We start from the raw sequence: 243,793 nt of genomic DNA, 5'->3' as shown, positions 1-243,793 counted from the left end.
GGAGCCTTCCTACTACAGTACTCCCAGCTTCCCTCCCCTGCGCTGGGCGCAGGAAACTGGGGAAGCGGCTCCTTCTCCCTCCCGCCGAAGCGCGGCTGGGCTGGGCTGCTGCTCCCCCGTGATTTTGTTTTTGAGAGGGGGCGGAGCTCCTTCGAAATCCCACTCCGCGGACTCCAGGAAAGAAAGAGAGAATAGGATCGCCGGGGAGAGAGAGGGAGGGAGGGGAGGTGTATTGTGTGTGCGTCTTGGTGTCGCGGGGAGAGCGCGCTCGGGTTCTCTCTCCAAGCCCCGGGGTTGTTTCTCTCGCACGCCGCCTACCCCCTACTCGCCTCCAGTGCCGAGGCAAAGCTAGGAGGGCGAGCCTGCTGAGCCGGCGACAGCTCCCTGCGAGCAAGATCGGACTCTCCACGCCCCGCAAGCCGGCACACGGGAGCCTCGTCGAGCCCCGACAGCTGCCCTCTTCGGCGTGGCCCCCATGGAGGAGGACGTTCTGGACAAACTCGAGGACATGGCGTCGGTGCGGGACTTCGACCCTCTCACCGGCAGCATCCCCGCCACCAAAGTGGAGGTCACCGTCTCCTGCAGGTAAATGGGAGGCCGCGTGGGCTCGTGTGCAAGGTGTGCGCGTGTGTCGGGGTGTTGTTGCCTTTGGGGGCGCGCGCACAGCTCCAGGTAGAGAAAGACAGCAAGTTTCTCCTCGCGCAGCCAAGCAGCTGCTGGCAGAGATTTTCAGCGAGGGGGGGAAAGATGTGCAATTTGCCGCTTGCTTGCTCAAAGTTTCTGCTTCTCCCCATAATTCGGCTGGGATTCTGAAAGGCCGATTGGAAAGCGTTTGGAAACTTGAGAGAAAAGGCGCGGTTGAGTTAAGGGGGAAGCACAGCCACAGCAGGTAGAAATAATCCACGCATCAGTTGCCTTGCCTGAGAACTTGAGACGGTAGATGTTATTGGGGGTCTCTGTTGCACATTACCTGTTCTTGAGTATGGTCCGGATTCCATTGTCTTGTAGTGCGTCCCAGATCCTCACTTTAGCAAGGCTATTGGTGAAGGAGGAAAGGATGCCTCAGGAATCACTGGATCAACTTTTGTAGGTGAGGCACTGCATATACTGTAGCTCAAGAAGTATACAGTACTGAGCTCAGAACTCTTCGCAAGAGGAGGCAGATTGTGATGGAGGTGTTTGGGATGTCCCTTCTTGCTCTCTAGACCTGTGATAGCTGATTTTCATCCTGCTGGAATTGTGTGAAGCTGTACCTTGAGAACTGACCCACATCTCTGTGGCAGAGCCTCTGCTCATCATTGACAAGGCTCAGTTCTTGGCATCGCTGGTGGTGAGGCTAGGCAAGACCACCTGCACTCTATATTAAAAGCAGTATCATAGCACCTTAAACAACCTAGGCTTCCCCCAAAGTATCCTGGGGACTGTAGTTTGTTAAGGGGACAGAGAGTTGTTAGGAGACTCCTATTCCCCTCCCAGAGCTACAATCCTCAAGGTGGTATAATATTCAATTCTTCTTTCCAGGGAACTGTAGCTCTGGAAGGGGATTCTGAGCCTCCTAATGACTCTCAGCATCCTTAACGGACTACACTTCCCAGGATTCTTTGGGGGGAAGCCATGACTGTTTAAAGTGCTATGATACAGCTTTCAATGTATAGTGTGGATGAGATCTGGTAGTGCAGCTTCCAGGTGGAGAAGACAAGGGGTGGGACCTCTATGGTCCTCCAACAGTTGTTGGACTTCCAACTCCCATCAGTTTCAGCCAGTGTGGCAAGTAGTGAGTGATGATAGGAGTGGTAGTCATTAGCATCTGGAAAGCCACATGTTACCCGAGCCTGCTATAGATCAACATCTGGAGTGATGCAAATTCACCATCCCTGGAGTAGACAGTTCTGGGCTAGATGGACCAGGGGTTTAACTTGGTCTCTAAGGAACCTTTATATCAAACTGTAGCTTCCACACTGCTTCAACTGCAACAAATTAATTTAAGGAAATAGCTTACCTATGTTATATTTGTAAACCCTGGGAGAAAATTTCTCTTATTTGATAATGAAATGAACATGTATCCAGTGAGGAATAAATTCCTCTTCTTCTAAGCTCCACAAATACAACACTTATATAGAACATCAAAACATGAGGGGTTTAAATATTACTGCTATATAAATATAGACAGCACCTTTAAGCTTTCACACATTATTTTTGTTGTTGGCAAGCTCATGCTGATCAAGGGCTGCAGGGAATTGTTCTGCACAAATGTCTAAAACTGAACTACTTTTACACAAAACGTTTCTCAAACTATAGAATAGGGGGACTCTCCCAGGTCCTATCAATCCCAGCCAGCATGGCTAATGGTCACAGATGAAGGGCATTATAGTTCAATAACATCTGGAGGACTGCATTTTATCCACCCCTGCCATAGATCCATCCTTTTAACATCTAATGTTGCAAAATGCTGCTAGATCACTTAATATGAGACTGAAAAAGTATAGGAAGCCATTTTTTTTCCATAAGCAAAAAATAACAACCACCAAAGTCAACAGCTGGGCAATATATTTATTAGGACCAACTAAAATGTCATAAAATAACGTACAGGCTTTTGAGTTCTGTAGCCTTCATCAGGTTGTTTGCTTTATGTGCAGGCTGATGAAAAGTTCTGCTCAATTTGAAAAGCTTGCTCGCTATTTTGAGACATTTTGATTGGACTTAATAAGGGTATTGCCCAGCTGTGGATTTTGGAATTAATTCAAGATAGTTATGCTGTACGTACAATTGGTAGGGAGATGGAGGTGAGCAGTTGGGGGGCAGCGTGGGTGGGAAAGAGAAGTCACCCTACTTTACTTAACAGATACAATAATGCGGTCTTGTGATGTGCTCCAGGTTAGCAGGGATGGGGGACCTGCTATAATTAATAATAACAATAATGATGATGATAAATTTATTATTTATACCCCATGTTGCTGGACTACAACTCCTATCAGTGCCTTCATGATTTCCCAGAAAGTAGAGCTTTTCCCTCATACACTGAGCAGTGTAACATTTTGGATCTTCATTTCAGCCTGGAGAAGATACAGGGTTTTCTGTGTGTTTGCTAGCTGCATATAATTAGCAGGCTTATTACGAAGGAAGCATCAGACTGAATCGCACACCGTCATGCTTTCTTAACAGTACAATCCAAGCCAAGTGGAGTGAATGGGTTCAGCACTGAATCGGAATGGAACTTTGCATGCAGCATTTCTTCAGCCATCCATGTCCCACTTTCTGAGGGAGAACACTCTTTTGCGCAAGGCCCCCTTAGCATTAAACATGTTCAGATGGAAGGAGAGAGAGAGAGAGAGAGAGGAGGCCCTTTCAGGTGCTTTGAAGGTTTCAGGTTGTACTCAGGCCTCCTGGGAAGGACAAAATACAGGTGCTGTGAGGGCTTTAAAAAACAAAATAACTGGTATATAAATTTGATGAAATGAATAATAAAGAAACTTTTCCAGCTGCAATTCTTGTTTGTATCACATCATAGATGGAAACAAATCTCTGCATGCAGAATTAAGGAGAACTATCTGTAACTCTGGATGTTTCTTTCATACATAAAATAGCCTTGCTTAGAACATAACTTGTGATTAGTTTGCTTTATTAAAGGGGAATTAAAAGAGACTTGTAAGTTGTAAATAACCACTTACCTGGTTACCTGTGGTGAATAGGAATTACCTCCAGATGACCAAGCAGGGAAACATGCAAAGCTCTCCCTCCTTTCCTTTCCAATAAACACAGTTATCTCTTTGTACGTTAACTAGTAAAATTGTTGTGATTGGATATTAGCAAGTGTCTTATTGGGAGGCTTTACTGATATGCTCCCACTGAAACGCACCTCCTTTCATTCATCAGATGGCTTGCAGATAACTCAATTTGCAGATCAGCCTTTGGACAGTGTGAATTCATTCCAGTCAATCAGATGTGTTGGTTTCAGAGTAGTCTCGAGGAAAGCTCGTCGGTTTCTGAATGGAACAAAAGATGTGGGTCGTGACATGAATCATACTCTACTTTTCCTGCCAGAGCTAGGGGCACAACTTCCAGTAAAGTTTGTTCTTTGTGTACCACAGGGAATTTGGTTCATAAGGATAACCTTTTCCTTTTTTTTTAATGATGAGGGAATGGAGAGCTTTTCAATGTGCAGTTGAGGAGAAAGCTAGCTGTTGGGTCCACTCAGACACCGACTGACTCTTCTAGTTGGAAACGGAAACGTAGTCTATACGTATGCTCACAATGGAATTGTAATATTTTGTTACATGCATTTGCATTCAATTTCACAGTGTGGAATTCAGGCTACAGTGGCAAGGATTAGAGCAGGCACCCCCAAACTGCGGCTATCCAGATGTTTTGGACTGCAATTCCCATCTTCCCCGACCACTGGTCCTGTTAGCTACGGATCATGGGAGTTGTAGGCCAAAACATCTGGACGGCCGCAGTTTGGGAATGCCTGGATTAGAGCAATCTTTTGGCCAATTACATGATGCCAGAAATTCATCCAAACCCCAGCTGTTTCGCATAGCTCCTGTTTTCTGATATTCTCATTGTGCACTCAACATCTGGAAACTCTACATCTATAACTCCCAAAGGGAAGAATCTCTTCCTCCACAATTTCCAACAGCCTGGCATCCTGTTGGGCTATAGCTTAGAGTTCTAGGCACTAGGTTTAGGTGCCTGAAGATCTAACTACAGCCCACTGTGAAGGAGGATTGCTGGATCTTTCAAAGTAGTGTGTTCTTTTCATAAGAGTTCTGTAACCACAAAGCATTTTCTTAGTAGGCTGCTAACTAGTTGAGATCTGGTCCTTGCACTGCCAGCCACACAAAAGCCCAGCAGGAGGGAGGTCCATCTGCTTCTGGGTGTATCTGGGTCAAACTATGTGAATGCAATAGACTTGCATATGTTTTAAACATGTAAAATAGCAGCCATGAGGGGGCCTTTGTAGCAGTGGGAGCATAGGAGTTGTGGAGGGGAAGTTTAATTCTCTCCCCCTTCCCATGTAGTCCCAAGAACTGAAGCTGCATTAGGAGGGAAGCCTCTGGACCAGGCATAGGCAACCTTGGCTCTCCAGATGTTTTGGAACTATAACTCCCATGATCCCTGACCACTGGCCCTGTTAGCTAGGGATCATGGGAGTTGTAGTTCCAAAACATCTGGAGAGCCAAGGTTGCCTATGCCTGCTGGACTTTTGATGGGAGAAAGCCCACTAAGTCAAAGGCAAACAGGAAAGAGTTAATAGTCTGGATTGTACATTAAACCAAGGAACCTCAGTGCTTCCTAACTCAAGGAAGCTAGAGCATAAGGATCATTAACCTTTCAGCATTAATGATTGTGCAGAAGAGGGGAGTGGCAGCTGGGTTCTGCCCATAGCTGCCAAGTTATCCCTTTTATTAAGGGATTTTCCCTTATGTTGAATAGGCTTCCTCGTGAGAAAAGGGAAAACTTGGCAGCTATGGTTCTGCCCACCCCCCAAAAACCCCTGAAGCTATGTGATGCGATGAGCACCAACCACTGACATTTTCTCTTCCACACAACCATTAAAGGGAACCCTTTTACTGAAAGATAGGCCAGTTGTGAACCATGATCAATGTGGCAATCAATGCATTACTCTGAGTTAACCCATCCATCTCTCTATCTGGTATTGTCTTCATCTGACTGACACTTGCTCTCCAAAGCATCAGCTAGAAATCTTTCCTAGCACCTAAAATTATGGAATTCGCTAGCACATGCTTTGCAAGCATTTGGCCTGAACACACAAGGGTAAAAATGCATAGAGTGGGGCAGGAATGCCCACCCCCTGCCCCCAATATCCCATGCATGCTAGCCCCACCCGACTTCATTCTTGTCCTTTGCATGTTTAGCACAAAGGTCTGAAGGGGGTGTGTACGCAGGTTGAGTTGAATGTGCTTGGAAGCCTGCCCACAATGTGTTTCCAATTGCAAGGAGACTTCAAAGTCCATTTGTTGGCCCTGTGGAAGAGCCCAGGGGATAAAGGGGCAAGGCAGATCAGTTGACATGGAGAGCTTTTAGTGGGCAACTTGCGTAGACAAGGGTTGGAAGGAAACTTAGGCCTTCAAGCTTCTGCCTCCTAGGCTCTGCTCCCTTTTGGAGAACTAGGGACTGCGACAGTGCCAACCTTTTGTCCTAGAGAAGGGCACATTTTCTGCATCCCATGGCCTCCCTGCTGGTGTGCTCCCTGTGCGGTTGGACTGGCAAAGTACTGTGGGAGACACTCAGTTCCTCAGGCCCAAGAGAAAGTGTTTGTGATGGTCCTGGCCCTGCTTCTAAAGACCCTGGTGATGTTATCTAACTGGGCTCCTTTTAGCCTCGAGTTCCTGGTCTTCTAATCACCAGTATCAGGCTCAGAGCCAGGAACCTGGGCTGGCTCCGTAGCCTCTGACCTAGTATCTGAAGTCACGACAAACTCATCCAACATGCTTGGAAGCCCCCTTCAGATCACCCCATGTGGTGTAAAAAGTTCACGGTGGATCAGATACACCCAATGTTCATGGGCCTGTTGAGGTCAGGGCTGGCAGATGTAGCCCTCCCCCCCTATAGTTTCCCTGCCCCCCCACCCCTGCCCAAATGCTTGGAGAGGGCTAAAATCCGGTAATAGCTGCTATCCTAAATGGCTTTAAAGTGAGATTAGGCAAATGCATGTGGGAAAGGGCTATTGGTCACCACTAGCTATTATGGCTATATAACACCTCCAGAATCGGAAGCAGCATGCCTCAATACTAGTTGGCTATCACAACAGGAGAAGCCCATTGCGCTCATGTCCTGTTTGTGTGCTTCCTATAAGCATCTGATCAACCATTGTGGAAAACAAAATGCTGGAGCAAGATAGGCCAGGCATCCCCAAACTCCGGCCCTCCAGATGTTATGGCCTACAACTCCCATGATCCCTAGCTAACAGGACCAGTGGTCGGGGAAGATGGGAATTGTAGTCCAAAACATCTGGCGGGCCGAAGTTTGGGGATGCCTGAGGTAGGCCTTTGGTCTGATGCAGCTAGGCTCTTCTGATATGCTCAGCCACTGAGTTATAGGGCCTCCCCCATGTTGAGTTTTCTTCAGCATGTCATTTCTATCCAAGAATTTCATCCCTTCTTCTTCTTTGTCAATATGTCACTTCTATTCAAGAATTTCATCTCTCTGCTTCTAGTGATCATTACTGCTACCCTCCCTGCCCTGCATTTACATCAGATGTTACTTAAGAAGATTTGTGTGGCATTGTCTGCCTTCCAGTTCTTTGATACCAAGATAGATGCTGTCTTGCGTTACAAACTGGAATGAGCAGTTCAACGATTTTTCGTATCTGAAACTCTTTCAGAACCCCTGGGTGAATATTGTCTGGGACTGGTCTCTTATTACTGTTTAACCTATCAATTTGCTCTGAAACCCTTTCTGCTGGCACTTCCATTTGTGATGAGATTTTTCTTTCTTTCCAGATTTATCACCTGGGGGGGGGGGGAAGAGGAAAAGTCAGGTGTTGGTATCTCCTTGGTGACAACTTTCATTCAGATATCTGTCATTTGTGCTGTGTACAGTTTTGTGGCCCTTCTTTCTGCAATAGGTTTCATATTTCTAATGCATTATTTTAACATTTCCTTTTTTGTACATTTCAATAGATTTTTTTAAAAAAAGAATTCTCTTGTTAAGTAGTTTATTAATAGGTGTGTCAAATTAGTGATCATTTGGTTTTCCATGTTTAGAACCTGACATCTTGGTTAACTTGTTTTCCTTTTCTACTTCCACCTTTCCTCCCATATTAATAGTTCTAACACATTTCTCTTCTACAACAGCAATGGCAAGAGTATAAAACATTGATAAGGGATTTAAAAAATGTGCATTATGGAAATCTTTGGAAATCTTTGTTTCTCACTCTTATCAAAATTCTGGAAGTTAATTCAAGGAAGTTTGGGAGACAAACCTTTTGAGTCTGTACCTCTCATAATACCTGAAATATGAGTTGCCAATTTTAGTGCCATCTTTGGAAGTAAAATAAATATAAATCCCTTTATGATGGAGAACCCTTTGAATCTCCCTAACTGGCCACCTGTTCCCATCACAGAGATTGGAAAGTTGATCCTATGCCCTTTTAAAATGTGTTTTTTTGGGGGGGGCGTTTATTGGGCTGTTGTGGTTTTATATTTTTATTTTATTCTGTGAACCGCCTTGAGACCTCTGGGTATAGGGTGGCAAATAAATTCAGTAAATAATAATCATAATAAATAATAATTTTGACACTTTGGCCTGGGAAAGCACTGGGAGAAGATATAATTCCTCCTGCGATTTCCCCTTTCCTCCCCTAATAATAGTTCTAACAAATGTATCAATAAAAATGCACAGTGGGATTGATCAAATAATGCACCTTCTTTATCACAAGAAATCAGACCAACCATGCCTTCGCTCTTGAAATGATATCCCATGGAGTTTGAGCTGGAAAACAAACAAACAAGCAGATTTAACCACAAAAGGAACGGCTGGCCAAGATCAGCTTGGACAAAAAACAAAAGAGAACAACTCTTACTGTTATCAACGCAAGCTGTCAGTGTTGAAGAAGATATTTCATATAAGTGATTCCTAGTGTTAATTTATATACGATACAGCCACTTTGTGTGCCCGAGGAGAAGGAGAATATATACTACACAGTCATCTGCGTATGTATATTGGCTGTTATAGTTGAGTCAGCCCCAGGCGGAGCTTGTGTGGCGTAGAGTGTTCTGGGGTGAGGAGAGTCCTGTAGTTTATAAGTTTATGTCTTTGTTCCATTATGAGTCAACTTGAGTCCCTTTGGGGCATGTTACTCTCCTAGAATCATTTAACTCATACCGGTAGTGGCTGGTGAAGCCATTCAATGAGGGAAACCCTTGACTGCTATAGCAGGTCATTCTGAGGTGGAGGAAGATTCCTGCCTACAATGGTAGCAGACAGCAGGTGGCAGAAGCAGTGGTGGTTCTTTGAGCATGGCGCAGACACATGGTTGCTCACTGTCTCGTTGCCCTGGCATAAACTCTTGTTGTCCAGGAGGCCAACTAGCCAGGAAGCAACCATGGGAGGTATTCAATTAAGTTTTACTCAGAGAAGACCCACTGAAATTAGTGAACTTAACTATGTTAGGGCCACTGATTTCAATAGGTCTACTCTGAGTAAGACCTAGTTGAATACTGCCCAGAGGGTGGATTTCAACTAATGAGCCCTCCCTGTGCAAAGACCCAGTGGCGGAGGAAGCCTCTTGGGTACCTGGAGTGGCGCACCAGGGGCGGGGCAAACCAGCCATAGGGGCAAGTGAACCACCCACAGGGAGGGACAGGACAGGGGGCCACGGCGCCCATTCCCACCTCCCTTCATTGTTTGCTTGCCTGCCTCCTTCCCGTCCTCTCCCCTGCCTTCCTGCCTCCTCCAGTTGGGAGCGTAGGGTAATGGTGTGCTGCTCGCCGGCTACTCCTGAATAGGGCAGGGTGATTGCAGCCCACCCAGAGGGGGCGATCCAGCGTGGCGGCCAGGCCAGGGGGTGGGATCCAGCGCAGCAGCCCACGGGGGGGGGCGTCATCCAGCATAGTGGCTAGTCCGGGGGTGCAATCCAGCGCGGTGGACCAGCCGGGGGGGGTGTGCGATCCGGCCCGGCCACGATGGGTCCTGGCTGGGATGTTGTCACCCCCCCTCAGGGATGACACCTGGGGTGGACCGCCCCCACCCGCTCCGCCTCTGCAAGGACTTAGAAATGTAGAGTTCTAAGGCAGCTCCAAGGGTCGTCTGCTCCAACCTCCTTCAAAGCAGGAATTATAACTAAAGAATTCCTGACAGATGGTCATCCAACCTCTGTCTAAAAGCCTCTGTTGAAGGAGACTCCACCACCTTCCACTAGTGCAATGGGGCTTTCCCACCTCCTTCCACATGTCCCCTGCACCCCCTCAGTTGTCTCGAGGACAGATTGGGAGAATCCCCAAAACAGCCTACAGGGGAAGGAGAGGGCAGCTCCCTCCATCAGTGCAAACATTTCTGCTTGCCCCATCGAAAGAGCTGCCCGGCGCTCTGTTTAATTCCTCCCAATGTGCTTGCCCTGTGCTGACTGAACTGCCACTCAGCGACTGTGTGCATGCATGGTGCTGCCTGAGACATATCCTGCCTCCGCTGCTGCTTCTGACTGCTGCTGGTAAGCAAGGGAAATCCAGCTTCCCCCTCCATCACACTACTGTGGCAGACAGTCAGCAACTCCTATTAGCAACTGACTTCTCTGACAGCCAGCCGTGTCACAGAGGTGGTGACTGAGCTTTGGAGGAGAAATAATGTGTAAATGTAGCTGCTATCAGGTCTGGACTTGCCAGAGGCCTTGTCTCCTCCTCAGAGAGTGAATGCCGAAAGATGGTGGGGGTTTTTCTGTTTTTTTTTGTTTCTGTTAGCAACTTTGAGGTTTACCCAACCAGCAAAGTACAGGAAAACCCCAAGCTAGGTCAACACCACTGTCAGCTCTTCGTCTAGCCCACTTTGAGCCTGAATTTCATCTTTCCTGAAAGTCATTTGTGCCACGAGCCCCACAAAAAACATCTTGGCAGGACTGGTGGGGGTGGGGAGAGGAATGGGACAGTAGTGCCAGGAAGGAAAATAAAAAGAACCTGCTGGATTGGATCAGGCTAATGGCCCATCTGGTCCAGGACTCTGTTCTCACAGTGGCCAACCAGATGCCACTGATGAGGGAGGCAGGAAGGAACCAGCCCCTGCTCTGGCTCCTGCTAGGTAGGAGATCTTCATGGCAACTCAGGAGGGGCTTGCACCTGCGAACCAGCTGAGGGGACCCCACCTCTATCCCCTAAGAGGCACCATCTCATGGACAGGCATGAGCAGACCCAGCCTACTCACAAGAGTGCCCACTTACCTGCCCAATCCCATTGCTCAGAGAAATGTTTTTGTCCCCCTCTCCTAACACAAGAGCTCATGGGCATCCAGTGAAGCTGAAAGTTGGAAGACTCAGGAGAGAGGAACGAAAGTGCCTCTTCACACAGTGTGTAATTAAACTAGGGAACTCGCTCAGATTGGAGGCAGCGATGGCCTCCAGCTTGGTTGGCTTGAATAAATTCATGGGGGAGAAGGCTATCCATCGCTGCTAGCCAGAATGGCTATGCCATAGCTGTCAACCCTCCCTTTTTTGTGTGGGAAATACCCTTATTTCAATCCATTTCCCACTGCTATCCCGGATTGTTAGATATCCCGTAAATTTCCCAGATAAGGAAGCAGCTCCTCTCCCTCCCTGCTGGCCAGGGAGGCTCTACTCTGCACCCCCCTCCCCCGCGAGGGAGCAGCCAGTCGCCGCCCGGTAAAACGCCTCACTTGGCGGCTGGCTGCTCACTCACTTGGCGAGTGCTGCCGGAAATCGATTTCTGGTGTCGCTCTGCCCATGTCTGCGCAGTGGAAATTGGTTCTGTGCATGTCCAGACATGCGCAGAACCTATTTCCGGTTCCGTGCCACTGGGTGAGGCTGCTGATCCCTTATTTTCCAATCCAGAATTTGACAGCTATGGGCTATGGTATACCTCCAGGGCTGGAGGGAGTGATGCTTCTGGATGCCAGTTGCTGGAAGCCAGCCAAGGGGTGGCAATGGAGAGTGGTCTTGTGCTCAGGTTCTGCTTGCTGGTTCCCCAGAGGTATCTGGGTGACCCCCATGACAACAGGATCCCCGGCCTGGCCCAGCAGACACTCCTCATGTTCTTATGTACAAGAACTACAGCTCCCATCAGCCCTGGCCATTGGCCTTGCTGGGAGTTGGTGTCTACCTGGAGGGCCAAAGTTTTCCCTATTCCTCTTCTGGTGATTGAACCCATTTCCAGAGGCTAGCATCACTTAGATTCTCTCCCTGCAACCACCCCTGTGCACAAGAGAAGGAAAAGAGCAGAGCAGATTGTAAAAGGATTCAGGATGATTGCATGCAGCTGCGAAAGACAGAATATTCCAATATTTCAGTAATACAATAAGAGCAAGGAACCCAGCAGAGCTATGCTGTGAATGTAAATTCAAATCTATAATATATAATGCACAAGGATAATAGATTACAATGATAAATCACATTTGATTTGGGGAGCCAGCTGGAAGCACGAAGTAACAACTCACTCCGGTAGCAGCCTGCGATCTCAGTGCTTGACCTTTGACATATGCAAATAAAGAAGCCAGCTGTTGGAGAAAAAATATATCATTTTTCTCCTCAAAGCTTGGATATTTTGTAGCTATTTCACTGCTTCCAGTTCCATATTTTAGTAAATTTGACCTTCTGTTTTCTCCTTGCAAATGGAAAGGCTCCCTCCAGAGTGTCGGGGGGAAGGGCTCTAATGTTTCAACAGAGCTTTCATGAGGGATCAGATTCACTAAATCAGTGTATTTCATCCCCACAAGTCACAGAAGGATTCCAAGGTCAGCATGGCTGCCCCTCCACCCATCTAGAGATGTGGGCCATAAGTTCACCCTCTGTGCGATTAGAGTTGGGCAAGGGGAGAGTGGAGACCAGCCCTTTAACCCTGCAGGTCATGGCCTGGGGATTTTGCAGTGTGCAAAGACTGAAAGCAAGATGAGGTTCAAACTGTTTCAGAGGCTAGGGCTTCTCCAGGTCAAGAAAGCACAACCCTATCACCATCCTCTAAACTCTTGTTGGATTGGCAGCAGTGGCTCAGCTGCAGTGTCTGTGAAGCCCCGACTTTGCCACCACCAGGGGCATAGCCAGGCACCCGGGGCGGCAAATTGACATGCCCCCGGGGGGACGCGGCATCGCTACGTAATGACGCATGCATTGCTACTTAACGATGCATGCATCGCTACGTAGAGGGGGATTGCACCCCCCCCCGTGAATTCAAAACGGAGCCTGGGCGCTCCGTTTAGAAATCGCGGGGGGGGGATCCCCCTCTACCTAGCACGCATGTGCAGCGGGATGCTGCACATGTGTGAATCACGCCACCCCGGGACTTCTAAACAGAGCCTAAACGGAGCGTCCAGGCTCCAGGTAGATAGCTCCGTTTAGGCTCCGTTTAGAAGTTGCGGGGGGGGGGGCGTCCAGGCTCTAGGTAGACAGCCCACTGGCGCAGCATGCCCGCCGCACCAGTGGGCTATCTGCCTGGAGCCTGGGTGCCCCGTTTAGGCTCTGTTTTGAAGTCACGGTGTGTGTGTGTGTGTGTGCAATCCCCTCTACGTTGTACGCATGCGCAGCATCCCGCTGCACATGCATGCTAGGTAGAGGGGGATCGCCCCCCCCACGACTTCTAAATGGAGCATCCAGGCTCAGGCCCTGTTGCCACCCCCCCTCCAGCAGGCACCCGCGCAGCGCCCAATCACTCGGCAGGCAGCTCTCTCTTTTTTTGCTTTCCTCCCGAGGATGCCGTGCAGAGGCGATGGGCGGGGGCGCGGTCCCAAGTGACACCCCCTCCAAAGCGGTGCCCGGGGCGGACCCCCCCGCCCCCCGCTTACTCCACCCCTGGCCACAACCTTGTCCTGCCTTGGTCCCATCCAAGTAAGCAAAGGTGACACCATCCTAACACACATGCTGCTAGCGTGTTAGGGGCTGACCTAGTGAGGAACCTTCTCACATAGACTCCCTGCCTGATTTAGAGCCCTGGAAACTCCAGCTTCTAAGTCCTGTGGGGATCCTGTGTGAGTGCGGCAGGTTGCATAATATGGCCACAATTTTAGATGACTTCGAAGTGCATTAGAAACATTCAAGGGAGATACAGGTCTGTGGCAAATTAATCCGGGGCATGTTTATTCTTAAGTCTCACTGCACTTACTGTGAATGAGGTCAAACAAGCAGCGACTGAAACCAGTCAAGATAGAGGTAGGGGGGGGGGGTTAGATGGTCCTAATGCTCTAGATGGGGGCTGCCTTACCTGTGATAGACAGAGTAGCAATTGCTCCATCAGATCAGGGCCAGAGCCTATGGTTGTTCTCACAGCCTCCTTTGCTTTTTGGCAGGCAGGTGTCAAGGGTTATCAGGAAGGAGCTACTTTCCCGCCATGCCTGCTACTACACAGCTTTACGTTAAGAGATGGCAACATTGGATATATCCGTTTACGAAGGCTGTGCCTTTTTGATGGAGTAGTGATGAATTTGCATTCATCCAAATTGGCGTAACTTCTGAGATTGACTGCTGTAATGCGTTCTATACAAGGCCTGCCTCCTGTCAGATTTTGGGGTGCAGAAACATATTCAGATTGATTGTCTGCAGCTGTACTGGCTGCCAACTAGGTTCTGAGCCCAAATCATGGTTCTGGTTCTTAACTTTTCAAGTCCTTTGTGGCCTGGCCTGAAATGCACATCTTAGAAACCGATGACCCCTACAGCTCTTTAGGCTCTGCAGGACCTTTATGACAAATTGCCTCAAGGCTCTGGAATAACCTCTCAGAAAAGGGTCATCAGTTGTTTCTTAGTTGTTTCTCCCTGTTGGCTTTTCTGAAAAGATGAAGGGTTATCTTTCCCAAAAAGCCTTTGACTCTAAAGCTTTGTATTGCTGCTGCTGCTGAAGTTTTCTGGCTTAAAAGAAAACACGAATGGGAAATTTTGGTTTATGTTTTCACTGTGTTTCTATGGTTTGGGTTATTATTGTACATCTCTTCAGGCCTGGGAAAGGTAATGAGGGGCAGTGTGGTGTAATGGTTAGAGTGTTGGACTAGGTAAGGTAAAAAAAGGGTAAAGGACCCCTGGATGGTTAAGTCCAGTCAATGGTGACTATGGGGTGCGGCGCTCAACTTACTTTCAGGCCGAGGGAGCTGGCATTTGTCCACAGACAACTTCCCGGGTCATGTGGCCAGCATGACTAAACCGCTTCTGGTGCGATGGAACACTGTGATGGAAACCAGAGCACACGGAAAAGCTGTTTACGTTCCCGCCACTACTTGCACTGGTGTGCTTTCGAACTGCTAGGTTGGCAGGAGCTGGGACAGAGCAATGGGAGCTCACCCAGTCGCAGGGATTCGAACCACCAACCTTCTGATCAGCAAGCCCAAGAGGCTCAGTGGTTTAGACCACAGCGCCACCCACATCTATGGCCTGGCAGACCAGGGTTCAAATCCCTACTCAACCAGGCATTGATGGGATGGCTGCAGAAATGGCATGAAGATTCTACTAGTTCTTGGTGAATCCCAGGGGTGCACTGCACGGATGAGGAAGGATCACAGACCCAATAATTCTAGCCTCTAATGTAAAGGAGGAATGCTATAGTTAGTATTTTTGTGTTGCTTAATTCAAGTCTGCAACATGCCCTGCCCATTTCTGCAGTTAGCACATACTACCAGCTTCAGCACACAGCAAGAGACTCCCTGCTTGTCAGGATGACTGATGGAGGAGCAACTGGCTTCCTGCTGTCCACACAGGACCATCGATCCCAAAGGGGGAAAGTACTTGGCTTTTCCACAGGCGCTTCCCGCCCTTAAATTCCAACATATTCCCTTCTGCCGCTCTCCACTTTGCTCGCTTCATCCCTCCTTAATTAATCTTCCTTCCCAGGACTCGTTTCCATGTGGCACAGCAGAGCATCGCTGCCACCTCTATTTACGGCGACACCACAGCTGTGTCTGAAGCTGCAATTGGGATGGCAGCTCTGTCATGGGATAAGCTGGGTAATGGCAGAACATCTCCATCATTTCAAGAGGGGCAACGTGGCCCAGAGTAACCCACACCTTGTACCATCCCTGGCAGACAAGACTGGCGCTGCATTCTTGCAGACCCTGCGAGTCAGCTCTGTGTGAGATCATGCGCAACCACTCTATCCTTACGAGAGTTATTGCTTGGTTTCATTTCATAACTCCTCCTTAGGAAGCGGTTTCAACCGGAATATAGTTGGGAGACAATTAACTTTAGAGTGAGACTCTTGCGCGATTGAAAATGCAACTTCAGAAAGTGCCCTTTGTAGCGAGCTGAGGTCTTCCTTGAAACAGTACCAGAGTAAAGAGCTTGGGCCGAGGGGAGGCAGCCTCATTAACTGGGAAATCCTTGAGAGAGTAATAAGCACAGCCTCCATCATCTTTCAAGTTGTTTGGTCTCTCTCACTACAAGGGCAAGGAGGGGGAGGCTGAGATCCCAGTGAGCCCGCAGTGGGCCTGACAAATCTCCCAATCTAGGCTTCTTTCTCTCCGACACAGCAGACTCTGGATGAAAGCAGATGGATTTTTCATTCCATGGCATTCTGGGTTGTGCGTTTGTGAGGGTGATTAAGGAGGAGATAGAGAGCCGTGGGTGCCGTGCCTTCGATGTTGCGCTCTCCCAACAGCTGTAAACCAGACACCCGGATTCTGATTGATTTTCTTCTAATGCAAAGCAAATATGAAAGGGGGCAGAAGCCTAATTTCAGCGCCAGTTTTGAGCATCAGCCTTAACAAGCCTTTAAATAGGATTAAAGCATTTCTCTGATGACTCTCAGGTTTCCCTCTTGGATCTTCTTCAAGGAATATTAATCCCCCTCCATTGCACAGGGCAGCTTGTGCTGCCAAGGCAGAAAATGCAGCATAACATTTCTTCCTTAATGCTTTATTGCCATCGCTACCCCCCAAGCCCCATAGAACTCCACAACATCATGGAGGGGGTTAACAGTGAGGTTAAACTATGCATATTTCATTTCTGAAAGTCAATGGATTTGAGTGACTCGTGTGGCTTCCAATTAATAGATGCATAGATAAGACTGCCTCGCTATCTAGAAGAATATTTTTGGTGCTCTGAATGTATTTGGTGATCCCAATGAATCACCGGATTCTGACTCTCCCGGAAGAGTCGATACACTTCTTGAAAGGTGTTCAAGATAAAATGAGAGAATTGGTGTGATGTAGTAGATCAGTGATGGCCAAACCTGGCCCTCCGGCTGTTTTGGGACTACAACTCCCACCACCCCTAGCTAACAGGACCAGTGGTCAGGGATGATAGGAATTGTACTGTAGTCCCAAAACAGCCAGAGGGCCGAGTTTGGCCATCAATGTAGTAGATGGTGTGCTGGACTTTGGCTGGGAAGAGTTGAGTTCAAATTCCTGCTGAGAAGCCTGGGGTAGCCTTGGGCCAGTCACATTGTGTCAGGCTAATCTCCTTCACATGATAAAAAAATTCTGAAGAAGTATGCATGCACACGAAAGCTCATACCAATAACAAACTTAGTTGGTCTCTAAGGTGCTACTGAAAGGAATTTTTTTTATTTTGTTTCGACTACGCCAGACCAACACTGCTACCTACCTGTAACTACCCCTTCACATGGTTGTTGTGAAGATAGAATATTCCATGTTTTCATGGATAGAGTTCACTTAGGTACAAGTGGCACGAATAGAATGGCCATCAATTTATTAAATAAGGGAACAATCTCAACTCCTCACCCACCCAGCCCAGCCCAGCAGAGGGTGAGGGGCAAGCAGATTGCTGCCCCAGCCTGGAGGGGTTGAAAAAAATCAGGCCTGGTTTGAGTGCAATTCTATCATATGGTGGCCGTGGGATGCCTCAGCCCTAACCCAGAAAGTCCCTTTGATGGGTTACTGGCAGGATTTCCACTGGTAGCACTTCTAGTTTCCTAGGCAGAAGTGGGGTTCAGTGCTGAAAGAGTGACCCTGGCATCCCTTCCTAGGTGGGGGCCACTGGGAGGCTGATGGAGGCCAGCTCTTTCAGTCTGCAGACATCATCAAAAAGAGCAAATTATAACACATTGCAAGCTCCATGTGGGAGTAAACATAAAACTCAAGATAGAACAGAGTTTTGGATTAAGTCTTTACCAAATCAAAAGTAAAAATAGGGGAGATAATGTGTTAGAATGAACCTCCTCCACAATCACTTGAAATGACACAAGCAAATGATGGTATTTATGAAGGGCAATAAATAATTGTATTAGGGGAATGACTTCCCATCTCACCTATGTGCACCCAATGCCATCCTAAGATCTGCTCCAGAGGTTTGGGGGAACCCCAAGAATGGATTTTAAAGGTAATTTGGGGGGAGGAGAAGGAGAACATCACATTGCACAAGACGAAATTCTTGCACTGATGTAACCAGTGACTTAGTCCTACATTGTATTCCTCCCAATCCCAGAGTGTGCTAAGAAATTGCTTTTGCTCTTGTTTATTATGATTGTATATTAATAGTAATAGAACTGGCCTATATACTGTGTGAGCAATTGCGAAATCTGGGTCGTATGTCACAGATTTGTCTGATATATTTTAGGGGAAACATTCGCTACATCATAGGTTCCCTGTTTTGTACCAGCTGAGGAGCAGTCCCATAATTCTTCCTCCTCCCATCTGTATCTTTGAATTCCCAGCTGTTGATGGATGGCTACTTTGCTTTAGTAAGTGGCAAATAAATTAATATTACATTTTGCTGCTGCTTTTGTTACTGGATCAGGTGAAATTGGGAGCTCTGTCTGGATCTGTTCACCCTGGCTTCACTTTTCAAAGAGAAAAGAAGACCTGTGACTTCCCCCCTTCCCCTCCTGTTGGCTGAAGATTGCTTTTATTTTGCTTAGATGTACAAGACTGGTGTTCCTTTCTCCTTAGTCATATACGGATTGCTTTACCCTCAAAAAAACCCCTCCCTCAAGTTACGGTATATGCATATACACTCCAGTATATCTTGTAGAAGTGTTAATTTATGCAGCGCTAAATCAAGCACAAATTAATGTTAAGCATGTGGTATTAACCGTCTCTCCCCTCGTTAGACTACAGTTATTACCTGGTAGAACTTCATTTATCTCTTGCAATTTGCATAGCTAGCTGCCCTTTATCAAGTTAGCCCATTGATCATTCTGGCCCTCTATGTCTACATAGACATTGACTGGTAGCAGCTCTTCACTGTTACAGACAGGAGGCTTCCACAGGGCTTGAAGAAGGGGCAAAGCAGGTGATCTTACCACTGAGCTCTAGCCCATTTCCAATTACTTCTTGCTGCCTTTCCCAGGTGCCTTTTGCAGCTTCAACACAGGGAGAAATCCAGCAGCTCCTTCTTGGTGCAGTAATGAAGGGACATGTAGAAGCCTACAAAATCCACTTTTCCCACTTGAAGTTCTGACTTAGCACAGCAATAAACCTGGCATTGCTATCACCTCTGTTTCCATCTGAAGCTGGCATTCCCGCACTGTTTCTTTACTCCCTGTGGGACTAAATGGCAGGACTCGGTTGCAGTTATGAGAGTACTCCTAGCCAAGTGGAAACATGGAGCTCTGTCACATGTGGGACACATGCACAAGCAGAGAACAATTGACTTTGACTTCCCAGCAACACATCATTGTCAACATCAAAATTTCTATACCACCCTTCAACCTAGGACTAATCCAAAACTAATATAAAGTTGGTGCCTGGTGGTTCTCACTGGGGAGAGTGTCCACAGGTGGCAGGGCAGCCACTACTGAAAATGCCCTCTCTTTTGTCACAACCCTCTGAATCTCCCTCAGAGCGGATACCCAGAGGCACTGGTGCCATCTCCAGAGGGGCCCTGGGTGTCTGGGCACACACAATTTTTCTACTGTGGTTGCCCGGCCTCTGCCTGCCACCACCACTGCCTTACCTTCTGCTCTCTGGGGCTGTGGCAGTGACTGAGCCGGGGCCTCTGCCTCCACCATCTCCACGGGACGTGGGCATCCATGTTCCACTGCCCCACCCCCACTGCCGCTGCAAAAGCATGTTCCCAACAGAGGCCCCTTGGCAGAGGCCCTGGCCCAGTCACCACTATGGCACTCGAGAGTGGCAGCAGTGGACAGAGGTCAAGCAGTGTGTGCCGCTGGGCACCCACAGTCTGGGCCCCAAGGTGGCTCCTCTACCTGGAGAAGGGTCTCAGATGTTGATCTAAGGGTATGGACAGGTTCCTGTCAACAGAGGCATTCCATTAAGTATTGGGACATTAATTTGAGATGTGTCTTTCCCCACGCATTAGACACTACTGTAAGACAACTTAAGTATAAATGTTAGGTGAGACTGGCATCAAATGGATTGACCAGCTGTAGTGCTTTTGCCCATTGCATTTTGTACCAAATTTTACAAAAGAAGGCAACTCTGGCAGCTGGGTCTTAGCTTATTTTCTTTCTTACACATGGAACCATGAGATGTTTTTTGGGGGGAAATGACAGGGAGAGAATATCCAGAGTGAATAATGAAGCAATTAAAAAGTCTAGCAAAGTTGAAGCCCTTTGGAAATGTGGAAAGTAACTGGAGAGAATTAAAACAGCCTTTCTCCTGCAGTTGGTGACAGAGAACAGAAGATCATCACAAGGTACTTTGTTTATGACAAAAGCTGATGTCTTCGATGGGCTTAATTGTCTGGAGTTAACCTAGGAGATGGAGGCAATTATGCACCTTGTATTACAGAGGGTTGAGCACAACTGCATGGAAGGTGGAAACAAATTATACTGGAGAGACATTTTTAGCCATGTCATCATATTTAGGGTGACTTTCTCACCCTTTGTAAAGTGCAAAGGCGAGAGGAAAGTGGAGGGAAAAGTTTTGAAGCAGGAAGTGCTGATAGCGTAGGGGGTTGCAAACACAGTTACGAGTCTGAGAAAATTAAAGAGCTCATTAGAGGCTCCTCGTGTTATTGCATAGTTCTTATGAGAAGTGCAGAGCAAAAGTTCCTCTCATGCGGTGCTTCCAAGGCAGGCCTTAATGCAACATGATTGTACCTACAACAGGAGATTGGGAGTTGGGCAATGTCCAGCAACTTGGGCTGTGTGTGCAACCCCCTCAAATATTTTATTGGGGACCTCAGCCCCTAGGAGTCAAGGGTGATATATGTGTTGAGCAGTTCTATGCACACTTACAGAGGAAGCAAGCCCCATGGAAGTAAGAGAGATTTATGTTTGAGTAAATTTGCAAAGGATTGGGTTGCAATCAATCACCAGCACATTATAGTGATGAATTATGTTCCACTGAAATGGATTAAGGCTTTCTTTTGCAAATAGCGTTCTACGTATTGAAATGCACAGGCAGTCAGAATGACCACAAACCGCAACACAAAGAGAAAATGGGCTGGCTCTCCCTTGCAGTAGAGTTTATTTTTTTCTCATCACATTATATAGTTTGCTGATAATGGTCATGATTCCTCCCTGACAAAAGCTCATTCTCTTTGGCAGCTGCATGGCACAATTTCCTTATTCTGTTTTCTCCATGCTGGGAAAGAATCCTGAATTTCAACCTGGCCTGCAGGGTTCAAGGGGCACAGGAGCCCTGCCATTGAAAAGATGGCAAGCCTATTTGCAGCATGCTGGTGCTTTGAAGAGGAATCATTTTGTTTATATTCCACCCCCTGAGAAGTTGAGAGCAGGCACTTTAGTTTCACAACATGCTTGCGTGAAGTAGTTTGTGCCGGCAAATGTTGCAGCATGGGGTGCTTCTCTTCAGGATTCTAGCCAGCTATGCCCTTTCCCAGGATAATCCATCCCACTCCCTGCTCCCTTTTCCATTCCTCCCTTCCAGCAGTTAATCAGTGTTCTGTGCCCACTGAGCATATTCAGCCTTTACTGAGCTGACTTTATCTCAACCCCACGCTCAAGGTTTTTCTAAAGGCTTTATTTTGGTGGGGGGGGGTAGTTCTGCAAACCTTAAGTTTCCTCTGGTCTGCCAATACCTTGTGGATGGTGTCAAGCATCCGCACTCTGAGAACATATCTGTGACATCTGGTAACTTGCTTGACACCACCCACCTCCAGATTTCAAGCCACTCCACACCACACTGAGTCTGGAAAGCAGTGTCTTAGTGCTTTTGCGGCAGTGAAGCATCGTTGTGAACAGTACGTGTATTTGTCTGGGAGGGAAAGCAGGAACAGAAAGGCAGAAATGGGAGGAGAGAGAGAATGAAAGGGCTGCAGTAAAATCACTCACACTCACACACATACACATACACACACACACACACATGGGGGGGAATTGAATGGTGGTGGGGAGAGATTGCTGGGAGATGCAGTGGAAAAGAGAGAAGGATAGTGACAGACAGGTGGCTTACTCCCAAGATAGAGATATACAGAAGAGAGCATGGGAGAGAAAAAAGAGGCAATGTGGAGAGTGTGCATCAGAGAAGGAGGGGCATTCACAAGAAAGATTCTTCCACTGTCCTGCGTTTAGGCTAGCAAGTAGGAGGAGTGTTTGGATGTTGGAATTTATGAGCCAAAACATTGGCTCCAGGCTCCCAGTCTGTTTCACAAACACAGGGTGAGATTCCCCTGCATGCTGAAACTTCCTTACAGATATCTTTTCAGATATTTTCCAATAATCCACATTGCAGATTTTTAGGGCTGAGCCAAAGAAGACTTGCCTCACGTTGTGTTGATTTTTTTCCCATGTGTTGAAGAGCTGCTTACTTTGTTGGAAGATTCAGGACAGCTCTTCACCGTTTTGGACAACAAGTGTAACAAGAAGCAACAGCGTGACTACCGGTATATGTAATAGTCCCGCTCTAGTCTGTCTTGGTCAGACCACACCTGGAATACTGTGTCTTATTCTGGGTGCCACAATTTAAGAAGGATATTGACAAGCTGGCAGAGGAGGGTGACCAAGGTGATCAAGGGTCTGGAAACTTAGCCTTATGGTTGAGGGAGTTCAATCAATCAATCAATCAAAACCTTTATTGGCATCATTTTCAAACATTTAAAATACATAGTCCAGTACAATCACGTCGCCAACTCATCAGTACAGTCACTTGCCAAAAGGGGGAGAAGGCCAGCAATCTATTTTACCTCTGTGGGTCTCCAATGGGGGCAGGATCCTGTAGTGTACTCGGCAGCAAAAGATCAAATAGAGGAACTTAGCTACAGTCTTCGTACACTCCTGGTCTCTCCCCTGTAATAGGAAGCGTATAACCTCTATCTCCAGTTTCCATTTTGGAATACGTAATTGGTCCAGGTATTGCTGGCGGATATCATCATACATTTTGCATTTAAGGACCATATGAGCTAAAGTTTCAACCAGATGGGCATCACATGGGCAGATCCTGTCTCCTTCTGCCGTCCCTGCGAACCTACCCCAGAGGAGGTGAGAAGGGTTAGCGTTGAACCTAGCTAGCGAGAAAGCCCTTCTTTCTTGTGGGTTAAACAGAAATTGTAAATAGCTGGAATTAGATTCCTGCACCCAAGAGAGTTGGAGATAAAGAGGGGAACATGTTTTTCTCGCAGCTAAAGTCAGTTCCTGGCGCTCTATGTCCCATAACCTAGTTTTTAACATGGCTTTGGCAATTGGAAAAGCCACAGCTCCTAGGAGGTCCTCTGAGAGCCCCAGTTGATGTATCTTAGTGTAGAACATTTGTAACCCTGGGGAGGGAAAAGGGTCTGACAGGACTTCACCAAGTAAGGAATCTTTATCTGCTGAAAAGCATATGTTTAGCCAACATAAAAGAAAACTCATCCAGGCAGCTGTCTCAAGCTTGTGTTGGCCTCCCTCTAGGCACAAGGCTGCATAAGGTACACAGCGTGGGACAGCAAAAGTCTTAAATACAAAGGCTGCCTGCACTCGCTCCACTTACTGGGTGAACCCTGACATCCAGATTGGAATTCCATAGAGCAATTGAGTTCTGACTTTAGCATTAAAAGCCTTAAGGGCAGAAGGGATGTGCTGGTTACCTTTTGTTGCAAAGAAGCGCGTTATGGCCTGCATAGACAGCTTGCTGGCGTTCACTGCCGCTGCACAGTGCGAAGACCACCAAAGCCTGTGATGGAAAGTGATCCCCAGATAGTTGAATTTGGGAACCTGTTGGATGTGTTTCCCACCAAAAACCCAACTATAGCTCTTACAAGAGTTCCTGAAAACCATTATTTTGGTTTTGTCGAAGTTCATGTTTATTTTCATTCTAGACAAGTAGTCGATGCAGGTATTTAGCAAACGCTTTAAGCCAATTCTTGTCCGTGAGAGCAGGATCATATCATCTGCATATAGAAGGATTGGGATTTTGGATGCATTGAGTTTTGGACTGTGCGCATCCACAAGTTTTAATAATGGGGCGAGGTCATTTAAGAAAAGGTTAAAAAGAGAGGGCGCGAGTACACAGCCCTGTTTCTCGCCTCGATTTATAACAACAGGGTCTGAAACCTCGTCCCCTAGGATTATTCTTATACGGCAGGTTAATTTGAGTAGAGCTTTTTGATCAAAAAAAGTAACCTAGGATCTAAGCCCAGTGATTCCAGTTTGGACCATAACATCCCCCTATCGACTGAGTAAAAACAGCCTTAAGGTCTAAAAAGGCCACATATAAGCCTTCTTTATGGTGCCTCGTGTACTTGGCGGCTAGATGGCATAACACGATACAGTTACGTAGGGTGGATTTCCCTGGCCTGAACCCTGCCTGCTCTGGGCCTATGATGTTATTCAGGTTAATTTGGATAATAGATATTTTGCATACAATTTCCCAATATTTGACAATAGGCTTATTGGTTGATAGTTGGACGGCAGCTTTTTATCCCCCTTCTTAAAGATTGGAATGATTATAGATTTCTGCCATGAATTGGGCATAATCCCAGTTCTATCCACCACCCTGAATAGTTCCGCTAGAACTGGGGCCCACCAGTCTGGCTTGGCTTTAATTAGTTCAGACGGGATGGCATCAGGCCCTGCGGCTTTGCCTAGTTTCATCTGAGAAATTAAGTTTACAACTTCAGTGCTGGAGACAGGGAGCCATGGTTGAGGGAGTTGGATATGTTTAGCCTGGAAAATAGGAGATTGAGAGGAGTCATCTTCAAACATCTAAAGGGCTGTCACATGGGAGATGGAGCAAGCTTGTTTTCTCCTGCTCTGGAGGATGGGATCTGAGCCAATGGATTTAAGAAAACAGATTCTGAATAACCTTCAGGAATAACTTTCTGATGGTAAGAGCTGTTTGACAATGGACTGGATTCCCTCAGAAAGTGGTGGACTTTCCTTCCTTGGAGGTTGTTAAGCAGAGGTTGGATGGTCATCTGCCATGGATGCTTTAGTTGAGATGCCTGCATTGCAAGGGGTTGGACCAGATGATCCCTGGGATCCCTTCCAACTCTACGATTTTATGATCCTAATGGAATATAAAAGCATAATGCATAATGAACAGAAACATTAAAATAATTATGATAAATTACATCATTAACAGTGTGACAAAAATGACATACACGTCAGCCTCTAAAACCCTAACAAAATGTGCTTCTTTCAAAGTGAATATTGAAATTAGGGAACATCCAGTACAGACCTGCACATTATTTGTTTAAAGAATGAAAATTGTTATGCACTAGTGCCTTTTTGAAATTTATGCCTTCCCACCCCCCAGATACAACTCAGCTGTGTTCTCTGTGTGCTTATTAAGTGAATTGATCAATTTAAGGTTGGATATCTACAAAAATCCACGGGGCATGTGTTGGCTTACATATGTGGCAGCATCATAGCCTGTGATTGCTACTGGGATTGTTTTGGGTGAACAAAAGGTGTTTCCTAGTTGTGTCAAGAGGAGACATCCAGGCTCCAGTATTGGACAGCGCAGTGGGGCAAAGGCTCTCTTACCTGACCTCCCAGCAGACGAGTTGCTGCTTCTGGGAGGAGAAGGGCAGTGGTGAGGGCAAATGCACCAGTGGAGTCAATCTATTTCTGCTTGTGGTGTGTTTGCACCACACCATGCCAGTCACTGTCTAATCCTGGTAAGCAGCAGTGACTTGCCTGTCAGGTTAGGAGGCCAAGTTAGCATCTCTGTCACACTACACTGTACACTATTGCCAGGATCCTTAGCCTTAACCATCTAAATTTTCTTCCTCCAGTGACTTCAGCAATGAAGCTTTGTGGATGACTGTGCTTCTGTGGACTTTGAATCCTTGGAAAGCTGATGTCCCCAAAACTCACAACTTCTTTTTGCTCATTGTTTCTCTCATGAGCAATTTTGGGTTACATGCACAAATACCTGATCGAAAGATAATTCCGTAATCATAAAGTTCTAAAAACTAGGCTCTGTTGCCTTTTCAGCAACCCAGATCTATAGTCTCTAGCTGAGAAGGATATTGACATCCTTTGGTTTGCATTTCTGTCTGTCTATATGAGAAGCTGTCAGCATACAGCTTTTGTCAGAGTGCTAGAACCACCCGGGAGAGAAATGTGGGTGGGTTGGGCTGTTATTCACAAATGGCACTTTGATTGCTGTCTCATTTCTCCTATTTGTTGATGCAGTGAAGAGACTACATTGACATTCAGTTTCACTCTCATTTTCCATATCCCATTAACAACATTCACCAACGATACACTCCTGGCAGAAAGGCGTTGTGAACATTAGTTGTAGCCACCACTACCCAACAAAGATTGCCTGTTCTCTTCTTTTCTGGTGGCCACTGTGAGAACAGGATGCTGGACTAGATGGGCCAATGTAGAGCAACTTGGGGAGAGTTCCCTCTGACTCTTGTGGAAGCAGATTTCACAGAGGCATTATTCTGGAGATTGTCTCCAGTCACCAGTTGTAAGTCCTGGTCCCAGAGTACTTTGAAACCTTCCTTAGTCCTCACAATCTCCCTCTGAATCTAGTTGGGTCTTAATTTGGTTTCCTGATTTGGGCCTGATGCTTTAGAAAAGTAGAGGTTTTTAGTTTCCCTTTCTTTCTCGCCATCCCCTTCAAAACCCTCAAGGCCCTTGATTCCCTTATCTCTCCACACTTAGATCCCAATACACCCACACTCATGACCTTTTGCTTCTCTAGCTTCACAGGTCTCCTGTTCTCTCAAAAGAGATTATTATTTATAAAGTGCCTGGCTTTGTTGTTGTTTTGTTTTGCTATACACTTTTGTGAGTGTGGGGACAGTGAACCAAGGAGTTCCACTAAAGCTTTGAGGACTGAATATTCAGACCTTCAACATGCTATTGTTGTCTTTACTGGTGTATAACACAAAATATGTCTGTTGTCTTTGTCCATGGAGTTTTCTTGGCAGGTATACTGGAGTGGCTTGCCGGTTCCTGCTCCAGGTGGATCACGTTTAGTCAAAACTCTCCACTATGACCTGTCTGTCTTGGGTGGCCCTGCATGGCATAGCTCATAGCTTCTCTGAGTTATTCAAGCCCCTTCGCCACAAGGCAGTGATCCATGAAGGAGTAGTGATCCCAGTAGTGATGTATGGAAGTGAGAGCTGGACCATAAAGAATGCTAAACAAAATAAAAAAATTCCTTCCAGCAGCACCTTGGAAACCAACTAAGTTTGTCATTGGTATGAGCTTTCGTGTGCATGCACACTTCTTCAGATACCTGTATCTGAAGAATGCAGGGTATCTGAAGAAGTGTGCATGCACACAAAAGCTCATACCAATGGCAAACTTAGTTGGTCTCTAAGGTGCTGCTGGAAGGAATTTTTTTTATTTTGTTTCGACTACGTCAGACCAACATGGCTACCTACCTGCATAAAGAAGGCTGAACGCCAAAGAATTGGTGCTTTTGAATTATGGTGCTGGAGGAGACTCTTGAGAGTCCCAAGGACTGCAAGAAGATCAAACCTATCCATTCTGAAGGAAATTAGCCCTGAGTGTTCACTGGAAGGACAGATCCTGAAGCTGAGGCTCCAATACTTTGGCCACCTCATGAGAAGAGAAGACTCCCTGGAAAAGACCCTGATGTTGGGAAAGATTGAGGGCACAAGAAGAAGGGGACGACAGAGGGAGAGATGGTTGGACAGTGTTCTCAAAGCTACGAACATGAGTTTGACCAAGCTGCGGGAGGCAGTTGAAGAAAGGAGTGCCTGACGTGCTCTGGTCCTTGGGGTCACGAAGAGTTGGACATGACTAAACGACTAAACAACAACAACACAAAATATCTGGGTAGACAGGACTGAGAGCCTTCAATCAGGGCCGTCTTAAGCATGCCTGGTGCCCTGGTGTGATGGATCCCTCCGGCACCCCCCCCCCCGCCCCGTTTCCCGGTGGGCGCCCTGCACCATCCAGCCTGGCTGTCCCCTGTTGCGACGCCCCTGCACGCGGCGGAGGCAGCCCCAGGCCTGCATGCCTCCGGAGAGCGGCCTGAACAGCTGAGAGGCGTGCCTAAGGCGGCATCCGGTGTGCCTGGGGCGGCCTCAGCGGCGCCCCTGGTACCCCGGACCCGGGCCTAGAGGCGGCCCTGTCTTCAATAGACATTTTAAGTCTTCCCTTTGGGGTTGGAAGCTTCACTCTCTGACCCTTTCTGCTGCTTCCCCGTGGACCTGTCTCATACTCTCCTTGCTTCCTCTTCCTGCTTTTCTTCATCAGCTCTGAACTAGGTTCCCTTCCCATCCTTGCAGTGTGATGCAGCTGCAATCTGCTTAGTTCATGTGCAGAGAATCTTTTTTGTATTTTTGGCAGCCCTTGTATGACTTAGCCTGCCAATAGAGTATTATTTTATTTTGTGGGGGAGCCGGGGGCGGGATCGTTATCCAAGCCATGTCCTCCAGCAGAAAGTCATAACTGCTCAATGAATGGAGAGACTGGAGGAGGTTTTGTTCTATCCCAATGGGCTGTTTATTATTGCAGGAATGAGAGAAACTATGGAGGGAGGGAAGAGGGTGATGTATCAAGAACTCTCTGAGGAAACCAATACTGAGAGGAGAGTGGTATTTTAGGTAGCATCGAAAGGCCAGTGCTACTGTCTGAAGGACAAATGGTCCCCATTTGATTGGAATTATTATATTTCTAATTTCTGGTCTTTTGGTTTTCTTCTCTTTTCAGTTCCTTCTCTTGCTCTCATACTGTTCTGTTTTCAGTTCTGCTTCACTTCTTGTTCTTCTGCGTTAGGGTGAGCCGCATGTAAGGCAGCCAATTCCCTGCATGTTATTCTGTCTCATTTGGGACAAGAGGGGGTTTCTTTTTCTCTGTATGCTTCTCACGCTTAACGGGTCATTCAGGTAATTTGCGGTGGCCACCCACACAAATTCTACCATCTCTGCTCATCGTTGTCAAGCAATTGCAGCTTGTCACTGCAGGGCAGGACATCCTTCTCAACCACAGCTTTCTTGCAGCATCACAGCTAGAGGCTCATGGATTCCACATTTTTCAAAAAGAAGACTCTGCTTTTCCTATTTATAAATCACTTCTAAAGTACTATGTGCTTCAACACCACTTGCTGCAAACCAGAGCCCATGCGTGGAAACAAGTCTGGCAGGGCATTACTTGAGACTGCATATTCCGTCTTTGGAGACTTAGTTCACATCCATATTTTTGCGTGAGGACAAGTGTACAAAGTGTACAAGGTAGGACCAGCTGTCTGCATTGGACTTCAAAAAGTGCCAGGAAAGTGTCACACACACAAAAAGAAAAGGCTAGTGCAGCCGTGCCCTCCAGTCCCACCCTCCTTTTACACTCCTGCAGCCCAGGGAATTACAACAATAACTGACAGCTTCCCCAGAATTTCTCTGCCCCTCTGATTTCATTATCCATGAGTGTTAACAGTCCAAATAGAGTTTTTCTGCTTTCTTAATCACTGGTTGTCACTTCCTAAGACAAGGAGATAGATTATCCTTCTCAAGATGCCCCTAAATCTTCCGAGTGTTTAGAAAGAATTACAGTGGATGATTCACTCAGTAATTAGTACTCTCTGTAGCTTCCTGTACTGCAGCTTTTGGTTCTCCATGTTTTGCTGTAGTCAGGTACATATTCAGTGCCCTCTGCAATCCCACAAACACATCTTACCTGCTCACTGACAGCAACCGAGAGAAAACAATTCTATGGCTTCTTTATATCTCCCTTGTTACTGAACTACATGGTTGTGCTGACTCAAAGCAACTTTCTTCATTGCCCAAATGCAACAGCCTGACCTGCTGCAATCCCTGAAGTTGAGCCTGTCTCTAAAGCAATGAAATATTGTTTCCTGGAATGAGTATGCCAGTGAGTTAAAGCAAGCTCCCTCTGCACTCAGTCTGCATATCTCCTTACATTTAATTGGTGCTCTTGCGTGCTTTGAAGATAAGCTATTGAAAGAAACATTCAGAAAAGTTCTGGCTCTGAAACTGGAATGCTATTAAGCCCTTTCTAATCCTTCATTATCTCTGCTATTCATTGCTGACACTCTCTGCCATTAGGGCCCAATCCAAAGTTCATCCAAGTCAGCAAAAGATCCCACTAACTTTTATGGTAGCAGCTCATCTGAGATAGCTCAGATGGTAGAGCAGGAGATGCTTAATCTCAGGGTCATGGGTTCGATTTCCATATTGGGCAAAAAGAGTCCTACATCGCAGGGCATTGGACTAGATGGTCCTTGTAGTCCCTTCCAACCGTACAGTTCTGTGATCTTAAGTGCAGACTTTTCTGACTGCATTCAGCACCACAAGTGCTGGACAGCTCCCAGAATCTTGTCATCTTGAGGACTGTGGATTAATCAAATGGGGAAAGGGAGGGAAGTGATCTTGAAGGAACTGAAGCTATAAACTTTCAGACACATTGGGTGCTGGTATCAGAAACCCTGAGACAAATTCCTGTTATAGTAAAATGTATGACAAACTTTCCTATTCATAGAACACACAAAGTGTAATCCACCACCTGGCATGGAACGAATGTTTCATCTAAATTTAATTTAAATTTCTTAACTTATTTTTGCAGCATTTCCCCCCTCCCCTCTGTTCATATTACAAGAGTCCATTTGTAGATAGGGCATTATTTACATGTAGCGATGATGCATTCAGTATGGTCCAAATTGCACACACCATCTACACAGAAGACCACTCAGCCGGCACCAATCTCAGTTCCACATAAGTGCAGTCTACATAGGGCAGGAATAGTTTCAGTATGGAATTATTCTGTGATACATCGTTATTGCTCCTAAAAAGAAAACTCCACTATGACCATACTTTATTTACAAAAAGAAGTCAACAGAACATAAAATTGTTGTTTGCATTGTCTTCACTCCATAACATTCCCAGATGGAGGCAATTCAAGAATGGACTCAATAATGCAGAACAAACACTTTCGCAGGTGAATCCAATATATGAGCCCTTATTTAGTTCCTTTGTGCTATCAACCATTCATTCCCCCTTATATCTTTAGAAAAAGTCCTAAAAACTCCATAATCTCTCAGGGTGCAGGAGGTGGCTGCTCTTCAATGGGGAAGATAATTGATATAAATAAATCAATACCTTGGAGGACAAGGTGTTTACATGCCAACATTCTGGTCTACATTAAGAATAAATCAACATTCTGTCTACATTCAGAATAAATTGTTTTGTGAAACCTTTTTGTGGATTCAGGGTGAATATGTGTATGCTTAAAGTGGGGGAGGGAGAGGGGGCACACATGGGAGCCTTGCCCCCAATTCTCCTGTGTGTGCTGGCTCCACTTCAGACATTTCCACATTCAGTGCATTTGAGTAAACGTGCTTAGAATCTGCCCTTTGATCAGGAACCCTGATAACACAAGATCCCCAACTGTTGGGAGGATTCTAAGCACATTTGCCTGGATGTGCTTAGCATCTCCCCATGATATGTTTGTGCTGGATGTAGGAAGTGGAGCTGGAATGTGCAGGAATGTCGAGACGGGCTTGTGTGTGTGTCCCTCCCCACGTCAAGACCAGATGCATTCATCACAAATGCACAAATGGGGCTTAGACCTCCATAAAGTTGGGAACAACTTAGCTGAGCAAGAAACTCTTATTTGAATGTGCCTACAGAACTGGTTGCTACTACAAGAGAGTCGTTTTGAAGCTGTTTGTCAGTTTGACATGCAATTTTTCACAATGAGATCAAGGAGAATGTTTTCATCTAAGCTTGGATGTAGTTGGATACCATCTTGAATCATGATGGTGGACTGAACCTTTCAAAACTGCACTGATTTTTTTTTAGTTTATTAGAATTCCTGAGCAATGCCAAGTAGAAGACTGCTGTTCTACTATTGTATATTGGAACGTTGTTGTTTACTGTGCATTTGGACACTTATTAAGATATTGTAACTCAGTTTTATGTGATATTTTCTGAGATCAAGGAGCAGGTTTTTGTCTGCGTGTGGATACCATTGGACACCATTTTGAATAATGATAGCAAACTATACTCTAATTTTAACCATTGGGCTTGTTTGTTTGTTTGTTTGTTTGTTAGATTACTTGAACGGCTAGTTATATATATGTTGAGGTTTGCTGAAGCCCCTCCAGTTCCATTCTTTCATATTTGCACTGATATAACTTGTCATGTACATAGCTCAGGGATAACCAATGTGGCGCCCTCCAACTATTGTAGACAACCTCTCCCATCAATCACAACCAGCGCTGCCAATAGTCAAAGATGATGGGAGTTGAGGTCTACCATATCTAGAAGGTGCCACATTGACTACCCTGATGTAGATCATCATATTTATACCAAGAGATAATATGGGCCACTGCCTGCATTGGAAAGGTTGAGTTCTGTGGAAAGGAAACACACACTTGGATGCTGTTGGTTTAGAATATAGTGAAGCATTATCATCCGAAACGTCAACAAAGAAAGGAATATGGCCAACATACAGAGATCTGTTAACCAAGCAAGAAGGAAAATTAAAACTTAAAGACTTTGATGAGATAAAGGAATATCTTCAGAGTTGGTTGCATCACAAGCAACTAAACAAAATCTTTAAACAAGACAATAAGAGAGGATTTACTTACACAGCTTCCGAATTCCAAAGGGATATTATAGACAATAATTCCAAACTGTTGAAGAAGGCCTATAATATACTTTTGGAATGGGAAACTAAAGACAAAGAAGTTAAATCGCTAATGATTAAGTGGGCACAGGACATAGGTCATAATATACAATTTGAAGATTGGATAAGGCTTTGGAAAGTGAATTTAAAATTTATGGACTGTATATTGCTGAAATAGAATTATATGAAGATGATGTATAGGTGGTATGTCACACCAAATAAATTGGCAAAAAATGTATAAAACAGAACAAAAGAATTGCTGGAGATGCAAAGAAGGGGAAGGCACATTTTATCATATGTGGTGGAATTGTAAGATTATTAAGAAATTTTGGGAAATGATTTATAATGAATTGAAAAAAGGTTAAAGTAACGTTTGTTAAAAAGCCAGAAGCTTTTTTGTTAGGTATTCTAGTACAAGATATTCTTAAAGAAAAACAGACATTGTTCATGTATGCTACAACAGCAGCAAGAATTCTAATAGCGCAAAATTGGAAGACCAGAGAAATACCATTTAAAGAACAATGGCAAGAAAAACTGATGAATTATGCAGAGTTAGCAAAGCGTAAAAAGGACAATAGCGATTTTGGAAAAGAATGGGAACCTTTTACAACATATTTACAGAAACAAAAAAAATGGACTCATTGGCAGGATTTAAATAAACATTCACAACTTTAATTACAAAGAACAAGAAGATTATATAAGTTGATAAATCATTATTATATATAACAGAATGTAACATTTGATGTAACAAACCAGAAATGGAAGCTGAGGGAAGTCAACAGAGAGGGGGGAAACTGAAAAATGAATGTTATTGATATTGGATATTTGTTATGAGAAAAAGGAAATACATAAATATTTTATATATATATAGTGTTGCCTTCTGCTAGGAACTACAACCAGGCACCCTCAGCAATGTGTGCTGAACTAAGTCACACCACTTATGTGGTGTGTCAAAGCATCTGACAGTATTGTCAGATTTTGGATTGGTGTCTCCCACCCAGGCTGGCCACTAGGCTATTCTAAGTAGAAAGGCTTCTGTTGTTTGGGCTAAATTGAATTGGATTATTATTATTATTATTATTATTATTATTATTATTAGTTTTGCTGTGTACTGGAAATTGTGTAATTCTTTCTCTCTCTTTTTTCATTTCAGAAATCTTCTGGATAAGGATACTTTCTCCAAATCTGACCCATGTATGTACATTTTCTATATAGGTTCACTGCTTTGTAATATAGTTTGGCTACAGGGCTTCTGTGATTAGCTGACAGAGGTTCTTGTAGAATCCATGCATTGCATTTCAAATGCATGGATTCTAACAGTGCTTAGATTTCCCCCCCTTCCCATGCTTAGAGATTACCTTTTTTTAAAAAAGTTTATAAATGCTTTAAATGAATGAATAAAAGACCACCCCCTTTGGGCATGATGAACAAGATTAAGTAGTTTAAATCCCATTGATTTTAACCTCTGTGACATAAATTTAGTTCTTCCATTGACATCAGTTGAAGTTGCTGGATGGTGTTCTGGATTCATTGACTCCTGGTTGGCAACATGGCTGTCTGTCTAGAACCTTAAAGAGGAGCACTCCACTTTGGTTGGTGGCTCCACTTGCAAAATGCCATTTTCTTTGAGATGTCCCTTAGGGGAACATAGACAGCATCCTTAGCAGCTCACCCAGATGAAGGAGGACAGGCAACAGATCCTGATCAAATCTTGGCGGGGCAGCAGCCTTTGCTGCCAGCCAGTGTGCTGGTGCCTTCGCAGCAGCTCTTCATTAAAACCTCATTAATCTTCTCTACATCTCCACCATGCTTTTGCTAATGGGGAGTATTTGAAAGGGAGCCAAATACATTAATGAAGGTATCATTATTGGCTAATTTAAACAGACACCCTTAAGATCTAGTTTTGATTTCTATAGTTCCTTTGCTAGACCATGAGAGACTGTGAGAAAAAGTGTTTGCATTTGCCATAATAGAATGTTGAGGCTGCTTTCTGATGGGCCTCTAAAAACAAGCAAATCCGTGAGCCAGAGGGTGAAAAATGGTTGAGGGGAGAGATGATCCACCCTTTCAGATGGGTAGAACCTTGGGCTGGTTCTACAGAAATCAGCTTCCACCTGTCCACATACCATGGGTCATATTTAATTAGCGCCTTAGGCTAACGAAAGTATCTTTCATCAGCAGACCGGGGGAGTGAAGCAGTTTTCACTGATCCCCCCCACCCTCTCCCATCCAGCAGATTTTGGGGTTACGTGGGGATATCACAGGGGGAAAGGGAGACCAACAAAAAGTGCCCCCCTCACTGTTCCACGGACGAAACCCTACACTGGATCTTCCATCACTGCAAAGGGCATCATTGGATACAGCCCCATGTCTAGAACCGAGTGAACCTGCTTTTGTCTTTTTGACTCTGATAGGTTTTTTTGTGCACAATGCTATCCGTTGTGCAGAAAAATGCATTGGTGCTGGTTTTCTACACAGTTGTCAATGTGGTAGAAAGGGGGGAAAGAGAGATAACAGATCCCAACTGTCAAAGCTTTGGGATCCCCCTCCCCATCACCAATGGGGAATCAGGGTATAGTTAAGTTTGCTGGGTTCCTGTTTTTGCAGAAGCTTTGGGTAACACAGACTATGCTGTATGATACCACTGCCTTCACTCTGCCAGTGACTGAGCTGAGCTGTTTTCCCTTTGCAGTGTGTGTGCTGTATACTCAGGGCATAGAGACCAAGCAGTGGAGAGAGGTATGTATCTGCATTTATTTTCATTTTTGACTGGAACAGGTCTGGTCTTAGGAAGATGTTGGGTGATCAAAATCTGCATTTAATTCCACTTTTCTGCCTCTGATGCCTTGGGCAGGATTTGCAAATGATTACCCTGCTTTGTACCTCAATTTTCTCCCCTTTATGCTTCATCTTCTGAAATGCAGGCTTGGTGAGGCCGGCCCATATTACTACCTGCACAACTATCCCCTTTATGACATGGAAGACCACTAAGGGTCTGTATGAAGGTAAAGGGACACCTGACCATTAGGTCCAGTCGTGACTGACTCTGGGGTTGCTGCGCTCATCTCGTGTTACTGGCCGAGGGCGCTGGCATACAGCTTCCAGGTCACGTGGCCAGCATGACAAAGCTGCTTCTGGAGAACCAGAGCAGCACACAGCAACATAGATATCGTATATTATTAGTATGTGTGGTGCAGGTGACATTCCAACTCTAACCAACTGAGCTTTCGAGGATGCTGTGCTATCCAGGTTGCTGTGAGCATATACTGTAAGTGGAGCCTTTGATGGCTGCAAACAACAAGTAGCCAAAAGCCAGAGAGAGATAAAAATAAAAGGCAAATGAATACAGCTTGCTTCCTGAGTACCCTTACAAGCACATCCTGCTATAGTTATTGGGCCGTTGACTTGGCTGATGTGAGTGCATGAGATAGCAACTCTATTCTGCCAGCATTATCCACTTAGTGTAACTGAGCAAGTTTCAAGCCCTTAAAGATGCTTGATGAACTATTCCCCTCTTCCTCTCATCCCAGCTAGCTTATGGGAGAGCTTGCTGTTGATTCTCCTTTATTTCTTGGGGACTTTCGATGCTATTAACCATAGTATCCTTCTGAAGCGGTTATATTGGAGGTGGGTGGTACTGCTTTGTGATTATTCTGGCACCTCTTAGATGGGTGACTCCATAAAGCAGTGCTGGAGGAATATTATTCAGCCCCTTGCTATTGAACATCTGCATGGAACCATGGAGTGGGGTCACCCAGAGTTTTGGAGTGCATTGTCATCAATATGCTGGTGGCACGCAGCTCTGCTTCTCCTTTTCGTTGCCAGCAGCTGTTTTGGTGGTTGCACTGAACTGGTGCCTGCCTGAGATAATGGACTGGATGAGAGCCAGTAAACTGAAGCTCAATCCAAATAAGGCAGAGATACTGTTAGTGGGCAGTTCTGCTGTCTGGGTAAGTGGCATTCTACCAGCTCTGGGTGGGGGTCTCACTCCCACTGATGGAGGAGGTTCATAGCTTGGGGGCACTTTTGGATCTATTATGGTCACTGGAGTGGAGGCGCCCTTATCTGGATGCTGGTAACCTGTCTTTAGTAGTACATGCCCTAGTATCCTCATGGTTAAATTACTCTTTATTTTGGGGACTGCCTTTGAAGATGGTTTGGAAACTGCAGCTGCAACACAATTTTGTGCTCAGACTGAGGGTTCAATCATATAACAACAATTCTATTCTGGCTGCGCGGGCTTCTGGTATGTTTTCAGGTCTACTGTGAAGTGCTGCTTTCGACATAAAAAGCCATATATGGTTGAGGATCCCAGTACTTTACAAACAACTCTTCCAGCATGAACCTAACCAAACCCATAAGTCAGCATCTGAGGCCCTCCTTGGACGGTCTCGTCTTATAGAAGTATGAGGGGGGGGCGCTATTACAAGAGATATGGCCTTTTCAGCAGTAGCCCCAGACTGAAGGGATACTGTTTCCAGGAAGGCCCGCCTGGCATCAGTGGTATCTCACTGAGCAATTGGTTGCTGATTTGTATCCTCTTCACTGGCTTTTGCTGATGGTTGTTTTAATAGTGATTGACTATATTAATCTTTGTGGGGATGACTGGATGTTTTAAATTGCTTTTCTTTTTATATAACCACTTTTAGTCTCTGATTTCATGCAGTTGTATATTATTTTCTTATTTTTCCCCAATATGCATCACCTTGAGATCTTGGGTGCATACCGGTATATGGAGATTATTTTGATATATTTATATGATATGCATCTCTCTCACTCTCTCCCCACCCCACCCCATATATTGTTGTTGTCTAGTCGTTTAGTCGTGTCCGACTCTTCGTGACCCCATGGACCATAGCACGCCAGGCACTCCTGTCTTGCACTGCCTCTCGCAGTTTGGTCAAACTCATGTTCGTAGCTTCGAGAACACTGTCCAACCATCTCGTCCTCTGTTGTCCCCTTCTCCTTGTGCCCTCAATCTTTCCCAACATCAGGGTCTTTTCCAAGGGAGTCTTCTCTTCTCATGAGGTGGCCAAAGTATTGGAGCCTCAGCTTCACAATCTGTCCTTCCAGGGAGCACTCAGGGCTGATTTCCTTCAGAATGGATAGGTTTGATCTTCTTGCAGTCCATGGGACTCTCAAGAGTCTCCTCCAGCATATATGGAGGAGACCCCATATATACATACACAAATAAACACACATCCACATTCATGTGTGCCTTCATACATACACATTTTACATATATCAAAATGATAGCCATATATGCATCTAGCCTTCTGTAGGTTACCATGGTGTATCAATGCCTCATTGTGTGTGTGAGTCCAGCCAAGGACTGGCCAGTGATGGGGGGAGAATAAAAAGAGATCCATTGACCTTTATACTAGTCCCCCACCCCACCCCTCATGTGTAGCTCTGCCTGCGGAAGGTTGAAGGTGCAATCATGTCCTAATTTTGTACAATGCTGACAAAAACCTAATTAATCCTAATTTAAAGCATTCATGTCCCCCTCAGTTATCTTTTATAATCACAACTTTCATTAGAGAAGATTGCAATAAATTACACATGGTTAAGCTTAATTCCATTTTCAGATTTTGATTAAGGCGGATGATTCAGAGATATATTTATGCTTATAAAATAAGAAGGTACATTTTATATTAATATGCACTTTAATTGTTGACTGTTGAATGAACAAATGTGGTTTTGGTTTGTCATTTACTCTCTCTCTCTCTCTCTCTCTCTCTTTGTGTGTGTTTTTAGGAAGTTATACAAGTCTTGAGAAACCCAAACTAGAAATTAGATTATACCAGCAAACCACAATGCATATCTCTAGCAGTGGGAAAAGACAGAGCTCAAAGATATGTAGCAAAAAGTACAGCTGAGCTGGAAAATCCTCAGAGAGGCTTCTCTACTGGGAGAAAAAAAATATCAGGGGATAAGGGAAGGGAAAACTAAAATTTTAAGGGGCATGCTGGGCCTATCACAGTGGAGGCTGTTCCATTCGGGTGAATAAGGTATTGCCACACTAATACCACTCTGCCCTCAGTCAGCTCAGTGGGTGCTTGCTTAGAGCTTGCAGGATATACCAAATTGCATTTAGTCTCCTCTCTGTAATAAGCTACTTTCCTCAGCTTAATCCAGTGCACTAAAAAGACTGAGAAGCTACAGCAGGCCAATGGAAGGACTGCCTGAGGTCAGGCGTTATGGAGCTGCTACTTGGGCTCAAAGCTCATAAATCACCAGGTAAATAAAGCTGTGGAGCAGAATCCCATCTAGCCAATGCCTGAAGTCAACGGTTGCCTACCCAGGGTGGTGTAGCATCTAGGGATAGCTGTGCTGCCAATATGCAGAAGTCATTTCTTGGAAAAAACACAATTATTCTTGGCAAGAAGATATTAGCAATTAGTTTTAGGCAGCCAAGTCCTAATTGAGTGTACCCAGCAACACATGCAAATATTTAGGTGCAAACAAAATGAGAAGTATACATACAAGGAGGAGTCAATATTGTGATACGTTCTTGGCAATATAGCTCAGGCTCTTCTAACCTTGTTTGCTCCCTAGTTTAGTAGCACGCATAGTTATCACACATGGACATTCCCTTCCGCACATCTGCATGCATGCAGTAGGACCCCTCATACCAAAAGCTGCCACATCTGTTAAAAAAGGATCCTTTGAAATGCAGCTGCAGAGTGCTGTCCTGCCTGTCTGCATTTACGATACAGACAAGATCCTCATTTATTTGTAATACTGCAGAACCTACTAAAGGAAGGTTCATAGGACATTCTCACAATACTTACTGGCTGAGCTGCTGTTGTAAGAGGAGCTTGGCAGTTGTTTCTCCACGATTAACTTCTCAGCTCCTGCCGGGCGCCTGCTTAGTAAGGGGTCAGCTGGTCTCAGGGCAGGGCAGCTTTGTATCCATGCTGTGAGCCACGATTGTGTGCAGGGAGGTTTGTGCAGAGATCTTGGGAGAGGTGCAGTATAGAAGGTGTAGCAACTGGTGCCCTGAAGATGTTGTTTCGCTCCATCTGCCATTAGTCCCGACCAACATAACCAGCCGTCAGGGATGATGGGTGTCCCAGCAACACCTGGGGGAGCCGCTTTGGCGATCCATGCTCTATAGGCTGTTGGTGTTTGTCTCCTTTGGAGAATTTTCTATTGCTGGACAGTGGAAGATCAGGGGCAAGGCATCTCCTGTATAGCCTTCTTACACACCCCATGCGCTCAGTTGGAGAAGAGGCCCTCCTGCCTGCGTTGACTAAGGCATGCTGGGCGGAAACAAGGGCCTTCTCCACAGCAATCCCCTGAGTGTGGAACATAATTATTCAAACATTTGAATATGCATAAAGCAGTGTGGGATGACATCAATGAGCAGACATGGGAAAGATTGCTAGACTGGTTTAATTGTAGGAGGCTTTAAGTTGGTTTACTTGTCTCAGCATAAAATTCAAACCCATTCAATTTGACACCCCAGGGAAAGGGAAACTTGGAAAAGGGAAAAAAAAGGAATGATAAAATCCAATTCTTTCTTATATTTACTTGCATTTGGAGGATTCCACCCCCCTCCTTCTTCAGACTTGAGTGTCTCTGGTGTGGTGTAGTGGTTAAGAGCGGTAGACTCATAATCTGGGGAACCGGGTTCGCGTTTCCCCTCCTCCACTTGCAGCTGCTGGGTGACCTTGGGCTAGTCACACTTCTTTGAAGTCTCTCAGCCCCACTCACCTCACAGAGTGTTTGTTGTGGGGGAGGAAGGGAAAGGAGAATGTTAGCTGCTTTGAGACTCCTTTGGGTAGTGATAAAGCGGGATATCAAATCCAAACTCTTTTTCTTCTTCTTTTTCTAGTCTGTAAAAGACAGTTATTGTTTGTCATATATTGCCACTTTTATCACACTACCAGTGCTTGAAAATTCCATTCCAGAGCAGTTACATGCATAAGGCTGCTGCTGAAAGTATACTCCTCTCCACAGAGTCAGTGCTTGAATTACAGAGGGTGTTTGTGTGACGATCATTTTTGAAATTATTGAGGGGACTTCTTCTCCACTACCAGCATGTACTGAGCTGAGAGCAGATGAACATTAAGCACGCCATTGCAAACTGGAAGCAATTGGTTGATTTTGATGCTTTGTTCGAAGTCTATCCACTCTGACGTGAACTTATGTGAGAGCGAGAGTCACATGACCCCATTCAGTGAAGGTGTATAGTGGGGAGAGAAAGTTGCTGTTCTGTAAAGTCTGGTTTGACCATATGAGCACCACAACATTAAGTTTTATCTGTTTCCCAGGAACTACCTGGGAAGAGGGACTGATTGTTAAAGCACTCTAGGAATGGTAGCTCTGGGAGGGGAATTGTAAGATAAACGGCCCCAAGAAGGGACTTTGATGTTGCCTCTCAAGAGTGAGCGTTTGGACAGCAGACTAAGCAGGCACACAAGTCACCTGGTCCCTGTATCGCTCCCCCAAATCTTATTTTATTTTATTAATATCGAGGGAATTCTCAGATTTCTAAGCAGTCGTTCAATCCTAACTGTTAGTACTTTGGATCAGGAGCTCTGTTTAGAGAATATTGGGCAAGTAGTAAAATGGGGAGCCCAAATTAGCTCTTTGTGATGCTGTCCATGGTATTGCTCCTAAACTAAAAAGGAAGAGGTTTGGCATCTCTCTGAAGATGGTGCCCAAATCAGTGTTGTGAGCTGCATAATTGCTGAATCAACACCATGAGCTGTTGTTTGCGAAAGTGAAGAGAGGGAGGCTTATCGAGAGCTCCTGTAGTAATTAACAGAGTTGCGCACCAAGAAGTCATTGGTGCAAATCCCACTGCAGTCATGAATTCCCTGGGTGGGCACAGCAAGTCACCACCTTTCAAGTCTCACTCCCCTCCAACCCGTCAGCAATATGAGGATAATAATATTGGCCTGTTTTACTGCATTGCTGGGAGGATTGCTGATGGAATGTGCTCAAAGTGCCTTGAGCACCTAGGTAACATTCTATATAGATATTTAGAATGCAAGTGTATTGATTTCTACTCAGAAGTCCCATTGAATTCAATGAGACTTATTCCCTGGTAGGACTGCAGCTTAGGCATTCATGCAACTTGAAGGGAAAAGGAAAAGAAAAGAATGACAAGCAAACTAGAAAATGTCACTTTTAATTATTTAGTTTTTATATATAAGAAATTACAAAATTAAATCATGAAAGTATTCTTTAATTGATGTATTTTTTCTCTCTCTCTCCTGAAGCTGCAGGGGGCTGAGTGGGGAAATTGCCTGGAAGTTTGTATAATTTCCCATGAGAAGATGTTTGACTGTGCTGCTGTAATGACTTGTGTGGGGTGCACAATTCTTCTTTGCTTGTTTGAGTTTGAGTTTGCGATTTCTTTTTCTTTTTCTAGTCTTCATTAAATTCATTAGCATTTTAGTGGAAATTTCTCCTAATATGCTCAATTTTGCCTGATATATGCATATATCCCCCTGACTAATATATGCATTTTTATGGACACTTTACACTAGTATGTGCATTTTTCTACATACTGTATTGCTTGGTTGGATAACTGCCTCGCAAAATTCAGAGAAGTGTGAATTTCAAAGGATGGCTGTATTTCAACCCTTGCATTGTTTTGGAAAGTATGCCTTCCCTTTAAATGCAAACTCAAGTGAATGCAGCACTAATGCTCCATTATTGCATCAGAGACATGTTGTAGGATGTGCCCCCCCCCAAAAAAACCCCCATAAGCCTGGAGGGGCCATTAAGGCTATAGTGTGATGCTTCCTGCAGGGAGGAGGTTTACTGCCATAGGAAAACAGCTTACCAGGGAAAAGACTAGACTTCTCTTGGCCACTTCTACCAGGGAAAAGACTAGACTTCTCTGCTTTCAGGTGTGTGTGTATGGCAGGAGAGCATTTGGATTTCGAATCCTGACATGCCAACTAATGTTCTACCATCCAGACATAGAGTTTCCTCTTGATTCTACTGCCTGTATAAGCCAATCAAAAGCATGTGAGTTGAAGCATGGGAAACAACTCTTATTAAAACCATGTTGGTATTTCCATATTGGTATTTCCCTTGGGCTCACTCTTACACTTTTTGAGTCATAAAATATACATTGTTCCATTGGATGATGTTGACATTTGTTTGCTTGTTTAGACTGAGCTGCCTTGATTTCTCGTCTAAGCTGGGGACCTGGTTCATTCCACGATTCTGTCGAGGTTCAAAGTCCCCTCGGTGTGAAATAACCTTTAAGTCCAGAGTTGACTTTAATTATTAAAAACAGGCCCCCTGCCTATCAACTCATCTGCTGCTTCTCAAAACACTTTATGGCATTCTGTGTTATTGCACAATGGACACAAATTAGCACAATGAAGTGGTGGTTAATATTGCAACTCATCACAGATAATTGTTCTCTAAAGCACTGCCCCATATCTGGAGGTAATATTTGAGGCTATCTTTGGCCTCCTGTATTGTATCTCCACTGCTGTACAGCTGCAAGGCTTGCATTCCCCAGCTCCTACCTATCCACCCTTCACCCACATCTCACCTCCCAGTGAAGGCAGTAAAGAAGCATGGGGGGAAAATGTGCAAAAGACAGTAACCATCATGGGATGATGTGGAGGATAAAGTAGGAAATTGGTCCTGTTCAGTGCTTGAGCAAATGTTGCTGGCTTAATTGGAGCCTCCGTCTAGGGGCTGAAACAGCTCAACTGTCAGAGCAGTCGCTCAGGACTCAAGAAGAAAGAACTCTGATTCTGGCATCACCGGTCCTTTGGGATAGCATCTGCGTATTTTCTGCTCTTCTGTGATTGCAAGCATGAAAGTTGGTACAGGGTGCAAAAGGGAGCATCAGGAAGCTTAGCTTTCTTTCTAGCGCATGAATAAAGACTTGGAGGGGTGCTTCCCCAATCTTATCTCAGAAGCGTGTGTGTGTGTGTGTGGAAGAAGTAAGAACAGGATTTTCAGTGCTCAGGCATGAGAACAGTGATTAGTTGTAAGAGGCCGTATTTATACCTGTAGCAGTATCAACTTTATCTTAGGTAATGTCACTTCAGGATGGAGAAGGGGGTCTACATGTCTGATTCGTCCCTGGCCCCTGTCAAAACCTTCTTGCATGTAAAAAAATTAAACATGGGTTTAGGGTTGCCAGACTCAATAGAGGACAGGACTTCTGTGCCTTTACTTGCCCTGCTCTCTTTTGAGTCTAGAAACCTTAAAGAGAAACCAGCAGACCATTTGTTTAATTTCCAAGCAAAGGATCTGCTGGTTTTTCTTTAAGGTTTCCAGACTCAAAAGAGAGCAGGGCAATTAAAGGCACAGAAGTCTGGCCTACATGGGTTTGCTCTACCCCTGCTGTCAGGGCTGGCACAGTGAGGCAGTCGCATAGCTGCCAAGTTTTCCCTTTTCTCACGAGGAAGCCTATTCAGCATAAGGGAATTTCCCTTAAAAAAAGGGATAACTTGGCAGCTATGGGCAGTCGCCTCTGGCAGCTGGCTGGGGACAGCTGGAAGGGGTGGCAGATCTGCGCCTTGAGGAGTGTGCTGCTTGCTGCCTCCTGTGTTTGTCACTTGTCGCCTGCCTCCTCCTGCTCCACCACCACTGCCCCTCTGCTGCTGCCTGCTCATCTTCAGCCTCCTTCAGCTTGCCTGGGCTTCTGTGGGCCACTTCCAATCACCTCAGGCAGAGACAACAGTGGAGGGGGCGGTGGCAGTGGAGGAGGAGGTGGGGAGGGTCCCGTTTTCTGTTTTGCCTGAAGTGAAAAAACTTCCTGGGCTCGTGCTGTCAGAGGTAGTATGCCTCTAAATACCAAGGGGACGCGGGTGGCGCTGTGGTCTAAACCACTGAGCCTCTTGGGCTTGCTGATCAGAAGGTTGGCGGTTCGAATCCCCGCTATGGGGTAAGTTCCCGTTGCTCTGTCCCAGCTCCTGCCAACCTAGCAGTTCAAAAGCATGCCAGTGCAAGTAGATAAATAAGTACTACTGTGGCGGGAAGGTAAATGGCATTTCCATGTGCTCTGGCTTCTGTCACAGTCCTCTGTGCGCCAGTAGCGGTTTAGTCATGCTGGCCACATAACCCAGAAAACTGTCTGTGGACAAACGCCGGCTCCCTTGGCCTGAAAGTGAGATGAGCGCCACAAACCCATAGTCGCCTTTGACTGGACTTAACCATCCAGGGGTCCTTTACCTTTTTACCTTTTACCTGCCTCTAAATACCACTTGCTGGGAATCACAGGTGAGCAGAGTGCTGTTGCTCTCATGTCCAGCTTGCAGATTTCTCACAAGCATTAGGTCAGCCACTGTGAGAACAGGATGCTGGACTAGATGACTTGACCCAACAGGCTTGTCTTATCTTCTTATTTCCCCAAGTAGTGCAATTCCCGAATCTCTCCTGAATTTCCTTTTTAAAAAATGGCATTAAGAAACATTCAGCTTGAAAACACCTTGATGTCTCTGCTTTCTCAAAAAGAGCAGATGCTCAGCCTGTGACAAGGTGGCCCTCTGGGCAAATTGCGAGAATTATTCCATATTATTATTTTAAGCTCTGGCATCTGTCCGTCTCCCTGGTTAACATAACAGATGCATCCTGAGAGTGACTCAGACAAAGAAGTTCCGTTCACCACCTCTGCCTGGCAAGCGTACCAACTATATGGGAATTAGTTTTAATTATATATTGTGCTTAGCTCCTTCTTCAGTCAACAAAGTGTAAATATTTTAAATAGGCAAGCATGGATTTATTTATGCTAAACCTTGTGGTGATGAGATGGAAGGAAAGTGCAACTTTTCATGATCAGAGATGTCGGCCTTTGCTCTATTCACCATGATTTGTTTTATCCAGGGCAGAGCAGGGCAGGTGCTCCCTCTGGAGGAGCAACGTTCTGCATTGACCCTGTTTACCTGTGCTTCAAGCTGAGGTTGAGGATTGGGAATCCTTGGGCAAGAGAAATTCACAGTCAGAAGTGTGTGTTTTTTCTAGTTTTCTTTCTTCCTTTGCCATAATAAGGCTTACTTCCACAGGATTCTCACTGTATCATGTAATCTCTTTCTTATCATTAGAGTAACTTTTTTTGCCAAAATTTCACACTTTGCCTTACAGAAAGAGAGACAAATAAATGAACCGTAAGAATAAAACAAGACTGTAAAGCTTTTCACCCTCTGGCCTATTGCTGAGATGTTTGCATATTAATCCTCTTGCCAATTATCCCCTCGTCATCCTAATTCTTGAGCATCATGCACAGAAAAATGCTAAGCAAGGCCTGCCATGTTTCCATTGCAACTAAAGAATAATGATATAGGCAAGCTTAAATTTTGGAATGATGATCTAAGATTGGGGCAGAGGCCTGTATTTCTTAATAAGAATGACAGACCCTCCACAAGTCCTTATTTTCCAGGGATGTCCCTGATTTAGAGAAGCCATCCCGGTTTCTGATTTGATTCCAGAATGTCCCACTTTTTCTTTGTTGTTGTTTAGTCGTTTAGTCGTGTTGGACTCTTCGTGACTCCATGGACCAGAGCATGCCAGGTACTCCTGTCTTTGACTGCTTCCCGCAGTTTGGTCAAACTCATGTTCGTAGCTTCGAGAACACTATCCAACCATCTCATCCTCTGTCGTCCCCTTCTCCTAGTGCCCTCAATCTTTCCCAGCATCAGGGTCTTTTCCAGGGAGTCTTCTCTTCTCATGAGGTGGCCAAAGTATTGGAGCCTAAGCTTCAGGATCTGTTCTTCCAGTGAGCACTCAGGGCTGATTTCCTTCAGAATGGATAGGTTTGATCTTCTTGCAGTCCATGGGACTCTCAAGAGTCTCCTCCAGCACCATAATTCAAAAGCATCAATTCTTCAGCGATCAGCCTTCTTCATGGTCCAGCTCTCACTGGGACTATACAGCATCACTACTGGGAAAACCATAGCTTTGAAAAACCCACTTTTTCACTACTGGGAAACCATAGCTTTGAAAAACCCACTTTTTCTTAGAATGTGCCTATTTTCATTGGAGAAATGATGGAGGGTATGGAGTTATCTGACCCCCTGAGCCGTCTGAAGGCAATCCTGGATAGGGAAGTTTTTTCAATGTTTAATGTTTTATTATGTTTTTATATATGTTACAAGCTGCCCAGAGTGATTGGGGCAACCCAGTCAGGTATGTGGGGTATAAATAGTAAAATTATCATTATGGAATGGGACATCCCTATTTTCATCGGAGAAATGTTAGGTCATTAGTCGTTCTGATCACCTAAATTCACTGATCACTGTACAAAGTATACACAGAGATTACTGCTACCTAGTTTATAGTTTAAAACATGTAAAAGAAGAAAGGTGGAAAGGTGAAAACAACAACAACGACAATAGTGGGAGCTTGGTTTTCCCCATGATCAGCTTAGTATTATTATCAGTGTAACTGAGATCAGTCTAATTTGCAGAGATCAAATAATTCAAAGTGGCTTTCCTGGGTTTAAGGCAGGAATCTCTCTCCCTGCCCTACTCTGAGACAGGGGCGTAGGAAGATAGGGGCGGTGGGGGCAGGCTGCCCCGAGCGGCGGGCTCCAAGGGGGTGCCATCGCGGGTGCCCGCCCTGCCCCCAAAACACATGCCCCACCCCCAGAACACGTGTCACGCCCCCGGAACGCATGTCACGGCCCTCGGGAGGCGCGCCCCACCCCTGGAACTTGTGCCACGCCCCTCCGGGAGGCGCACCACGGCCCTGGAATGCCCGCCCCGCCCCTGGAATGCGTGCCTCACCACTCCAGGAGGCACGCCCCACCCCCAGAACGGGCACCAGCCCTGCTCCCGGTGCCGGAGCATGAAGCTCCGCCACTGCTGGGAGATGCTGGGGATTAAACCTGCGACTTTCTTCATGTAAGGCAGATGCTCTATCACCGAGCCACAGCATGGCATATACAAGTTGGGAAAGAGATTGAACCCCCAGTGCTTCTACCACACCAGTGCAAACTCAGTCATGGCAAAGCGCATGCAGAAGATCCTCGGTTCAATCCCCAGCATCTGCAGGTAGGGCTGAGATAGGTCCCTGCCTGATACCCTGGAGAGTGACTGCCAGTTAGTGTAGGCAATGCTGAGCTAGGTGGACCAATGGTCTGACTTGATATAAGGCAACTTCCAAGGTACCTAGGTCTGTTCCAGTCTGTGCTTTGTTGCTTTACAAACAGCAATTGAAATGAGTTCCTTCAAGTGGTCAGCCGACAGATTCAGCGCTCTTACAGAGATGATCAGGTCCTGCTCTATATCTTTACCTTTCTGTCCTTCAGTTCACAAGGGACAACAGGGCTCCCCTACCTCTCAGGTTGTGCAACAGCTGAGAGTTGAATTTTCTTCAAGGGCAGATTCCTTTCTCCATGGTCTTGGAAGTATCTCCCATCAGAAGCCACCCACCCACAAACCATGATTGTGTCATAGGATTAATTTATCCCCTAAAGATATTAATTGTTAGCAGACAGGAAAGCTCCATAAGTCCACCCCGCTATTCTGTGACCCCCTGAGGACTGATGACGTATAATTAACATCCGTTTAATTGATGCACCTAGAGAGACTTAATCACACAGCCTTTATGAACTCTTGCTAGGCTAGCTTTGTGCAAAGACAGCTGCCCTTTGCTACCACACTTAAAATGCAAACAAGAAATTGGCAGTTTCAGATCTAAGAGGTTCCTGTCTTTACACTGACTCTCTTGTCCACCCCCTTTCTGTTTTCACTGTTGCATTTCCTCAGTTTGAACCTTTTCTTTTCCCACACACCCTTCTCTATCTCTGGAAAGGTCAAACCACTCCCATATCCTTCAGCTGTGCCTATTTAGTAGGCTGAGTTTCATAGGATGCACCAAGTGCATCAAGTCGCTGCAATACGCAACTAGTTTGCACCTAATGACTGAGCATTCCGAGTGCGCTGCAGCGGTTAGAGTGTTGGACTAGGGCCTGGGAAAAGGTAAAGGTAAAGGGACCCCTGACCATTAGGTCCAGTTGTGACCGACTCTGGGGTTGCGCGCTCATCTCGCATTATTGGCCGAGGGAGCCGGCGTATAGCTTCCAGGTCATGTGGCCAGCATGACAAAGCCGCTTCTGGCAAACCAGAGCAGCACATGGAAACGCCCGCTGTAGCGGTTCCTATTTATCTACTTGCACTTTGACATGCTTTCGAACTGCTAGGTTGGCAGGAGCTGGGACCAAGCAACGGGAGCTCACCCCGTCACAGGGATTCGAACCGCCGACCTTCTGATCAGCAAGCCCTAGGCTCAGTGGTTTAGCCCACAGCGCCACCTGGGTCGGGGCCTGGGAAACCAGGGTTCAAATCCCCACTCAGCCATGAAGCTTGGGGAAGCCACCGTCTCTCAGCCTAACCTTCCTCACAGGGTTGCTGTGGGAATAAAATGGGGAGGGAAAGAAACCGTATGCACGCCGCCTTGAGCTCCTTGGAGGAAAGGTGAAATATAAATGTAAGAATAAATAATGTAACCAGCAGACTGCCCGCCTCATGCTTTTGTCAACCAATCTACATAAAGGCATTCTGATATTGGCAGGTTCATTTTCAGTACTTTTCCTCATGAGCCCTCTACCTGGAGTTCATCTTTTTCATAGCACCACATATTAGGTTGAAGTTTTAATGAAACGACTCTCCACAAGCCCATTTCCTGGTCAGTCCCTATCAACTCAGGCCTCAGCAGCATATATTGCTGAGATTCATTACCCGGGCCTGCAGTCATAGGATTATTGTTTATCATATGACTGTATGTGTTTTGTTCCCACAGAGTGGATGTGACGTAGACAGGATGTTCGTCTGCTGTTTTGTTCCTGAAGTGGAACTGTTGTTTCCTTTGTTCTCTCTCCACTGCCTGCTATGCTAGAGAGAGGCAGCCATGCTGAACAGCTCTGAACGTCTGAGCTGGGCAAACAGAGACAGACTCTGCATTTTGCCACAATAAAATAGTTTAGCCTTATCCAATGGCTTTCCTGTGTGTGTTGTTTTTCACGCTGAGAGCAACCGCAGATGATTGCACCACCGGACTCAGTAGTAGCTTTGTCCTTGCCCTGGGCAGTCTCACAACTGGCCTGGGTGACAAATGCTAACATATATATGAGGTTGGGGGCTTCCACCTGCCACCGTATGCCCCATTGGACTGTATCTCATTTGTCTTCCTTCCCTTCACAGTTTGGCAGGACGGAAGTCATTGACAACACCTTGAACCCTGACTTCGTGCGCAAGTTCATCCTCGATTACTTTTTTGAAGAGAAGCAGAATTTACGTTTTGATCTGTGAGTGATATTGCTCGGGGCATTCTGAGTGTGGGCGAGTAGAAGGTGCAAAGAGAATTTCAATGGCCCCTCCATGTGTCCTTTTTATGGTGCATTCATGACAATTTGTGTTCATTATGGCATCGGGGCAGTTATATGCAATTCCACCTTTCATGCCATTTGAGCCTGCAAATGTTTTTGGGTAGACGTATTGCTTTATTTCTAGTCAGTGCTGGTCCCTGCTGACGTGCTGCGATTTCTTATACCGCAAACGTTCTAGTATATTCCGCACCCTCTCGCTGTTGCGCAAGAGTGCTTCTCCAGATGGCAATGCGGTAGTGACACTGTGGAAGCATCACAGAACAACGAATAGTACGGACTGATGTGTGGATGGCCCAGTGTAAATCCACACACTGAAATCCACACACTGATCCACTAGTACTGTGTCAATGACACATTGCAGAATACACCTGCAAGAAGGCAGGCAGGCAGGCAGTCTGGAGGGCCCCAATGCCTTTCAATAACAAGTCTGGTTGGATAACATCCGATGGCTTGGTGAGACTATGTCACAAAGAGGAAACATGTACACTTCCCTTGGCTAGGATTTGCAAAGACAGAAAGGAGCCCCAAGTGCATTGAAATTCAGCAGACTTCTTTTTATTCAGAGCGCCAAGGGCAGCAATAATTCCAATTAATCTCAGGATTATTGCCTTATCGAGCCAGGCTTTGTCAGTTCTCCTTTGGAATTCTTACACTGTTCTGCCCTGAAATTAGATTCTCCAAAGTTGCTCCTTACTTAGGAGATCCACACTTTATTGAACAATGTTGCCAAAGGCCCTTGGCATGGGGAAGAAACCCCTTGGGGAGCAGAAAGTCATGCTGACACAAATTTCTTCCTCATAATCCTTTGCCATTTTATCCCCTACAAACCATTCTCCGTCACAGAACAGATACTATCCAAATAATTGTTTTTCCTGTATCAACAACTCTGCAGGACAGTTAGGCTTGGGAAAGAAAACTCCCATTTGTGCCAATAGGTCTTTTAGGTGTTTTAAGACCTAGTTGCTATGTGGGGAGGAGAGGGCAGCAAGGATTTTTGGACAGCTCATGGTTGGACAGAGGGTGGGGAAGGTTAACTCTTCCCTCCCTGGCAGCTACTCCTGCAAATCCCCACTGTCGCTTTAACACAGCCTTCCACAACTGGGGGCCCTCCCGATGTTTCGTACTACAACTCCCATCAGTCCCGGCCAACACAGACCTGCTGGTTGGGGCTAATGGGAGCACATGTCCACAATATATGGAGGGCCAGAAGTTAGGAAAGGGAAGGTTGCTTTAAGTAATGAATAAAGGAGACAATTCAAGTCCACTCTCAAGATGCAAAGCATACGAACCCACATAAGGAAGGTAGGGCTTTGCTTTCCTGGCCTTAAAAACCATTGCAGTTGTTTCCTTCTCCACGGATGTTGCAGTCTCCTAGCTGCCATGCTCTTATTTGCTTCATAGGCTTTGCAGAGTACAAAATGCCAGGGCAGGACATGGCTGGAATGTGATATATGGTTTCTGCTTCTCTTTATGTGCAGCTATGATGTGGACTCCAAGAGCCCCGACCTGTCTAAACATGTAAGTTAAGGGCACATTCTCTGCTTCTTCGTGCAATCCTTTCACATCCATTCTGAGATACTTACCCATTAATCCTTGTCTTCCTTTTTTCCTTTCCAATTCCGTTGTTAGGAATATAGAAAACTGTCCTATCCTGCGTCGGAATATTTGCCTGTCTAGCCCAATATTGGCCACTCTGACTGGCAGCAGCTCCCCTCAGTTTCAGGCAGAGGTCTTACCCATCCTTTGCTAACAGAACATTTCTTAACGGGAGAGGCCAGGGATTTAACCCTGGACTATCTGCATGCAAATCATCATGTGCTTTGTACAATGGTCCCTCCCTATGTTGTAAAATACAGTTAAAATCCAGTCTTTCCTTTCTGCTGATTCTGTCTATACTTTGGTTCATTCTCTCTTTCTTTTTGTCCTTGTTGGATTATTGCAATTCTCTTTTTAATCAGTCTTCCCTGTTCCCAGCTTCGGTTTCTGTTTAGTATTCTGACACCTCCCTTATCTTGTCTGCATGCATGATTATGATAATAATTTCTCCGCTTTTAATTTCTTTTAGCTAGTTATCGTTTGCTTTTCCTCATTTAGTTTAAGGTTCCTTTACAGTACTTGTTCTGTTTATTCATCCTCCAGTTCTTCTATCTTTAATTTCCCTAAATCAGGGGTGGGGGTGGGGGACTTTAGACCTTCAGATGTTGCTGGACTACAACTTCCATCATCCCTGAACATTATTGACTTACTGTTTTTCTGTTGCCCAAAGAAGTATGGTGACCACGTGAAAAGGCAGGCAGGATTATTGTACCTTTAAAAAACTGGTCAGAAGAGGAAATTTCAGCAGATGCTGATGCCTCTGTTTGAGAAAATAGACATGCAAAAATGTGACACACAGCTAATAATATTAAAGATAGGACCACTGTCCTCCGTTGCATGTGGCCACCCTAATAGGCAAGGGACCATATAGGACCAGGAGCAACCAGTGAGGAGGGGCAGTGCTAATCTGGTCTCCTGGCACTGGCAATGCTGTGCCTTACTGGGAGGCAGAGCTATGAAGCTGCAGAGAGTTGGCACCCTAGTGGAACACTGCATCAATCTCCCCACTACTTCTCCCTTCTGGTGAGAACAAGACCCAGTTAACCTTGGCCAGGTCTGGTCCAGCAGGTTCAGGTCAGAAATAGATTGGGATCAAAGCCATGCACAAGGCATGGGTGCTTCCAAGGGGCAGACAAAGAGTCAAGACTGGGATGGAATTCAGGGCAGGCTCAAAGCAGAGATTCACCGAGGATGGAAATCAAGTAGAAGCAAAAGTCCTGGGATAAGCAGGCAAAGTAGGTTTGAGGAGCTATGTCAGACAAAAACTCCTGGCCAGCCTACCATCTGTCTCCTCCAGCCTCTGTTTTACCAGTACAACCTGGAGTTGTTGAAGGTAGGACAGCCAAATTCATCTCAACTTCACTGCAAAGCAGGACCAACAGGAGATGCACCCATCTGTGTACAGATGGATAGAAGCCAACCAGACCCAGACTCTGGCACTGGTATCCTGTCCTCTTTGGACTAGATCTGAAACAGCTGCCTCTCCTGTGTTGTAGGATCAGACCAGCATGCCATGGGTCCAGTTCAGGGATTATTGGTGTGGTAAGGAAGCCACCTTCCTCTTAGTTCAGTTTCCCATTGCTCCAGTAACGTCTGTTGCAAGGAGCCATGCGGGTTGGCTGAAGGGCTGATTTATTTGCAGGTGTGACGACAGCTGTACAGTGGTACCTCTACTTACGAATTTAATGCGTTCCGAACGCACATTCGTAAATCAAAAAAAATTGTAAGTCGAATCCCATAGGAATGCATTGGGAGAAAAAATTCGTAAGTAGAAGCAACCCTATCTAAAAATTCGTAAGTAGAAAAAATCCTATCTAAACCGCATCCAAGATGGCGGACGGAGCTCCATTCGTAAGTAGAGTTATTCGTAAGTAGCGGTACCACTGTATCTTGAATTCTCCTGCAGCTTTGGGGAAACTGAACCATCCTTTTTAAAAAAAAAGTCAGCTCTTCCTCTTGCAAAATAATATATGGATATATTGTATCAGGCAGGAAATATTGATGTGCATGGTCTTTTTCTTCCATATTTGACTGAAATGAAGAAATCCCCACAGGAATGTTGAATTTGTTGACTGGATTTTTCCACGAATAGATAAGGGTTTTAGCAGGCCATCTTCTCATCTTCGGTTTCCAGGGGTCCCTGGACAGAGGGAAATAGCTCCAATGGACCTGTGCTGTTTCATAATGATTATATTGATTTCCTTCATCAGGATTTCCTTGGCCAGACATTCTGCACACTGGGTGAGATTGTTGGGTCACCAGGAAGCCGCTTGGAGAAGCCGTTGATGTGAGTGCTCACCCCCTACATCTGCTGGGGGCCTGATGGGTTGTTGTTTTTGTTTGTCTGCCAAGTTATAAAGTTAGGCAGAAAGCTGTAGCTGTTACAAACCAATAGTGGATGAAATCACACAAGTCTTATTCCTATTTGAGATCCTTTGGTGTAACCTTTGTCTACCTGGTTCCCACAGGATGTTTTAGACCATAGCTCCCATCTTCTCCAGCCAGCACAGCAATGGCTTATGGGAATTGTAGTCCAAAACATCTGGAGAGCACCAGGCTGCTGAAGGCCGCTGTACAGGTTTCCTGACTGATTCATAGTTGAGTAGATAAAAATGTGAGCTGGTGCTTTTGCTAATGCATGACGCAGCCTGCAGCTGAGGTGTTCTTCCTCGCCCAGTCAAATTAAATGAGAGCATAAGAGAAAATCATGCACATATATGCACTCCATATCAGTTCTGTAGTGGTTTAATAGTCACGGCTTCCCCCCAAAACTCCTGGGAATTATAGATTTGGCGAGGGGGCTGAGAATGATCCTTTAGATTTTACCCCATGTATCTGAAGAAGTGGGCCTGTGATCTGAAGAAGTGGGTCTATGATGCCATTATGCTACTCCTCTGGAAATCATAACCACATGACATAGGTTCTGCTAGCATTTACAGAGGGAGACATCTAATGTTTGGTTTTGCACAATGTCTTAAATGCTAAACACGTTTACTAGGAAATCAGTTCCACTGAAATCAACAATATTTTTGAGCGAATATGTTGATGCGGGGGCAGGGGAATGGAGAGCTAGGAATGCTAAATACATATTTTTCTCCAATAAGCTTGAATATATGTATATGTCTGCCGCAGATAACATCCAGCTCCTTGAACCTTTTCTCTTGGCTAATATATATAATCCACATCATTTATCACATTTCTTTCTACTCTCTGGACTCATTAATGCATCCCACAGTGGCATCTGCCTCTTATTTAATTTGCATTCTGCATTAGCTTGTATTGGAAATGCCTATCTTGGTTAGTTTTCTTTCATATTTCTAGAAAAACAAATATAATTTTTGAGAATTCCTCTCTCCTCCCTGGGTATAATGCTTTTACACATGTCTTTATTGAATTCCAAGTTATTATTTTTGGTCCTGTTCTCCAGTTTCTCAAAATTACTTTCGGTGCAGATTCTGTAAACCAATGCATTTCCAACTACCTCCAGCCCTACATTTATTTATTTTTATTTTTCATTTTTAACATGCCATCTATCTCTTTCAAAAGTAATGCGGAACCCATCTTAGGATGATACACTGTGGCCAGGCTCAGGCTTATGCCCTCTCCTTAAATTTTATGAAACAGAAAAATTGAAACTTCTGCTCATGATTTGAAGCAAGCTGCAGTTTCCCATTTTTTTCCAGACACAGGAAACTGTGGTTTGTACATAGTTATTTAATAAAGTAGGATATTGTTTCAAAAATAATCAATAGCTGCTGTGCCATGATCCCATTTTGTATCAGGAGTCCCAGGGCTGCTTTTTGAAACATGGCTAGTCTTAAGCAACTGCTCCTTCCAGAGGCCCAGGAAGGCAGCAGGTGCCAAGGGTAGGCTTGCCATGGGTCAGGAAAATTCCTGATATGTCCTGGTTTTCGGGGGGGGGGATTTTGCCGAACTGGCAAAATGTCAGGGAAAACCCGGATGCATGGCAGCTCCAAAAGCTTGAAATCACTATGGCGGGGGGGGGAGGTCTCCCCAAAACTAAAAAAGCTCAACAATTTTGGTGGGTTTTTAAAGAAAAGCTCAACAATTTTGGTGGTCTCCTAAAAAAAAAGTTCAGCAACTTTGTGGGTGTCAGGAATTTTACTTTTAAAAATAAGGCAACCCTAGCTAAGGGACCACTTCCAATTGCCAGACATAATTGGAAATGAAGATTCATAGAGTGGGGGGAAAGGATTCACTTTTTCTGTCTTTTGAGAAGCTGCTTTTTTAATTCAAAAGCACCACGGGAGGGTGACTGCAAGGAGCAAGGCAGTCCATCCTAGTGGGTGGGGGGCATTATGGAAACCCACTGTGGAATTAATTATCATTACTGCTGGAAATAAGTCAGAACCCCATGCTTTCTCCTTAGAGAAGCAGCAGGTACAAAGTGCCGGCCCTGACTGCATAAAAAGAAACAATAAAGGGAAACAGATTTCCAAATCACTATTCAATCCTTGCACTGCTCTTCTCATGTGTAAAAAAAATGCACTCCCAATTCTCATCTGTTTCTGCCTCACGGGAACCCTGTAATATAGGTCACTGTTATTCCCATTCTATAGGCAGGGGGATAAAGACCGGGGCATAGTGACTTGGATCCTGAGACCTGTCAGCAGAAAGAACTGTGTAGGAAAAGGACTTTATCTCCCCACCCCCCCACACATACTGCACTTCCTGAAAGTTGTGCAAGGTGCCCACACCAAACTTATGACTCCACCTCCTCCTTACCCAGCAGCCTCCTGTGGCACCCCAAAAAGAAGACAAAATAAGATGCTAAAATGCATTAAACTACATATGTTGATTTATGTATATAGATGCAAATTTAGAAATAATTACAATAAATACATCTTGACATAATAGGAAGGACACCTGTGATTGCTGTGACAGCCTGCGCAGACTGCTAATGTGCAGTTCCAAGGAATATCCTGCTCTCCATTTTTTGGGTTCTTTATCTTTAAACAAAGAGAGGACACCTTTGAAAGAGGACTGTCTCCTGACAGCCCTTCAAAATAGACTTACACTCCTGTTTATTAGGATCCAAGCCCGTGACTTGCCTGAGGACACCAGAGGTGAAAACATCAATGTGTATTAGAGGACCACATCCTTCATTCCTTGCATAAGGTCTTGATATCAGCATGGACAGAGCTAGCTCAGCTCCTGGAGGCAAACTGGAATCTGCACTGAGTGACTTTAACTTATGGCTGCTAAAAGCTCCAAGCATTGTGCAACTTATGGATGCACTCTAATAAATGAAATGTATAATGTAAACAGGTGAACAGCATAAGAAGAGTCCTATCTGGGCAAGCATTCTGGCCAACCAAATACTTATGGCATACCCATCAACTGCCCCGGAAAAACAGCAAGTTTTTCTTGCAAGAGTTCGGAGGCCATTTTGGACCCCTTGTTCTTGCACAATTTCAGGCTGAGATCTCGCCCTGAAAAAAGCATTTGTCGGGTATGCGATCTCATGCAGTGCCCCCAAAACACGTGTGTGCCATGTGACCCACACAGGATTTCAGACCTGGAAGATGGTGTCCCAGATTTGGGCCACGCCGTATTGGAGGGTATGCTATGGGAAGCCCCCTAAGCAGGACATGAGCACATGTTCTGCTCATGTTCCTCATCAATGAGTATTCAGACAGGTAAAATATAGTCTTATCCTCCACGAAAACAGCAACCCTTCCTAGGCCACAGTGCAGAATCATTTTGTGTTTAGCATGGACAGACTGATTTGGACCACAACAGGCAGAGCTGTCGAGCTGTCAGGGAGCTCACGGGAAACCAGCAACTGCACTGATTTAATAACAAACACAGAGGGGAGCAGAAGATGTAGCTCTACATCAGCACAATCTTTGTTCTGCTTGGATCTCCAGGTGTGAGCAGGCCTTTCAAGCACAGCAACAGAACACATGTTTTGGCGTGTTTCCCCCCCCCCCCCCGCCTCCAGGTACCAAGCATATTTGTGAGAGAAGCTGCAGGAACTGCTGACACAGCGCTTTGCCTTTTCATCTCCTCGTCTGTGATTTGGTGCTAATAGCACAGAGAGGGCGGCCTGGGAACAGCCAACTCCTGGGAGACAGAACGTAATTGGCCTCTGTGTTTTGAACATCTCTTTGTAGCCTACTAAGTTAGAGAGTTACTTCAGTGAAATTGATAATGGAACACAAAATGAGGCATTTGGTATTATTAATCCACAAACCCATCCTTAGCATACCCAGCGGGGCAGCCTATTATTATTATTATTATTATTATTATTATTATTATTATTATTACCCCATCCACCCAGCTGGGTCACCCCAGCTCCCTAGGCAGCTTCCAGCACACATTAAAACACATTAAAACACAATAAAAAGCTCTACCTTCTATCCCACCCCAGATTCACAAACACACTGTTAGATTTATGGTCAACTTCTGCGATCAGCATTTAACTATTAAACCACTGGTAATTTACAAAGTACTATTTCTTTCTTTATTTGATTTATTGGTCACCCACAACTGTAATTCTATTACTGCTTGGTATGGTACAGCCTCCAAGACAGACAAGAAAAGTCTCCAACGAGCTGTAAGAATTGCAGAAAGGGTAATTGGTGCTAGCTTGCCTACAATAGAGTCAACCTATGCTACCAGAGTTAAGAAGAGAGCATGGAGAATTGCAGCAGATCCTTTACATCCCTGCCATCATCTGCTAGATTTACTCCCATCTGGACGTCGCTTCAGGTCTTCATATACAAAATCGGCCAGGCACAGGAACAGTTTTTCCCCTTGTGCCATTAAATTGTTAAATTTGTAGATGTGTAGCTGAAGGGGAGGTCAATTATGGGTGGGTTTCTTTGCTTATTTGTATTGTGAGTGGAACAGTGTGTGTGTGTTTACATTGCAATATAGCCGAAACAAATTCCAAGTATATTGGAAAATGTACTTGGCCAATAATAAATTATTATTATTATTATTATTAAACCTCCAGATAAGTTTCCCCCCCCCATTCAACTGCTTCCAGTTTAGTGTTTTTGCCTCATCAGAAGATGTACCTTGACAAAAAGTAACACCATAGAAGGGATGGGGGCATTCTGCATTTCCAACACACCTTGCTGGCCCTTGACATGAGTTTGCAGCCACTCTGGGATCATCCACTTATTGCAGTCAGCCTCTGGCTCTAATTGGCTTTCTTCACAGCCAGGGTGTCCTCCTCCAGAAAAGGTCTGGGACACGTAGGCAGTGGAAACAGCATGCTGGAGAGCATTTCTGACCTTTCCGGTCACAATTGTGGGCCTCTCCTCATTGCTGATTCTGAAATCCCATGCTAGCAAAATAGCGGCAGATTTCTTAAGCACAGTTTCCAGCTAAGCTAATTCAAGATTGTTTCTCCTCTCCTCAGAGGATGCCTGCGCTTTGAGAGTTTTTGACTTTTTAAAGCAAGGATGAATGATTCATTATCCTTCTTTAAACCCCCACCCCACCCCCCACTCCACTCACTCACACATACTGGATTCAGCACGGTTCCATGCATGACAGTCACTTGTCACTTGAGTCTATTACAGAAGTCATTCTTCACAATTCCAAATGTGTTTGGCACGTTGGGTGCACCCCTTTGCTTTGAGAGATGTCAGTGCACAAGTAAAGCATGCTATGCATCTTCCAAAGGGCAAGTTCAGTACATCTCAGGTAACGGGAGAGTTAAGTAGAAGCGACTCAGTCAGGTGGCTGACGTGCTTTCATAATGAGGGGATGCATGGCATCAAAGCTAGCTCCTCCTGTTCAGATACACAGAATGTGAAGGAGAAGACTCTGCTTGCTCTAGAGAGAAATGCAATTGGCTGGGGCCCCCGCTTCCCCCACCGGAGGTAGCAAGGTATCAGGGGGAGTGATCCTCAGCTGTCGCTTGTCGGAACTGTGCCAGGACTGAGCAGAGTGATAATAGCTCTAGGGAAGTAACAAAGTCGGAGAATAATTTTCGCACGTCCTTCTCATGGGTGCTGCATAGATGGGTGGGCAGATGAGGCAGTGACTCGGAAGCCACCTGGGAGCAATCCTCACTTGCCACCCATTGCCACATCACCCACCTGCTCACCCACGCAAGCGGTACAAGTCAGAAGGAAGCAAATAACTGCCTCTGGAGCTTTCCTTTGTGGATGTGGATGTGTGGATGTTCTGCACTATCCCAGCTTTCATAGGCACGCCTGGAAGCTGCAGCTGATTCTTCTGGCAGGCATGGAGAGGGATCTCCCGTTCTTGCCATCTGTACTGACTTCTAGAACATACACAGCCGTGGGCTTGACTTTGTGCATTTTCTTCATCGTGAAGGCAGTGAGCTAATCAGCTCTGAAATCCAATGGCAATCTGTTGAGCTATTGGATATGATGTCAAAGGAGGCTCTTTTGTGGCCTCGTTGTGCCCCCTCAATCTGGATCTCACACATATATTTTTTACATTTTTTTTTTAAAAAAATTCATTTTCACTTTTAACATTTATCATCGTACACAAATCTTAATCATTTTACAAGTAGGATTCTCAGAATCCTCGGACTTCCCTCCACCCCTCTGTGGTTTCCCCAGATATTCTTTTCAAAACTACATCTTATCGTATTCCGCATATTTTCTTAAATCTCAATTTTTATCATAATTCTCGCTTCATTCAACCTGGATCTCACAAAAATGGCATGGCAGAAAACAGGGCAAGTGGTCTAAGTGTCATTAAAATGGAGTATTGTTGTGTGAGACAGCTTGACACTCTTGGATATGTGCATATTTTGCAACAGCAGCCACACTTGTATTCTCAGCAGTCTCCTCTCAGTACCGATGATTTGGTTGCATATTACATAATGCTAATGTTCAGCAACCTAAAACATGGTTATATGGATTGACCTGACTTTGGAAGGCAGCCAGGGTGTTGTTGGAAAGCTTGGCCTTGCCCTACTGACCCATAAAGAGGCAAGCTGGGACTGACTTGGCTGCCTTGGCATTTTTGGATTCATCTTCCCCACAGCCCCTGAAAGAGAAGCAGGAAAGTACTGGGTGTAGTGGGCTGGCTAACCATTTCTGCACAACATCATTTCACATTAAATTATATCACCCTAACCCTGACTTTACTACCTGTTTCTATTTGTCTTCTGTGATCCAGACTCAATAGAGGACAGGACTTCTGTGCCTTTAATTGCCCTGCTCTCTTTTGAGTCTGGCAACCCTAAAGACACATTATATTAATAGCTGATCAAGCTGACTCTTGCTCACTGACGGCAAGTGCAGGATGAATCCCCCTCCTCTTCTGGGGGAAATGGCATCAGGCAAATCCATGTCCTCGGACTCTGCAATTTTCTTAATCAATGCTCTCTCCAGCTGGTAGGGAGAGAGGTTGCCTCACTTTGCTGTCAGTAGCTGCAGCTGCAATAATCCATCATCTCTACTCCTTTGCCACCTACCATCACTCTAACTGCATGGTGACCAAAGCCTGAATGTGAGACTGGTGTTGGATAGACCAAAAAAGCCTTGCTGAGCCTCAGAATGTAATCGAAGCCCTCCAGTTGGAGCAGGAACTGGCAGTTTCACAGTAGAAGCAGGGCATGGCTCTCAGAATTTGGCCACAGCCTATTTCCCCCTCTTTTCCTGTGCTGCTGACATCACAAAAAGAGCAGCAAAGAGGATAGATATATAATAATATGTGTAACCCACTTGGAGCCCTCTTTAAATAGGAAAGGATATGAGGTAATAAATGACATGGAAGCAGACTGCATGCCACAGTTTGATCCTGGCTTGTTTGAACAAACCAGGATTTAAACCTGGTGCCCTTCAGCTGTCCATAGTAGCTGGGCCTTATGGGTATCTTAGTCCAACACCATCCGAGGGCATCAGGTTGAGGAAGGCTGATTTAAACTCACCATAGAGTTTTCACAAGACACAAGGAACTCTGCTTAATTTAAAAGCAATAACATTGCTTCTTGCTTCCTCTTTGCACCCCCACTAGAGAAGAGGAGAAGGGGAAGCATGTGTGCCTGGAGCTAACTAAGGCTTGTTCCCATATACTAAACTATGGTTTAGGATTATGTACAAAATGGGCAACAGTGATGCTGTAGTCCACTACCTGTGAATGTCCTAGGTCTTGGGCAAAAAGCCAGCTGATAGCTGAAAAATGCCATATCCTGGCAGAAGTCATCACTCTTCAGAAGGGTGTTGTTGCTGGTCCCCAAAATACTATCACTTTGTTCCAAATTAGATCACTTTGACTCAGACTGATTCAATGAGATCCTCATTTGCTTATGACGAAGCAATCCTGTGTCTACCCTTCTTCATACCTGTGAAATACAGGACAGTCTCATGTCCTTTCAGGGTGGAAGGAAACCCAAACTGATTAGAAATTGCAGCTTTCCAAATGCGTCTCTGAGCCATGGCTCTTTCAGAGCATTCAGGGAGAGGAGGAAGGAATATTAGAGACAGGTTCTATAAATGTTATCAAGGAAGCTGCATCAGTAAAGGAGGGGACTTGATCACAGTCTCTGTAGCTGTGGCCCCCAAACTAAGGAATATAGGGGAAGTCCAAAGGTTTTACTGTTCTTAGCAACCTTGGGGAGGTTGGAGCAGTGAGCTCAACCTCGTCATGGCAGCAATGTGTCTCCAATTTACACACAAACACTAAGTTGCCAAGTTGAATTCCAGAGCCCGGGTCGAACTTTTGTCGAGGTCATGGTGTGCTTGATCATTGGCAAGCGTGCAGATTCTGTCATGATGTTATCTCTCTGAATGCAATTTCCCTCAGAGTCGGTAGCGTGGTTTCAAGAAGTGAGAATTTTTGTGGGGTGAGTGCTTACGGACTAAAAGCAGGGTTCTGGAGTAACACAGCCAGAAGTTTCTTCTCCCCAATACAGCCAGATGAGCCTATTGCCTGCTGTTAATGAGAGGCTATTTGTGAGCTAATAAGGCAACTTCACTGCTAGACTTCACTGAGCTCAGTGATTTTGACATGGGATCCAAGAGGGTTCCATTGTGAGCCTAGAGAGAGCAAGAACCATATCGGAATTTCCATTTTGCACCAGGGGGCTGAATCACTGTTCAGTAGCTTAACTGGGAGGATATCTTGAGTCATTTGCCATTATTTTATTAGGTTGAGGTCTGAATCACACACATGCATGTAATTGCTCAGTATATCTTTTTGCTCGGTTACTTACCACAAACTGAAAAGGTTGCTATTTGAGCTGACATGTGAAGTGATATGAAAGCCCTGCCTTTCTAATATTTGATCTGCAAGCATAGTTTTGATCATGTAAGCAGTTGCTTGATGTAGCAGGAACCAAGCAAGGAACAAACACATGGGAAACTCAACATGAGACTAGACTGCAGCTTGCACTCACTGGCATCTGGTATGTTTTCAAAAAAGGGCTTTTCAGCTCTTCCCACTCCAGCTGATTATGGGATGTGCAGAAGAGCCTCCACACAGAGCTGGTCTGCCCATGCATAGCTGCCAAGTCTCCCGTTTTCCCCGGGAAATCCCCGTTTTTTCCAGCTGTTCCTAGCTGAAAAAACTGCATTTTTTTTGTTTCCCCCCCGTTTATTCTGGTGTGGCGGCCATTTTGGAACTGGGCGGAGCATGCTCAGAAGCGACTTTTGATGCTGCTCTGCCCAGTTCCAAAATGGCTGCAGTGCGACTTCTGGCACGACGGCCATTTTGGAACTGGGCAAATCAGCATCAAAAGTCACTTCTGAGCATGCTCCGCCCAGTTCCAAAATGGCGGCAGCGCTACTTCCAGTCTGCTATTTCCGGCCCGGTCCCTTATTTCTCTGACAGCAACTTGGCAGGTATGTGCCCATGAGGTTCACTGAGGCAGCTGCCTCAGGTGGGGGAATTCTGTGGGGCAGCACCCACACGCCCCCCCCCACATGCCCGCTCATGCCATCACCACCAGAGAAGAGAGGAGAAGCAGTGCCTTCTGGCAAGATCTTGTGAGTGCTGTGCAAGATCTCGCAAGAGTTTCACAAGATCTCACTGGAAGTCACCACTACCTCATGATCCTGGTAAGTGAGGCTTTGGCAGGGAGAATGGAGTCACCTTTCTGTTTCGTCTGTTCAACCTAACTATATGTATTGAAGGCTATGATCCCTTAAGTGTCCTGGTCCAAAGCTGCACAGAGCTTTGAAGCTAGGTAAAGGTAATGGGACCCCTGACCATTAGGTCCAGTCGTGACCGACTCTGGGGTTGTGGCGCTCATCTTGCGTTATTGGCCAAGGGAGCCAGCCTACAGCTTCCAGGTCATGTGGCCAGCATGACAAAGCCGCTTCTGGTGAACCACAGCAGCACACGGAAACACCGTTTACCTTCCCGCTTGGAGCAGTACCTATTTATCTACTTGCACTTTGACGTGCTTTCGAACTGCTAGGTTGGCAGGAGCTGGGACCAAGCAACGGGAGCTCACCTCATTGTGGGGATTCGAACTGCCAACCTTCTGATCGGCAAGCCCTAGGCTCTGTGATTTAACCCACAGCGCCACCCACGTCCTTAAGTGTCCTGGTCCAAAGTTGCACAGAGCTTTGAAGCTAGTAACCGCCATATTTAGGACAGGAAATCAGAACCAATTCCAGTCTATACTGTTGCATTGGATGAACAGGAAATGATGCAGAGAGAGAGGGAGGGGAGAGAACGCACATGCAGAAGTACGGAATCAGTAGGAATTGAAGTTTTAGGTGTCTTTCTTTCCTTTCCCCTTTTCCAGGATGGGAGCCTTTACATTACATTCCAAAACCGGGAAGCCTATGCCATCTGTCTCCAATGGGTAAGTCATGCCGAGGCCTCTTATTCTCCTACCCTAGAAATAACCATGTTATTTCTTATCATAGGTTGGCATGTAGGCATATATTAAGGAACCAAGTGCTAGAGGAGAAAGTGGGAGGAGAAAGGCTGTTAATTCCAGCACTGACCTAGCACATTTCTCCCACTGCTAAATATAAGTGTAATTTGCACAAAGAACCGCAGCCTTTCTTACCCAATGGTGGAACCTCCACATGGTTGTCCTACGCCATTCTGACCATGATACTGAGGGCTGGAGTCGATTTTTCACTCTGTGGATGGAATTCCACATTGCTAGAGAGAACTATGTTAGTGCTATCAATCCCAACCCAGTTCAGATGATATTTCCAGCCCACTGTTTCTAACACTATTTTCAGTGTTAGCAATACTTACGTCATCAATCCTCACAAGAGCATAGCACATATGGTTGACTCCAGGTAACAGAGGAAGAAGAAAGAGGGGATGTATAACATCCAAAGGAGGTAGTGCCATACATGGACAGTGCAAAAAAGGGGTACTTCTGATTCTTCTCTGTCCTTGATACGTTACAAAATCAGCCATAGGCTCAGAGGTAGATTTGTGCCTTATCATTTTATGTAGGCATTTTATTTCATAAATCTTATGCACCTTGAGATTGAGGGAAAAAAACCTCAACAGGGTTTACAATGAGAATTTTATTTTATTGTAAAAGCCATGGAAAACAACTATTTAAAACATTAAAAACTAAAATAAAATCAGCAATACACTAAAAACAGATTAAAACACACTGGATTGAGCAGGGATTTTTTTTAAAAAAACTTAGATAATTCATATCTAAATGCATTTATTTATTTATCAAACTTTTCATAGCAAGAAAACTTCTTATGCAATTGGCAAAAGTATAAAACATTCAAAATTATTGATAAAAAGCGGTGAAAGGGTGCATGCAAACACTTGGTTCTTAACAGCACACTAACCTAATTGTGATCTTACTGCTGCCTAGTTTAAGGGGCATGCTTATGTGGAAACCTACAGCAGACTGTAAAGTTCAGATAATTGTCATCTTAGCAGTGCAGTATACATCTACACTCCATTTGGCCTGCCAGGTCATTTTCCCCAAACCATGCCCACCTGCCCCACACCTGACATCATATGGGATGTAGGGCAATGAGATGTAGGGCACATAGTGAAAGAGGGCAGTTTGTAAGCAATATGAATCACAATTGTAGAAAAGATGACTGGGATGTCTTCTTGTACAGAAAGAGCCAAGGAGCACCAGTCCACATAATTCAATTAATTTGCATGATACTGGACACTTTTTTAAAAAATCCAGGTTGCTCCAGACATGTGGCAAATAAGTCGTCTGACTCCATTGTCCCAAGGGATGGGCAAATTTGTAAACTTTAGTTTCTCTTGGTTTTTCATTTTTCCAACCTTGATTTCAGTTCTCCACATTGTCACATGTTTGAAATGTTTTTAATTCCTCATGAAAAACCAGTGTTTTAGTCTGAATTTCTCCTAATGTGTACACATTTCTTTGCAGTTTTGTCTAATATACACATTTCCCAAAGTAAATTTCCCTAATGCAGTGCATTTTAGTATGCCATTTTCACAGATACATTTCATTTTATGCACACTTTACCCTCATATTCTGCAATTCTGTACACATTATTGGCCTGGAGACATTGCAAAATTCAGATATGTGCAAATTTCAAAGGACGACTGTGTTTCAGGTCCCATATTGTTTCTGAAAGTGTGGATTAGGCAGATTCACCTTTAAATGCAAAGTGATATCAAATTTATCCACCATCCACCATTTATTGTCACCACCACAAATTAGGACTTCACGCCCTACTCCAAGTATGAGGGGTGGTGCTCAAAATTGCAACTTGTGTTCATGGGAAATTGTTCAGATGGCCAATTTGCTACATGCACAACAAACATTGTGCTCAAATACCTACTTTTTCCTCTTGTGCAAGAAGTTGCTCAAGAACTGAAATCATAATTAAGGTAGCCCGTGGGTGAGGTCGTTTTGGGAATTTCTTTTACAAAAAATTGAAAAGGTCACATCAGTTGCTTACTGTCTTACTCTTAATTTCCAAACCTTATCAAACAAATAAATTTGTCATCTGGCCCGCAGGATGGATTCATTTTGAGTGCTCATTACCCAGCAGGGCCTCCTGCTGTTGTGGAATTGAATGGACAGAATGATTGTAAATCACAAAGCTGGCCAAAATGGTTCTATTCAAAGATGCTGACAGGAAAAGGGAGGGGGGTGTTGAAGTAAACCTCTTTTCTTTTCTTAGTTTTGCTCCATGGTGAGTTGTGTCTCTCGATGTCCTACTTACTTGTGCACTCGAAATAAATATTTCAGTTTGTCTCAAGCTGCAGAACCAGTAGCACAAATCAACCAAAAGCTTCATCTTTTCATCTGGGGAGGAAAAACCCCTTCTTGGTTTCTCTTTTATTTTGCCACCTTCAGAAATGTTTGCGGATGCAATTCAAAGTACACTTCTCAGGAGTGAGCCTCACTGAACACAGTGGGACTTACTTCTGAGTAAGCATGCACAGGATTGGCTGAAAGCGGCTGTTCAGTTGAACTCTTTTATTTATTTATAATAGTTTAATGTTTCAGCCTCCAGCAAAACTTCCCAGACAAAAAAATAAAAGCCAACAGCAATCAGATAAATTAAGCAACAGAATGACAGCCCTAATGCAGCAGGGCCTCATGTTTCAAGCTGGGGCTGAGGATAGGTCCCAGGTCTGAAAACCACCATAACGAAATGCTGGTTTTTGAACATGGGAAGTCCTAGCCCTAAGCTTTCTGCATGCTGTTTGGGAAGTTAGACTTTTTCCAGCCAGAAAAAGCTGGAAAACTACTTACACCTGCAAATAAGACTTCAGAAGGGCACATTGTAATCGTTATCGAACAGTTTCAACAAGCTTCTTTGAAGGTGCCATGTGAGCGCTAAACAACTGATTGATGCTGGCAGCATGCCTTCACAGGGGCTCACTGCAGCTGCCAATCAGCCTATAGTGCAGCCAATACCAGGGGGACTTGCTGGCAGCATCGATCAGTTGCTTGTTCTTTCTTCATCTTCTGCCCAGCTGCTGAACCATTTTCTTTCTTCTTGCAGGGGGATTCCAGGGAAGAAGTGTGGCACCATTGTCCTGTCAGCTGAGGAACTGGGTAACTGCCGAGTAAGTAATTCTCTGCTCTTTGGGCTTCTGGTCAGGCCTCTGCTCCTGAGGGAGCAAGGGAAGCTCCTGTCTGCTAGCGTCTTGAGTTCAAAAGGCCAAAGAGCTCTAGGGATCATCAAGGTGTTTTCTTCTCTAAGTCCTTACCATACTTCATGGCTCGTGAAGATCAGCTGTATAATAATGCAGAGTATGTTGAGAGAGGCTGAGACACAGACAAAGGAGATACCCTGACAAATATTCCATGCAACTGTTCATCTCATTTGAGTGCTCCTACAATGCAGAAGGGGAAGAAATGGAGGAAGTGCGAGATTTTACTTTCTTGGGCTTCATGGTCATTGCAGATGGAGACAGCAGTCACAAAATTAAAAGACGCCTGCTTCTTGGGAGAAAAGCAATGACAAACCTAGACAGCATCTTAAAAAGCAGAGACATCACCTTGCCAACAAAGGTCCATATAGTTAAAGCTATGGTTTTCCCAGTAGTGATGTATGGAACTGAGAGCTGGACCATAAAGAAGGCTGATCGCCAAAGAATTGATGCTTTTGAATTATTGTGCTGGAGGAGACTCTTGAGAGTCCCATGGACTGCAAGAAGATCAAACTTATCCATTCTGAAGGAAATCAGCCCTGAGTGCTTATTGGAAACACAGATCCTGAAGCTGAGGCTCCAATACTTTGGCCACCTCATGAGAAGAGAAGACTCCCTGGAAAAGACCCTGATGTTGGGAAAGATGGAGGGCACAAGGAGAAGGGGACGACAGAGGACGAGATGGTTGGACTGTGTTCTCGAAGCTACCAACATGAGTTTGACCAAACTGCGGGAGGCAGTGGAAGACAGGAGTGCCGGGCATGCTCTGGTCCATGGGGTCATGAAGAGTCGGACTAAACGACGACAACAACAATGCATACTGGCTCATACATTTGCAGCGTTGGCACACAAAATCTCTCACCCTTGCAGATGGTGTGCTGGCATGCCAATTCTGCCTTGTGTCCATCAACCCACAGGCTGGCAGGACGTCATGAGGAATGCACCCCAAAGAAAACTGTACCCCACCCCCAGCCCTGCCCATGTTAAGCCTCTGAGAACACTGAAATGAGGTGTTGGACTCATGGTACATGTATGTGTATGTACTGTAGAGCCTTGGTGGAACAATGTGTTGTGGAATTGGACAAACTGTTCAGTAAGTTCTCAGCAGAGACCAGAATAGTTGTAATGTGGAAATAGAAAATGTGCAGCTCTAGAGAGTCATAAGGTTGCAATGAGAGATTCCACTCCCTTCAGCTCTTTATCGCTTGGGGGGGGGGCTATCATGTAAGCTCACTGTCTGTTGCAGTTTCTGGACAAACACTCCTCTCAACAGCTCTCAGAGCAAGAACCAAGATTACAGCCAACGTCAGTGGCTAAAGTGTGGTCACAGCTGGAAGTTAAGAGTTCAGATTGTGTACTAAAGGACAAACAAGGGCAGCAGCTAAGAACGAATAAGTGTGTGGAAAGATTTGCTGTGCAGAGAAATGCATCTGATGCCTTGACCATTAGGGATGCAGTATCTGGGTAGAGGTAGGTGGGTGTCAGAACACAAATGAATATCTGCATAGTGTTGTATGGATGGAGTGTTTGTGTCTGCGTGGCATTTGTATGCTGCCTAGTAGTGTGAAGTTGCCTGGCAGTTTACAATGAATAAGTAAAAAATCCATTGAAATACAAAGTAAAAACAAACCATTTAAACTGGAACCTACAGAAATGCAACAAAGCAAAACCATAGCTGCCAAGTTTTCCCTTTTCTCGCGAGGAAGCCTATTCAGCATAAGGGAAAATCCCTTTAAAAAAGGGATAACTTGGCAGCTATGAGCAAAACTTGTCAGAGTCAATACACACCCACCCAACATTATTGGGTGATCTCCAGCTGGTCGCATATTCTCTCAGTCTGATCTACCTCAAAGGGTTGCTGTGAGGATAAAAGAGAGATACCTATGTGTAATAATATTTAGAATTCTTCAAAGAGCAAGATAAAAAATGTAATGAATCAATGGCTGATCACATATTGGGGTTCCAGCACAGATCTGAATCTCTGTCCCCCATCACATTCCAAAGCAGAAAGCTGTTCAAAACTGGGTTGACTTGCCATCCAAACCTGCTAAAATGTTTTCCTCCTTTCTTAAGGGTCCTTTCCCCAGCCAGCTCCATCAGAGGAAATGGCCACAGAAAATTCTCTGGGTTATCTGTCCTGAAGAGGTTAATGAAATAAAATCAGGTTTCTTCCAGGGGAAAATCTTACCACATCTGGATCAAGGTTCTTCCTAGCATTCTCAGTCACAAATTTGTTTTGTGAAGGGGAGACAAGAGGAGAATGGGCAAGCATGGCAAGTGGCAGGCCTATGCCTGGTTGAACCCAACTGTCAGGTACACAAGAGTCAAGTATCAGCCCCTGACAAGCATCAGAATCTGTCCACTGGCTTGCTGCTGGTGTTGAACAGAACAAAACAGCACAGTTGGTGTATAACTTTTAAGAGAAAGACAGGACTGCCTAGAGACTAAACATCAGCAAAGACAGATTCTTTCATTCCCTTTCTCTCCCACATACAGAAATGAACACAAACAGTATCACTATATTTTTGCCACCTTCTCTCGCCCACACAGCTGATGTCTGCAAGAGGGAAGGAAATCCTATTTTTTTCCTCCTACACAGACAATTACAATATATTTTTAAACCCCCCCCCTTCACACACCTATGTTGAACTTGCACAGCTAAAAAAAGACATACAGACCAACTCTTTCTCACATGTTCATTTGTGGATTTGTCTTTCTGTAGACAAACTTGTGCAGATGGATGCACCACACCAAATACTTGTATTCAAACAACACAAAGTGCTTCCCACTTTTTGCTCATAAACATACAGCGCACAGACCCTTCCAGCTCACGAGACATGCATTGTCTGGTTAATGCAGGCTGTTTGTGACACTGATGTCCGTTCAAAATTTCAGAAATGTGCTTGAATGCATCCAAAGCAGCATACCATCTGTTGTGCCATAAAGAGAATTTAATACTCATTTCGATCTGAAAGAACCGAGACAGAACCAATTAGCTCTGCATGAGCCATTCTGCAGCCTGCGCTAGAATCTGGTTTAACTTTTCCCTCTGTGCTGAGGATAGTATGGGAATGCATCATATGGGATTGACTGTGCTTCCACTCAGTGACATTGTTCCTTGGCAGTTTCTGCACCATCACCCCAAGGAATTCAACTTGCTTGTGTTCCCCCCTGATTTTCCAAGAGCCTTGTCTTAACCCACCCAGCACTTTCTTGCCTCCCTCCCTATCTTATGCTGAATGCTGATCATAGGAAGCCACACTGATAAGAGAAAATCAAACCTGCACACTCCCTGGTTTCTATGGATTGGAAAGTGCAGCAACAGATGTACTGCCTGAGCACGTCCCACTTCTCCAAACAATTACTATTTCAGCAGACTGTAATTGATCAGTGGCCAATTTCTTAACCCCAGCTGGGAGAACAATTAGACCTTCCCTGGCTAAGCTACTGTGGGACGTGGGTGGCGCTGTGGGTTAAACCACTGAGCCTAGGGCTTGCTGATCAGAAGGTCGGCGGTTCGAATCCCCACAACAGGGTGAGCTCCCATTGCTCGGTCCCAACTCCTGCCAACCTAGCAGTTCGAAAGCACGTCAAAGTGCAAGTAGATAAATAGATACCGCTCCGGCGGGAAGGTAAACAGTGTTTCCATGTGCTGCTCTGGTTCACCAGAAGTGGCTTTGTCATGTTGGCCACATGACCTGGAAGCTATACGCCCTCGGCCAATAACGCGAGATGAACGCCGCTATCCCAGAGTCGGTCACGACTGGACCTAATGGTCAGGAGTCAGTTTACCTTTACCTTTAGCTAAGCTACTATTAGAGAGTCACACCTCTGAGCCATGAGATCATTGCCCCTCCTTCCTGGAAGTTATGGATGTGTGGATTGGCCATCACATTTTGAGTGGTGCCTGCCAAGGCTGAAGGAATGTACTTGCATGCTGTTTTTTCCTGGACAACCCAGCTTTTGCTCTCTGCTCCAAAAGCAGCATGTAGGACACCATGTATTATCTGGTGGACACCTCATGGGAAGTGATAACATGCCCCAAGACCTCTGCACTGTTCCATTTTGCCTTTGTCCCCAGACCAGGAGCAGCTTGCTTGATTCTTGTGTGCTGTTTTTGGCTTGATCAGGGAGCAGTAATGCCAAGGATTAAAGCTGCGCAAAGGAGCAGGTGACCTCTGGCTGAGCATCCTGCATCACCAGAGAGCCTTTTGAGCATCTTCTGCTCTAGACCATCTACCATGGTCCTCAAGGGTAGTTTGCTGCTGACCATCTCAGGAGGCATCTTCTAGGACTGTGGTGAAGATGCTCTCCCCTGAACCATTAAAGCCATAGGACCATTGTTGGGAAATGGTTGAGATCAGGGGTTGCTTAAAACATTATTCCACTCCCTACTCTTATCAGCACAATGCATCATCTGGTGGGTTTCCTTATCCCACCATCTGCTTTGCTGCTACAAGCACTAGTGATGTTGGCCCTGTGGGAATGTTCAGGGAGGCAGTAGAGGATATATGGTTTAATAATATCATTCCTAAGGGGTGCTAGCAAGTTCTATAACTTAGCAGAGTTTTACATTCCCCTTTTAAACGCACAGCGGGTAGTTGGTTGCAAGCTTGTTTAAGCTTCTCGATATTGATTCCTTGTAATTTCCCTTATATCTCCCTCTTAAAAGAATAGACACGGGACAATCTTGTGTAAAGTATATAAAATAGGTTTACTCACACATTCAGTTCACAGATGGGTCCCTGAAGGCAGACTTAGTTACAGAGTATATACATGTGGAATCTATCCAATATGGGAATAGTCCCTTTGTCCTCTGTTGACCAACAGAGCATCTCTAGCTAAAAAGCTGCTGGTCCTATGACGAGAGGAAGTGAGAGAGAGGGAGTGTGCAGCATGCTCTGTCCTTTTGTGTTACCTGGGCAGGTAAGGTCATGCCCACCTCTAGTCACATGCAAGAGGAAGTATGTCCCAGTCAGGAGGAAACAGGAAGTTTTCTACTGACTGGACCAAACATTCCCCTGCAAGTTCACTCTTGTGAAGAAAACAAGGAATGTTGTGCTTGATTGCTATCTACATATCACATCCCACAGGTCCTAGCTTAGAAAGCAATGCTTTCCAAACTTCCTTTAGGAAGCATGTTGTGCTCATTAAGTGGGGACAAGGCAGCCATTTAATTCATGGAAGAGTTGGCCTGTCTCTCTACCCTGGATTTTTGCTGCCTTTGAGCTCTGCAGACTTTATTTGTGATTTGCATCTCTTGAATGCTTTTCAGCATAGGCTCTCAAAAAGTATTGGGTACTTATTAACAAACCATGATGCCAAGACAGATCAATGGGAACAAGAGGAGGAGGAGGGGCACATGACAAGGCAATAGTGACACACCTGGGACAGAGTTACAACATCCCAACTGTCCTCAATCTGCTCCACTCTTGAAGATGTGCTCCTCCTATCCACTCTCCTACAATGGTATCCTTTGAAAGATTAAATGCTTACACCACTCACACGGTGAGTCACTCGTTTCCAACTGAAGAGGGGCAGAGGCTCACAGCCTGTAGCATCATTAGCTGAGAGTTTGGCAGGCGAATGGAAGAAGAATTGCGCACTGAGTTGAATTCACAAACAACACGTAAAGTTGGATACTCTGGCTCCCTCTCATACCTGCCTACTACCAAGAAAGTGTAGTATAGCACTCAGGATCTCTGGGCCAAATTAAAAAAGACAACAAGTACACAATTAGCAGTTGCATGGATGGTGTCTTACAGGCAAATTGCAGGTACAGGAAGCCCTATCCGATCTAGAGATGTGTGCAAATTAGGCAGTATATAAATATTTTCAGAAACAAACAAATAGTTTATAGATATGTTTTCTGTTCCCCATTCCAAGGATGTGGCCACAATGCAGTTCTGTGCCAACAAGCTGGACAAGAAAGATTTCTTTGGAAAATCCGACCCATTCATGGTGTTCTACAGGAGTAACGAGGATGGGACGTAAGTCGAAGTGCTTTTGCTTTGGGGGCAGGGTGATTATTCAGATTGTAACAGAGCTTGCTTAGGTGGCCTGTTGCAAAACATTGTCCCAAGCACTCCCCCCACCAAGAAGCATAAAACATTTCCCTTGATAATGAGTTTATTCAAAATGTATTGGGCACCATATCCATGGTGCAGCTGCCCTCCTTTCCTTTTTTTTAAAAAAAATAATTTTTATTGAATTTTACATAGAGAAAAAAGAAGAAAAAGAAAAAACAAAAGAAAAAGAAAAATTTAAAAAAGAGATACAAAAATACAAAATGCAAAAAAGACAATGTATATCCCTTCTTGCTTCTTCCAACATCTTCCCTTCCCCTTCTTACAATCCTTGTTTATAATTAACTCTTACCATTTCCAAATCTCATCTAGATATCATAAAATTACATCTTATATCACAGCTGCCCTCCTTTTCTAACAATAGAAGTATTATATACCCATCCTCCGGCTCCAAACAAGCTTAGAAACTAGGTAACAATAGCTGAACAACTATGGAAAACTTAAGATGGAAAACAGAGTATATGGACGCACACATACCAATTGCAGAGACAGAAAATCTGGATCTAAACAACCCAGTGTTTGCAGTGCAATGTCCCCTCAGGCTAGGTGGGGAAACACTTTTAAGCATTCTCATGTTTATGAATGTTATGCGCTGAGTGTTATGCACTGTTCTGGGATAAATTAATCCATCTTTACACAGCCCGTTTTGCAATGTTAGCAGTCCTCAAAAATTGACTGACACCTGTTCTGATGTGACTTCCTAGTGGGTCTACTTACACTTACGCAAGGTCACTAAGAAATTATTCTCTGAAAATCATTTCGAATCAGCGAGGTAAGGGTGTTCTTTGGCTGAGATTTTAAACCTGCTTCTTGATATGGGACAAAAGAGAATCAAGCTGCCTGCATGTAATGATTCTCAAGGCCATTTTTAAAAAATGCTGATGGATACTGCTTGGGTTGTATGCAGAGCCAGTTAGAGATTAAATTATATGCTTAATTTAAAACAGGTAAAGATAGCTGTTAATAAGCCTAGAAGAGGCATTGGTAGTCTACAGATGGCCAACATTGTCCTCCTCTTGACAGTTCTAAATAAAAGGGACACTTAATCATAGTTGAATTTTCAGTGGACTAGAGAACATGGCATCTCCAACAGATAGCAGGGCTGGGATTAGGGTTGAACTGGCAACAGTTTCTGTCCCAACCTGTGTTAATCAAAATCAGCTCTGCTTCTGTTTTGCTGCAGTTTGGTTCCCGCCAAATACTACCTTATACATTGCATATTCCCTATTTAAGATAAGTTACCTAACTTATGTAACATACATAAATGTTTACATAACTTAGATTCACATTTCATTGTAAAGGAAACATCAAAACGCTGTAAAAGGGGGGGATTAATTACATATTAGTTAAATGGGGTTAGAGTAGAACTATGCAGAGTAGAACTATTGGTGTTCTCCACCCTCCCAAGGTAGGGGAGACTCTGCTGAAGATTTCAGACAGCTACTACCAGCTGATCTCAGTATGAGGCCATTTCATTCATTCAGTTGCCAAGGAAGCACAAGTTTGTTTTTTTTCTTCCTGGGGTTGATGGAAGTTGCATGTCCAAAACTATATCTGGAGAGTTACAGGTTCCCCACCCCTGGCTTCAAAATTTTGATCTGCTGGTACTGAAGGCCTATGGTGCTGCCCTTTGGTTGTATGCAGTTCTATTTAGGCTTGTCCAAAAGACCAGTTTCATTGAGGAAGATCCACTCACCTTTTACCAAGATGGTGCTTTGTTAGAGAGTTGTTACATTTTTAAAAGCAAGTACTGGTAATCCATTTTGGTCATGGTCCGACCTTGTGTTAGTCTGCCCCTGTCCATGATTGCCTGGCATCAGGGGAGCATTGTTCTTATTTATTTTTCCCTGTCTACCCTAACTCAACTGGCCTTATTTGTATCCTGCCAGATTTACCATCTGCCACAAAACCGAAGTGGTGAAGAACACTTTGAACCCTGTATGGCAGTCCTTTGCTATCCCGGTGCGGGCCCTGTGCAACGGAGACTATGACAGGTACAGACCCCATGGAATAAGATGCCGTTTTGACAACTGTGTGTGTTGCTTCATTAGAGGAAAGGATCAGGAGGTCTTACAGGAAAGCTTGGATCCAACATAATGTCACAGATGCCCCAAAAGTTGCAACTCCAAAACAGGTCTCTCTCATGCTCTTACGCCCCACTCTCTGGCATTCTCTCTCTTTTACTCACTTACTGCCTGCCCTCCTCTGCCCTTCCACTCCTTTGAATCTCCAGGGGAGGCTTCTGCTCCTTGTGAGGGGCACTCAGGATTGTTAAGGCTGGCTCAGTGAAAACACTTCCTTTAATAAATGGCGGCGCTCCAAATGCTAGATGCTGGGGATAAGCAATGCAGGGGTGCTGTTGCCTTCAAGCTCTACAGGGGGCGCTCTTGCCTTCAAGCTTCACTTGTGGGCTTTCTGGAAGCCCCTGGATGGTCACGGCTGGAAAAATAGGAAGCTGGACTCCATGGTCCCTTGATCTGGTTGAGCAGGAACTTTCCTTTGCTCTTAGGTTCAAAATAAGAAAAACATGCAGCAATTGACAACTGCTCCCTTTTGCCTCTGCAAAGAGCAGCTGTCCATTTCACCTCTTCCTATTGTATTAGCAACTGCATTGATTCTATGACTTCATAGGGATCACAAGCCCTTTGAGGATTAAGGCTTTCAGGGCCAGACCCTGAGAGCCTCCTGCAACTTTCAGAGCTGTATAGTGAGATCTGGTAATATGCATTATCTGTGCTACCACCAGCAGCACTCAGCCAATTCATTCACTACCCACATGCTGAAGTGAGTGGGATTTAAACTGAGCTGAGAGTGGGGGATCAGTGGTGACTGGCGTCCATTAGGACTGGAAGGGCAGACTGCAGGGAGCCCAAACAGTAGGTGGAGCCAAAGCCGAGGAGAGCCAAAGCCAGCCAATTCTAGTTTCCTTCCTGTTTGCCTCTCTGCCAAGTTCTATAAGGGCAACACTGAGACCAAGGACAGGTTGTTGGGGCAGTGCCCCACTTGCCCGAATGGACTGGCCTTCACTGTGTATGAAAGAAGGGAAGATGAGTGGACCATTGGAGCAGTGGAGTAGGAGGTACCCCTGCTTGATATTGACCCTTTCCTGATATATCACTAAACTATTTTTTAGCATTATATGCACACATGAGGACTTGCTTTAAAACTTACCAGAGTTCTGTGTTTAGGTCCAAACTCTAGTTAGTTTAAATGATGGTATGTTCAATAGCCAAGGTCAGCTATGGCTTATGATTTCTATAACCCAAATGGCTATGCACTGTATACAGTACTGTAGAAATTGTCACATCCAGTAACAAAGCGATGCGAGTGTTTTCTCTTCCCTGGGGACTTAAGAGAATCTAAAAACCTGGGGCTCTGATCTGTTCCAAATTAAATGGCTCAGGTTCTGTCAACATAACTGAAAAGGCAAAAGTGGAGGTGCTGTGAAGAGAGAGGACTCCCTAGAGAAGGCTGCTTGGAACAGAGATGTACTTAATGGGTGATTGATGGATGGAAATGAACTAAAAGGCCTGGGAAAGGTGTGATTGAAGATGTCCCGGAGATGGATTATCTGTTTCATTTGCAAAAGCAGCTATCATTCCTGTGCCTAAAACCACAGAAAAGGTCAGTAGCAATTCAGGAGAGATAGTCTTGCTGGGAGGGGATTGACAGTCATGTTAATCAGCGTAATAAGAGAGCCTTGTACATAGGAATGCCAATTATAGGAAGAATGATTGGGCCCATTACCCAGTGCAATATATTCTTCACTCAGCTTGCGGTTGTCATAAAAACACAATAGAATTCACTCTCAGCATTCGTGTGTTTACACTTGCAAGCTTGAGAGCTGTGCTTTAATTGCAGCTCTTACCACCATGAAACCTACAATGTTTACCATTGATTAGATGCTCAGCCCTGATGTACATTTACAAAGCTGTTTTCCATGCCAGTGGTTCCTGGTGATAAAACCCAGCTATATACTGTGCAAAGTGTACATCAAATGAACAAAACATCTTCCCCACCCCTTCATTGTGGAGGGATATCATTTCTTGGCAGAAAAGGAAAAAATATGACTGGGAGTGCAATCCCAGGTAAGCAAGTGTAGAAGTGTAGAATTGCAGACTAAGACACTATATTAGGACCTATTCATTCATTCTGTTTCATGATCAAGAGTTCTGTGTAACTTGGAATCTGAAATCAGTAAGATAAAGTACAGTACCTCATACCTACATATTTTGCTCAGTCATTCTCCAGAAATGGGCTGACAGCTCACTGCATTTTCCTAAATGATTTGCTTTCATATCCTTTAATACAATTCCTTTTAACTTTTTTTGCTTTGCTCAGACTTCGGAGACTTAAAAGCACATGAATCAAATAAAATTCCTCCTGAAACGAATAAAGAGAAGAATCTATAAGAATATTGACTCCCACAAGGCATATTTTCTTAGGTGTAAAAGTGACCCATTTGGCTGCAACCTCTTGGCTTCATATCACATGGCTATCTTGCTAAAATGGAAGGAAAACCACAATGCATTATTTTCCGAAGGACTCCAGGTTGCACTCTGAAGTATCTGTCAAAAAATATAGCTGAGAACACTCTATCACTTGTGTTGATATAACCTCTCAGTGCATTATTATAACCATTTAGGCATGTGAAGGGTTTTGCTATGGTTATCTTATTAATCCTCACAAACAACCATGTCACTGGAGCTCCATTTCACAAGGGAAGAAAAGGGAATGGTAAAGAGGGTTCAGGAATCCAAGCCCATAATAGCCATCTACCGTAGTTCTTGCAGCTGTTCAGAGCAGTCTTATGTATGTTTGCTCAGAACTAAATACCATTGCTTTCTAGTAAGTGTGAAATTATTCTTCCAAATATATGTGCTCTGGGTTGCCTTTTTCTTAGCCTTGCCCATTCTACAAGGACGCAGTGTGCTCAACTGTGACTTTAATTTTGCCCAAAGTAGCATTCACGACAAAATACTACAACCCAATGAGGTGGCAGACATTTCCTTCAGGGTATTCTGCTCTGACACATTCTGTTATTATAGAAACTGACTACTGGCCTTATAAGACCTGGGATGCACTCAAGTTTTTGGATGCTAGCCACATATCTAATGACATAGTTCTATTTATGTGAATGGGTTTTCAAGTGCTTTTTGGTTCCCTCCGCCCCCATCTTCATAAATTCTCAAGTTTGATGGTTGCTGATTTGGGACTGGTTGCTGATATGGGAGTGATTTGAATCTAGCGATACTGTTAATTTTATTTTATTTACAGATTTACTTTTCCGAACTGCTAAGTACATCCAGATTGATACACTTAGCGATGCAATATTGCTGGTTATGCAAGCAACATGAAACTTGAGTGCTGCAATTATTGCTTAGAAATTCTGACTATGACCAGGATTACATTAAGCAGTTTGAAGGCAATGGAGTGTTTGGTGGAATCCTGTATGTGTCTATTCAATAGAAAGCCTCAATGAATTCCGTGGCGCTTACTCCCAAGTAGGCGTGTATGCAGCTATAGCATCGCACTGTTTAAGGTTCCTGGCACTGCTAGATTGTGCCCACTGTGCTTCATGTTACAGTTATTTGAATTAGCCACACATCTGCACCGAGAGCTCCATGTCTTTTTATTTGCCAATAGAATGGATTTTCTAAGTGCCTGTTACAAGGATAATATTAGAGGGATGATTTCCATTGGGACCTGCATATAATTCCATTGGCTGTACATTCCATTTGCCCAGAAACCAGATGTTCAATTGTGGATGAGAGCAGCCTTTGCCAACCTGGAGTCTTTCATATGTTTTAACCTACAGCTCCCATCGGCCCCAGAGTAGCCTAAAACATCTGGAGAAGCCCAGGTTGGCAAAGGTTTGGCTAGAGTGTTGGATTTGCACATAGAGAAGCCAGGTTCAGTACACCAATGAAACAAAGTGAATAAGCTTGGGGAAATAGTGGGTCAGTCTGATGGTACTGTTGAACTGACAGACTCATAACTGCTTCTCAGTGGTTGAGCATCCTTTCTGGAGCCTTTCAACTCTACCCATGGTTTGTTTTTGTTTTCAGCTTCTCTAGAAGAAACCTGAAGTGATAATACATACATACATACATACATACATACATACATACATACATACATCCAACATACAAATTGGGCAGTAGTTCTCATTTCTCTCCCTTGTCTTCCTTCTTGAAGAGAACTATATTGAATGGAAGAGAAAATGTCTTGTGTCAATGATGCTACTATAGAAGAATCCTTGGAGACCCAGTCATCCAAGGAAAAAAACATTTGCATGTATAGAAACCTTGCCATTAAGTTTTTCAGGGTGAAGGTTTTCCACCCAAATGCTGGGCCTGCAATGATGCTACTATAAAGTTTGCAGAATGTTTTATGAAGGCAATTCTTGGCAGTGCCCAAGATCCATCTTACTCTGCTTAGAGTACACACGGGAGCCCTGTATGTTGCCATGAAGGCCTGCCGTCAGCTTTAATTACTGTCACCATCCCTCTAATACAAATCCCTCTAGATGTTTATGTCTGTGTCTCTTGGAGCCAGTCAGAATTCATCACAGCTTGCTAATTTATGTCAGGGGCTGCATTGGTGGGGGGTCAGAACTTTGTTCAGAAATGCTATTCTGGTGACGGCTCTATACAAGAAGAGACTAATAAACCATTAGATCTGGTGATGCCCTAGAGAACACGTTACAATCCTCCTCTTGGGAACCACAGCTGCCAGACAGGTTGAGATGTATTCAGTTCTTGACCTTGCAGTACTAGGGCCTCAGTTTGGAGATTATCGAAGGAAGAGTCAAAATGATTCTGGCCTTTTGCTTCTTGAAAAACTGAAAACTCGCTGCATTATCACCTACCTTCCATTTTCTTTGCTTTGAAAAGGAATACGGTAGGTCTCTCTCCTCCAGCCAAGAGTGCTCTTCTCACAGCATCACAGATGGTTGAATTCTTGCTTTAAAATAAAAAAAAAATTACAAACCCTCAGAGCAGACAGGCAAAGGGCTGGATATATTTCCTCAGGGTTTGTTCTCAGTGTTTCTCCCCCCACCCTTCACACTCCCCCACTTAACAGTATTTGTTTTGTTCTCTAAATTATTCTAATTTTGCAGTCACTTTTCTCCTCTAGAGGTGGCTTAATTTATGTGAAATATGATTCTGGCTCCCACTGCATTTTACCTGGGTATAATGAAAATGCTAAACTATCTGTGACAGGGAACTGGGGATGGAGAGAGATTCAGTTCACATTTTTATGTGAACCTGCCTAATTCTCATTTCCCAGAGCAATACACAAACCAAAAGACAGCTACTCTTCCAAATTTGAGCTTCTCTGAATTTTGTGTTGCAGCTTTCCAACCAAACATTTTGCATTCCATTTGTGTTGATATTTACCCACCCTTCACCACATTGGCTGGTTATAGCAATTTACAAAACACAGAATTACAGTCAGTTCAAAGCAAACAGTAGCAAAAGAATAAGGTCATAAAGATATAGAGATAGAATATTAGGGCGAAGTGTGCATTGAAATACATATATCCATATAAACAACATGCAAAAATACATTACATCAAGGGAAATTACTTGCAAAAATGTATGTGCATTAGGACAGACAACATACTGTAATGTGGAGGAGACTCTTGAGAGTCCCATGGACTGCAAGAAGATCAAACTTCCATTCTGAAGGAAATCAGCCCCGAGTGCTCACTGGAAGGACAGATCGTGAAGCTGAGGCTCCAATACTTTGGCCACCTCATGAGAAGAGAAGACTCCCTGGAAAAGACCCTGATGTTGGGAAAGATGGAGGGCACAAGGAGAAGGGGACAACAGGGGACGAGATGGTTGGACAGTGTTCTCAAAGCCACCAACATGAGTCTGACCAAACTGCGGGAGGCAGTGCAAGACAGGAGTGCCTGGTATGCTCTGGTCCATGAGGTCACGAAGAGTCGGACACAACTAAAAGACTAAACAACAACAACACAACAATTCCTATCAGCTCTCTTGGTTGTGGTCCCCTCTGCTGAATTTTTATAAGAATTTTTAAAAAAAAAAACATGTTAACTCATGATAATCAAAAGTGAGTGCTAGATCTCTGTTCTTGCATTTATTTTTGATAATTTTAAAAATAATAATAACCAGCAGAAATACTGAGCCTGCTTTGATGATGATGATGATGATGATGATGGTGATGATGGTACCCTGCCCATCTGGCTGGGTTTCCCCAGCCACTCTGGGCAGCTCCCAACAGAATATTATTATAGAAGAAGAAGAAGAAGAAGAAGAAGAAGAAGAAGAAGAAGAAGAAGAAGAAGATGATAAAACATCAAACATTAAAAACTTCCCTAAACAGGGCTGCCTTCAGATGTCTTCTAAAAGTCAAATAGTTGTTTATTTCCTTGACATCCGATGGGAGGGCGTTCCACAGGGAAGGCACCACTACCAAGAAGACCCTCTGCCTGGTTCCCTGTAACCTCACTTCTTGCAGCGAGGGAACCGCCAGAAGGCCCTCAGCGCTGGACCTCAGTGTTTGGGGTGACCGATGGGCGTGGAGACACTCCTTCAGGTATACTGGGCTGAGGCCATTTAGGGCTTTAAAGGTCTGCACCAACTCTTTGAATTGTGCTCGGAAACGTACTGGGAGCCAATGTAGGTCTTTGAGATATGCTGATTGCACTAATTTCACCAATCTGCTTCCTACAGAGAATAAAATATATGGAGTTGGAGCACATTTTATCTGCTTGGGTCTGATGTAGAGGAGGATGGGTAGAGAGCTGCAGAGAAACTATTGCTAATGAAGACTGGAAGGCAACAAGAAGGGACCTGCAACAGAAGGTTTCAGTATGCTCCTGCTCAGGATCTGAGTCAGCTAGCCATGGCATTTTCCAAGATATGACATTCCACCTCCAGCTTTCCACCCCGCCTCACAGCAGTCAGGAGCAGCTCAGTCTTCATCAGACTGTCTTCCATCACTTTTCCTTAAGGTTTCTTCCACTAAATTCGATTGTACTTCTGCAAGTATGGATGTACTGTAAGCCTGTTCATATCAGCTGGGTAGTTCCAGTCCCGCACATGGATAATGATCAAAGTAACAGGAATCAAGAGGACAGCAGATATGAGAGAGCTCTAAGTACAGCTATAGGTAGTGACTTTCTATACAAACACCCACCCTATAAGTAGCCAGGATTTGCAGCCAATGTCTGCTATCATTTTCAACCACCGGATGAAGAAAAGGTTAATATTTGAAAGCACACTTTCAATCAGGAAACAGAATGAGGAGAAGATTGCATTTGTTGTCTCGATCGGTGACTAGCTTGGTCCCAGTGTCATATGTTTCCATGGCAACTAAAGCTAAAAATATACCACCTAAAAATGAGGGGTGGGGGTGGGGAAGGCCCACGCAGCAGTCGAAACAAACTAATTAAAGATCCAATGCAGGAATGCAAGGATAAGAGGGTGGGAGTCATTTTAATAATTTGTTTGCACTTGTTCAGAGGCAGATGAACAAGTTAAAGATGGCAGAAAATACTGTTTGCTTGAGACACAACACTGCAGTTTCCACCAACCAGAATGGAACAAAGCTCTATAAGACCATCATGTTTTATTTCCACCATATAAGCCAAAGAGCATGCATCTAAATCAGTGCAAAATATATATATATCAGGCTTTTGCAGAACACAGCTCCTGTCAGGTGGAGAAGAGCCTTCAACAAGGTATAATTGTGTGTATAGGGAGGGATGTCTAGCAGTGATCCTTGGTGTGAGAATAGGGGTGTAATAAATACACCCGAGTGTCGCTCTTTTGAAATGTGAAATATTTAGAGGGTATTAAACTGATAAGACAATATAAACTCATGGGTTTACCACATTAATAAATAGTGTGTGCGTCTGTTCTGAGAAATTTGTGAAATTCTAAAATCTGAGAGACTGAAAGGAATTCACTTGTAGAAGGGAATAGCAAATGCACACAGAGACCCAAGAAAGAGAATGTGTGTACTGATGTTACCAAGTGGCAAGCTTTAAACTGAGTATCTGCCTGTTTTTTAGGGCTTAAACTGCTGTTTTCTGTTCTGGAGACTATAAACACAATTAACTGTCCAAGTAGCATTACACACCAGAGCAACGGAATGCAATGGAGTGAGCTCTGTCCCAGCTCCTTCGAACCTAGCAGTTTGAAAGCACGCCAGTACAAGTAGATAAATAGGTACCACTGTGGGAGGAGGGTAAATGGCGTTTCCGTGCCCTCTGATTTCCATCATGATGTTCTGTTGCGCCAGAAGCAGTTCAGTCATGCTGGCCACATGAATAGGAAAGCTGTCAGTGGACAAACGCCGGCTCCTTTGGCCTGGAAGTGAGATGAGCTTCGCAACCCCATAGTCGCTTTTGACTAGACTTAACCATCCAGGGGTCCTTTACCTTTACCTTTTAGATCAGAGCAGCACTTCTCAACCCAAGAAGAGGTTATCAGTGCTGTCCTATTGGACTTTGCAACTCATCATTGGTTAGGCGAGAAATCTCCAGTTTGAAGTTTGAACTGTTATAATGCTTTTTGCTTGACTGGGTTGGGGATAAGACGGCCGGAGCTGTTTGACTGTGGAACAAGAGGTTGTGGACTCTCCTTCCTTGGAGGGTTTAAAGCAGAGGTTGGATGGCCACCTGCCATGGATGCTTTACCTGAGATTCCCACAGGGGGTTGAACTAGATGACCCTTGAGGTCCCTCCCAGCTCTACGATTCTATGATTCTATGGACATATATAGATGTTTGTAGAAAGCTCTACGTGGATGGAATGTAGCCTGCTGTACAAAGGTTCCCCACCTCTGATATTTTTTATTATTGAAAAGATTTCTATATTGTCCTTCAGCAGAGCTTTGGAGTGATTTGAGATAGGAATGTAGCAGACCACTGGCTGCCTTGATTGCTTTCTGCACTCTGCCCCAGCTCACCAAAAGATAACAGCATCTCTCTTTTGCTGCCATCCTTAAGTTTGTGAATATTTTTGTGCAGATTCTTTCAACTTTTTAAGAAAAAATATTTTTCACAAAAGATTCAAAATATTTTATGAATATAGCAAATGTTCAAAAGATTTTATGAATTATAGCAGAAAGAAAGAAGAGAAAAGCAAACTAGTGGTAATTTAAAAGAAATATTGCCAGCTGACATTAACACAAAAAGAATATTTTATCAATTCTGATTTAAACATGTAGGCAGTTCAGGTAGGTATCTAAATAAAACTGGTGGTTATAAGCCATACGGTGGAACCTTGGGTTACGTACTGTCCTCCTTACGAACGCTTTGGGCAGGCATGTCCAAACTAAGTCTGTTTCAGCGGCCCCCCGTGGCAGTATATGTCCTGAGGCAAAATCCTTTAAAAAGCTCAACAACTTGGGGCAAAATTGTAGTGAATGTAGTGAATTGTAGTGAAGTGAATGTTCACTTCATCACATCTGGCCCTCTTTGAAAAAAGTTTGGGCACCCCTGGCTTCGGGTAAAGAGCTCTCCTAACTCGGAAGTACATGCTGCTGGTAGCGAACTTTGCCCCCGGGATGCGTGTGGAAGCCACACGCTGGCGGCGGAAGGCCCCATTAGCGAAAGCGCGCCTCAGGTTATGAACGGTTTCAGGTGAAGAATGGACCTCTGGAACGAATTAAGTTCATAACCGGAGGTACCACTGTATGATCAAACACAGAAAAGGGAGTGAGGTCTTCAAACCACTGGGTGAAAAATGGTGGGTGTGTCCTCCCAATCTTGCAGTCTCTTAGCCAACATAAGGATTCGTAGAACTCACATTCATTGGCTATCCATTAGTCCCCACACAACAGGAATCCGAGGTTCTTTCATCTTCATGAGTATGTTTATTTTTATTTGCTGTCTAACCCTTTTCATAGGGACCCAGGTGGCGCTGTGGTTAAACCACTGAGCCTAGGGCTTGCTGATCAGAAGTTCGGCGGTTCGAATCCCTGTGGCGGGGTGAGCTCCCGTTGCTCGGTCCCAGCTCCTGCCAACCTAGCAGTTCGAAAGCACGTCAAAATGCAAGTAGATAAATAGGAACCACTACAGCGGGAAGGTAAACGGTGTTTCCATGTGCTGCTCTGGTTTGCCAGAAGCGGCTTTGTCATGCTGGCCACATGACCTGGAAGCTATACGCCGGCTCCTTCGGCCAATAATGCGAGATGAGCGCGCAACCCCAGAGTCGGTCACGACTGGACCTAATGGTCAGGGGTCCCTTTACCTTTACCTTTAACCCTTTCATGGCCTTTTAGGAATGCTTATCTATTCGTTGACAAAAGACTGGCTTTGCTGTATATTTTACCACTCATTCATTTTCTATAACTTGCTGGCTAGTGCAGCCGTTCGGCTTGCAGACTGGCAAGCTTCAAGAGGGAGTGAAAATATTTAGGTAGCAATTGCAAAAGTCACTGGGGGACGTGGCACATTCTCTGCAAATGAACCTCCAACTGGAGTTGAAAGAGTGACCTGACTTCTCCGCTCTCACCAATGCCCGTGAGACTTCACCTGTCACCTGTCAACATGCATGGAGCCACGGGTGAATTAATCACTGTCACTTTTCTAACAGGAGTTTAAGAAGCTGGCTAGCCAAGGTTATTTCTTGACAACAACCCAGTGGCTGGGGACCTAACATAGGAAGGGGGACAGTAGGAGGAAAGTGATTACGGCCGGCATCTCCACTGCCTTCTTCGGAGTAATGAGAACAGCTGGTGTCGTTGTAAGCAAAATAGACATTAGACGCTGGGTTTGCAAACTTGGCCACAGTGGGTCCATCTGTTAACCAAAGAAGATGAAACTCTTTCCTGCTGCAACTGAACAAAGCCTAGAGAGCTTATCTGGCAGCCTCCACTCACGTTTCTTCATTATTCAAAGACAAAGCAAAGCCAATTTATTTGCTTATTTATCAGAATCTTTTATATCCCAACTTTTCACTTATCAAGGGGGTGGTGTGTCCCCTTTTTGGCGCTTGAGGCAAGATGGGAAGGGCCACCCTGCTTTGCCGGGCCACAGCATCACTGGCATTGGCACGAGTTTCTGGTGAGATCTCACAATTCCTCACCGAAATCTCACAAGATCTGCCACTCTCCATGAGAACCCGTGAGATTTCAGCCAGATCCTGCAAGATGTCACCAGAATTTGGCATCAATGCCGTTGCCGCGCTCTGCCAGTGATGAAGCCGGGGAGAGGGGCCTGTAGGGGCACCACCTCAGGGCCTGAGGCAGCTTCTTCACTCTCTTTCATGGGTGGGCTGGCTACTGGGGATGGAAAAAATGGGAGGTCTCTGGCTCCTTTCCCTGTCAGGACACATTCTGAGAGGGCTTAGAAGAAAAGGCATCTTGCCCACCTCACTCCCTGGCAACAAATTGCCCAACACATTGGAAGTCATGACTGTGTATATACAATATACCTTTTGAGCACATTTTCCCCTTCTGGACATTGTAGTTTTCTAAGGGTTGCTAGGAATTGTAATTCTGTGAGAGACAAACTACAGTGCCCAGAATTCTTTGAGGGAAAGAATGTGCTCTGAATGTGCTCTGGAGATATATGTGTACACATGCTCATTTAACTGTATATGAATGTACAGACGTACAACTGTATATGAATGTACAGAAACCTCATTCCCAAATGGCTCAGAAGTGCCACTCCAGGACCCACACAGGAAACTCCCTGCCACAGAGAGAAAGCAGTGCAGTTTTAATATCACCAAAATCCCACTGGGGCTCATTTCCCCCAGGTTTTCTGCGAAGGATAGCTTTTATCTCTCGTGTACAGCTTGACATTTTTCTTGCCAATGATTTCCACAGAGAGAAAGAATCTGAAGTGATAGCAATAGGGATGGCAGCTTGATTTGGGAATGACCATTAATGTCATCTTTTCCAGAACTATAAAGGTGGAAGTATATGACTGGGACCGAGATGGCAGGTAAGTGGCATTTATAACTCCTTTGTTTAAAAAGGTGGGTGTTTTGGGGTTTAGTTTTTTACCCTTTCTGGCCAGGAGGAGCTAGACTGAAACCAAAGTTAGATAGAAGAAATTTAGCAGTGTTCTGTATTGCAGGTCTGTGAAATGCCTTGACGTTCTTTGAGGATCCCCAGGAAACGAAACAAAACAAAACAATTTATACAAAATATGACCCCTCTCCCATTAATCAACACATTTAGTAAAAAGGAATTTGGCTTATGCAGTTGGCTGCATTGTACTGGCAGAATACATTCTCCGCCCCAATGATGTTGTCAACAACAACAACAACATTTTTTTGTCCCAGGGCCACATGTGTAAGATTCACATTAGGAAAAAGAAAGGTGGGTGTGGCAGGGATGAGAAGGGGATCTTGTCACTTATTTGCTGGGATCATTATTATTATTATTCGGTTAAAAAAGAGGCCTATTAAGTAGAGGAGGTGATGGAATGGGAGAACCTTTGTTCTACAGAGTTGTTCATAGCAATTTCTTTCCCACTCAACAGCCACGACTTCATTGGGGAGTTTACGACCAGCTACCGTGAATTGGCAAGAGGACAAAGCCAATTTAATGTCTATGAGGTGAGTGACTTCTTCAGCTGTTCCCCAAAACATCAGGGCAGAAGGCTTCTTGACACTGACCCAAGAGAGCTTTTTAAGAAAAGGGGCCTCTTCCAGGCACTCAGAGCAAATTGGGGCACAACCCACTATGCTGTTCTCCTAAGCAAGTCCCATTGAGATTAATGGAAGCTGTGCAAAAGCAGCTCCCATTCATTTCAGTTGGGCCTTCTCAGTTGAACTCCCCAAAGGATTGTGCCCTTTAACTTTATTAGCGCTTCAGGCTCAGTAGAGATTTTCTGCCCCCAGTGTTGTGTGTGTTAACTTGAGATTGGTGGTGTGTTTGTGTTAATTATAACTGTGGTCATGAATTTCAACATGCTATTGTACTCAAGCCTTTCTACTGAACTTGGCACTTAATGAAGGATTTAGACCAGCATTCACCCAACCGTTACCATGCTGGCAGGGCTGATGTGAGTTGTATGCCAAAACATCTGGATGGCACCAGGTTGGCGAAGGCCAATTTAGATGCTATTGTGAATGATTCCTTGACCCTAGGGATCATATAGCAGATAGCGGGCTGTATTTGGCATACCTGTAGCTGTGGCAACTGAGATGCTCACATCCCATCCTGCTACAACTGTATCAATAAAATGATAGCTTTGAATGAGTCCATCTCTCTGGATAGCCATTGAGACAGGAGAAAAACTGTTTGGGATGGAGTTTGAAGGATGGTCAGAGTTTCTGGGGGGTGTGCCAGGCAGACACCAGAAAGGGACCCAGATTCTAAAATTTCATTTGTAAAAAGTATCTAACTCTTTTGGAGCAAAAGTTATGAAACAAAATGTGCAGGCACCATTCAACTTTGTGAGATATGAGCTTGTTCCCACCTTAGTGTGTTTAGCCAAAAAGTGGCCAGGTAACTCATTAGGTAATAACTGCCAGGTAGAAATTTGGAGTCATACAAGCCCAAGAGAAAACCCAAAATGGCTTCAAAATGGCCCAGGGAAGTTCCTTCTTCAGACAATAGAGAAAGGACTTCCTGGTTCATTTTGAAAATACTTGGTGCTTATTTTGAAGCTGTTTCCCCATATTCTCTGGTAAAGAAGTGATAGTTGCAAAACGAAAATAATAGAGAGAGCCAGAATTTTAGTATAGTTGCAAATGGGCAACAGCATGTCCACCCCAAAGGAAGCAGCAAAGAGCTTCTGCCCTTCCTAACCGAGGATTAATTTCATGCAAATTATTTTGCTTTTTGAGTATGTAAGCATTAAATCAATCACATATCTATATTGCAAGAGGGTGGGTATTATGGCAGAGAAAGTGTGGGTTACATCACCCCTGCAAAGTATCCCAGTGTTGTTGTAGTAATATTACAGGGGGCAGAGTGTGAGAGAGTAGTAGGGTAGGGCAACCCTGCAATGTAGTCCACAATCTAGTCTTTTGGTATGTGCGTTTGTAAGGAAATGTGGTTGGTGCAGCGATGATTAGCTGCTTTCTTACCCATGATGGTGGGATACTTTGGGGTGGGTTGTTGCTGTTGGCATAAAACTAAAATGGGTATATTCATGACAGAGACTCATATCCTTTTTGCTCAAGAAAAGAAAAAGGGTTGGTTGACCTGTGCTGATAACATTGCTGTAGTTCTTCTGAGGTATAAATAATAAATAACCGCAACACATGCTCTTAGAATACATAGCTTTCTTTTTAACAGTTTCATATTGAATTTATCCAAGCATGGGCATCTGGCTGCTGTAAACCTTAAATATCTTTACACACACATTGCCATCTGAAATACCTTTCCTGGTCTTGCTCTGAATATTGTGTTGCCAGGCTAAGATCATTTGATAACTGGTTTGCAACTCGCAACGCTTGTTTGCATGGTTTAGGAATGGCATTGGAGGGAGAGCAGTGGTTTTTTTGTCATTAGCAGCAATGTGGAGTCAGTAATCCAGCAAGTTAAGCTTTTTCTAGTGTGGAAATACATTTACAGGAAAAGCTTCACATGTTAGAATTTTGTTTGTCAGACAAAATGAATAAAAACTGACTCCTCTTGGAATAAATATTGTCCAGACCCAAAATATAGTTTCAAACCTTTACTAACACAACTTTTTTTCAAACAGATTTAAAGCAATAAATGATATATCCAAATAGTTGCATAATGTCATGTACTTGTCCAAGCACAGGTTCAGCTTCTTACAAATATTGAACACTATTTACAATCAGAGCTGACAATTAGATTTTCTGGGCGCAGTACTGTTAAGTTTAATTATTTGATTGTACATTGAAATGGAAAATGAGTCTGAATGTGTATTGCTAAAGGGGAATAGAAAATTCCACCAAAGCTAAGAAGAGCTCTCTGGGTACCTAAACAGGTTGATAATTAACTGTCGATGTGTTTCTGCTGGCTCACTCACATGGTGTTTAACTTAAGATCACATAGGAGGGTTATTCAGTTGCAAATCCCTATTTTGGGTGTGTGAGTTGTCTTTTCTCTCAAGCCACAGAAGACAAAGGTGTGCAAATGAGTCCCTCCTGGAAAGAAAACAGCCTCCAGGCTAATGGACTCTGGGAGAGAAAGAGCTCTGTTTAAGATGTATGCACTGAATGACTGGATCTCAGGCTGTTGTTGTTTAGTCGTTTAGTCGTGTCCGACTCTTCGTGACCCCATGGACCATAGCACGCCAGGCACTCCTGTCTTGCACTGCCTCCCGCAGTTTGGTCAAACTCATGTTCGTAGCTTCGAGAACACTGTCCAACCATCTTGTCCTCTGTCATCCCCTTCTCCTAGTGCCCTCAATCTTTCCCAACATCAGGGTCTTTTCCAAGGATTCTTCTCTTCTCATGAGGTGGCCAAAGTATTGGAGCCTCAGCTTCACGATCTGTCCTTCCAGGGAGCACTCAGGGCTGATTTCCTTAAGAATGGATAGGTTTGATCTTCTAGCAGTCCATGGGACTCTCAAGAGTCTCCTCCAGCACCATAATTCAAAAGCATCAATTCTTCGGCGATCAGCCTTCTTTATGGTCCAGCTCTCACTTCCATACATCACTACTGGGAAATAACTTTTATATGCCTGTTGTCTTTGTCCATGGAGTTTTCTTGGCAGGGATACTGGAGTGGCTTGCCAGTTCCTTCTCCAGGTGGATCACGTTTAGTCAAAACTCTCCACTATGACCTGTCCATCTTGGATGGCCCTGCATGGCATAGCTCATAGCTTCTCTGAGTTATTCAAGCCCCTTCGCCACGACGAGGCATTGATCCATGAAGGGGATCTCAGGCTACTGAGAATTAATACACCACTGGTTTTTAGTAGCTTATTATACAAGTTAAACAAATTAATTGTGATCATTTGTTGACTAATGTCCATGGAAGGTAGAGTTTTGGGAAAAGATAGCTGTGCAAGGAATTTTTTTAGGTATGTTGATCTCTACTGTACACACAGAAAAGGTCAGTTTTGCAGCAGCTCTAAAAAAAATTTAGAAAGGGAGCAGGTACTACATTGCTGTAGCAGGTTGAATTTCAACAGAGAAAATTGTTGCTACTCATAGAGACTGTGAGATCACCCCCTTAAGGGAAGTGGGGGGGTCATCTCTTCTTTTAAGTGACTTACAATTGCTACTTAGCTAACTAAAATGACCCAATGGGGTTGGAATTGGGAGGCAAATATTTCCCCTGTCCCCATTTTTCTGCAATGTTGATTTCGTGTTTGCATCATATAAACAAAAATTCTGCAAGCAACTTGTACTTCTGTAGGTTGCAAAAGGGGAAGTTGTAATATGATATTGTGCTGCTCATTGCAACCTCTCAAATGAGAGCCGTGTCTGAAGACTAGGAGATAAGCTTTAATTTCTTCAGCACAATAGATTCAAGTATATAGTTAATACTTCAAGTTAATACCAAATAAATAGAAAAAGATTCAAGAAATTATTTCCTATATTACTCTTATATCAGAGGGCACACATGCAAAGAATAGGAAAAGGAGGAGTATCTTGCCAACTCTTTCACAAAGATTTTGAGTTTTGCTGGATGCTTTGTGAAATAATCTTTTTAAAGCCTTTCTTATTTTCCCTTCTTTTTTTGGCTGAGATTATTTTTAACTGAACATTTGTATGCAGCCTCTTGCTTTCCTTTATTCCTCTGCAGTTACAGATTTCTGTTACGGAATGCTCATTATTTAATGGAGCTTGGAAACAGAAGTTTCTGTATAGATTGCTCAGGTTGTTATTGTTATATAACATCCTTTATATGAAGATATTTCCATTAAAAAACAATATACTCTTAAACAGCACTATTAGGAATGTGCCCTTTTACTTGCAAACAGTAAAAATGAGTCTGTTTTATTTTTGACACCATCAATCTTCAGTACAGTAAATAACTTATTGCATCAGCCTTCTAGAGAAAGCTGGTCTGCAATATCCTATACTACCATACTCAAGTGCCCCATCTTGAGACCTCAGCAACCGAGGAATGGGGCTAAACCTGACTCTGCTCAAGTGCCAAGAGCAGTAGATATGAATGCTGCTGTGTCACAAGATCTTGGTGCCCCTGCTGTAGTGCAGAGGTATCACTCTGGTGGGGTAGTAAGGTAGCAATGTCTGCAGTATCTTGGCAACCCTGCACCAGTTAATAAGAACAGGGCTGAGGGATAGGACTCCACTTCACCAGCAAATGAAACTGTGTGCACTATCACAATTTTAAGTGAACCGTGCTGCTTGGTCACTGTGGACAACTGACTGTGCAATCTGTGCATGTATACTTGGAAGTACATTTCTTTTAGTCCAGCTGGGCTGATTTCCAGACACGTGGACATAGGATTGCAGCTTCAGTCTCAAAGAAACTCACTTCCGTCAAGCTATATCTTCATGCCAAATATCTCTATTAGGGAAAGACAATTGCAAGAATCCCTTGGATATCTGTAGCGCCAATTCAGCTGGAGGCACTAGGCAGTAACTCTTGTGAATCCACTATGGCTTTTCCTTTTCGCTTTGATTTACTTGGTAATTTAAGCTCTTTTGTCAGCTGACATCTAAAGTACCTGAGGTAACCTTATCTGTTCCTATTGCCTCCAGATAGTGAGTAGCAGGAGTGGGACTGCCTCTTTTTCATTTGTGTTAGGAAGCAAAAGTGTGGATCAGCTTGATAGATTCTCTCATTCTGGCTCAAAGCAATTCTTAAATGTGATGTGGATGTTTTGAATAGGGAACGGTTATAGCTCAGTGCTAGAACAAATGCTTTGCATGCAGAAAGTCCCAGGATCAATCCCTGCTGGGAGAGACTCCCTGCTTCAAATCCTGGAGAGCAGCTGCCACTCAGTGTAGAGTCGACAGACTGTGAGCTGGGTGGACCAAATCTATGTTCCTATATTCAAAGTCAAGTGTCTAAATTTTGTTCTATAGGTAGGGTTGATTAGCTGGTGGACATTATATTTTTTTCTTCTCCTCTCTTTGTGCTTTTAAAATAGTTTTAAGTTGTTTTTTAATTCAGTGCTTTTTTAATACAGTAACTTATTTAATTGTATTTTTTTTAAAAAAATGTATATAAAGGATTGATGTGAGGTTGTTGTTTTTTAGCTGTATCTGTTTTTAATTCATGTTGTGAGCCACCTTGGGTTCTGCACCGGTATAAATAACATCTCCAGCTTATTAGTTTGCTCTTGTATTTCTGCCTGGCATATTAAATACTGATTTTCCTACTTTCTAATAACATTTATCTTCCAAATTTTCCCATCTTTCCAAATCAGAGAGATACTATTTTCTGTTTGTTCTGGAGCTGGAAATCTGCAAGTAAGGGGTTTCTGAGTTCAAATACTACATCAATGCCATTCAGGTGATACCTCTCAAGACCCCAACTGTATTATTTTTTTGAAGAAACTATGTACTGTAATGCCTTCTGTTATTGCTGTCACTTGCAGTATATACAATTTGCCTTGTGTAGCTGACAAAATAAACAAGTGACTGTGATTAGAGAGAGTTACAGTTATTAGTTTAAACAAACAAACAAATTTGAAGGAATGGTCTCAGTTTAATTGAAGTAGTTACAGGTAGGTAGCCGTGTTGGTCTGCCATAGTCGAAACAAATTTTAAAAAATCCTTCCAGTAGCACCTTAGAGACCAACTAAGTTTGTCATTGGTATCAGCTTTCATGTGCATGCTCTGAAGAAGTGTGCATGCACACAAAAGCTCATACCAATGACAAACTTAGTTGGTCTCTAAGGTGCTACTGGAAGGAATCTTTTTTTTGTTTTGTTTTAATTGAAGTGGAACTTACAGTGATGATGGCATGATCAGGGGCTTATATAAACAGCAGGCTGCCCTAAGTCTGCTTTCCCCTTCACTCCCATTACTGGACACGGGTGGCACTGTGGTCTAAACCACTGAGCCTCTTGGGCTTGCCGATCAGAAGGTTGGCAGTTCGAATCCGCACAACAGGGTGAGCTCCCATTGCTCTGTCCCAGCTCCTGCCAACATGGCCTTTCTCTCCTAGATGGTTTGTGTTTTCGTAGCTCATGTTCCTGTCACTTTTTCGGCAAAAAGAGCTCAGCTCTCCACATCGCGCCCCCTTGCTATGTTCTGACACATCATTGTGAAGAGAGCTCCTCCGCTTCCCTTCTAGTTACCCTGAGTGTGTCTCAGGCTGGTTTCTGTGATGGGTGACAGTGCCTATCAATTTTGCCACTCGGGTAAGCACGATTCCAGTGGGGAAGGAGATAATTCTGATGTGTGCCACTTTGGAATAAGTTCTTTATTTTGTTTTACTTTGTAGCCTTTTTGCTTCTGAGTTGCACTTGGCGTCAGTGAGAGTGATGATCTTGAGCCTCTCTCTTCAAATGGAGAATTTGGCCCCATGAGCAGATGGCAAAGTCCACGTGGAACGGAAAACAAATCACTCCAGTGACACAATCACACACTCATCCCTCAGCTTCGATGTCTGGGTTTCCTCCCTCCCGTTATCTAACATTTTTTTGCACCCCGCATGTGTTAAGTGTTCAGTGGCTCCACTTTAATATTATCCATTGTGACAGTTCTAGGCCGGTTTTCTAAAATGATTGACCTGGCTGAGACACAACTGGATCCCCTCGCAGAGCTTTTCTTTTCCCCTCAGCAGGAAAAGGTGGGGGAACGTGAGGAGGAGGGAGAGAAGCTCCAGCGGAATCTCTGTAAATCATTAATGCCTTTTGTTCTGGATGGATTCTTGAGATCTTATCAGGATACAGTCACACAAATGGGTGGAGGGAATAAGATGGGAAGAGAGCTGCATTTCAAAATGAGAGCTTTCCAACGACTGAGGTAAAAATCATTTCGCTGCCTGGGAAAGGGAACCTATCCGTTTATCATAATGAGGATCGGAAAAGAAGAGCCTTTTGAGATGCTGGCAAAAGGGAACGGAAATAGCACAATCTGAAGTGCTGCGTTGGGAACAAAGCAAAGCGAGAGAGTAAGGCTTCTGTCAAAGCACTGGAAGGACCAGTGACGGCTCCTTCCTGGGGGGAAATGGGGCGCTGCCCCACCAAACTCAGTCTGCTCTCATCTCTCCCCCACAGGTCTGTCTTCTTCCTTTCAATCAGTCCAAGGGGTTACGCTGCCTGCCAGCTTCCTCCTTTGTCTCAGGCTGTGTACATGCTGTGCCTTTAAAGCACATTCAAAGCACATTCTTTCCCTCAAAGCATGCTGTAGTTTGCTAAGGGTTGCTTGGAATTATAATTCTGTGAGGGACAAACCACAGTGCCCAGAATTCTTTGAGGTCCAGCTCTGAGGGCCTTCTGGCAGTTCCCTCACTGTGAGAAGTGAGGTTACAGGGAACCAGGCAGAGGGCCTTCTCAGTAGTGGCGCCTGCCCTGTGGAACGCCCTCCCACCAGATGTCAAGCAAATAAACAACTGTCCTATTTTTAGAAGACATCTGAAGGCAGCCCTGTTTAGGGAAGTTTTTAATGTTTGAAGTTTTATTCTGTTTTTAAGGTTCTGTTGAAAGCCGCCCAGAGTGGCTGGGAAAACCCAGCCAGATGGATAGGGTAGAAATAATAAATTATTATTATTATTATTATTATTATTATTATTATTATTATTAGAAATGTACTTCGAATATGCTTTAGAGGTCTAGTATTTACATAACTTCATTGCCACCCTTGCAGAACTCAGTGGACAGGATGGAGATAAAATTAGATGGCTGTATCACTGGCTGTGGTTATCTGCCTACTGTTTGTCTCCCTGCCTTCTGCCTTACCAGTTCCAATGGGCAGAGCTAGCACAAAATGCCGCCACACCTTTCACCAACACAGACCCTCCAAGTGTCCCCGATTTCCAGGGACGCCCTTGACTTAGAGAAGCCGTCCTGGTTTCTGATTTGACCCCGGAATGTACTGCTTTTCCTTAAAGGTGAAGGTAAAGGGACCCCTGACCGTTAAGTCCAGTCGCAGATGACTCTGGGGTTGCAGCACTCATCTCGCTTTACTGGCCGAGGGAGCCAGTGCTTTTCCACAGACAGCTTCCGGGTCATGTGGCCAGCATGACTAAGCCGCTTCTGGCGAACCAGAGCAGTACACGGAAACGCCGTTTTTCCTTAGGATTTCTCTATTTTCACCGGAGAAATGCTGGAGGGTATGCCAACAATGAAAGGACAAGCTGATATACCGGTATATAAAAGACTCGTTCTAATACTTGACCCATTCACTAATAAAAAAGCCTCATTCCCACCAACTGCACCTCAGAGGAGCCACTTTTTTAAAAATAAAATAAAAACAACTTCATTTATTTATTTAACTAAGGTAAATAACGGGGGGGGGGGAGAGAAGATAAAGGTAACAGAAAATAAGATAAGTCATATACAACAAAGATAACAAAAAAATGACAAAAACCAAATCTCCCAAATCATCTTTTCATATACATAAATAAACATACATAAATAAATAAATCAGTAAATAAAGATACTTAAACCATAATTATTCCTGTTGCTTCATATACACCAGCCCCAAAACATTAAACAAAAAATATAACAAAATAGAATTATTAATACATACCCTTAACCCTCCCTCCCCCCTATTTCCCTCTACTTCTCAAACTTCCCTATACTACGCTATATATATGTTCCTTCGTTTTTCTGCAAACCTCTATTTTGGTTTTCCTATCTCATTATTTGAGCCTTTCAATGTCTGGAAGGAGATCAGAGTTCTCTGCATAATACTTAATATAATCTGTAAACGATTTCCGATTTCCCCCCCCCCTCTCTTTTTTTTATTCCTCTGACTTCCTCATATTTTTGGGCCATATTTGTAATTAAAATGTTAAGCTACTCAGAGGAGCCACCTTTGACATTGGTAATGCTCAGGCATCAGTCATGAACCATCTCTGGAGATGCCTGGGATTGTCTGCATGCAAAACAGATTCTCTGCCACTGAGCTATGACCCTTCCCACTGACATAAGACATGCAATTTAAGAGGTTGATACGGAACCATCCCCTCCACCTTTTTCACATTAATCTTAAGTTGTGATTAACATGTACATCACTTCTTTAAAAAATAAAATAACAGAAGCAAATTACGAGCACAGCAGCTCCTGCCAGACGTTTGTCCCACTTTCATCACTTCCAAGAGGTGGCTGGTGCTGTGTAATGAAGGCTTCAGGGCCTAATTATGAAGTGGATACACACACACACATACACACACACACACACACACAGAGAGAGAGAGAGAGAGAGAGAGAGAGAGAGAGAGAGAGAGAGTTCAGAGATGGGGATGTTGGGGATGAAGATAGGGTTGGGAGACAATGATGGTTTCTTGTCTACGGTCCTGTGGGCACCAAGCCTAGATAGAAAGCAAGACCTTTGAATTTAGGAACAGAGGAAACTGTCTGAGTCAGACCCATTGTCCACACAATGGACAATGCAACTCTCCAGGGGGTCCGACAGAGGACAGCCCTGTGGCCTTACCTAGAGATTCTGGAAACTGGACCTTTGTCATCCAAAGCATGCGCTTGGGCACTGCACTGTGGCCCTTCCCAATTCTGATAACTTGCTTAGAACTTGGCCATTGGGATCTGAGCTCAATGCAGAAATAGTGCTTTATTTTGCCTATGAAACATCAGGCCATGAGATTATTGAAGCATGAGGGCTCTATTTTCATAGAAGATGAATCTGTACACATGCTGTGGTTGTTTACAGTATGATTATATACAGAATGTTTGCTTTGCATTTCCAATGCTTTCTCGCTACAGTTAAACGACTCCCTACTTCATGTTTGAATTTGCATCAATTATATCTCAGGGGATGTCTCAGATCTGGTACAGAAAGAAACATCCAGATCATTTGGCTTCTTGGTCTTTCTTCAAAGCATCCTACACTATAACAATTCTAAGGGATCAGTGATCCGAAGCAGCAGCAGACTGGTGTATAGAATAGGGTACAAGGATAGCTGCTCCATTGCAGTACGACAACGTGCAACACTGAAAATGGGGCTCTGTGTACCTAGTGCTAAAATAAAATAACATTCTCTACCATGACAATCTAAACCCTTTACCAGGAAAATCTGAATTCTGCAGCCTACATAAACCCGCATCTCGCCTATTTTGTGTAATTGCCTTGTTTACTATTTTGCAGAAATTATTGTGGTTGTAAAGCTTAGGTTCGTGGGTTTGAGCCTCATGTTGGACGAAAGATTCCTGCATTGCAGGGGGTTGGATTAAATGACCCTCAGGGTCCCTCCCCACTCTACAATTCTGTGATTCTATGAAGACGAGCACATGGCTATACCCAAAACTATGCATTGGCAATTTTATCCAACAGCACTGCTGGCTCTTGAGATTTCAACAGGTGTTGCCTCTATGCTTTCAAGTATATTGTCAATGCTGTAATAAGGAATAGAACCCTTCTTTAAAAAAAGAAGAATGAAAATCAAGCTTCTCAGGACACTGAATTCTGCACTTGAAACCACATTCTGAACTGCAGCATAGATGCAGCACTATCACTAGAGTAGCCAACCGTGCAAACCAACCCAAGATGCATCAGCATAGCAACATGTGTCAAGACTACTGTTCTGGCAGCAGACTGTAGCAGTAGATGCAGTGAGTGGGGCAACCCAGTCAGATGGGCAGGGTACAAATAATACATGGTGGTGGTGGTGTGCAAGTCTTGATGAGCTACTGGCCTGGTGGGCTTTATCAAGTCCTGCTCATGGTGTGTAAAGCCAGCACACGGCACAGAAACAGGCCTGCGGAGCCTAGCAGTTGTGGGATGTGTGCAGGAATGGGTGAAAGCAGACACGAGGGAAAAAACTTGAGTGGATTCAGATGCTGTCATGCATTCACAATGCTGAAGCTGAATCAGCCCATATTTTACATTTGGAACACCAGAAAGGAAAGTATCTGCCACTGCAATTGTTACTGTTGCTAGAGAAATCCTTGGGACAGAGCTGATTTTGGACCCCCAAGAGACCCAGTTTCACATCTTAGTTCACTGGTTGGCCTCACTCTCAGCATGCCTGACTCGGCTTCCTTTCCCACATTGTTGTTGCAACAATGAAGAAGATCCTCCTGCAAATCCCTCCCCAAAGCTGCTTTTTTCACGTAGCTTTTGACTTAACCCCCTGCTCCCTATCCCAACTGAAACAAAGCCTAAGGAGGTGCAACTAAAACAAAAAAAGCCAAAGGACATGCAGCTGCACTTGCCCATCTCCATCGTTTACGTCAGGGGTGGCCAACTCCCAAGAGGCTGTGATCTACTCACAGAGTTAAAAACTGGCAGTGATCTACCCCCTTTGTTATTGTTGAGCTTTTTCTTAGGAAGGAGGAAGGCCCATTTTGGGGGGGTTCAGGTGAAAGTTGTTGAGTTTTTTCAGGGAGCAGGTAAAATGTTGAGCTTTTTTTAGGGGCGTCGCAGTTGTTCAGCTTCTTTGAGGGGGAGCCAATGATCTCCAAGTGATCTACTGCAAACCTCCAGTGATCTACCGGTAGATCACGATCTACCTGTTGGACATGCCTGGTTTGCGTATATCAGTGCATCTTTTCTTCCTTCCCTCTTCTTCTCAGATAATTCTTCATTCATGAAGGAGGTCCTCCTCTGCAAAGTGCTGTCTACTTTGGTGGTGTTGATATAACTAGCTCACAAACAAATCAGAATGAACGGCCGATGAAGATTGGATGCAAGTCATTTCCAGATGACCTGTTTATTGATTATTCATCTGGATTTGTTTGCAGGGAGATTCAACAATGGCAGATTTAGGGGAGTGCAACTAGTTCAGCTACACTGGACGCAGAGCCTTGGGGGCGCTGTCAGGGGTGACACAATTATTATTTAGAATGGAGCGCAAGAGGTGCAGAGGCCCCAAATTTTGGTGTTGCACAGGGCACCACTATAATTTGAAGCCCCAAGGTCTACTACTGGATTCAGTTACTGGGATTGTTGCCCAATAGCTCTAAATCAGTCTTAATTACACAAACTGGATTTGCTAGTATGTGATTAAATCCCACCTGAAAACAGCTGCCGTCTGAAAGAGCCCACTGTCTGATTTCTAGGGGTGGGAGAAAAGTTGATTTCTGTTTCTCACTTTTCCACCCTTAAGTTCAGTTCTCCATGTGTCCACATCTGTTTTTGAATTTTTAAAAGTTTCTCATGAACATTCATCAGCATATTAGTATGAATTTCTCCTAATAGACACATTTTTTGTATGCGACTTTGCCTAATATACACATTTTAGCAAGACAATTTCCCCAAACATGTTTGTGTGTTATTTTCACGAATGCATACATTCATGAGCACATTTTACACCAGTGTGTGCATTTTTGTACACATTACTTGGCTGGAGAATGCATTGCAAAATTCGAAGACATGCGAATTTCAAAAGATGGCTGTGTTTCGGTTCAAATTTCCTTTCTGAAATTGCAAATTAGGTGAGTTTGCCTTTAAATGCTAACAAAATCAAATTTCTCTTCCCCCTCCCTCCCATCTCTACAAACCTGCACATACGTTTTTGTGCAAGGAGATGAAGGGATGAATGCTCAATAAACATCTGACGGAGACCTTTGTCTTTCGATCCTCATCTTCACAGGTCTTTTTTCTTTTCTTTTTTCTCTCTTAGGTAGTGAATCCCAAAAAGAAAATGAAGAAAAAGAAATACAATAACTCAGGGACAGTGAGTAACATTGTTTTAATGTTGGCTTTATGTCACAAGAAAAATGTAAAGCTGAACAGTTTTAGGTTCCCCCTAAAGGAGAGCTGCTTAGAGGCCCCTATTCCCTGCACAGAGCTAGAATTACCAGAGTTCTCTGAGAAGAGGGGTTGATTGTTAAATCACTCTGGGAATTGTAGCTCTGTCTGGAAAATAGGGGGCTCCTAACAATCCTCAGGACCATTAACAAACTATAGTTCTCAGGATTATTTGGGGAAAGCTATGGTTGTTAAAGTGGTTTCATAGCCCTTTAAATGTATATTCTGGATGGGGCCTCTTGTGTCCCGGCTATGTTTGTTGCGAACATATCAATCACATATCTTTAGGCACCAAGCAAAAACATTTCTCTTCTCCCAGGTCTTTGGCTAATTAAACAATCTATGGCCTTTTAAACTGTGGTGGTTATGAGCTTATGTTTGTCACCATGTTACATATTTTTGTGTTTTTGTATTGTAAACCTCCCTGTGCTCCTCGGAGGAAGGGTGGTATAGAAATCTAATTAATGAATAATACCTTATTCACACCAGTTCTCTGCCTAATAGCAGGGCCAGCCCCACCCATTGGGGAGGGTCGTAGCTCAGTTGTGGAGCACATGCTTAAAATACAGAAGTCCCCAAGTTCCAGGGTTGACCCAAGATACTGCTGCCTGAGGCAGCAAGATGACACTTCCCTCTCTCATTCAATGTATAGAAACTGTGTACAAGATTAGCAAGAGACTCCTAATGGCAGGGCTGTGGGTTCGAGTCCCATGTTGGGCAAAAGGTTGCAGGGGGTTGGGCTCAATGTTCCTTGTGGTCCCTTCCAGCTCTATGATTCTATGATAGAGGAGAGAGTCTATGATAGTTGAATCTGATTTAAACACTGATTATAAGAAAGCACCCTCCACCACACCTGAGAGCAGCAAGCTAGCTTAGGGGGCACAGATCAGGCCACGAGGCACACACAACTCTGATCTCCAACACCTCACTTCCACCACTCACGACCTCCTGGGATCTGCTGCCTGAGGCAGCTGTCTCACTCTGCCTAACTGCAGGGCCCACTCTGCCAGGTTTAGTCTTTGGATTCTCCAGCTTAGACCGGGAAAGAGTCCTGACCCAAACCCTGGAGAGCCCCTGCAATTCAACCTGGATATAATACTGAGCAAGATGGACCAAAGGTCTGACTTTTGGGCAAGCCAGTTTTCTACACCCAAGTTGCTCTGCCTAGTATGTAACACACCAGCTTACTATAGCAACTGCCGGACAGGAAATAAACAGGAGGGAGAGCCTATGGTTTCCCAATTCAGCATCAGCAGCACACTTTCAAAGCTGGGAGACAATTCTCCAAGTTGTGATCTGGCAACTTTATATATATATAAAAAAACTGGATTTGTTCTCTGTGAATTTAAGAAATGGATTTCCCATGGCAAAGGGTGGTGAACGTTGGTTTCAAAATTGTGTAAATAAGGCTACAGAATCCCCCTGGAAATGGGAGTTGTATGGGGCTGGAAAAATCAAGGCACTAACCACGTGGCTCCATGATCACCAGTATCACCCTCCTGCCTGTAACTACTTCGTTGTTTCCTGTATAACAGCATCCCCATTTCTTTACTTTCAAGGTGACGTTGCTCTCGTTTGCTACAGAATCAGAGCACACGTTTCTAGACTATATCAAAGGAGGGTGAGTAGATTCTCTTTCTGCACACATTGGGTGTTTGGGAGGGGATAGGTGTGCAAGCAGAGGGCCACTGGCTGTTTCCACACTGAACAAAACTGAGTGTCTTCAGGAGGAGTGTCAGGTGTGAGTGTCCTGTTTCACTCTAGAGATGCTGTACCGGCAGGATGTAAAGCTATTTGCATAGAGCAGACTAGGGATGAGGGAGAGATTCAGTTCAGTTTGCATTTGAAGGCGAATGTACCAAATTTGCACTTTCTGAAACCATAGGCAAACTGAAACACAGCTATCTTTTTATAATTTGCACTTCTCCAAATGCTGTGATGCAGTTCTCCAGCCAATCAATATTTCAAAATAATAATAATAAATGCATATATTCAGAGCTAGTGTGCATAAAAAGCAATATGCTAGTGAAAATAACATACGGAAATGAATTACATTAGGGGGATCTGCTTGCAAAAATGTGTATGTTAGCCATTGCTGCACATAAAATGTGTTTATGACAAGAAATTTTCATAAACAATTGGTGATGAATTTTTGAGTGTGAGTTTTTTTATGGAAAAAAAACTCAAATTGCTGCGGAAACATGGTGAACCAAATTTTAGAAAGCAAAAATGAGATGCTGAGAGAACTGAAATTAACAGGTCCTTCTATTCCTACCGAAGACAGAACACTATGTATTATTCAGGATCTTTAATGGCATGATAAAATTTTCAGAACATAGAATCTCGATTTTGAGCTGTGAATTTTTAAAGTGAATTCAAATTTCTATCTCAGAAGTGTTTCCGTTAGAATCAAAGTACCCAGCAAATTGTACAAGCAGTGCAATCCTGAGCATGTCTACCACTAAGTAAGTCCTACCAACTTCAGTGCAGCTTCACTCCCAAGTAACAATGTATAGGATTGTAGCCTAACAAAATTTAATATATGTCTGTTCTTTCTGAGGAAGAAAAGCCCATGTGCTAAAAAACACACTTCTTTGGAATATTTGGTGCTCCAATGCAGAGAAAATTATATTTGAATTCCCCAAACCACTTTTTGACTAAAACACAAGTCTTGCTGCTGACATCCAAGCGTAGTGTACAGAAATTGAATTCAGATTTTTAGCTGTTGATTTATTTCCACGTGTAAATTTCTCCCAATGTAACCTGTTTCAATGGGCTGTAGTGAGGTCAAAATGGAGGATAAACAATGTACACAACCCTTAATGACTTGGTGGAAAGGCAAAATAGAAGTGGTATAAAGAACTATAGCTCTTCTTTCCCGTGAAAAATAAGTTAAATTGAGAGATTGCAACTAACCCAAGCGAGCTTCACCGCAATGAGGTTTTGAACCCAGTTCTCCTCAGTTCTAGACTCTAAGCACTACACCAAGCAAGCTCTCTGAGCCGTCACAGTGACACCTTCTTCTGTAACAGCAGTGTAAACTTTTAGTCTCATGTCAGTAAAGGTAAATAACCCGTCTACAAACTGGTGCATTTTATATTCTCATGAGATTAGGTTGGAGCTTCTAGGGATTTGACCAAAAACCTAAAGAAAAGTGCATTGCCTGCAGAGCCATGAAGTATAGAAATTTCACCACAAAGTTCCACTGATGGAGTCTTTGCTAACATATAAAATTCAACTGATCTCCCAAAAGAATTGTGTTAATCTCCTGGGGTTACAACCTTCTAGGGGGGAAACAGAATGGCCTGTTATAGAGAAACCAAAGCACATCAAAAATAAAGTCAACTGCTGCTGAAATCCCATAATGGAGAAGAATGAAAGATGGTTAACAATATCAATGTGCTGGGAGGGAAGGTATCTGTACTTGGGAAGATGCATGAGGAAATAAAATAGAGCCAGCCACCCATTACCTAAACATGTTGTTAGTCTGGAAACTTGCTGCAAATAAGAAGGACATCCTAGTCTGGAAAAGACCTTTAAGACACAAGCAACTCGAGAGTAGAAGGCGTGGCTCAAATAAGGAATGGCTAGATCAAGAGAGATTGGGTCACTACTATTTTCTGATTTCATCTTAGAGGATAGAGCCGAATTACTTACCATCTTACACCAAAAGTGGCTGCTTGACATGGGCCTCTCAGAATCAATGTTCATGAAAAGAAAAGAAAAACTTGAACCAATTTTACAGCACTGTCAGACTCCTGGTGACCGTCTGTCCTGTCAACAATTCTGTTTGCCCACTCCTGACAAGTTCCCACATATTTTGAGTATTAGGGATTATGGTTTCCAGGCAGAGCTGAGCACTGGTTTCTATTTAGAAATTAGGCGCTGGACATGATGCTCATCTTCAGATGTGGGCATTTATGTTGGCTTTGCCTGTTCCAGCCATCCCAGAGTTACACCAGCTCAGCATCCTCTTTGTACGAGAAGGCAACACTGTCCAGTTAGAAAAGATTCTGCCAGAGATCAATTTGCGCCTCTTGAGTGGCAGCAGACTCTGGGAATCAATACAATTCATTCAGAGCACTTAACAACAATCAGGTTGTTAGGCCTTTATTAACTGGTCAGAGGAATTCCTAAAAGAACAAGATTTAGATTTGATTAAAAAAAAAAAAGCTTAAAGGTCACAGAGATTTCTACAGTTTATTCCGTAACAAAGCAGAGTCTGAATTGTTCATCAGCAAGCAAACACACGTTCCTTGAATTGCAGGGCATGCCATTCCCATCTGTTGAAGGCCAGAGCTCTATTGCCTCTCCCACATAAGGAATTAAATGTGTTTCCTCTTGTGACATTTTTATGGGCCGGAATTCCATCAATATCATCTCAAAATATGGTATTTAAATATGCACCAGTTTAATAGCTTGTTAATTATTCCTTTCCTTTCATTGAGCCATCTGCCCTCTCCCTTAGTGGGGGTGAACTGGGATTCCCAACAGGACTATTTTACCAAGCTTGTTTCATTCATATATATATATATATATATATATATATATATATATATATATATATATAATGATTTTCATTTATATACATTTCAGTAGTAGTTTAACAGTAAATCAAACATTTCAAAACTCGACTTCCTTCCTCCTCTTTCCGCAGTTCATCAGTTCATTAATTTTTTATCATAATTCCCTGCATTTATAAAGTTATATTAAATCATTCTTTTATTCATCTATTATCATATATTTATATTTTTAAAACTGCAGGTTATTACAATAGTCCTGCCAGTGTTTTTATCTGTTTTCAATTTCATTGTAAATATTCAATATATTTCCATTCCTTTAGAAAAAGTTTGTTATCCTAGTTTCTTATTCTTCTGGTAAGTTTTGCCATTTCTGCATAATCCATAAATTAAGCTTGTTTCATTCACAGACTGGTGCTGGAGAGCCATTAGCCAGCTAGGCAAATATTCATTTTCTTTATTACTTCTTTTGCAATACTTTAATGATAGGGGGTAGGGACGCAGGTGGTGCTGTGGGTTAAACCACAGAGCCTAGGGCTTGCTGATCAGAAGGTCGGCGGTTTGAATCCCTGTGATGAGATGAGCTCCCGTTGCTCAGTCCCAGCTCCTGCCAACCTAGCAGTTCGAAAGCATGTCAAAATGCAAGTAGATGAATAGGTACCACTACAACGGGAAGGTAAATGGCGTTTCCGTGTGCTGCTCTGGTTCACCAGAAGCAGCTTTGTCATGCTGGCCACATGACCTGGAAGCTGTACGCCGGCTCCCTCAGCCAATAACATGAGATGAGCGCTGCAACCCCAGAGTCGGTCACGACTGGACCTAATGGTCAAGGGTCCCTTTACCTTTACCTTTATGATAGGGGCTATTTCTTTTATTAGTATTGAATTTACACTTAGCTCCAGCAATATGTCTATCCATGCCTGTGAGCCAGGTTGAGAGGTATTTATGGAGAGAAACAGTGGGAGGAGTTGCCTTCAAGTCCTGCTTTTGGACCTTCCCAGTAGCTTCTTAACAAACAATTTAGGAAACAGGACAATGGACCACATAGAGAGCCTTGCAAAAGCTGGGTTCTTATGTCCCTGTCTTCTTATCCTCAAGTCTCCAAGGAAATACTATACCATTGCCATTTAACTCCTACCTTCTTAAACACACACACACACACCCTTTTAAGCCCATGTTGTCTGTATGTGTGTGTGCCTGTGTATTATATATATATAGTGGCAGTTGAGGATCACACTCCATGTATCTGCACTAGTTCTGGTACCCCAATGGATCTCAGAACAGCAGCAAAACAAAAAGTCCTTTCCCACTGGACTTGTCTCTGCCTATCTAACCAGAAGTTTAAAATGTTATCTTCCATTGACAGCCGCATTCTTTCATTACAGTGGTTGCACAACATCTGAAGGAAAGCTCTGTCATGGGAGCAGCTGATATTGACTGAGGGTAGGAGATGACAGGCTTGGAATCTCATCTGAGAAGGCTGCCAGAGAAATGTCTGCAGGCAGCTTTTTCAATCATCCCTTTTATCAGCACTAATGTTAGCTGTCCTCTATACCACTGTTCTTCATCCACTGGGATAGAGCCCAGAAATGGGACTTGCTTCATACCAGTCCTAGTAAGACAAAGAAAACATAATGTATAGCTGATGTGCTGTGCTGTTAGCAATGCCACTTGGCACAGTCACCTGACATTTATAACTATTGGTTTATCATCAGTTGTTGAAGACAATGTAATGCAGCAATTGTGGAATCCTAAGTTGGCAACTCTGTACACCATGTGTAGACAAACTAAGGCCCGGGGGCCGGATCTGGCCCAATCGCCTTCTAAATCCGGCCCGCAGACAGCCCGGGAATCAGCCTGTTTTTACATTCGTAGAATTGTGCTTTTATTTAAAATGCATCTCTGAGTTATTTGTGGGGCATAGGAATTCGTTCACCCATATATATATATATATATATATATATATATATATATATATATACCGTGTTTCTCCTTTTTTAAGATGTAGTCATAATATAAGCTATAGCAAGATTTTAAGCGTTTAGGAAATATAAGCCATACCCCGTATAAGCCATACCCTGAAAATAAGCCATACCTCCGCAGAGTGAGACCGCTGAGCGCCGCAGCCAGCGAGCGGGACCCAGCACGCTGGCCACAGGAGGAGGAGCAGGCTTGTCGGGTTGTCACCCAGCAGCACGCATGGAGTGCCCCGAGCCTCTGGGAGCCGGCAGGAGGAGGAAGGAGGCTTGCCAGGTCGGCACCCAGCAGCACGCGGGGAGCGCCCCGAGCCTCTGAGAGCCAGCAGGAGAAGGAGGAGGCTTGCCGGGTCGTTGCCAAGCAGCGTGCGTGGAGGACCCCGAGCCTCTGGGAGCATTGCTGCTGCTGGCTGCCAGAGGCTCGGGGCCCTCTGTGCACGCTGCTGGGTGCCGACCCAGCCAGCCTCCCCCCTCCTGCCAGTTCCCAGAGGCTTGGGTCGGCACCCAGCAGCACGTGCAGAGTGCCCTGAGCCTATTAACAGGGGAGGCTTCTGGGCTTCGCTGCCGCCGCCGAATACCCAAGTGGCTTGGCCCCTTTGCCATTTTTAAAACGCGTTTCCTTTCAGTTACTCTTGTGCCTTTTGAATTTGCCTGCTCTACTCTACCTTAGCCTTTCCTTCCCCCTCCCAAGGAGCTTGTGCTTTTGGGTTTTCTTGCCATTTCTAACCCTCGCTGCCGCCAAAGAGCCCAAGCAGCACGGTCCCCTTGTGCGGTTTTTTCAATACGTGTTCCTTTTGTTGAGCTCACTTTCCTGATCTTCCCCTTCTGCGCTCTCTTTGCCTTTTCATTACTGAGCCAAATAATACAGTCTTTTTTAAAATAAATAAAAAAAACCCGCTGCTTCTGGCATTCCTGCTTTCTGTTTTCCTGGGCTTCTTCGCATAGTTCCCCTGGCCGCGTTTGTTTCTGTTTTCACCGCCTGCCTTGCTTTGTTGCTTACAGTTGCTTGGGCAACCTGAGAGCCGGCACCATTTTGAAAACACCACGTGGCTCGGAGCTGCTGGGTTCCAACCTGGCAGGCCTCCTCCTCCCGGAGGCGCCCAGCAGCGCCGTGCACAGCGCCCCAGGCCTCCGGGAGCCAGCAGCAGGAACGCGGCATGCGGAGGCAGGCGCCCAGAACCATACGGTACTTATGGTAATAAAAAAAAATTTGACACCCCCCAAAAATAAGCCATAGGTAAAATAAATATAAGACGGTGTCTTAAAATGTGAGAAACACGGTATATAGTCCAGCCCCCCACAAGATCTGAGGGACAGTGGACCGGCCCTCTGCTGAAAAAGTTTGCTGACCCCTGCTGTACACCACGGGCCAGCAGCATGGCAGCCACAGGGACAGAACTAAGGTTTTCGCTGGTGCCCATCCCCACCTGCCTCCCACCACAAAATGAGCTTGAAAGAAGCCTTCTTTAACCAATAGAACATTTCCTTCAAGTCTATGTGGAATCCAAAGAAGGTTACATTGGGGAAGGGAGAGGTGTGGTGCCCACAACAACATATCCATTTTGCAAATGTGTCCATGCCTCCCCCCCCCCAAAAAAAGATTGGTGACACCAGGTGAATACACTTAGAAGCCTAAACCCTCTGGGGGTTGGTGAGTTTGGCACCCAGCAGTAGCACAGGGCCCGAGTAACTAGGAGCCTGCCTGCCCATCTGCATGTTCCCTGGGCCGCTGCTCTGGGCAGCTGGGCACATCTCCTCGCTTAGGGTGCAAGGGACAGGAGGTGCCAATACAGTTCCTTGCCAAGGGCGCAAGGGAGCCTGCTCAGTTCTGTGTAGATGTGTGGGGATTTGGGCTGCAAGTTCCTTAACAGTGAGCCATCACCCAGGAAAGAAGTAGTTCATATTTTTCAGCATTATACTGAGCCTATGAAGAAGATAAAGTGGCTGGGCTGTGGTGCGTACTGCATCCATGCCCTAGTTTTCAAATAGGCTCTGGGGAATCATTGAATTAAAAGAAAGATGTTACAAGTGAGCCTCTCATCCTACTGACATCCTGCAATGAAAAGCAGCATGTTTGGTCTGTGTATTAACTGGGGGGTATTTTACCAACCCTCCCTTCTCATATGTCAAGAGCAACGGTACTGTAGCCAAAATCCAGTGGCTCCAGCAGAGGACTTGGAGAGTTCAGTTTTCTTTAACCTTGGTCAAGTCAGCGAGAACCCAGGCAACCCAGTTTGCCAGATTATGGTTTTGTAGTCTATCATTGGGGGGGTATAAAATGTGTGTTTATAATGCCAGCTGAAAAGATAGCAGGATTTGGTCAAATTGGCCTAATTAGCCGAAAACTGTCCAGCAATGGTAGCTTTATTCACAGCTTCAGAAGTTTCTGGGACTTGGAGCTATTGCAGTTGGGAGGAAGGGAAGCAGCCAAGAAATGTGCAACCCTCTTACTCTGAGTGGCCTAGAACGACGAATCAAGGCTCCACATCTTTAAAATTCCCGTTTGGCTTCTGCTGAACTGATAAAATGGAAGTGCAGAGAAAAGCTTGCCATGCGATTAGCTCCTTTGTTTTCCCCTGGAAAGATGGGATTATGTATGAAGAAACAGACTTTTGTTTTTCAACCTGAACAGTAGTAAAGTCACAGGGTTAGGGAGCAATCCCAAGCAGATATAGTTATTGGGGGGGGGTGCTGGATAAATCCCCCAGGTGCCAATAAGAGGATGCTCACTTTCTTTGCCTGCTGCATTCCTCCCTGTCAGGGAGTTGTTGCGGCTACTCCCGAGTAAAGACGCTCCAGTCCATTGTGTCTTTAAAGGTTTTATTGTGCATACTATTTACAGTGCAGAGACAGCAGAAAACATGACCTCCTAGTCCAAACTAAGGCCCGGGGGCCGGATGTGGCCCAATCACCTTCTAAATCTGGCCCGCGGACGGTCTGGGAATCAGCATGTTTTTACATGAGTAGAATGTGTCCATTTATTTAAAATGCCTCTCTGGGTTATTTGTGGACCATAGGAATTTGTTCAATTTTTTTTCCCAAAATATAGTCCAGGCCCCCACAAGGTCTGAGGGACAGTGGACTGGCCCCCTGCTGAAAAAGTTTGCTGACCCCTATCCTAGTCACTCTCAGAACCCAGCAATGGCGCCCGCCGGCTTCAGGGCCATCATAATAACCTGGGCACCCCGAAACGCCACCCCTTCGCCCTGTGTTTGGGCATGCGCCCCTTCTTCCCCCGGCTGGCTAGGGCAGTGCCTGGACTCCGATGTCTCCCTGAGCCGTCCCTCCTCCACTTGTTGGTCAGAGTGCTGCAGGGGCTCTGATGCCTCACTGAGCTTTCCCTCCTCCATTCTGCTCCCCCCTGACCCGCTGCTAGCGCTGTCACTGGGCGAAGTGCTGGTCAGGATGATGGGGGGAGGCTCCGTATAGGGAGTCCCCCTGACACTCCCCATAGCGTTTCTCCCCACTGCATCTGGCTCTAGCTAGGCTCCAATATTATAAATTAACCCAGCTTTGGGGAAACACTGAGGGTGGGAGGGTTAGGAGGAATGGGAAGAGGATGGATGGTTCAGTACCCGCATCCCTATAATGCTACTTTACTGTTTTGTGGTGATGACACATTTTCAAAGGCAAGAGCCTGCTGCTCTCACATATATTTGAGAGACACCCCAAGGCAGTGTCAAACATGTTTCTTCTCAGGAATCTGTGCCAACATGCAGGGATACTTTAACACCCAGTCTTGTGTATGTTTACTCAGAAGTAAGCCCCCACAGTGGGCTTTGCTCTCCAGCACAGTGCGAAAACCTAAACATTGTCTACATAGGCTGTTGAGGATCCCAAGGAATATTATGCCACTCTCTGTTGCGTGTGCCTGTTATGTGGGTTGATTCCAGTATTAGTTCTGCTCAGAGTAGACCCGTTTATATTGATGGGCAATACTAACTTTGGTATATTAATTCCAGGGAGTCTTCTCTGAGTGGAACTTAGTTGGTTAAAACCTTGTGATTTTACTTTTGAACTGTTTTGTTGTTTTAATAAAGAACTTTGTCCAGGTTGCCTTTGGGACCCCCCCCCAAAAAAAAAACCAGACAGTGTGAGGTATTAGGTGGAGTCCGTGAATAAAATAAATAATATAGAACCATTGGTTGCTCACAGAGTATCTGCCAATTGCTGTGGCCGTGTGTGTGTAGAAGGCACATGGCAGCATAACCTGTCTTTTTGCATCTTCTCTCAACTCTAAAGAGAGAGATTCGAAAACTGAATCCAACTCTGAATGGGAGACAGCGGGAAAGTGAAAGGAGCCAGGAAAGAGATGGATAAGTGGTGTTCTAGACATTCACTTGGGTTGGTCATTCCACTCAAAGCTTCTGAGCTAATCAAAATGCTTATAGATTTATCAATCTGACTAAGTAATGTGATGTGACATTTTTTCAGGACGCAGATCAATTTCACGGTAGCCATTGACTTCACAGCTTCCAATGGTAAGTTTTTTTTACAGCAGATGTCTCGCAGAGCTGCTGCTAAGTTTTTGTTCACTTGATTCCCAATGTTTAAATAATTCTTTTTGGAGATGCACGCATTTATTGAAGTTGTTAAATCTACAGTGCAATCTACAGCATGTTTTCTCAAAAGTGTTCATTGTGTTCAATTGTACATCTGCGTAGGACTGTAGCCTAGAGGCATAATACCATATGTGCCTAGTCAGAAATAAGTTAAATGCAGTTTCACTCCAGTTTACCTCTGAGTAAGTGTGTTGTATCTTCAAACTTGGAAGGTGGGATACATCTTAGGAGCTTCCTCTGTTCCTGTTTCATGCAGACCTCATGAATGCCACACTACAACCTACCAGACAGTGAACCAACTACAATTCATTCTCTCTCTCTCTCTCTCTCTCTCTCTCTCTCTCTCTCTCTCTCTCTCTCTCTCCCCTTTGGCAGGGAATCCCTCTCAGTCTACTTCCCTTCACTACATGAATCCATACCAGCTCAATGCCTATGCAATGGCACTGAAGGCTGTTGGCGAGATAATCCAGGACTATGACAGTGACAAAATGTTCCCAGCACTTGGGTTTGGAGCCAAAATTCCTCCGGATGGGCGTGTGTCTCATGAGTTCCCCTTGGTACTGACACCTTCCTTGGAATCACACTAGCATTCAACTTCTTATACTTTGCCTCAAATTGAATCCAGTGGCAGGCAAACAGGCAACATTCCCTGATGAAGGAAAAATCCCCATGTTCTCCTTCAGCAGGAACTTTTCACCAATAGCAGAATCCTTAAATCTTTTAGAATAAAATCCTAAACACATTTGCTTGGGAGCAAGCCCCATTAAACATAGTAGGACTTACCCCTACTATGAATAGGTTTGCACTATGTGCCTTTGCTTTCCCATGTGGTGGTCTCATCCTTGAAGGCTTACCTGGCAAGGAACATCCCAGAGTCCTGGGGCTGACTTAGATAAGTTTGAGGCTGGTTTCTTTGTCTGTCTTTGAAAAGTTGACGTGAGCTTCAGATGCAAAGAAGGGTCATCATTTTCATTTGCTGCTGCTGTCCCTCTAGATCCCAAGAGGCAGCTCCCATTGCATCAGCGTAATCTCTGGTGACATTTATTAGCTAGCAGTTCCTCTAGCCAGTGTATTGATCTCTGCTGATGACCATCCATCAGCTGAGCCAAACATTGAGAATGGGGTGGGCAGTGGTGGAGGAAGGGTGGCGGTGGGGGCGGTCCGCCCCAGATGTCATCCCAGACGGGGGTGACAAAATCCCCCCCCCGGCGGATCGCTCCTGCCCCATGGGCAGATTGCCCCGCCCCTGGGTGCACGGCATGTGCGCTGCTCTGGGTGCCCAAGCGGCTAGCTCCGCCGCTGGGGTGGGGGATCCTAAAAGGGCAAGGAATCAGCCGCTCTGCCTGGAGAACTTTCACCCTAATTGTCTCTTCCTTTCTCTCCTGCAGAATGGCAATGTTGACAATCCTCATTGTAGTGGCATAGAAGGTATCCTTGAAGCCTATCACCAGAGCCTCAAGACCGTCCAGCTCTATGGTCCAACTAACTTTGCACCGGTGGTTAACCACGTGGCTAGGTATGTCTCATCAGTGCAAGGTATCGTCACAAAGCATGACAAATGCTAGCTGTGGTTGGAAGTGGCCCACAGGTATGAGAATGCAACTCCTATTCCTATGGGCAGATTTGGATGGCTGATGACATTCTGGTAGCTTCTTACAAACCATGTAGCGAGATAAGTGCTACCACACCATTGTAGCCTAATGAAAATGTGGGTTGGTAAAGTTCTCCTTACTTCATAACCATACCAGGAAATGGCAGGAGAGAGCTAGAAATTCATCGTGGCTTGCAAGGAGACCCTCCCCAGAGCCCAAAGAGGACATCAGTGATGGTGGAGGAAACCTCAAAGAGACTGGAGGTGCAACAGGGCTTTGTTTAGACTGCTCAGTCTCCCCGCCTAACAGCTGACGCACACAGAAGCGCAGCAGCAGCAGCAGCCACTTCCCCAGCCAGCCTCTTGGAGGGAGAGACAGTGGGAGAGAGAGAGAAGGAAAGCAAGATGAAATAGGCATTTAAGAGGCTTTTAAATAGGCTTTATAAAGAGGTTCCCCACTTTACGTGATTTCACTTATGTGCGCAGGGGCCCGGAACGTAACCCCTGAATAAGTGGGGGATGCCTGTACTTCAGTGGTCATGTGAGCTAGTCCTTAAATAGGGTTACATCCAGTTGTTGCGCCAGGAACACCCTGTTCTTCCGCCAACCCTTGAAGCACAAAATGTATCATACTACTTCAATTAATTGATGTTGGAGGTAGATCTCCTAATATGCTTGAACTAGACATACCATTAACCCTCCTCTCTATCACTTATTCCCCAAATGATGCCATTCTGAAAGATTTGGTTTTTCCAGTCTGGTGGCACAACCCTGTTCAGTCCCATCCCCACCATCTTCTTCTTCTTCATCATCATTATCATCATCATCATCATCATCATCCAGGACTGTAATACAGGACACGGTTCTATGAACAGTTGCCAAAGAAACAAATTCCTTGCTAATGTTTGCTAAAGATCCTTTGAGGATAAAGGTGGCCCAGTCATTGTGTCATAGCAAGCTGCCACCAGACTGAAGCACTTGGGTGTTCGGGGCTGCAGAATGTGGGGTGTTTGTTTGTTTATGCTTTTCAGGTTTATACATTTCACTAATTTTACAATCATTTTAACATTTGAAAGCTTGACTTCCTTCCCCCTCTTTCTGTGGTTCCTTAAATTTATTTTTAATATCTTCTGCAAATCCAAATTAACTTAATTTGCTCATTTATTCATCTATTTTAAATATGTACTCTTATAAAACTGCAGGTTATTACAATAATCCTGCCAATGTTCTGATCTGTTTACAATTTATCTGTAAATATTAAATAAACCATTTCCATTATTTTATAAAAAGTAAGTTGTCTTGATTTCTTATTCTTGTGCTCAGAGTGGGTGGGGAATATAAATATATTATTATTATTATTATTATTATTATTATTATTATTATTATTTGGTAAGTTTCACAATTTCTGCATATTCCATAAGTTTTTGTATCCATTCCACCTTTCCTGGGACTTCTGCTTCTTTCCATTTTGGGGCGAGGAACATTCTTGCCGCTGTAGTAGCATACATAAATAAGTTTCTATACAGTTTAGGTAGTTTGTCCCTATAATTCCCAAAAGAAAAGCTTCTGGGGTTTTTATTCATGCTATTTTAAGCATCCTTTTCAATTCATTATATATCATTTCCCAGTAAGCTTTAACCTTACTACAAGACCATATGCATTTCAGAATGTGGGGTGTTTAGTTCAGAATTCAGACCACCCTGACAACACTCCTGCCTCTGTTCCTAAATTCACATAATCTCCTCCCAAAACTCAGGTACGCTGCAGCTGTGCAGGACGGTTCCCAGTATTTTGTTTTGCTCATCATCACTGATGGCGTGATATCGGACATGGCCCAGACAAAAGAAGCTATTGTCAACGTGAGTAGCACAGGTTTGGGGGGGGGGGGTTGTCCCAAATGAAAGTGTAACTGCACCTGCCAGGATGGGGAGTAAAATAGTTTCAGGTAGGCTAGAGAGTTAAGATCCTGGGATTTATTTCAAGCCATGGTGGGGATGTAACCACAGCATAGATCCGTTTTCCCACTGCAAAAAGGTCAAACATTCACTGGCCCCACAGGAACTCCACATAGGAGCACTAAATAGTGTAAAGAAATATGCTGTTCCTTCTTCACCTTGTAGCCATTTTCTGCCCTCGTGTTAACAACATGACTGATACAGCACTTCTAATTAGATTTAGAACTCGCATAGTGCTTAACTTAATTAGTAATCCCTGCACAAGCCTATAAAGTAGACCCCTATTTTAAAGATGAGGAGAACCAAAGCTAGCAGCAAGCCTAAAGTTTGGGTTGTACCCAACTCACTCTTTTAACCACTGTGTGCCACCCTCTGTTATCTCCTGCCTGATCAAAGCAGCTGATGAAAGATTAAGGGTGAGAGAAAATGACTTGCCCAAGGCTAATTTGCCCATTGCTCAGGCAGGCTTTGAACTCAGGCCTCCCAGGCAACTTTGAGTATCAGCTGGACCACATGAACTCCCAGCAGCTTCCTATTTGCACCATAATTGCTTTAAGCACCCAATCACTTCTTTGGGCTATTTTCCTTTTATCTCCTCCTACCCATGCAGCCATTTTGACACTTCCATGCGCTGTGTTGTGGGTGAGGGGTGCTCATTATTAAACTGTTGCAGCCCGGCCAGAGATCAACCCCAGCGAAGAGCACACTGATGATTACACCGTCAGCTAAAAACAATCAGTGATTGCTGATGGGGAAGAGGAGGAAGCTTGATAATTAGATAAAAAGGCTGTGTGTGTGTGTGTGTGTGTGTGTGTGTGTGTGTGTGTGTGTAGAACAACAACAGAGTTCCTGAAGGTGTTTGACAGGCAAGCAGAATGGAAAGCACAAAGCATATCACTTTGATTTCTTTAAATAATACAATGGCAAATTCCTTTAGCAAGTAGGGGAGCATTAGGGTCAGGAAGAGGTCTCAGAAAGGGTTGTTTCTATAAGCAAACAGAAGGGTTTAGCCTATTAAAACTGGAAGAGGTGGGTGAATCTGCTCCCTTTTTCTATGGTAGCAGCAGTTCCTTGCTAAATCAGTTGTGACAATGGGTTAATTCTGATTCTGTGACTATGTTAGTTTAGCACCATGGAGTGTGAATCGGCTCCCGCCCCATCTCCCCCATGACAATATACTCAAAATATTTTGCTACCCATATAAGGACAAAGTGGCATTTTGTGCTTTTCAAAAGGTCCAAAGTCTGCACGTATAAAGTGCGAACAGAGTTAAATATACAAATATGCCGCAAAGGGGGTGGGGGTGGGGATAGACTGGCAATATGCTATTACAACCAGCAGCAAACTTAGCAATGCATTTAAAAAGACAAATCTCTCTTCATTGTTCATACGGAATATGGGGGGGGGGACTCAAAGTCCAAGTTCTGCTCCCCCTGGTGTAGTTATCACAAAAACTGATTTTTGTGAATCGCACATGAGGATCATATTCTCAACATGCTGGTGTGGCTAAGAGTTGCACTGCCATGGCTGGCTGGACATGCCACTACTCAAGTTCCACATGTGAACATGTCATTGGGCATTTGAAATTCCACCAGTCATTATATGAATCAGATGTGGGAAACCTTTTCCCCTGCAGAAATCATAGTGATACCGTATGCTTTGTGCTTTCCATTCTGCTTGCCTGCCAACACCTTCAGGAACTCTGTTGTTGTTGTTCTACACACAAACACACACACACACACACACACAGCCTTTTAATCTAATTATCAAGCTTCCTCCTCTTCCCCATCAGCAACTCCCTACATTCCTGGCCATTGGCCGTGCTTGCTTCGACTTATGGAAGTTCTAGCTCAGCAGCATCTTTAGGGCCAAAGGTTCCCCCGCCTGATACAAACGAATCACTATAAAATAACTACGCATATATCTTTAAAAGGCCTAGATAACCATAGTCTTCCACTTATAATTAGGAATGGCTTTGGTTCCACCTTTCTTACATTTCTGTGCCAAAGCCAAGCAGCAGCTACTCTGTTCCCACTTCCCAATATTACAGTGATACCTCGACTTACGAATGACTCGACTTACGAAGGTTTCGAGTTACGAACGGAGCTCTGTCCGCCATTTTGGATGCGGCGCAAATAGGATTTTTTCAACTTACGGATGTTTAGATAGGATTTATTCGACTTACGAATTTTTCCCGCTAATGCATTCCTATGGGATTCGACTTCCGATTTTTTTTGACTTACGAATGTGCGTTCAGAACGCATTAAATTCGTAAGTCGAGGGACCACTGTATTTACCTTTAATGCAAATATTCATAACCAAGCAGTGCTAAAACTAGCCCAGGGGTAATTGCATCCCTGACCACTGGCTGTGCTGCCTGGAGGTGATGGGAGTGACAGTCTTGCAACAGACTCTCCATCCCATCTCTGCCCCACACAATCTATGTCCTGATTTCTGACACATCACTTTGCAGCTTTCTGCTTTGAATTCATGCTCTTGTTTTCTCTCTTCCTCTCCTTCCCATCTCAACCCCAACCCTCTGCCACACACATCTTTTTTCCTTCTTTCCTGTTGACTCTCAGGCTGCCAAGCTTCCTATGTCCATAATCATTGTAGGAGTTGGACAGGCTGAATTTGACGGTAAGAACTTTTGTGCAAACAGTCATGAAATATGAGGACTTTCTAATGCTTTTGCTGAAAGGCTGAATCCTAGGCTCCTGCTACAATGGCAGCTGTTATCCCAGGAGTTAAGGCCAGTATGAGATAGTTGCAATCTATGCTTAGCCGAAACACCCACAGCAACTCTGGCATCACCCACCCACTGCAGCTTTGCATACCAGCAGTGACACTGGATTAGCCATGTTCAGAAAGCAGAAATAAATATATTACAAATAGTGCATTGATACCAACCAGATCCTTATCTCCCCCATGTGGCCGAGTTTGGCTGGTGAGTGGGGCCACCCACCTGCCAGTCACCTGACATTAGTTATTCCAATTTTGTTTTGAATCAAGCCATGCAGGCAAAGGCATGGTGCTTTGCAAGCTCTGGCGTGGTGCTTGCATAGTGCTGTGTGACATATTTTGCAAGCCCCAGTGCTCTGCATGGGAGAATGGCAGTGCCTGCCAGTCCCCTTTAGGCCCAACTGCATCTCCACCTGCAGAGGGTATGTAGGCATGATGCTCCTTTGCAAGCAATGTCCATGCAGAAGAGCCACTTGAAAAGAAGAAGGGTGCTCCTTTGGGTGCACTGCTCCACTGCTCTTGGTCAGGGAGAAGTCGAGCAACATCACCTCCCCAACCCCCTGCTCCGGGCTGAATGTTTACTTGGGAGGAGGAGCTCCTCCCCAAAACTACTTTAGGGCTACAGGTGGTCCCCGGGTTAGCTCAGGGCAGGTCAACCTGATTCGGGACCCCTGCATCCATGCCACGGGGCAGATAGGGGCAGCTGTGCACAGTCACTATAAAAAGGTAAAGGACCCCTGACAATAAAGTCCAGTTGCAAATGACTCTGGGGTTGTGGCGCTCATCTCGATTTACCGGCCGAGGGAGCCGACGTTTGTCTGCAGACACTTTTTCTGGGTCATGTGGCCAGCATGACTAAGCCGCTGCTAGTGAAACCAGAGCAGCACACGGAAATGCCATTTACCTTCCTGCTGGAGCGGTACCTATTTATCTACTTGCACTTTGATGTGCTTTTGAACTGCTAAGCTGACAGGAGCTGGGACCGAGCAACAGGAGCTCAGCCCATCGCGGGGATTCGAACCACCAACCTTCCGATCAGCAAGCCCTAGGCTCAGTGGTTTAGACCACAGCGCCACCCGCATCCCCGCACAATCATTATAGATTTGCAAATATTCCCATAGACATTGAATGAACCATGATTAGCCCACTGTTTGCAGAAAGTGCTGCAAAGCAGCAGCTAAACTTTCTCATATATTTGTTTATGCCACCAATTGTAAACTCCATGCCTCAGATTTGACAGTGCAAAAAAGGTGCAAAAAAGGCTGAAAGGCTGTGTAGTGAAATCAACGGATAAAACATTGATCTTGCAGTGAGAAACAGACATTGATAGGGCCATCAGTATAGCAAATTACAATATGCATAATGAAAATTGAAGGTGGTATTGCTGCTTGACTCTCTGGAAGAAGCTAGTGGAACACTTTGCTCAAATTGCCTTTTTCGGATAATGGAACAGTTTATGAGTCATGGCATAGATGAATTTTATGGGCCTCCTGCAGTCTTTGACTCCTTTGTACCCTTACTCATGCTATGTATGATTAACCCTCCTTCCTTCCTTCCTTCCTTCCTTCCTTCCATTCATCCCTCCCCACAATGGACAGCCATGGTGGAGCTGGATGGAGATGACATTCGAATCTCGTCCCGTGGAAAGATTGCAGAACGTGACATTGTCCAGGTATGTTTTAAAAAAAGTTTTTTGAAAAAAAACCCATAATCTGCCTTGTGTGTCAGTCTTGTTGCAGAACAGGCAAGAGCTGTGGGGGTTTTCAGCTCACTTTCAGTGTGCGGGGAGACCCAACAGCAGCTGTTACTCTGCTTTCCTGGCAGGCAGTGGAAACTTGTCCTGTGGAACGAATGGCGTGCTGCCCCACCAACCTTGAACCTGCTTACAACCAACCCAGGGGATGGCACTGCCTGTCAGCTTCCTCCCTAGTCTCAGGGTTGCCAGAACTCAACCAGGAGGAGGCAAACTAGGACTAAACTGGGGCAAGTTGGCTCTGCCTGTGGTTGGCTCCGGCTGCACTTACTGTTGCACTCCCCTACCTTCTGGCTCACAAGTCCTAATGGGACACCAGTCACCACTACCAGCAGATGGGTCTCTATTGCTTGCTGGGAGGGTGAGGTTGGTGTTGTGTGAACACACTAGCAGAGCCAATCTGGCACCTGCACTGCACTGACACTTCCCTGCCCATCCTAGTAAGCAAGAGCAAGCCACCTGCTGGCAAGCTAGTATAATGGTTCCATTGCAGCAGGTAAACCATTTCTGATCCGCAATGTGCCAAGGCAGGGTTCTCTGAGTTACATAGTTCCCTAGCTCCAGTTGTCTTGCATCACTCTGAATATGCACCTGGATAGAGGAAAGAAAACAAGGCTGTCAGAGATGGGTGAGAACTATTGCCAGGGCAACAGCTCAGTGACGGGGCATGTCCTCACATGCAGAACGTGCCAGGCTCAATACTTGGCATCTTCAGTTAAAAGGATGATAGGATAGCAAGGTGATGCAATGATAGTGTGTCTTGATACAAGGCAACTTCCTGTTGGACTATGACAAACTGGCAAAGCTGACCAAAAAGCTCAGAAACCAAGAAGACAAAAACTTCCCATTCAAGAAAGAATGGGGGGGGGGGCGGAATTATAGTTTATTTAGGAGACCATTGTAAGCAGATGAAAACATTAGCAGGATTTTAATAACACTTATAATGTAACAAACACTATGGGCAATATGGAGATGTGAAATAATATGCACTTGAAATTGTTGGCAATCGGACCCATGGAAGTCTGGAGATTCAGAGAAATCTCCAAATATGATGGTCTATTTGGTATTGTTGTAACTTTACTTTTGTAAAATCAAATAAACGTTGGTTTTTTAAAAAAGAAAGATACAAGGCAACTTCCTATATTTCTAATATGAATTTAATTCTGTAGCCCACCCCATCCTGAAGATTTGAGGTGAGTAACAATTAAAAGGCATAGCCTATCAAAAGAGTTTAACTTACCAGAGAGCAGCAAATTCCATTGAAAACTTGTTTCCCTATCAAAGCTGGGGAGGTTTTGGCATGATCTCTGCCTGGCGAACTGCTTGGGTTTTGCCACCTGTGATCTTTCCATACTAATGCGGTCCAGCTTTCCTGGATCAGGGAAGACTCTGCTGTAAGGATATATATATTGCCTTTTAAATGATTTGCCTTTCATGCCTTCGATATACTGTTCTCTCTCCCAGTTTGTCCCATTCCGAGATTACATTGACCGCACAGGAAACCACGTCCTGAGTATGGCTCGGCTGGCTAAGGACGTTCTTGCTGAGATCCCCGACCAGTTCATCTCCTACATGAAGGGACGCGGCATCAAACCCAACCCAGCTCCACCTCCGTACACCCCCACAGGCCACACCCTTCAGACAGAAATCTGAACGCCAGGAGAGGAAAGCAGCACTTGAGGACAGGTGCCTACAAAACACAAGTCACTCTCTTGGATCAGCTCTCAACTTTCTGCTGGCAGACTGACATCCAGGCAGTGGTCACACCACAAAACGAAAATCTACAGTGTACTCTTTTCTGCACACACACACACACAAAATCCTCTCTGAGAGCTGGTTTATTACTGCCATTCTGGCACACCAATGTGCATCGTTGGAAGGATGGACCAGCCGTGAAACCTGGGGAAAGAAGGGTTTTCATTTCATTTCATTTTGTTAAAGGACAAGCCCTGCAGTTGGCAAGTTTCCTCGTTTCCTATTTGGGGAGATCACCATGGTGAGAGAAGTCCAGCCTGTCTTGGTAGGCCTCATTAGGAGGCACAGATCATTCATTCTTCTATGGTTTGTGTGATGAAGCAGCCCTTTTCTCCATGCATCTCCCCTTGCCCCGTCCCTTACAGCTGAATGATTTGGGGGTCTTCTTCTTTTTTAAGCCCATGTATAGCCCAGCTGCCACCTCAAGTCTTCTGACACTTCTTCCTCGCTTTGTAATGGCTCAGCTTATGGATTGACCTGGCAGGCTGAATATTGTGATCAAGTGACTGTGTGATGTCGTCTCTTAATGCTGCTGGTGTTGCTGCTGTTCGTTGTACTGCATCCAGTCCCTAAATTGCTTAATCTCCTCCCTTTTATTCTTTGTAAATCTACTTTGACAAATATTTGTGCAGGCCTGGATTGTTTGTTCCCTTGCTTGTTTGTTTTTGTGGCTCTGTTAAGTCCCTTTTGCATTTTTAAGCCCTGGTTTTCAGCAAATTGCTGTCTAGATTTGATATCTGATATTGTGCAAGGCATGAGAGAGAGAGAGAGAGAGAGAGAGAGAGAGAGAGAGAGAGAGAGAGAGAGAGGAATGGGCCTTATTCAGTCGGGATGATCTTGAAGTTTGGGCTTCAAAAATGTATTCATAGAGTTACTTCCCAGGGTTAAGTAGGAATGGGCGTAGCTCTTTCCACTCTCCCTCTGTTGCACTTTGGTATGTCCTTTCTTCATTTCAGCCTTTGCAGAACTTGGACCTGCTATATAAAAACTCCAGCTTGGCATGGATCACAAAACCTGCATATAACTCTGAAAGCTGCTCTCCCCACCTGGCACTCTCCAGATGTTTTGAGCTGCAATTCCCATCATAGAATCATAGAGTTGGAAGAGACCACAAGGGCCATCCAGTCCAACCCCCTGCCAAGCAGGAAACACCATCAAAGCATTCCTGACAGATGGCTGTCAAGCCTCCGCTTAAAGACCTCCAAAGAAGGAGACTCCACCACACTCCTTGGCAGCAAATTCCACTGTCAAACAGCTCTTACTGTCAGGAAGTTCTTCCTAATGTTTAGGTGGAATCTTCTTTCTTGTAGCTTGAATCCATTGCTCCGTGTCCGCTTCTCTGGAGCAGCAGAAAACAACCTTTCACCCTCCTCTATATGACATCCTTTTATATATTTGAACATGGCTATCATATCACCCCTTAACCTTCTCTTCTCCAGGCCAAACATACCCAGCTCCAGACAGCACCCGATGAGGCTTGTAACTCAAAACATCTGGCAGGCAGCAAGTTGGGGGAGGCTGTTCTAAAGCAGTGGTGACCTACAAGATGTTGCTGGTCATGCTGACAGGAGGTCTCCTGCTGTGCTCTGACACAAAACCATACTCGGACTCCTAGAATTTTCCAAACTCTCCCCTGGAAAGCCCCTATAAAGTTTAGCGGGGTTTTGTGTGTGTTTAAAAAAATGTTTATGTACAGTTTATACCCATGCCCTCAACTCAGGGCAACTTAGCTGAATTTAAAAGTACCTCTCATTACACAAGTCTCAGCCAGGCAGATATTTCCATCGTATCCCTTTTAAAACCAGAAATTCTAGACAAGTGCCCTTTTCCGATTCTGATTCACTCATGGATGAAGCCCTCACCCTTATTTTTTATTTTTTATTTATTTATTATTTATTTAGATTTGTATACCACACAATCACCACAAGATCTCAGGGCAGGTCGCAGAATAAAAATACAAGTCAATAATTAAAACAAAAACAAAATAGCACACACCCCTTCCCCATTTAAAAAGCTGTGGAATACTAATCAGCCAAAGGTTTGGTTGAAGAGCAATGTTTTTGCCTGGTGCCCTAAAAAGTATATAATGAAGGTGCCAGGTGAATCTCCCTGGGGAGAGCATTCCATAAACGGGGAGCCACTGCAGACCAGGCTGGTTCTTGTGTTGCCATGCTCTGGGCCTCGCGTGTGAGAGGCACACGAAGGCAAGGCATTAGTCCAGCCCATCAACTGCCCCACCTGCAGATGACAAAGAGAAGTAGAGCTGGGTGTCATCAGCATATTGCTGGCATATTGCCCTTTGCCACTTCCTCCTTATTCCACCACTCCACCACCTGTATTGTCTCTCAGTATTCCAGATCCAATTCCCTTACCCCGATCCCTAACCAACCATACTACCAGGGTATTTCATTCTCTCTCGCATATCCACCTTCCAGAGCAGCACTGATTCCCAAGGGTATGTCGGGCAGCTGCCACCCCTATGTGATGATAGGTTAAGGTGCTCCCGGAAGCTATTCACAAATCTCCAGGGCAGAAATGGGGGACCTGTGGCCCTCCAGATGTTGTTGGACTACAGCTACCATCGTGCTTCACCACTGGCCATTTAAACGCCCCCTAGTTCCCCACCCCTGTTCTAGGAGGAAAAAAAAGGTGCTGGGGAAGAAGATTGATGGCTAGTGAGATCCTGCTTCCAGGGTTAACTGCTGAATCATAGAACTGTAGAGTTCAAAGGGACCCCAAGGGTCATCTAGTCCAACCCCCTGCAATGCAGGAATCTTTTGCCCAATGTGGAGCTCAAACCCACAGTCCTGAGATTAAGAGCCTCGTGCTCTACTGACTGAGCTGTTCTTGTTTATTAAGTTGAAGTTCTTAAGGATTCGAAGGGCTTTTTTTACGTAGGCCAACCAAAATATGCTCCAGCTTCCATTTTCAAGTTTGGCAATGTTTTTTACCACGTGTTTCATGCAGTTGTAAAATCCCAAACTGCTTCCCCTCCTTTTATCCTTTATCTGGTTGCTTGAGGTGTTCCAGGGATGTCTTAGCTCAGATCCCCAAATCTTTCTTAGCTATTTTGGGATCGGATCTGCTCTGGGGCTGGACAGCTCGTTTGCTAGCTCGTTTGTGGGATTGTGATGAAAGATGGACTTAGAAGCAGCCTAGCTAGTATTCTCCACTGTCTACTTCAGAAGTTGTTGGGGAGCATATCAGGCACTTGCTAAGCACTTTCCAAATTAATTCTTCTGGACCAAACTTATTGAGAATAGCTAAATGCTGGTGGTAGCATGATGTGAAAGGAAGCACATTGCTTATGTGAGATCCTTCGATTTTATATTCCCTATCACCTTCCCCTGTCCTGGTCTAACAGCTGACTACACAATATACCGTAGGTCAACAAGACTCTGGACAGCTTGTCGATGGCTAGGCCTGGCCCAGGCTTGCCCAACCTAGGCTCATATGTTGAAAATATTCCAAGGGAAATAAGGGAAATTTTTCCACTATAAACAGGCACACCAATGGAATCCTGCAGTACACTTTTAAAAACCAAGGTGGTGTAATTATATAGAGCATTTCCTCCAAGTGGCTCTCTAACCCACCTTTGTAACTATCAGGCAAAATTGGGACAAGATCCAGGTCAGTTTGGTGACTGGAATGGAAGGATAAATTTGTTTATGAGAGCAAAGAATGATTCATTGTTTACCTTCAGGGCACCTTAAGCATTTGGGTTGTGCTCAAAGGTAGTCCTATGCATAGTAGGTAAAGGGACCCCTGACCATTAGGTCCAGTCGTGACCGACTCTGGGGTTGCGGCGCTCATCTCACGTTTTTGGCCGAGGGAGCCGGCGTACAGCTTCCAGGTCATGTGGCCAGCATGACAAAGCTGCTTCTGGCAAACCAGAGCAGCGCACGGAAACACCGTTTACCCTCCCGCTTGGAGTGGTACCTATTTATCTACTTGCACTTTGACGTGCTTTCGAACTGCTAGGTTGGCAGGAGCTGGGACCGAGCAACGGGCGCTCACCCCGTCGCGGGGATTCAAACCGCCGACCTTCTGATCGGCAAGCCCTAGGCTCTGTGGTTTAACCCACAGCGCCACCCGCGTCCCAAGTAGGCCCATTGAAATTAATGAACATGACAAACTTAGGTCCATTGACCTCAGTGGGTTTAGCCTGAGTAAAACTGAAAACAACCCCTACAAAGTTGTCATCTTCTTTCTCACCCCTTTAGCAACATTGGATTCTGTCTAAGTGGCTACTTATAGCTGCTTTTGAGATGAAGTCTTGGTTGGCTGACTTGGCTCGTAAACTGTTACAGCGCTAGTCAGCCAGCAAGTTTTATAATACTCACCAGAGCTCAGTGGTGGGTTTCTGTTGGTCCTTGAGGAACTCCAAGTATCTTCAGCTTTGCCAGTTGATAGTAAGTGACACTTAGTCTCCCTCTCAGAGACAGATCCTGTGCTGATACAGGGTCAGCATCACCTATAACTCAACCAGAAATTATCAGTTTGGGGGATGGCGTTGCTGTGTTAAATTACGTTTCCCGCATGATGAATAGCACAGCAATCCTGAACTGGCGGTGATCAATGGGAGTTTTGCCATTGCCATCGCCTTTGCTTTGGGATGTGGATTATACTCTAAACCTGCAACCTCGAAAAGCATATGGTCTTCCAATTTCCAAAAGAAGTAAGTAAGTGAGAATACTGTTTCTCTGCCTCTTCTGTCTTAGCAGTATTAATACATTTACCCCAGAAGCAGAAACCTCCATACAAGAGACATTGGGAGGCACATCTAATATGCTGTCTAGTTCTGCAGGAGCAGAGGTACCACTGAGCAGTGTTTGCCTGTGCTGATTTGTACCCCATCTGTCTGTGCATTGTTACATCATCCCAAGAGTGACTGGGGAAGTGCTACATAAGCTATGGTCTCTGTTAAAAGCCTACCCGTTGAGTGAAGCTGCCCTGTTCCCAAGCATATGTGAGTGGATCAGCACGATGTTGATGTATACAGCATGAAAATGTGTGTCTATGAAGGTGCTGTCGAACATCTTGGACACAAACACATTTAAAGATCAGGTAGTGGGTTGGGCATACCTGTTGAATCCCAGGCCCATTGACTAGGTCTTAGGTGGTGGAAACAACAGGAATTCTCCAGGTGACCTAGTTTGAAGACTCAGAGGAAGCCTGTTGTATGTACAGTCTACTCCCAAATCCAAATTTTCTCTGGCTTCTGGAGTTTCTTACAGCCACCCAGCATGTTCCATTTCCCCTCCTCCCTTCACGACCGTTTTTTATTTGCATGCCAATGGCCTTTCTCTCTTTTATGCTACCGTTTTCTGCGTTGAATGTCTGATGTAATATAGTTCCTATTGGACTGCCTTAAACCAAAATAAATGGTTCCTTTTATTAAAGCACTGTGTGAGCTTTCTTTCTTGTGGCACAAATGATTCATTCAGGCTATTATCAGATGTCCCCAAATTAGGAGGACAACCTAGAGAAAAAAATAAAACCACTCTCAGGACGGAGAAATGCCCTGAATGTTGTTACATATATGCTGAAAAAGGAATAAAGTCATGGAATTTTTTAGAAACAAAATCTTTACCGATAAAAGATTGTACAGTGGTACCTCGGTTTATGAACACAATTGGTTCCGGAAGTCTGTTCATAAACTGAAGCATTCATAAACTGAAGCGAACTTTCCCATTGAAAGTAATGGAAAGTGGATTAATCTGTTCCAGATGGTCCGCGGAGTACTTAAACTGAAGCGTTCATAAACTGAAGCGAACTTTCGCATTGAAAGTAATGGAAAGTGGGTTAATCCGTTCTAGACGGGTCCGCGGAGTACTCAACCTGAAGCGTACTTAACCCGAAGCATGGGTGTAATTGGTTCCGGAAGTCTGTTCATAAACTGAAGCGTTCATAAACTGAAGCGAACTTTCCCATTGAAAGTAATGGAAAGTGAATTAATCCATTCCAGATGGGTCCGTGGCGTTCGTAAACCGAAAATTCATAAACCGGGGTGTTCATAAACCGAGGTTCCACTGTATTCTCTTTCCCTATGCATGTGACTGGGTTGTGTAATTTAGATATATTTCCACACAACTTGTAACTTAGCAGTAATTGCTACAAAATACATGCACTCATTAAACGCACTAAGCTACATAAAGGTTACAAAAAGCAAGTACAGGCTACATCATTACAGAAGTGCATACAAGTAGATCTTGAATCAAAATCCTAAAATAAATAAAAAACCTTAGCAGCATTTTTACAAGAACCACAAGAAGGGGTAGGAACTACTGGCGTGATTTAGACAGCCCCAGCTGCTTCCTACTCAGATTTAATTGAGTAAGAACATCCTATGATGGTCTGCTCAGAAATAGATCCTACTGGGACTTAGGATTGTGTGCTTAGGAACCCACCCTTGATATCTAAATTTCAAATTCATTGCACAAGTAATTTCCTACAAGAACTTGCTTTTGGCATAGTTCTCAAGACTAAAGAAAACGTGGAGAAGATAGAACACACACAAAAAAGGGGAGAAGCTTTGCTATAAAAATCGGATCGTCACAAGAAACTTCAGATTCTGTTATTATTCACTACAGAAACAGCCTTTGAAATTGTACACATGTCAGTCCAAGGGTGCAAAGTACAATACAAAACCCTTTCAAGTCCTCATATTAATTGCATAATACTGTTATGAGTTAGGGTAGGGGAGTAGGTTGTATGCTGAGACCCTTCTAATTTCTGTGTCCAGCAAGTGCCAAATTTTAAACAAGGGTTCAAATTCTTGGAATAGCTAGGCTTGCTTCCTAGTGAGGCAATAGCCTAGACCATTAAGGGAACAAATGAAGTGGCTCTGTGCCAGATACCAAATGGATGGGGTCCCTCCCTTGACTCACTGGTGGTTAGTTTAAAAAGAAAAAAGTCAGAGTTGAGAGGGGAGAGTTGAGCTGGGAGCTGGGAGCTAGAATCAGGAAGCCGGGAAAGCAGAGGGCGAGAGCCATGCCTGCTTTCTGCTGGAATCCAAAGCTGTGGCTGTGGGGGAAGCAAGGCCCTCTTGGGGTGTTAATGCTCCATCATAGGCTCAGGTTATATGTGTACGATATCATAAAGATATCACAGCTCCCTTATTCCAGAGGAAACCTGAACCCTAGGTAAGTACCTGGGACCCTTGGAAACTCGCACAGATCAGAGATTGAGGTGGCGTCATGGGTGTAGCCAAGGGGGGCAGGGAGGGGCAGCTACCCCCCTAAATCAATAAAAATCAATAAAAATACATAGCGAACTGAGGTTCTGCCCCCCAGTAACAAAAATCCTGGCTACGCCCATGGGTGGCATGGCTCCTTAGTATGCTAATTATCAAACTGGAAACAGAAGTTGCAACATAAGCGCTCAAAATAATTTAAAAACTTGATTCCTTCATTCATCAGAAGACAACCCAAATGTCTGATGTGATGCTAGTCAGTTGTTCCAGCTCATATATGCTTATTCGTGATAAACATACTGATTTTCAAAAATTGACCAATAGGTGAATTCTTTTTCATATGCAGACAAACAGTGGGAATATAAGCTGCAAATATGTGGAGAGGAATCCTGCCCTTCATCTTCATATGGATACTTACAGTGGTTCATAAACTGAAGAGGGTGAGGCGATAGAAATGCTTTGGACATCCACCCACAAACAAAGTGAACATGGTGGAACCATGCAGCTTTAAAAATCAATGCACCAAATTTGTTTGTACACTATAGCTAAGCAACTAAATGCTTTGGGGTCTTTCACTATGAAATTGAAAGCCATCCGTGGTTTTTGTGATTAGTGTGGCATGCCTAGGACAACTGACACTGTATATTAAATTCACACAGGCAAATGTGTAATTAACATTCAAAAGGCCCCTGGCTGCCGGCATAGTGTTGTGTTCCAAATACTGTTCCCTGCCATGCATTAAAAAATCATCTATTTTCTCTCTCTGTTCTGTCTTTGCAGAATGCTAATTCATTCCATAAGAAGTGTACACACCATTATAGTACTGGGAGGGAAGATGTTGAGCTCCTGCAGCCCATGGGAGCATGAAAAGGATAAGGGCAATCATTGTCAGCTAATATCTGAAGCAAAGTCGTTTTCTTGGCATTCAAAATACCATCCACTGTTCTTCTCCCAGTAGAGAGCTGGGGATTCCTAAACACATACTAAGAGGGTCTTAATATTTCAGGTATTGCATGATTTACTTAATGAGCATTCAGAAAGGTCAAGGATTGCTTCCAACTACAGCATAATGCCATTATGTGCCAGATCAAGCAGGAAACATCATGACCCTTTAATGATCCCAATCCATGGGGCTCCATGGGGAGTTTAGTGCATCTGTGCATCACTAGAAAAGCAGTCCACTTCTCCAAAATTCAGGGAGTGCTGTGTAAGTAGCTCTTGTAGAAGAAAACTAAATCAGAGTTCAGCAGAGCCCAGCCTTTAACCAAGCGCCAGGAAAATAGTTGTCCCTTAGTAGTGAAGGACCAGTGAGAGTGGATTCACAGAACAAGGATTTCCTTGCCGTAAGCAACTTGTTGCAGACATCTTCATCCAGGTTTGGTTCCCATTGAAATTGTAGGCCAACAGAAGGCTGGCAGAGCTGAAGCCTTTCACTATAAACAGAAACATTTAAAATGTTTAAATGTTTAAAAGGTGAAGGGAGTGTGTGGCTGAAAGCAAAGGCTGCCTCCCAAGTAAATATGTCCAGGTTTGCAGCCTTAATCTCACCAACTGTGGTTATATAAAGTTGGTTCCATCCTCAGCTTTCAAAGGCGTAAAGATTAATATGATAGTGATGATGATGATGATGATGATGATGATTTTTAAGTTGACCTACATGGTGGTCCTTAACAGAGGGGACCACAACCAAGAGAGCTGATAGGAATTGTTGTGTTGTTGTTGTTTAGTCTTTTAGTTGTGTCCGACTCTTCGTGACCTCATGGACCAGAGCATACCAGGCACTCCTGTCTTCCACTGCCTCCCGCAGTTTGGTCAGACTCATGTTGGTAGCTTCGAGAACACTGTCCAACCATCTCGTCCTCTGTCGTCCCCTTCTCCTTGTGCCCTCCATCTTTCCCAACATCAGGGTCTTTTCCAGGGAGTCTTCTCTTCTCATGAGGGGCCCAAAGTATTGAAGCCTCAGCTTCAGGATCTGTCCTTCCAGTGAGCACTCGGGGCTGATTTCCTTAAGAATGGATAGGTTGGATCTTCTTGCAGTCCATGGGTGTCACAGTCCGGTTGGCGGGCGGTTGACGACGAATGTCTGGGAGTCAAGGAGCAAGGCGAGGGTCCAAGGGTCGAGGATCAAGGCGAGGGTCCAAGGAACAAGAGGCCAGATGCAACAAGGCAGGGATAGCGTTGCTGTGGCAAAGAGCTGAAGGGAAATGCTGAGCTTTTATCCCTCCCAGCTCCTGCCACCAGGTGCAGTGAGTATCAAGTGGCCTCACCTGAGTGGCCACTCCTTGCTTCTCCAGCACAAGCTGAGGCAGGCCCCAGTCCTGCAAAGCACTACAGACCCCAGAGCCTGACTCCTGCCCATACTCCTGGCAATGGGACTCTCTAGAGTCTCCTCCAGCACCATAATTCAAAAGCATCAATTCTTAGGAATTGTAGCTTGGAGAAACTCTTCTCTTCAGCTGGGTGTCCTCCAAGTCCCAGGAAACAGATATCTCTGCCCTGAGCATAGAAGAAGCAACAGTGGTGCAGCAGGCTTTAGACAACTTTCTAGAGACCATAATGTCATGGTGATGATGATGATGATGATGAATAACCCATACCTTCATCCTGAGGTCCCAAGGGAGATCACAACCATGATAAACAATGCTAAAAAAACAGTATTTACAATCCCAGAACAAGGTGGGTCCTTATTTCATAGAAATCTAATGTAAAGAGATGAAATCTCTGGACATGCTAGGATGGGTCACATTTTTCTGACCTCAGCCTCCATCTGCCAGCTGAAGAGGGGAACATGCAGGCTGCCCAAGACATATCTGAGGAACAGGCAGCAGTCATGGCAGTCTGACGGTGGAAGCAGACGCCAATCTAGACAAGGACCATGATGATGCCAGGCTCAAATGCAGAAGTGGTAACTGAACCACCTAATAAATATCCAGGATACCGTCTACTGGAAAGCCCAAAGCAGGGGCACAGGTTTAGAGACACCTCAGTCAAATCTGTCCCATTCAATGTCTCAATCTCCGCCCGCCCCACACAGCACTTTCCCCAGGCCATGCCTCCTCCCTCACTAATATGCTTATTTTTTAGACTGGCCACAACCGGAATGCAGGTTCCAATGGCTTTTCACCCAGTTCTTTTTTTTAAAATGCTTTCTAATGCATCTAATCTTCACCCTTTCTATATATATATATATATATTTTTAAACTGGTGTGTGCTTTTCTTTTTGTAAATCTACCAAAGAATAAAATAAAATCAGGATTACGGGAGTTTTCTCAGGACAGTGGAGGCCATGTGTGCTGTGACCCATTGGTCCAGTGGTGACGGCACTCGAACTTCTTCTGATAGGAAATGCTCTGCAGGAAGGGAGGACCAAAAATGTAGGGTTGCGGAGGGTCAGTTGCAGGGCGTGAGAAACGTCCCTATTTTCATCTGAGAAATGTTGGAGGTACCGCAATTCAACCACTGCCACCACCCACTCTGATCTTGCTAAATCTAGAAGTAAATGATATCAGCGGAGTATTGTCACAGCTCTTTGGCTCTTATGTACTGAATGGTGCAAGAAGCATCACTGTATGCGCAAATGTGCCTTTCCTTTCCTTCTGAAGCGAGATGGGAAATGATGAAAAGTCAATCAAAATCATGTCGGCGTGCCGCTTGCTTACGTCAAGCAGATTCCTGCAGCGTTTCTTAAAAATGGCCCCTCTGCTGCTCTGCTTTGTGGCATCCTGGTTTATTATTTACACAGAACAACGGGGATTGGATCAGAACAATTCAACTTGCTGGAGAAATTGCTTTGTAGTTATTGCTTCATTATTAGATTCTCTTGGTGATTAGGAGTATTGAGGCAGCCCCTAGGGGAGGTTGCAATGAGCACTGCTTCGGAAAGGAAGGAAAACATGGGTGGGGATTTATATGTTTAAATGCCAGCAGCCCTGTGCCCATTTAAAAGGAGGAAAAGACGAAAAGGTACTGGAAAGAGTTGTGATAAAATAAAATAAATCTGCTTTGTGCTCGGACTTCCTTTTTGCATTTCCACAACTGTTTTCCATTTACAGCCATGAGCTCGCAAATGAATTTTTAAAATGCAACAGCGACATCTACGGGACAGAGGCTGACTCAGCACCATGCTTTTCAGCCCCAGGGAGAACCCCTAATAGCACGTCAAAGCCCTGTGGGTCTTTCAGTAGAGACTCACGAACAGGTGACTCAGTTAATTGCTGCCGATTCCTATTAAGGGACCAAACAGTATGGCTGTCCCGTAATAATGAAAAGTTATGCTATTTGTTTGTTATTGGTTGTTTTTAGAGATCTATTATAATGGATGATAAAGCTAAGCAAGATTATACAGGAGATAAACACTAGGACGAACTTTCTGATGGCAAGAGCTGTTCAGCAGTGGAAAAAACCACCTCAACTTCCTTGGAGGTTTTTAAACAGAGGTTGGATGGCCATCTATCATGGATTCTGGAGCTGTGATTCCTACATTGCAAGGGGTTGGATTAGATAAGCCTTTGGGTCCCTTCCAACTCTGCAATTCTATGATTCTGTGATTTGCAATTAGGGTTCTTATACCTGTTCTACAGAGTAGCATATAAGTGCTGTTCTTCAAAGCACAGTGCTGTTCTTCAAAGCACAGGGGGTCCACATTGGTGTTTCGTTTTGTTTTTAAATGACAAAGTGCTTGGTCTGATTGAGTAGCCTGAGTTTGCATCTAGCTCCCTCTTAGAGGCTGTTGACGTAGTTATTTGGGTCCACTCAACTCTGCCCTTGGTCCTTGGGTTACCTGGAACCTCGTCGGCAAAGCAGCTTTTTCAGGCTAGCCTGAAACTGATCTGAAAGGGAAAAGCAAATGAGGGGGCTTACGGAGCAGTTCGAATAAGCCAGAATGCTAGATAAGCCAGAGGCTACAAATCCTGCAGGAGTTTGTGGGAGGCTGTGGGTGGCCGAGAGGTATATCACCACCGAGCATGGTATCCACATCAGGATGAAAACCGCCAATACTGTCAGGATCATAACAGTTGCTTTCCTGTTGAGCCGAATGCTTGAGGATGAGTGGACCACCACCATCTTCCTGAACCAGAGGGAATGGACGATTCTGGAATAGCACAGGACCAAGAGAAGCACAAAGGGGAAGAAGGCAACCCCACCAAAGAGAACAAAATACAGGTACGTTTGCCTCGGGGTCATCAGAAGCGTACAGTATCGAGCATCTTCAAGCACGACGACTCCTTGGTGCATCCAGTTGGGGACAGACACAGCGAAGCCCATGAACCACATGATCATGCAGAGAAGAAACCTCTGGAGTGAATTTGCCGGGAAGGAGCAGGTGGGATGAATGACCGCCAGGTATCTCAGGATGGAGGTGACCACCATGCTGTAGAAGCTGCAGAACATGGTCCACATGGAAAAGCTCTGGCTGCTGACACACACAGCTGAGCCCATCTCCCAGTCCTCGTAGAGAAATGTGAGCAGCAGCACGGTGACATTGTAGAGGAGGAAGATCAGGTCAGAGATGGTGATGTTGACCATGAGAGCGTTGGTCATGGCAGAGATGGAGTTGGTGCTCCGGCTGCTCCTGAAGCCCTCAATCAGAACCAGCAGCATGAAGAGGTTGCCAACAAAGCCAACCAACAAGATGAGGCCACAGAAAGAAGCAAAGATGTATCTCAGCTGTGTCACTGTCAGGCCACCAAAGCTGCCATCAGTCCTCTGAGAAGAGGCGTTGAAAGTCTTGTTGGAAGCATGAAAGAAATCTTCGCTGGTTGCTGTGAGCTCCATTATTCCAGTGTGAGGATGAAACTGAGCAAATAGGAATCTACAACAACAACAAAGACAACATATCATTTTCCTGGTCCCTGATGAATGGATATATGTATATTAAAATTTGCAATATAAATGCATTAAACACAAATCACAGCAATAATAACAAAAATGATAGGCTTTCAGGTGTATGTTTTAGATTCTGCACTGAGCAGGCAGTTGCATGGGATGAAGTGCCCTTACAAGTCTATGAGTCTCTGTTCAATTTCCATTCATGTCCCTGAATCTCGGAAGAAGTGTGAAGGAAATGTGTGACAAGGTAGAGACTTCCTTCCAAACATGAACCAGCCATAAGGGGACATCTCCTACAATCCATTGTGATCATAAGGGTCACCACATGTCTCCACTTCCCAGCTTAACCCGTGGTTTGCACTGCAAACGGACGGCAGAAGGTTAGCTTTGACACCAGTCACTGCCGAACCAAAAGATCAATCCCTCCCCACTACTACCACAAAGCAAAAGGTAACGGCTTTCCCCTTGAGTAAAATGTTCTTCCCAGTTCATTTAACAAGGCTCTAGGTACAGTATTCAGCTGCAATTGCTAAAGGGTGAAAGCTTACCAGGCTATTGTGTTTTATGGACAGACATCAGAGAGGGCACAATTCACTTGGAAATCATTGCAGCTGGGTTGTGATAGAGATCAGTTCTGCAATTCCCCATATCTGTTCCCAGCAGATGGTGACTTATATTACTTCGCCTGGCTTGTGGGGATAAGATGTGTTCTCTCTCCCCCTCCCTTCTAGTCATTGTGGAGAAGAAGGCGGGGCTTGCAGAATAAAGACACAATATTCACATGTCGCAGCATGTGGATGATCCATGGGTAAAGAGGGAGGGAAACAAAGAAGATATTTTAAGCTCTCTAGCAACACACAGAAATCTATCCCCCATGAAGATGCATGGTCGTTAGATATCTCACCGGTATGGTTTGCAAGGGAGCTGGATATTAAAGCTACAACCAAGACAAACCCACGTTCAGGAGATAAGCATGGGTCTCCTGTACCTCTCTTTACCCACAGTATATGTTTGCATGTTCCATGACTATCCCTGGTCTTCCTCGGTGGTAGAAATGGTGTAGGTAGCCCCTAGTGTAGTCAATGTAGTGTTCGCCACATGGTGTTGCACTACAACTTCCATCAGCCCCAGCCTACATGGCCAATGGTCAGGAATGATGGGAGTTGCCGTCCAATAACATCTAGAGGACACAAGGGTTATTAACATGTCACCTGTGGGCACTCTTGTTCCCTGAGGGTTTCTTCCCCCCCCCCACTAAACCCTTAGAGTAGAGCACTTGACAACAGGGCTCTGGTTTGCCAGAAGTGGCTTAGTCATGCTGGCCACATGACCCAGAAGCTGTACGCCAGCTCCCTCGGCCAGTAAAGTGACATGAGCACTGCAACCCCAAAGTCGTCCACAACTGGACCTAACAGTCAGGGGTCCCTTTACCTTTTTAATGCCCAGAGACAAAAATTTTACATTGTGAGTGAATCGTAGCAAATTAACCTGAGTACTCTCTAAACAAGTTACCTAGGAACTGAACTTGCTTTAAGGAGATCTTGAATAATAATTGTTGTTGTTGTTTAGTCGTTTAGTCATGTCCGACTCTTCGTGACCCCATGGACCATAGCACGCCAGGCACTCCTGTCTTGCACTGCCTCCCGCAGTTTGGTCAAACTCATGTTCGTAGCTTCGAGAACACAATCCAACCATCTCGTCCTCTGCCATCCCCTTCTCCTTGTGCCCTCAATCTTTCCCAACATCAGGGTCTTTTCCATGGAGTCTTCTCTTCTCACGAGGTGGCCAAAATATTGGAGCCTCAGCTTCACGATCTGTCCTTCCAGTGAGCACTCAGGGCTGATTTCCTTAAGAATGGATAGGTTTGATCGTCTTGCAGTCCATGGGATTCTCAAGAGTCTCCTCCAGCACCATAATTCAAAAGCATCAATTCTTCGGCGATCAGCCTTCTTTATGGTCCAGCTCTCACTTCCATACATCACTATGAATAATAATACAGTGCTCAAATAAAGGAATGTGGAAGCCACATCCCAGGCATGTGGAAGAGTACTCCCTGCTCTTGTACTTACACTGTGAAAGAGGCATACACATCTCTCAGCTTTGTCAATGTTAGGTAAGCAAGGCCGACCCTACCATTAGGCAGAAGGAGGTAACAGACTGATCTGTGTGTACCATGCAGCCTGCTTTGTGTCCCCTAACCTAGCCTTCTGCCCTCAGATGCAATGGAGGATGCTTTCCTGTTACTAGTTCTGAAGCAAAAAACACAAAAACCTGGCAATCTGGTTAGCTGTTCTCCATGGAATTGGGAGAAGTGCCAGGTGTAGTGGTTAGAGAGTTTCAGACTAGGCGCTAGGAAAACAAGTTTCTAGTGCCCACTTAACCATGAATATCACTTGGGTGCCTTTGGGCAAGTCGCTATCTCTTACCCTAACCAGCCTTGCAAGGTTGTTGTGAAGCTAAAACAGGGAAGGTGGGATATAAAAAAAAAAACAAATACTGCCCTGTGCTTCAGGCAGCAAAATGTCATGAGCTTGTCCTGGGTAGGGGGACTCAGATCCTGGCTGACTGGGAGACTACAGCAGTGACTATTTCACTTGTTGCAGTAATCACTATCTAAATTTGCAAACCAAGAGAGTGTGGGAATGCTGTCTTGCTTCAGGAAGCAACTGAAAACATTAACTTATCCCTTCCTTTCATTGCAGCCTTTGATTTTCAAAGTCCTCATACTTCACAGAAACTGTCGATTCCACTGAAGACTCTTCCGAAAAAGCATTTTTATTAAATGTTGTGATATGTGAACATGATACATCATTGGATAAATAATTGGACAGAGCTAGGCAGATAATCAGATATAAATATCTTTAATGGATTTGACAGCCCCTTGTACTACTCCTCTCTAGTCACAATTTTTGGGTCAAGTGAGGATCAGAGAGTTTTGGGTCGCAACACACACCATCCGTTAAAAACAACTTTAATACCGCGTTAGCAGTCATGGCTTATCCCAAAGAATCCTGGGAACTTAAGAAGTTACGGATGCTAGGAAATGTAGTCCCAGCTATATCTTCTTCACATTAGGGAGCTTCAGGTAATTATGCTGTATAGGATAATTTGGCTGTTAATGGTAGAGGAAAAATGAACCACACTCTTGTTTCTCACTGAGACCTCATTAGCCCATTCTACAAGTCAATAGATTTCCTCAGCTCAAATATTAAAGGTTATTTCAGGGACTCTTAATTCCCAGCCCGGAAGCTTCAGCACAATTAATGTTCTCTCCGGTGACCGCTGTCTGTTGCTGCTACTAGAACCATTTCAGGTAAACGAACATGCAGTATTCCTTGGGAATGAATCTGTGTCCAATTAATGGCACAAACAAGTCAGAAATAACCAATTGAAAGGCGTCGTTTGGTAGTCCAAACAGAAGGCAGCCCTTCTCTGCCTGGATACGAGCTGAGTATCAACTTCAAGTTATAGTTAAAATATGTTATTGGCAGAAAGGAACTGATCAATCGTGTGAATCAATAATGCAACGGAATGCTACATAAGGCATTTTAGGAAATGAAGTCCCTAGACAGGATTTAACATAAACTAAAGGTCTCTGGGGGTTACCAATTTTTTCTAGAAGTAGATTCAAATATTTTAAAGGAGTACAACTAATTAAGTTACCACGTATGATTTTCTCCTTATGGGCTCTGGGAATGTCACATAGGGCAGGGACAGGAAATCAGTAGCCCTCCAGCACTGATGTAAGGGATCCCTCAGACAGGCTACAGGACAGGAAATAATAAATGCTTGTTCCACACAACTTTAGCAAAGTGTATTGTACACCTTAGTCACGTGCTACCTAACCCAAATGGATAGGACCTACTTGACAAATCCCCTTTCCTACCCTCCGAAAGAGGTTCCTCAGCCTGGCCTGAAACTGGAAAGAAAGGCAGAAGCAGATCATGGGGTTAATGCAGCGGTTGGCGAAGGCCAGGAGAGACGTCAGGTGATAAGCCAAGTACATAGGGGCTGTGGTTAGCAACTCGTCCTCCTTGATAAAGAAAATCACCAGCCAATAGGGGAGCCACATGGCCACCAGGGTCACCATGGTGACCAAAGCCATCAGTGAAGCTCGCCAGTTCACTTGTAGGCTGGATGCTGTGTGCATAGAGAGCGCCCTCCTAACCTTTAGGGTGCAGATGATCCTCAAGTAGCAGAAAATCATCAGCAATGTGGGAGGCAGGAAGCCCACCCCTCCCAGGAGCCGCAGGTAAAGGTTAATTTCCTTCCATGCCATTTGGTTCACGCAATACGTCTGCCCCTCCACGTGAATGATCTCATAATTAATCCAGAGCGGAGCGGAGAATATAAGGCAGGTCACCCAGATGAGCCCGCAAGCGATAGCTATCTGCTTTTGGGAGATGGGCATCACTCTCATGGGGTGGAGGATAGCCATATAGCGAAGCAGCGCAATGGCCAGCATGCTGTAGAAGGCAGCAAAGGAGACCCACAAGGAGAAGCTGCGGTTGGTGACGCACAGCAGGCGGCCCAGGCGCCAGTCCCTGAAAAGGATGTTGCCAAACATCACAGGGGCATTGTAGAGGAGGAAGAGGAGGTCCAGGATCACGATGTTGAGGAAGAGAGGCTCCGTCAGGCGTGAGATGTGGCTGCCACTCTTTCTTTGGAGACCTCGGAGAAGGATCCAGAGCAACAAGCCATTTCCAGGCATGCCCAGAAGGAAGAGGAGGACATAGAGGACAGCAAACACATTCTTGCTATAAAGGAGGAAAAGGTCGCTCAAGCCAGAGCTGGTCCCATTCCCTGCACTGGAATTGGAGTCCATGGTAGCATCAGTTATTTATTTAGCCTGTGCCATAGAATTTTCTAGCAGTCTGCCAGTCTTTCTTCTGTTCCCTGGAAACAAAAATATGACTTTCAATGCACTAAAAAATGCAGCATTTGGGATAATCATGGAAATGATAGTATTGTTCAAAGCAATCTGCACTATTAAGAATGAGGAAGGGGCAAGGAAGGTGAGAGGAGACAACTGACTTTCTACTTACGGCTTGCACAGGAAGGAAGGAAGGAAGGAAGTCTGCATGAATTATTTGAATGTCAGTGTGTGCCAACAGAGTCTTTCCATTTGTGCTTCATCTCTGCCCAGTGTTCCTTATTTAAAGGGCTCAGCAGAGTTCAAATTTATGGTGGGAGTCTTGGTTGTCAACTGTACTTGACCAAAGGGATAAACACACACACACACACACACAAAATCTTCCAGTCTGTCTCCTCCAAAGTTATGTGTATTGTGTGTCTTTGGCACATAGGGTGGCATTCACTACAATATACAAACCATGCAGCATGCCCAGCTGACCATAGTCTCCCCCCCCCCAAGCAAATGGGCTTCTCCAGGGGTTTCTCGTTGTCAGAAGGGCATTTAAATCTGCTTCCTTTGTGTTTGAACAAGGCACAGAGCATTTTTAATCTCAATACATTAGCATTAGATGAGACAAAGAAACAAAAGAAAAGTACCACAGTGACCAAAATAAATCAATAGATTGCATGGTGTTTATTTTTCCATAGGCTCTTTTGTTTGTTTTCAAACAGAAAATTCTGTCTCGGCACATATGCCCACTTCAGTGGATCAGTTTTTGCTGGAAATGTTTTACTTCATCCTGTTACCTTGGCTAGGACAAAAAAGCACCCCCATGTAAAATTTAATTGGTTTTAGTGGGTGTTGGTTTTTTTGTCTTAGGGTTGTTTTGAATTACTTTGTGTGTGTGCAGGAAGATGCTATTTCCATTGCACAAGTAAAACAGCAGCTTTGACTACAACCCAGAGTTTATGATTGTGAAAAGGACAGTGTCCTAGAAGGACTATGGTGCACGTCTACTTCCACGTATAGCCTGCAGTGAAAAGTGCACTAGGATTCACACCCCAAGGTCTGGCTTGGGGGCCACAATAACAAACATGGACAAGTGAGCTCCTAATCAAGTCTCTTTTAGATCACCAGACACCTGCATTGCTAGCAGTGACCCAGTATAAGGGTTTTCCTCCATGGAAAGACACCCACAAAGAATTTGCATGAAAAGTGAATTTAAGAATCATGTGGGTCTTTCAGGAAAGAATCATAAGCAGAAGTCTAGATACAGGTTCAACAAAACATACCAGGATTGTGTATTCTGGTGACAGAGGAGCTATTTGCTATGCCTGAAGCTTGTAAGGCTAGTTCTCAGAACAGGATTTAGTTTCACAACAAAGTCTCCATACAAACAGTCTTTACAGTACTTGAATTTTGATCCACATAGTAAGATACAGAACAGGGGGTTTCACTGGGATCTTTGTAATTTATTGTAAAGTGTGCAAAGAGCTTTCATTATTGCATTCTATACAAAATGTGAAAAATAAATATATAAAATGCTCAGAAAATTATAACTGTCCTTCCTTTCAGAAACAGACTCCTGCATCATCATACTTTGAAAGTGCAAGAACCTGGACCCAATCTCTGTCCAACAGATTTTCAAATCCAACAGATTTTTTTTTTTTAAAAAAAAATCAGATTAATTTCTGTGTCACCAATAGCATGCAGTACAAAGCCACATTGAGATCATCTTCTTTCTTTCCCACAAAGAAATGCATCCTCTGTAGGACACATATGAAATGGCCCAGTGTGAACAATGCCTCTGAACAAGATTCTGTTCTATGATCTCTACTGTTTAATATGTTTAGGGTGGAGGGACAAGTTCAACAATCCGGAAGGGTAACTTTAAAACTAAGGATTTAACAATGAGAGGATCTGTAGAAGCAAAGGATCATACCTCAACGGCTGATGTCTGAACCGGATACCACTCAGAGAACAAAGCAAATGGATGTGTAAATTACGCTGGAGTCAGGAGGATTTTCCTTTTGCCTTGTCACTTGGCCTCATTTCAGAACCTCTGCAGACTGACTTAGGTACACAAACACATACACCCCAAGTGGTTCGGATGCTCTCTTACTGATGCTGCCACTAAAGAAGCACTCTTTCATCTGAGCACCAAAGGCAGCCAGCTCAGTCAGAGAGAATCATTTGTCTCATCTTATTGGAGCAGAAGTCAATCTAGGATGGAGTGAGCCATTCTACCCCTCCATGTCAAAACTTAGCTTCTTGACAGTGAACTATTACTATTAGAATTAGTTTAGGGACCATCCCTTTGGGAACAGATTGATAAAAGGGCGAGGGTTCAGGGGCTTCTGCTGAGCAGACATGCACCATCACCAAGCATTTAAAGGCATCTAGGAATGGGGGAAGTAGCTGAAACAAAATATTAAATTCAGAGCAAAGTACCTTCAGGTATGTATATTTTTCATGCATGTAGTTGATGGAATAACCACATGTAAGCTGCCATTCTTTGTACAAAAGAACTTAGTACAGGATAGTACAGAAGTGCAGTGATTACATAGAACAACTCACAATACAAGCAAGTACTGGAAAAACAAGTGGCAATGTGGGTTTGGGGATTAGAGCCCCCCCCCCCCGTGGTTTAGTCACACTTGATCCTGTGTAGCCAATGAGCTTATAGTTTGGATCTGGCATTTGGTAATTCAACAGTGTCCACTTTTAAAGAGCGGGGAGGGGGGAGTGTGCGTGAAAAAAGAGGTGCTATACTTTGGGGTATACGTCTTCGTTTTTCCTTATGGAAAAGAAGTTCATTGGTAGGGCTGTGTGATATGACTCATATCCATTGCAATACACATAAGCAATTTCCCAATCATTCTTTTGGTGCCATATTCTGCCCTTTAGAATAAAAAGGAATTCTGAAAAGGGCATCCTTTGAAAGTGGAAAACAACAGGCAGATTGCAGGAAGCAAACTTGCACTGTTGCAATAGAAGAGTAAGTTAGGGGATGGAAGTGGCATTGCAAAAAGCCACTCAATCCTTTCCCCTCCCCTTAATATGGACCAGCTGCAGAGCTTTTTTTCAGCCAGAACTCAGTTCCAGCACCTCTCAGGTGGACACCATTGCCATTATAAGAGAACAAGGGAGGTGCTCATGGTGAGTTCTAGCACCTCTTTTTCTAGAAAAATAGCAGTGGCCAGCAGTATTCTGTTTAAATGTTTGCCTATCAAACATTTACAGTGTATATGCAGTCAAAGGATTTTGAGAATGCTTGTGATGGGTCCCCAAGTCTTGACCCTACATGGAACCACAAGATTTTAAAGGAGACATTCTCAAATTACTCTTCCATTTTTAAGTAGATCTATTTCTATATTATACAGTGGTACCTCTACTTACGAATAACTCTACTTACGAATGGAGCTCCGTCCGCCATCTTGTTTAGATAGGATTTTTTCTACTTACGGATTTTTAGATAGGGTTGCTTCTACTTACGGTTTTTTTTTCTCCCAATGCATTCCTATGGGATTTGACTTACAATTTTTTTCGACTTACGAATGTGCGTTCGGAACGCATTAAATTCGTAAGTAGAGGTACCACTGTATTTCAAGTCACACAGTTTTTGACATTATTAGTCAAAAGATGTCTTGGAGGGCTGGCGGGTAGAAAGCAACTTGTGACATGACCCAGCCTGTTCCAACCACTGGAGAGATGCTAATGAAGGTCTCGCTGCCTGTTTTTGTTTCAGAGTGGATGTCTTCAAGGCTCACACCTTTTGCTTTTCCCCTGTGCACATGGCATGCTCTGAGCAAAGGTAAACTTGTTATGCTAACTTCCCTCTCCTTGTGAAGTGTGCAAGTTTGTTTCAAACAAACTATCCAGGTGGAGTGTGTGTGTGTGCATGTGCTATATGTATATAGAAAGTTTAGATAGATAGACAGATACATAGCTGCCAAGTTATCCCTTTTTTTAAGGGATTTTCCCTTATGCTGAATAGGCTTCCTCGCGAGAAAAGGGAAAACTTGGCAGCTATGGACAGATAGATAATAGTAAAGGTAAAGGTAAAGGGACCCCTGACCATTAGGTCCAGTCGTGACCGACTCTGGGGTTGCGCGCTCATCTCGCATTATTGGCCGAGGGAGCCGGCGTATAGCTTCCAGGTCATGTGGCCAGCATGACAAAGCCGCTTCTGGCAAACCAGAGCAGCACATGGAAACGCCGTTTACCTTCCCGCTGTAGTGGTTCCTATTTATCTACTTGCATTTTGACGTGCTTTCGAACTGCTAGGTTGGCAGGAGCTGGGACCAAGCAACGGGAGCTCACCCCGTCACAGGGATTCGAACCGCCGACCTTCTGATCAGCAAGCCCTAGGCTCAGTGCTTTAACCCACAGTGCCACCTGGGTCCCATATGCACCTGGGTCCCATAGGCAGATACAAATATAAATAAAAATTAGGTGTAAGTTTCAGGCACACGCAAAATATCTATTTTGTACATATAGCACAAAATGAAGATGATGTGTTTTGGGGGGGGAGGGAGAGGAAGAACACCACAGAGATAAGAAAAATCAGAGCCAAGAATAAAACAAAAACAGCACATAAAAAGCGGGGGCTGGCGAGTGCTTGTGTGGCTTGATCCTCAGAATGGAATAAGACATTAAGCAGCAAATATGGGTCTGGAATCCTTGGGGAGGCATAACTTGCAAGGGAAAAGCAGCAGCTGTGGAAGGAATTAAAAATCTTCCCCACCTACTGAAATCCCCAACTTGATTTGTGGCATGCACACCTCTAGGAACCCTGACCGGGGGGAGAGAGATGAACAATATCCCTAAGATGTGTCACCCTTTCTGCTCTGCTTCTCTTTGCACTGAAAAGCAGCAGCTCAGGTCCCCAGTTCCTCATTTGCCACTTTATGATTCAATCTTAAGACTCTGTATATATACCCGAAAACACATTCTTTGCACAGAACATACAAGCAACTGCTGTGCTACTGCAGAATTAGGTTAGGGTCTTGAGGTAAATGAAGGGCATGCAGTGCCCTTTAGGTGCATCTGATGCCAGGAGTTCACAGGTGCCTGTGCTGGGTATGAGAATGGGTATCCGGCAAGGGGGGGGGGTTGAGTACCAGAGTCTTTTCTTAGCCCTCCTATCTGTGTAGGAAAACATGGAGCTAAGCTTTGAGCCTATGTTGCCAGCCCTTATTGTGGAAGAGTCTACAGATTCCAAAGCTTTGCCGTTGAAATGGTCAGCATCAGCTTTTACTTTACGTCCAAGGAAATAATTTCACGGCAGATCATCTTACTAAAACAGGTTGCAGAGTAAGGGAAAATGAAACTCTGCCAGGTTCAAAAGCGCACCCTAAAGATATATCCAGGGCTGAATGCCCCCCCCACACACACACCTTCCAACCACTAGCACCATCTGGGCAATTGTGATGCAGATGAAAGACTGCAGGCTGTTCACATGGGAAAGAGAACTGCAGCAGCACCTCCAACGGGGTAGCTGAGTGAGTGAAGGACAGCCAAGCATAAGGTGGGAAGTCAGACTTCCCATTGCCTCTGCTTTTCCCATCCATATCCAGGGCAGGAAAGCCAGTGCTAGAAACCATAGACACAGACATTTCCCATTTTATTGTCAGAGACGAAAAAGGAAAGGACCAGCCTGCACACACAACCCCATTGCAGCCTTGCTTACTGGGGTTGCACAGTGACTTACATGTTCCGGCAAGATTTCACAGGACTGTTTGTGAGATCTCACTGGAACCCCAAACCAGTCACTTCTCAATTCTGCAACAGCAGCGGTGGGTAGGTGGGGTACCTGCAGTGCTCTTGCGAGATCTTGCCAGAACCCACCGCAGCCGCTTCTTTGGGGGAGGGTAGGATGCCCACAGCAGTGCCGCTCCTTGGATTCTGCCACCCGAGGCAGCTACTTGAGTCTGCCACATGAACAGGCCAGTCCTAGAGAGAAAACTACTCCTTTACTTCTTGTGTTTATCTCAGGATAAGATTGCACCATGGAACTCACTCCCACAGGAGGTAGTGAAAGCCTTTAAAAGAGAGCCAGAAAAAATTCATGGAGGATAAGGCTATCAGCGGCTACAAGTCATGATGGTTGTGCTCTGCCTGCAGTCAGAGGGAGAAATTCTTTTGAAAACATTGCTGGAAACTATTCTGGTTCTGCTTGAGAATTTTCCAGAGTCATCTGGTTGGCCACTTTGAGAACAGGATGTTGGATTTAATGGGCCATTGGCCTGATCCAGCAGGCTCTTAAAGTTGCTCAGTGCTGAGCAGTAGCCCTGAAAAAAATGGCTAAATGATGTACGTTGCTCATGATGATGTTTCAGCAAGGTTTCACACTCACAAGAGTAAAGGCAGACCACATAAACGCCCAATTTTTGTCTTTATTTCTAACCCAAATATTGCAAATATACAGAAAAATACCAGTACAAATTTATAATATAGCCAGGCTTATTTACAGACTCTATACATGGCTCCTTTATTTTTCTTCTGCACTTTGCCTCAGACTGTACATCTTAAGAAATTATGTGTAGAGGAGTGTATTAGCTATGGCTTTTTGTTATGTTATATTTTACAGCCATTATGCACATGGCCTGGTCTGGTCTGCCTTACAGACACATCAGGGAGACAATGATACTTCAAAGCTCATGCAATGGCAACATTTCCAGGACTGCTTTGTCACTTAGGCAGCACCCTTAGAGCAGTGACGAAGATGCAGTGTTACCTAAATACTCAAGACTATGGAGGACAAGGCTACTGTTGTGTAGGGCAGCAAGTGTATGACAGTAACAAGGACCTGGTTAGTTTATTGAGGTTTCTAGTTCCTTGAATGCTCTCACTTTATAAGCCAATGTGCCACAATGTATAGTGTCTTATGAGAGGGGAACCAAGAGAAATGGAGCAATGGAACAGGTCATGCCCAGTAATGAACTCCCTTACCTAACCACCCTTCCAGAGATGCTTTAATACACATAGAAAATAGGACATATAATAGGAAGAGTCAGTAGTCAGATTGTGTTCTCAGTGAAATGGAAAAGGTCTTCACCAGCTACATTACAGGCTTTCCATCACAATCCCAGCCCAGCACTTAAAAGAGTTTCAGCCACATCACATGGATAGTAAAGCGATTTGAACCTGGCTCTGTACAGAACAGATGTACACAAGAAGTTCAAATATGTTAAGAGCAGGGGTTTTGGAGCAGCTGTCAGACACAAGGATATTGAGCCCCCTTCATTTCCTGGTTGAGTTACTGTGAGTTTAACATTGACTGTAAACAGCACTCTTATTTACATGCAAGTGTGCTTCTGTACCGGGTTTAAATGGAGTCAGAATAAACAAGAAGTGGAATAAGCTACAAGTGTCTTCCAGGGACAAATGTTCTGCCTTGCCATGTGTTCCTCGTTGGTACCTTCTGCAAGGGACAAAATAATTTTATACCAAGAAAGACAATGAAAACCCTGAGATATAATCAAATGATGCAGTGTTGTAAGGGAGGAAGTAAGGGCTCAATAAAAAAAGCACAGTAAAGCCAAAGTAACTGTGGGGAAAACAAATCCAGGACAGACACTTTATTTCATGTATCTGACTCTCATTGTTGCCCAAAAGTGAGGTGGAAAGCTCTGTGACTTTAGCAACATGTCCTGACCTAACCACTAGGGCATAATTGACAGCCACTGAATATCTGCTTCTTTGAAGAAAGGCAAGCTAAACTGATTAATGGTGGAAATACCCAACAGTCAGTGCCTCCTGAAAAATTGTGGAGGGTAGCATTCAGAAGGTAGATGCCACCATGGACACTCAGCAGGTTGCAGCATTAGCAGCAAGGTCTCCTCTGATGATCTTAGGCAGGCATCCCCAAACTGCAGCCCTCCAGATGTTTTGATCTACAACTCCCATGATCCTTAGCTAACAGGACCAGTGCTTGGGGAAGATGGGAATTGTAGTCCAAAACATCTAGAGGGCCGAAGTTTGGGGATGCCTGATCTTAGGGAAGTACTAGGGCTTGGTAAGGGGAAGGTGGTCCTTAAGCATCACACACACTAGAGACCCTGGGGAAAATATGCTATGTGTCCCAGGGCTCCCCATGCCTGGATGCATGCCCTAGCACCATGCTAGGCACAAGGGAGCAAAGGTAGCCTCACCCTGAAACCTCCAGTGAGACCTTCCTGGTAGTGCTGCCTCACCAGCAGGAACATGTGGGGAATAAAAGCAGAGTGGGGCAATATCCAGTATAGGCATTCATAGCAAGATTAAGGATGCAGGTGGTATGTGGAAGGTATTCAGACCCTGCCACAGGTGAGTGGGGAATAATATTTTGTCTAGGGGCTTATCCACACTTCTTCTTGTCCTGCTGCTTTCCTCCAGGGAAAACTGTTCTTTAGCAATAGATCTTAACAAATGGCAACCCAACCCGAATTGCCATTTGCTCCGATCAAGCACAAAAGAGTGGTTTTCCCTGGGGAAAAGCAGTGGGAAGTGTGGACAAATTGTGACTAATCACTCACCTATGCTGGAATAGAACAAAGTCCTAAGATAAGTGTAAAAAGTACCACTGGGGACCAAAATTCAAGAAAATACATTACTGAATGTTATGAAGGTCTTTCAAGTTCAAACATGTCTCTCCAAGCATCTCAGTCCCTTCAAGGCAACAGAAGCCGAATATTACCTATGCCACGCACTGGCTCAATACTTTGTGTTTCTATAGTAAGAATCCCTTGGTTCTTACTATAATAGCTGCTGGAGTGAAATGCCTCTGTTGCCAATTCACATCCCAATAGGCCAACTTTTAGCTACTGAGTTCAAGAAACTTAACTTACTACCTTCTCAAGGTTCAATCCACAATACTGTACCCTCTGTGAACCCCAAAAATATTGAGAAATAGTTATGATTCCACATGGCACATAACAGTCAAACTGTGTTGTTGAACAGAAGTCAGAAAAACACAATAGCAAAGCGTGCATGTGTAGCAACCACTGATCTACGTATAATCTAAAAACATAATGAAAATTAGAAACACTTAAGAACATCATGGTGCTGCCAGTAGCACAACGAAACTTTCCTTCAAGAACCCGATTAAAAGCAAACAATTTCTGTTCCTTCATAACATTCTAAACAAGTCATATTTCTGGAATATCTGTATACTTAGTCTTACAGTTGATAAATCAACCCCCCCACCCCCACCCACCCCCATGATTTTGCTTTTTATATTTATGGCAACACACATGCCGATTTCACAGTTTGGTTCCTTGGAATCGGAGAGCCACAGAGTTGCTTCTAGCCTTGGAATAATCTCTGCTTTGCACAGCACACACCTGCCCAGTTGATTACATTTCAGTGAAAACGAAAAGCAACCCTGTTTTGGCACACAGCCCCGGGATGCTGGTTAGCTTTCTCAGTCCCTGCCATAGCATCTCATTGTCCTGCTTGCTAGGAGAAGTGCTGCTCACACTGCAACAGCTTCAAAGCAGTGTCATCACAGTGTTGAAGTGGACCATGTCCCCCACCCAGGGATTTGGAGCCTTCTCCTAGTAGCATGGTCTGTTGTACCTAGTAATGCTAATATTTAATGAAATGTTGCTTTCACATTCCTATTTAGTTTTCCTTTAAGAGTTGGAAAAAAGAAACCTGATTAAAACAAAGTTACATTTTTATATAAAAAAGAGGTTTCCCTTCTTCCTTATTCAGAGCTGCAGTATCTCCCCCTTCTACACCCACCCACCCACCCAAAGCAGTTCTTGCAGCCTTCTTAGTTTTAGACAGTTTGATGGAAGCAGTAGGAACACAGAATCCCTTGGATATGGAAAAGGCATTCAAATTAGAAGTAAAATGAACCGTCTGCATTGTGGCCCTTCTGTAGCAGCATCTAAATCCATGTGAATCCAGTTCTAGTTAGATCTGCAATATCACTATTCCAGAAGGTCCTGGGAATAAAAAAGAGGGATAGAAAATACTTCTTGTTAACATTTGATGATCATGATTCTTTACCCCACTTAGCCCCCCAGAGATATACAGCTATTTCTTTTTCAAAGTGACATAAGCCAAAATCACATGCTTGGGGTTCAAATTTATCTTTCTAACCCAACATGTACTGCTCAGAAAGATGCATGGTGTGCACACATACACATCAGTTACAATCACTTGCCTCATCAGAATCATCATGGTAGCCTGTTTTATTGGCATCTGGTGTGTCAACTCCATCAAAGCCATTAGCTTCCGCATGCTGCTGCAGGACAGAGTACCGGTGAACCAGAAACCTAGGGACATGACAAACACACATGAAATTATTTTGGCCCTATGGCTGTAGCATCAACATTCTTTGAACAGAAGTGAATATAACATCCAGAGACTTTTGGAAGAACTTTATATGGGTTGCTGCTGAGACACCATTTCTCTGGATGTTTTATCTGGTCTAAGCCAATAAACATTGGGTATCTTTAGAACCTATACAGGATTTTTTAAAAAAAACTGGCAGTGCAACAATGCTACATGAATCCATCTGTCATTTTGGGCTAAAGTGTTGTAGGTATGCAGCTGGCATGTAGTTTTATCTCTCCTGGCGAAGTTGTGGAACAGGTATTGGGATGGATGACAGATGAAGGCAAGAATATAAGAGCCTGCTGGATCAGGCCAATGGCCCATCTAGTTCAGCATCCTCTTCTCACAGTAGCCAATTAGATGTCTATGGCAGGGGTAGGCAACCTCAGGCCCATGGGCCAGATGCGGCCTAATCACCTTCTCAATCCAGCCCACGGACGGTCCGGAAATCAGCATGTTTTTACATGAGTAGAATGTGTCCTTTTATTTAAAATGCACCTCTGGGTTATTTGTGGGGCCTGCCTGGTGTTTTTACATTAGTAGAATGTGTGCTTTTATTTAAAATGCATCTCTGGGTTATTTGTGGGGCATAGGAATTCGTTCATTTTTTCCTTCAAAATATAGTCCAGCCCCGCACAAGGTCTGAGGGACGATGGACCGGCCCACGGCTGAAAAAGGTTGCTGACCCTGGTCTATGGGAAGCTCAAAATTGGGCAAGACAGAGGTACTGTGGGCAGGCAAGCCTGCTGATCTAGGAATGTTTGACCAGGGTTGCCATGATCACGTTTACAGTTTGGGGGTTCTCCTGGACTCAGAGCAGTTTATGGAGGTACCCATGACATCAGTAGTCAGGCACTCCTTATGGGCTGTGGTCAATTTGCGAGTGGCATTCCTCTGTGAAGAAAGTGGACCTCACTATGGTAATTCATGCCCTGGTTACATCAGATTGGGTTATAACGTGCTGTACGTGGGTCTGCTTTTAAAGACAATTTAGAAGTGCCAGCTAGTGCAGATTGCTTGGCCCCCATAAACAGCTGTACAGTAGTCTGATATAAAGCCTTATCTGTACTGACCACAGTGATTGTTTTAAAGTCCTAAACCATTTGGGATCTGGTAATTTGAACAATTGCTTACACTTCTGTTTGGGCTCCAAGACCAGCCACAAAGACCCTCCTTACAGGCCCACCACTAAGATCTATCAGGTCAAAAAACATGACAGCACCTTTCAGTGATGGCCCTGTCCCTGTGGAACTCCTTCCCACAGAAGCCTCTTTGGCTTGTTTTAAATGGGCCTTACTGACTTCACTATCCCAATCTGCTTTTAACGGAATAAGGTTGGTGATTTTATAGTTACAGCTCCTGCTGTTTTATATTTGTGTTATGTTACATAGCTACTGTTTTTCTGCTTTGAATTGGTTTCATGCTCTTAATTCTGAGCTGTGGTGGAAGAGTCTCTGGCACTGAAAGGCAGCATAAAAATAACTGATTAATAGTTAAAAGTAAGAATGATCTTGCCAATCCCTTCCCAAGGCTCACCTTCCTCCACAAACGTATTTCTTAATGATGACTACTCCAGCTACAGCAGTCATAAGCATCAAGCCTATTACAGCCAGGATGACTGGAGTGGAGTTGGAGGAAGTAGACTGTAGAAAGAAAAGAGAGAGATGTATTAAGTTTTTATGACAAATTATTAGATCACTTCAATTACTGAGTCATTTCTATAATGATTCTCCTAGCATATTCTCCATACCTCAATGTCTTACTCTCTTGTCCTGCATGGATCACAAGAGGATTATAAAGATTTGAGGAGAAAGAATGAAACAGCTGATTTTGGAAAGGGTGAAATTTGACTACTTAGTTCAGAATGCCAAACCGCAGCTTCAGCAGCCAGTTTGGAAAGCTAATTCATTTTACTGCTTGAACAGAGTCAAGGTTAATATTGGCAAAGCATTTTAAGAAAAACTGCTTCTCAAATATTAACTACAAATGGGCTGTTTTTCAAGCACTCTTTTTACATTGGGTTAGATTACTCTCTTTCTCCCTCTCCTGTACATGGGCAGCCTGCAGCCTTTGAACTATATGCAGCCCTCAGCCCAATTTCAATTGACCCCCCCTGCATGCCATCACCGCAGGCCTCTGACAAAAGTGGTCTATCACTCTAGCACACTGGGGAGGAAAAAGAGAAGGGGGTTCAGAGAGGGGGAAAAAGGGGTGATTCCACTCACCAGTGGCTTTCCCCTGCCAGCATGTGGCCTCACACAGAATAACCCAAGGAAATATGGCCCTTGACAGGAGAAAAAGGCTGCCCGCCCTTCCTCTCTTTATCTCTTTGCCCCACTACAGTTCTTTCTGCGTTTTTTTAACTTACCAGCTGGCTTGAGTTCAAGTAGTTGCTAGTGCATTTTTTTTTCAGATCAGTCTCTTGACGGATGGGATTTTCCCCACCCACACATTTGTCTCCTGGGATCTTCCGATATCTGAAATTCAACAAGAGTCTCAGTAATCTATTATTGTGAAGCTTCTTTTATTAGTGACAGCTTTCCAAGCCACCTAAAATTAGCTAACCCCTTCATGTCCAAGCATCAGTGGGAAGTTGAGAACATGGTTTCACCATGCCAGGCTGGTTATCCTCAAATCACCTCTCTGACATTCCCCAAAGCCATGGTTCTTTCAGGGCTGGGCACCTAGAGGGGTATGCATGTCAGGTCTATAGGGCTGTAGTGGCCTCCAAGAAAACATGGAAGTCACATGACATGAAAGTTGACATGAAGGTTAAGGGGTGATATGATAGCCATGTTCAAATATATAAAAGGATGTCATATAGAGGAGGAAGAAAGGTTGTTTTCTGCTGCTCCAGAGAAGTGGAAACGGAGCAATGGATTCAAACTACAAGAAAGAAGCTTCCACCTAAAAATTAGGAAGAACTTCCTGACAGTAAGAACTGTTCAACAGTGGAATTTGCTGCCAAGAAGTGTGGTGGAGTCTCCTTCTTTGGAGGTCTTTAAGCGGCGGCTTGACAGCCATATGTCAAGAATGCTTTGATGGTGTTTCCTGCTTGGCAGGGGGTTGGACTGGATGGCCCTTGTGGTCTCTTCCAACTCTATGATTCTATGATTCTAAGTCAAGAATCCTCAAACAATAAATGCACATGTCATGCTAAATTATTTCAGCTGCCTCTGGTCCACAGAATTTTTAAGCCAAGATAGTTCTATCTAGAGGACTATCTCCCCACTCAATACAGAATACAGAACCATAAATGTATTACAGATGGCAATACTACATCTTCTACTGGGAGATATAGTGCCATGGTCACAACAGCAAGGGGCATATTTTGATTCTTAGAGAGATTCTTACTGTTCCAGAAACACAGCATGTTCAGAGAACGGGAGAGCTCTTCCCAGTAGCCTACACATACCGGTATCTGTTTTATAAAAACAAATACACACAGGACAAGCCATCTCCTCCATCAATAATACTGACTATTGTAATCATAGAAAATTACCCGCTGGTCTTTAGCCGTTCTTGCTTCCCATACAGACAAAATTCTAGGTCATGCCCCTTCAGCTCTGGCTGCTCCACACACTCGGAATGGTTTTCTGGGCGGTAGTAGCCAAAATCACTGCATCGCAAATCCCAAGAATAGAAAGACAGACGTTAACAACCCACACACAGTATGAGTATCAACTCATGCATCACTTCATTTTTGCTGCAACTAAAAGACCTAGTATGTGGTTGCTCAAACTAGAATTACTGGTATACATTTTTAATGGTTATTCAGGAATTTGGTGATAATACTTCACATGCCTAGTTGTATCACTGGCCCATTATACTGACAGAACTTTCAGGAGGAGAAACTACCCTATGATGGAGCATTCAGTTTCTTCAGGGGTGGCAAATACATTTCAGCCCAATGGATGCATTGAGGGTTAGCCAAGAACCACATGCCAGGGGTGAGTGTGGTTGAAGTGGGTATAGCCAACACACACACACACACACACACACACCAAGACAAGAAGCTAAATGCTGATTCAGCTGGGGCTGCAGAGAGGAGAATTCCCTGTGTTTTTTCTTCCCATTGCTAGCTTGGGGCTCTCCTCCTACCCTAGTGTTGTAATAGCAAGGAAAAGAAAAATGTCTTCAGGGTCTTAACTCTGAATGACACTGCACCATAGGGATAAATAGTTCCCATGTTAGAAGACATTAGAAGAAAGAGAAAAGGATTTAGAAGACTTTTCTATTTCCTTCCTGCAGGAGTTCCTAACAAAGGCACTGCACCAGAGAGAGATGTGCAGCTTTTCAAAAAATAAAAAATAAAAAGAGGTTCCAGGGGGAAAAAAGAGGGTTGTGGGTCACCAAAAATGGCAGGCCACAGGTTCACCAACCCTGAATTATTTCCTACCAAACATTAGCAATCTAATTTGCTAATATGCAGCACACGTATCCATGGCAATGGAAAGCAGATTCAGTGCCAACAATAAACCCATGCAAACTGAAAAATTAAAACAGAAACCCATTTCAGTGCTGCTTGATAAACTGACTGTGAATGAAAATGTTTTTTAAATATTCAAAAAGCAACAGCAGGTGGGAGAAGAAGATAGAGATATTGGGTACTGATTCCTTCTAGGTCCCTCTAAAACAGGCATGTCAAGCCTGCGGCCCTCCAGATGTTTTGGCCTACAACTCCCATGATCCCTAGCTAGCAGGACCAGTGGTTGGGGAAGATGGGAATTGTAGTCCAAAACATCTGGAGGGCCGCAGGTTTCACATGCCTGCTCTAAAACAACCCCACAACCAGACTGACATCAATGTTACTACTGGTTATGTACAGCCTCAAAATCTATTGTGAGAAATCCAGATTGATCTCTCCATTTCCCCAGCACTCAAAAACCAGTGCTAGGCTATAACTTGTCCTCCAATTTTGCAAGGCCATTTGCCCCTTTGCAAACGGGGGAGCTATTTTCTGCACCTTTCATCACTGCTACATTTGTAGAAATTTGTGTGTGTGTGCATTGCTTGTCTTATTCAACCATATGAGGTGGCTAAGGAACCCTCTTTTTCCTCATTGAGCTTGCTTGAAGTAGTGCAGAACTTACACTGGCTTCCATTTCAACAAAACATCCTGGAACACCCACACAACTATGTGATGTCAGGAGCCATATGGGTATACCAGGAAGCACTGCTGGGATGGAAGCCAGCATACCGAAAGCTTTCCATGGCTGCAAGTGTGCACAAAATTTCAGCTTTTAAAAACAGTGTCTTAAAGCTTGGGTGTTCCAGGAAGTCCTGACGAGCTGGAAACCAAAATGAGGTCCATGTTGCTGTGAGTGTGGTGCTTTTGTTTTCACAACATCTCAAGAGAAAAGCAAGGTGCTTTGGCCATCTCATAAGGTGGTGGTGGTGGAAATATCTGCTTATTCCCACCTTGCTCTTTTTGATGGCATGCTCAGTTCACACATACATTGCCCCCTTGAGTGGTTTAAAAAAGAAGCCATTCAGGTTTAAGTCCAGCACTGTTCAAGTCACACATTTATTGCAGTAATTTGTGTACTCTGGACTATGGCTCTGCAAGTTTAAGGGATGCAAAGGCCATGTTCAGTCTCGTTATTTTCAGGTATGAATTAATCATATATACCAGCAAATTCAGTTTGTACAGTTAAAGTGAATTTGGCACTCTTGCACAACATACCTGCTTACAACCTCCCCACCCTGCCAAAACACCCTGGGATTTTTCTGGTAAAAAAAGGGATGGGGAAATGCACTGGAAAGTGTGAGGTGCTGATGTTGTGCAGCATTTTATCTGTGCAAACAAATCAGGATGAATTAAACAGGTCATCAGAATGAGCCAGTACATGCTAGAGTCCAGTAGAACAAGCTACCAGCAACATAGTTCTGTTCCCTATTTTCCGTCTTCTTAAATTACACTCCACCCTTCTTGTTGTTCTTTGTTCTGCAGCTGAATGCTCCCCACAGAGGTTATCGTGAGGGCCTTTTAAAAGCAGCAAACACAAGCAAAGCTGGACATCAGACGTGACTATTTACTGCAAAACCTAGCGGCTTAAATGAGAAGCCATTGAGATGCAGCTTATTTTCATGATCAAGTTCCCAGCCTGAGACTACAAGGAAAAGAATGAACATGCAGGCAACATCTGCTTAAGACCCTGAACCACAGGACATCTCGGTAGGAACTTCTAATGTTCTAAAGCTGTGTGCACACCATACATTTAAAGGGCATGACTTCCCCTAAAGAATCCTGGGAGTTGTAGTTTGGAATCTGGGTTGCAAAATGTGGCATTTTTTCTGAGAACCCTTCAGTTTCACCGTATTTAATCAATGACTGCCTCCTTGAAAAGCCTCACACTTATAGAGTCATAAAACCAGAATTCTACATACGTCAGGAATGTGGAACCTGTGGCCCTCCACATGTTGCTGGGCTGCAGCTCCCACTAATCATGCTGGTTGTGCTGATTAAAGCTGCAGTCCAACATCTGGAGGGCCACAGGTTCCCTATCTCACTATTTCAGAAAAGGAACTGAAGAGTCTGATTTAATATTTCAGAGAAGCTCAAAGGGCTGGCGGGGTGGGAGTGTGGTCAGGCCATTTCAGAACAGCAAAAACACAACCATGGAAAAGAGATTATGGGAGGAACTCTCCAAACATACCAGAGGAAGTCACCTAATGTGCAAGTGCAGACAGATGGTTGCTTGGTCACAACGTAGTCTCGGCCATTCTGACAGAAAGACGACTTGCGGAGGCGCAGGTATTCCTCCTTGTAGCCCAATATGCAGCCATCTGCAGGGTCATTGGGATTGCTGGAGTGAGCCAACCACTTTGTGTAGTCCTTCTCCATACCTAAGAAGGGAATAATGACCAGATTCCTGCAATAGCCAAAAACTACTAAAATTCTGTGGGATTTTCTATAGAATTCTGTGGTGCAATCAGCCACAGAACTGGGGCAGGTATTCTCTGGAATTAATAGGAGCTGCCCTGTAGCTTTCTCAAGTGCGGCAGCCTTTGTGGGGGACAGGACATATCACATGGTTCCCCATGCCCCACCATGCTGTTACCCACTGCTGCAGAAGAAAAAGAGGGGGAAGGGAGGAAACCTCTCTCCTTCCTCTGCTGCCAATTAAAGGCAAGGAAAAGGAAGACAGAGGAGCGTGGCCTGGCGTAAATGGCTTTTTTCAGAGAGGGAGAAGGAACAGAGAAGATGGGTGTGCAATACTTCTGAGCCCTTATATTAGCTGGGGGGGAGGAATATTCCAAATTATTCTTGGATAAATGTTTTGCTCCCCCCGCCCACAAAGAACTTGAGTAATTTCCAAATTAATCTGAGGCAAGCTTCCTCATCTCTGGAGGAACTAACTTTTTTGTGGGGATTACACATGAAGAGGCAGCTAAAAGACCTGACCTGTGCATCCTCTAACACAGTATTACACCAGTAGCCTATTGAAGATGCTCTAGTTCAAGGGTGGCCAACTTCCAGGAAACTGCGATCTGTTGACCTTTTTTTAGAGATGGGTGCAGGGTAAAAAACTTCAGATGGGGAGGGGCACCAAACTTTCAAGAGCAAGGGGGTTACTCGCTCACCAAAATATCACTGCGATAACTCCGTTCTATAAAGTGCAGGGAGGGGAGAGGCGGGTGCTCTTAGACAAAAGCAACCAGTCAGTCCCGATCGACCTGTTGGACATCCCTGCTCTAGTTCATGGGTAGGCAAACTAAGGCACAAGGGCCAGAACAGGGGCCCAATCGCCTTCTAAATCTGGCCCACGGACGTCCAGGAATCAGTGTGTTTAACATGAATAGAATGTGTGCTTTTATTTAAATTGCATCTTGGGGTTATTTGTGGGGCATAGCAATTTGTTCATTTCCCACCTAAATAATATAGTCTGGCCCCCCCACAAGCATAGCTGCCAAGTTATCCCTTTTTTACAGGGATTTTCCCTTATGCTGAATAGGCTTCCTCGAGAGAAAAGGGAATACTTGGCAGCTATGCCCACAAGGTCTGAGGGACAGTGGACCGGCCCCCTGCTGAAAAAGTTTGCTGACCCCCTACTCTAGTTGCATCACATTTTTTAAATTCACAGATACAGTCAAGACAATTTGAAGACAAGCAGCTGGCTAACATTCTTATTTGTTATAAAGGAAGAGATTACTCACACTCCCTGTTGAGAAGATCATTAAAGTCAATAGTATACGAGATCCACTGGCGAGACAGGAAGCTCTCTGTAAATCCCCAGATGCTAACATTCATCGATTTTGCTCCTGGCTCTGATGCCAGGCCAGTAAATGTCATAGGATCCTTACTGAAAGCATAGTTGTGCCAGCACTGTCCTTCATCTGTGGAGAACCTGAAACAGATAAGATTAGGAATGGAGGTTTGGCATTATCACTGGTTAATTTAGACTGACAGAAATCCTCATGAAGCTTTTGGCAGCCACTCTCAAATACTGGGGATTCAAGACAGGTGACTAACTTGCCACTTTGCATATCAGAACCTTGGGTTCCACTGTACTGTGTCCGTTTCTGGACACCACAATTTAAGAAGGATATTGACAAGCTGGAATGTGTTCAGAGGAGGGAGACCAAGATGATCAAGGGGCTGGAAACCAAGCCTTATGAGGACTGCTCTAGGGAGTTGGGTGTGTTTAACTTGGAAAAGAGGAGACTGAGAGGTGGCATGATAGCCATGTTTGAATATCTGAAGGGCTGTCACATGGAAGAGGGAACAAGCTTTTTTTCTCCTGCTTCAGAGGGCCTTAGGACCTACACAATGGATTCAAACTACAAGAAATGAGATTCTGACTAAACTTTAGGAAGAAATTCCTACTGTTAAGAGCTATGATTCCTTTGGAAAGTGGTGGACTCTCCTTCATTGGAGGTTTCGAAAAAGAGGCTGGAGGGTCATCTGTCAGAGATGCTTTAACTGTGATTCCTGCATTGTATGGGGTTGGACTAGATGACCTTTGGCATGCCTTCCAAGTCTACAATTATATGACTCTGACTTCTTTGCAAATGGGTGCCAGGAAAAGGTGATTTGTAATGGAGAAGTGGACGGGGGCAAGGAGGACATAATCCCTCTTCTGTCTATTGCTTTTATCCTAGCTGGAATTCCAAGCATATTTATGTCTGCCTGTTCTGAATGAGAGCTTGTTTTAAAAATGACAATAGGGATAGAAATTAGTGGTTCTTCTGAAATCACTCCTCTCAAGCAACAGCTTTGTGGTTAGGATAGCCTCACTCCTTTCAAACGTTCTAAATTGAGAGCAACCCAGCTTCTTCCTTTACATCATTCTACAGCAGTGTTTCATAGACTTGGGTCCCCAGCTGTTGTTGGACTACAACTCCCAGCATCCCTTGCCACTGGTCCTACTAGCTAGGGTTGATGGGAGTTGTAGTCCAACAACAGCTGGGCCCCCAAGTTTGAGTAACACTGTTCTATAGGGATAGTTCCAGGTGACGTAACGGTGAGGAAACGGGCACTGAACTTCTCATCTCCTCCCACCACAGAAGTATTAACAAAATTAAGTTCCTGCATACTTAATCACATTGATAGGATGATCTGTTTGCTCAACGGCCACAATGATGCCCCCAGAATCCAAGATGGCATAGTGATGGGGTCCTTCAAGCATCCGTGCCCAGGTATAGCCACCATCATCCGAAATGTAAACATCTGGGTTTATTATTGAAATGGCATCCCCAACACTTCCTGCAAAACAAGGCCATTGCCAATACAATGGATATGAGTACACTACAGTTCTCTCATTAAGGTCCACCACTTGTATTCATTCCTAAGTTCACCCACCCTTACTGGAAGAAGGAGGGGAAAAACAGATCTGTAAAATACAGAAACCAGTAAACAATCCCAATAAAGCCTCATCCTTTGCCAATTATCTTATATCGTATTATATGTGCATAAGGATAATTCATTACCGTGAGCAATGACAATTCCAACAGCATTGGGTTCAGATAGAGGAGCCATTGGTACATTCAGCTTCTGGGAGATGCTGTAGGATGCATGGATGTGAAGGCTGCACTGTAAATGTAAGACAACCCCAATAAGAAAAGGAGGCAAAATGGAGAAGCATTAACATATTTGGTCTTATTAAAAGCAAAACAACCAAAAGTGCTTGAATTTCAACAGAATTGCCACAAAGGAGAACCTTTACTGGTGCAAATCCAAGGCAAACTGAACCCAAGCTTCCAAATTTTATTAGCAGACACACTGTGTTTTGAATAGCACATGGCCCAAGGCAGCTTCTTCCACACGTAAGCCTGTTCCCTTCTGTTGTTGTTGTTTTAAATCAGGCTGAATTACAAACTGTTTTCGGTTGCATAGTTTGGGCCCAGCTCACTACAGAAAGTTTGTTGAGCATTCCACTCCTCTTGCAAAACATCCCTACAAATATCTTTGTTGCAAGTTAAATGCACTAACCACGGCAGCATGAGATAATACAACTATTGGTAAGCCAATTTCCTAATGAACGTTTTCAAAGGCTACAGCAACTTTAATATGTGTAATGCTATTTCAAGACCTGTAAATTTGGTCTCTAACTATGATTTTGCACACCCTGTACCACTACGCCCTAAACTTGAGCCATGCACTCAGTTTACTTGGAAGCATAGTTTTCAGTAGAACCAACTTCCAAACAAGTAACTTAGAACTATAACTTGGCCTGAGAATATTATCCTACATTCAGTTTCAGCCAATATATAAATATACAAACCTTTTCCTTATTTTTGGCAGTTGAGTCACATTTGGCATTTTCAGGTTTCCTCAAGTGCACCCACTCCCCTCCTTGATCAAAGGTAATCACCGATTGAATGGAATTATCTGATTGAGAGGAGAAAATGTAAGTATTTGTGCTATAAATTCTGTTCAACGTACTTACTCTCTGAGTAAAACCCAATGCAGCGCTAAGTCTCTCATTCCATCAGTGCAAGGATTTTTATTTTGAAATGGAACATTATTCCCCTCTCCTTCTCCTATATGCCCCCTAAATCTGTTCCATGGGTTTCCCCAATGCTCTGGATTATATTTGCGAAGGGTGGGGGGGTAAGTGCTGATGGTGGGGGGGGGGAGAGCCCTGTGGCACACGTGGAAATGCTTTCCCTAATGGGGTGCAAAGGTTGAATGCCACCTGCTATAATTTTTAAAAATGGATGCTTTCTTTTATTCTCTTGTCATGTAGCAACATTCCAAGCATTCAAAAAGTCAAGACATCTTGCCTTGGTAAGACTGCCTTGGCAAGACTGCAATCCTAGTCCCCCACTACACTGTTGAAATTCATTGGGTTGGCCAGCTGATTTAAATGTCAGGTCATCAGCCACTATTTCAGAGACAACCTTTCCAGTATTCACAGCTCGATAGTAAAGCTCTGGTCCCTGTACAGATGTGTCATTTTTTTCTGCTTCAAGTAAGACACTCCTAATTGCCATCTATAGGAACTGTCAGTCTTACAACACAGTTTAACATATGAGTTTGGTTTCCTTCACTCAGACTGTCTAAAGAGAGTGTGAAACTAAGTAACTCTCTAGTACACATGGGAAACCTGCGGCTCTCCAGATGTTGCTGGACTACGACTCCCATCATTCCTGTCTCTTGACCATGCTTGCTGGGTGTCACAGTGGCCGGAGTGGACTACTTCAGAGTAACGACGCTACGCAGCTCTGCATTTTATTCTTTTATTGGTGCTGCGTATTTACAGTGCTGAAGTCATTGCTATTTACACGGAGTGATGTGGTCAGTCGGTTTCAGAACCTCCTAATGGCTTTTGGCGCGTCTTTCTCCAACACAAAAGCTTTGGCAGACCCATCCTCTTTCCCCTCCTCTTTCTGCGTAATTCCGGAGTTGGGGGGATGGGTCTCCCCCCCTTATTCGCCCCTTCCTGTCCCACCTGGGACCCTGGCTCCTCTACCTTGCCTGAGCCTCGGACACGACTTCCTGCTTCCCCACTGGAATCGGAACTCTCTCTGCTTTCCCCTGTGCTCGGGGATTGGCTTGAACTCAGGAGGGAAGGGACTTCGCGATATCCCCTGTCCCTCACATCCACCCCCCTCCCAAGCTCTCCTTCACCCCTCCCCAGGTCCCCCCCAGGTGTCGGTGACGACTGGAAGCCTAAGAACTCAGTGCTTTCCGAGCCCGTTGGTGTGAACACCTCCCCCCAGTCCTGCAAGCCCCCCCCTTCCGCCTGGGAGGATGGGAATCCCAAAAAGTCCGTGGCGTCAGAGCTGGTGGGGGTAAAAATGTTCTGCCAATCTGCTCCTTCCTCTGACTGGGTGGATCTCGGTGACACCCAGACCTCATCCTCTGGTTCCTCAAACTCCGCTTCCCAGCGCCATGGTGAACTGCTCTCCCGTGCTTCCTCCCCCTCCCCCTCCCTTTCCATGTGCCAGGGCTTGGGTCTATGGGGAAAGAGGGCGTGAAATTCTTCTACCAGGAATTCCTCCTGTATCTGAGTGGCTGGGACCCATCCATTCTGGGACGGTGGAGCATCCTCCCATGCCATGAGGTACTCCAGTCCCCCCACCCCCACCTTGAATCCAGGATGGCCGTGGCCTCATTGAGTTGCTCCCTGCCTTCCCTCTCCCCCCCTCCCTCAGGGGTTTGTTCGCTGTCTCGGAGCCTGCTGCTTTCCCTGTACGGCGACAGCAGCGATCTATGAAACACTGGGTGCACCCTCATGTCCTCTGGCAGTGCCAGCCTGTATGCCACCGGGTTGACCTGTTGCGTGACCGTGAAGGGGCCCAACCTTCTGGGCGCCAGCTTTTTGCATCGCCCTCTGATGGGAAGGCCCTCCGAGGACAACCAAACTTTGTCCCCCACCCTAATGACCTCCCCCGGTCGCCTGTGGCGATCTGCCCCCTTCTTGTACGCTTCCTTGGCTCTCTCCAAGTGTTCTCTGAGCTGCTGGTGCACCGTCTCCAGTTCCTCTGCCCAATCCTCAGCCTGTGGGCCCTCCTCCTCCTCCTCCCCCTCCCTCTCTGGGAAAGATCTGAGGTCACGCCCGTAATTGGCCTTAAAGGGCGACACCCCTGTGGAGACGTGCACCGCATTGTTGTAGGCAAATTCTGCCAGTGGCAGGCAATCCACCCAGTCCGTTTGCCGCTGGCTGACGTAGCATCTCAGGTACTGCTGCAGAATGGCGTTGACCCTCTCCGCCTGTCCATTGGTCTGCGGGTGTCTAGCCGTCGACAAGCTGACCTCCACCTGCAGGAGGTTCATGAGCCGCCGCCAGAACCTGGAAACAAATTGGCGGCCACAATCCGAAATAACCCTTAAAGGTAATCCATGCAGTCTGAATACGTGATCCACAAACAGTTTGGCTGTCTCTTCTGCAGAGACCGCCCTGGCACACGGTATAAAGTGGCACATTTTGGACATGAGGTCCACCACCACCAACACTGCGGTCTTGCCCCTGGAAGAAGGCAGATCTGTGATGAAGTCCATGGACACCACTTCCCACGGCCTGTGTGGCGTGGCTAAGGGCTCCAGCAATCCCGGTGGCGCTGCTCTGACCACCTTTGCCCGCTGGCAGGTGTCGCAGCCCCGTACATAGTCTCGAACATCTTCCCGCACCCCTGGCCACCAGAAGTGTCTCATGACTAGGTGAGTGGTTTTGTCCCTCCCAAAATGACCCGCCGTTGGGTTGTCGTGCATCTGCTTGAGGACCGTACGTCTAAGCTGGGTGGTGGGCAGGTACAGTGCACCCTTGTAGAAAAGCAGCCCCCTGCGTTCTGCAAAGTCTTTTGCCTGCTCCCCCCCCCTCTCAGTTCTCTGAAGATGCGGTTGGCAAATTCATCCGCTGCCGTCAGTGCTGTGAGTTCTGCCTCGCTCACCACTGCTGCTCCGCAGGACCAAGCTGACGGGGGGGAAATGTGCCTGGGTGCCGGTGGCGCCTCCTCCTCCATGTACTCTGGCTTGTGGGAGAGGGCATCCGCCCTGACATTCTGCTCTCCCGGGATGTAGTGTATGGAGAAGTTGAAGTTCGAGAAGAACTCTGCCCACCGTATCTGCCGCTGGTTGAGCACCCTGGCAGTTCTCCAGAACTCCAGGTTCTTGTGGTCTGTGCACACCTGGATGGGGTGCTTGGCGCCCACCAGGAAGTGTCTCCAGTGCTGGAACGCCGCGTGGATCGCAAGAAGTTCCCGATCAAACACCGTGTAGTTTCGCTCTGGCTGGGTCAACTTCCTGGAGAAGAAGGCACAGGGTCTCCACTCTCTGTTGGCGTCCAGTTGCAACAAAATGGCGCCCACAGCTTTATCAGAAGCATCTGTCTCCACGCGTAGGGGCGCGTCCTGAACCACGTGGAACAGGTTCTGGTCTGAGGCGAACACCCTCTTGAGGCTTTCAAACGCTGCTTGCGCCTCTGGTGTCCACCTGAACTTCTGCTTGCCTCTCAGGCAGTCAGTGATGGGAGCCGTAACGCGAGAGAAGTTCTTGATGAACTTCCTGTAGAAGTTGGCGAAGCCTAGTAGGCGTTGGGCATCTTTGCGCGTCCTGGGGCTGTGCCAGTCCAGGATGGCCTGCACCTTGTCCTTGTCCATCGCCAGCCCCTTGTCTGACAGCTTGTAGCCCAGGAAGTCCACCTCCTTGGTGTGAAACTTGCACTTCTCCAGCTTCACATACAGGTGGTTCTCCTTCAGGCGCTGCAACACCTCCCTGACATCTTTCACATGCTGCACTGGGTCATCGGAATAGATAAGGATGTCATCCAGGAAGACCAAGCATTTCCTGAAGAGGAGGGACCCCAGGACGTGGTGCATGAAGGCCTGGAAGCATGCTGAGCCCCCTTGCAACCCGAAGGGCATCACCAGATATTCAAAAGAGCCCAGAGGCGTGAACATCGTGGTTTTCCATTCATCGCCTTCCCGGATCCTGATCAAGTTGTACGCCCCCCTCAGGTCTAGCTTGGTGAAAATCTTGCCCCTGCGTGCCGCTGTCAGGAGATCATCCACTCTGGGCATGGGGAAGGCCACTGGCTCTGTCACTGAATTCAGCCGTCTAAAATCCACCACAAGACGGCGCTGTTGCGTGTCTTTCTTGTCCACCCAGAAGACCGGGCTGCCCCCTGCTGCCTTGCTTTCTCTGATGAACCCCCGCTTGAGGTTCTTGTCGATGAAAGCGCGCAGATCCTCCAGTTCCTGGTCTGACATGGCGTACAGCTTGGCTGGGGGTATAGTTGCCCCCGGCACCAGGTTGATCTGGCAGTCAAAAGGCCTGTGTGGGGGTAGGTGGTCGGACTCCGCTTCGCTGAAGACCTCCTGCAAGTCCCAGTACGGCTTGGGTATCGCCTCACCCCCTTTGACGTGCATGGTGGCCACCGTGGCTATCGGAGGCCCCTCCCCTGGTTGGTGCTGCATGCAATGTTCCAGGCAAAAGTCCGATCCAAAAGTGATGCATCTCTGGTGCCAACTGATGGAGGGGTCATGGCGCGCCAGCCAGCTCATGCCCAAGACGATGGGGGGGTCTGAGATGGTTGTGACGTTGAATGCCAGTGTCTCTGAGTGCCTTCCCACCGTCATTCTCATGGGGGGGGTTGATGAGTGATGGCCCCTCCCAGCAGCTCTCTGCCGTCAATGGTTGCCACGTGCAGGGGAAAATCCAGCTGCAGAAGCTGGATCTGGTGCTCTTCTGCAAAGTTTCTCGAGAAGAAGTTGGCTGAGGCACCACTGTCAATTAGGGCGAGGACCGTCAGGGGATAGCCATTTGGGAGCGTGAGCGTCACTTCTAGAACCACTCCTGCTCTGGGAGGGGTGGGCTGGCTCTGCTCCTCTCTGTGCGGGTGGGTGAGCTGGGGCTGTTGTCTGCGGACTGTGCCTGGCTGCTGCCCCTTGTCTCCTGCAGCCAGGCTTTCCCGTTTCCCTGCTGTGGTGCTGCGTCAGTGGGGGAGGGCACAACCGTTCCCGCCTTTCCTTGCCACTCCCTGCGATGTGGGCAGTCTCTGACGAGATGCTGGGGGGAGTTGCAGAGAAAGCAATTCCCACCCCTTCCCTCCTTGCGTCTTGGCGCCGCTGGGGTTTGAAAAGCCCGCGCGCGCTATCAATCTGCATGGGTTCCTGGTCCTGACTGGCCCCAGGCGTGGCTTGAAAGGGTTGTTGGGGGAGTGGCTTCTCCTGCGACCGTGGGAACCAAGCCCGCTTTGCGCGCGTTGCTTGCTTGTCGCTCCACCGGGATTCCTGTCTCACCCCCACCGCCAGAGCCGCTTTGCTCAGCTGATCCATATTACTGGGCTTTGGACCTCTCGAGAGCTCATCCTTCACCTCCTCATGCAACCCCAAGTAGAACGCCGCTTGCATTGGGGGTGACTCTAGTTCCCACCCCAATCTGTGCACCAGCATGGTGAATTTCGCCCAATACGCGCGAACTGTCATATTTCCTTGGCGTAAATTATGAAGTTCCTCCTTAGTCTGGTCCATATGACTATCGGACGAATACATCGTTTTCAAACCTTCTAGAAATAGTTTGACATTCTTCATGCAAGGATTCTTTGTTGCGATTAACGGTCTTAGCCACTCCCTGGCTGCCCCGGTAAGGTGCTCCACAATAAACGCTACCCTGTGCTCATCATCAGGGAACTCATCGTGGTGCAGCTCAAGAGCATACACAATCTCAGTCTCAAAGCCCTGATATTCCCTCGGGTCTCCATTGAACTTGCTTACTAGTGTCCCGGCTCTCCTTCCTGGCAGCACTTGGACTTGGGGTGCCCCTCCCGCCTTGTTTTTCTCTGCATCCAGCTTGTTTTGGAGGTCTACCGCCACCGCCCTTAATTCCTGCTCTCTTTCCTGTAGCGCTCTCACCTGTTCCGCAAGTTGTAGCCGGTCGTCCTGGACCTTCTTAGTCTCTTCTTTAGCTGTCTTCAATTCCCCCTGCGCCTGCAGCCACAGCTGCTGCAGTTCTTGCTGGGCTTGCTCCGCGATCTGCCGCCATCTCTCCGCCTCTGACACGCTCATCCCGGCAACTCCAAAGTAGCCCAAAAAGGATTAGGAGGTTGCTGTCACAGTGGCCGGAGTGGACTACTTCAGAGTAACGACGCTACGCAGCTCTGCATTTTATTCTTTTATTGGTGCTGCGTATTTACAGTGCTGAAGTCATTGCTATTTACACGGAGTGATGTGGTCAGTCGGTTTCAGAACCTCCTAATGGCTTTTGGCGCGTCTTTCTCCAACACAAAAGCTTTGGCAGACCCATCCTCTTTCCCCTCCTCTTTCTGCGTAATTCCGGAGTTGGGGGGATGGGTCTCCCCCCCTTATTCGCCCCTTCCTGTCCCACCTGGGACCCTGGCTCCTCTACCTTGCCTGAGCCTCGGACACGACTTCCTGCTTCCCCACTGGAATCGGAACTCTCTCTGCTTTCCCCTGTGCTCGGGGATTGGCTTGAACTCAGGAGGGGAGGGACTTCGCGATATCCCCTGTCCCTCACACTGGGAATGATAAGAACTGACTATATGAAGAGCCACAGCTCCACCATCCCTGCTTTACAGCATGGGGTATTAACAGACATAGTAAGCACAGGAACAGATCAATATTGATTATTCCTATTAACTTCATAAAAGCAGAATTGAAACCAGTACTGCAGGACAAGTGAACTTGTCCTCGACAAACTCAGAAAGTAAGATGATTGTTTCCTTTAGTCAAAACACCTAAGAGAAAACCTAGCTTCAAAACAAGATATTTCAAACAAATTAGCAAACATAAGCATTATGGATCTCCCAAATGGGTCTGTGAATTTCCAGAAATGCCTCAATTCCATCTCACTGAAAAGTTTCAGCTACTTTCCTAACAGATTCCTCACTTCAATTACAGCCAATCTAGAATCCATCAATCCCCATGACGCCATGCAGAAAGTGAGTACTGACCCTCTGAGAGCACACTAGTGATGTAGATGCCTCGCAAGGAGGTCACATTGGTGAAGTCCGTCTCTCCCCCTGTGGTGGTATAGAGATGCCTTTCTAGGGACTTCGAATATATGATGCCTTGGTCGTCAGAGGTGTAAATTGTGCCATACCCAGTATCTGCAAGAAAAACAACAGGTTGAAGGGGGTGGGGGTCTTCCAAAGAGTCCCTAAGGAACGGGGCTCTCACCTCAGTAATATCAACATCACCGTTAATTTGAGATTACCAGGCCTAGAAAGCTGGTAGACCTATGCTTATGTCAATTTCAAAGCTGCCTACCCTGTTTCTCATATTTTAAGACATACCCATAAAATAAGCCATAGCAGGATTTTTAAGCATTCAAGGAATATAAGCCATACCCCGAAAATAAGACATAGTGATAGGCGCAGCGGCAATGCCGGCCACGGCAGGAGGAGGAGGAAAAAAATAAGACATCCCTTGAAAATAAGCCATAGTGTGTTTTTTTGAGGAAAAAATAAATATAAGACATGTCTTATAATATGAGAAACACGGTAAAACTATTACAATAAACTGGATTGGGAACTAAATGAGGACCATATGAAACAAATGAATAGGGCCACAGGGTTCTTCACACAACAAAAGTGAGAACAGCAGGATCTCAAGTGTGTGAACGCAACTACAACTAAGGGATGATCCAAGGATTTTCTGGCAGTCTCTTCACCAAGGATATGATTCAAATGCTTTACCATTATGAGCGCATATATGTTATTTCAAGAATTAACCTTAGGTGCCTATATGCTATACTGTTCATCTTCACATTTTAAGAGCTGATTCTCTTCATGAACCAAATGAAGTTTTGCAACCCACATCAAATGCCTGCTGAAATTCAGATCTTTTTAAGATTTATAAGTACACACCACACCCAACTCCCTTCTCTCACCTCCAGGCTCATCTACATGCATGAACACCATGTCATCATTAGCTGCCAAGATAGAGTAAAACTGCTCTTGTCCAACTGAAGGGAGTTGTGCCATGTTCCAGGTTTCTCCATGATCCAGTGACACATGGATTCGCCTTGTATTGCCCTAGTGAAGGCAATGATAGTGTTGTTTAATTACTACCACATCCTAGATACTATTGGTGTTTATATAGGAGGTTATTCCATGACGGATACCAGAAATTCACACAACATAGTCTTGATAGTATATGAAATAAGTAATCCCCTGCAATAACTCCCTTATTTATTGACCTGATACAATATATGTAGGATGGGAGCTGTAGGGGCACTTCCTCACTGTGTTGATAAAGATCAGGCATCCCCAAACTGTGGTCCTCCAGATGTTTTGGCCTACAACTCCCATGACTCCTAGCTAGCAGGACCAGTGGTCAGGAAAGATTGGAATTGTATTCCAAAACATCTGGAGGCTCGAAGTTTGGGGATGCCTGATCAAGATAAACTGTTATCTTTATTAAGGAGTAAAAACACTGGGTGGAATTTAACATCAAGCTCTTCCAGTCATTCCATCTGTACAGGCATCCCAGGCTGCCATCCCTGGACTGTTTGGCGGTTTATCCTGACATCCCACCAAGCAAATTTTGGGGGCCACAGGGGGTGGAGGGAAAGAAGCTCCGTTGCGCAAGTAGAAGTTCTTGCACAGGGTTTCTGCTGACAGGGCTCATTACATGAATCTTGCCCAGAGTTTTAAATTGGAAAATCAGTGGTGCTAAACCTTGGCCTGGGTGCCTGATCAGTCATCCACTTCTGGCCACGTTTACAGCTGGAGGGTTGGCCAAGGATGAAAATGGCCCTCAGACTAGAAAAAGCCACTTGCATTAAAAATGAACTAATATACGTCAACATTCTTCAAACACTGGTTCCTTTGCTATCTATCATAGGGGGAAACCTCCCACTGTAAACTATCCTCCTGGGGCATATGGAAATAGAAAAGGAGAACAGTGAATTTCCTACCTTTTCTGTCATCACAGATGCAAAGAGGAAGCGTCCTCCAAGGCCAAAGGAGTAGATTTTGCTTCCTATAGTCTTGAATGTCTTCCCAAAGTCTTTGGTCCTTTTCAGCTCAAGTAACCCAAGATCAGCTTCTTGTGAAAGAGGAAGTATATGAACATTGCCCCGATTAGAGGGATAGAGAAGCCCTCTTCATGAAATACACACAGCAAAGAGACTTCATCCATTGAAGGGGTTGCAAGGCCACACCACTGCCCCTACCCCATGAGCCTGTAGTTCCCCATCCCTAACCCCCCCCCCAACAATGTCCCTGTAATGTCAATGAGCTTGGAAATCTGCAAAATAAAAGTCTAATTGCATAGGCTACTCTTTTGCAGGCATCCGTGGTCAAACATGTAGGGGGCAGGCCTTAGGGGCCGGACTCTGCAACTGCTTCAACATGGGGTGCCCTCTCCATGTGAGTAATGCATGAAAGGTGCTGTAGATCAAATGAAAAGAAAGCCTCAAAGACCTTATTCTCTAAATCAGGGCCATGCTAGGTCCATTTGAGGTGCTGGCTCTTCGGTTTAGCAAAACTCCAAGGATGGCTCATAACAACAACAACAACAACAACAACAACAACAACAACAACAACAACAACAACAACATAGCATCAAAATACAAAATAAAACTCAAAATAACCTAACATAAACCAAAATTCGAGCAACAACATCAGAAGAATCAGTAAAAATAACTGATTTGAGCAGTGTGAGAAGTGGGGTCCTTTACACACTTTGTTCCCAAGCTCTTTAAAAAGAGTGAGAACCAGCACTTGAAGCCATCTTCAGAAATGGACTGTCAGTAAGTGAGTTGTAAAACAACTAACATGCATCATTATTACTTGTTGTACTTGGGAATACTTACTACAAGAGCCATTCAGAAATGTGGTGAAGAAGATGGTCAGGCCAGAGCCCCTGGAAAAAGTCAAGGGGAAGGACACTGAGAGCTAAGTCCTGAGAGCAAAGAAGCTAGCTAACTTAGCAACTGGTAACAGAGAGCCATTTAACTGGAAAAGTCAGGGATGAAATCTGGGACCCCCTGTTCAGAAGGCAGGTTCTCTACTGCCAAGCTATTGGATCTACTCTCCAAACAGCCCTGGTACCCTGAAGGTGAAAATGATCAAAAGCTGGAAAATTTAACACACAGTATCAAGTTGCACCTTTATATAGAGCTCTTCCTGCATATGCAAAGTGTTCAAGTAGTGTAAATATCAGTGTATGCAGAAGGCATTACAGCAACTCCCCCCCCCCAAAAAGCATACAGTACAAACATGACCACAAGAAAGGCTATTAGGGACCAAGAGAATTTCATCCCAAAGAGAGTTATCTTTCTGTTTTTGCAAGCAACCAGCTCTAGTGTAATCAAGAGAACATTAAACTACTAACTCTCCCTGGGGAACATGTTTGTTTTTCAGCTGCTCACCATTTGGCCAGGCAAACATCTTTGTGTATTTCTTTCCATTTCTCACCAAAGGTCTTAGATACCCATAGGCTGCCCTGAAAACATTAAGAAAGGATTAGTCATCATCTGCTTAGCATTTTCAAGTCTGAGCTAAAAATATTCATTAAAAAATATTTTAGCCCAGATTTCCATTCAAAATGCTCAAGGTGGTTTACAATCCAACCAACATATTAAAAAATAAAATGTAAAATAATCAGTAAGGCAGAAAAAAGAGGCAGCAGAGAAAACCAGTCAGCTAACAGATCACAGAGAATAAGATTAGCAACTTAGTAGACCAATTTTTTTGCCAGAAATTACATCCTTGAACAGCAGTGGAACACCATCAGAGAAGGGACAAGATGTGACTCCCCCTGAGAGAGTAACTGAAGTGTTGGTGAGCCCACAAAGAAGGCTCAGTTGTGTACAGTCAAGTGTGTACAACTCAGATGTTGGTTAGACATGGAAGAGAACCTCCATAAAAGATTTTAAGGGCAGGAAAGCTCATATGGGAGAGGACAATCTTTTAAACATCCTAGTGTCAAATCATTTAGGACTTTAGAGTTCATTATCAACACTTTGAATTGGGGCCAGAAACACAAAAGAAGGCAATAACAGTCTGGACACAGTTTCTTGACCGGCTGAGGCTTCCGTACTTCAGTTCTGCCACTGAGTCAGACTGCATCTCTTAAAGAAGCTTGATTCACCTATATACAGAATCTCATAGTCATGTTAGAAAAGAACTTTATGCAGCCAATGCAATGAGTTTCATTTAAAATATACCCCACACTTTCATTATGTAACACAGCACTTAGGGCAAAGCAGTAAATATGACCATACAACTGCTGTATTGATGAGACAGAAACTATGATGCTGCCAATTATTACCACAAGGGGTCACTCAAGAGCCAAACCCTCCTGCCCACCCACCCAAACATACATTAAGAGCCTCTCCAGACTGGAGCTTTTTTGTGGGTGAATTCTGCAACCTGTCACTGATGCAATAACAGTGTGTTAGTGACGGACTGATACTGGGCCATCCATCATTCCACTTTATTAGTTGTTCTGCAATGCTTCCCCAGTGTTACGGCATTATTGCTGTTTGGAGCAGAACTCTTGCACTATAGTGCAATAAAAGCAAAACAAAAAATAAAGCAGAACATTTGTGGTATAAAAGGTTACAGGGATTTCAACAGGACATTATGGGATAAGCACTGGCTGAAAATGAAGCAGTAGGCTTTAAAGAAAAAAAGGGGGGAGAAAAGGGGGGAAATGAAACAGTATTCCCGCTCTAGAACTTTTTCAGGCTTAAACAGTATTGAAAGTGGGATCAGGTATAACAGCCCCAATACCACCATAAGACCAAATAATCATGAACACATAATAAAAAGGATGTCTGGAGGAGCCCTAAATGGTTTCTTGGAGCCTAGAATCAATGCCTAAATTACCAGTGAGTAAGTGAACCAACAGCTCTATTCTTCCCAAATCCTTACCTCAATACTGAGGGCCAACAGCAGATCAGAATTCTGAGGGTGATAAATTATTTGAGTTGAAGGATGGAAAGGAATATCTGTCAACTGGAAGTTCTTAGCAAAATCAGATGATCGAAATATTCTTCCGGTATGGTATGGTCTAGGTCTGTCCCCTGTCAGTATCACCTAGTCAGAAAAATAAAGATCAGTGTCCCTTCTCAACATATCTGTGCTTCTAGTTTATCACAAATAAAGAAGTCACCTGAAGCTATTTGAAACAGTGCAGTTTTGAAGTTGACAAAAACCAGAATAAAAATCCCAGCTGTGTGGGAGAACTGAAATCCTCACTAACCCTTAGTGTTTCTTGTGCTTATGTTCCTTGTGCAAGTCTGCTGTGCAAATTAATGCAAAGGGCCTGCTTCACTAGGATATGAGTGCTTAGCTGAACTCCATTAATTTTTTTAAGACAATCTAAAAGGATGTAACATCTTTTCTCACATCCATCTGGAAGTCACGTGGGAATAAACCATACCCATAAAGACCATAGGAAACAGTGATGACCTGAATAAAACCAATAATGTTGGTGTAAACATTACTTCTTGGCAGCAAACTAACGAATCCAGAAAAAGTAGTAGAAACCCTATAAACCACCACCACCACTCATTTGACTATTAGAAATATGTCCTATGCAACCTGCTTTAGGATCAAACTTTGTACAGTGCACTACATAATGTTCTGCCAAGGAAACTGAGCTGCTCTGAGGACGGGACTTTGTGAAAATCACACAACCATGTCTAGAACACTGTGTGATTGCGTGGGTACTGCAACAGTTTGATTTAATCTACAATCTGGTAATCTGGAAAAAGCAGGTAATGGCTCCAACATACAACCAGGAACCATCAAGCAGGATGCGATTTCTCAAGGTCATATAGCAAGTCAGTGGAGAGTAGGGTAGATAGGTAGGTAAGTAGAGAATTTGTGGCAGAAATCTGTATTCCAGAGATATAATATGATATGGACAACTAGGGTATATTGCGCAATACTGTAAACTTGTTAAGCAGCTGGAGAAATAGGAACAACGCCCACATCCTACCTTCCCTGAATTTTCTGGTCCAATGGCCATTCCAAATTCTGTCCGGATGAAAGTGTTGTTAATGAGATCCGTAATGTCTACAAAAGTTTTCCCATAGTCTTCACTACGGTGCAAACAGAAACAAAAACAGACATTGTAAGTATAAAAGCTCCTCAGTACAGGATAGTTTTGCAGATGCAGCCATTTGTTTTTGGAGGCTTCTTAAAGCAACAGAGCACACCAAAAAAAATGACAGATCCTGAAGCTGAGGCTCCAATACTTTGGCCACCTCATGAGAAGAGAAGACTCCCTGGAAAAGACCCTTTTGTTGGGAAAGATGGAGGGCACTAGGAGAAGGGGACGACAGAGGACGAGATGGTTGGACAGTGTTCTCAAAGCTACAAACATGAGTTTGACCAAACTGCGGGAGGCAGTGGAAGACAGGAGTGCCTGGCTTGCTATGGTCCATGGGGTCACGAAGAGTCGGACAAGACTAAACGACTAAACAACAACAACAAATTACTTTCCCTATTCACTTTATATTGAATGTTTTAATACAACTCCTCAAAATGGAAACCTGCACTTCCTCTTTGAACTTTGGTTTGTAGAGCCTCTTGCCAGGGCTAACTGCCCATGCTTACAGCTCTCTGGCAACTTTTAAGAGAGTTAAACAGGAACACGTCTGAGGTAGTGACGTAAAGCACTTCCAACTTCAAAGCCAGGGAATCAATGGAGGTGCTAGTGGTGATCGTTTATTAAAGGGAAGCCCCTCAGCAGAGAAAGTTGCTTGTTTATCGACAGCCAGTTACTAAAGATCCACAAAAGAGCATTCAGTCTAAAAGGAGGAAACACTAGTGAAAGTAATCATGTTCTGGGAAACACCCAAGAGGGCAGGATGGACTTCGCCTGGCATCTACAAGAAAACAAAGGCAGGGCCAGGTAAATATTCCAAGGGAGGGACTTTTTCAGTGTGAAGCTCCTATATAGTAGCCGTAATGTACAAACTAACCCTGCGAGTTCCACATGTAACCAGCCAAGACTCCCATAAGAAATCTTGGCCTCTTGCAAGACTAACTCTACCCAGCCATGTTATCCCTACACTTTCAGAAGCTTCGAGAGAGACCTGTACATGGCAAAGAGTGCCTAAACATTTTCTAAACTAATAACAAAGGCTGAGAACTGGGTTTGCTCTAGCGCAGGTATCCCCAAACTTCAGCCTTCCAGATGTTTTGGAATACAATTCCCATCTTCCCCGACCACTGGTCCTGTAAGCTAGGGATCATGGGAGTTTATATTTTAAATTTGTCACACTTTGCATATGTGAGCCATTCTTAAGCAGGGTCACTTGTAAGCCTATTCCAGCTGTTGAAATGGGCAGCAAAATTTGGGGAGTACCTGAACTTCTCAGCTGCGCCTGGGGAAAGGGGTGGCACCACTCTTAGCAGATGCTACTCCTAGCCAAAGGGAATTGCTCTTAAGACTTGCTATCTGTGGTGCAACTGATTTTCTCCAGCCGCTGAAAAAGAGAAGATCAGCCACACCAAAGAAACAAGGAAGGAAAGATCTGTCTGGCTTCTGTCTGGCAAGGAACCACACCTAAAGAAAGTGCAGTTTGTATTGTAGTTCACACAAGCTCTATCCCAACAGGAAGCATGGGGAAAGATAAGAGAGGTGAGCTCTTCAAACTCTCTCAAGCTTCTTGACACCAGTAGCAGCAGTCAGTAAGGAGCTTACTCCTGTAGGATTTCCAACAGGCAGGCAGAAGGGGGATGGCTTACTTACAGTCCCTTAAGGGAAGCTAGATACTGTAATAAAGTAGCATATCCATTGTTTAAAAGGCAGAGATAACTGCTTCTGACACAGAATACACCACTTAGTACTGTATATGACTTATTGTTAAACCAGCAAATCCCTCAGTTGATTGCTGCTGGGCTTTTGGTCAGCTTTTGCCTCTTTACATGTCAGAAAGTTGGACTCTCCCAAGACAGGATAGACCTTAGGATGCAGCACTGCCCACTTATTCAACCTGCTGTTCATCACTGGCTTTGTAAAGAGGGCGATCTGTCACTAGTTTAGAAGCCCTGTACCTAACCACTGTACAAAGGCAATGTGAGGCTGCTCACAAATCCTCATATATAGGAATCGGCAGCAAGCTCTTGGCTTCATTACAATGTGCATTTCAGTTCATAGACATTCACCACACAATGCTCTCACCTTCTGTAGAGCTTAGACTGCCCGAAACTCATGATTACCAGAGGTATCTGAAATGTAGTTAACACAAGAATAACCTGGAAAGAGAGAAACCTGTTAGCAACAATAGTCTGAGAACAACAGCCAGCATGCACAACCCATCATGCCCCAAGAAGGACAAATTCACATATTTGGGGGTACATGGCTGAGCTAACACAAGTTTATGTTTTTTACTGGGTTTATTTTGGCATGTTGAGTTGCTGTCATGCATATTCCATCACAAGTACAAATCAGAACACATTTAAAAAAATGTTTCAGAAACATTATAAAGTTGTGTGGAAGAATTTATAGAGGTCAACTGAATACACCAACATTCACTAGAATTCATTTTGCATTTATTTTTTTAAATGCTATGTCTTATCTTTGCAACTTCTTTTATTCTGTTTGATGACATTTTAGAAAAGCTACTTCTTAACACAGTCACCTGTGCTTTGACATCCCAGCTTGAAGTGTCAAGGTGCTTTTTCCCCCAAGAGAGAAAAACTCGCTTAATCCCTGGCACACGTAATTGGTCTGACACAGGTTTCTTAGTTAATAGCTAATCTCTCTGACTACAGAACAATATAAAATAAAAGCTGTTACTGTAGCCCAAAATTGTACCATAATCCCTTTGTATATCAGCAGCCTGGTAAACCTGGTAAGTTAGGGCACATCGTATTGCATTTTGGAATTATCACACATTGTCATAAAATTGGATTCAGATATTAGTTCTATTAGGCTTCCTTCTACCTCAACTGACACCTGGTATCAGTCATGCAACAGGATGCAGCAAAGGGAAAAATGGGAAGCAGAAACCAACAATATCTATATAGTGCAATTCTTCAGTGTGCCTGGAACTTGGCTGTATGTTGCCCCACTCAAAAAACATTGGTTGTTGCTTACACTTTCAAAGAGAGATGCATTTCTTTGTGCCGGATGTGAAGAAAGAGGCGGAGAGTACTTCCTCCTCCTCGGCAAGACTTCAGTATTGAAGCAATTCTCACCTCAAGTCTGGGTGGGCAGTTATCGACACTTCTTACCACAGGGGTGTCAAACTCAAATTCATCGGGGGCCGCATCAGCAGTTTGGTCACCCTCAAAGGGCCGGTTGTGTCTGTAGGACTATGTGTCCACTCTTTATTATCATAAATTATTGTCACTGCATTCAATTATTACTGTTTTTTGTAATAATGTAAGCTCATTCCCGCCCCCACGCAGATCACATTCTTGCGTTGTGGCGCGTGTGTGGGGGAGGGGATGTAAACGAGGGAAATTTGAACAAAAGGTGGGGATTGACGGCTTCCGGGGGGGGGGCTCAACTAAACCTTTGGCAGGAAGGAGAAAGCCACTGCTGGGATTAAAAACCTGCAGATGGAAAGAGGGCTTCCCTCTCCCGCCCTGCGCACACCCAAACCCCGCTAGGCAGGATGCCACACGCTGCAACCCACCCCATGCTTTGGAGAGGGGCAGGAACATGCGGTGCAGCGCCAACTCCCTGCTTTGCTTTTGCATCCTCCCTCCTCAGCGCCAGAGTCCCTTCCCCTCGCGCTGAGGGAGGGCAGCGGATTTCCCGAGGAGGAAGGCAGCGGCAGCCCCAGCGGACGTGCATCTTCGCCTCAGAGCTGCTCTTCCCCCCACCCGCGCTGTTGTCGTCTTCGCCGCCGCCTCTCCCTACCGGGACTGCAGGCAGAGGAGGCTTGAAACCCCCCCCCAAAAAAAAATTCCCCTCCCACCTACTCAAACCGCGAGGCGACTCCATCTGGAGCCCTACATCACGAGGGGCTGAGAGGAGGAGGAGGCGGCAGAGCGGGAAGAGCAGGAACCCGTGCCGTCGCCGTCGCCTCCCTCCCGGCCGCCCCCCAGGGAGCAGCTCCGCCGGAACTGAGAAGCCAAAGGGCGGCTCGGGGGTGGGGGGCAGAGCAAAAGCCAGGCACCCTCCCGAGTGTCTATGAGGAGAAAACGGGGGAAGAGGGAAGAGAAACCCGGCTCCATCAAGAGAGCGGCTGTTGCGCTTCGCCTACTTCCCCCTCAGGCTCACTCCGCGTCCCTTTCGCCCGCTCGCTCGCCCACCTCCCGGATGCAGCCAAGGAGAGGAAGGGAAGCGGGGGGCGGCGGCTCCCCAGTGCTGCCTCACTCACTCTCGGAGACAACAGCAAAGCCCGCCAAAAAAAAATCCAGCGCTGCTCCGTCCCGGCACCAACTTTGCCGGCGGCGCCTGTAGGGCTTTCCTACCTCCTCGGCGGGCTTCCTCCTCCTCCTCCTCCTCCTGCATCTCACTTCCCCATCTGGCCGCTGTGCCACCGCCTCCCTCAGCCTCATTCGAAATTGAAATCCCCTGGCCAAGGCCGTCAGCGTGGCTCCAGCGCCCCGGCCTCCGCCTGCAGCCCCGCCCCCGGTTTTGACCCTCGGCCAATCGCAGGCTCCATAACTACTGTCAGTGGCTAGTGTCGGCGGCGGCTATGCGGGCCACATGATGAGGTCTGGCGGGCCGGATTAGGCCCCCGGGCCTTGTGTTTGACACCCATGTCTTACCAAATCCAGAATGAGTCACGCAATATACACAACACCTACACTGTGTCCCTTCTTCCTTGCAACACCTACATCTGAAGAGGATCATTATTCATGACCCATCAAACAGGAACAACCCTACTTTTCCATGTGGGAAGATTAAAGCAAAACTATCCATTACAGTCATACCTCATGATGCATCCGCTGCATGTTGCATCTTTTGGCTGCGCTTTGGCTGTGCCAAACCAGGAAGTCCCGGAATGGGTTACTTCCGGGTTTGGTGCGTCCGTAACCTGTGCACATGCTCAGAAGCGCTAAATCGCTCTTTGCACATGCACAGAAGCGCCGCATTGTGTCACGCGCATGCGCAGATGCAGCCTTTTCATGTTGCAAATGGGCCTCCGGAACGGATCCCATTCGCAACAAGAGGTACCACTGTATTGAGAGTACTGAGTCATGCACTCGGAGGAATTATTATTTCACTTGTTGTGTTTTTGTTCCTTTAATATTTAAATTAATATTTAAAAATCTGTTCAACCTATCTGTATTACTTACCCCAGTGCTGTCACCAATCCAGGATAGGGTCACTGAGCCACTGAGATCATTGAAGACACGCTGTAAAGGCAATTAGAAATATAATTCAGTCCTCTAGTCTTCCATCCAGTGCCAGAAAGGAAACAGTCTCTCCCAATTTCCCCTTCACTCTAATCATGGTAACAAGCCGTTCCTAGACACAAGTTTGGGATCTGTATAATCACATTACCTCATATGTGCCCTATTTGAAAAATAATAGCTACTGAGCTTTGGGGAACACATCATACAACCCAAAAGCTGATCCAACAGCATCTCTGTATTACTATGGCTTAGATTTAATTTCTTATGCAAGGGTTTGAGTGGATGGAAATGACCCAGAATAAGCTCTCCTAGATGTGTCTTGTTGGCATTTAATATATTGCCATATGGATCTTCAGTCCTTTTACTCAGGATATCACTGGATTTTTTTTCTAACTCCATAGAACTGGGGAAGAGAGTTCATGCAGGGACTCCTCCCACAATCCTGTTCATAATAAAATCCCTCAAGCCGACATGTCAAGCAATAAGGAAGAGGTGCAGAATACAGTACATATATACTTTTGGTCTCTGTAACCCAGGCATCCCCAAACTGCAGCCCTACAACTCCCATGATCCCTAGCTAATAGGACCAGTGGTCAGGGAAGATGGGAATTGTAGTCCAAAACATCTGGAGGGCTGAAGTTTGGGGATGCCTGCTGTAACCCATGAAGGTGTAGCTATCAGTATAGGAGAGAAACTGGAAGCAGCACTAGCCTCATGGTTTTGTAGAGACTTCCTCTAACCATTCCACGTAGCACACGAAAACTCATACCAATGACAAACTTAGTTGGTCTCTAAGGTGCTACTGAAAGGAATTTTTTTATTTTGTTTCAACCATGGCAGACCAACGCGGCTACCTACCTGTAACTATGTTACCACCAGTAGCTTTTGATCACTTTGGTTACTCTTCTATTATTATTATTAATTATTATTATTATTATTATTATTATTATTTTATTTATTAAATTTCTGTACTGCCCTTTATCACACGGTGGTTTACATATATAAAACACATAATGGCTCATTGTCCTAAAAGCAAAACAAGCTGCACACTTGTTACTTCCAACGTATCTGTTACAAGTTTACTGTCCTTTCAGTGTACTCAAGGTGCCTAGCATGATTATTTATTCTACACTATCTGTATGTTATTGCTAAACCAGAAGCCTGAGTTCAGAGTCACACCACACCGAAGAGTCTTGACAGTTGCTGGACAAGACCCTGGGGCCATTTAAAAGCTTTAACACCCTTCTTCCATCTCGCAGTTCTGTTGGACACCTAGAGCCTCCAGCAAATCATAAATATCCATGTGGTGGAAGGGCATTAATTAGGCATAAGTTACCCTAGAATAGAATGTCTTTTCTTTTCACAAATGTATTATGCTTTAACTTTGCAAAATCTTGACTTTGCTTAAATGTAGGTGAACAACACATTTAAATTAAGGCTTCCTTCACAGCAATTGAAAAATTACTCCAGTTTAAAATAACAACAACAATGGAGAATAGATGAAAGATTCAACAGAACTTACTAATGAAGCACCTGTGACACACGGACAAAAGCAAACAGCATTATTCTGTCATGATGTAGCCAAGGCTCAAGCCACATGGTATGCCAAGTTCAGATTCTTCCCTCTATGGTTTGTTTGCTTTTAACTAAAGGAGCCTGCCAGTCTGAGCACATGAAAGGTGTGCTGCTTAACACTCCCCACTCTTGTCCTTTTTTAGTTTGAAATAATCTCTCCTGAACTACTTTTTTCAGTCAGAGGACAAAAAGGGAAATAGTCCCCATAGTTTCCCTTCCCCACTCCTCTGGGTGGAAAAGCAGCTTGGAGTGGGCAATTTTGAGCTGAACAGTGGTTAGGCATCTCACTTTTATACTCAGATGCAGCCTTATATATGTATATATAAAACACCACTAGACAAAGATAAAAGAAATCACAGAACTGCATTTACATTTTTAAACTGCTTTTTAATTGTGTTTTTTAAAAACTATTTTTATGTGTTGGGGGGTTATTTGGCTGTTTCTGTTTATATTTTGATTGTGTATTTTGTGTTTTTATATCGTAATTTTATTTTGTGAACCACCCTGAGACCTGCAGGTATACAGCAGTATATAAATTTAATTAATAATAATGTAACATGTACTTCAAGCCCAAGTTCCTATACAATTGACATCCATTGAAACCTGTGCCAACACCTGCTTAATGGGGTCTCAATCACAATTAATCTTGCACTGTAAGGTTCTTACTATAGCACAGAAGAAGCTATTATGGTTGCAAAGACTTGCACCAACCACAATGTGTGTCAAACGTTAACACAGAAAGCAATACAGTGCAAAATAGACCTTCATAGATGGCCTCACCTTAGAATTTTAAAGGTCACCTCAAATTAAGTTCAAAGTTTCCTCCAGTACTGTGAATGCCACAGTGCTTTGTTCACAGCTCAGCAAGTACCTGGGACCCAAAATGTTCAGGGCCATTCCATTTCAAGTGATCCAACTTTTTTACCTCATTTCATCCAATTTTCTTAATATTTTGTACACTTGTTGAATGATCAAAACTAAGTTTAAATCTAAAATTTTAATTTTTTTTATCTCATCCCGTTTTTTAGTTATGAGGGTTTGAAATTTCAAAAAATGTGACAAAAAACCTTAACAGCTCAGCCCAAGACTGAGAGACGCCAAAACTAAAAACACCAATCTCTTCAGAACTTCATGAACTTTGATATGTCGCATGATGGACTTACTCTAAATTTTAAATTTAAGTTACAAAATTTTATTTTTAAGGGATTAAAAAAATTAATATGATTACAATTTTTCAATAATCTGTATTTGATTATGTAATATTTCTAAGAGCTACCTGCACAATTTCATCTTGGGATATCAAAAGGATCACATTAAAAAAATATTTTGTACATACATGTCTGCCTTATTGGGTTCTATTTAAGATAAATGGGTCTTCTTGGAGTAAAATATAACAGAATATCAATATAATATCAGCTGCTTCAGACATTTCTTTAGAAGGTTATTCAGTTACAAGGGGTCTGAAAAGCTAGCCAGGCTGCAGACACTGCTGTAAACTAGAAAATAGAAGGCTGGCCAACTGAGCCCTGCCTCACCAACAGTATCACTAGGCGCATATAACTAGAGCTAACCTTAAAAATCTTCCAATATAAATGCAGATCTGTGAAAACAGCCAAAAATGTATCATGAAAAAATATGTGTGCTAGAAATGCTGCTTTTCCAGATCACACTGATTAGAAAGCAAACAAGATGAACTATCGTGCTCAAGAATCCAGTTGCAATTGTTGGTTCCCAGGGGAAAAGAGAAAGGACAGTAACTACTGCAGACCACAGTGTGTTTTCAAAAATGCTTTCCCTAGGGTCACACGCTCAAGTTTTACACCAGTAAAACAGGGAGTCAAGTAATAGCTTGCCGTGCAACCTGTTATATATTGAGATATCTGAAATATTCTGAACTTCAGGAACAGCATTAGTTTTGAATTTAATAGCAGCTGCTAAGTTATCCATCACTATGAACTGGAAAGATCCTAATCCTTCAGTATTGAGAGAATTCTGTTTAAAGACTTGGAACAGTGGCAATGGATAAACTGGTGGAGTATATTGGCTGTGTGATGGCCAGCAACATTGAGACTTTTCAAAAAAAACCCTGCACCACTACTTTCATGAGCAATTATTTTAATATAAGAATTGACATCTACAAGGTTTGTGCTGTTTATTCTTTTCTGTACCAAATCAAAGGCCAGTGGGAAGATACTAGAATATTTTCTAAATGGTATTTTACAACTTAGATATTAATATGCATATTGGAGAAGTACAACGTGAGGCAGTACCTCAGCTTATAGAATTGTTGCAGTGTTTTATTTCAAAGAGAAGCGACAACTGGGTATGAGGTTTAACCATACACTTCCCCTTTATGACAAGGACAAAGGAACAACTTCACTTGGATGCATGTCCCTGGAGATCCAATATTAACCCCCCTTTTTCTGCAGACAAACTGGGATGCTGGAGAGATAATGATCATTTTCAACCATAATGGAAAACCATAGAACAAACAAACAAGCCTTGAATTTCTCTTGTGGTTTGTGTGGAAACAAACTAACAGTCCTGATTCACATGTAGCACTAAGCCGATCCCATGATCCACATGTAACACAAAGTTTCTTTCTTTCTGGGTTGGTAAAGAAAGGAGGAGGGACGAGGGTGTGTCACTTAAGCAACGTGTACCAGCACGTTGCTCGTTCATAGTAAGTCCTAGTTTGTTTCAGACTACGGCTTACCACAATATGCAAAGTGTCAGTTTACAAAGCATTTGTTTTCTACTTTGGTCAGACAGTAGCAATGTTATTTGCTATCTTTGAACTTTGGGTCCAAAAAACCCATTATATTTATTTGTGGTGGAAGCCAACTATCTCAAATTCAGAGTAGACCCATTGAAATCAATGGACCTAAGTTAGCCGTGAGTAATGATTTCAATGGATCTACTATGAGCATGACTTAAGTTGGGTTCAACCCTTAATTTCTTTCCTACCCTTTCTCCCAAAGGAGATTTGCAGCTTATTCTCTCTCTGAAGGAAATAAATCTTTGGAAATAACCTGTAATTCCAAACCACTTATTTCCAAATTATTTCAACCAGCATCTCTTTCAGAATGTTGTTTTCAACACTAGTCCCATTTCTGGCCTGATGGTGGAGCAGCAGAGAAAATCATTCCTCCCTTGTTTTCCACCAAGTCTTCATATCTCTAGGTCAAACAGCGATTCAGCCATCACTTTCTCCACACAGTGAGGTAGAAGAGGCACAAACAAGTTTCAGCAAGGCTGGAAACTTCCCCAAACATAACATGTGAATCAGAGTCAGCTTGTTTGGCCAGGGCCAGATATGTGCCAGACATCCTTGCAGATTACTGAAATTATTTTACTTTCAAGGTCCAGAGCAACTGCACGAACAGTGCTAAAAGAAAGAGGTAAGCAAAGAAACTGTATCAGCTATGAAAGCAGAACTGAGTGAGAAACTGATCATTAGATGCTAGGGGGTTAAATTACCCTTCTTAGCTATGGAAACATGGCTGTAATTAGTAACTAGTCTGAAGAAGGGAGAGGCTGCTAAAAACTATTTGTGTACAAACTGCTCCTTCAATAAAGACACAGAAGGGGCAATGTCAATGCACTTCGAGGATTCAAAACCATATCTGGTTCAGAGATATGTTTAGCGATGCTGAGAAATGTCAAACTACTGGGCGAGTTAAAATTAAGAATCAGCAGTACAAGCAAACTAGGAAAGAGCTTTTGGTGAAAGAAATGGAGCAAGAAAGAAGATGATAAAATGGATGTTTATTAATTGCACAATAAATTAGACACATTCGTAAGCAGCACTAGCAGTGTGTGTCTCCTGTGATGTCAGAAACAATACCCAGGTTACTCAACAATATTTTCACACTCAATGTCCATCACCAGTTTACAGTCCAAATAATCTGGGATCTTAGCCTTTGCTATAACGACTTGTTGCCTTCAGACAAACTGAGAATTGCTTGTCTATCAAAACATTCAAGTTAAACACTCGGAATGTAAAAGAGCTGTTTCTTTTCCTCCCATATTTTTTACTAATCTACCCTTCATAAATTCAAAAATTAAACACATCAATACAAGAAAACAGAGTTCTTGTATCATTTATTCAAAATATTTCTGCACTGCCCTTCAATCAAAATTTTCCAATAATAAATTAGGATGCTAATCTTTTACTTACAGGTAATCTATTACTTATAGGTAACAATGGCCATTTCCATATGACCTGTTTGTTGAGAATTTATCCTGATTTGTTTGCACAAAACTTGCACAGAGAGGTTATATAGTATCTGCACCTTATTGACCAACTAAGTTTTTATTTTGGTATGAGCTTTCGTGTGCATGCACACTTCTCATACCAAAGCTCATACCAAAGCTCATACCAAAATAAAAACTTAGTTGGTCTTTAAGGTGCTACTGAAGGAATTTTTTTTATTTTGCTTCGACTCAGACCAACACGGCTACCTACCTGTAACTGCACCTTATTGGATATTCATTCTAATTTGTTTGTGTGGAGGCTATATGGAATTCAGTATATAATGAGACTTCACCCTGATTTGTTTGTGCAGCAGTAATATGACTTCTCATTAATTGATCATTATCCTTTTTCTGTCACTCTCCGTATCAGAAAAAGTTCAGTTTTCTTTAAAGTGGGTTTGCTGTGCTAGAGCATTATGTGACTGAATCTCCCACAAAGTACAGTCTGGAGGCGACCAGTGACAAATTTTCATCACAAATCTGGAAAAACAAGCTCCTGCCAGACCTAATTACAGAGGGGCAACAGTGGATCAATCACATCTTAGAGCACTCAGTAACTTTCCTAGCAGATATTATCTGAACCTACAGGTATGTTATCAGGAGTGTTGTGCCATGAACAATTTTATGTTATGAACTGCCCTGAGATCTTCTGGTATAGGGCAGTATACAAATTTAATTAATTAATTAAATGGAAGGCAGATGCTTCTGTCAGTGCTGTTGGCAACATTCAAAAACAAATGAGGGGAGCTTCTGACCTAAGTTTGATATGCAAGAAATCAACTGGGCAGTTAAGGACATGTGAGGTCTCCCCAATTATATTTTCGATAGCTGTCTAATCCATATGTTCCCATACAAGATGAGTGTCAGCTGAGAGCACAGCACCTTTATTTTTTTTACAATTTGTATCCCAAAGAGCTTTCAGTTTAGTGGTATTGGCAATTCCAGATACTTAAGTGATCCAGGAGTCTCCAGTTCTAATAACAAATTCAGCAGACTTCTGCCCATGTTTTTCTGAAGGCCAGCAAGTTAAGACTGTTAGAAAATACATTAAGCACAATTCACATCTCACTGTCTGCCTCAAAGGCTATTTTCAATCAAGAGTTAGGGGAAACAAGTTCTTGTTAATACCCAAGGTCCAGATTTTGCTGTTGCCTCGCCACACTCATGAAAACACTCCACATAGAGGCAAAGTCATATAAAGCACTTGGGGACCTAATAAGATGGGTCTGTTAATGAAACTTGGGAAACAATTGAGCATAATAAAATTAACTTTAAGCACTAAAGCTAGTGAAAGGTTTACAGATGTTATACTGCTGGGAACTTGGTAACTCTATGTTAAAGAATGAATTAGAAATCTCACAGAAGGGAATAGGTTGCATTTATTCATGATATAGGAAAGTAGTTATTCTATTTATAATGAAGCCCACATTTTTTTTTATTATTTGATATATTTAATTTGGAGTAGAAGATGTCTTTAACTAACCCAGGCATCCCCAAACTGCGGCCCTCCAGATGTTTTGGCCTACAACTCCCATGATCCCTAGCTAACAGGACCAGTGGTTGGGGAAGATGGGAATTGTAGTCCAAAACATCTGGAGGGCCGAAGTTTGGTGATACCTGAACTAACCCCTATAAAGCATATAAATATAATAGAATATATTGGTAATAATTTATTATTAATCAAACTGGATTTTATTTTTAACTATTTCTTTTTCAGTTACTGATAAATAACTATGTGGAGTACATTGATGTGCAAATATGCACCTTAAATTTTATTAAAAGGTTAAAAGACATTCCACACAGGAACTAATTTTCCCTCAAAGATGATTCCCAACAGTACTGGCAGTTTTAATACTTTGTCCAGTCCACCACCAACTAACTTCCAACATATTACTTTGCTGTCAAGTTAAATAATCACTACCACTTTGAGAGTAATCAGCTCTCCATCACATAACCAAGAGACAGGCATGGAGTATGGAAATATGCATTTCTGTGGGTATACAGTAAGAAGAAAGGGAACAGTAAGCATCCCAATATTCAAATACTGAAAACAATCTCTATAATAGTGCCTTCCATTGTATGTATCCTATTATTGTAATTAAATGATGTATGATCATGGACGTAGCCAAAGGGGGGGGGATTATAGAGAAGCATTGAAAGTATTCAACAAACTGAGGTTCCATCGCCCTCCAAACCAAAGCCTGCCCCTAAAGCTTTAGGGGGCGATCTCCTAACAAAAGCTCAACAACGTTGGCTGCTCCACTGAAGAAGCCAAGAAGCACAAACAAACAGTGAGGGTAACTACACTATCTGGTTTTCCAATGAAGTTCTATCAACATTTTTTCTTGGAGGAATTTAAACAAAAGAGTGATTGGATCAGGGGAACTATGCTGGATGAAAAATGAGGTATTGAAACAACCCCATGTTTTCACCTACCGTAATAATCACACATCCAGGATCTGAATCTTTATCAGCAATGGAGCATGTTAAACCTCTGCATCTAGTATGAGTTTTCTGAAGACATACACCTTGGGGGTCAGACAGTAAGTAGCAATCAGTGATGTCACATTATGAAGTTTAATCAATTACTGCATCAATTCCATTGGATAAAGTGTGGCAGTATGAACGCAGGTGGCACTGTGGGTTAAACCACAGAGCCTAGGGCTTGCCAATCAGAAGGTCGGCGGTTCGAATCCCTGTGACAGGGTGAGCTCCCATTGCTCGGTCCCAGCTCCTGCCAACCTAGCAGTTCAAAAGCACGTCAAAGTGCAAGTCGATAAATAAGGTACCGCTACAGCGGGAAGGTAAACGGAGTTTCCATGTGCTGCTCTGGTTTGCCAGAAGCAGCTTAGTCATGCTGGCCACATGACCTGGAAGCTGTACGCTGGCTCCCTCGGCCAATAGAGCGAGATCAGCACCGCAACCCCAGAATCGGTCACGACTGGACCTAATGGTCAGGGGTTCCTTTACCTTTATGGAGGCAGTATAGTCTTGTTAATAGCACTGAATACCAATTGCTGGGTACGCCATTTGCTGAATACCATTTGCTGGAAACCACAGGAGGGGCAAGTGTTCTTGTGCTTGAATCCTGCTTGCGGGTTTCCTCACAGACATCTGGTTGACCATGATTTTATCTAATCCTTATCTAAAAGCCATTAAATGACTTGCTCAGTGCTAATTTGCCCAGGTTGTAGAACTGTGGGGAAATGGTCTTATTACAAGGTTGAACATTTTTAAGTTTAAAAAAAGACAGAACTGGAACATCTCAAATTAAATTGAATCTAAGTAAAACTTTGCTTTGTTGCTCTTACACTAATTCTGCCAGCTACTTCTCAATAATAAACCACCCTGAGACGTCCAGGTATAGGGCGGTATATAAACTCAATAAATAATAATAATTTTGAATACAGTGGGGAAATTGTTTGAATTCCACTGCATAAAGCCAATACTTTCATCTGGTTTTATAATATCATTGCCCTTCCTTAGCAATGCTAATTTATGAGGTTATATACTCTTGTGTTCCAACAACACAAGAGACGACTCTACACATGGGTATCACCAAATGGGCAGCATCGAAATCAGATTGATTATATTCTCTGCAGCCAAAGATGGAGAAGCTCTATACAGTCAGCAAAAACAAGACCTGGAGCTGACTGTAACTCAGATCATCAGCTTCTTATAGCAAAATTCCAGCTTAAACTGAAGAAAGTAGGAAAAACCACTGGGCCAGTAAGATACAATCTGAATCAAATCCCTTATGAATACACAGTGGAAGTGAGGAACAGGTTTAAGGATTTAGATTTGGTGGACAGAGTGCCTGAAGAACTATGGATGGAGGCTCGTAACATTATACAGGAGGCAGCAACGAAAACCATCCCAAGGAAAAGGAAATGCAAGAAAGCAAAATGGCTGTCCAACGAGGCCTTACAAATAGCGGAGGAGAGGAGGCAAGCAAAATGCAAGGGAGATAGGGAAAGATACAGGAAACTGAATGCAGATTTCCAAAAAGCAGCAAGGAGAGACAAGAGGGTCTTCTTAAATGAGCAATGCAAAGAAATAGAGGAAAACAATAGAATGGGGAAAACCAGAGATCTGTTCAAGAAAATTGGAGATATGAAAGGAACATTTCGTACAAAGATTACCATAATCAAGGACAAAAGTGGTAAGGACCTAACAGAAGCAGAAGACATCAAGAAGAGGTGGCAAGAATACACAGAGGAATTATACCAGAAAGATATGGAGGTCTCGTACACCCCAGGTAGTGTGGTTGCTGACCTTGAGCCAGACATCTTGGAGAGTGAAGTCAAATGGGCCTTAGAAAGCACTGCTAATAACAAGGCCAGTGGAAGTGATGATATTCCAGCTGAACTATTTAAAATTTTAAAAGATGATGCTGTTAAGGTGCTACACCCAATATGCCAGCAAGTTTGGAAAACTCAGCAATGGCCAGAGGATTGGAGAAGATCAGTCTACATCCCAATTCCAAAGAAGGGCAGTGCCAAAGAATGCTCCAACTACCGCACAATTGCGCTCATTTCACACGCTAGCAAGGTTATGCTCAAAATTCTACAAGGCAGGCTTAGGCAGTATGTGGACCGAGAACTCCCAGAAGTGCAAGCTGGATTTCGAAAGGGCAGAGGAACCAGAGACCAAATAGCAAACATGCGCTGGATTATGGAGAAAGCTAGAGAGTTCCAGAAAAAGTCTACTTCTGCTTCATTGACTATGCAAAAGCCTTTGACTGTGTCGACCACAGCAAACTATGGCAAGTTCTTAAAGAAATGGGAGTGCCTGATCACCTCATCTGTCTCCTGAGAAATCTCTATGTGGGACAAGAAGCTACAGTTAGAACTGGATATGGAACAACTGATTGGTTCAAAATTGGGAAAGGAGTACGACAAGGTTGTATATTGTCTCCCTGCTTATTTAACTTATATGCAGAATTCATCATGCGAAAGGCTGGACTAGATGAATCCCAAGCCGGAATTAAGATTGCCGGAAGAAATATCAACAACCTCAGATATGCAGATGACACAACCTTGATGGCAGAAAGCGGGGAGGAATTAAAGAACCTTTTAATGAGGGTGAAAGAGGAGAGCGCAAAATATGGTCTGAAGCTCAACATCAAAAAAACCAAGATCATGGCCACCGGTCCCATCACCTCCTGGCAAATAGAAGGGGAAGAAATGGAGGCAGTGAGAGATTTTACTTTCTTGGGCTCCTTGATCACTGCAGATGGTGACAGCAGTCACGAAATTAAAAGACGCCTGCTTCTTGGAAGAAAAGCAATGACAAACCTAGACAGCATCTTAAAAAGCAGAGACATCACCTTGCCGACAAAGGTCCGTATAGTTAAAGCTATGGTTTTCCCAGTAGTGATGTATGGAAGTGAGAGCTGGACCATAAAGAAGGCTGATCGCCGAAGAGTTGATGCTTTTGAATTATGGTGCTGGAGGAGACTCTTGAGAGTCCCATGGACTGCTAGAAGATCAAACCTATCCATTCTTAAGGAAATCAGCCCTGAGTGCTCCCTGGAAGGACAGATCCTGAAGCTGAGGCTCCAATACTTTGGCCACCTCATGAGAAGAGAAGAATCCTTGGAAAAGACCCTGATGTTGGGAAAGATTGAGGGCACTAGGAGAAGGGGACGACAGAGGACAAGATGGTTGGACAGTGTTCTCGAAGCTACGAACATGAGTTTGACCAAACTGCGGGAGGCAGTGGAAGACAGGAGTGCCTGGCGTGCTATGGTCCATGGGGTCACGAAGAGTCGGACACGACTAAACGACTAAACAACAACAACATACTCTGGGAATTAAACTGTATTTTAATCACATCACCCATTGTGGTACTTATAAGAACAGATAGTCTGCTGAACAGTGGGTGACAGCAGTAATACTAGTGTGCTCCATAATTATGAAAGATTCATTTCTATCCCACTGTAGACAGGACTAATGTCTCAGTTTCTCACATTTCCACATGAAGATCAATGATCAAGTGGTAATTCACAAGCGAAAACAACAGAACCAAAAATTAGAACAGAAGTCTTGCAATATTAACAAGTTCGAATACTAATTCAAATAAGATACTGCACTGAGAGGTACATTATAGGGGCTGAGAGACATAAATACTGCATCCAAATCACTACAACCACAGTGAAGGACCTATACAAGAGAGCCCAGCAAGTTTTTTTGTAAACCACTTTGAGGTTTACAATCAAACAGTATATAAATGTTGTGAAATAAGTCCAAAATAAAATAGTAATATCTTTAGAAGAGTAGCTTACAGAATGAAAGATCTACAACAAAACAAACATTTAAAGAATATTGTTTTCTTGGATTCTTTACACATACTGCTGATAACTCAGTTAACATTCAGTGAGAAAGGAAAATCACAACTTAGCACTTTATTTTGCCAATCACCACAACATTCACAAAGCAGGGCCATTAGCAGCTCAGCTTCACAATGTTTCAGGGACACTAGAGCATATTGTAAAATCATGGAGTCTGTTTTAGACCCAGCACAGATAACACTGGTCTAGCAAGGACCAGTGGAGAAATTACTCTTCAGCTCTACTGAAACCAATACAGTACCCTATTGCTTGTCTGTCTGTCTCAACACCTTCAATTATGCAGCGGGGAGAGATTAGGGTTGCTGGAGTTGCTGTAAAGATGCTAAAAAACAAAGTGATTGAGTGCCTATAACATCACTACAAACCAGCTTCTAATATATTTATCTACTCAAACCATTTTTATTATCTGGCCAGTACTGTTTTACTTTTATTCCTTTTTTCCTCTTTAGATGTGTCCACGTTCTCCAGTGCTCATGCCCAGAACTCCTACAATTAAATTTTCAGCCCTGCAACCTCCCAACAGTTAGTCCCACTCCCATCCATAACATGGAGGAAGGCGAGAACATTGTTTGGTAATACAGATAGCACTAGTAAAGTGCTAAAAACACTAGTAAAGTTCCTATTCCTGTAGGAAAGAACCTTCATCTAAAAGGCCAATAGTGTTAGAATAGATCAGCAAGATATCCTAGCCCAGATTCTTTCGCCCAAACAGTTCATATCAAATAATGTTTGCCAGCATCACTCCCAATGCCTCAAATGAGGTGAGCGTAACTTTGAAGGTCATGTGATCAATGTGGAAAGTAGTCCCCAGTTAAAAGTGGGAATGTAATGGCATAGTTCATAATGCATAGTATACACTATTGCTCCCAAAATTTTATATGGCACTGAAGGACAACAGAGATCACAGTACAAATAATGAGCATGTTTCTGACAATAGGATCCCAGGAATAACCAGGGGTCAAAGTGGCAGCAATCTGTACTAGTAGCAAGAGCAGGAAGCATGTGAGGACTTCCTCAGTCTTGAGGAGGACAAAACCCTGTGGAAACAACTATACTGCAGAGAGTAGTAATCACAGAACCAGGAATGATGGTGGAACTCTCAAAGTGAGTGAATCCTCCATTCAGGAAGGGTTTGATCCTGAACTTCGCCCTCAGTGGAGACATGTACTGGAGCTTCCTTAGTAATAGCCTGAACACAGCAGAAGACTGAGTAGAAACCATCTCTAGAGATGCTGGTTCTGAGGTAATCCCCTACTTCCCTTGCCCTTCTTCTTCTTATTTTGTTTTATTTTTAGTGATGCTTTCAGTGAAAAATATGACAACTTATCATTCATACCATTGGTATGAATGGCCAATTCATACCAATGTACTTGTGTCAATGTACTTGTCCAGCAATGGGGAAAGTGCCTCCAAGGTGAATTCCTAGGCCGATATCTGTACCAAGGTATGCACTTGGACTTCCACACCTGATGAGTCAAGTCAAAGCATCGGAGCAACTGTCTCCACAACAAGGTTTGGGAGAAATGTTGATACCAAACCAGTCAGCACTAAGTAAGACCAGAGGCACACTTGTTGTAGAGGGTGTGCCAACTGCCACACTGGACAGTGTCTTAATTTCACTAGAGGAAACCACCATGGCACTTGCAACAGCTCTACAGTCCACCAAGGCAGATTCAGCCATCAGTAGCAAATGTGAAAGGATTGAGATGCAGCAGTTATGTCACAGTGGAGCCCTGATAACTTGAGCCTCAGCATTCATCACAAGAATCAGCTACCAGAAGGTAATAGAAAGCCAGGTCGGACCTGTCTTTGTGTCTGCCTTGTGAACTTTTGACAAAGAGGGAAGGTGTCACAACGTGTCACTCACTAAAGCAAAGGTGGCAGAAGTAGTGTCCAAATGAAGGAACTCACTGCTACAGATAGAGTACTATACTGTATCAATAAGAGAGAGAGAGAGAGAGAGGGAGGGAGGGAGGGAGGGAGGGAGGGAGGGAGGGAGGGAGAGGGAGGGAGAGATCACTGTATCATGACTCCTGTCAACACTAATGGAAACATAAGCAAGCACAGGGAATCACCAAAAGAAACAAAATGAAACTCATTGTTGTAGAATAAACAAGAGAAAAGAGAAAGGAATCTAAATTTCCACTTCCCTTCTAGGAAAAAATGAAAGAAAGTTCCATCTGATGCAACTGCAGTGGCGGCCAAGGAGGAATTGAATGGGAAGGCAAGGGGGATGGTCCCCCTGAGAATATGCCCAGAGTGCAGGCCTCCCACCAAAAATATTAACCATCTAGCCCTAGAGCAAGGATGAGGAACCTGTAGCCCTCCAGATGTTGTTGGACTCCAACTCCCATCAGCCCCAGCCAGCCTGGCCAACGGTCAGGAACGAGTTGTAGTCCAACAACATCTGAATGGACACAAGTTCCCAGCCCTGTTCTAGAAGGTCCTAGACTTTGGCTGGGTATAAGCACAGAACCCATGCATGGGACTCCACAGAGACGACAAAAAACAATCTTCTCTCCTTCTACTGCAAATATTTAGTGACCAAGATATGTCCAGCTATAGTTTCTTCCCCAGACCAGCAGAAGAAAATGAAATTATTTTAGACAAAACTAGTCTATCTTTTTATTTAGTCAACTGTAGGCATAACTACACCTTGAGAGGCAATAATGGAATCCCCAACCCTGTATTTGCCTTGTAATGTTAACATGGAAACAAGGGAAATGCTTAAACCTTCCCCACCCAATGCTTCCTCTTGGTTTCTGTACTACAGTCAAGTCCAGGGCCAGAAGTAAGTCCAGTGTGGGGTTTGAGATGGGGGTGGAGTGAGGAGAGAAAAAGAACCCCCCAATATTACCATAATGACCTTGGCAAATATGTGTTTCTCCAAGTGTTTGGTAACATCGCTGCCCTGTTTCTTCTACAGCACATTGGATAGCTATTTAATTCCTGAATAATGGTACAAGGAAGTTCAGCACTCCCAGAAACTTGTTCAAATCCAGAAAAACCGGTCTGTCCAACAAACATAGCCAGAATCCATGGACACTGCCCATCTTATTAAAGGTGAAGCCATCGTGGCTTACAATTGTTTTGAAACTAAGGTTAGATTGGATACGATTGCAAAAAGATTTCCAGGAAAACCAAGGTTGCTTTACATATTTAAGCACACAGCATTCCCAAGTATCTCTCTCTCAGATATATGTCACATTGCCATATGGACTACTTTTCATTTTCTTGTGTTTTCCATGTATTGTTTTTCAAATATGGGACAAGGAAGTTGCTCTAATCATTAGAGTCTAATGCAGTAATGCACAGGATGGCATGAACTACATGGTTTTCTTATTCTCTTCTATGAACAAGAGTAATGTCCATAGTATGATGTGTGCAATTCCATTTTACAGAAAAAAATGAAAGCCCCTGCATATATATGCAACCTGTTGGATAGGGGGGGGGGAATGTTATTTCCTTTTAGATACTCTTACATAATGCAGTTTTAAAACCAAACACTTTTGCCAGCAGCATTAACACAAATGTTATGTGACCTGACAGTATAAATGTCCCATGCTGCTAAGTACGTGGATCAAAATGCACCTGAGAAGGCTGTTCTAATCAGACTTTCAAGGCATGTGTACATGTGTGACTGACAACGTGCATGTCTTGCACTGAGTACATTATGGATGTATTGCTTTCACACTGGTTACATCTGCTGCATGAAAAACTGGCACTTTTCACATGAGTCATGGCACATAGCACTCTCCTAAGCAGCATTTGTATCAGTGACCATAAACAAGGTATGGTAGTTCTTACAAGGTTCTAAAACATTTTCGGTACTGAAGAAGGTATTTCCCAAAACTGGAAGCTTCAACCCTAGGACTCAATTCTTATTAGTTGCCTCTGCACCAGATGTTCACTTATACAATGATACAGCAAGTGTTGCTAGCTGTATTTGTGAAATGTCATTTGCCACTTGTGAGGCAGGCAGTATTTCAGGACAGGACTACACAAATCACCAAAAGAGCTTTGCATCTCACTTCATTTTAAAAAAGAAAGAAAAAAGCAAGTGGAGTACCTCTCTCTGCATGATCTGGTGAGATATACTAGGCAAATAGCAAAAATCTAGCAGTACTTTGCTGAGACTGTCTGCAAAAGCAAGATGATCAACTATGCTCCTTTGTTATGGGCTGCTTCATGTGAAACAGTAAGCCAAGAACAAACCTTGGTGAGAGCTCATGGTTACCTAGAGAGTTCCAACAACATGCTAAGACTAAACAAAACCCTAGTTTAGCCAAGTGCAGAGCTGCAGTAAAAAGGAGCAGGGAGAATCAAAGCAGCTGTGAGCTCCTCTCCAGGAGTCCATGTAATTTCAAGAAGCCACAGTACAACTTACTGTGACATGCAAACCCTGTCTATAATACATGGGCTCTCAGAGGTTAAAAGGGATGTCAACAGGCTTTTGTCAATATCTTTTTCCATTCCACTCCATTGGAAGAGTCATTAGTTATGCATTACAACCCCAATTTTGCTTTCGATCTTTTCAGATTTACAACAATATGTGGCAGTGGAACAAAACTCATATCATTCTCACAAAAAGAATACTCTTATTTAACACAAAAAGCCACCGAAAATTATGTGGATAACATGCTGACCAGATACCACCATCTTTTTGGATTATGAAAAAAAACAAAATCACAGGTAATATAGAGAAAGTCAAGATGGGACACAACAGCAACCGAACATGACTGAAAATGGCAACTAAAGTGGCAACATGAGGTTAGTTCACTGTGAAGTCACGCAACTAGGAAACAATGTACAACTTTTGGTATAACTTACATTAGAATCTATACTCTACTTTCCCGTTCAGTTATTAAACCAACTTCAGCTTCATAGTATGGTATGACTAATCAGAGATCTAAAAATACAGGTAAGTTGTTCAAGTTTGATTACGGCTTTTATTAAAAATAGCTTTATGGTCACGTACTGTGTAACAAAATGGTGTATTTCTATAGAACCGCCCTTTTATGTCTACATCCCAATCCAGCAAAGAATAAGCATGAAAAATTGATTCCTTCTCCACTATTGCTAACAAGACTTAATGGTAGCTAAGTACATGCACTTGAAGGATCCTTCACATCATTCAGAAAAACATTTATGCAAAAAAGAAAATTGTAGTTGGTTTTACTAACACACAGCAAAATAGCCAATGGAAACATTTTATGTTGAAGGAATTGGCTCCCTACCACAGACCAAAGCTGATTCTTTTGTATGTTCCCATATCACTGGGTGATAGCCAATGAGGGGCTTATCCTCACTTGCTTTCCCTCTGCTCTTTCCAGGCACAATCTACAATTTAAAGCTCTGTGTCCAAGCACCCTTTTTTGCTCTAGGGCTTTCCCCGTGAAAACTTGCTCTTTAAAGATCAACTGGAGCAAATGTTAATCCACAGAAAACCTGACTTGATTCTTGCACCGATTGAGCTTTAAAGAGCAGGTTTTTGCAGGGAAAGCTCGCGGGGGAGGGGGGAATGCTTGGACATAAGAGCATTTAAACACAGACCTCTTCCTGGAAAGAACATGGCAAAAGGTAAGTTTGGATAAGCCCAACTCTTGATTTTAATGGCGCTTCTCTGAGTACATCATAGTTGGATATCACCCACTGTCAGCATCTGAGGTTATAAGCAATCTTCACATATAGCATTCATAGCATAGTTATTGTTATTATTAGGAGTAGAGACTTGTAGTCATATTTAAATAATCACAACACATTGCAAAATAAAATGAGCTGCTTGCAACAAGGGAATTAGCAAGGATTCTCCTGATAAGTATGCCAGAAGGATCATTCTAGTTTATATCAGTGAGAATTAGACATAAGTTACTGCACCAAACATGTGCTCTAGACATCACAGGGCATTCTATATATGTGATAAGCAACTTTTCCAAGTTAACTTTCAGAAAGCAGAACATTGTAAGAGCTATTGTGTAAGGCCAGCCATCAAAGGTTTGCAGGATTAGGTATTAGAGTGGCCTAACCTTTAGTAGGACTTTTTTTTATAATGTGCATGTATACATGTTGCAATGGGGGGGGGGGTCAGTACCTAGGAAGCTTTATTGAGAAAGAGGCATGTGTTTTTACCCAAGTAGAAATACAGGATATAAGAATAATCACAACATTGACCTGGGAAAGGATATATTTGAAGAAACAGCAGCATTTGGCACACTCAGCACTCTTCTTGGACAGACACTACGCTATATAAAACCCTCTGCTTCACATGAGTGACGTGGGGTACAAAATTTTCCACTGCTACATTTTTCAATAGAATTCTTTTATTTAAAAATGCAACTGCTTCATAAAATAATTAATACAATACCAGTTAAACTAGATAGATTTTTACAGATGTAATTAGATCATTTATACCAAAGAAATAAATATAATACCGGTAGCACGTTACAATGAAAGCAGTCAAAGCTTAAACAAAATTTAAACAAGGTAAAAGTATGTTATTGAATTGTTTTGTCTTATCTTATCTTACAAGTATTTAAAATAAAAGTAATTTCCTAGTTAAATGTTGAATTTATGGAATGTAACATTTAAGCCACATTAAGTGCACTTTTTTGAATGTTTTCCCATGTCAAATATTTCAGTTCAAATATATTTTGCTACTGGAAAAGCCATTTATCCAGTTCATAAGATTGTTTTTGAATCTTGGTGAGTGAATGTGACATAAAATACCAAATCCGATCCCAATCAATAGAGACTTTTGGGGGAGGGGGGGTCAAAAAACCAAAACCCCACATAAATGTTCTAAAGCAACTAAAGGATGAGTATAATGGAATCTCTCCTGTACTTAAAAGTTTTTATAGTACAGTGGTACCTCGGGTTACAAATGCTTCAGGTTACAAACGCTTCAGGTTACAAACTCCGTTAACCCAGAAATAGTACCGCAGGTTAAGAACTTTGCTTCAGGATGAGAACAGATATCGTGCTCCGGCGGCGCGGCGGCAGCAGGAGGCCCCATTAGCTAAAGTGGTGCTTCAGGTTAAGAACAGTTTCAGGTTAAGAACGGACCTCCGGAACGAATTAAGTTCTTAACCAGAGGTACCACTGTAATGGGAGTTTCAACTGTATGCACCTGTATGAGCGAAGGTCCCCAGAGATATGAAGAATACACTTGATCCAAAACTGGAGCCAGAGGGCTGAAGAAGACGAAATCAGCTTTTGCAATTCACTCCTTTAAATGTGCAAAAGCCCAAAAGGAAAGTACAGTATCAGAGCCAAGAATGGCTCTCTAGTCTCCAACAGGCACCATCTATTCTATCACAGACAGTGATGACAAAACAGACACCAAAAGAAAACAATTACACATTATTTCTTGTGCTGAGACACCAAATTCTTATGAGACTTGTTTATTATAGAACCAAGCCTCACAGAAGCTTTGCACTAAAAAGGAAAAAAAGCTTTGTGGACTAGAAGTGAATAACTTATTTCTTCAGCTAAGATTCTCAAAAAGATTGGTTTAATCAACATTCTCAAGAATTCAAGTTGATGTACATTAGGTAACAAATACTGGTCTGCACCTTGTAAAGTTCTACTGAAGGCAGAAGACATTAAATTAGCATGAGGCAGCCCTGTTTAGGGAAGCTTTTAATGTTTAATAGACAATTGTATTTTAATATTTTGTTGGAAGCCGCCCAGAGTGGCTGGGGAAACCCAGCCAGATGGGCGGGGTATCATAAATTATTATTATTATTATTATTATTATTATTATTATTATTATTAAACACTCAATTCATTCCTGTTTGTTACATTTTGGCACAAGAGAGATGGGAGGTGGGGAAGACAGAATGGAGGTTTAATCTTGAGATAGAGTGGCTGAAAGGAGCAGAAGTAGGTGAAAACTACTACGGTATTGGCTACTGAATTTCACATTACACCATGAGATTTCAGGAGAATTTGTATCAATTAAGAAACATTTTTAAAATGTAAACTATCCTAAACCTAAGTACCCAAGAGGGCAAGAAGTATATTTAAACAAATAAATCCTGGGATCTTTCTGTGTATATGGCAGGTTCAGGAAACAAACAGCCAACTCATTGTAAAGAAAGCATTTTGAATGCATTCTCAGCAGGAAAGATCTAATGTAGCACAAATAAGCATCTGCTTGTGCCATTCCCACTTCCCTGTCTTCCCCATTTTATTAAAAAGAGAAATCAAGAGCGAGGGTTTATTGGTGCCTTGGCCATCAAGAAGTATGAAACAGAAGTTTTGTTTGATTTGAAATCTTCCTATTTCAAATCAGCTGTGAATGCATAGAATGAGAACCTATACAGTAGTTTCTCATAGAAAGTGTCTTGGAGAAAAACTGAACATTATTTCTACAAGTTTGGATTATATATAGACCAGCTGTTTTAGACCTTAATGCTCTGAAAATGTACATTAGTATCGTTTTCAAATACCTTAGAAACATTTTGCTCTGTATTAATTACATTTATAAAACACCCATCCTCCAAATACAGCCCAGATGATGAATGCAAAATAAATAAAAACACATGCAAGTAATCAAAAAAATCTATAAAATAACTATATATTGGCATTCCTCTCATTCCACTTGGTAAATGGATGCTGAGTTGGCATAATCAGATTTTCTTTTATGTTTTAAATAATCAACAGTACTTTTAGGTTTTATGCGTTGTTTAAGTTGTTTATTCACTCAGTTAATCAGTGTCTTCCTGTTTATAGGATTCTCATGCTGACAAACTGTAACACTAGACAGACCTGTGAAGAGTTAAGACAATTGTACATGTACCTATGCAAATATGGCAATATAAGAAACCATAAGCAAGACAGTCCTATGTGGTAGGTTGGGGGGGGATACAGGGTGGAGTAGCAAAATGACAACACCCAATTATATTAGAAAAGCAGAGGACAGTTGGTGTTGGGCACTCTTCTTCTCAAATTGATAAAGGATGACACATTGTTTATCTTCATTCTACTAACAGTATCAAATGTTGAGGGGAAATACAGCATAAAACTGCTAGGTGGGGAAGACTATAAATAGCTAGAGTGGGGAAGACTATAACAGGGATTTAAACATTGCTAACAGGAAATGATCAGGACAGATAAGATTTTCAGGTTCACCAAATCCAGCAGCATCCTCTTAATCTTTATTTCATGGTATCGTTACATTTGCCCTGCAATATAGTAGTTTACTGCTTCTACCAGAGTTTTAGTTCATTCATGCAATATTATTTAGAACTACAGTATATAAACAGCATAGTAGCTGTTATCTAGGTCTCAGGGAAAAGAAATATGGCCCTTTCCCCTCTTAGGAGCAATACATTTCAGTTGAAAAGCTAAGCTATGAGAAATCCACCGAGAAAGAAATGTGCATTGTCATTATGATCAGGAACAGAACATGAGAAGAGGGGTTAAACGTATCCAGCTCCCCCAGCAGATTACTACAACAAAACTCCTGCCTGTCTGATGAGCTTATGAAACTCTCCCTATTTTCTGTGATTGGAGCGTTCTTCCTGATCCACCCAGATTAAAGTCTCTGAAGGAATTACAATTCACCACAATCATCAGCATAATCATCAGTTTATAGCCAAGCAGGTTAATTGAAGAAAGAGGGATGAACACTCAAGGCATATGTAATGATTTAAAACTTGCTTCATGAGAAGTAAAAAAGTTTGCTGGAGATTGTGGGGTGGAAAAGGAGGGAGGGTTTGGCACTTTGTACTCTTCCACCTTATTCTGCGGTAGTCAGACCTCCTTCTGAACACCGTGTATGGTTCTGGGCACCAGAGGCGGATTCATGGGAGCTCGACCAATTCAGTCACACTGAGCAAAGAGCCTCAGGGGCAGAACAGGGGAAGCTGCAACTATGATTTAGAATGGAGTGTGAGGGGCATGGGGGGACCAATTTTTGGTGTTGCACAGGGTGCTGCTGAAATTTGAGACCCCAAGGTCTGCCAATGTGGGCAACACCCCTCAGGAAAAATGTACACAAACTAAAATGGACTCAGAACAGGGAAACAAAGATGGTGAGCAGAATAAAGAAAACAAGTCCTGTAAGTTAAGGTTGAAGCAGGGCTGCCCTACATCCAGATTTTCTCAGACATTACAGTGGTACCTCGTGTGTTACAAATGCTTCAGGTTACAGACTCCGCTAACCCAGAAATAGTACCTCAGGTTAAGAACTTTGCTTCAGGATGAGAACATAAATTGTGCTCCGGCAGTGTAGCAGCAGCAGGAGGCCCCATTAATAATAATAATAAATTTTTATTTATACCCCAACCTCCCCAGCCAAAGCTGGGCTCAGAGTGGCTAACACCAAATATAAAACTGATTAAAATACAACTCGACTACATACATCAAAATTAAATTAAAAATGCAGCCTCATATAAAAAGGGAAAAGGGAAAATGGGGGAGGGAATCAGGTTGGCTCCAGGCCAAATGCCAGGTGAACAACTCTGTCTTACAGGCCCTGCGGAAAGAAATCAGGTCCCGCAGAGCCCTGGTCTCAGGAGACAGAGCGTTCCACCAGGTCAGGGCCAGTGTTGAGAAGGCCCTGGTTCTAGTAGAGGCTAATCTGATTTCCTTCGGGCCTGGGACTTCTAAGGCAGTGTTTCCCAACCAGTGTGCCTCCAGATGTTTTGGGACTACAACTCCCATCATCCCTAGCTAGCAAGACCAGTGGTCAGGAATGATGGGAGTTGTAGTCCCAAAACATCTGGAGGCACACTGGTTGGGAAACACTGTTCTAAGGTATTACTGTTTGTGGACCTTAAGATCCACCACCGAGCATACCAGGAGACACGGTCCCGTAAGTACGAGGGTCCTAGCTAAAGTGGTGCTTCAGGTTAAAAACAGTTTCAGGTTAAGAACGAACCTCGGAACGAATTAAGTTCTTAACCAGAGGTACCACTGTACTGGGATTTCCAAGTTGGAAATGACGTCCAGGGGGAATTTCCAAAATGTCCCGGATCACAGTTTGGCACTGGTCTAAAAAAAGTTTGTCTAAAAACACCACAATTTCAGTGGTTTCATAAAAATAAGCTCAACAATTTGGGGGGGGGGGTGTTTCCTGGTTTTTACTTTTTGAAATATGGCAACCCTAGTCAAAGGAACCAGGCACGTTTAGTTTAGAGAAGACGAAGACATGACAGCACCCTTCAGACTCACTGAAGGGCTGTCGCATGGAAGAGTTTGTTACTTCCCCAGACGGCAGGACTAGATCTAATTGGTTTAATTTACAAAAGGATAATTTTTGGATTCAACCCTAGGAAAAACTTCCTTACAATAAGAGCAGTTCAACAATGAAACCAACTACCTAAGGAGGCTCTCCCTCACTGGAGGTCTTCAAGCAGAAACTGGAGAGCCATCTGTTAGGAATGCTCTCACACTGGATCTCCTGCAACAAGCACATGGTTTGGTCTAGATCAGAGCTTTCCAGACTGTGTCACAACACATTAGCGTATCGACTGCAATGTGTAGGTGTGTCGTGCAAACACTCCCCCAGGAGAGAGCGCCTGCCAGGTCACTAGTAAAGCTGAATTAGTGTATTGCAAAACGTGTGTGACCAATATGAAAAATGTTTGGAAAGATCAGGTCTTGATGTCCTACGAATTGCCTTGATATATATAATACATTGAAAGGTGTCACGACTCCCCTGGTAACAAACTGTTGCTTCCTGCAAAAATGGTCAACACATTTTAAAAAAGTTTATCCCACCCGCTTTGAGAACCCTGTAAAAGCAATAAATTTATTGGCTCCAAAACACATTCTGGGGCACAAAAACAGGAGGCTATAAGGCATGTCATCTACTATTGTGCTACTATTTATCACTTAGTGTTTATAAAACAAGAGGCTCACCATTTAAGTAAGGCAAGGGGAATGGAGAGGAAATAAAGATGTGTGTGATTAGTTAAATGACACAGCAAATGCTCAACTTATTTTGTTTTTAAACACACCAACAGAAGGAGCTAGGCAAACATCCAGTTGTAAAAAAAATGTTCCAATGGTAGGGAGCAGCAAATGAGAATGCATGGAATTGGGAGGATATAATTTTGGTTTAACAGACTATAATTTTGGTTTAACAGAGGTCAAGAGAGAAGTGAAAAAAACACGGCAGTAGAGAGAAAAAGCAAAATTAATGGAGATAAAATAAGTAACATGGTCACAACAACAATAAAATTGTGAGTTTAACAAAAGAAAGATTTGAGAGAAGAGGCCTAAGCAAAATGTGTTGCAACTTATTAAAGAAAGAGATAACAAGAGTGAACACAAAATTATTGGTTGCATCAAGACAGAGATAATTGTGAATATTATAAATATTACCAAGATAAAAACCATGAAATTTAGCAGCTGAGTGAGCACTGGGAGAGAAATTAAGACTCCAAAGCAACACCAAAATTACAAGCTTGAGGGATATAAGAAATAGTAGGCCTACCAAGCAGAAGAAAATGTAAAGCAGAAAAAAGAGAAAGGAAGCAGAAACTTGGTGTTTTTTTCAGAATTCAGTTTTAAGAAATGCATAGTCAGCCAAAAAATAAATAAATGGTGATGCATAGTTAAGAAAATGATGAGAACAAGGGGGAGGAATAACCAGTAACTACTTTCTTTCTTAACGAAACGGCTGTAAAGTTAACTTGAAGATTCTAAGGTTGTTGTAGTAAGACATGATTGGTTAAAGGAATGAGGAAATTGGTTTGAGTTAATTGCCACTCACACCACCAATAAACTTTCTCTGAGAGCAGCTGGCTGGTAGGGGTTAGTAAAGTACAGCAATACTCCCTTTTTTAGACACATGACAAGGGAACACACATTTCTGTTTCATCCAGATATTATAGGGTCCAATTTGGGCAGGTTGATATAACAGGGAACAGCCCCAGCCATATTACTCATACTTAGAGGCAACAAAGCCATATTATTTGATTAACATCCATCTCCTACATCATTCTTCCTCCTAGTCAGGGGCAATTCACAAGCCAATTGCTACAATGAGAGTTATGCTATACTCATCACTCAGTGAAGCAGTTGTATGAGTGTTTCAGCATAAGCTCAACTAACAATTCAAATTAATTTTACCATGTCAACCCTAAATCCACTTTCAGCAGCTTTTACGTTAGCACAGTAAATACTGGTTAATTTGTACACCAAGTCCATACCTGGTAGATTCAGGTGAACTGTTTATGCACCAGTATGCCCTGATTTATGTAGTCACTAAATGCAGACTATCAAGCAGAACTTGTTTATTCTGAAGGGAATCATTGTGCAACAGACTACAAAACTAACAGAGGCAGATTTTTGCAGAGCAGCCAATGAATATTTGCTGCAGAGCCAACTGAAGTTGAACCCCTTCAGAAAAAGTTCCACCATCTAAACCAGGGGTCCCCAAACTAAGGCCCGGGGGCTGGATGTGGCCCAATCGCCTTCTCAATCCGACCCGTGGATGGCCTGGGAATCAGCATGTTTTTACATGAGTAGAATGTGTCCTTTTATTTAAAATGCATCTTTGGGTTATTTGTGGGGCCTGCCTGGTGTTTTTACATGAGTAGAATGTGTCCTTTTTATTTAAAATGCATCTCTGGGTTATTTGTGGGGCATAGGAATTCGTTCATTCCCCCCCAAAAAAATATAGTCTGGCCCCCAACAAGGTCTGGGGGACAGTGGACTGGCCCCCTGCTGAAAAAGTTTGCTGACCCCTGATCTAAACACACCAATTTAGGGCTTGTTCACATGTATAGCAGTGAGCTTTGGGGAAATGGGTTGGTGTCAAACTCTAGAAACTTCCTGCCATGCAACTGCAGCTGGTCACATGAATGTCAGCTCCATATACTGAACACAGCATACATCAGCTTTTAACACAAAATGCAGTGGCTGTGTGCAGTGTTGTAAACTACGGTAGCTTGTGAATGTCAATGTTTCTCAGCTATGAAGGTCCCACAAATGTGAGGGGAAATGCTCACAGGACCAAACCAAATGAGGCAGAGGAGGCCAGTGATCAGCATCTTCCACATGTTAAGCCTCAAAACAGTCTTGAGGTTGCTCATTTGATTTGGTGAAAGTGGTGCTAGCAGAGGAGAGTCCACCCATTCCTTTTGCATCGTTTCTCCATCTGTCCTGCTTCACCATCCCTATGCACCAGTCCTTCTCGTCCTTACACAACTACCTGGCCATTCTACACTCTCACTTCTACAGGTGTGGCTCTCTCTCCACCTTTCCACATATGACCTGCATCATCACCTCACTCCAGCACAAACAGGCACACTCAAGCTTCTTAATGCTGCCTATTTCTTCAGCGAGAGGTGGCTGGGTTCAACCCTCCTTTTGAGCAACGTTGTCAACCGGCCTGGGAACAGGAAAAAACTGCTGCCTGCTGCTGCCGTATCTTACGCGGCTGTCAGCGAAACACACTCTGCACATGTTCAGAGGCGCCGCCTTTGACCCGACCGCGAGAGTTCTGGGGCGCCGAGGCGAGGCCAAGGCTGACGCTGCCTCAGGTGCGACTCCCTCCCCGCACCTGCGTCAAGCTCCATTCCGCGTCCCTCAGCTGCCTCCCTCATCACCGGCCAGAGCAACCCCCCCCCCGCCGGCGCCTTTGCCGGCGCCTCCTTCGCCGCTCCCTCTCTTCTCACCTGGTGGGTGTTGTTGCCCAGCACCTCCAAATCAAAGCCTCCGTCTCGCGGGCCGCACACTCCCTCGGATTCGGACCGCCGGACCCGCGGCGGCGCTCCCGCTCCGAAGCGGAGCTCGCGGCCGTAGAGCGGGGCCGCCAACAGCAGAAGAACCCCGGCGCGCATCCAGCCCGACGGCTCCATCTCTGCCGCCGACAACAACCTCCACCACAGAGGTCTCTCCTCAGAGCTCGGAGGCGGTTCACCCCCGCCGACCCGCCCACCAACGCCTCGATTGGGCTGCGCCGCTCAGGTATGCCGAAGCCATTGGCTGCGGGAGGTGGCACTCTTATCTCCCTTTCAGGCAGCAGGCAGCCTCTTCTGACAGCTCCTCTCCCATTCGCGCAGCGACCCCAACCTCTATTTTCTAAGTGGTTTACAGGGCTGCCAATTGCGGCGCAGCAACCAATCCTGCCCCCACCCCCCTGTGGCCATTGGCTACCTCCTAACACCAGCCTCCTCCTCCTAATTCTCTAGCTGGGCAGCATCACCCCACTTTGGAGAGCACCTTGCCCATTGGCTAGCTGCCTACCAGCGTTTCCCCTTACAGCTCCTAGGAGTAATCTTAGCCTCCTCGCTGCTGTGCTCCGATTGGTTAGAAGAGGGTGGAACTAAGGCTTTAAAAAAAAATTGGCGGAAATTCGATGCTGCTTTCGTCCTAGGGATTCTTGGGAGTGGCTTGGAGCGTTTGGGATGGAGATTAAGACCAAGATAGGGAGACTTTTTTCTAATTTTCACATACTGGTATTTGTTACATTTGCCCACTTATATGGGCAAGCAAATAGTCCTTTGGGGAAGGATTCATTTGGGGGGGGGGGACAAGGTTGTGAGCCATTCTGGGTTTGAAATCCTCTTCTGCAGTTAAATCACCTCGCTTTTGTTTTTGAAAAACAAAAGCATACCAAGAGAAATGATATTTAGATCCTTCCCAATATGCCGAAAATGTACAGTACTGCAAGACATGGGCTTAAAACCTACACATTTACTGAGGAGTAAATCCCATTGACTGGAGTGGGTAGATTGTGCTTTTAGTGTGTCTTTATAGTTTTTAGAGTGCCCCAAGCATTTTAGAGTCTATTTTTCCCCACAGTAGCTTAACATGGGTTGCTGCTCTGAGAGTTAGTATATCCTATCTTGGTGCATCCAGGATCCAAGTTCTTTATTCCTCCATGATGCTTGTTTTACTTCATTCTCTCAGCAGTATTGTTAAAGCATAATCCCAGAGTCAAAAAAGCACACCCAGTAAATTTTGAACACCCTTTCTCCCTCCTTTTCCTTTTCTTTTTTGATGATAGAAATGGCTTGACTAAATGTGCAAAGCCCTAGTATTGGAACAGAGCAAAGGATACATTAAATATTTATTCTCTCTTCACTCCTCATTGCCATAGAGCCGGCAATTATGGCATTTTGCTAACGAGCAACACAGGCACATGATGTTCCTTATACTGCTCTCACAGTACTGAAGGTTTTTTTCCTTATGAAGAGGAAGGTATAATGTGTCCTAATAACAAAAGTAGCCATCACAAAAGTATCAGGGGAGGCAGACACCTAGTTATGAGTACGAAAAGCAATGGTTCATGACACAGATGCCCTTCAGATGATGCAGCATATATGTATTTTCTGCAACCAAGTACAAAATGTAGCGTAAGTAGTGACTCCACATAACTAAAGCCTGATCTTTAGGACAATGGTATTGGTAAACTGCCAGCACACCTCACTCAGTTAAAAACAGTTTAGCACATTCCACTTCCATTAATAACAATGGAAAAGTACATACTTAATTAAATCTTTCTTAACAGAGCTGATTTTGGCTGGATCATGGATCACCATATATAATTCAAACTAAAGGCAAAATGAAGTTTTAAGGTTACATATGAACAAAGTTGTTAGAAACTGAGCACTTAAGGATAGTTTTCAGAAATGATAAATCCTTGCATTCTCGATTACTGTTTTTAATGGGCTGGACAGTGAGGTATTCTTAATCCAAGTCACACAGGAAACCAAGGCACAGACTCCATGAGATGCCTTCATTGAACCTTTATCTACTAGGTCGTCTTGTTTGTAGGAATGGAAGTATGGTGCTGCTAAGGAGTTGGATAGCCAGATGAAGAATCTACAGACTCTACTTTGACCCTCCTTTCTTCTACACAACTGAACACCCAACAACACTGCAGCCCTCCTAGCAAGCAATGGGTTAACAAGTGTCAAATTATAGCTAGAAAGCAAAGGCTTCAAAGTATGAACAGGAAACCAGCACATAACAGAAGCATTGCAACATGAATTCATGGGAGAGGGGGAAGAGTTGACACCTACATGCAAGAACCACAAGTTGCTGAAATAGTGTATAGTTATTTCACAAAAAGTATTACAAAGCATTATGGACAAAAAGAGAGTGGAAATTAACCAAAGAAAACAGTTGTATATTCTGAATGTCAACACTAGAGACAAATAATTTGGACAATAAGAACTTTGCCAACCAAATCTCCAAACCTATCAGGGTTGCAAGTGGCCATGCTATAGGATGGTAATCTTCTGAGGATATTGATCACTTGCCCCAAAAAAGAAACACACAATTATATAATGTACCAGGTAAGTACAGCTGCTGAATCTGTAGTCCTAGGGTGGGGAGGTGTATGGAGAAAGAAGCACACAACCAGGAACAAACTGCCTTTACTCAACAGTTCACTGGAGGCAGTCTTGGGGGGAAAGGATGTAATGTATACTGGAAAAGTTAGGAAAAACTTCAGCTGCAATGCCATTGTACTCTATTGCATTAAGTAAAGTCACCTTAGAGAACCTTGAGTTGCAAAGGAAATATTAATTACATAGTTCTACTACTGTAGCACTTCTGTTGTGCCCCCCCAACCTCCTAAAACAGATTTAGGGGCCATGGAGGGAGAGGGAAGTTCCATTGTAAAGCCAAAAGTGCTTGCACTAGCAGAACTGTTTAGTAAGTTAATTAAGTAGTAGCAGCAGCAGCAGCAGCAGTAATAATAATAATAATAATCCAGAACTGTTAGGAAATCAGAAAATGGCTTTTTTAAAATAAGGATTTTAAAATGTTCCTGAAACAGTATCACCAGAAAAGCAAGAGACTGCAAAAGAACGAAGAACCAAGATTACAATTATCTTTGAAAATATCTGTCAGCCTTCTAAAGAAGACAATACATGAAATTACAGTTCAGGGACTGCTTTGTTGCACCCAGACATGTCACACCCAAGTTACTGTATGTTGTGAGCCACAATTTAATGGACCAAGTTGGGGTTGGCTGGTTGTATCCACAGATCACTATTTAGAATGGCCGCTTTTCATACTTTATATTTTGTAGGATGGTCACTTTGAAACACGGATCCTTAACATCTAAAGTCATAGACTATAGGTGTGCAATTCTGGCAACATGTTACCTTGTAATGCATATGGTGGGTGCACACGGGCACAAAAATTGGAAGTTGCCATATATATATATTCGAATAATATTCAATACATCCAAAGTATTTTGGTACCTCTCGACAACAGCTGGTGCAAAAACCAGCTAATGATCCAATAATGTCTCTAATTGAACAGATGTATTTGCTTTAACCTATGGCTACAGAATAAATACATCTGTACAAGCAACCAAATTAAACTATACACTATAGAAAACATAATTTGGCACAGCTGTTTTGGTTTGGTCATCATCAGCTATGGACACCTAGTATGATGTATCTAAAAGCTGCCAAAATAGAAAGCAGGTACAAGAAACCCTCAAGAAAATAGTATGTTCCATGTGTATTGGAGCATATAGTGAAACAGATCCTGCAGATATGGAAGTAGTACACGTTATCCTACAGTGTAGGCAACCAATAGCTGACCCAGGAAAATGAGGAAAGAAAGCACCATGGAAAAGTTCGGCATCTTGAACACATTAAAAATGTGATTTAGATCAGTTAAAGAGTCCAGTATTTGACCTTGTAAACTGAGCAAGGACAAAATAATTGTTTCAAAAATTAGTGAGCCTCCTCCTACCTTATCTGCCCATGTTAGTTTGCATTTGAAATGTGCAGGCAGGCATACCTACAGCTGCAGTACAGATTATTTACTTTCAGAGTCTTTCATGGGCTAAGGAAACACACTTTTCAAGATTTGACTGTAGTAGGCAAAAATTGAATCACTTCCGCTCACAGAAAGACCGATGAGAACAAAGTCTTGCTTTTTGGTTTTTGAGAAATCATGGTATGATCACATGGTCTCTGGTACCAGCAACAGCGCCTAAAGCAGAATATAAAAAGCCTTTGTCTTTAGTGCCAGGGAAGGTTTTTTGCACAGAGCAAACGCTAGATGAAAAACAGCAGTTCTATATTCCAAAAAGGCTTTAAAATGCACCCATTCAAGCTTATCCTGTGATGTATCCATTCTTATAGATAAGCAGAAGGCACAGACTAGCCACCTGCTATGTGGGTCATTACCTAGCCCAACATAGGCCTGTCCTTTTTCTGCTTATTGCTCATTAAGACCATTAACTTCTGCTCAGCCAAAGTATAGTCACTTAGGGCACACACAATCATTTCTGTGTTAATCTTTGCAATACTGTGTTCAGGATGCAATTACAGCTCTCATTACTGGCAAAATATTTTTATAAGCACCAATGACTGCTAGGCAAATATTGCCTGCCAAGTTGTTAAATGGGACAGACAATTTTTAACTTTCGTGAATGAGTAATCCTATAACTTCCCATTTTACCCAACCTGTTTGATATCACATTGTTTGTTCTCGCAACAGCTTAGATTACTCTAGCCTTGCTAATATGCATTGGAACAACAAAAAGAAATGAACAAGGGCATGGCACAAAGTTACCACGCACTCCTGTTCTAAAGTGAAAATAAAGCCAGTTGGCCACAGTATCAAATATCTAAAAAGCAAGTCAGACCAGATAGTTTGTTAAACTTTTAAAAATGAAATCAGCAGGCCTATTTATCTGACAATTCAGTTCTTATCTAGGATAGAAGGATATCCTCTCCCATAGGAAGATACAAGGTGCAAGAGAGATCAATTCACTAGCAGCTAAATTCTGTTGACTCATTAAGAACATGTGTTCCCACACGAGGGAGCTATGCCATTTGAGTGTCTAGAAATGGAGCTCCAGAAGTGGATTTTGAAGGCTATGTGTCTGGGAGTTTGATTATGAATGCTGCCCAGAAAAGGAAGACAGCTCAGCACAGTAATGTTAGATTAGAAAGGTAACAGAAAATTGCCCCGTGTTAAGTGAAGTACTATACAGTCATGCCTCATGTTACGTTTGCTTCAGGTTACGTGTTTTTGGGTTGCGGACCACGGGGAAACCTGAAAGTACCGGAATGGGTTACTTCCGGGTTTCGCCGCTCGCGCATGCACAGAAGTGCTAAAATCGCGCCTGCGCAGACACAGCACTTCAGCTTGCAAACGCTGCAGGTTGCAGACATGCCTCCATCACGGATTACGTCCTCAACCCGAGGTCCCACTGTACAGTAATCTTAACTGTAGTGAGCAGTATAAATGCCCAGAAAGTTAATATTTTAACTGTGCTACTTACTCAGGTGCAATCCTCCAATATGAAAAAGGGATTTGGGGGTCTAAAATGTTTCCCCACAGCATACTGTATCAGTGATGTTTGTTACTGTTGCCAGGATGGGAGGTGATTTGGTTTAAAAAAAAATGAAGTGGATAAGCAGTCAACTGAAGTTAAGAGTCTCACTCTGAAATATCATACGATAGTTGTAACAGGCACCAGAGAAGGGAGCCCTGAATTTGCATTGGGAAATTGCACTTCCACTCTCTTCTTGTCCCAACGTTTCCAGTTTGGTCCAGCACCAAGTTGAACCATTCCTCCAACCCCATAACTTTTATTATAGAAGAATTGACATAAGAGTAACAAAATGATTTATTCTAGTTTCCTCTTACTGAAGATCTTTTATATGTACAGAAACTGTAAAAAATATTTTGAGCCTTTGTTTAAGAGCAGGCATACTTGCTGCTGAAATAAAGTTACGGGCACTGGAAAAAAAACTGAAGAATCAGTTTGCTGTGATCAGGGAATGAGGCATTTGGAGAGGTTCTCTCCCTCATCAAATATCTTTGATGACATCTTCAAGTTCTTCTTTTGTGTACATGTGGAACTTCTTCCCAGGCTGCACTGTTGCAAGCTGCAAGGACAGGGAAAAAGGTTACATATGCTTATGTACATTACGAAGACATAGCACAAGACATGTCAGACACATCACTGTTGGAACTCTTTTGGCTCATGGACTGTTCCAATCTAACACATACCAGATTCCTGAACAGCTATGTGAAACTTCTAATGTACTTTATTTCTCTGTAGCAGAGGCAAAACCAAGGAGCCTCTAATGAACATGCCTGGGTTCAGCTGCTCCTTTATAAAAATGAGCACGATAGCTCTTATCAGGGCTTTTTTTCAGCTAGAATTTGCCAGAACTGAGTTCCAGCACCTCTCAGATGAGTGCCATTGCCATTCTAAGAAAACATGGGAGGTGTTCATCATGAGTTCTGGCACCTCTTTTTCTAGAAAAATAGTACTGGCTCTTACTGTGCAACCCATTTCTCCAAAGCACTTGAATCCAGTGTTCGTAATTCCACCCCTTTAAAAAAGGGTGGGAAACTGTCAATTTCAGGATCAAACTGGGGGATTTTCTGCATACAAAGCAGATGCGCTACCAATGAGCTATGGTCTTTCTAGTCCACAGAGCTAAGATTAAAAATACAGAAGTCTCCCTGCCTCCTCTCCATGTTAGATGTTATCAGAAGCACATTCTTAAAAGCATTTTGTGCTTTTTAACTGCAGGGGCAGACTACGAAAGTGGGACACCAGAGATTTAAAGAAAAGTGCAAAGTGTAACTAAATAACTTTTTCTCCCCCTCTCATGATACTAGAAACTTAGGACCCACATCACACATTACTCACAAGAAGGGGCAAAGTGTGTAAAAAGGTACTGTACCTTTGACCCTGCCCCCTGTTGTTGCATAGCTTCCCCCCTCCCTGCCACAGCTCTGCTTCCACCATCCACACCTTAGCATGGGCATCTAATAGGGAAGCCCTCACACATAGATCTCTATGCATAGGGGCTTCCCTGAATCTTGGAACTCTAATAATGTATATTGCTTCTGAGCCTGAAGATTTTCCCTCAGTGCACACAGAACTTGCTCCCTGAACTTGTATTAAAAACTCATACTAGAGATTCGCCATTGCTTCAGATCTTATTACAGAAAGTCATTGGAAGTCACACAATTTTCATTCCATCTAAAACTTGAGTTCCAAGAAAGCACTGCTGAGCAAAGGAAACTTCCTTCTTAAAGAAGGTGCATGATGGCAAACAGGCATGTCCCCTAGATAGTATAAAACATTTTCTAGAAGTCCTCACCACAGAAGATTTTAACTAGCTGCCTTGGGTCCCTTCAAGGGAAAAAGCAGGGTATTAAAATATATAACAACAACAATGCTCTGAGTTCTGTTTTCACTTTCAAAAAAACCTGCCAGGAAATGAATTTCCAGAATCCGACAGCAATTTAATCAGAGCATTCTAGCTTCTATAAAATTCAGTTATAGAACTTGAGAGAAGCACCAAGGTAGTGACCAATTCTAAAGAGCCTCTCAAAAGGCACCAAGATGTTAAGAAGTTAGGGCTGCTATTATTTGGGCAAGAGGATGCAAGAACTCTCACTTCAAGGCTAAAGAGTGTCAGAACTATCAAAGCTGCTATTATAAGTATGAGATCTTTAAAGATGCATCTCAAATTGGGCATCTGGTTGGGTACTGTGAGAACAGGATGCTGGACTAGACAAGCCATTGGCCTGATCCAGCAGGCTCTTCTTATATTCTTATGCAAAGACATGGAATCCCCTATGAAGAAGCAAGTATTAGCTAAGGGACATAATGCCTACATGTGACAAATCTAAGTCACCTGACATCTGTGTTGTCATCCCCATACTGTAGACACAGGTGGAAAATGCTTGCCTTTATCAAAAGAGCAAAACACATACCTCAATGTTAGTTGCATTCAGTTTCTCCTCCATAACTTGTTTTAAAATGACAAGGGATGACTTGATTGCTTCTTTCAGTGTCATTGACTGTAAAGAGAAGTTATGAAAGCTAAGCATTGGTGCACATGACTGCTTTAAATCTTTATACCGAGATTGTCTCCATATAGCAAACAATCTGCTTGTTTAGCAAAAGCTAAAAGAAGTTTGCAATGGCACACAAGAATTTTCCTTTCTTTTTGGTACGACATTGTATACAAACGCCTGGATAGAATAACTGCTCTACAGAATGGTTTAGAATGAAGAGCTGGTATGGAATTAGCTATAAATCCTTTGTTAGAGAAGTATTAATAGAAATCTTTGTACATACTTGATCACAACTTACTACTATAAGAATAACTTTATAACTAAGAAATGTAGTGTTCAGTTACTGGGCATAGTACATTGCAACTAAAAACTGTTATTACTTGCTTTTGTTGGTTCTCTCTATGCATGTGGTATACATTCTACAATCAAAAAGGTGACCAAGTTATCCCCAAAGAACTCCATTTACATCAGGAGGCACCAGCTGCTTTACTACACCCTCATAATAGAAATATTAGGGACCACGTGTCATTTGCAGAAATGCCATTCTTGTCTCTTTTACCCCTGTTCTTCCACCAGGGAACTGCAGCAAAGAGTGTTTTATGGGACCAAAAAATCAAGATATGTTTTTTTCAGATCTCATCCTATTACCTTGTGATAAACTTCTTGCAGAGAGCTTTGTGCACCTTCTGAAGCTGATCCAATTGCTCTTGCATCACACTGTACAAACGTCCCAGAAGGGTCCATGTGAAACCTACACAAGAAGAGGCAATGGGGTATGAGTAGATGGAGCTGGTAGACAGCTGCCCTGGATACAGAATTGACCTGCGCCTCCATGGACAGCTGTGAGTCCAAAATGACTCCCAGGCTGCACACCGGATCCTTCAGGGGCACAGTTACCCCATTCAGGACTAGGGAGTCTTCCACACCAGCCCGCCCCCTGTCCCCCAAGAACAGTACTTCAATAAACAGTACTTTAATAAACATTTTTTGCAATTTTAGATTGCAACTCTCTTATCTTTTAGTGCACGTAACCCTTTGTTTTAATCACGCTCTCAACCCTTGCTCATACTGCTAGCTCCTCTACAAAACTGAGGAAGGCTTGCTGCTTTAAAAAGAGCTTGGAGCTTTGAAGTATACAGAGTTTCTGGTTACAAATGCTCTCCCAACCCCACCTAAGGAATGTCATAGCAGACTACAAATATTATATTACCAATAGCTCTGCTAGTACTTTAGAAAAGATTATTTGCATACTCCCCTATTCACTCTGAATGTTTACATGTTCAAACATTTGGGATTTATGCAAGTGTCACATTCTGTGTAACAATGTGCCACTTAGGCAGCTCTGAGAATATACCTATAGGAACCAAGTAGACTGCCCTTTCACCCCAATCTTATAGATAAGGCATAGGGAAGCTTTTAATGTTTGATAGATTTATGTATTTTAATATTTTGTTGGAAGCCGCCCAGAGTGGCTGGGGGAACCCGGCCTGATGGGCTGGGTATAAATAATAAATTATTATTATTATTATTATTATTATTATTATTATTATTATTATTATTATATCTACAGTGGAATGCGGTAGCTCAAGCCAACATTTGACTGTGACAAAATTAATCATGGTTGCACTACTGTAGCTGGTTTGCACCGACTGAAAAATTTATTTTAAAGCAGCTTACTGTACAGGGTAATAGTCTCCAACCCTGCATCAACAATATTGCCACTTATTGTTTCTATTCTGCATAATAGCTTTTCACCGCTATTCAAACTTTAGTGATTATGACAGATGCTGTAGCATAATATGGCTAGGATGCTGCTGCAAAATTCTGAATCAGCTTGCATTATCAATCCAATGTATTGCCACCTATTTACTGACACAGTATCTCACAAGGTGTCAGATACCTCCCCCCCCTTTTCAGAAGGGTACCCCATTTCCTACCAATTGCACAACAGGTAGACACACTGCACTTGAACATACAGTACAAAGAAAACAGAGCAAAAGAAGTAACGGGCAACTTACAGCTGAGGTCCCTTTTCATCGACTCCTCCAAAGAGTAGTGCCACACCAAATGGCCTTGACTGGAACATAATCACAGAAAGATCAAGACTTTAATGGCTGAGTAACTGGGTAAGCCAAAGATGTGCATGCAGAATATAACTGGCACAAGCACCTACTCACCATAGCACCTGGATCAGCATCTTCTTCTCCAAACTGTAATGCTAAGTTGGACACGGCCTGTGTCACACTCTCTACAGTCATGATTTCATTGTATGTAAACCAGTGATTCTAAGACAAAAGAGCAGGTTGATCTCTATAACTTTTCACACAGAGAGACAGAGCAAAGTTACAACAAATCAAATAAAGGATCTTACTGTTACAATGAGCAATGGCCAATTTCTTCTGCTTGGAGAGCTAGCTAGTCCTTGGCCCCACTCTATGGAAGCAGCTTGGCTAAGAAGGGCTTAGAATGCTGTCGTCGTCCCCCGCCGCCCCCACCCCCCGCCAGAAGCTAAAATCCTAAAATGGTCCCTAACCCCAATCCTGAGAAGACACTTCAGGATGCTAGGGGGCATCTTCTCTAATTATGCACTAGAGTCCTCAAAAACTGGCTTTTGTTCTAGGCAGCACTGTTCCCCAAGTAACAATGGTGTATATCTCTGAACAGAACAAAGTGAGAGTGTGCTTACCAGGGAATAATTACACAAAAGTTTCACATGCCAATTTCATTGTGGTGCCATTAGGGAGGCACAAGGAATTGGGGACAGAATTAATGTGATTCATGGGCAACCAGCTGGCCATTCCTCTTAGAACACCTATGTATCTGACGAAGGCGAGATACTGTACATCAACTCTACAAATTCTATGATTCTATGATTTACAACACATACTTACTTAGGATGTTTTTAGATGTCTCTCTAGCCACTGGGAGCTGTTTTTCATAAACAGTTCCTATACAGGTTGGGAGATTATAAAAATCCAACCACAGCATCTTCTGGTTGGACCATCTAAACATCATCCCAGCCACAGAGAAGTCACTCATAGAGTGGTGACTCTTATGCAGTTAGGGGAATTAAGGCCCCTCAATCTTTCTTAACTACCTAGAAAGGATTTATACCACCACCTGGGCAAAATGATGGAGCTCACTGGCTAGAACAAAGAGGGCAAGAATAGTGTTGGATTGTTTCAGAGTGTATGTATTTTCTACATATTAAATAAGCTTCTTCCAAAAACACAATGACAGGGTACCCTGTTACATGTTAGACTCTTTTAATATTCATGGTAAACAGGAAATCATATATTGATAAAGGAAGAACAAGAAAACCCTATGCTGACCTTTCAAAGTTAACCTTCAATGTTGTTTATTCCTTAGATAAGGACAGAGATTCAGATTGCTCTATATTCAACTTTATCGCCATGTTCTACTAATAAATGACTGACATTAACAAAAGGAGGAGTAGGGGAGAGATGCAACACGGATCAACATTGAAATGTTACCTGTGTCTCAACTCTTGCTTTGTCAATTAATGTCTTTGCATCAGCTATTAAACCGCTCATTGCACAACCTGTAAAAAGAGATACACAAGCTTTAGTCTGCTTTGGATCCAATTTGCAAGAAGTAAAAAAACAGTTTTGATTTCCCAAGCAACTTAAAATCCCTATGAACTCCGTAGTTTAACTATACACCATGTGAAGAAGTACTTTCTTTTGTCTGTCCTGAATAAAGACGCTTTGTCAACTCCCATTTTCAACCAAAAAAAAATTTTTTTTCATGCTTTGAAATCTGACCAAGAGGCCAAAGCCCCTGGATAGGCACTGCATATTTTTCTGGTTTAACTGGCAAATGCAAAGTTTTAAGATCTCAAGCCAAACTGTATTTGGAATCCTTCGGCTTTCTGACAAAGTGGTATTTATTTTTATTTTAAAACCTTATTAGTTTCTCAGATACACAAAGCAGACCCATGTCCATGAGAAGTTAAATGCTCACAAATATAGATAGTACAGAGTAGTGTGTTAATCACTTTAATGCAATGTTCGAAACTCCTATTGTTCTAGGCACATTTTGCAACAGGGAATTGCATTAGTGTGAGCAGTTTATGAGTTCTGGGTGCGATACTGTGCCTAAGATTTCAGATTAAAACTGCAGAGTGGAGTTTTTCTGCCTCCCCACTTCCAGCTACTCTCTGAAGACTAGAGAAGAGACCCTCTTAAGCAGTGCTTTTTTCTAAAAACATGTTTAGGGGTACTCTCATTTTGACTCAAGAAAGCCACCATTTTATAGTTCAAATCGGGGAAAATAAATACAGTACATGGACAAAAGTACAAAGATTCACAAAATGTTTAGGGATATGTGTACCCCTGCGTACCCCCAGAAAAAAGCACTGCCCTTAAGAATACATGGGGGGGGATGGATGGGCAGGGGAAGGAATAAATGAACGTCATTCATTTTCAGCTTTGTATTATCACTATTTAAAAAGCATGCCTAGACATTCCATAGTTGTGCCCATAACTTAGGTTTAAGGTGCCATTTAGCGCCTAGCTTTCATACCTCAGTTTCTAACAGTGCGTTCATGTGCTACTAGAAATATGCAAATACCAGTGTTACATCTTCAGAGTTGATTAAAAATACAGACAATTGTCTGTGAACAGTAAAAAAGTTAATGGTGTACTAGGGAAAAATCCATACTGAAGAGATGATATTAATATTAAACACAAGGAAAGGAAGGTATAAAAAAGTAATGTATTTAAGAATACACCCTAGTTTTCTACTGTGGTGTGTGCGTGCCTATGCAAGAAACTGTCTTGAGTAGAGGACAGGCTAACATTAGTGATCCAATCAGTGAGCTTCCAGCACAGAAGCTGGCTCAGGATCAAGCGTTTACATTGCAATTCCCTGCCTCCAAGTTCTAATTTTGGGGACACACTTTCACAAGTGAGGTCAACCAGAAGCAAGTTACAGCTGCTGCTTCCTACTTCTGCAACTATGTCCTGCTGGCCTGGAGCCTGGAAAACCAGTGACTGCCACCATTAAATATTAATTCCCCACCAAATAAAGTCTGCACATAACTTTGTAGTGTACATTACAGGATAATTTCTCACTAAGAGACTTGCAAAGGAAGGGCTTTATTCACGTACATGCTGCATCACACACTACATGATTTACTGTAGAAATAAGTGAGATTTTGTGACCCTTACCTATATGAGCATCTATTTCTACAATTTTCTCAATACTGCTGGGTTCCATAAGTGGAGAGGTGATCCTCTTCTCCACAGCCAAGCAAACCCCTTCTGCTGTCTGAATTCCAATCGCTGTGGAACCAAGCTTTTAAAAAAATTGAAAGGAAGAGGAAAAGATTAGTGCTACCAACAACCTTTGATATTTAGTGTATCTGATCTATATACTTAAGAGATGCACATCTTAACGTACATAACTGGTGATAATCAGATTCAGAATATTAGAAAAAATTACAATCATGTTTTACTTACATTTGTATTCTTATTCAAATTATTATCTGCCCTTCACCATAAGGTTCCAGGGCGGGTTACACCAATATAAAATGAAGCATTAAAAATACTTAAAACAAATTACAAGCACAACTAGAGGGGGGTCCTAAAACATATATCTCAAGTGTCAAAGGCCAGGGTAAAAGGGTATCTCTTCAGCACACAATTGAAAATAATTTAAGGTGTCTGGAGCACCTCTATGGAGAGGAAATTCCACAACTTAAGAGACTGACGCAAAGAATGTCCTCTCCCAGATCCCTCCCTCTAACTTCTGCAAATGGTGGAACAAACAAGAGCGCCCCCTCCACAGATAACCACACCTAAGACAATCTGTGGGGAAGGTGGTGGTCTTTCAGGTATTTGGGGCCTAAATCATCTAGGTGTTTTTTCCCCTTTGATAAAGATTTTTTATTTCATTTATACAAAATAAATAAATAAAACAGGGAACAAGTCTAACAACTTTATAACAGGCACAAACAGTAAGTACAGTTGAACATGGGTTAAATTACGAAATCGAAGTATGAAAAAAGTGAGAATAAATATGTCTCAACACAAAGAAAGAACATGGGTATTGTTGTGAACTGGTCTTTAGCTTACTGTAAAAATTTATAATTACGCAAAGCAATGCAAATATTTTATACAAATACATTTTAGTTAGAAAACAGTGGCTTATCTAAGATAAGCTCTCTACTGATATTACAAGTTAAATTTTCTCTGTCTGAACTGCAAAATAGCACAGTTAGAAGCACTCAGGGATTATTGATAATGCAGTGAGTAGAAATGAACTGGGAACAGTGTTTGAAGACGTGGATTGCAAAAGCTAAGGCTTGCTCTGGCCACAGGGAGTCCCTGCTGGACTCTCAAAGCCTCTAATTGTCATTACCATAATCTTTTAATGCTTCTCTTCTTAATGATGGAAGCATATTGAAGAGTAAATGTGGGATACTTAATGATGAATGCACAACTGTTGTGTCCTGATTCTAATAAGCCTGCACAAATATATTGTACTGGTTCCAAGGCCCAGAGCACAAAATGTACAGCCCATCACTGCAAGGACTAGTGGATCCAGAATAGCTAGTTACCATATAAAGCTCAAAGTAAGTCTGATTGCGTTTGTTCTTAGAAGGGACAATAATTACTGATTTCTTAAAATTTAGTTGCATGCAAAGCATGATAGAAAGAAGTACCCATTTAATTTAAGTGTACTGTACACAGAAGTCGTCATCTAAGGTATACAGACATCAACTTTATTGCTTGACTTAATAGTGCAATCCTATTCTCCTTGGAAGTAAGTTCCACTCAGTTAAATGAGACCTGCTCCCTTCTAGGTAAGTATGTATAGGATTGTAGTCTTAATGAGTTTAACATTTTACAAAAATTCTATTTTTATGCAGATTAATACAATTAAAGAACATCAGGTTAGGCACAACAACAAAACCAAAGCAAGCACAGCTGTTTAGTCTGTACCATCTAAACTTCTGTGATCTCAACAAGCAGCACAAGCTTTGGATAAAGTTGCTCAAATTGTACACCTCACTCTGAAGCTATGGCTTTGAGATTCCCCATTTCAACCCATCCAGACTTTGTTGATGACTTGTGGAAGTCATAATGATGATGATGATGATTTATTATTTATATCCCACCCATCTGGTAGTTGGTAGTTCACCACACTTCAATCAGTATGATTTATCAGCAGAGTATATGGGAGCCCCAGCAAAGTCTTCAGCAGAACAGCTTCTTCCAGAGTCCCTGATTATGGGGAAAACTCCTCTCTCACACAGTTCAAAGCGGGTCCAAGTGCAACCATGTGGAGATCTCTGGATGCCAGGTTGGCAACTGACATCTTCAGCTGGCTAGCCTCTCCAGCTTTCTTAAGCAGGTAAGCAGAAGAGCTTATTTATTACATTCATATCCCAAGGATTACATGATTTACACACACCCCACCGTTAATCCCTACAATAACCCTGTGAGGTACAGTAGGTTAAGAGGCTGTGCCTGGCCCAAGGTCACCCAGTGAGCTTCATGACCGAGTGGGGATACGAACCCTGATCTCCCAAGTCCTAGTCCAACACTCTAAACCAGGCATCCCCAAACTTCGACCCTCCAGATGTTTTGGACTACAATTCCCATCTTCCCCGACCACTGGTCCTGTTAGCTAGGGATCATGGGAGTTGTAGGCCAAAATATCTGGAGGGCGCAGTTTGGGGATGCCTGCTCTAAACAACTACACCACACGGGCTTCCTAGAGTACTTCTGCTATGTCAAGGCAGACGTCAAGGCAATAAACAACTATTTTACATTTAGAAGACAACTGAAGGCGGCCCTGTTTAGGGAAGTTTTTAATGTTTGATGCTGTACTGTTTTTAATATTCGGTTGGAAGCCGCCCAGAGTGGCAGGGGAAACCCAGCCAGATGGGCGGGGTATAAATAATAAATTGTTATTATTATATTATTACTATGGGGCAGCTATAAAAATTAAATAGGTAAATAAATATGGGGAAAGCAAAATGTCTCTTAGAGAAGGATCTGAAATATTTTCCCTGAAGCTTGAATTTGTTTTATTCTGGATAGTTTTACTTGATGCTTTAATGTGTTGTAAACCGCTTTGAGATTTTTTCTTTAAAATATGAAGTGGTATAGAAATGGTGGTGTCCATAACCTAGGTTTAAGGTGCCATTTGATGATTAGCTTACTGTATATGAGTTCCTAACATTGATTCAAAGTATCTAAGTGTTTATTGTCACCAGACATAAGACAAAGCTAAACACTACTGTATTATCTATTATACACCGTTCTTCTGGTCATAGCAGTCAAGATACATGTGTACAGAGAGATCCATTAACACTATCACCACGCTAGCTAAAACTGCTGTGTAAAACCCACAACCTCTTTCCCTGACTCTCACTGATTCTGAGTCAGACAGTGATAGAAACAAATCATCTAACAGGACAGGACAGGACATCAACAGAGAAGGCCATAATAAAAGCAATGCGCTAGAGCAGGCATCTCCAAACTTCGGCCCTCCAGATGTTTTGGACTACAATTCCCATATTCCCCAACCACTGGTCCTGTTAGCTAGGGATCATGGGAGTTGTAGGCCAAAACATCTGGAGGGCCGCAGTTTGGGGATGCCTGCGCTAGAGACTATTATACCCGTCTCTACATGTAGGTATATTTCCTGAACCAATGGGAGAGTGAATGAATCAGCAAGTCATACATTTAAGCTTGCTGGTGTTGCTATGGTAAACACTGTATAATTTAACCCATTGTTCACATTACACCAACAGACTTGAGGGGTGGTATTTACAGAAGAGACTCAAATGCTTATTGTACCTTTATAGCTTCAATGGCATATTCCACCTGGAATAATCTTCCCTCTGGAGAAAAAGTGTTCACACCCCTGAAATTGAAAGAAAAAAGTAAACTCAGAGCATAATCCTATGCACTGTAACTCAAAAGTAAGTGTTCCTACTATCACAATCTGAAAAATATGAGTCAGACTCTTGGAAGTGTCAGGAAGTTTACAAACAGAAATAAATCATGCTACATCCTGTAAGAAGCAAGAAGTAGGTATGCTTCTTTCACTGAGTGGGCAGGTGTGTAAGTGTTTAAGTACAGTCATACCTTGGAAGCCGAACGCCTTGGCTCCCAAACAAATCGGCTCCCAAACAACTGAAACCCGGAAGTGAGTGTTCCAGTTTTCAACAAAAATAATAATCTAGAACAATGCTTGTGCATCTATACCAAAATCTACCAAGGGCCAGTGTGGGTTTTAAAGGCAGAATAAATCATTTAAAGTGAGTTGTGATTTCTATAACCACAAATTTTCTGTGTTACCTTGCATAAATGAGAGGCCACCAACCTCACCTGGGGAAAACCAAAAGTACCTAAAGTACCTTTCAACCAATTTTCCAAGAAAAAAAGATTCAAGCCAGAATTTGGCACTCAAGAGTCTTAAGAGTCAGAAATAAATATGAACTAAAACTAAATTATTTTGTAAAGTGAGCACCCAAGGAAAATTGTGATACTGTAAATCCCCAAGGATCACAGGGAACTGGGCAGTATTCATTTGCTAGCTGTTTGTGTGAAGTTACCTAAGATTCAACAAATTAATTTGAGACGTTCTGCATAAGTTAATTTGCCCACTGTCTTATAAGTACAGAAGTGTTGTTTAGTTTCAGTTTATTGAACATGATGAATCATTCATAACCTTTGTCAAATCGGTGCAACTGAAAGCAAAAGCTTGAAGACTCCATCACTATGACTAAGGAAACTTTCTGAGGCCTTGCCTCTGCAACAGTTCAGATAATACAAGGCTACCATTACACAATGCAAGTTCTGTCAGTTATAGATTGGAACAATCGAGAATTTTGCCAGCATTGAAGTACAAGGTTAACTTTGTTTTTGTTTTTCTAAACAGCATACAACTTAAGGGACACAAGCCCCTTCACAACTCATGTTTGCCCATCACTGAGAATGCATATTTAAGACAAACTGGACCTGGAGGCAGAGGGGATGGGGAGCAACAGGAAGAGGAGGTTTGTTGTGATCAGCCTACATTACAAATGAAAATAATTGGAAACCTGTGTAGAGTCAGTAACACTCATTGCATTACTGATGTAGTAGGTGCATTACTTCTGCAGGACAGAATTTTCCAAATTAGCCTTCATAAATGTATGTCCTCCACTCCCACCTGACTGGAGAAAAGGGAAGGCCAGAAGAGGAGAGCGGGGTTGCTTCCCTCAACTTGCGACTTGCTACTGTAACGGGCTTCTGCTGAGCAGCACAAGCAAGCGTGATGATAGCGCTTCCCGCGATCTCCTCTCTGGCAGGAGGTGGGTTAGGCGACTGTTCTCAAGCCCGTCGGCTGGCCCGAGGCCACCCGCACCCCCGGCCTCCATGGACCCTCGCAGGGGGAGGGCGGAGCCAGAGGGAGGGAAGGCGCCTCTCACCGGCACCCGAAGGCTGAAGCAGGCAGGCCGCCCCGCAGTGACTCAGCCCCTGACTAGGCGCAGGCCGCGCTCCCTCACATCCTACCCGCACTTACCTGTCGTACTCCGAGCGAGTGAGAAACATGTTGGCGGCGGCGGCGGCTGCACCGGAAAAGAACTGAGCGCACGCGGGGCACGGAAGTTGCAGGTCCGAGTTCGAGCCCCCACGCTAGGCCGGGGATGGCTGAGGCCCTGTCAGCACAGTACCCGGTTTCACAAGCCACTGTCGCCCCGCGCATGCGTTGAACGTCACGCCGTACGCGCTGCGGCTCGCCGGCCAATCAACTTCTCGCGATGCCGTCGTGCCATTGGTCTCAGAAACACTCGTACTGAGCCCTGATTGGCTAATGGTTGCCATGGTCTGTGGAGGGACCTCAGGCCCGCCCTTTCTTCTACAGTATCAGCCACAGGAAATCGCCAAGGAAGAAGAAGAAGTAGTAGTAGCGGCGGGTCGGAAGGTGCAACTGTAGTGGGCGAGGAAAATGCTTTTTTTTACTCAATGCTTATAAGGAACAAGCTTATTCTGAGGGACATCAATAAACTCATCCATTCCAGAACTGGCAAAGTAAACTCATTCATCCGACTGACAAAGGCACTCTTATTATGATTTTGATTTAAATTTATTCATCGCTTTTCACAGTGAAAAGTGACAAAGCGACTTGCAACAAGTAAAACAAAAACAAAAAACAAAGATAGCATACAAATCGCATTAAAACAAAGTATAGATTCCCATCCAGAGGTGTTTCCCAGCCTTGCTGCCTAGTGAATTTTAAGCTAAAGATGCCAAGGAGTGAAACTGGGACTTTATCCATGTGTTGTACTCATTCAGATACTGTACTGCGTCGCACTGAGCTATGATAGTCTGCCAGCCCTGGATGTCCCCCCTCGCATATCTGCTCAGCTGTAATAGCATACTCAAATTCATTGTGATTCAGGGACTCTGAGGCTCAGGGATCCACAGCTGGGAATCGGAAAGTTGAATTCAAGGGCCACACGCATAGTTCACTGAAAGAACTGAGAGTTTGAAGAGTATGGTAGAGAAAGCCAAAAGTAGCAGTAGGAGACTTTAAAATGCCCCTCACCATGATTGTTAAGTCCTGTATCTGCAAGACAACTGCACTCAATCATCAGCATCCATCCTTTGACCAAGCCTGAGGATGCTCTGGCTGCTCCCAACTCTCCATCAAGTAAGTCCCTTACTCTTTGCCTTACAAAATCTCCACACATGCCAAAACAGCTCCTGTAACAGCAGCACCTAAAGTTCATGTGATTCAGGTCCCCTTCTCCACTGGTAATGGCAAATGGTCAATACTGTACCACATACCTTGGCGGGTGGTGCTGTAGTCCAAACCACTGAGCCTCTTGCCGATCAGGAGGTCGGCAGTTCGAATCCCTGCAACAGGGTGAGCTCCTGTTGCTCTGCCTCAGCTCCTGCCAACCTAAAGTTTGAAAGCACACCAGTGTAAGTAGATAAATAGGTACCCCTGCGATGGGAAGGTAAACAGTGTTTCCATGTGCTCTGGTTTCCTTCATGGTGTTCCATTGTGCCCAAAGTGGTTTAGTCATGCTGGCCACATGACCCAGAAAGTTGTCCGTGGACAAACACCGACTCCTTTGGTCTGAAAGCGAGATGAGCGCTGCAACCTCATAGTCACATTTGACTGGACTTAACTGTCCAAGGGTCTTTTACCTTCTACCAATTCCACATACCTTGGCGGGCTGGCTGGTGTTGTTGAGGCATGTGGTAACACAGCCATTGTTACGTCAGCCCCTTGCCCCTGCTAAGGAAGTTGCTTTTTTGCCTGGATAACAGTTCAGTAATTCACAAATAGTATAAGGAGGATGCTGTGGGATCCCCCACTATGGACCCCCAGTGGCCTTTCATTTTGCAGCAGTGCTCTAAGGTAAAGGACCCCTGACCATTAGGTCCAGTTGTGACCGACTCTGTGGTTGCGGCACTCATCTCGCGTTACTGGCCGAGGGAGCCGGCATACAGCTTCCAGGTCAAGTGGCCAGCATGACAAAGCCGCTTCTGGTGAACCAGAGCAGCACACAGAAATGCCGTTTACCTTCCCGCTGTAGCAGTACCTATTTATCTACTTGCACTTTGAGGTGCTTTCGAACTGCTAGGTTGGCTGGAGCAGGGACCGAGCAACGGGAGCTCACCCCGTCGCGGGGATTCGAACCGCCGACCTTCTGATCGGCAAGCCCTAGGCTCTGTGGTTTAACCCACAGCGCCACCTGCGATTACCAGCAGTGCTCTAGAACTAAGCAAAGAGACTCTAGATAAATTATTCACAACAGCTTGCTCAAAAAGGAGAGGTCCCTTCCATGGATGAAAGAGATGTCTTTGGAGCCTGTGGGTCACCTGACTCAACATTAAAAAAAAAAATCCCCAGATGAAGCTTCTTGCAAGGCTAAGGTACTGGTCCCTGCACTTTCCTTTTATGATAATGGTGCTGGGATTAGGGAACTGGTGTTAGTGGTCCAGGTTATAAAACCCACTGTGCTTGAAACAGTTATTCTATACCTATTCTGTTAGTACTGTGCCTCATGCACCACCCACTTGCTTTTAATGCACACATACATGCAAACGTAAGCTCTGCTGAATGCAGTGGGACTTACATGTTAAGAGCAGAAGAGGAGCCCAGCTGAATCAGACCAAAGGTCCATCTAGTCCAGCGTGCTGCCAATGTGTACACACTTCACCATGTGTGTGTGGTAGAATACATTGGCCTATGCATGAGAACTCACAAATGGCATGTTGCCTCTGTGTGGAACCCATCTATTCAGTCTCATAAGGTGAACTCCTCCCTGAGTTTCTTGTGCCATCGTGTTCTAACTCCTGCTGCTGGCAACCTGCCCAGTTGGCAATCTGCCACTGATCCATAATGGGATCCCAAGCGACCATTTGAAAATTACTGCTTTGTAGGCTGATGGTAACCTGGTAGTTCAATGTGACTTGCTCCTGAAAAGCGTGTATAGGTTTGCAGTCAAAGACTCCCTTCCTTGCTCTCCCTGAAGTTACACAGCAAGAGACAAACCTTTTCTGAAACCCACCCACCCCCTTTCTGCTAATAACACTGTCTTGAAATCAAACCAACATCTTCAAGAGCATAGGTGAATCCAGGTCTTCCTTGCAGCACAGGACTCCCTAGCAAGATAGGCATACCTTCCAGAACAAGGCATATTATACCACTTCTGTTCAGTAAAACTGACTCGTTTTTGCAAAGAACATTTCAAAATGACATGCCACCATTTAAAAAATGTTAAAATATCCTATTTTTAAAACCAAGCATTAATTTCATGGCCCAAGTTCCCTAAATATAGGAGGAATGCTGAGCCAGCCATAAGTAGAGCAGAGCAGGAGGACTCTGTTCTATCACATAAGGAAATATGCTGGAGGTGTAAAGTCCAAGGCTTAAATAGCGATTCAAGAGAAGGAGGCTCACATGTGGGTTTCAGGTTGCATTACATACAAGCCTATAATAAAACCCTGTGCTGTCCAGGGTGTCTGCCAAACATTAAATTTACTGTATGAAGAAGATGCCTAAAACACTAGCTGCATTTGCAAAAAGAGGTTAAGATCTAGGAAAGGAACAGGAGTGGTAGATGTATGTCACTGACTTTCTGTGTCCTATACTAAGTCCTAGAGTAAAGTCAGGGTAGGGTTGCCACATTTCCAGGAAATTAATAACAATCTGAGCATAGTACCAAGTTCTGAGACAGTGCAGCAAGTGACCCAGAAATAGCTATATACTCTCTCTGCACACAGAATCTTTGAGCACAGAAAGATGTGAGTTTGAGGCTGTGATTCTTGACATGTGTACCTGAGCGTAAGCCTCATTAAGCTTCAGGATAGAGACATGATAGGATTGCACTATCATATCTTACAAATAAGAGAGCAGGAATAGCCCAGTGGGGAACAGAACCTAGTATATTCTGCTAAATATGCTGACAAGCACCTGCTTTAACTTGCTAAATTAAGCAACAACAACTTTCATTTCCTTCTTGGGTTGCTGCTGTTCAATAAAGCAAGCAATTGTCATTGCGCCTCAATTTTTGACGGGGGGGAATCAAGAATTAAGTGTTCAGTCCTGACTATTGAGCAAACTGAAATAATTAAATGATGCCATTCTAATTGATGCTATGGCTATCCTGTTCTCATTCCACAGTAAATAAAGGTAATGCAGGGCTCCTAAGGTTTTGCTGCCATGAATTTAACACAGCTACTCTTCTGCAAACCTTTTTCAATTCACAAATGTGCTTTTAAAAATGAAACCTTTTTACACAACCTAACCTCAAACATTTATTTTATTTTATTTTAATTTATTTTTATTAAAGGTTTTCTCAGTTTACAAAGACATGGGCAGTGTCTCTCATAGCATTTTTACAGATCAGTTTCAATTGTTGAGACATTGGGGAGGAAAAGGGGGAGAGCGGTAGATAAGGGGAGGGGGTGGGGGTAGTGTGACAATGTTTCTAGTTTACTTAAAGTGTGTTGGGGGGGTTGTCAGCATCGGTTGTGCAGGTTCTTTGTTGTGCATTTGTTTTCCTTTGATGGTGAGAGTTGTTGGGGTTGGCCTAGGATATAGTTTTCTTTTGTGGTTGGCTGTGGTGGTCTGTTTTATGTGAGTAGGGTGGGCAGGTCAGGTTAGCCATATTGATTTGTATGCTGTTGGTGGATTTCTGTCGTTGTCTTGTTGCGCTGTGTATGTGATAAAGGGGAACCATACTGGGGTGAAGCCGTCTTCTTCTATTTGACCCCGTGTCAATTTCAACTTATTGGTTAATTTTTCTAATAGGGCTATTTCCCATACCGTCTGGTACCATTGGTCCATGTTTACTCCTGCCAGGTCTTTCCAGTGTCTGGTTATGGTGTTTCTGGTAGCTGAGAGTAAGTGGGTTATGAGTTCTTTGTGATGTAGGTGGGCATTATTGTCCTGGAAGATGTTTAGCAAGGCCAGTTCTGGGGTAAGTTCTAATGTTTGTTGGGTTATTTTACCTACTTCTCTTACGGTTGTTCTCCAGAATTGTTGGGCTTTGGGGCATTCCCACCACATGTGGAAATATGTGCCTGTTGATGTGCATCCTCTCCAGCATTTTGATGAGGTTCCTGGGCGTATTAGTGCTAGTTTTCGTGGTGTTAGGTACCACCTGTAGATGGTTTTCAGAGTGAGTTCTTTCCTTTTTGCTGATATGGATTTAAATGGGGGTTTAGACCACATTCTGGTCCATTGAGTGGGGTTGATTTCATAGCCTATATCTTCTTCCCATTGTTTTTTTATTGCGTCTGGGGAGTTTGTGGAATTTTGGAGCAGTATTTTATATATTGCAGATACCATCCCTTTGCCGTGACCCTTTGTCGTTAGAAGGAGGTTTTCAAAAGGTGTCAGAGGTCTTGTTGCTGCTGATTTTATTACTGGCTTGTTTAAGAGGGCATGTAATTGGTGTTGTGCTAACCAGGGTATTTGGGTGTCTTCTAGTTTATCCTGTATTTCTCGTGTTGTCAGAGGTATGTTATTTTTATAGAAGTCTGTTAGGCGATATAGGCCTTTGGTTTGCCAAGTTTTAGTTTGGATGTTTTGTGCTGCCTGGTGGAATAATGGATGGTAGACCAGGGGGAGTAGTGGGGATGTGGTTGGGGTTAGTTTGTCCGTTTCTGTTTTCCATGCTTTGAACATGGTTTGTGTGTACCTATTAAGTGTTGTGGGGATCCTTCTTAGTTTGTTTGGGAGGAATGGGTATGCTGTGGTGCTGATATTCTCAATTGTGTCTCTCTCTAAGTGTATCCATTGTTTTGTCTCATCTTCCAGTATATACGGGATTATATGTCGTATTTGATTGGCCCTGTAATATGTTTCTATGTTAGGGATTCCCCATCCTCCTTGTGAGGTGGGGAGGTGCAGGTATTTGGTGCTTATTCTTGGTTTTTTATGTGAGAAGATGAAGGAGTGCAGTTTTCTCTGCCATCTGCGGAGTTGAATTGGGGGGATCCAGACTGGGAGGGTTTGGAATAAGTAGGTTAATTTTGGGAGAGTGATCATTTTGATCATTGCCATTTTATCTGAGAGGGTGAAATTCATGTTGTCCCATCTCTTCAGGTCTTTGTTTATTTGTCGCCACAAGTTGTGTGGTATAGTTGTGTAGGTTGTTATAGTTGTGTAGGTATAATTTGTTGAGATTTTTGGTTATTTGTACCCCTAGGTATCTGAACTTGGTGTGGCAGAGTTTTATTTTGGTGATATTAGTGAGTTCTTTCTGGGTGTGGGGAGGAGTGTTGAAGCACATGGCTTCTGATTTTGCAAAGTTTACTCGCAGGCCTGACACCGTTGCGAATGTGTTGAGTTCTCTGGTTAGGGAGATTGCTGTGTTTAAGGGGTCTGATGTTGTGACCATTAGGTCATCTGCAAAGAGCCCTATTTTATATGTTCTGCCTTTTATTTCCACTCCTTTGATGTCTGTGGCTGCATGGATTCGGATTGCTAGCGGTTCTAGGGCCAGTATAAATAGGAAGGGGGATAGTGGGCATCCTTGTTTTGTGCCCCTTTGGATTTTTATGCTATTGGAGTCTATGTTGTTGATTCTGCATTTTGCTGAGTCAAACATTTATTTTTCAGGAGGATTCCTTAACATTCTGTACTTTAGAATATTTACTCAAGTGAAAGAGACTCTCACTGATGTATGTGGATTCACTTTTTCTGACCTTTAAATAATATTTGAGAATCAGGGGCGCCAACTTGAATAAAATATTGGAGGGGGCAGGTAAGACCCATCCTACTAATCCAACACAAGCCACAGTATACATGCACACCATTTGAATGGCAATGCTCATCAACTGGGGGGGGGAAGGGGTAGCCCCTCATATTTTTTATGGGAGGGGGGGAAGAGACCTCAGCCCCCAGGAGTTGGCTCCTATGTTGAGAATCTATACCAAGAGTGCAACATTCCAATTTTTCTTAATGCCTGTGCACACTATCTAGATCCTGTGATCTTCAGCTTATCATCTAAGGCTAACAAATTCAAGTTGTTCAGTTTAAAGGGTTTGTGGTTCACAGCCATCCTAGGAGTGTGGTTGTGACAGGGATGCAACCACTGTTGTTTCAATCTCACAATTGCCTATTTATTAAGATGTTCTGCAGTGAAACAGTTTTATTATTTTACACACAAACACACAACACTTTCCTAAGCTGTGAGAAATTTCAGAACATTTACAGGTTTTAGTTTCTTTTGAATGAGAGCACACTCTAGGTGTTACTATATTTTTTTAATGATACTATGTTCAGGGCTGGCATCAGTGGTCAGCTTGAATGGGCACCTGCTGAGGCTCATACATCAGCAGAGAGCCCGCTGCCAGCTCTCTGGCCTCGTTCATTTTCCTCTTTGATGTCTCTGCCTCCTCTCCAAGGATGTAAGCAGCAGTAAGTGTCAAAGAAAGGAACCGCAGTCTTGCCCTCTCCTTCCAGACAGCAGGGTATACTGGATCCAAAGGAAGAGAGCAGTGGTGACCATGGCAAGGGAAAAGGTGGATCCACTGAGGGCACAGTGGCTGAACAAGATTCCAGGAGTCTTGGCCCTGGTTTGACCAAGGTTGTATTTCCATTGGAAAACCAAGACTTGGTCGAGTCTGCAGTGTCTTAGAAATATGGTGTATTCGCACATATATACAGTACACCTGAGTTTTACAGAGGGAGAGTTCACAGCATTTACATCCCAGGAGAGGCTTGTCCTTCCCAGCAGTGCAGCACTGGATTCAGAGGCATACTAAGCACCATCGGTGTTTCCCTGCAACAACCTGCTCCTGCCAACCAACATGTCTATTGGCCTTCAGTCCCCGCATGGAGTTCTGCTCAGTTCCTGCTGCTCAGAAACCCCTGCTCTCCAAACCTCTGTTGTAAAAGGACACCCACTCTTCCAGTGGTGACATCAAACCTTGTTATCTGGACAGCCTGCCCCTGTTCTTGGCTTCTGCCTAGTTGATGACTTCCATTGAGGAGCTAATGTCTAGCCATCAGCACCATGGTTTCAACCCACCACCCCAGGCTGGCCTCATGAGGAAGTTAGCTCTTGCTATTCTCAATCTTTGCTAAGTTCAGGAATGTATGAGTTTGCTCAAATTCTGATCTTTCACTCAATGAAGAGATTGTGGGGAGTTTGTCCCCCCCCCACCACTGCCGTAAATTCATAACAATACAAGCAGTGAGGGAAGTAATGGCCTGGCAGCCCGGCATACAATTTTATTTTTATTTTAACAACTTACACCCCACTATTCTCCATCAAAGATGGACCTAAGTGGCTTTCAAAGAAGCAAAATCAAATATAAACCAGCATCTAGTCCAGCAGAATCAAGCAACATCCACTTGGAGCCTCTCTAAGGATCCTTCTTCCATCCAGCCACATTGCCCAAATCTGTTTTTCCCTTGATAACTATTCTATATTGCCCCCAGAACTTTTTCTCTCTACCTCACATATGTTGTTTAGTTGTTTAGTTGTGTCCGACTCTTCGTGACCCCATGGACCAGAGCACGCCAGGCACTCCTGTCTTCCACTGCCTCCCGCAGTTTGGTCAGACTCATGTTGGTGGCTGTCCAACCATCTCGTCCCCTGTTGTCCCCTTCTCCTTGTGCCCTCAATCTTTCCCAACATCAGGGTCTTTTCCAGGGAGTCTTCTCTTCTCATGAGGTGGCCAAAGTATGGGAGCCTCAGCTTCACGATCTGTCCTTCCAGTGAGCACCTCACATATACAAACCTGAAAACTTGTCTCAACCCCACACTGAGTGCCCTTCCAGATGTCTTTTTTTTCCATTCATGATTATTTGTGCTCATGCTGCTATCAGGCCAATCATATGCAATTCTGCTTTTAATACAGTTGGCTCTCACAACAGTTTTGGAATGAACATGCTGCTTCATTTCCATTCAATGCATATCCTGTAACTTCTTGCTGAAATCCCCAAACTTTTAATATCATGAATGTTTTTATTTTTGGCCACACTTTTGTAGCCAAAAGTGTCTGTCTGTAGCCCCTTCATCATTGAGGAAGCATTGCAGAACAAACTGAATGAGATGAAATCCACCACTAATACACCCTTATTATCGTCTTCCAAAGCAACTACTCTATTCCCAACTTAAGAATGGAAAGCGAAATACCAGTGGGCACTCTCAAGGCAAATATTTTTTTTAAAGTAGTATAAGCACTGATAACTGGGAAATGCCTGCAAGCGCTCCAGTTGGAGCCTTTACCAAAGGTGTCATGGACTTTGAAGAAGCATGAACTCAGAGCGAAAAGGAGAAACAAGCTAAGAGGAAGGCACATTTGGCAAACCCTCACTGTGATCAACTCTCACCCAGAAACCTATGTCCCCAGTGTGGGAGGACGTGTAGATCCAGAATTGGCCTCCACAGTCACTTATGGACTCACCATTAAGACCGTTTTCATGGAAGACAATCTTACTCGATAAGGTTGTGTCAGGACCATGAGGCCAAATATACCAGCAATAAAACACCAGTCTGGAGGAGACTTGCTAGAGCCCCCTCTGTCATGAGTTTTTGAAGACACATCTTCCAGGCATCTTCAACTTCTCTGAAAGGAAGGGATAAAAGTTTACCAAAGAGGGTCACATAACAGCTATTTATTCTTTTTATTCATACATCCAATCCATCAGTTTATATCTTGCCCTTCCTCCTGAAGGAGCCAAGGATGGCAGCTGTGACATATAAAATATCATTACTGACAATAATAATATGGTGTACGCATTTGCTTTTTATTGCTAGTTGCTGGAAAAAAGCTATAGAATTTTTAAAGCAAGTTTAGCTATGTATGTTGCTGATCCTTCAGGTAAACAGGCATTGGTAAATTTCCCAGTGTGTGTAGACAATATTGTAATGCAGAAGAACTGTAAAGTAGCAACTCTTTCACAGTTAAATATGGTTTTGATTGTAGCAGTTTTGGAGCAGAGAAAAAATATTTTTTTTCACCAGCTTCTGCTACGGAGACAGGCAAGACCTAACACAAAACTTCTTCTGACTGAAAATCTGTTGACATTGGCAGGCACCACTTAAACACAAGCAGCCTTTCCCAGCATGGACATGAAAGTAAGTAGAACATGTTGATTTCTGCACAAAGTGAAGTTTGATAACAGAGCCCCGTCCAGAGAAAAATTGGCAAATCAAATTGGCCATGCATTCTTGGGAGAATAAAGCTGCTGTTCAGGGGTCTGGCTGGGCTGAGAAGGATGCTCGTGGTTGCTTATTGTTAATAATCACCGTCATAATATTTTGACTGAGTCTTCTCTGATGCTGGAGGAATTGTGGTAGAAGCACCACACCATATATAGCAAGGGGAATACCCCCAAATAAACTCCTCCCATTAAGGAAGCCCTGTTCAGTGTCTAGTAGATGATAGTGTAGGCTTTGGGCCTAAGCCAGGCTTTCCGAGGACATTGGGCCAAAATCTGCATCTGGGGGTAGGCCTGGCTTGTAGAGATGACATTGATCTGAACTCTGAAAAGCCTGCTTAGATGTGGTGTGTCCTTGCCTAGCTGTGAAGATGGAGTATCCTTCTGGAATCGGGAGAGCAGTGAGAGCCCGTGGATCCCCGCAAGGAGACAGTTGTGCCTTGATAGTGCCAGGACCAGAGGCTGCCGCTTTAACCTCTCGGAATGAGCAGCTGAAGACAGGGAGGACAAAATGTGAGTGCATAATTGTTGGCAAGTGCAACATCTGGGAATAAAGCAGGGTGGGCACAATAGGACACAAATTTGCATAATTTGTGCACAACGTCGATTTATACTGTTGCACGCCACTGCCTGTCTCCAAGTGGCACAAGATTCCAGGGGGTTCACCCAGGTCTGTGTTTCCTTATGGCACAGTGGAGACTGTAATATATGGTTTATTTACACATATATACAACGTCAGCATACGATGGAGGGATTCACAGCATCAACACCCCAAGAGGGTCTTGCTTCTGCCATAACAACAGCCTTGGATTCAAACAGAAATCAAACAACATGCTCTGCCAGCTGCTTGGCTTCTTGGTCATACAATGCCTAACTCTCCACTCTTAAGCTTCTAGTTCACTTTGCTTCTACCTCTGTACTCAAAGCTAATGGCTTTATCTGTTGAGAGAGGGGCCTCATCCTTTGGCTGTCTAGCACACAGTCCTTTTGCTGCTTTGTTCTCTAAGTGGCCCATCACCCAGGCTATCACTTCACGGGAAACTAGCCTGGCTTAACTAGCTCTTAACAGTTGCTGAATCCAGGGATTAAAAATGCACACAGCTTAGAGCCCCAAGCCTCAGTTAAATTCTAACACTAGATAGATCTGGGGATTATAGTGGTCTGGCACTCCCAAACTCATAACATTATGTGTAGAAGGGAGTTTAGAAATGATTGCTATAATTTAAATAGAAATGCAGTGCAACTGACCATAGTGGGTATGACTGACCAGGTAGCTTTTGTATACCTGAGTCTGCTGTCCAGGTGCTAGGGTAGGGATGGGAATAATATCTGTGATTGTACAAAACTGCTAGCTGGGCTACTGAGCTGGATTCTGAAACTGCTGTAATTCTCAAAGCTGCCTCAATCACTTTATCATTGTTCTCTTCCATGCCCAACTGTATGTATACAGTACTAGGCTAGTGTTTTACGTGACTGAAATCAGTAGCATTTGCACTTGACAGTGGTAAATATTAACCAGTACAATATGCAAATTACTTGTGCAAATCCTCTCTACTAGGGCATGAAATCAATTGTCCTCCTGGCACGAAATGGTGGCAGGAGTGGAATTATGATTGATTGGCCCTCTCTTTACATAAGATTTCTATATTGTCCTCCCTCCAAGGAGGACAGGCCAGCACACTTGGCACACACACACACACACACACACACACACACCGGTTTCATCCTCACATCAACTCTATGAACTAGGTTAAGTTTGGAGTGGGGACTATCAAAAGGTCACCTAGCAAGTTTCATGAGTAAGGATTTAAAGGTAAGTCTTCCTGACCCAAGTCTTATGCACTTCACACCACACTGACTCAGTCTTGCAATTTCCCTATGACATGGAGAGCACATGGTAGGAAAAAACAAGATAATGAAAATAAGTAGTCAAGAGGAGCAGCCGAGGACTGAAACATCTGTGCTAGACTAGCACATTCACATTAAACTTTATTTTTTTAGCCATGGTTTAATGTGACATGCAAACCAAGTTTCTGTTAGATGCTAATGATGTATCTCAGGGAAACCCATAGTAAGTAACACATATAGCAAGACAGACCTGAGTGCATTGGTCAGAGAACAGTGTTTTTACCAGGAGTGATCTTGCTAATGTGACTACCCTAGATAGACCCTCTTTAGACCAGGGAATCTGTGGATTCGAGAGTGCTTGATTGAAACAGTAATATGGTCTCAGCTTGACCACATCTGCTGCTCCTTCAGTTATGATAGGGAATGGAGGGGTTTCAGTGGGAACAAGGCCAAAATGAGAATTATGTATAAAAGCCTGCCCCGTTCATTAGTGGTAACTCCTCTATTTTCAAAGTTTCACAGGGACATGAAGAGCAACTTCCTGTTTCATGCCTTTATGTACAGCCAGCTACAGAAAGAACTAGATTCCACTAACCATGATATTTTATGATATCCTTTGCCCCCAACTGTGTGCCGCCTCTGTTTCTTTGGCATCACTTGCCTTAACAAGATTAAATGTCTCAGTTTTCTGAATCTAATAAGTATCCATCAGCAAATGCGCCCTGGGTATTCTGAATGCCAAATAGTGGCTTTATGCAATGCTATGCTGGGTGCCCCATCTTTTCAGAGCACAATTTGAAAACTAAGGTTTGGTTTTTACAGGAGTACAAACCATAGCTCCTACCAGAACCAGCTTAGTACCTCTGAAAATAAAGTCCAAATGAACTGACCAATCAAATCCTGGCCTGAAGTTGCTGTTTTATTAATAGAATGACATGAGCTGATACCAGGAAGAAAATAATTAACTCCGTTTGGGGAGAGACCAGATTGGCAGGCTGGTTGGCTCCTGCTAAATGGCAAGACTCCTCTGGTAGCTTTATTCTCAAATACTATATTTTGAACTGTCATATACGGTTTTGTAAAATATAGCAAGCTGTATAAGCTGAGTTGGTGCTCAGAAGCTCAACTTTGGATTTGCTACACTAAAATGTTAAGTTTACGTTTTTTTAGGCCTCCCAGAAAACCTTTGAGCTGGGAAATAGGCATATTTGATTTTTAAATGAACAGATTCATAGCATTGTTGCGAATTGGCAGCTTGCTGTGCAGAATAAGAACATCAAAATGCTTGGAAGACACACGTTGACATTTTAGGTGCCATACATTATGCAACATCTCACTCCCCAAATATTTCCAGAATTTAATTTTACTAGCACAATATCGGCGCCACTGTCAATGCTCAGGAGAGCTGCTAGGGGAAAAAAGATAGCAACCTTAGACACACAGATAACATAATGTCAGCCAAATGGTAGTAGATACAAACTCTGTACACATCAGAAACGTGAAGATCTAGGTGTTAGGACTTTTATTTAAATAGCTTTCCCTTCTCACCGGCCTTACTATCCTTTCATTTGTGCTAGGAGAAGCATCCCGGGTGTGGGATGGTTAGTTTAAAGTTGTGGCTGTGAAAAACTCAGCCACCTCCTGCAAGTAAAGGAGATCCACTCACGGAAGCAGGCTTCAAGCCCACTGTTCCCTCTGCTGTCTCAGGATCTGCGTAAACAGCTTTCTGATAAGGAACCAGAAGTGCAGTGCTGAACACACAGAGAGGATGCAGATGTGCATCCAGATGTGCACTCTCCAGTATGGTGTGAGCGAAGCACATTCCCATCCATCTTATCAACATATTTAATGTCCTACTGCTCATAGCTTAATCACAACTATAAATGTGTATTAGTTTCCCATCTGTCATGCAGGACCCACACATCTGTCTTCAAGTTATTGTGTTTATTATTATTTCTGTAAAAGATTTTCTTCTTCTCCACACTTCAGGTGCAAAGCCGCCCAGAGTGGCTAAGAATAACCTTAAAAGCACAACTGCAATAAATGTAAAAAAAAACCAAAACCTTCAACAGTAACCTTTTTTAAAATATAAAAAATCATTAATATTTAATAGCAGCAGAGATACAATAGCAAAGTAAAACATTGCAGAACATATTACCTAAAATGTGCAAATAAAAGGATTGACGCCAAAATGACACTGCATTCAGGGCCACTTTGAGCCTCCCTTGGGAGATAAAAGACAAAGGTGACCATGATTTTTTAAAAAAACACCCTGCAAAGTCCATAGTTAGGTTTATAACTTTTATTAGGACTAAGCCCAAAGGCACAAAAACATAGCATGAGTTTTCCAGAACAATTCATCGGGCAAGATGTAACACACGGTGGTGGGACGAAGATGTTGCCCTTTTGTGCAACATCTTCCATGTTGAGTTCAAGAGAACACAAAAGCTTGCCACATTTTTGTGACTAAAGATACCATACTACCTACAACTGAGAAGCCTCTTAGATGGGGCACCAGTCACTTCTCCAGGGTTACATACTTATTGCTAGAAAAACAACATGGGGTTGAATCCAACAAAGTGGAAAGACTTTGGCTCTTACAACAAAACTCCCCCCCTCTCCTCCCATCTGTCCCCACACACCCCCAGATCTGCTCCAGATGGTTGGGGAAAACCCAGAACAGAATTGAGAGCTATGAGGGGCATGTAGAGGGGGGAGAAGGAAAGGGATTCCCCTTCCACAAGCTGGAGTAAGAAGTGTCATTTTTCCTGCAACAGACTAACATGTTTACTCTTCTGGAAATTCTCTATTGCAGAGGATTGTATCGAATGTTAGTCATACTCATGAGTAGAACCACTGTAATTAATGGACATGATGAACTTAGTTACAGTAATTTTAGTCTGTCTACTCCAAGTAACACTTACTTGGATGCAACTCAGGTGACCCATTTTCCCAGCATTTTTGTTCCTGGTGAATATGAAATACTTCCTCTAGTTAGGCACGTTTGTTACTATTATGACTGTAGTCAGCCCCACACCACCAGCCTTCATAAATAACAATAAAGGAAGAAGGGAGTAGGATGAATCCACTGGGGATGAGGAATGTACAGATTCATTCTGGTAGAGAGCTGTCTAAGAATATCAAACACACCCAAGTCCCATAGCTGCCAAGTTATCCCTTTTTTAAAGGGATTTTCCCTTATGCTGAATAGGCTTCCTCGCGAGAAAAGGGAAAACTTGGCAGCTATGCCCAAATCCAGCCTTCTTCCATTTGAATCTTATTGTTCTGGGGGCACAGGAACACAATTCAACTAAATGTTTATATCTGATAAGCAACAAGGAGTGCTGGCTGGGGCTCTTTGGTTTGCATAAAAGTGAACAAGAGAGACAACAGGAAGCCAGGGTGGGAGCGAGTCACCTACATGGTTTTTTCCCCCATCAAACAATTATGTGTTTTGAAAACAAAACTTCCTTACTGAATTTTGTTAAGGAAACAACACGTTTGTTTAAAGGTCTGCTGCTTGGAGTTTAACATGCTTTTAGTTTAGGGCCTTCTCGGTAGTGGCACCCACCCTGTGGAATGCCCTCCCACTAGAGGTCAAAGAGAACAACAATTACCAGACCTTTAGAAGGCATCTCAAGGCAGCCCTGTTTAGGGAAGCTTTTAATGTGTGATGGATTTCTGTATTTTAATGTTTGATGGATTTCTGTATTTTAGAATTTCTGTTTTGTTGGAAGCCGCCCAGAGTGGCTGGGGGAACCCGGCCAGATGGGCGGGGTATAAATAATAAATTATTATTATTATTATTATTATTATTATTATTATTATTATTATTATTATTATTATTATTATTTAGTTTTGAAAGTATTAGCCATACTACCCCCCCCCCTTAAGTGTTACAGTTCAACTGAAACGACCATGATTTCAAAACTCAGTGCAGTACACTTAATCAGGGCTTGGTGCTCTTTCTGTGCCCGCACTGTGGCTGCAATCCTAACACCAAGTCACCTAAAGCCTGCACTGATTGATTTTCCTATAGAATCGTAGAGCTGGAAGGGTTCCCAGGGTCATCTAGTCCAACCGCCTAACAATGCAGGGCTTACACCTGAGCAAATATGTCTAGGATCTCGCTGTCAGTCAAGAAGCCCCACCAGCACGTCCCAACCACCCGCGAGGCCGCTTAAGAAAGACTTAATAAAGCCTTCGCCGCCCGTCCCTTCGAGGGGAAAGGCGGAGTCGCCAGTCAACAGGCTCCGCCCACAGCCCGCGAGGGGGGGCAAGCTCCATGTGCGCTCGTCGCCACATGACGCTCTCCCTCCCCCCCCCACCCGCGCCTCCACTTGCGAGTTTGACAGGACTTTCGACGGGGCTTTTTTCCCCGCAGCTCCGCGGAGGAGGGAGCAGCAGCAGCAGTAGCAGGCGCCTCTGCAGCCCCGGCCGTCGTCAGCCCCGGCTCCCCTCGCCTGGACCACTCCTCCGTCCGCGCGGCGGAGAAGCAAGGAAGCCGCGCTCCCCGCAGCCACTGCCGTGCCGACCACCACCAGCAGCTCCTCGCCGAGAATGTCGGAGCCCAGAGCCCAGAGGGCGGCGGCGGCAGCGGACAAGGAGTCCCAGAGCCCGGTGGTAGGGCGCCCTTTCTTGGCTACTTTCTCTCCCCGTCGCTCTTCTGTTCTCTCCCTCCCCCACGCCCACCCCCGCATTGTTCTCTCCTCTCTTTCCGACGCCCCTTCCCCTCCTTCTCTTCTTTGGGCTTTCCCTCCTGGCTGACCTGAACTCCCTGCCCTTGTTTCTCCCTCCCTCTCCCCCCTTTTTTTTGCTTCCCTCGCCAGGCCCAGCTGCTCTTGGGGCTGCGTTGGGGCCGCCTGGAGGAGCCCCTAGGATTCATTAAGGTGCTGGAGTGGGTAAGTTCGGCCTCCCGTGCAACTTTTTTTGGGGGGGGGGGGTTGCGTGCGAGAGAGAGGAAGGTGACGCTGCCGTCCAGCAAACGTGCTGAGAGACCAGGCCCCTCGGAGATCAGGGGGAGTTGATCAGGGGAGGGTCCGTGGGACCCTGCGAGCCGACTTTCTGGCTGCGAGCCGGAGGCGGCGTGCAGGGGCAGACGAGGGACGGAGGGGGGAGCCGCCCGAGTGCCTGCCCTCTAAGGCAGCCCTTCTATGTGCAAGGAGTCTGGATTCGTGGACTGGGGTATGCATGGGAGCTGGCGCTAGCAGCGCTCACATTTCACTCGGGCGGGTTAACCTTTCTGGAGTTCTGACCCTGCACATACCGCGCCTTAACTTGTCCCTGAGCTCACGGATCCTCTCTCTTCTCAGGCTTCCCAAGGGGAGCTTAGAAGCCCTGGTCTTATTTAGTCCCCAGTTTGGAGCCCAAGGGTTGGAGGCGCTAGGGGTATTTCCCTAGGATTAATGGGTGGCCATGAAAATGCCCAAATTTCTGTCCCTTAAAGCAGTTAGCGACTGCAAGAATGAGAAACGAATGAGCCTTATTTAGAGCTAAATGTCTTCTTGAAAAGGGAGGAGCCCTTGTTCTCACTACAAGAAAAGAAAAGAAAAACCTCTAAGATATGTCCTTTTTCCTAAGTAGCCCCACAATACAGTTGTAACACATGGAACCTGCATTTACTTTCACTAAGTGCACATGTTGGCACAACAGGACAGGTCTTTCAAGTGGATCCCCCCTCTCCTTTCGGCCAAAAGGAGAGGGCGTCACTTGAGGGATGGCTACCTGGTGACAATACTTAAATCAAAGGCAGAGGGTCGATAGTAACAAAACAGAACTGAGCTGGCATCCATTTCACAAGAAAGTGCAGTCTTGGATAGGTTGAAGGTCAGTGTGGACACATCTCAAATACAGAAGAGCATAAGAGAACCTTTTCCAATCTGGTGCACCCCATCTACTTTGGACTTCAAGCCCCATCAGCTCCAACCAGCACAGTTCTGACTCTGTGTGTGTTGGTTTAGGACAGGGATGGGGGATATGTTGCCCTCCGGACAGAGCTGGCTCTGCTATTAGGCAGACGGAGGCAGCTGCCTCAGCTGGCAGGAGCCACCAAGGCACCAGATGTGATGCTGGTATTGGCTGAAATTGCAAGAGATCTTATAGTGCGAAAGATCTTGTGCGATTTTGGCGAGATCTCCCCCCCAAATTGGCGCCAGTGCTGGCGCCGCTTCTACACCAGTGGGAGGGCAGGCAGAGAAGCAACACCAGTTCCAGCAGGTATGGCAGTGCCAAGGGCCGGCAGGGCAAGGCAACATTTCCTGTTTGTCCAGACTGTCTCCAGGTGTCATTGGACTACAACTCCCATCATCTCTGACAACTGCATCCATTGATGGCTCCTCCCCCTTTAAAAAAAGAGTAAGGGAAGCACTAGACTTAAAATGGGTTTTGAATTCTTTGAATGGAATAAATAGCCTTAGCAGCATCCAATTTTGCTGCTTGGATAATAATACAAATAGTTCCTGAAGGAGCATGGTATAATAAAATAAGTAGATCTCCTGTGCTATGTTAGGATCTCTTTTTGCATGTGTCTCCCCCCACCCCCAATGAGTGTGGAAGCATTTGTCATTGTGCATGGCTTGATCAGGCCATCTGTTGTGGTGATGGCATGGTGAAGATGGTGTTTTGCTCTATTGCAGCATTTCCCATCCTATATAAAATCTTTTTCTTATGTGTCTTGCCAATTTATAGACCTGGAAAACAAAGGGCAGGATCTCAGTAGAAACAGGGCCCATATCCCTTAATGCAGGCATCCCCAAACTTCG

The 243,793-nt window shown here is 44.1% G+C and overlaps 6 protein-coding genes across 7 annotated transcripts in view; 2 read left to right on the top strand and 4 right to left on the bottom strand.

Moving 5' to 3' along the window:
* Window positions 1–238: 238 nt before the first annotated feature.
* On the top strand, window positions 239–122,663 carry LOC118088691 (copine-5). Its single transcript, XM_060276994.1, has 21 exons — window positions 239–585; window positions 33,690–33,730; window positions 35,229–35,275; window positions 49,669–49,772; window positions 51,332–51,371; window positions 53,660–53,736; window positions 64,162–64,221; window positions 67,352–67,415; window positions 73,389–73,492; window positions 75,478–75,582; window positions 87,482–87,523; window positions 88,067–88,142; window positions 101,185–101,238; window positions 102,872–102,933; window positions 112,243–112,289; window positions 112,746–112,927; window positions 113,759–113,886; window positions 115,718–115,820; window positions 118,499–118,556; window positions 120,257–120,330; window positions 121,876–122,663. Exons 1-21 carry the CDS (start codon window positions 476–478, stop codon window positions 122,062–122,064), a joined length of 1,767 nt encoding a protein of 588 aa, XP_060132977.1. The 5' UTR covers window positions 239–475; the 3' UTR covers window positions 122,065–122,663.
* Window positions 122,664–134,137: 11,474 nt separating this feature from the next.
* Window positions 134,138–135,136, bottom strand: LOC118089106 (galanin receptor 2a-like). The gene has a single exon (XM_035123520.1). It carries the CDS (start codon window positions 135,134–135,136, stop codon window positions 134,138–134,140), a length of 999 nt encoding a protein of 332 aa, XP_034979411.1.
* Window positions 135,137–137,942: 2,806 nt separating this feature from the next.
* Window positions 137,943–146,277, bottom strand: LOC118088307 (C3a anaphylatoxin chemotactic receptor-like). Its single transcript, XM_060276993.1, has one exon. The coding sequence runs from the start codon at window positions 140,013–140,015 to the stop codon at window positions 139,032–139,034; it is 984 nt and encodes a 327-aa protein (XP_060132976.1). The 5' UTR covers window positions 140,016–146,277; the 3' UTR covers window positions 137,943–139,031.
* Window positions 146,278–146,425: 148 nt separating this feature from the next.
* SORT1 (sortilin 1) lies at window positions 146,426–206,614 on the bottom strand. Of its 2 annotated transcripts, none has more exons than XM_035121786.2 (20): window positions 206,384–206,614; window positions 179,507–179,566; window positions 176,430–176,503; window positions 174,237–174,339; window positions 173,165–173,329; window positions 171,658–171,731; window positions 171,100–171,149; window positions 170,200–170,330; window positions 169,171–169,315; window positions 168,233–168,388; window positions 161,102–161,208; window positions 160,308–160,410; window positions 159,915–160,083; window positions 158,535–158,725; window positions 157,034–157,223; window positions 153,877–153,993; window positions 152,743–152,851; window positions 151,911–152,017; window positions 150,202–150,313; window positions 146,426–149,980 (listed from the first exon to the last, which is right to left on the bottom strand). In XM_035121786.2, exons 1-20 carry the CDS (start codon window positions 206,564–206,566, stop codon window positions 149,966–149,968), a joined length of 2,361 nt encoding a protein of 786 aa, XP_034977677.2. In that variant the 5' UTR covers window positions 206,567–206,614; the 3' UTR covers window positions 146,426–149,965. The 2 variants fall into 2 exon arrangements, with proteins under 2 accessions (XP_034977677.2, XP_034977678.2); XM_035121787.2 differs by having other exon boundaries at window positions 170,200–170,327; window positions 206,384–206,611.
* Window positions 206,615–212,301: 5,687 nt separating this feature from the next.
* Window positions 212,302–225,256, bottom strand: PSMA5 (proteasome 20S subunit alpha 5). The gene is made up of 9 exons (XM_035123620.2): window positions 225,066–225,256; window positions 223,352–223,418; window positions 219,710–219,836; window positions 218,012–218,079; window positions 216,695–216,802; window positions 216,536–216,594; window positions 215,166–215,268; window positions 214,434–214,520; window positions 212,302–212,581 (listed from the first exon to the last, which is right to left on the bottom strand). Exons 1-9 carry the CDS (start codon window positions 225,092–225,094, stop codon window positions 212,504–212,506), a joined length of 726 nt encoding a protein of 241 aa, XP_034979511.1. The 5' UTR covers window positions 225,095–225,256; the 3' UTR covers window positions 212,302–212,503.
* Window positions 225,257–241,381: 16,125 nt separating this feature from the next.
* The window catches only part of SYPL2 (synaptophysin like 2), a 16,370-nt gene continuing 13,958 nt past the window's right edge, over window positions 241,382–243,793 (top strand). The window contains exons 1-2 of the mRNA XM_035121475.2: window positions 241,382–241,655; window positions 241,862–241,933. Coding sequence (XP_034977366.1) covers window positions 241,593–241,655; window positions 241,862–241,933 — 135 coding nt within the window. The 5' untranslated portion in view covers window positions 241,382–241,592. The remainder of the gene's footprint in view (window positions 241,656–241,861; window positions 241,934–243,793) is intronic.

This window comes from Zootoca vivipara, chromosome 7, assembly GCF_963506605.1.
Source record: "Zootoca vivipara chromosome 7, rZooViv1.1, whole genome shotgun sequence".
Classification (NCBI taxonomy): Eukaryota; Metazoa; Chordata; class Lepidosauria; order Squamata; family Lacertidae; genus Zootoca; species Zootoca vivipara.
The sequence above is the reverse complement of the archived record's forward strand: the minus strand, read 5'-3'. Positions and strand labels throughout refer to the sequence as shown.

Bases quoted from the DNA above. Each gene is read 5' to 3' on its own strand.
- LOC118089106 (XM_035123520.1), bottom strand. From the start codon at position 135,136: ATGGAGCTCACAGCAACCAGCGAAGATTTCTTTCATGCTTCCAACAAG.
- SORT1 (XM_035121786.2), bottom strand. From the start codon at position 206,566: ATGGAGCCGTCGGGCTGGATGCGCGCCGGGGTTCTTCTGCTGTTGGCG. The intron at 157,224-158,534 runs GTGAGTAATCTC...TTCCCTTCTTAG, and splicing joins TGATCTTCTCAACAGGGAGT to GTATGGAGAAGGACTACACA. The intron at 152,018-152,742 runs GTAAGTTAAAAA...TTCTTTCTACAG, and splicing joins ACTTGAACTCAAGCCAGCTG to TCTACTTCCTCCAACTCCAC.
- PSMA5 (XM_035123620.2), bottom strand. From the start codon at position 225,094: ATGTTTCTCACTCGCTCGGAGTACGACAG. The intron at 223,419-225,065 runs GTAAGTGCGGGT...TTTCAATTTCAG, and splicing joins ACTCGCTCGGAGTACGACAG to GGGTGTGAACACTTTTTCTC. The intron at 219,837-223,351 runs GTACAATAAGCA...TTTTTTTAAAAG, and splicing joins ATGCCATTGAAGCTATAAAG to CTTGGTTCCACAGCGATTGG.
- LOC118088691 (XM_060276994.1), top strand. From the start codon at position 476: ATGGAGGAGGACGTTCTGGACAAACTCGAGGACATGGCGTCGGTGCGG. The intron at 67,416-73,388 runs GTAAGTAATTCT...CCCCATTCCAAG, and splicing joins AGGAACTGGGTAACTGCCGA to GATGTGGCCACAATGCAGTT. The intron at 112,928-113,758 runs GTACTGACACCT...TCTCTCCTGCAG, and splicing joins TGTCTCATGAGTTCCCCTTG to AATGGCAATGTTGACAATCC.
- LOC118088307 (XM_060276993.1), bottom strand. From the start codon at position 140,015: ATGGACTCCAATTCCAGTGCAGGGAATGGGACCAGCTCTGGCTTGAGC.